This window comes from Bufo gargarizans, chromosome 8 (genome assembly GCF_014858855.1).
Source record: "Bufo gargarizans isolate SCDJY-AF-19 chromosome 8, ASM1485885v1, whole genome shotgun sequence".
Classification (NCBI taxonomy): Eukaryota; Metazoa; Chordata; class Amphibia; order Anura; family Bufonidae; genus Bufo; species Bufo gargarizans.
The window spans coordinates 122,903,880-123,192,237 of NC_058087.1; the positions used below are offsets into that span (position 1 = coordinate 122,903,880).

The following is a 288,358-nucleotide window of genomic DNA, read 5'->3' on the forward strand; positions in this document are numbered from 1 at the left end:
TTTTTTGCTGTCTGTACAGAGGTTCGTCCACAAGATGGCTACTGATGGAGGGTTATGTGCCAGACACATCAATCAGCCGCCTCTTTACCAATACACTGGACCTGCTGTCTATACTTGCGTAGTTGGGAGTTTTAGTGTGTTTGAGTGCAGGAAGCTGAGTGATGTGTCTGATCTGGATCCTCTATCAATGACCATATTATTTATAGGACCTCTGTGTGAATGTACAGAAGATTTGTCCAACAAGTAGACAAAGCTTATGAAATATAGAAAAAGGTGCATAACATCAACACGGCTATATTGTACCACATAAAGGGTTAGTATATACAATGAGAATTCTTGGACTGGGGGAGAATGTCTGTATGTGGGTAACTCTCAGTGATAGAAAACAGAGAATAGTTATTAACGGTACACACTCAGATTGGGTCACTGTCACTAGTGGAGTACCTCAGGGGTCAGTATTGGGCCCTATTCTCTTCAATATATTTATTAATGATCTTGTAAAAGGCTTGCATAGTAAAATATCAATTTTTGCAGATTACACTAAACTGTGTAAAGTAATTAACACTGAAGAGGACAGTATACTGCTACAGATGGATCTGGATAGATTAGAGGCTTGGGCAGAGAAGTGGCAGATGAGGTTTAACACTGACAAATGTAAAGTTATGCACATGGGAAGGAATAATGCAAATCACCTGAACATACTAAATGGTAAAACACTGGGTAACACTGACATGGAAAAGGACCTAGGAGTTTTAGTGAACAGCAAACTAAGCTGTAGAAACCATTGCCAGGCAGCTGCTGCCAAGGCCAATAAGTTAATGGTTCCTCCATTAATCGTAATAAAAGTATACTTTATTTAATTAATATAATATACAAAAACATGTAAACATACATAGCAGCAGGTGTTACCCCCAAGAGAGGACAAAGAGGAAACTGCAGAGTCCATCAGATTCAGAATGTAATCAAACACTAGGTTATTAACAAATATGCCCCAATAGGACCATTAGTAACACCCAGGGCACAATAGCCACATATGGGTCATTAGTAGTACACGAATAAGGGCAAAACTAGTAAGTCAATCTATATAAATATCATCTGTAGCACGCCGACTCTGCAGCCGTCTCCTCCCAACTCTGTTTCGCCAAACAGGCTTCTTCCAGGGAAAAAAAAACGACTAAGGGGCGATCTAAAAACTATGTATAAATATATCAGGGGTCAGTACAGAGATCTCTCCCATCATCTATTTATTCCCAGGACTGTGACTGTGACGAGGGGACAGCCTCTGCGTCTGGAGGAAAGAAGGTTTGTACACAAACATAGAAGAGGATTCTTTACGTTAAGAGCAGTGAGACTATGGAACTCTCTGCCTGAAGAGGTGGTGATGGTGAGTACAATAAAGGAATTCAAGAGGGGCCTGGATGTATTTCTGGAGCTTAACCCCTTAAGGACCGGGCTCATTTTCACCTTAAGGACCGGGCCATTTTTTGCAAATCTGACCAGTGTCACTTTAAGTGCTCATAACTTTAAAACGCTTTGACTTACCCAGGCCGTTCTGAGATTGTTTTTTCGTCACATATTGTACTTCATGACACTGCTAAAATTGGGTCAAAAAAGTTATTTTTTTTGCATAAAAAAATACATTTTTTACCAAAAATTTAGAAAAATTAGCAAATTTCAAAGTTTCAGTTTCTCTACTTCTGTAATACATAGTAATACCCCCAAAAATTGTGATGACTTTACATTCCCCATATGTCTACTTCATGTTTGTAGCATTTTGGGAATGATATTTTATTTTTTGGGGATGTTACAAGGCTTAGAAGTTTAGAAGCAAATTTTGAAATTTTTGAGAAATCTTCAAAATCCCACTTTTTATGGACCAGTTCAGGTTTGAAGTCATATTGTGAGGCTTAGATAATAGAAACCTCCCAAAAATGACCCCATTCTAGAAACTACACCCCTCAAGGTATTCAAAACTGTTTTTTCAAACTTTATTAACCCTTTAGGTCTTCCACAAGAGTTAATGGCAGATAGAGAAACAATTTTGAAATTTCTATTTTTTGGAAAATTTTCCAATATAATCAATTTTTTCCAGGAGTAAAACAAGGGTTAACTGCCAAACAACACTCAAAATGGGTTGCCCTGATTCTGTAGTTTGCAGAAACACCCCATATGTGGTCGTAAACTACTGTTTGGCCGAACGGTAGCACATAGAAGGAGGGGAACACCATATGGGTTTTGGAAGGCAGATTTTGCAGGACTGGTTTTGTTTATACCATGTCCCATTTGAAGCCCTCTGTTGCACCCCAAGAATAGAAATTTCAGAAAAGTGACTCCATCTAAGAAAGTACACCCCTCAAGGTATTCAAAACTGGGTTTACAAACTTTGTTAACCCTTTAGGTGTTCCACAAGAGTTAATGGCAGATGGAGAAACAATTTTGAAATTTCTATTTTTTGGAAAATTTTCCAATATAATCAATTTTTTCCAGGAGTAAAACAAGGGTTAACTGCCAAACACCACTCAAAATGGGTTGCCCTGATTCTGTAGTTTGCAGAAACACCCCATATGTGGTCGTAAACTACTGTTTGGCCGAACGGTAGCACATAGAAGGAGGGGAACACCATATGGGTTTTGGAAGGCAGATTTTGCAGGACTGGTTTTGTTTATACCATGTCCCATTTGAAGCCCCCTGTTGCACCCCTAGAATAGAAATTTCAGAAAAGTGACTCCATCTAAGAAAGTACACCCCTCAAGGTATTCAAAACTGGGTTTACAAACTTTGTTAACCCTTTAGGTGTTCCACAAGAGTTAATGGCAGATGGAGAAACAATTTAGAAATTTCTATTTTGGGGAAAATTTTACAATATAATCAATTTTTTCCAGGAGTAAAACAAGGGTTAACTGCCAAACAACACTCAAAATGGGTTGCCCTGATTCTGTAGTTTGCAGAAACACCCCATATGTGGTGGTAAACTACTGTTTGGCCGAACGGTAGCACATAGAAGGAGGGGAACACCATATGGGTTTTGGAAGGCAGATTTTGCAGGACTGGTTTTGTTTATACCATGTCCCATTTGAAGCCCCCTGTTGCACCCCTAGAATAGAAATTTCAGAAAAGTGACTCCATCTAAGAAAGTACACCCCTCAAGGTATTCAAAACTGGGTTTACAAACTTTGTTAACCCTTTAGGTGTTCCACAAGAGTTAATGGCAGATGGAGAAACAATTTTGAAATTTCTATTTTTTGGAAAATTTTCCAATATAATCAATTTTTTCCAGGAGTAAAAGAAGGGTTAACTGCCAAACAACACTCAAAATGGGTTGCCCTGATTCTGTAGTTTGCAGAAACACCCCATATGTGGTGGTAAACTACTATTTGGCTAAACGGCAGGACATAGAAGAAGGGGAACGCCATATGGTTTTTGGAAGGCAGATTTTGCTGGACTGGTTTATTTACACCATGTACCCTTTCAAGCCCCCTGATGCACCCCTAGAGTAGAAACTCCATAAAAGTGACCCCATCTAGGAAACTACGGGATAAGGTGGTTGTTGTTTTGGGACTATTTTAGGGGTAAATATGATTTTTGGTTGCTCTATATTACTCTTTTTTGAGGCAATGTAACAAAAAAATTAAATTCTAAAATTGTTTCTACATTCGCTATTTAGTTTTGTGGAACACCTAAAGGGTTAACATAGTTTGTAAAGTAACTTTTGAATACCTTGAGGGGTGTAGTTTCTTAGATGGGGTCACTTTTTTGGAGTTTCTAGTCTAGGCTACATCAGGGGGGGCTTCTAATGGGACATGGTGTCAAAAAAAAAAACTGTCCATCAAAATCTGCCTTCCAGAAACCGTATGGCGTTCCCTTCGTTCTATGCCCTGCCGTGCGGCTATATAGCCATTTACGACCACATATGGGGTGTTTCTGCAAACTACAGAATCAGGGCCATAAATATTGAGTTTTGTTTGGCTGTTAACCCTTGCTTTATTACCGGCAAAATGGATTTAAATTGAAATTTTGCCCAAAAATAGGTGTTTTGGCACCGTTTTTATTTTATATTTTTAACACCGTTCATCCGAGGCGTTTGGTCAAAAGTTATTTTTATAGCGACGACTTTTACGCACGCGACGATGCCCAATATGTATGGCTCTCAGACTTTGGACACACTAAGCAGGCATCCTAAAACTGCGGCCCTCCAGATGTTGTAAAACTACAATTCCCACTATGCCCTGATGATGGCTGTAGGTTGTCTGGGCATGCTGGGAGTTATAGTTTTACAACATCTGGAGGGCCGCAGTTTGAGGATGCCTGCACTAAAACTAATATTTTTTGGGGAAAGAAAAATAGTTTTCGTGTCTCCAAAGTCTGAGAGCCATAGTGTTTTATGTTCTCTAGTGAACTGTTGGGGATTATAAAAATTTAGTACTCCATGGAAGTGTGATACTCCCTGAAGCAATTGATAATGCAGAGGCCCGGATGATCGGGGCACGTGTCACACTGAGTTGTGGTGTCATTCCGTATCCCCCTCTTGTGACACACTCTGCACTTTTTTTGGGTTCGTCCCTTCTTTCCAGTATGGGGGACCACACCTGGAAAGTGTTGGCCAGGGACGATCCGGGCGCCTCCAGTTCCCGAGGTACTCCGGCCTGCTCTTTCCCGGTCCGAAAAGATCAGGTCCTTGAGGACTGCCTCATAGAATTGGAGGAATGTCCCTGTGCTGCCAGCGCTTCGGGATAGTACAAAAGAGTTGTACATGGCAACCTGCACCAAGTAGACCGCAACTTTTTTGTACCATGCCCGGGTTTTGCGCATGGCGTTATATGGCGTGAGGACTTGATCAGAGAGATCAACTCCTCCCATATACCGATTGTAGTCGACGATACAATCGGGCTTGAGGACCGTTGCCGCGGTACCTCGCACAGGGACTGGGGTGGTGCCGTTACCGTGGATTGTGGACAGCATAAGGACATCCCTCTTGTCCTTATACCTGACCAGCAACAGGTTTCCACTGGTAAGTGCACGGGTCTCACCCCTGGGGATAGGTACCTGGAGGGGGTAGGCAGGGAGGCCGCGCTGATTTTTCCGCACGGTCCCACAAGCGAACGTGGATCTGGCGGCAAGGGACCTGAACAAGGGAATGCTGGTATAAAAGTTATCCACGTGCAAGTGGTAACCACTATCCAGCAGTGGGTACATAAGGTCCCACACGAGTTTCCCGCTAACACCCAGAGTGGGGGGACATTCTGGGGGTTGAATACGGGAATCTCGCCCCTCGTACACACGAAATTTGTAAGTGTACCCTGAGGTACTCTCACAAATTTTGTATAGCTTCACGCCATACCTCGCCCGCTTTGTGGGAATATATTGGCGGAAACTGAGTCTCCCCTTGAACGCAATGAGCGACTCATCAACCGCGACCTCCCTTCCAGGTACGTAGGCCTGCTGAAATGTGGCCCCAAAGTGATCGATGACCGGCCGTATCTTATACAGCCGGTCATAGGCAGGATCACCTCGGGGTGGACATGCTGCATTATCGGAATAATGCAGACATTTCCGGATGGCCTCAAACCGGTGACGTGTCATGACCATACTGTACAGTGGGGTCTGGTACAAGACGTCCCCACTCCAGTATTGTCTGACACTGGGTTTTTGGACTAGACCCATATGCAGCACGAGGCCCCAAAATGTCCTCATTTCGGCTGCACTGACCGGCGTCCAGCCACCGGGTCTAGCCAAAACTGAGCCTGGGTTTTGAGCGACGAACTGTTGGGCGTACAGATTCGTCTGCTCCACCATCAAATTCACCAGTGGGTTACTGAAAAAAAAACTAAAATAGTCTATTTCAGTAAACCCCACTGTGGGAATCTGGATTCCAGGATTGCCAGCGAAATCCGGAATCTCAGGCTCAAAGTCCACTGGGGGACACCAGCTAAGTTCATCGGCAGGGGTCTCCGGTGGACTTATTTGGTGGGCCGGGAAACCAGTACGAACCCCAGGGCGGCTCGTACTAGGGTGGGCCACAGGATCCCTAGCATGTGGGGCCCCTGGCTCCGCCTGGCGGCGTCTCCGCCGCCTTGGTGGCTCATCGTCATCCGATGATGATGAGGAGGATGCGGATGATAAGAGGAACGTGGGGTCATCCTCATCCTCACTGGGGCTCTCAGAGTCGGAGGCAATCTGGGCATATGCCTCCTCGGCCGAGAACACCCGGCGGGCCATGGGTGTGTGTGCGTGTAGGTGTGCGTGTGTGTAAAACTTTATTATATGTGCGTGTGTGTGTGGGCAACGGGTGTTCGCGTACTAAAAAAGGCAAAAAAAAAAAGGGCAAGTGTTAGGAAAAAAAAAAGTTAAAACTTGCTGATCAGCGGTACAACGCTGATCAGCGGTCGGTGGGGTGTGGGGCGGGCGATGCGCTAACAGTGGACGGACGCTAAAAAGTGCCGGCCAGTCAGCGCACGCAGAAAAAAAAAAGTGAGGAGGGGGGCTGGTGGGGGGTGGGGGGGCTGGTGGGGGGTGGGTGGGGTGGGGGGGGTCTGGTGTGGGGTGGGGGGGCTGGTGGGGGGGGGGGGCAAGTGGCGGGGGGGGTCTGGGTTAGGGTTAGATGGATAGATGGAAGTTTGGATAAGTTTTTTTTTTTTTTTTTTTTCCTAACTTACTTTTCCCTTCTTTCCCTGCCTAACGGTGCCTCTCCCTCACTGACCCTAACCTACCTGGGTGGCGATGGGTGCAGGAGGGTGATGGATGCCGATTAGGGGGACACAGGAGCTGGTGCTGGACGATGCTGCCGGGTGCTCGTGCAGAACAGGAAGAGGAGGGGAGAGAGGAGCGCAGGAAGTTTGAATCTCGCGCCTCTCTCCCCTGCACCAATCAGCACCCTGGACAGCAGTGTTCAGCACCAGGGCCAGCACCGCCTCCTCAAATCCTCGGACTGCGATTGGTGGTGTATAATTACGCCACCGATCGCAGTCTTTTTCCGGTTCATCGGGTCACAGGACACCCGAATGGACCGGAAACGCAGAAAACCGCAGGTCTGAATTGACATGCGGTTTTCTGCGATCGCCGATACGGGGGGGTCAAATGACCCCCCCCCTGCGTTGTTACGGGATGCCGGCTGAATGATTTCAGCCGAAATCCCGTTCCGATTAACCCCCGCGGCGCCGGAGTTACGGTTTTAAGTCAGGACGTACCGGTACGTCCTCGGTCCTTAAGGACTCGGGAAATAGGGCGTACCGGTACGTCCTCGGTCCTTAAGGGGTTAATAATATTACAGGCTATAGCTACTAGAGAGAGATCGTTGATCCAGGGATTTATTCTGATTGCCCGATTGGAGTCGGGAAGGAATTTTTTCCCCTAAAGTGAGTAAAATTGGCTTCTACCTCACAGTTTTTTTTGCCTTCCTCTGGATCAACTTGCAGGATAACAGGCCGAACTAGATGGTCTTTTTTCAGCCTTATTAAAGAATGTTACTGTAGCTAATCACTGAGCATCTCAGAAGTGGGACAGTCTTTTCGTGAAAAGACCAGTACCATAAGGTGGACATTCTCTTTTGTGAAGGAAGGTCTGAGGCATCCAAAAAAACAAGCTGTACAGCCCTCGGTACTTAGCAGTATTTTGCAATAATTATATTTTTTGTTCTTTCACTGAAGAAAAACAACAAAGGCATGAATTTGATTGTATCAAAGCACACATGTAAACGTGTTCTGGCATGAAGAATGAATAGACAGACACGTCTGTAGATGAGGATCTACTCACATAACTCCTTCAGGAGGTTATGTAAACAAGTCAGCAATCTATGGGTCTGCATGTGCTACTGTATACCTCCTACAGACACACTGTTTTCTGCCGTAATGAGGGTTCTTTAGCATCTCAAATAAAAGAAACTAAACTCTGTAAATATTGGAACACAAACGTGTTAAAGACACTTCAGAAGCTGACATGCCCTTACAAAGCTGAATAAACATGAAGCTGCTGTGCAGTTCAAAGGTGCCTATACAAGTTCAGATGCTACACCTGATATAGAGCGAATAAGACCATAAGGCTGACCAAACACCTTAGCTGACAACTATCTACAGAACCAATCCCCCACCCTTAAAAACATACTGCTCGTCTCGGCTGATCATGCATGTGTCCTAAACATGGAGAGATGAGAAAGCCACTATCAGACACCTTTATCATGCTGAGAAGAATTGGGTATGTTGAAATCCAATCTACCCCAACATCTGCTGTCAGAGGTGAGTCAGGAGGCCTGCTGAAATCAGCAGGTTCGGCTGACATTTATCTAATGTCTATAGCCAGCTTCAATGTTGATATATCTGACCAAACTAATCTGCATTCTGCTAATGATAACATTGAAATTCAGATTATCAGTCATATGTTGAGGATGTGGCCATAAGTGGGTTTTCCACTTTGGAAATTACTTTTTTTTTTTCTTTGTAAAATACTCCTCTGAAAAATAGGATGGTCACAGAGTGTTTCACTGCTGAAATCCCAACAATCAGTTGTATTGCTAAGAACTTAGCAACAAGTGTTCAATTTTCCTGAAGGGCCACCACAGAGGATATAAAGCAGTACAAAGTTCTAACTAAAAGCAATAAGCTATCTGTGTAATGCACAGGCATGCTGTGTCCTCCAGAGCTAGTCCAGGGTCTATAATTAGGACATGAGACTGATTGGTTGAATGGCCATTTATCATCTTTGTATCTGACTGTGTTTGACTAGTTTAAAAGGATTTTCCAGGATTTACATATTCATGGCCTATCCTCATGATAGGTCATCAATATGAGCTTGACGGGGGTCCAACTCCTGGGACCTCTGCCGGTCAGTTGTATGAAGATGCCACTGTCTTCCGTGACTGCTTAGGCTTCTTCCTAGGCCATGTGATGTCACATTCATCAGTCACATGGCCTAGGCTCAGCACATTAAAGTGAAGCTGCGATATCAAGCACAGCCACTATATAATGTACGGTAAGCTTTTTAAGCTGTGAGAAGGACGTAGAAGTCTCTGGTGCTGGAGATGATTGGAGGGGGTGCTGGGAGTCGGAACACAGCTGATGTGAAACGGATGACCTATCCTGAGGATAGGCCATCAATATGTAAATTCCTGAGAACTCCTTTAAAAGTAGCCATTGTGTAGAAACTTGTGATATTGTTGATTTGGCCATAGTGAAGCAGTCAGAACAATAATCCAAAAATTTACATCTAATGATCCATTTTACATTAGTTCATTTATAGAAAAAAAAAACAAATTTAGCATTTGCCCCATTTAGGTCAATACAGAAACATTTAGGGACCCTAGACAAATAACATTTTCAAGGTGCAATAAAAACTGGATTTTCAATATTTTCTCAAAATGCATGTCCAATCTGACGTCTAATTGTTTTTAGGACCTTAGTTCACCATGTTTACAAAATCCTTAACTAGAACCCGTGGTTTATAACTGAGGTATATATTCAGGTATTAATCAGACAGGAGGTTAAAAAAGAATTTGGCCAATGTCTGAACGCATTGCCACTAGCACTTAGGGAGGAGGGGGTTGTCCTGCTGTTGTCAAGAAAAATGTAACCAAGCAACAAAGTCTCAATAAGACAGAGACATGAATGCAAACACAGCTCTGTAGAGGTGACCATGCAAGTCCAGCAAGGCTACTGCTAGAGAGGAAGCCTCCACATGCGGCAGTGAGAAGGTAGAGGAATTCTCATATATCAAATCCAATGCTAATAGCTGCTTAGTGGAACAGGATTGTTCAGCCTGATATTTACAGGTAATTGGAGATTTAATTCTTTTACTTAAAACTAATCTTGAGTTGCTTAAAGGTGAAGAGTCTACAACTTTTTAGAACACTTTTGGCACGGATTACAGCAAATGCTCCTTGAACTTATCAACAATTACTTCAGTGTAAAGGGCTAGCTTTATATCCAGCTTCCCTAAATAAGTCTGCAGTAGCCTAATATTATTATACATTTTCTGAGCAATGCCCTGCTTTCTCCTATTTATAAATAGCTCCTTGTTGTGATTTGTATATATGGTTAAATGCAATACCTTAATGTAGAGGCATCACTAGCTGAACAGCCTTTTCAAGAATGAGAATGGATCTAGAGCTGCTGAAAGCAAAAGGTCCCCTGCACATTTTACTAGTTGTATAATAAATTAATTGGGTGGCAAAAGGCATGGACATTTTGTAGATGCTTGTGATGTCTCATGATACGTGCATTAACTTGCGTAACTTGATAGAACATTATAGAACACAAAAATATAGTATAACATACCAACCTCCTTAGTTCAGACATCCATTGTCTGTCCCATATATTTTAATTGGCATATGAGCACTGTACTTGCTATTCACTATTCTTAAGTTACAGTATTTGCTTTAATGACATCTTTGTTGTCCCAGGCTAACTTTAGAAAGCCCTACACAAATAAGAACTACACTTGGCAAACATAGGTTCCCGAAGATAGTTTAAGCTTGAAACACATTACAGGAATTCATTCACTTTTGCGTAAATTGACCAATAAGAATCAGGTCTTAAAGAAGACCCGTCATCACAAAATGCACTGTGATCTACAAGCAATATGTTATAGAGCAGAGGTTAAGCAGATTGATATATCTATTTTTGGCAAAACTATTCAGTTAAGTGTGTATTTTATACTTTTACATCTCTGTTATTTCTTATTTCATTGCTCATGTGTAGGTGTTATCAGTGATTGGAATTCTCTGTGTAAGTGTGTATACAGTCACTGACATCTTCGCTGTGAACAATGAAATCAGAAATAGCAGAAAATTTAATTAATTCTTTCCGACAAAACTATATCAATCTGCTTAGCTTCTCCTGCTCTATAATATGCTACCTGTACTGATTATTTTTACAATTTATCTGCTTACTTAATGCAAAGTTAAGTAACTTTCTAAACAATCTTGATCATAAAATTTCCTTGCTGCTTGTGCTGCTGACATAAATCTGTTAGAGCTCTGTTCGTGTTTCTGATATCTCTTTCTGCTTTCCCTCTACCTTCTCTCAGTGTTAGGGATAGCAGCAGGAGGTTGTACAGGGAGGATACAGTATGTGTGGAGAGGGAGTAGAGGATACAAGAAGCGCAGCTCACACAGGCTGTAAATAGAAAGGAAAGCACACACAAGGTAGTTTGCAGATGGAAAGCAGCAGCATCCTGGACACACAGATCCAGCATGTATTCCTGGGAGGGACATCCCCACGTGAGAAAAGCCTGAAACTAAGAGCAGTTGAATATCAGAGGTCTGAAATTGAACATAGAAAAATATTGCAGAGTGATTGCAACTTTGTTTTATATTCAAGGTAACCTCTAATGTGTAATTCTTATCTAAAGGAAATAAATGGTTTCATTATTTATTATATGGTGTGTGACAAAAGTAGTTTCTTACTAGATTAACAGTTTCTTCCCTCATAGTTTATGTCAATGGCGATGCGTTCACAATACGGAGGTTTTCGAGTCCCTTCACCTTCTGGGGCTCTTACTGCTACTGTCAAAATATTTCCAGTTGCACATCAACATGCGCCATGCCATGCATCATCTGCTGAAAATAGCAGATATAATCTAAAATTCCCACAAGATAAACACAATAAAACTACTTAAATAGACTTGCCACTATCATCCAGAATAGTTTTAAAACATAAATACTCTTCTGGTTTTATACATTATTCTAAAAATTATGGATTTTTATTTGGAACTATGATTTGATGATGAATGAAGAGGGATTCCTGGATGATGCCAACTTGCAAAAATATTCTTGAGATACTGTGTTATTGCGTATAAAGGGTCCTATATACAGTAGGTCAAATTATGAATGTGTATGTGTCCTGTCCAGATTTCTACTCTACTCTGTATAGGGGATAAGGTAGGTAATCAGATACTGTCTTAAAAGGATTGTTCCACATAGACCATGAGTGAATCATGCAAATGAATGGTTAGCATGTAATGGTAGATTCTACTGCAGGTTTTTTTTTTTTTTTTACATTCTTTTTATTGAGAGGAAATCAATCAAGTGGCCATACTTAGACCATATGAAAGCAAGACATATATAACAATAAGTCAAGTACTAGAAATAAAATCAGTACAGTACGTGGCCATACAAAGCCAATATAAAGGTAAGACATATATGACAATAAATCAAGTACTAGAAATAAAATCAGTACAGTGTGTAGTTGACCATAATCTTGTCAGGCCATGCTTTTTCACACATATGAGCCACCATTAGAAACATGTCGTAAAAACATAAAGGGGAGGGGAAGGAAAGAGAAGAAAGGGAAGAAAGTGGGGTAGGGTGGGCAGAGCTACACTGCTAGAGGACCTAAAGTGCCTCGTAGAGAGGATTTGAGATACCATGATGTATACTGGAAAGTTCTGACTAACTCAGTGATGTCTGCGGGATTAAGATGGGCCCCAATAAAGGTCTGCCATTTGTTGAAAAACTTTGAGGCTGAGTATTCCTTGTGTCTTTACTGCCTCCACTCTCTCAAATCCCATCAGAACCTTCAATTCAGAAATCACCACCTCAATGTCTGGCATAGTGTTGACTAACCATCGTTGCAGTAGAACTCGCTTAGCTATCAGCAATATAGAATGTATAATAATCTGGATCTTGGTAGTGTGATCAGACTGTTCCTTTTCGAGGCGTATGTAATGAAACACTAAGGCCTGTGACTCCAATGGTAAGTCCAAGGACTAGTTCTACTGTAGGTTTAAGGGAACCTGTCATCTATGGCAAGCCCTATTAAGTAAAATAATACAGGTAAAGAACACCTATTGGGGAATCCAGATCAGTAATTTGTATGTTGATACTCACTCCCATTCCCCTCACTGAGCCCTCATGGAATGCAGAGAGGACTTCTTCTGGAGTCCTCTCCATTATGTATGCATGCATAGGAGTCCTGTCAATGCATTCAATAGCCGATATGCACACAGAGGAGGAACGGAGGTGAGTATCAACAGATAAATTACTAATCCTGGTCAGCGGCAGGCATTCTGTACGTGTAGTACTGTTCTTATTAGGGCTTGCCAGAGATTACAGATTAGAGAATACCTTTCCCTTGATGATATTAGCTGATCTCAGGATTTCAAATGCCAGTGATAAGCTTGTGAGGTCAGCTTGAGTTGAAAGCATGGTTGTCTGTATGAGAAAACCACTTAAGGTGAGACATTGATTAGGTCAAAGATTAAAGGGTACTTTTAGATGGATTCTCTAGCCTCAGGAAAGATCTTTCACTTATAGCCTGGGCTACAAAAAGTTGCAATGAAGCCCAGGTCTAAGAGAGCCTTCCCTCTTACACTAATGTTTCTTTATCAACAGTGCAAAGGAAGAAAAATTCCAGTAAAAAGACCCTGAACCATACAGTGCAAGTCCCTGAACTGTAATTCAATAACCCATTTGACAGAGGTAACTGTTTTTGGCATTCTCTTGCTTCATATAAAGACTGAAAGTTGAGTTTATCACATCTTTCCTTTTGTTCCTCGAGGCTCAACATATACCGAGATGTGTGGTGCAAGATGACCACTTTTTAAAAAACATTTTGCAATAGTGTGTCATGAGATGTCTATGCTATATCTGTCTATAAGTGGCCACCCAGTAGTTCTGTAGTAGTGTTCTGTGTAGCAGCCTGTCAAAGGTTTTTATAACATGGCTCAATATTGTTTTGAGTTTCTTTCTTGAGAAAAAGGAGTCCTTAACCAAATTCAAGCTAAGGAAAGAGTGGACATATATTTATGTTGTAGTGTTGTGATATGTTTTTCTATAGGTCTTCAGGTATACTTACAAATTATCTTCTTCCAATGTCAGGGTGCAGTATTTGTCGCGTGAAATCGACGTTCATAAATTTAAGTAGAGGCCATGACAATATTGGGTCTGGAGGTATACTATTTCTTCTTAGGCCCCTTTCACATGAGCGAGTTTTCCACGTGGGTGCAATGTGTGACGTGAACGCATAGCACCCGCACTGAATCCTGACCCGTTCATTTCCATGGGTCTGTGTACATGAGCGTTTTTTTCACGCATCAGTTCTGCGTTGCGTGAAAAACGCAACATGTTCTATATACTGCGTTTTTCACGCAGCCCTGGCCCTATAGAAGTGAATGGGGCTTCAGTGAAAAACGCATTGCATCCGCAAGCAAGTGGGGCTGCTATGCATTTTTCACTGATGGTTGCAAAGAGATGTTGTTTGTAAACCTTCAGTTTATCATGCGCGGGAAATGCATCAAAATGCATTGCACCAGCGCGGAAGAAAACTGAACAACTGAACGCAATCGCAGACAAAACTGACTGAACTTGCTTGCAAAATGGTGCGAGTTTCACTGAACGTACCCTGAACGCATCCGGAGCCAATCCGTCACACTCGTGTGAAAGAGGCCTTAGGCTTATTGCATTTGCACCGTTCCGTGTGCATTCCGCATCATGGATGCGGACCCATTCACTTCAATGGGTCCGCAAATCCGGAGATGCAGAATGGTGCGGAACGGAAGCAGGAATGGAACCCTACGGAAGCACTACGGAGGGCTTACGTGGGGTTTCGTCCCGTACTTCCGTTCCACAAAAAGATAGAACATGTCCTATCTTTTTGCGGAACGGCCTGATCACGGACCTATTAAAGTGAATGGGTCCGCGATCCGCTGCAGCTGCCCCACGGTGGGTGTTCGTGCATTGCGGCCCGCAATTTGCGGGCTGCAGAACGGCCACGGGGCGCATGCGTTCGTGTGCAAGAGGCCTTATGGAGAGCACCAGAAGAGCAATGCACGGCCTATAAGACTCCTCATGTCTACTAGGCACTCTCCACAAGGAGAAATAGTATCCTTCGGTTTCCCGACCTCTCACCCAGCTAAGGCTGCATTGATGAGGGTACTAAGGTCTGCAGATGTGGTACTGCCTTGACCATAAAGCTAAGTTATGTTTCAAGGCTCATAACATAGAGGTAAAGAGGAGTGGGGTGGCACTGCTGTGTGTGACGTGGGGATGCATGGGGTCCTGGGCTACCCTGTCAATGCGTACAGCCAGTGATCGTGGTGCTCTGCCCAATAGTGGATAGTCTCAATAAATGAACAAGATGTATAGAGAAAAATATAAAAAATAGAGGGCGGCACTCACTACTGCTGGAATAAAATGTAATTCTTTATTCTTCATGGAAAAAAATGATAGGCAAGAGCATAGCGCCAAAATGCACAGACAAGAGAGCGGCGGTGGCCATTTTGCGCGGATTCGCGCTTCGTCTGGCCTCTGACCTCACAGCGCTGGTGCGCGTCAGTGTTTATTAACACAGCGTCTAGTTGTCATGGCGACAAGGATGCTTTCAAGTTAAACACTAGTTCTTAAAATAAATACTTTCAAAAACACAAAGCATGCATTGAGGCAAACAATAACCATACATCTAAATCAAATGAATACATACATAATGATAAAAAATATTTATGTTTCAAGGCTCATTTAAAAGGTCATTTAAAAGGTCAAACATTGACTTCTAGGGATAGCCACCTTCCAGTTGGTGGCACCAGAGGCGCAGCTTTCCTTTCTTTATTTTGAAAGAGATAATTTGCATAATATTGGGATTTCAGGAGGTAATGTGTCTTAAAATGTCAGTAAAAAAAACTCTGGAGATGGCTACATTCTGTGAGTTATAATCAGGAATACTAATTATTAAGTGTCTACCTAAAATACAATAAAATGTATTAACTCAAAGCTAAAGTACCTTTTTTGCCAATTTATATTGTGAAGCTAGGCGTGCAATATCAATCATACTGAAAGATAAGTGTCAATGAAATATTGTGTAAAGAGGGGAATGCGGATATCTTCCATTGTAAGTCCTGTGAGCATTGTTATCCTCTGAACCTCCCAGTGTTCTGCTTTCCAGGCATGGCTCTATGGTAACGTTGCCTGTCTTAAAATACTAATTTAAAGGGTATTGTTCTGTGTTACACAAGCAAGTTCCATAGCAACACATAACAGGTAATGAAGCAGTCCTACATGTTCTTATAGTGACCCTGCTATTTTACTCATAAAAGCTTATGCAATAAAGCAATTTTGTATTCTATACAGCACACTTTAAATGGGTATTCTAATAATTTCAAGTTATCCTCTATCCACAGGTTGGGGATAACTGTTAGATTGGTGGGAATGCTACTGCTGGGACCCCCACCAATCACCAAAATGGAGGCTCTGTACCCCACAGGTAGATCATGCGCACTGTCACTGCATTCATCTCTTTGTGACTGCAGGCGACTGACGGAAAGGAAACATTCCTTCCAGGCAATTGTCTGCTCTCTAGTGGAGGAAACTGCTGTGACATGCAGCGATCTCCTCCACAGTATGGGGAGGGGCTATCGCTAATGCCATTGCTCGTCCACATACAGAACCATTATTTGCCAGCAGAAGATCGGAATTAGACAGCACGATCTGCCGCCAGCAAGCTATGATTTTTAAACTTGCTGTAAGATTGTGATTGCCTGATGAACAAGCATTTGCCAGTGATGATCTGGTGTAATAGCAAATAGGAGATGGAAGAAAGTTGAAGCTGAACTTGGTTTATCCATTGCTCCATTCTTTATAATACCAGCCCTGCTGTCTCACAATAGTCATTTGTCCCCACAATTAAAGATGAGTGAACAAGGATGGAATAAGCAAAACTTTACAACACGTGTTCTACCATCAATCTAGCATAGCATATAGAGTACTAGTGAGAACACTGTGTAAAGTCATCTCACATATATATATATTTTTTTGTTTTAGTTTGAAAAAAAATTTGTATGCATCAGTGATTGAGAACAAAATATTAGGGCTAAATCTGTCTGGCCCCTAAACATCTGGCCCTTAATCATCCGTTTTTGTTTATTTAATATTCACACAGTTGGAATTTAATTTTTTTGTGACTGTTCAATTTAATTAAACCAGCTTATAGGTGATGAGTACACTAATACACAGACTAGGCCAGCAGTTTACCTGTTAGTGTTTACGTGAAATTGAGTGTCAGGCCTCAATCATCCATTTCAGTTTATTCTATATGCACACGGTTAGAAATGTATTTTTTTTGGGACTTGTTCAATTTATTTAAACTAGCATATAGGTGATCAGTACACCAATACACAGGCTAGGGCAATAATTTACTAGTGAATGATATGTAAAAAATGATCACCAAGTCATGTGTTTTCATTTATATAATATCCACACAGTTGGAATTTTATTTTTGGAGGGTTGTTCATTTGTTCAATTAAATTAAAGTAGCATATAGGTGATCAATACAACAAAACACTGGGTATCGTACACAATTATCTTTAGGCCTAAATCGATTTCTGTTTATTTCTGTCTCTACACATTTCCGATCAGTTGTTTTGGGGGAGGTTCCTCATTATATTCAAACTAGCATATACAGTGATTACTACAACAATACACAGGGTATCACACACAATTATCTGAGAAGCCCAAATATGTCAGGGCTACAGAAGGGTTCCAAACGGAAGACCCAGAATGTGGGTAGTAGCAGCACCAGCTATCCGGCCAGAAGTAGTAGTAGTAGTAGTAGTAGTAGTAATAGCAATAGGCTGCAATTGTCCCTGCTGGCTTCAGAAAGGTGCAACATTATCATTGAGGAGAAAGAGGATAATATTGTAGCTTGGATGCTCACTCTTCCTTTCAGTCGTAGCACGATGATTTGCAGGTGACTTTGAAGTCCAACACTGTTCCATGAAGCCAGGGGTCACAGTGTTCCTCCTGCTTCCCCTCCTTGTAGCCCCAGAGAAGGTTTTCATTGGATCCCTCTCAGTTTTCACCACCCCTTCCTAGTGGGGCGCCTTCCTATTTCCTAATAAGTGGCAAAAAAAACACCACACCCAATGGCAGATAGTCAAGAGAGTCTCCTTGTGAACTAGCTTATGTGAAAGCCATCACCTTTTGGGCTGCCCTGAGGAGGAGGATGGGGAGGAGGCTGGGGGCCCCAAGCATAGCTGTGTTGACGGTAGTGGTAATTGTCTGTATCATCTGTATCCACAGCATTAGTGGTGGGGACAGTGACAGTGGCAGTAGGGGAAAACGCAAAGCAGGGGAGGGGGGCCCAGGAGCCCACAATGATATTTCACAGCGGCAGGATTAAAATAAGCCATGGTGTAACGGGGTGCCGAAGGCGCACTCGGTCTCCCATCAGCCGCAGACCTGCTGCTCAGCTTCAGGAGCGAGGATCTGTGTTTGACCTCGTTCCCAGGGCGGCTTTGCTACCTGGGAGGCTCCCTGCTCCTAGGTCTGCCTTGAGCGCCGAACTGATCACTCGGTGCTCGACTGGTCAGTCTGTCGGTCATGTGACGCTGGCCACGTCACATGACCCTCACTCCCCACTATAAATACAGGCAGCCTGCTGGCCACAGGTTGCCTGTTAATTCTAGGTTCTCGGCATTTTGTTGGACTACTGAATACTACCCGATCCTGTTCCCTGAAGATCCTTTGCCTGCTCCTCCTGTACTGCGAATCTCGCCTGGTATCCTGACCGCGGCTTCCACCTGACGATTCTTTGCGGACTCCTGTTGTACTTCGTTTCTATCCTGGTATTTGACCTCGGCTTTTCCTGGCTATTCTCTGCTCATTCCTTAGTACTGCGTAGCTCTCTAGGTATTGGCCCGGTCTGTTCACGTTCCGTTATTTGTCTTGTCTGTCTTCCCAGCATGTATCCTAAGTTAGGGACTGCCGTCTAGTTGTCCCCTGTCATTAGGACTTGCGAGGCAAGTAGGCAGGGCCAGGGGTGAGGGTGGAGTGCAGTGGTCACTATCCCCCCCCCCCCCCCCCCCCGTGTGTAGTTTATGTGACCTTCACACATGGCCATTCAAACACACTCATAGCTACCAGATGTCTATTGTACCACATGAGGCGGCATAACTGAATCCTTTGGGAAAATACCACTGGCCAACATTCCTAATCAGAACAAGTCTGTCCTCCTGGTCCTCTTTGTGGCAGCCAACCCACATCCCTAAGTAATATGGATTTTTTGTCATCATCTTCGTCATCATCACCTCCTTCTTCTCTTCAGCTCCATCATGAGACATCTATAACAGAATTTTTGGCCATGAAACAACTTTTCAACAGTAGTTAGCTTGTCTACAAGCTGAACCCCAACCTGGCCACATTGCTGGCGGTGCATTTGTGTATTGTAAAAGTGCCTTGTACTCTCACATGGCAGAGAATGTGGGCCACTCCTTGAGATTTTCGCTGTGCATCTAGCTGCACTCCATGGTGGACACCTGGAGCAGTCTTTATGGGCAGGGAGAGTACATGTCTTTCATGGTTTTTGGACCCTTTTTAAATATGGGCATTACATTTGCTATGCGCCAATCCTGTGAATCGCTCCCTTTCAGTATAGAGTCCTTAAATATCAGAAATAAGGGTCTGGAAATGACATTACTTAATTCTCTTAGGATACAGGGGTTTATGCCATCTGGTTCTGGCGATTTGTCTATTTCAATCTTTTTAAGTACTTTTTCCTGGTTCAGACAGGGCACTTTTAATGGGGAATTAACTTTTACATTCTGCATTTCATCAGACAGTTTATTTTCTTTAGTAAATACAGTGGAGAGAAAATTTTTTTTAATAGCTTTGCTTTTTCCTCATCGCTCTCTGCAACTCCCCCCTCGTTACTCTGTAGAGGGCCGACACCTTCAGATTTATACTTTTTACCATTTATATAATTGAAAAGCATTTTAGGCTACTTTCACACTAGCGGCAGGACGGATCCGACAGGCTGTTCACTCTGTCGGATCTGTCCTGCCGCTATTTCGCCATGCCGCCAGACTGCCGACGGGGGCGGAGCTCCGGCGCAGCTAGGCAGTGCACGGCGAGAGGCCGCCGGACTAACAGTACTGCATGTCTGACTTTTTAGTCCGGCGGCCTCTCACTGCGCACTGCCGTGCTGCGCCCCAGCTCCGCCCCGTCCATTTTATAGTCAATGGGGACAGAATGGCAGTCCGGCGGCACGGCGAAATAGCGGCAGGATGGATCCGACAGGGTAAACAGCCTGTCGGATCAGTCCTGCCGCTAGTGCGAAAGTACCCTTAGTTAGTTTTGCTCTCTTTGACAATTAATCTCTCGGTGTCTAGTTTGGCTGCTTTTATTTGTTTTTTACATATTCTGTTTTTTTCCTTATAGTTTTTCAGTGCTTCCGTGCTACCCTCCTGTTTTAGTGATTTAAATGCTTTCTTTTTGTCATTTATTGCTTTCTTTACAGTTCGATTTATCCACATTGTTTTTTTCTTCTTCATTAATCTTTTATTCCCATAAGGTAGTGTATCCAAATAATAGGCAGCACTCCAAATGTGATAAAAGGTATGTACCTCTCACAATTAGATTTTAGGATGCTTTTAAAAATATCCCATTTTGTGGCTGTATTTTTATTTTTGAGGACTTTGTCCCAGTTAGTTAGGTCTATGGCCTCTCTTAGTTGGCTAAATTTAGCTTTTTTGAAGTTTGGTATTTCTGTTTCTCCTTGAAGAAACACTCTTTTGAATGATAATTGGAAGGTTATTACTTTATGGCCACTATTTCCCAGGTGTCCTCCAACATGCACATCTTTTGTTCTGTCAGGTCTATTGGTTAATACCGTACTAAGTCCAGTATGGCCGTCCCTCTAGTCGGGTCCTGAACCAGTTGGGAAAGGTAATTGTCTTTGGTTATTGCCAAGAACCTGTTTCCTTTATGAGATGTATAAGTTTCCGTTTCTCAGTCTATATCTGGGTAGTTGAAGTCCCCTTATAATAACCACCTCATTATGATTTGCCACCTCGTCTCTTGTTTAGTAGCAGGTTTTTCTGTGGACTCTGGTATATTAGGTGGTTTACAATAAACTCCTATTAGTAAATTATTACTGTTTTTCGCGCCTTGTATCTCTACCCACAGTGACTCCACATGTTCATGTCCCTCACTTATATCATCTCGGACTGTGGGCTTTAGACAGGACTTTACGTAAAGGCAGACCCCTCCCCCTCTCCAGTTTTTGCAATCCTTTCTAAACAGACTGTAACCCTGTACATTAACCGCCCAGTCATAGCCATCATCCAGCCATGTCTCAGTTATTCTCACTATGTCATAGTCCTCCTCACACATCACTAATTCCAGCTCCCCAGTTTTATTAGTCATGCTTCTGGCATTAGTATACATACATTTAAGAGGTTTATGTATATTTTTTACCATACACTTTTTCCTTCTGAGTTGTTCTATTCTGTCCTTTTCTTCGTTCCATTTCTCCCCCAGTCCCATTACCTTGCCCCCGGTCTCTATCTGCACTATCGTCCCCTCCTATAATGTAATTACCCTCCCCCCCAGTCCCTAGTTTAAACACTCCTCCAACCTTCTAGCCATCTTCTCCCCCAAAACAGCTGCCCTTTCCCCATTGAGGTGCAGCCCATCCCTACGATAGAGCCTGTAGCCAACAGTCTCCAGGAACCCAAACCCCTCCTTCCTACACCAGTTCTTGAGCCACTTGTTAACCTCCCTAATCTCCCGCTGCCTCTCTTGTGTGGCTCGTGGTACCGGTAGTATTTTGGAAAATATTACCTTTGAGGTCCTTGCCCTAAGCTTTTAACCTAAATCCCTAAAATCATTTTTAAGGACGTTCCACCCACCTCTAGCTTTGTACAATATAAAAAGATCATTGTACAAAAAAAATGGCATGGACCACGTACTTTGCATGAGAGAGTTTTTTAAATTATTATTTTTTGTGTAAAAATTAGCAAAAGCAAAATATTCATATGCTTTACAGTGTAGTATAAAACAGAAAATGACGCCTTTACATCTATTTATTAAAGAAACGCAACAGGAAACTTGGATAACTTGTGTTATGCCTAGTGCAAGGCTTGAAGGCTGGTAGATCTCTGTCTATGATGTCCTTTAAATCTTGCACTGTTCCTCAGCCCTGAGCTGGGCATAGCACAGTCGGCAAGATTTATTAATGTGTCTGCACCTAGAATCTGTCTAAAAAGTGGTGTAAACTGGCATAACTTGAGCAGCTACAATTTTGTCTAACTTGCTTGAAAAGAGGTTGGACCTTAGAGGGAGAAGGAGTGGATGGGGCTTCACAGGAAAAACCTAGGATGCTGTGTATTCTGCTAAAACTGCACCACAAATCTGGTCTAAAATTCTGCCTCAAAGTAAGCCAAGCAATAGTTGTTAGACAAAGTTGTCTATCCATGCATCACAAGTTAACACAAGTTTAAGTAAATCTGCCAAGTGCATCTATTTTTTCCAGTGTTCCTTTGATGTGTTTCTCTTATTGCTATAAAGATTGTGTTTCTGCACGGGCGCCAGCCTCACTTTACTTATAAAAATAGAATTAAAGCAATGTAATAATGTGCTTTTTATATTATAGAATAGTAAAATGCCGAGTGAGACGAATGAGCCTCAGCCTGTTTTACGTCAAACACAGTAAGTACCAACAGAATATATGAAGTTCAGTGCAGGGCTGGCCAACCTGAGGCTCTCCAGCTGTTGCAAAACTACAACTCCCAGCATGCCCAGACTGCCCACAGCTATCAGCCTACAGCAGGGCAAGGTGGGAGTTGTAGTTTTACAATAGCTGGAGAGCCGCAGGTTAGCCATGCCTGCACTAGTGTCATGAGTTCCAGCAGGCTGTTTCGGCAAAGAACAGCCTGCCGGTGCTCTCTGAATCTGGCATTGCCGGACTTTAACACAATGCCCGCCAGCCACATTGACAAAAATGCTGCATGCATAGGTTACAATCTAAAGAAAGAAAATCTTCAACCAAACCAATAAAGCCATACAGTATGGACAGAGGAACAGCAAAGTACCTGCAAGTCTGAGTGCCAGCATATAGTACTGTGTACAGCCCCATATGTAAGAGTTAGTCTCCCTTAGAAGCAGTGCCTCCACAATATGGCCTCTAATAAAGAATGCACAATGTTTATGTCAGATTCATATAGAATTCCACAAAAAAACATCTCTGTAGTAAGTCAGGCATACAGAACGAACAACAGATTTCGAGATCCAGGATCCATTTGTGATTAAGGATGAAAATTGTACCATAGGGCCCCATAGAGGTCTATAGGTAGTGTACTATGACTTTATTCAGCTCGGAGTTGTAACGAGTTCATATGAATGAATCGGGGAGGCAGGGGATTCCTCGGTGGGCCCCCAGTCTCCTGCACCCGGAGATAAGACGGACGAGTAATTATTTTTCTTGTTTCTCAGGCGAGATAATTATTGTAGCCACTAGGTGGCAGTATCGCACAGCGATGCAGCCTCCTACTGGTTTACATAGAAACATAGAATGTGTCGGCAGATAAGAACCATTTGGCCCATCTAGTCTGCCCAATATACTAAATACTATGGATAGCCCCTGGCCCTATCTTATATGAAGGATGGCCTTATGCCTATCCCATGCATGCTTAAACTCCTCCACTGTATTTGCAGCTACCACTTCTGCAGGAAGGCTATTCCATACATCCACTACTCTCTCAGTAAAGTAATTCTTCCTGATATTACTTTTAAGCCTTTGCCCCTCTAATTTAAAACTATGTCCTCTTGTAGCAGTTTTTCTTCTTTTAAATATTCTCTCCTCTTTTACCTTGTTGATTCCCTTTATGTATTTAAAAGTTTCTATCATATCCCTCTGTCTCGTCTTTCTTCCAAGCTATACATGTTAAGGTCCTTTAATCACAGTACATTGTACAGGAGGCCCCTCAGTATCTTCTAAACTTCTCAGCTGCTGGCAGTGAAGGAAGAGAGAACATGTCTGGTCATCCTCCTGCCCTCCCTGCTGTCAGAAACTGGCTTTGTTAAAGGTTATGACCTGGAAAAGGGGTTGGACTTATGACTGAAAAATTCTGCACAGTGCGTCACCTTCTCCAGTATTGACACGTATGGTTTACATGGCGGTAGTGATGATAATCCTTATTTACAGGCATTACTGCTGCCATGTAAAGAGATACTGATGGTGGAGTGGTGGAGGATTAAGGGTCCATTCACACGTCCGCAAAATGGGTACACATCAGTTCTGCAATTTTGCGGAACGGGTGCAGACACATTCATTTTCAATGGGGCCGGAATGTGCTGTCCGCATCCGCATTTGCGGATATGCACTTCCGCATCCGTTTCCGCAAAAAAATAGAACATGTCCTATTCTTGTCTGCAATTGCATTTTCTGGTATAGTGCCGGTGATGTGCGGTCCGCAAATTGCGGAATGCACATTGCCAGTGTCCGTGTTTTGTAGATCCGCAATTTGCGGATCCGCAGAACACTTACAGATGTGTGAATGGACCCTTAAAGGGGTTGTCCAGGTTCTCAAGTTATCCTCTCCACACTATGGGGCATAACTTTATGATTAGTGGGGTCCAATTCTGAGAACCCCTCTGATTCCAAGAACGGGTCCTGTTCCCCCTTTTTGATGGTTCGAATGTCTGGCATCATACTTCATCTTTACTATTTCTGTTATCACTAAGTGCTCTTGAACATGACCATTTGATGTTTTGCAGTCCGCAAATTGTGGATCCGCAAAACATGGATACCGGGTGTGTGCATTCCGCATTATGCGGAACAGAACAGCCGGCCTCTAATAGAACAGTCCTATCCTTGTCTGTAATGCCGACAATGGGACTAAGTTCTATCATTTTGCAGAACGGCCGTACGGACACAGAATGCACACGGAGTCATACATTTTTTATTGCGGCTCCATTGAAGTGAAGTGAAAGGTACGGACATTGGGGAAAAAAAAAGTTTGTGTGCAGGAGCCCTAAAATAGGCCCCCAGAATCAGTTACACTGGTGGGCCCTAAGTACCCCAGTCTGACACTGCGTAATGGATTGACTGAAACTTGATGTACCAAAACACTAGCTTAAAGGCAATGTGTCACCTACAATTTTTTGTCTGCCAGTTAAAGGGTTTCTACCACCAGATTTTGAGATTTTTCGCTGACTGACACTAGCAATCTGCTAGTGTCTGCACTACCTAACAGTGCTCTTGTATCACCTATGTCTGCTGCCGTTAAGCTTAAAAACATACTTTTATTGATATGCAAATGAGCCTCTAGGTGCTATGGGGGCGTCTTTTCAGCACCTAGAGGCTCCGTCTACTCACTATTTCTGCCACCCATTGTGTCCCTCCAGCCCGCCCCGCTCCTCTTGATTGACAGCCAACCTCGCTCCATCTCGAATTCCAGCACCTGCGTCGTGCGCTTCTATATTCAGCGCAGGCGCAGTGACTGTCGGACCGCTCCCTGCACTGGCATCTTCACTGCGGTCCGACAGTAACTGCGCCAGTGCCGAATACAGAAGCACACGGAGCAGGTGCTGGAATTCAAGATGGAGCGCGGTTGGCTGTTAATCAATAGGAGCGGGGCGGGCTGGAGGAGCCTCTAGGTGCTGAAAAGACACCCCCATAGCACCTAGAGGCTCATTTGCATATCAATAAAAGTATGTTTTTAAGCTTAACGGCAGCAGACAAAGGTGATAAAAGAGCACTGTTAGGTAGTGCAGATCGCTAGTGTCAGTCAGCAAAAAATCTCAAAATCTGGTTGTAGAAACACATTAAATCCAGATAGTGACATATCCATTTTCTGATTATAGAATGTGTTATTCTATTTCTAGAATATAATTATGGGGGCAGCGATCTTGACTGAGCTGTTCTTAACAGCATTTAGAGGTATGCTTTACAGCAGCCACCATGAGCCATAGACACAATGGACAGGAGGTGACCTCATTGACTTCTATGGGAGAGTTTTCTAGCATACTCTGTGACCTGTGCAGAGCACAAAGGTAGAGGTTTATCTTTTTTATCTTTTTTTGGGGTTATGTGTGTACACTCACCGGATATTTGATTGGTGTACAGTAGGTTATTCGTAATTATGAATAAGATAACAATAGCGATAAAATATATACAATCAAGGTATAAGATCCAATAATGGGTTGTAAAATCAAAAAATCAGAATTTAAAAATTTTAGTGACTCACTTCACCCAGGAGGGTAATGTGGGATAAAGCTCAAGACACCCACATCACACCTCCTGCGCCTGGATCGCCAGTAGAATCTCAGAAACGAACAGTGATTACTCTGGAGTCCTTGTTCTTTCTTTCAATCTTTTATTTCAAAGCCAGGGTGGGGGAATGAGGAGCTTGACGCGTTTCGGGGCCTCTTAGTGGGTCCCCTTCATCAGGAGCAAAGATGAAGGGGACCCTTCTTTGCTCCTGATGAAGGGGACCCACTAAGAGGCCCCGAAACGCGTCGAGCTCCTCATTCCCCCACCCTGGCTTTGAAATAAAAGATTGAAAGAAAGAACAAGGACTCCAGAGTAGGGATGAGCGAACTCGAACTGTATAGTTCGGGTTCGTACCGAATTTTGGGGTGTCCGTGACACGGACCCGAACCCGGACATTTTCGTAAAAGTCCGGGTTCGGGTTCGGTGTTCGTCGCTTTCTTCGCGCTTTTGTGACGCTTTCTTGGCGCTTTTTGAAAGGCTGCAAAGCAGCCAATCAACAAGCGTCATACTACTTGCCCCAAGAGGCCATCACAGCCATGCCTACTATTGGCATGGCTGTGATTGGCCAGAGCACCATGTGACCCAGCCTCTATTTAAGCTGGAGTCACATAGCGCCGCCCGTCACTCTGCTCTGATTAGCGTAGGGAGAGGTTGCGGCTGCGACAGTAGGGCGAGATTAGGCAGATTAACTCCTCCAAAGGACTTGATTAACTGATCGATCTGCAGCTGTGGATCATTGAGCTGCTGATCCTCAATTGCTCACTGTTTTTAGGCTGCCCAGACCGTTTGTCAGTCACATTTTTCTGGGGTGATCGGCGGCCATTTTGTGTCTTGTGGTGCGCCAGCACAAGCTGCGACCAAGTGCATTTAACCCTCAATGGTGTGGTTGTTTTTTGGCTAAAGCCTACATCAGGGTGAAGCTGTCACACCAAGTGCATTTAACCAGCAATAGTCTGTTCATTTTTTGGCCATATACAAAATCAGGGGCAAGCTGCGCCTGTCACCAAGTGCATTTAACCCTCAATGGTGTGGTTGTTTTTTGGCTAAAGCCTACATCAGGGTGAAGCTGTCACACCAAGTGCATTTAACCAGCAATAGTCTGTTCATTTTTTGGCCATATACTAAATCAGGGGCAAGCTGCGCCTGTCACCAAGTGCATTTAACCCTCAATGGTGTGGTTGTTTTTTGGCTAAAGCCTACATCAGGGTGAAGCTGTCACACCAAGTGCATTTAACCAGCAATAGTCTGTTTATTTTTTGGCCATATCCCAGTCTAATTCTGTCACTAAATCCATACCGGTCACCCAGCGCCTAAATACTAGGCCTCAAATTTATATCCCGCTAAATCTGTCCTTAGTGCTGTAGCTGGGCGAGTTATTTAGTGTCCGTTCAAGCACATTTCTTGTTCTGGGTTGAAATACAATTCCCAATTTAGCAATTTCATAATTTAGTGGTTTCTGCTATATCAGAGCTATTTGAAATCTATCCCTAAAAGGGTATATAATATTCAAGGTGCACATTGGGTCATTCAGAATAACTTCACACACACCCGCTACTGTGTATTTCCAAGTCTAATTCTGGCACTAAACCCATACCTGTCACCCAGCGCCTAAATACTAGGCCTCAAATTTATATCCAGCTAAATCTGTCCCTAGTGCTGTAGCTGGGCGAGTTATTTAGTGTCCGTTCAAGCACATTTCTTGTTCTGGGTTGAAATACAATTCCCAATTTAGCAATTTCATAATTTAGTGGTTTCTGCTATATCAGAGCTATTTGAAATCTATCCCTAAAAGGGTATATAATATTCAAGGTGCACATTGGGTCATTCAGAATAACTTCACACACACCCGCTACTGTGTATTTCCAAGTCTAATTCTGGCACTAAACCCATACCTGTCACCCAGCGCCTAAATACTAGGCCTCAAATTTATATCCCGCTAAATCTGTCCTTAGTGCTGTAGCTGGGCGAGTTATTTAGTGTCCGTTCAAGCACATTTCTTGTTCTGGGTTGAAATACAATTCCCAATTTAGCAATTTCATAATTTAGTGGTTTCTGCTATATCAGAGCTATTTGAAATCTATCCCTAAAAGGGTATATAATATTCAAGGTGCACATTGGGTCATTCAGAATAACTTCACACACACCCGCTACTGTGTATTTCCAAGTCTAATTCTGGCACTAAACCCATACCTGTCACCCAGCGCCTAAATACTAGGCCTCAAATTTATATCCAGCTAAATCTGTCCCTAGTGCTGTAGCTGGGCGAGTTATTTAGTGTCCGTTCAAGCACATTTCTTGTTCTGGGTTGAAATACAATTCCCAATTTAGCAATTTCATAATTTAGTGGTTTCTGCTATATCAGAGCTATTTGAAATCTATCCCTAAAAGGGTATATAATATTCAAGGTGCACATTGGGTCATTCAGAATAACTTCACACACACCCGCTACTGTGTATTTCCAAGTCTAATTCTGGCACTAAACCCATACCTGTCACCCAGCGCCTAAATACTAGGCCTCAAATTTATATCCCGCTAAATCTGTCCTTAGTGCTGTAGCTGGGCGAGTTATTTAGTGTCCGTTCAAGCACATTTCTTGTTCTGGGTTGAAATACAATTCCCAATTTAGCAATTTCATAATTTAGTGGTTTCTGCTATATCAGAGCTATTTGAAATCTATCCCTAAAAGGGTATATAATATTCAAGGTGCACATTGGGTCATTCAGAATAACTTCACACACACCCGCTACTGTGTATTTCCAAGTCTAATTCTGGCACTAAACCCATACCTGTCACCCAGCGCCTAAATACTAGGCCTCAAATTTATATCCCGCTAAATCTGTCCCTAGTGCTGTAGCTGGGCGAGTTATTTAGTGTCCGTTCAAGCACATTTCTTGTTCTGGGTTGAAATACAATTCCCAATTTAGCAATTTCATAATTTAGTGGTTTCTGCTATATCAGAGCTATTTGAAATCTATCCCTAAAAGGGTATATAATATTCAAGGTGCACATTGGGTCATTCAGAATAACTTCACACACACCCGCTACTGTGTATTTCCAAGTCTAATTCTGGCACTAAACCCATACCTGTCACCCAGCGCCTAAATACTAGGCCTCAAATTTATATCCCGCTAAATCTGTCCCTAGTGCTGTAGCTGGGCGAGTTATTTAGTGTCCGTTCAAGCACATTTCTTGTTCTGGGTTGAAATACAATTCCCAATTTAGCAATTTCATAATTTAGTGGTTTCTGCTATATCAGAGCTATTTGAAATCTATCCCTAAAAGGGTATATAATATTCAAGGTGCACATAGGGTCATTCAGAATAACTTCACACACCCGCTACTGTGCATTTCCAAATCTAATTCTGTCACTAAACCCATACCTGTCACCCAGCGCCTAAATACTAGGCCTCAAATTTATATCCCGCTAAATCTCTCGTTACCGCTGTCCTGTTGTGGCTGGGAAAGTTATTTAGTGTCCGTCAAAGCACATTTTTTGTTCTGGGTTGAAATACAATTCCCAATTTAGCAATTTCATAATTTAGTCGTTTCTGCTATATCAGAGCTATTTGAAATCTATCCCTAAAAGGGTAGATCATATTGAAGGTGCACATAGGGTCATTCAGAATAACTTCACACACACGCTTCTGTGCATTTCCAAGTCTAATTCTGTCACTAAATCCATACCGGTCACCCAGCGCCTAAATACTAGGCCTCAAATTTATATCCCGCTGAATTTGAATACAATACATTGGGCCAAATAATATATTTGTTGTTGTGGTGAACCATAACAATGAGAAAAACATCTAGTAAGGGACGCGGACGTGGACATGGTCGTGGTGGTGTTAGTGGACCCTCTGGTGCTGGGAGAGGACGTGGCCGTTCTGCCACATCCACACGTCCTAGTGTACCAACTACCTCAGGTCCCAGTAGCCGCCAGAATTTACAGCGATATATGGTGGGGCCCAATGCCGTTCTAAGGATGGTAAGGCCTGAGCAGGTACAGGCATTAGTCAATTGGGTGGCCGACAGTGGATCCAGCACGTTCACATTATCTCCCACCCAGTCTTCTGCAGAAAGCGCACAGATGGCGCCTGAAAACCAACCCCATCAGTCTGTCACATCACCCCCATGCATACCAGGGAAACTGTCTCAGCCTCAAGTTATGCAGCAGTCTCTTATGCTGTTTGAAGACTCCGCTGGCAGGGTTTCCCAAGGGCATCCACCTAGCCCTTCCCCAGCGGTGAAAGACATAGAATGCACTGACGCACAACCACTTATGTTTCCTGATGATGAGGACATGGGAATACCACCTCAGCATGTCTCTGATGATGACGAAACACAGGTGCCAACTGCTGCGTCTTTCTGCAGTGTGCAGACTGAACAGGAGGTCAGGGATCAAGACTGGGTGGAAGACGATGCAGGGGACGATGAGGTCCTAGACCCCACATGGAATGAAGGTCGTGCCACTGACTTTCACAGTTCGGAGGAAGAGGCAGTGGTGAGACCGAGCCAACAGCGTAGCAAAAGAGGGAGCAGTGGGCAAAAGCAGAACACCCGCCGCCAAGAGACTCCGCCTGCTACTGACCGCCGCCATCTGGGACCGAGCACCCCAAAGGCAGCTTCAAGGAGTTCCCTGGCATGGCACTTCTTCAAACAATGTGCTGACGACAAGACCCGAGTGGTTTGCACGCTGTGCCATCAGAGCCTGAAGCGAGGCATTAACGTTCTGAACCTGAGCACAACCTGCATGACCAGGCACCTGCATGCAAAGCATGAACTGCAGTGGAGTAAACACCTTAAAACCAAGGAAGTCACTCAGGCTCCCCCTGCTACCTCTTCTGCTGCTGCCGCCTCGGCCTATTCTGCTGCTGCCGCCTCGGCCTCTTCCTCCGCCTCTGGAGGAACGTTGGCACCTGCCGCCCAGCAAACAGGGGATGTACCACCAACACCACCACCACCACCTCCGTCACCAAGCGTCTCAACCATGTCACACGCCAGCGTTCAGCTCTCCATCTCACAAACATTTGATAGAAAGCGTAAATTCCCACCTAGCCACCCTCGATCCCTGGCCCTGAATGCCAGCATTTCTAAACTACTGGCCTATGAAATGCTGTCATTTAGGCTGGTGGACACAGACAGCTTCAAACAGCTCATGTCGCTTGCTGTCCCACAGTATGTTGTTCCCAGCCGGCACTACTTCTCCAAGAGAGCCGTGCCTTCCCTGCACAACCAAGTATCCGATAAAATCAAGTGTGCACTGCGCAACGCCATCTGTGGCAAGGTCCACCTAACCACAGATACGTGGACCAGTAAGCACGGCCAGGGACGCTATATCTCCCTAACTGCACACTGGGTAAATGTAGTGGCAGCTGGGCCCCAGGCGGAGAGCTGTTTGGCGCACGTCCTTCCGTTGCCAAGGATCGCAGGGCAACATTCTTTGCCTCCTGTTGCCACCTCCTCCTTCTCGGCTTCCTCCTCCTCTTCTTCCACCTGCTCATCCAGTCAGCCACACACCTTCACCACCAACTTCAGCACAGCCCGGGGTAAACGTCAGCAGGCCATTCTGAAACTCATATGTTTGGGGGACAGGCCCCACACCGCACAGGAGTTGTGGCGGGGTATAGAACAACAGACCGACGAGTGGTTGCTGCCGGTGAGCCTCAAGCCCGGCCTGGTGGTGTGTGATAATGGGCGAAATCTCGTTGCAGCTCTGGGACTAGCCAATTTGACGCACATCCCTTGCTTGGCGCATGTGCTGAATTTGGTGGTGCAGAAGTTCATTCACAACTACCCCGACATGTCAGAGCTGCTGCATAAAGTGCGGGCCGTCTGTTCGCGCTTCCGGCGTTCACATCCTGCTGCTGCTCGCCTGTCTGCGCTACAGCGTAACTTCGGCCTTCCCGCTCACCGCCTCATATGCGACGTGCCCACCAGGTGGAACTCCACCTTGCACATGCTGGACAGACTGTGCGAGCAGCAGCAGGCCATAGTGGAGTTTCAGCTGCAGCACGCACGGGTCAGTCGCACTACAGAACAGCACCACTTCACCACCAATGACTGGGCCTCCATGCGAGACCTGTGTGCCCTGTTGCGCTGTTTCGAGTACTCCACCAACATGGCCAGTGGCGATGACACCGTTATCAGCGTTACAATACCACTTCTATGTCTCCTTGAGAAAACACTTAGGGCGATGATGGAAGAGGAGGTGGCCCAGGAGGAGGAGGAGGAGGAGGAGGAAGAGGGGTCATTTTTAGCACTTTCAGGCCAGTCTCTTCGAAGTGACTCAGAGGGAGGTTTTTGGCAACAGCAGAGGCCAGGTACAAATGTGGCCAGCCAGGGCCCACTACTGGAGGACGAGGAGGACGAGGATGAGGAGGAGGTGGAGGAGGATGAGGATGAAGCATGGTCACAGCGGGGTGGCACCCAACGCAGCTCGGGTCCATCACTGGTGCGTGGCTGGGGGGAAAGGCAGGACGATGACGATACGCCTCCCACAGAGGACAGCTTGTCCTTACCCCTGGGCAGCCTGGCACACATGAGCGACTACATGCTGCAGTGCCTGCGCAACGACAGCAGAGTTGCCCACATTTTAACCTGTGCGGACTACTGGGTTGCCACCCTGCTGGATCCACGCTACAAAGACAATGTGCCCACCTTACTTCCTGCACTGGAGCGTGATAGGAAGATGCGCGAGTACAAGCGCACGTTGGTAGACGCGCTACTGAGAGCATTCCCAAATGTCACAGGGGAACAAGTGGAAGCCCAAGGCCAAGGCAGAGGAGGAGCAAGAGGTCGCCAAGGCAGCTGTGTCACGGCCAGCTCCTCTGAGGGCAGGGTTAGCATGGCAGAGATGTGGAAAACTTTTGTCAACACGCCACAGCTAACTGCACCACCACCTGATACGCAACGTGTTAGCAGGAGGCAACATTTCACTAACATGGTGGAACAGTACGTGTGCACACCCCTCCACGTACTGACTGATGGTTCGGCCCCATTCAACTTCTGGGTCTCTAAATTGTCCACGTGGCCAGAGCTAGCCTTTTATGCCTTGGAGGTGCTGGCCTGCCCGGCAGCCAGCGTTTTGTCTGAACGTGTATTCAGCACGGCAGGGGGCGTCATTACAGACAAACGCAGCCGCCTGTCTACAGCCAATGTGGACAAGCTGACGTTCATAAAAATGAACCAGGCATGGATCCCACAGGTCCTGTCCGTCCCTTGTCCAGATTAGACATTAACTACCTCCCCATAACCATATATTATTGGACTCCAGGGCACTTCCTCATTCAATCCTATTTTTATTTTCATTTTACCATTATATTGCGAGGCTACCCAAAGTTGAATGAACCTCTCCTCTGCCTGTGTGCTAGGCCTAAATATATGCCAATGGACTGTTGCAGTGGTGGCTGACGTGAAGCCTCATTCTCTGCTATGACATGCAGACTGATTCTCTGCTGACATGAAGACAGATTCTCTGTTACGGGACCTCCCTCCTCTGCCTGGGTGCTGGGCCTAAATATATGCCAATGGACTGTTGCAGTGGTGGCTGACATGAAGCCTGATTCTCTGCTATGACATGCAGACTAATTCTCTGCTGACATGAAGCCAGATTGTCTGTTACGGGACCTCTCTCCTCTGCCTGGGTGCTGGGCCTAAATATATGCCAATGGACTGTTGCAGTGGTGGCTGACATGAAGCCTGATTCTCTGCTATGACATGCAGACTAATTCTCTGCTGACATGAAGCCAGATTGTCTGTTACGGGACCTCTCTCCTCTGCCTGGGTGCTGGGCCTAAATTTATGACAATGGACTGTTGCAGTGGTGGCTGACGTGAAGCCTGATTCTCTGCTATGACATGCAGACTGATTCTCTGCTGACATGAAGCCAGATTGTCTGTTACGGGACCTCTCTGCTCTGCCTGTGTGCTAGGCCTAAATATATGCCAATGGACTGTTGCAGTGGTGGGTGACGTGAAGCCTCATTCTCTGCTATGACATGCAGACTGATTCTCTGCTGACATGAAGCCAGATTCTCTGTTACGGGACCTCTCTCCTCTGCCTGTGTGTGTGCTGGGCCTAAATATATGCCAATGGACTGTTGCAGTGGTGGCTGACGTGAAGCCTGATTCTCTGCTATGACATGCAGACTGATTCTCTGCTGACATGAAGCCAGATTGTCTGTTACGGGACCTCTCTCCTCTGCCTGTGTGTGTGCTGGGCCTAAATATATGCCAATGGACTGTTGCAGTGGTGGCTGACGTGAAGCCTCATTCTCTGCTATGACATGCAGACTAATTCTCTGCTGACATGAAGACAGATTCTCTGTTACGGGACCTCTCTCCTCTGCCTGGGTGCCGGGGCCTAAATATCTGAGAATGGACTGTTCCAGTGGTGGGTGACGGGAAGCCAGATTCTCTGCTATGGAACCTCTCTCCAATTGATTTTGGTTAATTTTTATTTATTTAATTTTTATTTTAATTCATTTCCCTATCCACATTTGTTTGCAGGGGATTTACCTACATGTTGCTGCCTTTTGCAGCCCTCTAGCTCTTTCCTGGGCTGTTTTACAGCCTTTTTAGTGCCGAAAAGTTCGGGTCCCCATTGACTTCAATGGGGTTCGGGTTCGGGACGAAGTTCGGATCGGGTTCGGATCCCGAACCCGAACATTTCCGGGATGTTCGGCCGAACTTCTCGAACCCGAACATCCAGGTGTTCGCTCAACTCTACTCCAGAGTAATCACTGTTCGTTTCTGAGATTCTACTGGCGATCCAGGCGCAGGAGGTGTGATGTGGGTGTCTTGAGCTTTATCCCACATTACCCTCCTGGGTGAAGTGAGTCACTAAAATTTTTAAATTCTGATTTTTTGATTTTACAACCCATTATTGGATCTTATACCTTGATTGTATATATTTTATCGCTATTGTTATCTTATTCATAATTACGAATAACCTACTGTACACCAATCAAATATCCGGTGAGTGTACACACATAACCCCAAAAAAAGATAAAAAAGATAAACCTCTACCTTTGTGCTTGACACCAATATAACCTTAGACATTAGGGACACTGGCGCCCCCTTGTGGTCCTTTTTTGCGCTTTCACGCAACCCCACTGTTTTCTTTCTAATCACCCACCCTGAGGGATCAGGGTGGTTTGAGACCATTGGCAGCCGGCCCCTCTCTGTTTTACTATTATCATTTGACCAACATATATATTCCTAAGATATATAATTTTATTATTTTCATTTCCAATTAAACAAGACACAATCTTACTACACCCAGTCTGCCCGACCTCTGGCGCCCTGCGAAGTTACCCCTGGACCATCACTCCTGAAGGCCCAGTGACTAACCCTCCTTTTTTTTCTTCCCCTGTCTCTGACTTACCTGTGCAGAGGACATTGTACAAGAAAAAGAGTTGATAAGCTTTGACACTCACCTATTGTAAATGATGGATCCAGTCAGTGCTATCTCAATATAGGTGATATCTGTCATTGTAATCCTGCAGTCATAATGAGATGACTGCTGAAAAGTGATCTGTACAGAACAGGGAGGTGCACCTATTATCAGGCTTAGTAGCCAGTGAGAAAACTAGATAGTGACATGGAAATAATAACACCATCAAACGTTCTTTAAAAAATGTGCTGCAGCCATGCTTCGTGCCTAAAAGAATGCTTTGTCCTCCCTGGTATCATTGGGGACATGGCATAATTAGACAAATTATTAAACCTCAATTTTAGTTTGGATACTTTTATCTGTTACTATAACTCATCGTTTTTGCTTTTACCCTTTAATCATGCATGGTTTCAAATGTTGATGTCCTCCTTGGATTTTGGTAAAATATCATCTTACAGCTTTATTAATGTTCTTCTATTCCAAGAAACGGATATCGATTGAAGTTTGTTAGATGCTGGCTGAGCTCATTCAAGAAATGACTATATAGATTTATGTGCAAGGGTCTATAACATTCCAGATGACTAATGCAGACGTCTAATATTACTCCGAGATTTCCTGCTTCATATGCCGGTCAATCAAATAATGGGGAAGAAGTCAGTAAATAACTTGTATTTGACATTAACTGATTCTTACAGTTGCCTTTGCATTAGTCAGCACAAAGGCAGTGTAAAATAAATCTGATGGAGGCATGGCTTTATGCCAGCTCTGTCAGTTCACGTGAAATGAGTGTCTGTTATAGTCAGTTACCAACCTTATTAGCATGGTGTTAAAAGGGTTGATGGAGATTAGGGAAAAAATGTCTACCCCCCCAGATATACCACCACTCTTGTCCATCTGCTGTGTCTGGTATCGCACCTCAGACTATTTAATCCCTTTCGGCATCCACCATACTACTCCCTGCAATGAGATTTCAGTTACTATGTCATCATGGGGCCTAACAAAGTAAAAGTTCCTATAAAGCCCTTCCTGAATAATTTTTTTTAAAAGTTATGGCTTTTGAAATGCAGGTAGTAAAAAAAATATAAAAAAGACTAATGGTTGTGTCAGCATGGGGTTAAAGGAGTTATCGAAGATTAGAAAATATGGCATCTTTCTTCCAGAAACAGCACCACTGTTTCCCACAGAATTCAGATGAATAGAGAGGATGTGCACAGTCTATGGACAGGAGCCGTGCTGTTTGTAGAAGAAAATGGCCACATTCACCTATATCATACAACCTAACATTTGGCAGTGTAAGGGTACTTTCACACTTGTGGCAGGACGGATCCGACAGGCTGTTCACCATGTCGGATCCGTCCTGCGGCTATTTCGCCGTGCCCGCGGACCGCCGCTCCGTCCCCATTGACTATAATGGGGACCGGGGCGGAGCTCCGGCGCAGTACGGCGGTGCACAGAGAAAGGCCGTCGGACTAAAATTACTCCATGTCAGGCTTTTTAGTCTGGCGGCTTTCTCCGTGCACCTCCGTGCTGCGCCGGAGCGGCGGTCCGCGGGAACGGCGAAATACCCGCAGGACGGATCCGACATGGTGAACAGCCTGTCGGATCCATCCTGCCGCAAGTGTGAAACTAGCCTTAAACCTCCTTTGCCGCTTCTCTGCCAAAGCCCCTCACACATGCACACTCGGCTGAGAACCTTGCTATATCCTATAAACAGCCACTCCACCAGTCCACAGAATCACACTCGCCGTTGTTTTACCCCACCTATTAGGCCTCATGCACACGACCGTTGTTCTGGTCGGCATCCGAGCTGCAGTGGCTTGGGTGCGGACCCATTCACTTCAATGGGGCCGCAAAAGATGCGGACAGCACTCCTTGTGCTGTCTGCATCCGTGGCTCTGTTCTGTGGCCCCGCAAAAAATATATAACCTGTCCTATTCTTGTCTGTTTTGCGGACAAGAATAGGCATTTCTACAATGGGTCGCCTGTTCCGTTCCACAAATTGCAGAAGGCACATGGGTGGCTTCCGTGTTTTGCAGATCCGCAATTTTCGGACCGCAAAAAACGGAACGGTCATGTGCATGAGGCCTTAAGCAGACACTCTGTACAGCAACGCAGTCAGTGCACACAGTATTCCCTCCGCAATGATGGATTACTTTCACGAACTGCAATATATTTATACATTCCTGGAAAACTCATTTCATGTAGATTTAAATGTCAATTTCCTTCACTCAGGTGGAACATAAATAAAGAGCTCTAGCCATACAATTACATTAACGTTTCTGCTTGGTGCGGTGGTTTACAATACTGTAATGCCGATGCACACGTCAATGGCTTGTATAAATATTCATAGCTCTTGTCTCACATCACAGCAACAACCACGTTACTGCAAAGGAAAAGATGGAACACTTGAAGAATCCAGTCTCTAGTACATTTAAAACTCAAGACATTACTGATTTGGCTGAAAGACTGGAAAATCTTGCCCAGAATACACCACTGCGTTTCAGTGATGAAGCAATGAGACCCCCGACTAAAAGCAACTCACGGTTTGGTAACCTCAGTAACCACCCATTCTTTTACCGGCATAACCCTCACCCTCATCGTGTTACACATATTCAAGGTATGTTCTGGTGGACCAAAAATTGTAGAATTTAAAAACTAAAATAAAATCAATGAAACAAGAAGTGAGAAGGATGATATTCTAGACACCAGTACACGACACATGCTAATGTCCACCTTGCCAATGGTAACACACTAGGGGCAGTCTTCCCTCCATTACTGGTTTATAGCAGTGAGGTTTTGTAATTTTTAATTTCTTACCAATTGGATTCAGTTCCAAATCAATTCTACACAAATGGAAACTGCTTCAGCTGGCTTAAATTTGTGCACAATGTTCTGATGTCTCCGAGGATTCATATTTTTTCTCTAGAATTTTTTTTTCTCTCTCTCGCCAAAATTCGCCCTAACAATATCACCAAAAATTCGGATTCACCTCAATTTTTTTTTTTTTTTTTTACAAAACTCGGGTTGAACCTGATTAGAGTTACTTTGCTCTTCTCTAGATGTCACAATACAGGAATATTACAAACAGTAAAGTTAGAGCACAGAAATATACACAATGATGTCACAATTCAGGAATAATATACGTAGTGATGTCACAATAGAGGAAGAGTACCCATAATAACAAGTTAGAGCACATAAATAATATACACAATGATGTCACAATTCAGGGATAATATACGTAGTGATGTCACAACAATACAGGAAGAGTACCCATAATAACAAGTTAGAGCACATAAATAATATACACAAAGATGTCACAATACAGGGATAATATATGTAGTGATGTCACAATACAGGAAGAGTACCCATAATAACAAGTTAGAGCACATAAATAATATACACAATGATGTCACAATTCAGGGATAATATATGTAGTGATGTCACAATACAGGAAGAGGTTTTTTTTAGATAACAGTACAAGGATAATACACACCATGATATCTTAGCACAGAAATAACCAAAAATGTCACCCTGTACTCTGTGACATCCTAATGGAGGAATGAAAACATACAGGCAGGGTTGCCAGCCAGAATTTTTATATTTTTTTTATCCCAAAATTCCCAGACATCCAACATTTTTCACAGACAAAATTGGAAAAAGATAATGAATGATAAAGATTCCTAAGTAGTACGTGGCTATGGCTCAATATACCGATAAGGACTGATTACCAGCATTTACTGTGAACTGTAAAATGATATTTACCACTAGGGTTGAGAGAATCGGGTTCAGATTGCTGTAAAAAAACAAAAAACAAAAAAATACCCTAATATAGGCTCAGCCCTACTGTAAAATGTATGTCCTCATTGGAGGACTTTCCAAAGTTTCTGCAAATATCTTGAGACTTACTTTGTCTTGCTTCTATCACGCGTCAGTTTGTTTATTCTCAAATTACTGTATCGGAATACTAAGCCAAACTCTGCTTCGTGCCTCATTAACGAAGAAGTCTTCAGCTTCGTATTTTGATACAGCAATTTATGTGAATAAACTGACACGTGGTAGAAGCGAGATGAAGTAAGTCTCGTGATATTTGCAGAAACTTCGGAAAGACCTCCGATGACATAGATTTTACAGTAGGACGGAGACCATATTATTATTAAGGTCATTTTTTTTTTTTTTTTTTTTTAAGAATCGGGTTCGCTCAACCCTATTTACCACCAAAAAAAATCTAGTCAAGCACCACCAGCGTAAAAATAAAATAAAATCACGGACACCTATTTGAAACTGACACGTGGTAGAAGCGAGATGAAGTAAGTCTCGTGATATTTGCAGAAACTTCGGAAAGACCTCCGATGACATAGATTTTACAGTAGGACGGAGACCATATTATTATTAAGGTCATTTTTTTTTTTTTTTTTTTTTTTTTTTAAGAATCGGGTTCGCTCAACCCTATTTACCACCAAAAAAAATCTAGTCAAGCACCACCAGCGTAAAAATAAAATAAAATCACGGACACCTATTTTTACGGACTGTCCAGAAATTTCTGGACGGTTGGCAATTCTGCATGCTGATGTCACAACATAGGAGGAGTAACCATGGATCCCCGTAGTAAAACTTTCAATTACTTTTTCATTGCCCACAATAATAACAAATTCACCTTATTTCTGAGTAGAAACGGACATCCTTAGTTGTTGGACCCCATAACAGTTGCAATGTCTGCTACCATGGTAGTTGTGCTCATATGATGTAGATGAGACAATTTCTGTACCACACTACACTGCTACAACTTCAGTTGGTACAATTCATAGCAATACATTAAAGCAGGATGGTGTCTGGACTCCAGTAAGGCATATAAAAGCAAGACATTTTCCAATATCCTATTATAGAATTCAACAGTTGATGGAAACACACAATACAATATATAATTTTATTGTTTTCCAGTAGCGTTACCACAATAGCAGTATTTGCTAACACACATTTACTCACTGCTTCCCTCTAGTGGTACAAATAATAATTGACATCATGATGTCAGGTTGAAAGTTTTTTCAATTCTCTTTGTGGTTTTCACAATAGGACTTAACGGAATTCCTATATGTATTGTCAATGACGAGTGGAATGTCACATCTCCTCTCTACCCTCATCCCATGATAAAAAGCAAGCTTCCAACAAATCTCCTAGGAGTGCCCAGTTTACCTATAGGCGATCCACATGGTAACATGGTTCCGTTCCTTGGGGCAGGTAAGAAATATTGTAGAATTTTATGTTCTATTTTAAGATTATATTGGATGAGATGTGATACAAAACATGGGGGAGCTTTATCATTCCCTTTACGCCTGAAAAGTGGCATCTCCCCTTTTTTGCTGTCCTCGCCAGTTTTCTAAAAGTGGGTGTGGCAGGGCAGTAAAGGGGACGTGGCCAGACACAACAAATTTATCTTCATGTTTGCCAGTTTTCTGGTTAGGCGCATGGACTGCATGTGCCTAGTCATAAATTAGGTTCACCTCCGGCAGCACAGGGGATATGAAGACAGGCACAGAAAGCGGCAGTCTTGATAAATCTGCCCCATAATACTTAGAACTTTATATCTAAAGCACCTGACAAGCGCCCCCATTCTGTTCTGGGGGCAAAGTGCTGATTGCAAAGTGTCTGAGTGGCCGTCTTGAGGCTCGAATCACACAAGCCCTTTTGTAGCAGTTTTTTTGTGCAGTGTGATACAGTTCCAGACTTATATTCGCTGCTGGATCCACTTCTGGCTTTGGCTCTAAAAAACGACATCAACCTTTTAGTGACCAGCCTGAAAAGAACTTAATGACCAGACACTTTTTTTGTGACTTAGTGCACATTGTGGTATAACCCTTTGGGGTTGAGGCCTAATTTAATTTTTGCATTTTGGATTTATCTTCCCCACGTTCTAATAACCATAACTTTTTTTTTTTTACGTTCAGGTAGCTATCTGAGGACTTATTTTTTGTGGGACACGATGCATTTTTAATGCCGCCATTTAACTTACTATATCTTTTATTGGGAAACAGGGAAAAAATTCTTTGCATGGTAAATATTTTTTTTTTCAATTGTCTGTTTATTAAAGTTTCAGACACAGATTCAATTACAACAGTGGCTTAGCCGTATTTTTTCCATTGCAAAAACATCATGTTAAAGAGGACCTTTCATCGGTGCAAACATTGTGAACTAAGTATCATGACATATACAGCGGCGCCCAGGGATCTTACTGCACTTACTATTATCCCTGGGCGCCGCTCCGTTCTCCCGTTATGTCCTCCGGTATGTTCGGGGACTTGGTTATAGTAGGCGGAGACTGCCCTTGTTCTGCTGGGCGTCTCCTTCTCCTAGGCTACAGCGCTGGCCAATCACAGTGCACAGCTCACAGCCTGGGAGAAAAAACCTCCCAGGCTTTGAGCTCTGCGCTGCAATTGGCCAGCGCAACAGCCTAGGAGAAGGAGACACCCAGCAGAACAAGGGCAGACTCCAACTACTATAACCAAGTCCCCTAAGTCTCTGCCTACTATAACCAAGTCCCCGAACATACCGGAGGACATAACGGGAGAACGGAGCGGCGCCCAGGGATAATAGTAAGTGCAGTGAGATCCCTGGGCACCGCTGTATATGTCATGATACTTAGTTCACAATGTTTGGACCGATGAAAGGTCCTCTTTAAGGTACAGAAAGTGAGGATAACAATAGTCGTAGGATCAGCTGATTACATGCCCCTGATGAATGGAAGCAGAGTAATCATATTCAGGTTGAGCACAAGAAGAAGCCAACATTTTTTAATTTAACTTCTGAGAGGTGGCGTCAATAGTATCAGCCAGTATAAAAAAAAAGGACAAGACAAGGGGACAAGACAAGACAGGATACATCCAGGGTAAGTATATGAGGGAGAACAAAGCCAAATTTAGGCCGGAACACCAAAAACCAAATCCCAAGTTTTCCAAGTATGGTCAAATCTATCAATCTGGTTAAGCAGGGTAGCTAAAAGGTATTCCATTCTCCTGACCTCCATTAAGCTGGCTATAAGATCAGTTTGTGAGGGGGAATTTGTGCGCTTCCAAAAACTGTCTATTAAGCGCCTAGCTGCCGTCAGCACATGGAGCATCAGTAGCAGGAAGTGCTTCTTCAAGGGTATGTGAGGAATGTTCAATAAGTAAGTGATGGGCTTCAAAAGGGAATCTAATGTCTAGTAGGCAAAAAAGTATATCCTGTGTTATGGTCCAAAAGGGCTTAATTAAAGGGCATTCCCAGAAGATGTGAATATGGGACCCCACACCTGTTCCACACCTTCAACACCTATCGGAAATGTTGGGATTAAGCTTACGTAGTAATTGTGGGGTGTGGTACCAGAACATTAATATTTTGTACGTGTTCTCCCTGTGGGTGATACAGGCAGAAGTCATAGCAGCTCTTTTCCAAATCATCCTCCATTCTTCCAATGGAATAGTGTGATGCAAGAGCGATTCACATTTTGACATATGAAAGAGGGTGGGGATGAGGGGATTATGTAAATTTCAGATATAAGGCTTCTAGTCGAATCCGAAAGCTTGCATACCTTTTCGAATGATGTAGGGATGGATACTTGGTTGGAATGAAACAGAGTATTGAATAGATGTTGGATTTGCAGATACTGGTATCTAGATGATTCCGTAAGTGATATGGAGTTTTTAAGTGTATCAAATGGGATCAATTGCAAGGTCCTATAGTCAACCATATCTAAAAAATCTGAACACCTTCTTGGAAAACCAAGATTTAAAAGGAGGTCTGTAGCCCCATCTGAAATAAGGGATTAAATAATGGAGGATTTCTCGGAGATTAAAGAGAATCTACGGCAGCAGTATTGCCATACCTTATACGTAAGCGACATGGGTCCAAATAAATCTGGTATCTGTGACTGTGGAACAGTAGACCACAGTAGGGAGTTAGGATGAATTGGTGCTATCCAGAGCTTATCTATCTACTTCCATCCACCTAGAGAAAGCATACAGGTTGGACCATGCTGGGAGCCATCTAAGATGAGTAGCCCAATAATACCTAGTAATGTCTTGGACTGCAAGTCCTCCCTGAGTCTTAAGAGCCGTGAGGACACCACCAGCTATTCGATGTCTCTTCCCATTCCATATACATCTGAATATACTCAATTGCAAAGCACAGAGTTCACTTCTCGGAACCCACACAGGGAGAGTTTCAAACAAATACAGTAGTTTTGATAAGATAACGTAAGGTCGTGTCTGTCCATCTAAAACGAAAATTAGCGAGTCTAATCTATCAGCAGGGAGATTTAAGGGATGGTCTTCCGTCTTCGCAGCGTTGATCCTATACCCTGAAAGTCTACCATACAGTGCTAACAAATCAAAAAGAAAGCCTGTTAGCTAACAATTTCGCAAATATTTTTAAATCTGAATTAAGGAGAGCAATAGGGCGGTAGTTGGAACAGTCTAGGGGGATCTTTGCCCGGTTTTGGAATAAGAGAAATGTGGAAGTGGAGAAACGACGCAGGGACCGGGTAACCCATCAAAAAAAATAGTTGAACAAAGCACACATATACGGTATCAAAATAGATGAAAACGTCTTGTAATATGAGTAAGGTAGACCATCCGGCCCAGGTGACTTGCCATTGGGAAGTTTGGAGATCACCTCTGTAATCTGAGCATTAAGGGCAGATCAGGCCTCTTTTGACACCTAAGGAAGGTTACACCGGGTCAAGAAGGAGGCAAAGAGGTCCTGGCATTCCACTGGGTCGGAGGTCACCTGCTGAGGTAGGGAGTAAAGGGAGGTATAAAACCCCTGAAATAACTCAGAGATAGCTTTAGGGTCATATACCATGCTACCGTCTTTTTTCCTCAAGGCTGCCGGGGTGCCTGTAACATTGGAATCCCGCAGTTGGCAGGCCAGTATAGTATGGGACTTATTTCCCCACATATAAAAGCGTTGTCTAGAATATAGTAGTAATTTGCCAGTTTTTTTCAAGAGCTAGCTCCCATAGTCTGGCACGCAATATCACTATACACTCACCTAAAGAATTATTAGGAACACCATACTAATACGGTGTTGGACCCCCTTTTGTCTTCAGAACTGCCTGAATTCTACGTGGCATTGATTCAACAAGGTGCTGATAGCATTCTTTAGAAATGTTGGCCCATATTGATAGGATAGCATCTTGCAGTTGATGGAGATTTGAGGGATGCACATCCAGGGCATGAAGCTCCCGTTCCACCACATCCCAAAGATGCTCTATTGGGTTGAGATCTGGTGACTGTGGGGGCCATTTTAGTACAGTGAACTCATTGTCATGTTCAAGAAACCAATTTGTAATGATTCGAGCTTTGTGACATGGTGCATTATCCTGCTGGAAGTAGCCATCAGAGGATGGGTACATGGTGGTCATGAAGGGATGGACATGGTCAGAAACAATGCTCAGGTAGCCTGTGGCATTGAAAATATGGCCAATTGGCACTAAGGGGCCTAAAGTGTGCCCAGAAAACATCCCCCACACCATTACACCACCACCACCAGCCTGCACAGTGGTAACAAGGCATGATGGATACATGTTCTCATTCTGTTTATGCCAAATTCGCACTCTACCATTTGAATGTCTCAACAGAAATCGAGACTCATCAGACCAGGCAACATTTTTCCAGTCTTCAACAGTCCAATTTCGGTGAGCTCGTGCAAATTGTAGCCTCTTTTTCCTATTTGTAGTAGAGATGAGTGGTACCCGGTGGGGTCTTCTGCTGTTGTAGCCCATCCGCCTCAAGGTTGTGTGTGTTGTGGCTTCACAAATGCTTTGCTGCATACCTCGGTTGTAACAAGTGGTTATTTCAGTCAACGTTGCTCTTCTATCAGCTTGAATCAGTCGGCCCATTCTCCTCTGACCTCTAGCATCAACAAGGCATTTTCGCCCACAGGACTGCCGCATACTGGATGTTTTTCCCTTTTCACACCATTCTTTGTAAACCCTAGAAATGGTTGTGCGTGAAAATCCCAGTAACTGAGCAGATTGCGAAATACTCAGACCGGCCCGTCTGGCACCAACAACCATGCCATGCTCAAAATTGCTTAAATCACCTTTCTTTCCTATGCTGACATTCAGTTTGGAGTCCAGGAGATTGTCTTGACCAGGACCACAGCCCTAAATGCATTGAAGCAACTGCCATGTTATTGGTTGACTAGATAATCCATGACCAGAGCGGCGGGACTCCATCTGAGATTCCAAGTGGATGGTAGCATGTTGCAAATTACAATCCCTTTTTAATTGGGTGCCTATGGCTATACAATTACCTCTAAAAACCACTTTGTGCGCCTCCCACAGTATGGAAATAGAAGACACCAGGGGCGTAGCTATAGGGGGTGCAGAGGTAGCAGTCGCTGCCGGGCCCAGGAGCCTGAGGGGACCCAAAGACCCTTGTGCTGCATAAGAAGACACCAGTATTATAGAAAGTGCATGCTGGTCAAGTTACACCTCTGGATGGAGGGAAGGGGTTAGTTCAATAATTTAGCATGGTAGGGTAGTGTACATTTTTACCTCAGGCAGCACAAAGGCTATATGCTTCCCTGCCCCTGACCACAGAGCACTGAGGGAATGGGGGCCCGAGCTGAACTCTTGCACCAGGGCCCATGAGCCTTTAGCTACGCCCCTGGAAGAGATGGAGGATTGATTAAGGGAAAAATAATCTGTGAGAGAGTCATGCAATTCCTGCCTGCTCGGGAGTTTAAATAAAAGGGTCTCATTAAGTCTCCAATGACACACTTTTGTTCGACTATCTCCTGATTTAAGAGTGATGGAAACTGGTGCGTGGTCTGACCACGTAATAGTGCCTATAATCAGCATCCCCAAGTAGCCTTAGTGTGGGAATATTTCCAAGAAAATAGTCTATTCGGGTGTGTTTACGATGGGGATGGGAATAAAAAGTATACGTTCTGGATGAGTCATATAGTGCAAACTTTCGGATGAGACGTCTAAAGAGACGCGATAATCTACGCTGTGATTTGGAGGGTGGAGAATCCCCAGGGGGGAGTCTGTCCCAATGCTCAGAAAAAGAGACATTAAAATCTCCGCCTATTATAACAACCGCGGGTAGGTACGTGTTGCGCTTTAGGAGCACCTTCCTCAAAAAGGGGATTTGGGCTGAGTTTGGGGCATATACATTACATAAAATTAGTGGATTGCCATTTAGGGACGCCTTGAGGATGACATATCTACCATGTACATCAGATGTACAGGATTCCACCTGCACAGGGCAGTTAACTGACAGGAGGATGGCCACTACCGCTGCTTTCCTTCCCGTATTAGCAGAATAAACTCACGGGAACGTCCGGGCAGCAAACTTAAATGAACCCTCCTAATCAAAATGGGTCTCCTGCAGGAAAACTGTTAGCTTTCTGAGATCGGCATTCATTGAGGGCCAGCCTTCTTTTAGTATTCCCTTCACATTCAATGATATACATTTAACCATTGTGAAGTGTGTAAGGTCTATACTTACTTAGGGCCGCCAAGAAGTCCTCCAGGAGAGCCATCGTCCCAGGCGTCTGTAGATGTCCCATTAGCTTATAGCAAGAAAACAAAAAGGGAGAATACATAGGGGGAAAAGGGGACACAAAAGACAACTGACACAGAAGGCAATACATCAAGGTATTCTGAACAATGAGTGATAACACCCAGGTGAAGCTCAGTACAATACTAACTATAATGTCAGAAAAAGCCTGCTTCTGTCCCCCCACCCCCTGAACTCAGAGCTGGGGAGAGGGAGAGAGAAAAGGCAAGGAAAAGAGCCACGTTGGTAGGACCTGACTGAATGCCTTCATAGGCGGAGCGGTAGAGAGAAAAACAGCAACAATACTCAGAAAAAATAAATCTAAACTAGTGTAAGGAGACAGTCTCAATTGAATGATAGAGACGCTGCTCATCAATAATAGATCAACTCGGAGACCATAATGAGGTTCAACCCCTCAGGTAGCATTCACGGAGGTGCATCCCGCTGGGGAGATCCAGATAGTCCATTCTGTGGGGGAGATCTGTATCTCTTCCGTTGAACTGTGTGTCAAAGTGGGGCTGGAGCTGGTGGGGGATCAGGAACCTCCCAGACATCCAGGCGAGGAGTGGTGATGCCCAAGGCAGAGCAGAAAGCTGGTAGGTCTGCGTGGATACGCAAAACTGATGATTTGCCATTTTTTGTGGCGATTAGTGCAAAGGGCAAACCCCAACCATATGGTATTTTCAGATCTTTCAGGCAAGCTAGTAAAGGCTGGAGCGACCGCCATTTTTGCAGCATCAACCAGGACAGCTCTTGGTAAAGGTAGACAGTAGATCCTTGAAGGTCACAGATCGTAATGTGCGGGCTTTGGCCATAATAGCTTCTTTCAAGCGAAAGTCACAAAGGCAACATATCACATCCCTGGGCTGAGAAGTAGTATCTTTAGGTCGTAAAGCCCTATTGGCCCAATCAAACTTAATGACCGTCTGGGAGTCCAGTATCAGGTTGAAAAGTTCTCCTAGTAGAGCATCCAGATTTTCTTCGGCGTCCGACTCAGGTATTTCCTTAACCCGGATATTATTTTGTCGCCCCCTATTGTCGAGATCTTCCAGGTGCCTGGAGTTATCTTTAATGGTTTGGGAATGGGAGGCAATGATGGATTGCAATTGGGCCACATATCGACGGGTGTCATCGTGTTCCATTTCAATGTTATCCACCCGGGAGGACATTTGTTTTAAGTCCAGACATAAGGAGGAGATCTCAGCTTTGCAGGCATTCCTCACTTCTGTGACTATGGCCTTGAAATCGTCTTTAGTGGGTAATTGTAGCAGAGTTTGCTGGATCGACGCAGGAGTTTGGGACGCTGGCACGGGTCTATCATCCCCATCATCTCCTAGAACAGAGAGCTGCTTCCAATTGTCGGTGCCCCCCTCAGTACCTTCAGGGGTTTGTACAGAGTCCAGCAGATCATCAGGAGGGTCTCCCCAATCACGTCGGCGCGGAGATGGCTTTGCCGCCTGGTTTCTGGCCTGCTTGAGAGCCGCTTTAGGTGGCATAATGGGGCCCGCAGATGTAAGGTTGAATAGGCCCGAAGATGTGGTCGCCTCCGGCTCAGATGTGTGCTCTGGATTATAGGGCATGAATCCCTCTGCTAATGGGGACAGGGAGGATGTGGAGTCGGCAGAAAACACCCCTTCACCCTCACCTTGCGTTCGGGATGGCGCGCAAACTGCCGCGCCTGTATTAGCTTCAGACTCAGAGGGATGGTGCAGGCCGCACTGTGCTGGGAGCCGCGGGTGAGGTAAGCATCCAGCGTCGCACTTACTCTGGCGATCGGGTGAGTATTGAGCTTCTTGGTGGCAACTTTTTTCCCATGGGATGTGTCTCCTCCGGCTGAATAGGTCTCTTCATAAAGTGCAAGCAGCGGAGCTCAGGAATTACGCCGCCATTCCATCAGACATCCAGGCCATGCCCCCACATGGCAAAATTTTCAAAAACAAAGAAACTGAAGGTTTTTGACATCACAGCGTTTATGGTGCGCTGAAAATGACTGACTTCCTTATTTTGCGGCTCAATACGAATGCGGCGATACCAAACTTGTATAGGGTTTTTTGTTTACTACTTACTACTTTCGATTTTTTTTTTATAAATATCAAAATTTTCTTTGCATTGCCATGTTCTGACAGCCATAACTTTTTTATGTTTCAGTCTACAGAGCTTTATGAGGGCTTATTTTTTGCACAACAAACTGTCTTTTTTATTGTTCCTATTTTTGTGGTATGTATTTCTTTTTGATCATTGTTATTACATTTTTTGGGGGGGGACAAGATGACAAAAGAAAATTGAATATTTTTCTTTTTTTTTTCCCATTACGGATTCCTGTGTATCTAGTGGACAATCGCGCCAACCCCCATCATTGAACCCCTCAGAAATCGCGTTAATCGCCGATTGCGGCATCTGATGCTACAATTGTGGGCTTTCAGTGGTTAATTCAGTAAAAAAATAAAATAAAAAATAGCTTGGGCTACTTTCACACTTGCGCTTGATCGGATCCGTTCTGAACGGATCCGATCATATTAATGCAGACAGAGGCTCCGTTCAGTACGGATCCGTCTGCATTAATAACTTAGAAAAATTTCTAAGTGCGCAAGATGCCTGAGCGGATCCGTTCAGACTTTCAATGTAAAGTCAATGGGGGACGGATCCGCTTGAAGATTGAGCCATATGGTGTCATCTTCAAGCGGATCCGTTCCCATTGACTTACATTGTAAGTCTGAACGGATCCGCTCGCCTCCGCACGGCCAGGCGGACAGCTGAACGCTGCAAGCAGCGTTCAGCTGTCCGCCTGGCCGTGCGGAGGCGAGCGGAGCGGAGGCTGAACGCCGCCAGACTGATGCAGTCTGAGCGGATCCGCTCCATTCAGACTGCATCAGGGCTGGACGAGGCGTTCGGGTCCGCTCATGGGCTCCTTCAAACGGAGCTCACGAGCGGACCGACGAACGCTAGTGTGAAAGTAGCCTTATCCATTGGCTTGCGGAGAGGCTGTCTCAGACATCTTGATTGAAGACACCGTGCAAAATCTTGCGTGGTGATGTGAAGGTGTGGTGATGTCACATGTCACCCAGTGTGAGGTTTCACGTGGTATCTTCAATCAAGATAGCCGCATTGCTTCTCCACCAGCAAATGGATAAGGTATGTTTTGTTTTTTTACCGGATTAGCTCCTGTAGGTGAAAATGTATTTTTTTCTTTGCCACCATTTCAGGAAAAGCATAAGGAAATTCAGCTTCACAGTGAATCAAATTTTTCCTGAAATTCGGATTGAAGTCAATTAGTTTGGTTTTGATTCGCTCAACACTAGCTATCATGTTAAAACTGAACCTCAAACGGTATCAAAACCGCATGTGCAATTCTAGCCTAACAGGCAGACATTCCTGTGTGTGCAAACAAAATAAACCATTTGGGAACCTAAAATGATCCACTGCCAGTCAATATTATGGCTCAGTACAACCTCTATAGTCTTATGGACCCTACTATACTTCTACAAAAACATTGGGGGACATTTATCAAAGGTTTTTTTTCACCTTTATTGTTGCATTAAAAAGTCTAAAATGATGGTTCACCACATATTTGTGCCATAACCACTTCAGCCCCGCTAGCTGAAACCCCCTTCATGACCAGAGCACTTTTTACACTTCTGCACTACACTCCTTTCACCGTTTATCGCTCGGTCATGCAACTTACCACCCAAATGAATTTTACCTCCTTTTCTTCTCACTAATGGAGCTTTCATTTGGTGGTATTTTATTGCTGCTGACATTTTTACTTTTTTTGTTATTAATCAAAATGTAACGATTTTTTTGCAAAAAAATGACATTTTTCACTTTCAGCTGTAAAATTTTGCAAAAAAAACGACATCCATATATAAATTTTTCGCCAAATTTATTGTTCTACATGTCTTTGATAAAAAAAAATGTTTGGGCAAAAAAAAATAATGGTTTGGGTAAAAGTTATAGCATTTACAAACTATGGTACAAAAATGTGAATTTCCGCTTTTTGAAGCAGCTCTGACTTTCTGAGCACCTGTCATGTTTCCTGAGGTTCTACAATGCCCAAACAGTAGAAAAACCCCACAAATGACCCCATTTCGGAAAGTAGACACCCTAAGGTATTCGCTGATGGGCATAGTGAGTTCATAGAACTTTTTATTTTTTGTCACAAGTTAGCGGAAAATGATGATGATTTTTTTTTTTTCTTACAAAGTCTCATATTCCACTAACCTGCGACAAAAAATAAAAAATTCTAGGAACTCACCATGCCCCTCACAGAATACCTTGGGGTGTTTTCTTTCCAAAATGGGGTCACTTGTGGGGTAGTTATACTGCCCTGGCAATTTAGGGGCCCAAATGTGTGAGAACAACTTTGCAATCAAAATGTGTAAAAAATGACCGGTGAAATCCAAAAGGTGCACTTTGGAATATGTGCCCCTTTGCCCATCTTGGCAGCAAAAAAGTGTCACACATCTGGTATCGCCGTACTCAGGAGAAGTTGGGGAATGTGTTTTGGGGTGTCATTTTACATATACCCATGCTGGGTGGGAGAAATATCTTGGCAAAAGACAACTTTTCCCATTTTTTTATACAAAGTTGGCATTTGACCAAGATATTTTTCTCACCCAGCATGGGTATATGTAAAATGACACCCCAAAACACATTCCCCAACTTCTCCTGAGTACGGCGATACCATATGTGTGACACTTTTTTGCTGCCAAGGTGGGCAAAGGGGCACATATTCCAAAGTGCACCTTTCGGATTTTGCAGGCCATTTTTTACACATTTTGATTGCAAAGTACTTCTCACACATTTGGGCCCCTAAATTGCCAGGGCAGCATAACTACCCCACAAGTGACCCCATTTTGGAAAGAAGACACCCCAAGGTATTCCGTGAGGGGCATGGCTAGTTCCTAGAATTTTTTATTTTTTGTCGCAAGTTAGTGGAATATGAGACTTTGTAAGGAAAAAGAGAGAGAAAAAAAAATCATCATTTTCCGCTAACTTGTGACAAAAAAAAAAATTCTAGGAATTTATATACAAAGTGTTTGCCAAAGCATAGGAACGCCGCCTCCTCCTCAGCTTGTATGCCTCGGCAAACGTATCTGTTACTGCAGAGGAGAAAATCCCGTCTTGCAGCGCCGCATACACCGACTTGCGTGTAATCTGACAGCAGCGCAATGCTTCTGTCAGAATGCACATCGGTTATGCAGCTAATCGATCGGTTGGTCCACCTGGAAGGTAAAAAGACAAAAAAATAAAATAAAATGAAAAAACCAGGCCGCAACGCAATAATTTTATTAACTTTGCAACAGAACATGTAACTTTAACTTTTTAACTGAACATTAACCTTTTTGCTTACTGGTGTTTTTTTTTTTTTTTTTTTTTTTTTTTTACCTTTATAGAACAAACCTCTCCTTCCCCATGGGTCAATGTGCAAAGCGCAAATCGCCCAAAGATGTGGCGAAGTGCGTTATGCACTTTGTCCCATGTGAAAGGAGATGTTTGCAGCAGCAGTGAGTGAATGGGCCCTAATAGCCCTGTGTGCCTATCCTGGTGAGATGATCCCTATGCTAATAGTGTACCTGTGAGTGGTACTTCCGGAAACACTCTCCAAAGCATAGGGCAGGGTGGTCAGGACAGAAATAGCGGGTGTCACGCCTTATTCCACTCCTGCTACAGACACAACATCTTTTTCGGGGTGACGGTTGGGTTGAGGTACCAGGAACGACATTGGGGAAATGTCGCTCGTGTAGACGGCTAACTACACTGGTGGATGGGGCCACGGAACCTCCTGGGTACAGGAGGTTCTCGATGATCTCTTCCTGAAATTTGAGGAAGGATCCAGTTCTCCCAGCCTTACTGTAGAGAACAAAACTATTGTACAGAGCCAATTGAATTAAATATACAGACACCTTCTTATACCAGCGTCTGGTTCTGCGGGAAACTAAATACGGAGACAACATCTGGTCATTGAAGTCCACCCCTCCCATGTGGAGGTTATAGTCGTGGACTGAGAGGGGCTTTTCAATGACACGGGTTGCTCGCTCAATTTGTATTGTCGTGTCTGCGTGAATGGAGGAGAGCATGTAAACGTCACGCTTGTCTCTCCATTTCACCGCGAGCAGTTCTTCGTTACACAGTGCGGCCCTCTGCCCCCTTGCAAGACGGGTTGTAACGAGCCGTTGGGGGAAGCCCGCGCGACTAGTTCGCGCGGTACCACAGGCGCCAATCCGTTCTAGAAACAAATGCCTAAAGAGGGCCACACTTGTGTAAAAATTGTCCACATAAAGATGGTACCCTTTGCCGAATAAGGGTGACACCAAGTCCCAAACTGTCTTCCCACTGCTCCCCAGGTAGTCAGGGCAACCGACCGGCTCCAGGGTCTGATCTTCTCCCTCATAGATCCGAAATTTGTGGGTATAGCCTGTGGCCCTTTCACAGAGCTTATACAATTTGACCCCATACCGGGCGCGCTTGCTTGGGATGTATTGTTTGAAGCCAAGGCGCGTCTACGCAGATGTTTTGCTCTGGGGTATAAATATCTGCAAATTTCTGGTTGAAATGGTCTATGAGGGGCCGAATTTTGTGGAGCCGGTCAAAAGCAGGGTGGCCCCTGGGACGGGAGGCGGTGTTGTCACTAAAGTGCAGGAAACGCAGGATGGCCTCAAAACGTGCCCTGGACATAGCAGCAGAGAACATGGGCATGTGATGAATCGGGTTCGTGGACCAATATGACCGCAATTCATGCTTTTTTGTCAGGTCCATGTTGAGGAGGAGGCCCAGAAAAGTTTTAATTTCGGAAACTTGGACTGGTTTCCACCGGAAAGGCTGGGCATAAAAGCTTCCCGGGTTAGCAGTGATAAATTGTGTGGCATACCGGTTTGTCTCTGCCACAACTAAGTCTAAGAGCTCCGCAGTCAAGAACAGCTCAAAAAATCCCAGGGCCGAACCGATCTGAGCTGTCTCAACCCGAACTCCAGACTGGGCAGTGAAAGGGAAAACTACAGGTGCGGCTGAAGTTGGGGACTGCCAATCAGGGTTTGCCAGCACCTCTGGGATTCTAGGGGCTCTACGGGCACATCTTTGCGGTGGCTGCGACGGGGTCACTACTGCACGTGCCACCGTACCAGCTTCAACTGCCCTTCTGGTGCTCGCTACTTCACCAGGTTGTACGGCAGTGCTGGTACTAGGTCCAGGGAGGGCTGGGCTGCTGGTGTATGCCTCACCACGTAATCCGACAGCACCAGCCCCACTCTGCTGCTCTTGAAGCGGATCCTGCGCAACCTGTGGTCTAGCGACACGGGGCCGGGTACGCCTGGTGGTATCAGGATCCTCAGCCTCCTCGTCCGAACTTTGGGTCAGAGAGCCACTGCTTTCTACAGGTTCGTATTCTGACCCGCTGGATTCATCAGATGAGGGTTCCCACTCCTCATCCGACTGGGTCAGAAGCCTGTAGGCCTCTTCAGAAGAATACCCCCTGTTAGACATGTGGGCAACTAAATTTAGGGGTATTCCCTGAGACTACCCAAGAAAAAAAAAGCAAGCCTGTCTTACAAAGGGGAGGCTAGCGAAGTACCGGAGGCTAGCGAAGTACCGGAGGCCGCTGCGGTTGATAAAAAAATATCAAAACTGATTTTTTTTATCGCCGCAGTGCGTGTAAAGTGATTGTGCAGTGAACCAAAAAAAAATTTTTTTTTGTCACTGCGGTGGGGCGGGTGTGGGCGAACGCACGTGTGGGCGACCGATCAAGCCTGATCGGGCAAACACTGCGTTTTGGGTGGAGGGCGAACTAAAGTGACACTAGTACTATTATAGATCTGACCGTGATCAGTTTTGATCACTTCCAGATACTATAAAAGTACAAATGCTGATTAGCGATACGCTAATCAGCGAATAAGGGACTGCGGTGCGGTGGGCTGGGCGCTAACTGATCCCTAAACTACCTAACCAAGGGGCCTAAACTATACCTAAAACCTAACAGTCAATACCAGTGAAAAAAAAAAGTGACAGTTTACACTGATCACTTTTTTCCTTTCACTAGTGATTGACAAAGGGGTGATCAAAGGGTTAATTGGGGTTCAGGGGGGTGATCTGGGGCTAAAGTGTGCTGTTTGGTGTACTCACTTTGAAGCCTGCTCCTCTGCTGGATCCAACCGACGAAAAGAACCAGCAGAGGAGCAGGCAGCCATATATCAGATCATATTTACTAATATGATCTGATATCTGGCCTTTGATTGGTTTTTTTAAAAATCGCCAGCCTGCCAGCCGCGATCATTGGCTGACAGGCTGGTGACCCGACCCCCCTCTACGAAATGCCGGCGCGAACTGCGCATGCGCGCGCGCATATTCGCGTCATCTCGCGTCTCGCGAGATGACGCGTATATGCGTGACTGTGCGCAGCGCTGCCGCCTCCGGACCGCACATCTGCGTTAGGCGGTCCGGAGGCGGATAATTTGCAACTATGTCCCGGCAATCACCCAGAAGGCAGAGACACCGCCACCGCATGCTCTCACAGCAATACGTTGCCGCGGGCAACCGCAAGTGTGGCAACAGTGTCACACCTTACATTTTTCTGAGCTCATTTGGAAAATGAAAGGTGGAATCTGATTGGTTGCTAGGGGCAACTAAGCCAGTCTTCCTTTACACCAGTTTTTATAACTCTCCCCCTATGTGTATGGATAGGCAGGGAGGTCGCAAGTGACAGATTTCCTTTAAAATCCAGGCTTTAAGGCCCCTTTCACACGGGCGAGTATTTCGCGCGGATGCGATGCGTGAGGTGAACGCATTGCACCCGCACTGAATCCCGACCCATTCATTTCTATGGGGCTGTGCACATGAGCGGTGATTTTCATGCATCAATTGTGCTTTGCATGAAAATCGCAGCATGCTCTATATTCTGTGTTTTTCACGTAACGCAGGCCCAATAGAAATGAATGGGGTTGCGTGAAAATCGCAAGCAAGTGCGGATGTGGTGCGATTTTCACGCACAGTTGCTAGGAGACGATCGAGATGGAGACCTGATCATTATTATTTTCCCTTATAACATGGTTATAAGGGAAAATAACAGCATTCTGAATACACGATGCATAGTAAAATAGCGCTGGAGGGGTTAAAAAAAATAAAAAATATTTTAACTCACCTTAATCCACTTGATCTCGCAGCCGGCATCTCCTTCTGTCTTCATCTTAGGCTACTTTCACACTAGCGTTCGAGCGGATCCGTTCTGAACGGATCCGCTCATATTAATGCAGACGGTGGCTCCGTTCAGAACGGATCCGTCTGCATTATAACTTAGAAAAATTTTCTAAGTGTGAAAGTAGCCTGAGCCATATTGTGTCATCTTCAAGCGGATCCGTCCCCATTGACTTCCATTATAAGTCGGAACGGATCCGCTCTCCTCCGCACGGCCAGGCGGACACCCGAACGCTGCTTGCAGCGTTCAGGTGTCCGCTCACTGAGCGGAGCGGAGGCTGAGCGCTGGCAGACGGATGCATTCTCAGTTGATCCGCCTCCACTGAGAATGCATTAGGGCCAGACGGCTGCGTTCAGGGCCGCTTGTGAGCCCCTTCAAACGGAGCTCACGAGCGGACACCTGAACGCAGGTGTGAAAGTAGCCTTAGCTGTGTGCAGTAACAGGACCTGTGGTGACGTCACTCCAGTCATCACATGGTCCATCACATGATCCATCACCATGGTAAAAGACCATGTGATGATCATGTGATGACCGGAGTGACGTCACCACGTTATAAGGGAAAATAATACAATCTACAGAACACCGATCCCAAGCCTGAACTTCTGTGAAGAAGTTCGGGTTTGGGTACCAAACATGCGCGATTTTTCTCACGCGAGTGCAAAACTCATTACAATGTTTTGCACTCGCGCTGAAAAATCGTGCGTGTTCCCACAATGCACCCGCACATTTTCCCACAACGCCCGTGTGAAACCAGCCTAACAGGTTTGTACCTATGCTGTAGCACAACCCATTCAGGTTAGGGCACATTTGCATTGGAATAGTTGCAGGATATCCCCAGAGTTAAATGACACCAAGTCTATGGGAAATATGAAACACAGCCTTTTGAGGAGGCGTTTTTTGATCCTTGAGGTGCGTTTTTTTCAGTCAATGGCATTTTTTTTTAATTAAAAAAGCAAGTTTTTGGCCCATAAACACCTTTACTTTTTTGCCCTTATTGAAAAAACACACATTGTGTTTTATGGATTTTTTTATGGTACAAATGTATTTTTTTCCATAGTGCTCTACAAAGGAAGTGACATTAATGGGAGCACATACTGTCAAAAAATGCAAGGCATACAAAAATAAATTAAAAAATGGCAGGTCTTAAAACACTATTTTGGCAAAAACACCCCAAAATGCTACAAAAAAGGCTGACCAACTCAGAAGGAAGTATAAGACAAAATTACAAGTCAACAACAGAATTAGGTGGAGAATGCCTCATTGTTTCTGCATTTTTGTGTCTAGTAAATTGTTCTGTAATAAAAGTCACTTCTTAACAATGTTCAGTCCACATGATGTTCAAGAGTACACAATAGGAAACTTGACCACTCTTTTCATCTTCTGAGAAGCAGGACCCATGTCTGAAGGCTGGCGTGAAGAGCTGAGAGAACTTGCATCAAAAGTCTGTACAACAAACAAAGAACCGGAAAAACAGGTAACACATATGCTTCAATGTAATTAACTTTTGCTCTTAAAGGGGTTGTCTGGTTTCATGATATTGATGACCTATCCAGCGCCCCAGATATCAGTCAGTGCTGTGCTCCTGTGATATTAGTGGGGCTAATATTCATGATTCTGATGAAATCAAAACCCTGCTGCAAATTATTAAACTCAATTCAAATAGTTTCCCAGCCCTAAGGCCCCTTTCACACGGGCGAGTATTCCGGACGGATGCGATAGGTGAGGTAAATGCATTGCACCTGCACTGAATACCGACCCATTCATTTCTATGGGGCTGTTCACATGAGCGGTGATTTTCACGCATCACTTGTGCGTTGCGTGAAAATCGCAGCATGCTCTATTTTGTGGGTTTTTCACATAACGCAGGCCCCATAGAAATGAATGAGGTTGCGTGAAAATCGCAAGCATCCGCAAGAAAGTGTGGATGCGGTGCGATTTTCACACACGTTTGCTAGGAGACGATCGGGATGGAGACCCGATAATTATTATTTTCCCTTATAACATGGTTATAAGGGAAAATAGTAGCATTCTGAATATAGAATGCATAGTAAAATAGACCTGGAGGGGTTAAAAAAATAAAATTAAAAATTTAACTCACCTTAGTCCACTTGATCGCGCTGCCCGGCATCTCGTCTGTCTTCTTTGCTGAACAGGACCTGTGGTGACGTCACTCCGGTCATCACATGTTCCATCACATGATCTTTTACCATGGTGATGGATCATGTGATGACCGGAGTGACGTCTCCACAGGTCCTGTTCCTGCAATGAATGCTCACCACATGTCCAAAGGAGACAGAAGAGATGCCGGGCTACGCGATCAAGTGGACAAAGGTGAGTTCAATTTATTTTTATTTTTTTAACCCCTCCAGCACTATTGTACTATGCATTCTGTATTCAGAATGCTATTATTTTCCCTTATAAACATGTTATAAGGGAAAATAATACAATCTACAGAACACCGATCCCAAGCCCTAACTTCTGTGAAGAAGTTCGGGTTTGGGTACCAAACATGCACGATTTTTCTCACGCAAGTGCAAAACGCATTGCAATGTTTTGCACTCGCGCGGAAAAATCACGGATGTTCCTGCAACGCACCAGCACATGTTTCCGCAACGGCCGTGTGAAAGAGGCCTAATTGTGCAGCGTGTCCTGTATGTGCAACTTTCACAAGATGTTTGTGCACAGCTGTGACAAATTAAAGAGTCAAGGATTGGACAGCAAGTTCTGTTGTGCACATACTTACCACTTAATCTCCCACCATGTCCAGCATTGCAGCTGCGGTTTGTGTTTCCAGTCTGCGATGGTCGTGTATGTGGCATTTGACTGCTGTAGCCACAATTGCTACAGCGGTCTTGTGATGTATTTATGGAAATTTACTCAGTTTAGTATTTAGGGCCTGGCATGCAGCCCACACTCAACCAAGGCATCTGATTGCTTGCTCTGGCACACAAAATACATTCTATTGTTCACAAGATAAGGGACTAGCACTCACCTACTTAGGCCTCTTTCACACTACCGTATGGCTATTTCAGTGTTTTGCGGTCCGTTTTTCACGGATCCGTTGTTCAGTTTTTTGTTTCCGTTGTGTTTTTGTTTTTCCGTTCTGTTTTTCCTTATGGCATATACAGTAATTACATAGAACAAATTGGGCTCGGCATAACATTTTCAATTGATGGTTCTGCAAAAAACGGAACAGATACGGAAGACAGTTTTTTTGCTGACCCACTGACTTTAATGGAGCCACGGAACGTGATTTGCGGCCAAATATAGGACATGTTCTATCTTTGCACGGAACGGAGATACGGAAACGGAATGCATACGGAGTACATTCCCTTTTTTTTGCGGACCTATTGAAATGAATGGTTTCGTATACGGACCGGTCTATTAGGGGCCGGCCACTCTGTTCTGCAAAATGGGGAATGCACACGGCCGGTATCCGTGTTTTGCGGATCCTCAATTTGCAGACCGCAAAACATCCAACGGTCATGTGCATGAGCCAAAACTCTTGTACGCAAATATATAAACTTTCGATTCATTGTCAGTAGTCCCATTCCCAACCAAGACTGCAGCTAGAGCCCCAAGTGCTGCAAGCTGAGCTGAACCATCACCCACATGCAGCTGGTGTCTCTGCAAACTTGAAAATACATAGGGGGACATTTATTAATCTATCCCTGTGCCACAATTGTTAAGAGGTGCTCGTCTCCTAATACTTGTGGCACATCTGTGCCGGTCCGTGCACCAGAAGTGAACTCTACACCAGCAAGACGGCTGGTGTAGCATTCAGTTATAATTAGAGATGAGCAACAGGGCTTTGGATGTGAGGGAGAAGTCGACAAAATAAGTCTTTATGCGGACGATACTCTACTTTTTGGGGGGGGAGGGTATAGGAACTTGCCCAGGGTTATGGAAAGTGTGGATGAAATTGAATGTTTATCTGGATATGAGATAAACTGGGAATAATCGAAGTTTCTCCCATTGAGACGCCCTGTTCCACCGGGTTTTAATTTTCGGGTTAGTACGCTGACCCCATCAGAATCTCTACTATATCTGGGCATCCATATTGGGACCAAACTGGAATATTATAAGAAACTGAATATACTCCCAATAATAGTTAAAGTTAAGGAAAAAATTCCTTAAAAAACTCCCCCTGTCACAAATCAACCGTATAGCCCTTATAAAAATGACATTATTGCCAATGCTATTATATGTACTAAATGCACGCCCAATAACGGTAGAAGATATGTTTTTTTAATAAACTGGAGACCCTTTTCAATAAATTAATATGGGGGCGCAAACGAGTTAGAATCAAAATACAATACCTGTATAAAGAAGAGGGTGGAATCTCTGTCCCTTTTCTAAAAGGATATTATGTGGCTGCACCGTTGAGCTGGTGCGCGAGGAATCGAAAGAATAAATGTATACGGCTTACTTTTGGGGAGCACTGTGGACCTTGGTAGGATCTTTTCTTCATCCTCAAAAAGGGTCCCATTGAGAAGAAAACAATAACAAACCTGTTTAGTAGAATGCTTGGGTACATTTGGCAACAAGTTAGACGTATGGCTGGAGTATCCCAAGCGGTTCAGTATAACCCCGCTGGGGGAACGCACTTACCACAAGTTATGCAACTGGGTGATGTTGAATATTGGGAAAAACAGGGGATACATTTAATTGCACAGGTTTTTGATAAAGGACAGATCAAGCCTCTAAACGAAATCCTCCCTGACACCACACTAGGATTCATTGATAAATTCCGATATGAACAGCTACTGACACGCCATACACTACACGGAAAATAAGAACTATTTAAATATCGCACGGAACACCTTTCTAGATTTCTGTCACGACATGACACTAAACACTTCCTCTATATCGCACATTTATGCAAAGTTAAAATATGAATACACAAAATCGATCACATTTAGAGCTGAGGCTAAATGGGAAAAAGATCTGCAGAATGTGGAACCCATCCCGTGGAATATTGTTTATAAAAATATTAAAAAGGTCCACGGTCTCCCCTGCCCATACGTGGATTCTTTTGAAAATTATACACCAGTCTCTATTACACACCAGGACTATTGCATACTATTTATAAAGACAGAGAACAGAACTGCTATAAATGTAACAAAGACAGAGGAGAGTACAAACACTTGCTGTGGGAATGCCCGGGGCATAAAAGATTACTAGGATTAAAATATTTCGGAAACTGCAGAATAGCTCCCCCATGAAATGTGAAATACGCATCGATTATGCGATTCTGGGTATTTTCCCAGAGACTGATAAAAATAAAACTGAGCAACTACTTTGGCTTCGGGGCATTGCCTTGGCCAAAATAATAATAGTTAAACATTGGGGCTCCACTAAATATCCCAATTTCCAGGAATGGATAGAGTGTATGAACAGGGTAAAGCTGTACGAACACAGTCTTGCCCAAACAGTGGGAAAAAAAGCAGCCTGGCTGCGGATATGGGTAATTGGAAATGATAACACTAGGTGCGATGACTGTAGCTCCGCGGAAGAAAAGGGGGTTGGAGGGAGAGGTGGGAGGGTATAAAACAAGAGGGAGATTTAATACAAGATGAGAACATGTCGTATTGTACTGCTTTTGATATTGAATTGGAATATTGTAGATTTCTATTTTTCTGAAAAATAAAAAAAAAGTATTAAATAAAAAATTAAAAAAAGAGATGAGCAAATTTGCAACAAATGCGAATTTCCTTGCACTTCGTAGTAACGAATCACAATTTTGTTCTAAATTGGCAAGCTACATTGGCGGCTACACGTGTGAGGACATGGGGCAAGGAACTCTAACCCACAATGCCATGCATGCAGCCAATCAGCAGCCAGCCAGCCCTGTGATGTCACAGCCTTCTAAATACGGCGGCCATCTTAGAGTCAGACATTTTAAAGCGTCTGAGTGCAGGGACAGACGTGAGAAGGCACTAGGTAAAGCAATTGGAAAAACCTCATAGTGGAAAAAAAACTATTAGTGCACGGAAAGGATAGGAAGGAATCATTTCACAGCATTCTAGTGCAGGGAGAGACATCAGAAGGTGCTTGGGACAGTGCTAGAAAAGCGATTGACAAGTGCAGGGAAAGATTATTTGGGGATCCAAAAAGCCATTATAAAGCTCTGTCATTCCAGCAATTTGTTCTTGGGGTGCAAATGCTATGTTGAAAAGCCTTTAGTGGCTTATATTTTTTCAAACAAGAAAAATATTCTCAGTTCACATCGGCAGTTATATGTGTTATAAAGCGTACAGAAAGAAAAAATATATATACGCACGTCATTGGTGCACTTATTTGTGGCAAAAGCATTCAGTGGCCTATTTCATTATAGAAAGAAAAATATATACATACTTCACTGGTGCATTTATTTCTGCTGAAAGCGTTTACTGGCCTATTTCAGTACAAAAAGAAAAATATATTCTCAGTTCACATCGGCGGTTATATGTGTTGAAAGCATGGCTGGGAGTCAGCAGGGTGGCAGCAGTGGGAGGTCTAGAGCCAAACGTGCCCTGGGTAGAGTACCTGCTTTGCAGCAGACTACCTGCCCGGGAAGTAGTGGTGCAGGGATTCCCTGAAGTAGCGGCTGTAGCAGTCAGTCAGTGCGGCGGTTATATGTGTTATTTTGTATTTCAGTACAAAAAGAAAAATACATTCTCAGTTCACGTTGGTGGCGGTTATATGTCTTAAAAGCATTTAGGGGCCTATTTCAGTCCAAAAAGGAAAAATACATACACATTTAACTTCTGCAGTTATATTTGGTGAAAGTGTTCAGTGTCCTATTTCAGTACAAAAAGGAAAAAAATACTGTATACGCACTTCACTGCACCGCTAAAAGCCTTTAGTGGCCTATTTCAGTACAAAAATAAAAATATATACGTATTTCACTTCTGCAATTATTATTATTATTATTTCAGTACAAAAATGAAATATATTCAGCATTCACTTTTGCAGTTATATGTGGTAAAACATTTAGTGACGTATTTCAGTCTAAAAAATTGTGTTCAGTGTTGCGGTTATATGCGGTAAAATCTTTATTTAAGTATTTCGGTCGAAAAACTAAAATTTATTCAGCAGTCAGCGCTGCAGTTATATGCGGTAAAATCTCCATGATAAATCTGCAGCGTGGAGGCCCCATGTGGCTTCTACACACTTTCAAAGTAATCCTTCAAACTTCAAAAAACCTCCATCTCCGTGCTCCGTTATGTGGTAAAATCTTTATTGGCGTATTTCGGTCGAAGTTATACAGGTGAAACTTCGAAAGATTTGAATATTGTGCAAAAGTCCATTTATTTCAGTAATGCAAATTAAAAGAAATTGCATTAATGCAGCTTAAAATTTGAATTTTGTGAAAAGGTTCAATATTCTAGGCTCAAAGTGTCACACTCTAGTCAGCTAATTAATCCATATCCCCTGAGCAAAGAGTACCTCAGAATTGTGACTTTCGGGTTTCATAAGCTATATAGCAAATACAGGCTTGAAATTATAGCAAATTATAGCAAATACAGGCTTGAAATATCTCGCTTTGCATGTAATGAGTCTATCTCATATGTTAGTTTCACCTTTTAAGTTGCATTACTGAAATAAATGAACTTTGCACAATATTCAAATTTTTCAATTTTCACCTGTATGTGGTAAAACCATTTGGGATGTATTTTGGTGGTCTATTATGACCTTTTTCAAACACTATGACAAAAACAATAGCAATTACATTATAATTGATATATGCACAGTCACTATACCTTGTGCATATATAAATTATGACTATTGTTTGTCATAGTGTTTGAAAAAGGTCGTAATAGACCGGAACGTCACATTGTCACTTTGAGTTGCCTGCAGAGAAAACAAAATAAATAAATAAATACATATCTTGACATCACTATATCTACTGGAGTGCTTGAGTCTCTATATTGATACTACTCATGCTGCTGCCACCTCCATACTCTGTCATTGTGCCACTCTGTGGCTCTCCTCATGCTGTCTTCACCTCCAAACTCAGTCATTGTGCCGCTCTGTGGCCTTCTCCTAATGCTGCTGCTGCACCTACAGACTCAGTCATTGTGCCACTCAGTGGCCTCATCATGCTGCTTCCACCTCAACACTAGGTCATAGATCCACTCTGGACTTCTCATGCTGTTCCCACCCTCCTCTCTTCATGAATGGTCCACTAGTTTGCCTTTCAGCCTGGCTGACATCATAATTTATTTGTCACTTCTGATCTGTCAGAAGGAAGGAGAAATGAGACGTACAACGGATCATCCTGTCTATGTAGCACCTTTAAAGCCTGTATGGTCCCATCAGAATTGGCTTATGATTTGGTAGACAATAGCAGGAGTGGGTACTAAACACAGAAGACATGCAAATATTCAGGTTCACATGTCCTCTGTTTTTAAATCCACTCTTTTTTTTTGCATTAGCAATGCTGAGCAAATGCTGACCGAGTAAAGGCAAATGCTCAACAGACAGGATCCGTTTTTTGAGAGGTTATTGTTCTGACGGATCAGAGAAAGGGCAAAATAATCAGTGACGTCACACACAAACTTACTGCTGACACCTACTCCACTCTGTCAGGGGGGCTCTACTTGTATAAGCATTTAATAGAACAGGTTCTGTAGACATTTATGTGGAACCAGCTGACAAGGGTGTAAAAGGATTGTGCTTCTTCTTGACGATAACATCTACCTGTAAGGCTGAGTTGATACTTGAGTTATTTGGTCAGTTTTGGCCCCGTGACTGCCCAAATAAGTGAAGTGTGCAGTGATTCTAAGAGTGACACCTGTCATGTGCTTGTCATACTGACAGTATTGTTTCGCTACCCCAGCAGACTCCCTATGAGTGTTACTGCAAGGCACAGTGTTCTGCATCCCTATAAAGGCTCTCTGCTGCCCGGAAATAGCTGTTTTTTTTAATGTGATTCGCCGCAAATAAATTCAGATCGAAGTAAATTTTTCCCAAAAATTCGGCAAACTGGTTCGAATTTTTTACAAATTTGCTCATCTCTAGTTGTACTCTATGCCAGTTCCCTGCCGTAAATTATAATAAATGTTCCAAATACACCTGGCTCCACACCACCCATTCTACACCCTGTTCTGTCCACTTTTTGGAAAAGTTACAAATTTTGATGTAAGAAGACCAACACACAGGAATGAAAAATGTCCCCCATAATATGTGCACGTGAATATAATAGTCAGCTATTTAAGCAGAGGGACAATGGACTCCTGCAACAGTAAAATTTACCTCACTAGATGCTATGTTATCTCTATTACTTGTATGTAAAGTCACAGACTCCTTGATTGTTGGCGTACATTAAAACTAGTCTTTTTTGTGTCCAAAGGTAAAACATTCCCGCACATTACGATATTTCTCAGCGGTAGCACCCTGTTCTGTTAGCTAAAATGAATAGATGAATTTAGTTTGGCAATCTGACCTGGCGGAATAGTATTATAGATTGAATGTCATCAATAGACACAGTAACAAAGTCTACTCATTGTTGATTTTAACAATACATGTAAAAAGCCGTGGAGACGCGTTTTTATTTAATTGCATTCTACCCATTTTGGGCTTAATAGTTTTTTAATTTGGTCTTCACTAAAAATTGTCAACAGTTTTTCTGCTACAGCTTTCAATTTCAGTGGATTTGCAGACTAGAAGGGTCTCTGCATGTCTCTTTATCTATGAACTCCTAACAGCTCATAAACAGTATTTTACGCTAAATTCCTATTGATATGAGTTTAGCTATAATGCATGTTTATGAGCTGTTAGGAAAGTACAGAAAAGGGCTACACATTAATAAGCAGTCAGAGCAGGATGCTTTTTTATGTCTTTTTTTTAAATAGTCCTGCGCCTATTTTTTGGTGTGCGAGCTGTGACCCCAAGCGCCAATAAGTGCGCATGTCACTGAGCAGCACCTGTGCTCAGTTTATGGCAGTGAAGTTTATTTTTAGCTAGTGTTCAGATTTTTTTTTACACAGTAGTAAAGTTTTATATTACAGCTTTTCAACCAGTAAATGTCCAGTAGAGCTGTACATTTTACTGATCATATCCGTGCTCAGTTTTCAGTGTTTTTTTTTGTCATTTTTAAGTGTAAGAACGCCATATTCTTTAAAAATTCCTTTTTCCTAAATGTATTCACATATAAAAGCACTGCCTACACACCCCTGTGAATAAAATGAATATACTTTACTATTATACACTTACACATACCCCAATAAAAATAAAAATGGCCTAATCATCCCAAAGAGTGTATTCAGCTGAGGAGGCATATGCCACCATTGCCTCAGATATTGATACGACCAATTAGGGAGAAGGACAATGGCACATTCCTCTACTCCTCTTCCTCATCCAGTGATGGGGCACCTTCTTGAGGGTCCCCCAAGGCAAAAACTGAGGAGTAATCCCTAACTGAGGATTAGCAGCAGGGGCGTAGCTAGAAATGCATGGGCCCCATAGCAAAAATAATTTGATGGGGCCCCCCCAGTGCCATCCACAGATCCCCCTACCCTAAACAGTGCCATCCACAGATCCCCCTCCCCTAAATAGTGCCATCCACAGATCCCTCTCCCCTAAACAGTGCCATCCACAGATCTCCCTTCCGTAAATAGTGCCATCCACAGATCCCCTCCCTTAAATAGCGCCATCCACAGAACCCCCTCCCCTAAATAGTGCCATCCACAGATCCCCCTCCCCGACGCTCACAGGAGCACATTTATAAACTAATCAGTAACTTGAACTTTAATCATTGACATTGCTAAATGCTGATCTCTTTACTTGGATTGGATACCTTACTCTGTCTTAGCTCCGGTTATGGTAACAGCAGGCAGTGCGGGCGGCGCTCACTCACTGACGTCACGCGCCTGCGCCGCCTAGTGTCACCATGGGAATGCCTGGGGGTTAGAATATACCATCGGATTTGAGTTTTCACGCTCTCACTGAGAGCGTGAAAACTCAGATCCGATGGTATATTCTAACCCCCAGGCAAGCGTCCCCGTCACCATGGGAATGCCTGGGGGTTAGAATATGATCTGATCCTTCTTACTCAGTGGCCTGGCTGGAGCCTCCCCAACCTCTGTGTCAGCCCGGCCCTGCGTGCACCCTGCTCCAGTCCTGTCCTGACTCCTTCTCCCCAGCCAAGCCCGAGCCGCGGACCGCCTGCGCCCCGCCCACTACACTAGTGTAGTGGGTGGGCGGTCCGCAGCTCGGGCCTGGCTGCCTGTGTGCAGTGTGTGTGTGTGTGTGTGTGTGTGTAAATGTAAATAAAAAATTTTAAGTCAACAGAAGGCGGCCCGGACGGGCCCCCAGTGGCGTAGGGCCCCATAACCACTGCTATGGTTGCTATGGTGATCCCTATGCAACTGATTAGCAGCTAATTTTTAAAAAATAGGAAAGGAAGGACCCCTGTTCTTCTAGATGTGATGATGCTCGTGTTGTACCACAGCAACATTTCTCTGGTGAAGTCCCCCAAACAGCAAGGCAGGGAAGGACTCAAAAATGCAGAGTTTGTTCCAAAAGTGGGATATGAAAGGATACCATTTATCACTGCTAACCCTGCCCTGAAAAAACTGGCCTCTGCATAAGGATTGCCTCAAAGCATACCACTCATCCATGGTTTATTCATTTTATCCTTTATGCACCCTGTAATTTTACTACCTTTTTACAATATGTTATAATCTGCTCAGCTTATATTCGCTTTTTCGCCATCCAATGCACATAAATGTCTGGAACAAACTTGTGGGGTCAAAATGCTCACTGCATTCCTTGAAAATTTTCATGAGGGGTGTAGCTTCCAAAATGGAATCATTTTGTAAGGGTTACCACTGTAAGGGTACCAAAAGCCAGATGGTGCTCTTTCCCTTCTGAGCCCTGTGGAGTGCTCGTACATCAGTTTGTATACAGTGCTGCCCATAATTATTCATACCCCAGGCAAATTTTGACTTAAAGTTATTTATTCAACCAGTAAATCATTTTTTGACAGGAAATTACATAGGTGTCTCCCAAAAGATAATAAGACGATGTACAAGAGGCATTATTGTGGGAAAAACAATTTTTGCAGCTTTTATTTACATTTGAGCAAAAAATATAAGATGTTCCGCACTGTGGAAAATCTCAGAGGACGTGGTCGGAAGCCAAAACTGACACCTGTGCTGGCCAGGAGGATAGTTAGAGAGGTGAAAAAGAATCCAAGGATCACCACCAAAGCCATCCTGTTGAATCTGGGCTCTGCTGGTGGCAATGTCTCAAGGCAGACAATCCAACAGACACTGCTGGATTCCACGGATGCAGATCAGGCACACAAAAGCTCTCTTGGCCTTTACAAAAGCTCATCTGGACAAAGAAGAAGACTTCTGGTCTTCTGTGTTATGGTCAGATGAAACAAAAATTGAATTGTTTAGTCACAATGATGTTTCCTTCATTTGGCGTAAAAAAGGAGAAGCCTTTAACCCAAAGAACACCATCCCCACTGTTAAACATGGCGGTGGGAACCTAATGCTTTGGGGGTGTTTTTCAGCCAATGGACCAGGGAAACTAATCACAGTAAACGGCACCATGAAAAAAGAGCAATACATGAGGATTCTCAATGACAACATCAGGCAGTCTGCAGAGGAACTTGGCCTTGGGCACCAGTGGACATTTCAGCATGACAATGACCAAAAACACACAGCAAAAGTGGTGAAGAAATGGTTAGCAGACAACAACACAGGGGCATAGCTATAGGGGGTGCAGAGGTAGCAGTCGCTACCGGGACCAGGAGCCTGAGGGGCCCAAAGACCCTTGTGCCACATAAAAATACACCGGTATTATAAAAAATGTATGCAAGTTACACCTCTGGCTGGACAGAAGGGGTTAGGTTAAGAATTTGGTATGGAGGAGGAGGGGTGCAGTTTAAATTTTTGCCTCATGCAGCACGAAGGTTTGAGGGAAGGGGGGCCCAAGCTGAACTCTTGCACCAGTGCCCATGAGCCTTTAGCTATGCCCCTACAACAACATTAATGTTTTGGAGTGGCCCAGCCAGAGTCCAGACTTGAATCCAATTAAGAATTTGTGGAGGGAGCTAAAGATCAGGGTAATGGCAAGAAGACCCTCCAACCTGAAAGATTTGGAGCTCATTGCTAAAGATAAGTGGCCAAAAATACCTGTGGAGACATGCAAAAGCCTTCCTGCAGGTCTGCAATTATAGGAACCGTTTGATTGCTGTAATAGCCAATAAAGGTTTTTCTATTGATTATTGAGAAAGGTGTGAATAATTTTGGACTGGACACTTTTTGCTCAAATGTAAATAAAAGCTAAGAAAATTTTTTTCCCCCCACAATAATGCCTCTTGTACATCGTCTTATTATCTTTTGGGAGACACCTATGTCATTTCCTGTCAAAAAATTACTTGCTGGTTGAATAAAAGTAACTTTAAGTAAAAATTTGCCTAGGGTATGAATAATTATGGGCAGCACTGTATATGGGGTATTGCCATCTTAAGGAGAATATGAGTAACAAATTAGGAGATGTTTTTCTCCCGTTACACTTGTAAAAAAGAAAAAATGTAAAAAGAAAAAAAATGTAGTTTCACAGCCAGCATTTTCTAAATTCTATGAAACACCTGTTTAAGAGCTCGCATCATAGACTCAACAGTCTATGACCACATTTGGGGAAGTTTCTCTAAGGCTACTTTCACACTCGCGTTTTGTGCGGATCCGTCATGGACAGATCCGTTCAGATAATACAAGCCATCTGCATCAGATCCATTTGTATTATGTTTAACATAGCTAAGACGGATCCGTCTTGAACACCATTGACAGTCAATGGAGGATGGATCCATTTTCTATTGTACCAGATTGTGTCAGTGAAAACGGATCCATACCCATTGACTTACATTATGTGCCAGGACGGATCCGTTTGGTTCAGTTTCATCAGACGGACACCAAAACGCTGCAAAGCAGCATTTTGGTGTCCGTCTCCAAAGCGGAATGGAGACTGAACTGATGCAAACTGCTGCATTCTGAGCAGGATCCTTATCCATTCAGAATGCATTCGAATGCAAACTGATCCGTTTTAGACCGCTTGTGAGAGCCCTGAACGTATCTCACAAATGGAAAGCCAAAACGCGAGTGTGAAAGTAGACTAAACTGCAAAGTCAGGGTAATAAATATTGAGGTTTGTTTTGCTGTGTTACAGGAAAAATGGATTAAACTGGAAAATATGAAAAAAATAAATTACACTTTTAACAAGGGTTAACAAAGTTTCTAAAATACTTTTTTTTTATATAATTTGAGGAGTGTAGTTTATATTATATAAGCCTTTCAAAGTCACTTCTGAACTGAATTAGGTCTTTAAAAAAAGTTGGTATTAGAAATTCTCTACAAAATTATTATCCTTCTAACAGTATCACAATCTGTCTTAAAAGCAGAAAGAAAATAGAAAATAATTTTAATAGAAAATTTTATTTAAATGTTGGACTTTTTTTACAAATAAAAAGGTAAAACATATTGACTCAAATATACTATTATGAAGTGCAATGTGTCACGAAAAAGAAAAAAAATCTTGGATGAGTAAAAGCATTCCAAAGTTATTTCCAAATAGAGTCAGATATGTAAGATTTGCAAAATTAGGCAGGGTCAAGAAGTAAAAAAAAAAAAATAAAATCACTGGTTTTGGAAGGGGTTAAGATGATAATTTATTCCTTAGGTGGAGGAGCCACGAAGATCCACACAGTACTCTTCAGAAACTGGTCGTATCATACCTGCATCTGCAAGAGCTTTGACACGGCAGGCATCCCGAAAAGCCAGCCGAACCAGTAACACCAAAGGAAAGAATGCAAGCACTAATTTCCAAGATAAAGAACTTATTGTAAGTTCTACAAAATGTGCAGAGATAAAAATGTCTTCCCTTGATATGTCAGAATTGTTCTAGTCTGTACAGATGGTGGATACCATAAAGGGGTTGTCCGGGTTCAGAGCTGACTCTGGACATATCCCCATTTTCACCCAGGCAGGCCCTCTGATATGAGCACTTCATGCTCAGATTCTTTCCTTTGCCCTGTGCTGTATCGCGCAGTGCAAGGGCTGTTTGTTTATATTTTTTACACTGCTAGAAAGCTTCCGCCTAGCAGCATTCCCGATGACATCATTGGCACTGATGGGCGGGCTTTAGCGCTGCCCTAGCCATTAAACAGGCTAGGGTAGCACTAAAACCCGCCCATTAGTGCTGGTGAGGTCACTAGTCTCACTGCTAGACTGAAGCCTTCTCCTAGCTTTATCCATGGAGAGCCCAGTACGTCACTGAATCTCCAGAACATTAATTCAGCGCAGGGCAAAAGAAAGCATCGGAACATGAAATTCTCCGATGCTCATGTCAGAGGGGCTGCCTAGGTGAAAACGGAGATAAGTCCGGGTTCAGCTCCCAAATTGTCTTTGCATCAGCCTAGATATTTGAGTCACTCTTGGGAAACATCATGTTCATCTGAACTTTCTACACACAAAATAGAGCTTATCTGTCCAAGACCTATCAATAGAAAGTGGATCTGTCTGCAGTATGTCAAATAACAAATAGGTCACATTGACCTGGTATCGTAACACATCTCTTTATTCTGTTAATAGATACTGGAGTTGCTTTGCCAGATTTTGCAAACTGATTCTCTGTCTGCCATCCAGCAGTGGCTTTTGTCAGCTGGCCAGAGAGGTGAGAGCCGTTACAAGTAGCAGCAGAATATACCGCTTTATTTCTGTTAATATATAACTGGTCTTTTTGTGCCCAAAGGTAAATAGCCTTGTGACTACATTATGGTAGTGGTATTAGCAGTAGGACCCTAATTAATTAGCTAAAATGAATACCAGGATTTAGTGTGGCATTCTGGGACAGAATATTGACTGGCATATCTGACCACTGACTTCTATATGTGTCATTGTTCTTGCCACTGCGTGGCAAATAACTAGAGTTGAGTGAACCTACCTTTTGGCAGGTTCGAGTTCGGGAGTTTCAGTGAATTATGTAATAGGGGGGGCTCTCAATAGTAAGAACTCCACAATTATTTATTGGAGCACCTACAACCTTAAATACAACCTTTTAAACCTTGTAAATCCACTTTGCCTTAAGGTGGACTTACACATTTGATGAATGTTGGCAGAACCTATAGATTCCGGTGGGAACCTGCCGACCATCTCATGTTTATGGTTTAATTTCAACATGCCTGACCTTTATGAGTAAAATGTGCATGTGTACAAGGGGGTCGTAAAAAATAGCTGACAGTCAAATGAGTGTTCAGCCAACAGCCATCAAAAGTGCATTGGCCAGCTTTAGGATTACCGTACTTTTAAGACCATTAGTTTCTAATAAGTTTCCTACTCTTTTGGCCTTTGGGTTATTCATATTGTAGAATAGTCTATTCTTTATCTATCTGCAGCACCCTGCTGTCCTCTCTACACTAGATGGTGTGATGTCCAGAGTTTAAACAAGAACTTTTGATCAGTTACCAGTAAAAATAATCATATTTAGTTAATGTCACAGGAAGAACCTTACATACAGGTTCGAGGACTTCAGTCAGTAGACTGTCAAGATTCTAAGCTGATAATGTCTTCCAGAAAAGGACCTCGTCATGAACATGATCCAGACAGCTACTGCCAATATCCAACATGAATCCATGGGCGAAAGACTGTTCTCCCAGCACAGCACAGGTCTGCTGTCAAAGGAGGAGTACCTACAGAGGAAAAATCCAAATAGGTATATGTTTTGTCAATGATTCCACCAACCATTTACTCAATACGATTTCTATGCCCTGTACATGCCTCAGCCAACATAGTGCTGTGACCAATATACGATTCATTTAAAATTTTATTCTAGAAAGGCAGGGTTACGAAGATCAATATGCTCAAATTATGGCTCAATTTGTGTAATAGAAAACTGGCGCACACACTTTGCACCCCATTCATTATGTGTTTTAGGCACTTTTTGGTGGTTAGCTTCATAACAGGCTGTAGCTTAATTGGGAAGTATGTGTTGCTAATCAAAAAGGGGCATGGCTTAAACTGCAGCTTAAAATTCCCTAGTAGAGCCAATTGGATAAAGTGTCAAAGTAATTGATAATTCGTTAAGTACCATGGAAACAATGGCAATGAGAAGAGCCAACTGGTGTGGGAACGCTGCATGTGACACAGTAGTAGGTTTCTGTCACGGGGTAGCGTCACGGGTAGAAAGATAGAGCGGAGGTGCACCCCCTGAGCTACCACCCTGTCCCCTGTCCCTGCCTACTTGCACCACCCACCCTAGGTGACGGGGCGCAACTGGGCGACAGTCCCTGACCTGAGTAAGTGCAAGCAGAGAAATAGAGACAGCAGGGAAGCGGACAGCCAAAGAGAGGTAGCACTCGAGCGGACAGAAAGGTGGAACAATCAAGGTACCACCAAAAACGGAAGGGCAAGGCGGGTCAACTAGCCGGGGTCAGTCCAGGAGGTCACGTCAGTACGAGTGAAGAGGCAAAGACAAAATCCAAAGGCAAGCCGAGGTCAAAATCCGAGAGGTAGCGTCAAGGTTCAGGGAGCAGGCAGAAGAGGTGTCAGGAAGCAGATCAAGGGTCAAATCCAAAGGTAAGCTAAAAAACAATAATAATACACAGCCTAAGGGACCAATATCACAGGCAACCTGAAGCCAGCAGGTTGCCTGTATTTATAGTGGGGATTGAGGGTCGTGTGACTTGGCCAGCGTCACATGACCGACAGACAGGCAAGTCAAGCACCGAGTGATCAGCTTGGCGCTCAAGGCAGACCTAGGAGCAGGGAGCCTCCCAGCTAGCAAAGCCGCCCTGGGAACGAAGGCCGAACACAGATCCTCGCTCCCGAAGCTAAGCAGCAGGTCTGCGGCAGATGGGAGACCGAGTGCGCCTTCGGCGCCCCGTTACAGTTTCACTGTTTGACAAGTGACCACTGTAACACATTTCCCTGTGGAACAATGTTCCCTGACCTATGGCTAGAATACACTCCCACTGCCATTGATTGCTCTCTTTTGAAATCTGTGCATTGGGCACCAAGAAAGGTAGTCCCACCCATACCTCCAATGGTTCCTACAATCTACAGAGAGAATCAGTATGTGTATTGGTAAGTTAGAGCTACAAGATCATCAAATACACTACCATGAACTAAGTTTGCATGTGTAAAAACTGGTTTATATCCAACATGAAGTCATGTTTGTGGCAAGCAACTTATCTTCTCTTTTATGTTTAGTAGATCAAATCAAAAACCGAAAGCAGAGCCTATTCCTGAAGAAGACAAGCCAGGTAAACCACTAAAATTCATGGTTTAGTTTTATGGTATTCTGAAAACACATGAGTTATGAAGCCTTAACAGGGTCATCTAGCTTGTCAAAATTAAATAAAAATAGCAGTGGCTATCGCTCATCATACTGTGCAGGTGATCAATTTCAATTTTACCTCCACTTAAGGAGCAGCCAACTGTTGGGAAGGAAGCAGAATCTGCTGCTCCTCAACCTGTGTAAATGCAGCTTTACAAGTGCATGATCCAAGGGTAGAAGGTAATCTTAATCCTCAAAGTGCATGAGCCTTCTGATGCACACAGCATCCCTAATCATGGCACTATGGCATCACTATGCGTTGGAAATGCATTGGATCATGCACGTTGAGGATCACAGTTGATTTTATCATGTTTCTAAAAAGGATAGTTTTTTTTTAAATCTCCAGACCTGGCACTGGACTTACCTTCTACCCTTGTCTTAAAGTTCACCCTCATTCACTATAAAGTGACTGAGCTGCAATAACAAACATATTGTGTTGATGAGAGAGACTGTGTCCTAAAAATGTAAATGGTGGAGCACCACAGTCACTTTTGTGATCAGTGCTGGTCCAGAGGTAAGAACTCCACTTATCACTCATTTACTCTTTTTCAGAGCGCATTGGTACTGCAGAAGTTCTTCAGATACATGCAGCAGACAATGAAAACCAAGACAAGCCTAGCTCTGCAAAGTAGCACGCTACAAGGAGGGCCGTCTCCTAAATAAATGTATTTCTTGGACGAAACAACCTCCTATTCTCTTGATGTTGTAATTTATGACATGTCTTCTTCAAGATGCAGAAAACTATTGTCGATTGACATGTAAGATGCTTTCTTCATGCTTTGCTGAACATTTTCATTTGTCAAGTTTATGTATCAGGTCTAAATTTATTTAAAATATTTGTCACCTGTACCTGTTTATTTCTCCCCTTCTCCTTGAATTCTGTAGTCTGGGGTTTAATACATGTATAGGAGCTACAACTCCAAGCTTAAAGGGCATCTATCAGCAGATTTGTACCTATGACACTGGCTGACCAAGATATCTGTGTCCCATGTTCATACAGTATGTGCCCATATTGCTGATAAAAATTAAGTTTTAAAATGAGCTTCTAGGAGCAATGGGGGCATTGCCCTTACTCCTAGAGGCAGTGCTGAACACTCCCCACTTTGACTGGCAGGGCCAGGCATTATGATATTAACACTGCCTGGTCCTTTCAATCAAAGCTCAGTTGGTGCAGCAGTTGCAGAGAGAGCAGAGCCTCTAGTAGCAAACAGCAACATCCCTGTTGCTCCTATAGACTCAACAAGTGGACATGAAACAGGTTAGCCAGTTTCATAGGTACAAATCTGCTGACAGATGCCATTTAAAGTGGTTGTCCCACCATAACAACTTCTCTTATCAACAGGATAGGGAATAAGTATTTGATCTGTGGGGGTCTGACTGCTCGGACACCCACTGATAATAATAAGTGGCCTTGAGTTCTCCAAATGAATGGTGTGACGGCAGACAGTCCAGAGGCCCTGTTTTAGGGCAGACAGTCCAGGTTTCATACCCCCTGTCTTCCATCTGGTGCAGAGCCTGGCCGGACGCATGGGTAACAGCAAGGCACACCGCTCCTCCATTCATCTCTATGGGCCTGCTTAACATAGATGAGCGCTGTACTCACCTTCTCTTCAGAAAGCAGCAGTTCACATCCATGACAGTAGATCCATTCACTGCAGGGACTCCGAGCCCCCATTCTTGTGATCTGTGAAGATTCCAGCAGTCCGCCCCCCACCAATCACATACTTATCACCTATATGGATGGGACACTAACTATAATAAAGAGCATTATTACTCTTTAATTTGTGGCTTTTGTTATCAACCAAAGTACAGCTTCCAAAAAAGTGAATATCAGCGTCACACCACATATAAAGCTAATTACATCAACATGGCCCAAATGATTTTTACCTACATTAAACAAGAGTTTACAAACTGGCAATTCTCTATGATGTTATTCATTTATCCATCAACCTGTTGCAGTTTTATTGCAATCCATTATTTGCACACTATGACAGCATTATTATTTCAAATAAGAAATACTACCCTGGACATACCAATGGATGCTGATACCTTCTATACATTAGTATTTATTTAAGCTGCCAAATAGTTATAAGTGGTTTATTGCAAGGTCAGGTGCAGTGGCTAGCGTTGAGGTGACCCCCAACACAACGAGGGCCCCCCAGATACTGTCAAGGTGTCACCATGTATTGATGCTCTCCAAGGGGATGTTAAGTTTTGGTGCACCCCAATGGTAAATAAGTCCAGAGAATCAGAGTTTGAAGTAAGTCAATGTGCTTATTTACTGGAGGAACTCAAGTGCAAAACAGTACAGGCAATGCCCAGAACTGGCTCCCCCAGTTTTCCCCCTGGTATCAGAAGGTTTTTTGCTGAGGAAAGGCCTGAGCTAGCTGTCCCTTTCTTCCTTAGAAGGCTGCTACCTTAGCCAAAGGGCTGGTTGTCCAGGTCTGTGCCACTTTCCTCCAGTTGGCTCCCTTGTGACTCAGGGTCTGTGACGGAGTATCCCCATCTCAGTATCATCTTCTGATCACTTGTGCAGTCTGGCAGAGTCTCTCCTACACTATACTGGTCCCTATCTGCAGACAGCTAGGGTCTCTGACTGCTCCACTTATATACAGTTTCAAACTGATCTAGAACCTTCTAGTGGAAGGAGTGAAGCTGGAGAATCGCAGTCTAACAGGATCAATGTTGCTGTTCAAGGCTTCCATAGACTTCTATTGGGCCTCAATACAAGTCAATGGGAATGGCCAAGCAGTTTTTAGTCAGATGGTTAAAAGTCTACTGTGTCTGGCTGTTCCCTCCAAAATCAGCACTGCATAGTCCCTTATGACAGCAGCGGAAAATTACTAGCTTCTCAGTCCACTGGGAAATTCCCAAAGTTTTTAGTGTGAACTGGCTGTGCATTAACCCTTTCTACATTCAGTACAAATACAGTGCAATAATAGTGCAAATTAACAGGATATATGATTTAAAGTGCAATTAAACTGTATTAAGCTATTAGTGCAAACAACAACATAAATCACAGTGCAAGTTGATCCTTCAAAGTGCACTACAGTAGTGAGTTGATGGCTTTGCATAGCAGCAATAGTAGCAAATGTTCACAAACGCTTATACTGCAAACGTCCAAAAGCATTGTGCTCCAGTGCAGCACAAAACTTTACACAACATAATTCTCAAGCTCAAAAATACAGAACTGATATGGAGCTGATTTCAGGAGAAATCTGCCTCTGAAATAACAAGCATATTTGGAAAGTATTTGGTTAAAATCAGCTTCTAAACTGTTTTAAAAGACAGCACTAGTATAGTGAAGTCATATTGTAAAAATCAAAAGGGGTCTCCTGTAGCTCATTCATGGTCATTTGTGCTTGTTCATGTTTCTTCTATATCCTTTTGGTTATCTGTACGTATTTACAGAAACAACATTTAGGGCTGATTCACATGATCATGCTCAGAATCAATATCCGTGTGTCAGCCGCATCTTCTGGACTGACTGCGGTCTCCCTGACAGGAACTAACTGCATCATAGGGATTTATGATAGGTTATTTCATATGTGATGCAGGTCTATTGTACTGTATTGACACAATGTGAGTACAGTACATTAGACCCACGATCAGATACAAAGGGAATGTGTCATGAATCACTACAATAGGCCTCATGCACATGACCATTGTGTGTTTTGCGGTCCGCAAGTTGCGGATCCGCAAAACACGTATGGCGTCCGTGTGCGTTCCGCAATTTGCGTAATGGCACAGACAGCCATTGATATAACTGCCTATTCTTGTCCACAAAACGGACAATAGGACAGGTTATATTTTTTTCGCGGACCACGGAATGGAGCAACGGATGCGGACAGCACAAGGATTGCTGTCCGTGCAACACGCCAGACCTGCAGGGGATGACGAAGTGAGGTCACGGTTATGGGCAATCGAGGGTACTCACTATATTTGAAGAACCCTGGGCAGGCGCGTGGCAGTGAAGGAGAGGTAGACACGGTTCCTCTGGGGCACGCTCTGTATATAGGGACCAGGCCTGATGGTGGATGAGGTGCCCTGGATGTTACAGGTATTTTGTGTGCCTGGGGCAAGGTCCCTGTGGTATTCGTGACGCCAGTGCCTTTGGACGGTGGCACGCCGGTTGGTGGTTGGAATGATGGAGGTACACAAGTATATAGTGAACCAAACGTAACTTTACTGAACAATCCAACTTTGTACAGCAGGTAGGAGTACAGTCTTTCAAAACACAGTTCCACAAGGGGGCTTATTCACAAAATGGCAGGCAATATTCATGCAAGATACGCAGAGGGTAAACTTCACAAGCACTCAGCAGCAGGTTGTACCTTTCCTCAGAATCAATGTACAGTGTCCTTTCTAGAACTCCTGCTCTGGCTTTATCTCCCAAGGCCCGGATGCCTAAAAGGGTGGCTTAAATCCTTGGTTACTTTCTTCCTCAGGTATTAGATTCTTGCTACACTTTCTAATGTCCTCTGCCCATCAGGGTTACTTAGCTTACCCTGGATCGCCTTCTCTTGTAAGGTGGATAACTGTGGGTTTTCTCCCAGGAGGTTGGATCCTGCAACTGGGGTGTCTTCAGAGCTAACTAAGGCTCTCTTGTTCTCAGGCAGGCTGGAGCTTCTCACTAGCCTCCTGGACATCACTAGCAGCCAGGGCTATCCAGCTGCATGTCAGGAGCAGGCTTTTTAACCTCTGTCTTCTCAGACTCCTGACTCTGCACTAACACTCCCTGTCTGGGCCTGGACATTTATACTAGGGGCTCCCTATCTCCCTCTAGTGTCTGGGATGTCTAACTACACCCAACTAGGCCTGCTGTTGCATCATACAGGGGTACATTGCATATAACAACACATTAAAACATACATTAAATGCAGAATTAAATATGACATTTCTGTTCCTTGTGAATAGGAGTAACGCGCACACCAATTGACCCTTGTGTAGTGCCCACCCCTACCTAGTGGGACACTACATCCGCATATTTTGCAGCCCCATTGAAGGGAAAGGGTCTGCATTCAAGCTGCAAATACTGTGGCTCAGATGCGAACCAAAACAATGGTCGTGTGCATGAGGCCTTACAGTCAGTTCTGGTCAGGGGAGCCGCGGTTGATATGGGAGATGCGGGCGACATACAGGCCGTGTTTCCCAGAAGAAGCACGCTCGTGTGAATCAGCCCTAAATACAACCTTACTGATGATCTCGGGAGTTTACTGCTGAGATATTTAGAAAATTGAGGTAATTTGCAGTAGGTAATCATTAGGATTATTACCATTATAGACATTACATAAAATATGGTAAAGATTTCTGATACATGTGGGTCCTAGAATGAATGGAGAGGGCAAGGTGACATCTTCATTCATTCTTTGCCTGGATGAGATGGCCTGTGACTGTCGCACCAAGGAAGACAGGGGACAAAGACCACCAGCTTGGGAGGTTGGTGAGGTCCTGAATCTTAGTCATTTATAGAAACTACTGTGGATTTGCCATAAATGTCTGATGAGAATATTTGTTTCTTTAAAAGGGATTGTCTGAACATATAATTACCTATTTCACCAGCCAAAGCTCATTGACTTGAACCTGGGCATGTGACCAAAGGACATAACATCACAGGCCGAGGAGGAGGCAGCTGTGTTTTCCTGAATGCCACACCCCTTCCAACATCTGATCAGCAGGAGTCCTAGGAGTCAAACCCCACTTATCTTATATGGATGACCTACCCTGAGGATAGCTCATAATTAGAGGGGTTATTCAACCCCTCAAATTCCTACCCCATATGCCCGGGCCCCTCAAACACAATGTACTTACCTCTCTCACCGGCACCCGTGTCGCTTCTGAATCCTGAACTGCTGCTGTTTCATCACCCGTGCACGGATGAAAACATCCAGCGTTGGGAGGGGGGCAGCCAATAGCAGGAGGGGACGAGCCTCCATAGCATCACCTGCGAAGCTAGATAGGTTCGTCCCCGCCTGCTATTGGCTGACATACCTCCCCCCGATGCCAGATGTTTTCATCCACGGACATGGAGATGCAGCGGCGGCCATGCGAGCTTCAGAAGCAACGTGGGTGCCAGGGAGCGAGGCAAGTACATTGTGTGTGAGGGGCCCGGGCCTATGGGAGGGCATTCGGGGGTTAGATAACCCCTTGAAGTCTCGAATAACCTCTTTAATCATTATCATTGTCAGAGTGTCCCGCTCTGAATCATGATGATATCATAGTAGTTTGTTTTCTTCTTAGAAAAACTGATCTTACTTAATCTAGACCCAATAAATATGACGTAGACCAACTTTGATTTATCATAATCGAGATTAGATCAGCATTATTCCTGAAATAACAGGAGCCGTTGGAGATCAAACCGACAGTTGGCTTGACTGATGGATTTTACAGTCAATGGCATTTTGCAGTCTGCTATATATTCCGCAGATGGATCCAGACCCATTCAACTTGAATGGGTCCGTGATCTGTCCGCACCGCAAAAAAAACATGTTCTATTTTTCCAGTGCGGTGGAACACCCATTAAAGTGATTGTGAGCCACAATATGGGCATGGCCAGGTAACGGCTGTGTGATTGAGCCCTTAGGAGAAATAGTACCCCCTCTCCTCCGCCTTCTCATGGTCCTGATACTGGTGGACAACTGACTGGAGCAGAAATCTTTCTCCTCTATCCTGCTTGCAGTAGGACAAACAGGGCCATTCCTTCAGCCATTCCCCAGCAATAAAAAAGAACGGATCACAAGGAAATTATCTCCATGTTCGCTGCACAAGACTCTTTCAGGAACTAACAGAAAACCTTGTAGACTGACAAACAATGGTGGCAACATTATCATTATAGGTTTATTGTTCTTTTAAATCCTTCAACTGGTGGAAGAGTCCAACTGTAATCTTAAATGAAGAGAACCCTTTTTATTTTGACATTGGTTCCCCTTAGCTAAAGGACACAGCTTGCACCAATGGTATGTCAATCCCTACAGAGTGAGCAGTTTTATGAACTTAGTGGCAAATTTATTAAGACCAGTGTTTTAGACGCCGGTCTTAATAAGGCCCTGGCTGGCAGGTGAATCCGCCAGGGTCGGGCCTCTACATAACTTCAGTGGATCCACCGCTGCTTATAAAATGTAAGATAGCTTCCTTGCTGTCTTACACTTAGACTATTTTTTACTCCTTAAATAGGCATAGAAAACGGTAAATGACATGGGCCTACCAGCCTGTCCCCTTCCCCGCCATACCCGCGTTTTTAGACCTGGCGTTAGCGGGATAAAGTTGCAGATTGCATCTTTGCACTGCAATCTGTGCCAGAAAGACACCTAATATAGGTTTTTTTCTGTTTAATAAATGACCCCCTTAATCTTAATCTAAGCTTTAGCCCTTATGGCCACAACCGTGTCCATTTTGCAGTCCTCAAACTGCGAATCCGCAAAACACACATGCAGTCTGTGTGCTGACCAATTGACTTCAGTGGTTCTCATTTTGAGGACATATTCTATATTTTTGCGGAACGAACATACACATGCGGATAGCACACAGATGATCAAGGTGCTTTCTGCATCTGTATGTTTGTTCTGCAAAAAGATAGAACATGACCTATACCACGGAGCCACTGAAGTCAACGAGTCTGCAAAAAGTGCAAATGCCCGGACGGTATCCATATTTTTGCGGATCTTCAATTTTCGGAATACAAAATATATACGGTCGTGTGCATGAAGCCTAATCTCCAGCAAGTTGTGAATATTTCATACAATGTATCAATGTTTAGCTCACAGAGTATTTTCCGGCCTGGACTGCAGAAGCTCCTCAGCTGGTCTGTGCACATTTTCTGACTTTTGATGTAAAGAATGCATGGATTCAATGACAATAAGCAATGAATCAGAATACAAAAAGCTAATTAAACACATAACTTTTCATGGTCACAACTAGTAGGCTTCATTTACATGAAGACCATAAATCTCCAGGGAACTGGCAACATCCTAGCAAGGAGAAGTGCAACCAAAATACAGTGGATTTAACATCTAAGCACTTGGCATAACTGAAGAGCAGCAGGAGAAGCAATGGAAATGAGGGACTGAAAGCAAAAGGAAGTAGAAGTTTTCTCTGCCTCCTCCCCCAGCTAATGAATGGAGGAGGAGGGGGACATCAGAACAGTCCGTGGGAGGAGGCCACTCGTCAGTAAACACTAGTCAGAAAGTTTCCCAAGTCTATGTAGATCTGATGAATGATTAATTAAGGATGGTAAGTGGACAATGCTGTATATGTCCAGGTCTCCTCTCTGGGGCAGAGCTGAGGGACAATCCAGCATTGAGATGACTGAATATTAGAGTTCTCTGAAAAGGAGCTGGTTTGTGAACAGCGAGCCACATCTCTCTCGTGAGCGTCCATTGGACAGGATGGCTGGCAGTTCTGAGACCCCCCTCCTCCTCATCCTAGCCTGCTGCTGCCTTACACTGGGTAAGTTGGGTAAATGATTTCCAAGTACTGTGGATTTAGTCATGACTAATAACGCTGAATCATGTTTGAAGTTGCCAGTGCTGAAACCTTCTACTGGGAACTTCTAATGTGTCAGAGCAGCCTACAACTATATTCAACAGGTTAATAGGGCACATTTATTACTGTAAATGTATGTGCCGGACGGGTGTGTATTCCATAGGCATCATTTATTGTCCGTTTTAAACACTTTATCGCTTTACTAGACACTTCTCTGGCTTTGTCGAGTCCAAAAATGAGAAAGATCTATTGATAATATTCAACAGTTTGTGGTCAAAATAGTGTAAAGTTAGCCTTAGGCCTCTTTCACACGACAGTATGGCTTTTGCAGTGTTTTTCGGTCAGTTTTTCACGGATCCGTTGTTCCGTTTTTTTGTTTCTGTTGTGTTTCATTTTCTGTTCTGTTTTTCCGTATAGCATATACAGTAATTGCATAGAAAAAATGAGGCTGGACATAAAATTTTCAATAGATGGTTCCGCAAAAATGGAATGGATACGGAAGACATACAGATGCATTTCGGTATGTGTTCCTTTTTTTTTTTTTTTTCCGGACCCATTGAGTTGAATGGAGCCATAGAACGTGATTTGCGGGCAATAATAGTACATGTTCTATCTTTCAACGGAACGGAAAAATGGAAATCCGGAAACGAAATGCATACGGAGTACATTCAGTTTTTTTTTTTGCGGAACCATTGAAATGAATTCCGTATACGTAACGCAAAAAACAGCCTGTAAACGAAAAAAAAAAATGGTCATGTGAAAGAGGTGTTACTCTGGTGTAAGGAGGAGTGTCTTCTATCAAGATTAGAGGTGATCAAATCGATTCATTCATCAAAAAGTGTTCAAAAGCAGCAAGCGGCGAAGCATGAACAGTTGCTGCTCCAGCAGCTCGATTACTCTGAGCAGCAGCACAGACATGAGATTGTCAGGGCTGGGCGAGAGATCTGGCCCCTGGCTGCTTAAGAACTCTTATGCCTCATTCACACATCAGTGTTTGGTCAGTGATTTCCATCAGTGATTGTGAGCCAAAACCAGTTGCGGCTCTTAACACAGAACAGGTGAAGATCTTTCCCTTATAGCTTATGTCTGTGGAGGCTCCAATCCTGATTTTGGCTTACAATCACTGATGGAGATCACTGACTGAACACTGACGTGTGAATAAGGCTTTAGGCCCCTTTACACGGGCAAGAATTCTGCGCAGGTGCAATGCGTGACGTGAACGCATAGCACTCACACTGAATCCTGACCCATTCATTTCAATGGGTCTGTGTACATGAGCGCATCAGTTCTGCGCTGTGTTAAAAAACGCAGCATGTTCTATATTCTGCGTTTTTCACGCAGCCCTGGCCCCATAGAAGTGAATGGTGCTTCAGTGAAAAACGCATTGCATCCGCAAGCAAGTGCAGATGCAATGCGTTTTTCACTGATGGTTGTTAAGAGATGTTCTTTGTAAACCTTCAATTTATCACGTGTGTGAAAAACGCATCAAAACGCATTGCACCCGCGTGGAAAAAAACTGAACGCAATCGCAGTCAAAACTGACTGAACTTGCTTGCAAAGTAGTGCGAGTTTCACTGAACGCACCCGGAGCAAATCTGTCACGCTCGTGTTAAAAGGGCCTCGAATCAAGATGAATCTATTACACAGCATGAACAATTGTAGTATATTAGGGTCCTCCTCGGACTGTGTTATCAAAATATATGCTGTCTAAATATAAGGCGTCATGCACACAGCCATGTCCTTATTTTGGTCTACAAACTACAGATCTGCAAAATACAGATACCTTCTGTCATATTGATGATGTATCCAAAGGATAGGGGATCAATATCTGATCGGTGAGGGTCCAGCTCCCAGAACCCCTGACAACCAGCTGTTTGAAGAGACTCCAGTGTTTCGGTGAGCGCTGTGGCCTCCTCACAGTATTCCCAGCATAGCACCGTATAGCAGCTTTTCTTGGTATTGCAGCTGAGCCCCATTCACTTGAATGGCACTGAGCTGAGCCTTGTCCGCGTGACTGATGAACGTAACATCACTGGCGTAAGAAGAGGCCACAGCACCCACCAGAGCGCCAGCGCCACTTCTAACAGATGATCAGCCGAGTTGCTGGGAGCTTCAATAAAATAATGCCAGAATATGCTCATACAGTTGCAATAAAAAGTATGTGAACCCCTTGGAATGATATGGATCTCTGCACAAATTGGTCATAAAATGTGATCTGATCTTCATCTAAGTCACAACAATAGACAATCACAGTCTGCTTAAACTAATAACACACAAATAATTAAATGTTACCATGTTTTTATTGAACACATCATGTAAACATTCACAGTGCAGGTGGAAAAAGTATGTGAACCCTTGGATTTAATAACTGGTTGAACCTCTTTTGGCAGCAATAACTTCAACCAAACGTTTCCTGTAGTTGCAGATCAGACGAGCACAACGGTCAGGAGTAATTCTTGACCATTCCTCTTTACAGAACTGTTTCAGTTCAGCAATATTCTTGGGATGTCTGGTGTGAATCGCTTTCTTGAGGTCATGCCACAGCATCTCAATCGGATTGAGGTTAGGACTCTGACTGGGCCACTCCAGAAGGCGTATTTTCTTCTGTTTAAGCCATTCTGTTGTTGATTTACTTCTATGCTTTGGGTCGTTGTCCTGTTGCAACACCCATCTTCTGTTGAGCTTCAGCTGGTGGACAGATGGCCTTAAGTTCTCCTGCAAAATGTCCTGATAAACTTGGGAATTCATTTTTCCTTCGATGATAGCAATCCGTCCAGGCCCAAAGCAGCCCCAAACCATGATGCCCCCACCACCATACTATACAGTTGGGATGAGGTTTTGATGTTGGTGTGAGGTGCCTCTTTTTCTCCACACATAGTGTTGTGTGTTTCTTCCAAACAGCTCAACTTTGGTTTCATCTGTCCACACAATATTTTGCCAGTACTGCTGTGGAACATCCAGGTGCTCTTGTGCAAACTGTAAACGTGCAGCAATGGTTTTTTTGGACAGCAGTGGCTTCCTCTGTGGTATCCTCCCATGAAATCCATTCTTGTTTAGTGTTTTACGTATCTTAGATTCGCTAACAGGGATGTTAGCATATGCCAGAGACTTTTGTAAGTCTTTAGCTGAGATTCTAGGATTCTTCTTCACCTCATTGAGCGCTGTGCTCTTGCAGTCATCTTTACAGGACGGCCACTCCTAGGGAGAGTAGCAGCAGTGCTGAACTTTCTCCATTTATAGACAATTTGTCTTACCGTGGACTGATGAACAGCAAGGCTTTTGGAGATACTTTTATAACCCTTTCCAGCTTTATGCAAGTCAACAATTCTTAATCGTAGGTCTTCTGAGAGCTCTTTTGTGCGAGGCATCATTCATGTCAGGCAATGCTTCTTGTGAAAAGCAAACCCAGAACTGGTGTGTGTTTTTTATAGGGCAGGGCAGATGTAACCAACACCTCCAATCTCATCTCATTGATTGGACTCCAGCTGGCTGACACCTCACTCCAATTAGCTCCTGAAGATGTCATTAGTCTAGGGGTTCACATACTTTTTCCACCTGCACTGTGAATATTTACATGGTGTGTTCAATAAAAACATGGTAACATTTAATTCTTTGTGTGTTATTAGTTTAAGCAGACTATGATTTTCTATTGTTGTGACTTAGATAAAGATCAGATCACATTTTATGACCAATTTGTGCAGAAATCCATATCATTCCAAAGGGTTCACATACTTTTTCTTGCAACTGTATGTTTTTTAGGGTACCTACATTTTTTGCTGCAGTTTGTGGCATTTTAGTGTCATTTTTTTTTCTAAATAGGAGAACTCATTAACAGTGATGGCCAATTCGTATTGTTCGCCAGCGAACACATGCGGGCTGCCATCTTTTCTCACAAGTCCGGCGAGGTACAGGTAAGCCCTTACCTGTGCCTGTGCATGAGCAGGTCTGAAATCAAATGCTTTCACCGGGAGCAGGCAGTTCCGAGAACAGCCGCCGGGGGCCTTCATCGGGCTGTTCCACATTTGATTTCAGACCTGCTCGCGCACAAGTAAGGATTTACCTGTGCATCACCGGACTTGTGAGAAAAGATGGCAGCCCGCATGTGTTCGCAGGCGAACAATGCAAACTGGCCATCACTGCTCATTACCAGCCTTTTCTGTGAGCTGTAAAATGATGAGCGCTACTTCCAAAAGAAGCTAGTCAAGTACCACCAGCCCAAAAAATCACGGACATATCTATTTTCTATCATGGATACAGGAAAAACAGTCGCTTATTTTTACAGACTGTCCAGAAATTTCTGAACGGTTGTCAACCCTTTTTACTGGGTCATCCTGACACGGACAACACAGCTTGCTTCATCCAGTTCCTGATGCAACATTGATATCATCAGTCAGGGGATGTTCTACCACTATTATTACTCTCCTGCCAAAACTAAATTGCAAGATGGAAGGGCAGTTTTTTCATTGCTGCCTTAAAATTCTAGGAGTGAGGTAAAACACCCCCTTCCCACAATTTTAGACCTGGAGTGAGCGACCCCCAGACTGTCTACAGCTGGTCCACATTTACCAAAGGGGCTCATGATGGATGTGATGCAGGTATAGACACGTTTTTCTAACTCTATACAAACTATTGGTTGACTTACTGCATTGTCAGGCCCGGTATGTGAAAGTGCTAGAGGGAGAGGATCGGAGTGGTAGTCCAGACAGTGGTGGTTAATGTGACTCCAGCACTCCCACGGGACCATGTGCACAGTGAAGGGACGGGTGCACCCTTTCTTCCCCTCGGGGCACACCATGGTCTAGAGGTTTCCTGCTTGATGGCGGTGGGAGTGCCCTTGGTGTTGGTGAGTGGTGTGGGGTGCAAACAGGGGTGTAGCTAAAGGTTCATGGGCCCTGGTGCAAGAGTTCAGCTTGAGTCCCCCTTCCCTCAGTGTTTTGTGGTCAGGGAGGCACATAACTTCCTGCTGCCTGAGGCAAAAATTGAAACGGCAACCCCCTCCCCATGCCAAATTCTTGACCTAACCCCTTCCCTCCAGCCAGAAGGCCCCCTCAGGCTCCTGGGCCTGGTAGGTAGTGACTGTTACCTCTGCACCCCCTATAGCTACACCCCTGGGTGCAAGGCAAGGAACCAGGCATGGCAAATATGCGATGATAATGCCTGCTTTTATAAAACCAGTAACCACGTTTTTACAGAAACTTTTAGCAAAGTGAAAATACACTTACTCTTGAGAGTAGGCAGAGTCCTTGTCAACAGTTCTCATAAGTTTCTGGTAGAACAAAGGTGGTGAACTCCACAGGCCACATCCAGATACAGTCTTTCAATATTACTGTACTCTCAAGAGGCAGAATCCTTTTAAAATGGTTCTACAATGCCCACTGTGGGATGTGGCCCTTTAAAAGACACTTGCAATCTTTCTCTTTAAAATGTGTAGGGACCCGAGACTTAAACCTCTAGGCAAGATGCTGTAAAGTCCAAGGCAGTGTACGTGTGTGTTACCTTCACGTACAGTCCCCCTCACCATTACCAACCAATATGGCTGCTAAAACCTGGGTCTGCCCCTGCCTGATAACCTAAAAGCAGGATCAGTTAACCTGTGATGTGCCTGCTAGGAGTCAACGCAACATCACAAAGTTACAGTTTTGGATAATAAATGACATGACAGGTGTTAGATTTGAAGGTAAAATAAGGTAAGTCTCATCTTTAGCATCTGAGTCACTGCATTACTGGATTTGGTGCATCTTATTCCATGCCCCCTTTCCTGCTAAGCCTGCCCCTTTCTGCTAACCACCACCACTTTTTGAGCAAATTGGAAAAAGACACCTTAGTAAATATGGGCCAGAACCTTAATTAACCTAATGTTTTCTACAAAATAAGAAACAAACTACAAAGCGGATTCCAAAAAAGTTGGGACACTAAACAAATTGTGAATAAAAACTGAATGCAATGATGTGGAAATGGCAAATGTCAATATTTTATTTGTAATAGAACGTAGATGACAGATCAAACGTTTAATCCGAGTAAATGTATAATTTTAAAGGAAAAATACATTGATTCAAATTTTCACGGTGTCAACAAATCCCAAAAAAGTTGGGACAAGTAGCAATAAGAGGCTGGAAAAAGTAAATTTGAGCATAACGAAGAGCTGGAAGACCAATTAACACTAATTAGGTCAATTGGCAACATAATTGGGTATAAAAAGAGCTTCTCAGAGTGGTAGTGTCTCTCAGAAGCCAAGATGGGTAGAGGATCACCAATTCCCACAATGTTGCACAGAAAGATAGTGGAGCAATATCAGAAAGGTGTTACCCAACGAAAAATTGCAAAGACTTTGCATCTATCATCATCAACTGTGCATAACATCATCCGAAGATTCAGAGAATCTGGAACAATTTCTGTGGGTAAGGGTCAAGGCCGTAAAACCATACTGGATGCCCGTGATCTCCGGGCCCTTAATCGACACTGCACCACAAACAGGAATGCTACTGTAAAGGAAATCACAGAATGGGCTCAGGAATACTTCCAGAAACCATTGTCAGTGAACACAATCCACCGTGCCATCCGCCGTTGCCAGCTGAAACTCTACAGTGCAAAGAAGAAGCCATTTCTAAGCAAGATCCACAAGCTCAGGCGTTTTCACTGGGCCAGGGATCATTTAAAATGGAGTGTGGCAAAATGGAAGACTGGTCTGTGGTCAGACGAGTCACGATTCGAAGTTCTTTTTGGAAATCTGGGACGCTATGTCATCCGGACCAAAGAGGACAAGTACAACCCAAATTGTTATCAACGCTCAGTTCAGAAGCCTGCATCTCTGATGGTATGGGGTTGCATGAGTGCGTGTGGCCATGGGCAGCTTGCATGTCTGGAAAGGCACCATCAATGCAGAAAAATATATTCAGGTTCTAGAACAACATATGCTCCCATCCAGACGTCATCTCTTTCAGGGAAGACCCTGCATTTTTCAACAAGATAATGCCAGACCACATTCTGCATCAATCACAACATCATGGCTGCGTAGGAGAAGGATCCGGGTACTGAAATGGCCAGTCTGCAGTCCAGATCTTTCACCTATAGAGAACATTTGGCGCATCATAAAGAGGAAGGTGCAACAAAGAAGGCCCAAGACGATTGAACAGTTAGAGGCCTCTATTAGACAAGAATAGGAGAGCATTCCTATTTCTAAACTTGAGAAACTGGTCTCCTCGGTCCCCAGACGTCTGTTGAGTGTTGTAAGAAGAAGGGGAGATGCCACACAGTGGTGAAAATGACCTTGTCCCAACTTTTTGGGGATTTGTTGACACCATGAAATTCTGATTCAACATAATTTTCCCTTAAAATGGTACATTTTCTGAGTTTAAACTTTTGTTCCGTGATTTATGTTCTATTCTGAATAAAATATTAGAAGTTGGCACCTCCACATCATTGCATTCAGTTTTTATTCACGATTTGTATAGTGTCCCAACTTTTTGGGAATCCGGTTTGTAGAAAGGAAGATTAGCCTGCTACTTTCTTTCCTAGACAGATGACATTTAGTCAAAATGCCAAGAAGGAAGAAAAAATAAAAATAAAAAAAAGTCCAGGAATGGTGCTCTCTGAATGGATCCATTACAGTACAGAAATACTGTTAAAACCATTTGCATAAAATACAAGATGTGTCAGAAAAGACGTAATGAAGGGGTTTAATCCTGGAATGCATTGTCTGTATGCCTTTTAATAAAGATGCATCTTATATTTTAAAGGGAACCTGTCATGTGGATATTTGATTATAATCTAACTAATTATTTACAATCATTAACTACTAAAAAGTGCCTTAGAAGTATTCACTTACTGGTGTGACAGATGGTTACCTCATAATATACACACAAAGATGCCACATGCCGCATGCTAATTCGAGCTGATTCGAGTCCAGCGTGATGTCATTGAGTCCAGCGTATATTTAATTCAGAGCTATAGCCACTCCCCTGCCCACCTGCTGCTGATTCCTATGGAAAATAACTGTCATTCAGCAGCAGGTGGGCGGGGAGAGTCAGGAGCTCATGAATATTCATGACTCATCATTATCAGCTGGAGCTTTTCAATACAAGATGTTGGCAGATTGACTGGGTCGATTAAAGAAAGTGACCCAGCATTTTGCTAAGAGAATCAGTCACTTATTTATGTTGCCCTTAGTTAGGACACCATAAAACTGGTGACAGGTTCCCTTTAAGCAAGTTGTTTTAACTGCATTTTGTACTGTATTGGATCCACTGAGAGAGCACCATCCATGGACCCTTTTCTCTTCCTTCCTGGCATTCTTCAATCTGCTTGCGGAAAAAACCTACCTGGGTGGCAGTTTTAACAGTTGCAGCACCCCTATATTCAGGCCGGACGGCCCCATTGGCGATTATAGTTGTTAAGTGTGACACAATCACGATAGGTGGGCCCCTTTTGATTAAAGCTGGGGGAGCGCCAAAACTACCTTTCGGTATCACACAAGTGAGGAGTGATCACTTTCTTTGGACTGCGTTACTGATATGACATACTGGTGTTAATACATTTCATTTTGCAGTGAGCAGGTATATATGGTGAGAAATACTGAAGCAGCATTAGCAGATGGGTTCTTACTTCATACAGAATTCTCCGCTTTTCCAGCACAATTTCAACAATGTGTAGTGTGAAGAGATACGATTACACATGGAAGAAGCTGTGAAGAAGAACAAGTCGTCTTAGCAGCTGTCAAAATATCTTCTGCTATAGTCCCATGTGGAACTCCCAGCAGGGAAAACAAGCAAACTGCCTGCTAAGTGGAAGGGGGGGGAGGTTAAAAAGAGAAGGCCACCTGATTCATGCATCGGGTCATCTAAAAACATTAGAGAAATTACCAGAAGAATTTAGTATTTCAGCCAAGCACTTCTGGTAATACACGCAGACAGCATCTTTCTCTACAAAAAGGATCAAAAGTCAGAGACAGTAAATTTAATGAAAATATTGGGAAGATTCACTCACCTTTCAAATCCAACCCCTTTAGTGCTTACCTTTTAATATAAGCCTTTTAACCCCTTGGTGCCATAAATAAAAAACAAAATTGTTTCCTCCCTACATTCCAAGAGCCATAACTTTTTGGCTTTCCCATTTACATAGCCATATGAGAACTTTGTTTTGAGGGACAAGATGTACTTTCTAATGGCTCCATTTAATATTCCATAAAATGTTTTGGGAAGCTGCAAAACAATTAATAATGGGGTGGAATTGGAAAAAAAATAGAATTATTGTTTTACAGGTATTGTATTTACAGTGTTCACTGGGTGGTAAAAATGACATAACTCTTTTTCTGCAGGTCATTATGATTTGATCAATACCAAACATGTCATTTTTATGTTTTAATGCTTAAAAAAAAACTACTTTAAAAACATTTCTTTTCATTGTCATTTTCTGACAGCCAAAGCTTTTTTATATTTCTGTCTACGGAGCAGTGGCAGGGCAAGCTGCAGTTTTTATTGATACCATTATTGGAGTATGTATTTTTTTTTTTTTTGGGGGGGAAGGCAAAGCAACAAAAAACGGTGATTGGGGCATTTTACTATTTTATTCAATACATATATTGGGCCAGATTTATCATGACTCTGACAGCTCACTCCGCTTTCACATATGGTTAAAGTCAGTTTTAGCCAAGTCAGATTTATGATCGGCTCTTTAAGATTGTAATAAATGTGGTTTGACGTTAGCAGTTTATCCGTCAGTAAGGAGCTTTACAAAAGTCGCACGTTTTTACGAAAAAGTTGCAAGTTTTTACGAAAAAGTTGCAAGTTTTTACGAAAAAGTCGCATGTTCTATTAAAAGGTCTCATAAGACAAGCATGGTCCTCACTGGAGTGAAATTGCGCATTTGTTTGCGACTTTTTAAATAGTTCCAATAGTAAATCTGTCTAGAGATTCATTTACATAAGAAAACACGCCCACTTTCAGAAAACTGGCGAGCATAGTGCAGAGCAGAAAAAAGTCGCAAATTTATGCTCAGTTTTAGCATTTGCGCATTTTTTTGCGACTTTTTCACTCCATTATTCTGACTTGAGCTAATGATAAATCTGGCCCAATGAGTCCAAATTACAATACACATCTTGGTATCTGAGCAGGGACCTGAGAAAATGCTAAATTGATCTTTCACCTTCAGGATATACAGAACAACGTGTATATAATATCTTGACCTGAACTTGTTACTATACACAAAACTCACCTATATCATTTTTATTATGCTGATAAGAAGAAAAAAAAAGACACCTTATAGGTAAAGTTGTCCAGGTTCAGAGCTCTCCTTCACTCATTTACAATGTCTGAGTGGAGCATCGGAGCATTTCTAGCTCCGATGTTCCCCCTTGCGCTGCGCAGCGCAGTACAAGGGCTGTTTGTTTAATTCTGGTGACATTACCGGCACTAATGGGCAGTCTTTAGCACTGCCCTTGCCTGTAAAACAGCCTAGGGCAGTGCTAAAGCCGGTGGTGTCACCAGGCTCACTTCTAGATGGAAGTCTCCGCCTAGCACCCCCACCCCCCTGCTGATCAGCTGGTTTAACAGAAGGCATGTACCATGCTAGTGCTGCCGTCCCTTCATTGTTTACCTGCTCGCCACTGCAACGGCAGCGGCGAGCAGGTGTAAGTACAAGAAGCTGTCCCATTCACTTTAATTGAATGGCTCAATCCTATTCAAGTGTATGAAGTGAACATTGGCTTGAACATTGTAGGCTTAGATCAAGTCCAGGAGAGGCAGTTCTGTTAGTGTTAGGGACCCATCTGCAGAAGCCACCTTGACGCCTGGTAGATGGGTCCGACACACGTTTGATCAAAAATGTTCACGAAGAGCTTCTATTTTTTCCATTTATAGTAGGTATAATACCACTTTAATCTAGAAAATCTATTTCCCAGTTTTATTGTGTGTATGTGAGATGTTGTGCTGCCATACGTTTGCTTTCTGCATGCTAGCTTTATGGATGTCCACCTGCGAGTAGTGTAAACTTTCTTGTAGTATGAAGTGAATGGGACAGCTTCTTGTAATTACACCTGCTCACTACTGCTGTTGCAGTGGCGAGCAGGTAAAGAATGAAGGGAAGGCTGATCAGCGGGGGTGTTGGGTGTTGGCCCCCGCCAATCTGATATTGATGGCCTGTCCTGAGGATAGGTCATCAATAAAAATAACAACCCCTTTAATAGGTTTGGTGAAGGGCGTGTAAGCCTGTTTTGGGGCAAAGTGAGCCAGAATGCCAGCACATTTGGCTTAGTAAATATCTCCCAATGTAAAAGGAACATGCAAATAAAAAATAAAAAAGTGCAGGATCAAGCATTGTGATGGTTAGTGAAGCTTGCTTTCATATCCAGTCTCAAGAATAATTTATCTCTAACTAACATAATATTTTTTTAAATATAGGTTTCTCAGATGTTCCATCTTTTGAACCCAATACCTTGTATCAATATCGCTACACACTGGATCTAATTTTAGCATATTTTGCACAATCAACAATGCCGACAACGAAGCTGCAGATTCATGCCGTTATAGACACCTCCCTTCTGTGGAGAAACAAGGACCAACCACACGAGCAGCTTGTACATGTACAGGTATGTGCTTTTTATAATTTTGGTATGTATACTGTCTAAGCTACAGAACACAAGCAGTATGACCCACTCCAATCTCCAAGTTACTTATTCCCTATCCTGCCCTACCCTGGGGATAGAATAAAGAATAAAAGAACAGCTTACCAGAAGGAAACCCGCATGTCATGTCACAATAATTTACATAACTAGAATCCACAATGGCACATTAGCCTACCTGAGGGAAACCAACGTGTGATTACACAATAGTTTCCTTGAGGGGAACCCCACATGTGTATCCTGAGGGAAAACCAATTATGATGTCAAAACAGATTACCTGAAGAAAAACCCACTGTTGATGTCGCAACAACTTACCTGAAAAAACCTACTTGTGGTGTCCCAATAGCTTACTAGAGGGAAATTATCTTGTGATGTCACAATAACAATAATAGCACACCTGCTGAACTCCACTTGTGATGTCACAACACCTTACCAAGGTAAACATTCATGTGATGTCACAATAGTAATATATACTATACTAGATTTATAATACTTACAAATTAAGGGCAATCCACCTGTGATTTCACAGTAACTTCATTGATACCCACTTGTGATGTCAAAATAGTTTACATGACTGAAACCTATTTGTGGTATATTTTTATATATTTTTATATATATAGCAGGGGATCAACCATACATTAAATACACCTGAATATATCCATCGGGGAATGATAAAGCAAGCGGAGAAACTCTCCATATCCCCCATTCCCTCTCGAACCTTGCGGCCGCTTCTCCAGCTCCCGCCAGCGCACACTCATGTATATAAGTAGAATTTAGCCTACGGATGATCTCCGTTAGGCATGGAACATACCGTGATTTCCAGTTTTTAACTATGGCCAATTTGGTTGAAAGAAAAAGGTGTCCCAGTACCACCCTCCCCTCACATGGTATCCGAACCAAATCAATCCATAAAAGAGCCAATGAGGGAGATGGCGGGAGCTGGAAGCCCAGTAGATCCGAGGCAAGACAGAATGTAGCCCTCCAGATATCCCGCAACCTCGGGCAAGACCACAAAATGTGGTACAATGTACCCCTATCGCCGCATCCCCGCCAACATAGATATGAAAGGTCGGGAAATATATGGCTCAGGCGATCCGGTGTATAGTACCACCTTAGTGTGGTCTTCATCAGGGATTCATAATGTAGAGCACATCTAATATTTTTATTTATACAGGTGAAGGCCATAGACCACTGCTCATCAGTAAACTCCAACCCCAAATCTCTTGCCCAGGAAACCAATGGTGTCGTTTTAACGAATAATCCCTTCTCTCCCATCATCATATACAGAGGCCTCAATCGTGTACCTTGTGGCGGAGCCACTGACCACAGACTAAACACTTCCCGATTGCACACCAGATTAAACGGACAGTTAGCTTTAAAAAAATGTCTAATACACAGGTATTTATAAAAATCTGTGTGTGGGATCAGGAACCGCCTATGAAGATATTCAAAAGGGCAAAGGGCGTCTGAAGTAAATAATTTGGAGAGAAGATATAAAAATATACCTATATAAAATTATACCTGTGTAAAAATTGCCTAGCGATTGCACTGTATGTTTTTCTGTCTTCTTTATGTTTTTTGTTTAGTTTAATTTTGTTTGGTATTTATTGTGGTATGTATATCGGCTAAGCTACTGTCGTTAACGTGACCGTGTATAGAGCTGATTGTGTAGCCGTTTGTCTTTTTTTATGTTTAACAATGTATGTCTTTTTCTAAAAACTAATAAAATATGAATGGAAGAGAAAAAAAAAAAAAGAAACCTATTTGTGGTTTCACAAAAACTTAAATAACCAAAACCCATTTGTGATGTCACAACAGGGTTACCTAACTAATCTTACAACAACTAACCAGGGGGAACACAACTTGTGATGTTCAACCAGCAACCTTATAGAAACTTATTTGTAATTTCACAACATAACTTTGCTAAAACCCATTTTTGATGTTACCACAGCTGACATTTGTCAGAAACAATCTTGTGATATCAAAATGAGATAGCTGACTGAAACTTACGGTACTTGATATCACAATAGCCTAATTTGAGAAAAAAAACACGTAGAATGTCACAACAGATTACCAAAGCCTATTGCAACATTATAGCTTGGTTTTCAGTCAGGTAACCTTCTGTGACATGTCACTTCTGATGTCACAAAAGCATACACCAAGGAAATTCACTTGTGATGTTATAATACCTTACATAACTAAACCTACTTGTGATGTCAAAGTAGCTTTACCAGATAAGACCTAGTTTTACCAGTTTACCAGAAAGAAACCCATAGCAGATAATTAAGCCCACTTGTGAAGCCACCATCGCATATCTGATGGAAACCTATTTGTAATGTCTAATGCCTTAGGCCTCTTTCACACTTGCGTTGTCCGGATCCGGCGTGTACTCCACTTGCCGGAATTACACGCCGGATCCGGAAAAACGCAAGTGTACTGAAAGCATTTGAAGACGGATCCGTCTTCAAAATGCTTTCAGTGTTACTATGGCACCCAGGACGCTATCAAAGTCCTGGTTGCCATAGTAGGAGCGGGGAGCGGTATACTTACCATCCGTGCGGCTCCCGGGGCGCTCCAGAATGACGTCAGAGCGCCCCATGCGCATGGATTACGTGCCATGCGATCACGTCATCCATGCACCTGGGGCGCCCTGATGTCACTCTGGAGCGCCCCGGGAGCCACACGGATGGTAAGTATGCTGCTCCCCCGCTCCCCGCTACACTTTACCATGGCTGCCGGGACTTTAGCGTCCCGGCAGCCATGGTAACCACTCTAAAAAAGCTAAACGTCATATCCGGCAATGCGCCGAAACGACGTTTAGCTTAAGGCCGGATCCGGATCAATGCCTTTCAATGTGCATTCATTCCGGATCCGGCCTTGCGGCAAGTCTTCAGTTTTTTTGGCCGGAGCAAAAAGCGCAGCATGCTGCGCTATTTTCTCCGGCCAAAAAATGTTCCGTTCCGGAACTGAAGACATCCTGATGCATCCTGAACGGATTTCACTCCATTCAGAATGCATTAGGATAATCCTGATCAGGATTCTTCCGGCATAGAGCCCCGACGACGGAACTCTATGCCGGAAGACCATAACGCAGGTGTGAAAGAGCCCTAATGAGCTTACCTGGAGAACAGTAACCCCACTTGTGATGTTGCAACAGCTTATACAATGAAATCTGTTCCTTTCCTGGAACAGCCTGCTTAAACAGTTTAGTGCTAGTGTGAAACTAGCTTTAGCTGTTTCTTACTTCAGCTCACTTATAATTAAACAGTCATAAGGTAACAATAGCTTATCTGTGAAATAGACAGTAATAATATCACAACAGCTTGATGGAAACCCACTTGTGATGTCACCGTAGCATACCTGAGGGAAATCCTCTTGTGATGTCACAAAAGCCTCTCTGTGACTGATGTCACAATAGCTTACTTAACTGAAGCCCACTTGTAATATAACAAAAGCATTACATGAGGAAAACTTACCTGAATTAACCAACCTGTGATGTCACAACATCCTTTCAGAGGGGAATCAACTTTTTACTTGCTTATATAGTACTAACATATTTCACTACACTTTGCAGCCATTATCCTCATTGTCCACAGTGACGCTCACAATCTAAATTCCCCAGTATGTCTTTGCAGTGTGGGAGGAAACCAGAGTACCTGTAGAAATCCCACACAAACATGGGGAGCACATACATACTTCGGGCCGCCACCTGGGGCCCTAAAGGAAAGAATGTACCAAGTACCCAGGTGTAGGAATGGCCAAGTGATATAGGGTGGCCAAAAATATCCCTTAATGTTTTGTGTCACGGTGCTCCAACCTGGATACAGCTGGAACCCCAGGCCTTGGCTCCAGAGCAGAGGGATGAAAGAAATAACTTGAGTCCAGACCTTGTGATGAAGTTGAATAGCAGCTTTACTTTGGTAAAAGTTTTCCAAAATGGTTTACAGACTTTGTCTTTGTCCCAGCAGGCTTTAGCATTAAACTCTGGCAGGCAAACTCAACTCTGCTACATTTGTTACTCTCTGGCTCTGCTAACAGGCTGGCTGTATAACTCAGCCTCTGCTTTATGCTGCAACTTCTCTCTTTGTAGTCTGTCTCTTAATTAGGCCAGGGAAATCTCCTCCTGGTTCCTGAGGCCCCAAGCTGTGGCCTCCATATCCAGCAGAGCTGAAGGTGCTCTGGCTGGCTTGGCTTGGCCTGGGCATGTCCAACAGAAAACCCTTCCTTTAGCTGGGGGTGCACTAGACTGCTCCTACACATGAGGTTAACCAATAAAGACAGTAGCGAGGTGCAAAGGTGGTAATGCCACTCTGAGGCGTTACATGTGTAGTGATGGGAAGGACACACCTTTCTTTTCTTTGGGGTATACCATGGTCTTGGGTTTCTCCTACCTGATGGTGGTTCGGGGTGCTCCTGATAGTTTATCCATTACAGATGGCCAATCTGCTTCTCAACTGTGTCCAGCCACCCTAAGACTTTAAACTCCTCAACATGTGGCTATGGAGAATCAGTAGTCCTTTTCAGCACCAATTCTCCAAGAACTTCTCTATATCCCTCCTATTACTCATCTGGCATGAGTTTGAATGTGCAAAGTTCTTTTCTGGCCTTGCTCATTCAGGGCTGGCTTTCCTTTAAGCTTGGATTCTTAAAGAGGTTCTCCTGGATAGTTCATCAATATTAAAATCCTGGAAAAACCCTTTAATGTTAATGCATACAGTTTGCACAAGTTAATGTTTCTAGGCTCTAATTCAGACACTAGTGGAGGTCATTTATCAAACTAATGTAAAGTAGAACTGGCTTAGTTGTCCATAGCAACCAGATTCCACGATTTATTTTGGACCACTACATTGGAAAATGAAAGTTGGAATCTGATTGGTTGCTATGGGCAACTAAGCTAGTTTTACTTTACACCAGTTTGATAAATGTCATATGTTATAAACAATTGGCATGACTGTACAATTAATTGTATACATTTCCATACAGTATGGCTGAATGTAGTGATTTGGTATTTGTAGTGTCTATAAAATATGTATCGGTTCCCTTTTTAGATGAAACATTTTACTGTTCACAATAATACAGCTCCTGGAACAAAAGAAAATATAGCCATCAATCCTGAGAAGAGAAGCTGCATAGAAATCCCTGTTATTATCCATTGGAGCTCCGGGAAGGTATGTTAATGTACAGATACAGATATTTGCCGTCCACATCACAGGAGGTTTAGGCTGAGCTATTCTAACATTGCTTCGAACCATTTTCTGCTATCAATCAAAGGAGCAGTTAAAATAACTGCAAATGTGTGATACATGTGTCTTATGGTCCAGATGTTCACAAGCAAGATGGCTTTTAAATTCTATGGGGGAGATTTATCAAACCTGGTCTAAAGAAAATCTGGCTTACTTGCCCATTGCAACCAATCAGATTCCACCCTTTTTTTTTTGAGTGCCTTTGGAAAATGAAAGGTGGAATCTGATTGGTTGCTCTGGGCAAATTTATAAATTCTTTAGTGTCTTTCAATATAAGAGGCAGGATTGCCAATCGTCTAGAAATTTCTGGACAGTCTGTAAGAATAGCTGACTTTTTTTCCTGTGTCCGTGGAAAAAAAAGTAGATGTGACCGTGTGTTTTGGAGGCTGGTGGTACTTTACTAGATTTTGGTGGTAATTCTCATCATTTTGCAGCTCATATTATCAGTATGTTGAGCTATAGACATACTCTACAGAGAATCTTTATAATTCATTCATGGTTTTCCAATTTGTCCGCAAAAAATATTGGCGGTTCATTATTTTGGGATAAGTTGTGTAGAAAAAAGAAAAATTCTATTGGCCTCTGGGCCCCTCGGACGCAAGGTCTTGTGTCCAAATGCTACCTCTGTACCCACCATGGCTATACCTCTGCTGCTCTCCTGCTACCATTGATCAATTAATGGGGTATACCAGTTATTAGAAGTTATATCATGACTTCATACCCCATGAATCAAGAAAATCGAGACATTGCACTTCTCGGAGCCCTCCAAAATGAATTGAGCATGTGCACTGCTGCTCCATTTATCTTTACAGGAGATCCAGAGTACAGTGCTTGGCCGTTTCCAGAACCCCCACAGAGATGGGCCTCTCTGACCTGCTGCTCCAGTCATTTCAGAGGGGCTCCGAAGGGTGTTATGTCTCCGTTTTTGTAATTGGCGGGGGTCCCCCACCAGTCTAATGGTTATGACCTATTCTTAGGATGGTGATTGCTTATACCAACCAGAATACCCCTTTAACATATACTTTTGTGAGTACATCCAGCAGTTTTAGTGCCGAGATATCCAATAAATAAAGTGGTTGAATTTGACCTTGATGATTGCAATGTCCCCAGCCTCATTCCCTCAGATAAGCAGACAATTCCTAATCTTACCCAAAGGAGATGTTACAGATTTGAAGGCCATAGTCATAAGAATGTGACCGATCAAGTGATATTACTTTAAGTTAATGAAAAACAGCCATGATAATTGTAACGATCAATACACAAGAGAACACAGATCTATGAATACATGTATAATAAATCTGCACCCTCCATCAAAAAGCCGAGCTTTATCTGTAAAAGCGTATACAGTATGTACACTGTCTGAGCAGCATTGTTTGGACACTAGATGGCAGCTCCACCCTGGATAGAAAAGAATATACTGCACAGGAGCTTCTTCTCTCTGCTCAGCGTCTCTAAACGTTGCAGTCACTTTATAGCAAATATTACCAGTTAGTAAAATGATACATTTCTGTGCCTGGTACGCAGCACTTTTCTACACTCCACATCTTTACAATTCTGCTATCGATAATTATAGAAATTTAAATAAGGGTAACATTTTATTACAAATGCTTGTATTGGTTTTTTTTCATTGATTAGTATTTATTTTTCTGCACAGTTCATCCATGAATTCACATATTTACATGTATTATTTTCATAGACAAATCTGCATGGCTGTGATATCACTATGTGCGGTATACTACAGATATTGATAACCTATCCTGCACGGATCAGCTATTTTGGGCAGCAGAGGTGCAGGAAATGATACGATGTACGGAGTGGACGAAGACGTCTCTGTACACTATGTAGCTTCTGCAGTGCAGCTCTCAGTTACTTGAAATGGATCTCAGCTGCAGTACCCCAGCACATCATACCGTACACTGTACAGTTTCCAGTTCTGCCAGAACAGTTTATCAGCGGGGCTGCTGGGTATCAAAGACAGGTCATCAAAATCTGTCGTCCCCACAACCCCTTTTGGAGGCTTATTACAACTAATCTCAAAACACACCAGTTTTATTGTTAATAATTACTTTACCATGAATATTTTTCAGATATTTTTGAATATCCTGTATTGTTTTGCACCGATCAGTTATAAACGATCACAATAATGTATAGGTAGGTCTTTACCTGACTAGACTTTAAATATTTGCATAATATCCCCATTCCCTTGAATACCATTTCTGGTTACAGGGGCGAACACAGAACTTGGTCAAAGTATAGGGGGAGTTAATGTACATACAATTGCAAGTGCATCCAAATAGATATGGATACATAGGCATTTGTTACACAATCTCAAAGATCTCATTTCTCTTCAATAATATTGCCATTCAGTATACCTAAACTAAACCGCAATACAGTACACCTGAACAATTTCTCCTTACTGCACCCATAAATACAGAATCCCTAAATATACCATCATACACGAGAACAAAAGTGCAATACAGTACACCTGAACAATGCCTCCATTCCGCATTCCTAAATACAGTATGTCTAAAAATACCATCGCACTATAAACGAGAACAAAAGTACACCTGAACAATATCTCCATACCACACTCCTAAATAATATCGTATACCTAAACAATGCCATCATATTGTATACCTGAATAAACCCACAATACAATACACCTGAATAATGTCTCCTTATCGCATAGATAATACAGCATACCTAAACAATGCCATCATACTGTACACCTGAATAAACCCGCAATACAGTTGTAATGCTAATGTAAACATTAATCCAAACTGAGGGCCAGAAAACGTGGTGTACCAGACACACTTTGCACAAGCCGTCACACTCTGAACAGCCTTGGGGATCGGGGTACTCTTCACCCGCCTCCAGCATGGAAGGGGGACTTTGGCAGAGCCCTTCCCAGGTGTCAAATAACAGGGCAGCTGGGCACACTGGCTGCAGTTAGGCAAAAACCCAAAGTAAATACCATGACACTATGCAGTGGTCAATAGGGAAACACGAGAATGGTCAGTAAACAGAAGCGAGGGCACAAGAACCAGAAGACAACCAAAACCAGAGTCAATAACCAGAGAAACCATTCACCAGATAGCTTCAGATCCACAGCCAGGGAAGCAACTGAATAATCAACAGTGAGTGAGGGAAAAGACCAGGTTTAAATATCCCTCCACAGATCATCCGACACTGCTGAGGTCACACCCAATCTGCACCCTCAGACCAGGGAAGCACAGGTGAGGGCTGAGAGTGTGCAGAGGAAGGAACCTCCCACCGCATGTTCAAGTCAGGAGCCATGACAACAGTGGTTACCTGGCAACAGCTGATGCTAGGGGTTCCAGCATCCCTAGCATCAGTACCAGCATCAGTACCGGGAATGATGGTGTCCCGTCTCCCAGCAGTACCAAGATCCAGAGTGGATCTCACAGAGTGACGTGCACGCGTAAAGCATGACCCTTTAATAGCTCCGCCCTCCGGGGATGACAACCCGCCCCTAGAGGCCAGCAAGCAGTGAGGGATGTCCCACCAGAGGGCCAGAGACCACCTGGGAGAATGAGAGACACGTCTTTGCTTGGTGATATGCTTCCAGAGAGACTGCGTCTGTCTCCCTAGCTGTCTGACAACAGTGCACCTGAATAATGTCTGCATATAGCACTCCTAAGTAACACAGTATACCTAACAAACGCCATCATACTGTACACCTGAGCAAACCCGTAACACAGTACACTTGAACGATGTTTCCATACCACCCTCCTAAATAATACTGTCTACCTAAACAATGCCATCACATGGTAAACCTAAATAAACCTGCAATACATTACACCTGAACCTTGTCTCCATACCTCATTGCTAAATAATACTGCATACGGAAACAATGCCATCATACTGTATACCTGAACAATGCAATTTTGAATTGCGCACTTTGCTAAGATGAATTATTATAGGCCCTGCATTAATACTAGTTCAATGTGTGCCTTTTTTCCAGGTTATAGGCTTGTACACTACAGGTGAAGATGATAGCCTAGTGCTTGATATAAAAAGGGGACTTGTCAGTCTGTTTCAGTTCCAACCACTTTCCGGGACTCATTTAGAGGTAAGTGACTAAGAGAAGGGACTCGATCACCTCTATATTCTATTTCATAGTAGGCATACCTCAATATAGAGTAGATTCCCTGAAAATATCCAGTCCTCTAATCCTGAGAAATGCTTCTTTTTAGTTTTGTGCAAATAAGGTTTTTGATGCATTGCGGGTGCGGCTGCTCAATTTAGCACAGCATGACTCCACCAATAACACTGTCCCGGCCCCTCTCTTCTTTGACAGTCTGAGATTTTAGAGCTGGTTGTGGAACCTAGGATTAGAGGACTAGATTTTCTCAAGAGCCCATCCATGCACATGATGTGAAATTTGATGACATATCTTATTTTGGGGCTTAAATAAAGCTAGGAAAGATCCCACGCTGAATGTGTACCATGTAATCTACAGCAGTACTGTAGGATGTGATAAAGGGTGGTGGGACGCTCATCAGAAGCACCAGATTGGGACCATAATAGAAGTACATTGCAAAGTGACAGTACGTGGGAATTCGGATGGCCTTATGAATTCAAAGTAAGGCTAGTTTCACACTAGCGGTAAGAGAACAGCCTGCCGGAGCTTTCTGGATCTGGCAATTCCTGCCTGCCCTATTAACTATAATGGGGTCCGGCGGAGAGCTGGCCACATCCGATCAGGATAGGCTATCCAGATCTAATCAGCAGGGGGTCCGACGCATGGAGCATTGTACAGTATTTCTGGTGCTGGAGCTACTGCAGAACAGTTTAGGAGTCCTGAGGATATACATTACCATTCAAATGTTCTAAGTACAGTATATCTATCAACCAGATTTGTAATAAGCTGGGAAACCTCTGTTGCTTTTGGTGTTTGATTAAATAATAAACTTTAACCCTACAAAGTATTGGCTTACACTAAATTCCCACATGCCATGTTTCGCCATGTTTCTCCCTGTTTTTGCTGCATCCTTATTTCAAAGCAAGAACTGGAGCAAAAACACAACAAAAGCTACACTTGCGTTCCCCTTCTACCATTTAGGCCCAAGAGGACCATCCATTAGGGCAGGGATCAGCAACCTTCGGCGCTCCATCTGCTGGAAAACTACAACTCCCAGCATGCACACTTACTCAGCTGTTCTTGTAACGCCCACAGAAGTGAAAGGAGGATTCTGGGAGTTGTAGTTTCCGAACAGCTGGAGTGCCGGAGGTTGCTGATCCCTGCATTAGGGCCCCCTGTACAATATGCTCTAATAATGCTATTTCCGAGAAATGGGAAATTTTATTAGAAAGTTAATGTAATAGTTTTATATGTTTTAGGAAGATGTTTCAGGAAGATGTCAAGTAACTTACAACATGTCCAAGGATATCATCAGCAAGACGAAAGATGTTAATAGCTGCATAAGATCAGAATTTGGTTATGAATCAGATTATAAGGTGAGACCATGTTGTTTGTTCTAAAAGGTTGTTAAAAGGGTAATCCAGGATTAAAATTCTGTCTTTTTCCCCAAAAAACAGCACCTCTCTTTTGTGATGAGCTGCTTTGGCATTCAACTGCATATGGCTGATCTGCAATTCCACATATAGCCCATAAACAAAAGTAATATTATTTCTGGTAAAAAACAAACAAACTGATTTTTCCTGTATAGATCCTTTAACCCCTTTTCCATTTTTGTGTTTTCATTTTTCACTCCCTGCCTTTCCGTAGCCATAATTTTTATTTTTTTGTTCACATAGGTGCTTGTTTTTTGCAACATATACTTTCTAATGGCACTATCTAATATTGCATATGATGTAATGGAAAACATTCCAAAGGGGTGGAATTGGAAAAAAACACACAATTCTGACACTTTTAGGGTTTTGTTTTTATGAAGTCCCTATATACTAAAAATGACCTGTTACTTTCATTCTCAGGGTCAGTATTATTATAGTGATACCACATTTTTATATTTTTTCCTTGTTTTAATAAAAAAAACTTTCTTTCCATCACCATATTCTGCCACCCATAACTTTTTTTTTATAGTTACAGCTAGCTCCAGAAATATTTGGACAGTGACATAATCTTCGTGATTTGGGTTCTGCATGCCAGATTTGAAATGAAATAACTGAGATGCAATTGAAGTGTAGACTTCCAGGTTTAATTCAAGAGGTTGAACAATAATATCCTGTGAAAAGTTTAGGAATTGCAACCATTTTTCTATAAAGCCTCCTCATTTCAGGGGCTTTATTACTATAAATAAAATGTTCCTTTTTAATACTTTGTAATTTGTAGAGAATTCTTAGCAGGCAATAACTGCCTGAAGTCTGGAACCCATGGACATCACCAACCACTGGGTTTCCTCCTTTGTGATGCTTTGTCAGGCCTGTACTGCATCCTGTCTTCAGATGTTGCTTGTTTGTGGGTCTTTCTGTCTTAAAGGGACACTGACAGGCCTTCTGAGCATAATTAGCTCTTTATATGCCCCCCCCCCTAGGTCTTATAATAAGTTTCCTATTCATATAAGTATTATCCCTGTGCGCATTGTAAAACGTTAAAAATAATCTTTATAATCACCTGTCCTTTCTGCCCAAGGGGCGTTCTTTGTGCCGCATTTGTGCCCATCCACGTCCTAACTGCCGGATCCTTAGACACGCCCATCTCATTAGTATTCACTTGGCGCAATGTGATCCAGGCGAGCGAGGGTGCCGGGCGCATGCGCAGGATCTCCGAATGTCGAGGACAGGAAAATACCGCCCAGCGAAGTGAATACTAATGAGATGGGCGTGTCTAAGGATCCGGCAGTTGGGACGCGGCTGGGCACAAATGCGGCACAAAGAACGCACCTTGGGCAGAAAGGACAGGTGATTATAAAGATTATTTTTAACGTTTTACAATGTGCACAGGGATAATACTTATATGAATTGGAAACTTATTATAAGACCTAGGGGGGCATATAAAGAGCTAATTATGCTCAGAAGGCCTGTCAGTGTCCCTTTAAGTTTTGCATTAAGCAAGTAAAATGCATGCGCGATCAGGTTGAGATCTAAGGATTAACTTGGCTTTTGCAGAATATTCTACTTTGCCTTAAAAAACTCCTATGTTGCTTTCACAATATATTTTGGGTCATTGTCCATCTGTACTGTGAAGGGCTGTCCAATCATCCTTGCTGGCTTCAGTTAAATCTGGGCAGAAAGTATATCCCTGTACACTTCAGAATTCATCCGGCTGCTTCTGTATTTAGTTACATCGTCAATAAACACTAGTGACAACAGTGCCATTGGAAGCCATGCATGCCCATGCCATCACACTGCCTCCACCATGTTTTACAGAGGATGTGGTGTGCTTTGGAACATGAGCCATTCCAAGCCTTCTCCATACTGTCTTCTTCCCATCATTCTGGTACAGGTTGATCTTAGTTTTATCTGTCCAAAGAATGCTGTTCCAGAACTGGGCTAACTTCTTTAGATGTGTTTTGGCAAAGTCTAATCTGGCCTTTCTATTTTTGAGGCTGATTTATGGTTTGCTCTTTGTGGTGAAACCTCTATTTGCTCTCATGAAGTCTTCTCTTTATGGTAGACTTAGATAGTGATACACTTACTTCTTGGAGAGTATTCTTCACTTGGGTGGATGTTGCAAAGAGGTTTTTCTTCACCATGGAAAGGATTCTGTGATCATCCACCACTGTTGTCTTAAGTGGACGTCTAAGCCTTTATGAGTTCCCGAGTGTCACGTAGAACATGATGACTGAGCTGCAGCCAGCATGTTATAGAGCAGGAGGAGATGAGGAGATTTATATATAGTTTTGTGGGCAAATATTCAGTATAACTTTTATTTTATTCAATTAAATTGCTGCTCTTTCTGGGCTTTGAAGTCAAGCAGATGGTCTTATCAGTGACTGACAACCTTCTGCCTAAGAGATAGGCTTCGTTCACATCACCGTTCAGCCTTTCCGTTCTCCTGCTCCGTTTAGGAGCAGGAGAATGGAAAGGATGGAGAAGGCACATAACTGAGCCGAACAGAGCCTAAGGACCCCATAGACTTTTGTCTCTGCTTTAAAATCATCTTCTGAGCGGAAACATAACGGACCCCATTATAGTCTATTGGGTCCTAAGGGCTCTGTTTGGCTCAGTTATGTGCCTTCTCCGTCCTTTCCGTTCTCTTGCTCTTAAATGAAGCAGGAGAACGGAAAGGCTAAACGGTGATGTGAACAAAGCCTTTCTCTGTATGCACAGTCATAGAGAAAAGGTTGTCAGTCACTGATAGGACCATCTTCTTAACTTCAAAGGCTGAACGGTGATGTGAACGAAGCCATAGCTGTCAATCACTGATAGGATCGACTTTAATTCAAATGAATGAAACACAAGTTTTACTAAATCTTTTCCCACAAAACTGTATATCAATCTGCTCAGCTCCTGCTGCTCTATAATATACGGTCTGCAAACTGCACTGCATTTTCATGGTGACAGGTTCTCTTTAAGTAATAACACAGTGTTGTAACTTAAAAGGTGTTTTACAGGATTAGAAAAATGTATTTCTTTAAAAAAAATGAAAAAGTGCCATACTATTTTACAGGTTGTGAGTAGTATTGCAGCTCAATTCACTCTATGGAGGGGATGTGCAATACCAGAGATAACTTATGAACAGGTTTAGTACCGTTTCTAGAAGAAAGTAGCCATGTTTTTCTTCATTCTCTGCAGTTCCTTTACTATTTTAGATGATTAGATTTCCTTGAAAAAATCCTTATGTATTCTAGCCCAGGAAAATGGTGCTACCAAAATTTTTATCCATACATCCTGATCCTACTAATCACACATTTAACTTTTGTGGCTATAAACAACCGTTAAGAAGAAATATTATATCTAGCCTTATATATTTGAGATATCTTCTGCATATTACAGGCAGTTATGCAATAATTTCAATGTATTCTGACTTAGCGTAGTTGCCTTGAACTTTATTACAGCACACATTTCAAGAAACCTTACACGAGGCACACTCCGGACTTTGTTCATGCCAAAGGACCTTAGAGAAGAATTTCATGGTGCTCACACAGATTCAGTAGGCTGAAGGGTGGAAAACTATGATACTACATATATGACTTGTGCTTATGGGACACTTCTCATGGCTGTCACTGTCTAGGGAAAGATGTCACACAATGCACCACAAGGGTTTCATACTAAGAATTTTACACAACTTTTTAGACACCCTTGGAACTGGGATAGTTTTGAAATCTGTCTAAGAGTGCAACACATGAAGGAGCAACTAGATAAAAAGTTGGCAGAAAAGTTGTCTTCAATAAAGTTGTGTCAAGAATGTTGTAAATATAAAATTGTGGTGCATGTACTTCATACATTTGGAGAGCAAATCAAGAACCTTTCCAGGTGCAGTGACATTGCTATATCTCTCCCTGTATATACAAAGCCATTTACCTCTAGAATGAAACATATGTGGAGTCTAATGAAGCATGCCACAATTTCTGATAATTGAAGATAAATGGCAAGACCCACTGGCCCCGCCTCCTCTACCCTCACCACACCTCCTTTTAGCAAAGTGGCAAGGACGGCAGAGAAATGACATTTGCAACTGTCATTTAAAGAGTAACACCCATGGGGCTTGATACCTTTTATTATGCAAGAAAAGTGGTGTGTATGTTCACACATGGCATTTTCATTTCAAACTGATTTTTGTTACTCCTCGCTGTGTTTTTAATTAATAGCAGAAGAAAAGACATTGACAAGAGCCTAGGTGAAAATGGTACGTGTATACATTCCGCTTGAGTGTCCAAAGTTTAACAAGGTCCTGAAATTTTTATTTTGAAAGCTATGTTATTCTCTCATTTAGGGCTCATGCACACGAATGTATTTTCTTTCCGTGTCCAGTCCAGTTTTTTTGCGGACTATATGCAAAACCATTTATTTCAATGGGTCTGCATGAAAAACAGAAGTTACTCTGTGTGCATTCCGTTTCTGTTTGTCCGTTACGCATTACGGACAAGGATAGTACTGTTCTGTTAGGGGCTAACTGTTCTGTTCCGCAGAATACAGAATGCACATGGACGTCATCTGTTTTTAATGCGAATCTGTGTTTTGCAGACCGCAAAATACATATGGTCGTGTGCATGAGCCCTTAAAAGGGTTGTCTTACGGTATCTCAACATTTATGGCATATTGCTATGATAATATGAGGGATAGTAACCTCTCATTTTACCTCCCCATCCCTCGTCCGCTAAGCTGATATGAAGTGACAATGATATATGGCTAAATACTATTTTTCAATAGTCAATTTTTCTTCTTGTAGTAACAGGATATAGTGGCTGCTCATCTGTACATTAATTGTTTTGCCCAATAGTTTCTCTGTCCTTTTTTCTGTATTATCAGTAATAGCTGTTATTTACCTTCTGTAGTTGCATTCCACCTAGGGTTGCCACCCGTACAGGAATGACCCGGACAGTCCGGGGTTGTAATCCTGTGCCCGGGTACAAGCTTTTCTCAGACCCGGGCACAGGATTAATTTCAAACTGCAGACTTGCTCATCTGACAGCTGGCGGTGAGCTGCGGCGGCAGGCGGTGAACGTCGGTGAGTGGTGACCCTGAGAGGCTGGCCATGAGGTGTCAGTCAGCGGTGGGCGATGAGGTGTCAACAGTGGACATTCAGCTGTCACTGCCGGCGCGGCGATCAGCTGTGAGTGATGCTAGCGCAGGGCGGTGCTGTCTTCAGACACTCCCTACCTCCTTCTCTCTGCTAGTGAGAGGAAGTGACATCAGACAGAGAGAGAGGGAGCGTGGGAGAAATCATTCTCCAGCAGGCTGCACGTTTCTTCTTATTTTCATCTGGGAGTCGACCTCCTGTGCTGACCCAGACTGATCCCTTATCATACCCACTCCAGGCTTGGCATCTCATCTGGGATTTGGGGAAGTATAATCATATCCTCCCCTTTCTGTCATAGCGACTGTCATGTTGACTGGCTTATCCTGCTGTTATTTCGATTTTATTAAAAGCCATACTTTGATTATCAGTATTTTTAAATTATATGTGGTAGATTTTTAAAAGGGTCTCAGCAGTAGCAGCACTGTGGACATTTGGTATGTGATACTTGGTCCCAAATATGTGGGATTGTCTGTCATTATGGCCATGAGATTTACCATTATCATTTGGGTATTTCTACAAGATTATAATCTGATTCACACACATATTATTGCCTCCATTCTTGCATTGTTCATTTTTTGGAGTTTTTTTGTGTGTTATATCTGTATGTGGTCCAGTGATGAACTGACCCCAGAGAACGGTTCAGAGAAACGCATTGGGACAAAGTTTGCCTTCCTGGGACATATGGTATGTGCTCCTTTCTTTTCCACTGGTGATCAAAACCTGGGCGCCACTGGTTTATTTGGGAGCATATATGTATTATGTGCGATTATTTTTGTTGTAACTTTATTAGTTTCTGATACATGCATCGACTTATGACATTACTATTGGACTTTAGTCAAATTAGGTCTCTTCTCGGGTGACAGTATCTATCTCTTGTTAGGGACATATAGGGCCTATCGGGGCGGCCATTCCGTTTTGCTAGGCAGGGCCCAAGACTTGATAGGGCAAGTGTGAGTGTGACTCAATTTATTTTCCTTGTCCCACCCAGACTCTTTGTTAATTGCTTTTTAAGGGCACAAATTGGTTGATTTAATGATCATTAGTAAAGGTTACGTTTTACACTGGTGAAGGTACTCTATGATTACAATATACGATATGCCACAAATGTCAGAAAGGTGTAAGTCCCACCTCTGGGACCCAATGCTATTTCTAGAACAGGGCCCCAGAAGTGAAGGAGAACACACCACGCATGCACAGTATCCTCTCCATTCACTACTATGAGACTGCCAGTAATAGCCGAGCCAGCGCTCAGCTACTTTCAGACTCCCATTGCTGTAAACGATTACATCACAGCCTGGAACAACTGGGGGTTTGGGATAGTAAGTTACATTTTCATATAGTTTTATATACTTATACATTTGTAATTATTGTAACACTGCTGTCACGGCTCTTCGACAACCCCTTTTAAGTTTAGACGCTTAAGAGACTTTTTATACTAAAATGATAGTTGGTGGTCGATAACTCGCCTTTGGAACTGTCTGTGGTCTAGCTTGAAGGGTCAGGGCAAGCTGACAGGTGAAGTCCAGTACTTGCGTCAGCAGTTTCATAATTCCCACATTCTAGGCAGTCATCCAATATGTTCTTCTGGCTTGAGTGTCCTTTTTTTTTTTTTTTTTTTAAGTTCTCTGTTCATTGACTTTAGAAACTGGTCTTAATCCAAGTAAACATCAGTTATATTCTCATTTTACATAACATAGGGTTATGTATAAAAAAATGATAACCAGAAATTACACATAGAAGTGTTTCAAACCCCCTAAATGAATATAGACCTTATGGATTACAATGCCCTTTTACGCGTTTCAATTTCTCTTGTCATTTGTGCAAATCCTACTGTATTGATGCCTGAGGAAGGGAAAAATAAACTTTGAGGTGGTTGCCAGTATCTAGTATTAGGGGGAAAATTTATTTCAAGTTCCAAATATAAGAGTAGATCCCTGAATAAACTCCCAATCTTCAGAAAACTAGTGTCCCCATTAAATGTTACTTTATCGCAGGTGGATGAAACTATTCTCGAGCAAGAGTTTATCTTTTAGCATTAGCAATTTACAACAAAATGTGGATCCTTAGGCAAATGCAGCAGCGATAACAAAGTGGGTAGGCAAAGTGTGACCCTGAAAAGTGTGACACAGCAAAGCCAATTACATAATTGCATAGTTCAGTAGCATAAATTTGGAACTGGGTAGCTGAACTAGAATGTGTACACAGGTCTGGTAATTGGTAGCAAGATGCAGGCTGACAGCAAGACGTTTGCTAGTAAATGGTAGCAGAATTACAGGCTGCTAACTGTAGCAGGACATGGGCAGGAACTCAGACTGAAAAGACCAAGGGTCAAAACCAGAAGCAGGAACAAGGGACAACAAATTTGTAATGGGCAGTGGGTGTGGACCCACTGTGACATTTAACCAGTTTGACTGTTGTCTAAATGTCAGGGTGTTGTCTTGGTATTCACCCTTTAACCCCTATATTAGAATCTGGTCTTCACTGCAGGGAAACAACCAGGCTACTATCTCTTGAAGTGGTCCTGGTGTAGTTGGCAGCTCACCCACCCGGTTAGGGGCACTAGTGAGAAACACCAAGGGATCAGGAAACACTAGTCAAGAATTAGCCAAGATTGAGGCAAGCAGAGTACATGCATATCCGTAGAACAGGTCCGAAGTGAGGGTAAGTGGTATTGAGTCAGATGGAAAACAAGCTATGGTCAGGGCAGGAAGTGGATACTTAGAATCATCAGGCTAGAGGTTCAGTACATGCTCAGGCAAACTAAACTTGACACATTCACTGGTAGACTAAGAACTAGATACGTAAGCTCAGGCACCCTACCCTTGGGAAGGTTACTTTTCTTACCCAGGGACCAATGGTGGCTTATTATAGGGGCATTTGAGTCAGCAGCCCCGGGCCCGTCATTTCTCTGGGGCCCAACACTGCCACAAATTCCCTCATTAAAGAATACATTTAGCAGAGCTAAGTACTGCTGCATCCCCCTAAGCTGCGTGGCGGCGGCCATACATCTTCTATTCACAAGTGCAGGCCCGCTCTCCTCTGCAGTACCCTCCTCCTCCCTCTTGCCTTGCTGCTGTGTCCTCACCAGAAGAGAAGGAGGACAGAGGAGAAGTGCAGCAATGGGGAGAAGGGCTCTCCAGCTTTGACCAGTGTACTGCAGGTACCATAATCCTACTTGTATAATCTGTACCCAGAGAGTTATATCTGAGTACAGATAATGTAGTAGATGTTCCCTGCAGTCCTATGTAACACCCCACATATCACAATGATAACTCTCTGGGTACAGATAATGTAGTAGATGGCAACTGCAGTCCTATATAACACCCCCCATAACACAATAATTCACTGTATTTTGTGGGATGTTACTGAAAGAGACTCTGAGTACAAATACTGTAGTAGATGTCACCTGTATCCTATGTAACAAAAGATTTTGATTGCCCTATGATTGAGCATTTGCTTATTCACCGAGCAAGTGGTGGCAGTATCACACTGCCAGATGATTGCTAATGAGCTTTCATGCAAATGTTCATTAGAGATTATATGCCGAAAAATAGGGCTTAAAGTGTAACTGCCATTTCACTACCAAAAATAAAATTCCTAACATATGTGATGCTGAAGGGAAGATATAGATGAAGCTTTATTTTTAAGTTAATTTTACCTTTTTGTATTCAGCCCTTAGCAACACTATTTCTCTGTGCCTTTATTTCTGCATCTTCCTAAGATGGCCTCTGCTGCACTTCCTGTGGTGATCTTTGCCCTGTCCTTGAGGCCATCCTGTATTTCCCTCACTTCCCATAAGCCCTTTCTCTCCTCACATGAATTAGCAGGATCAATCAAAATGCAGATAACCTCCCCCGCTAACTCAAAGCAGTGTGTATCCTCTCACATACAGCTAACCAGAGACAAGCCTTGCAAGTACATGAAATCAGTAAGCATTTGCTTTAGTCTCTTAATAGTCACCTGCCAGCTCTGTAGCTGCTCCCTCATTCTCCTCCACACTGACAGGGAGTGGACGGGGGCTGTTTTAGGTGCTCATATCTCTGGTTTTGTACCAGCTAGAGAATGTTTAAAAGCTGGCATTCCAAGCTTTCAGACAATACCAGAATGATAGCAATATGTTCAGTACAGGGGAAGATATCACTGATATAAATCAGGATGCTGTGAATGAACTTTAGCTGTCATTCATCCTTGGTCTTGTATGAAAGCCTGGAATGTCAGCTTTCAAACACGACCAGTTGCATGTTTCTAGCTGCTACCATTAAGGAGATATCACCATCTAAAGCAGCACTCCCTCCTTCCACTTTCTGCGGAGCCCAGGCACTCAGGGATGTGCTCCTCCTCCCAGTGCTCTGCCCGTCTCTTGTTTATAATACAGAGGAGACGACTGCACATGACAACGCTGTGGGAAGAGGCTGCAGAATAGGAAAGTAGCACATATTTCTGGGTGTTATCAGGTAAAACTGAAAATGATAACATTTTAAAGCACAAAAGCATTTATGCAGCATGGTGTACTATACCATTAGGGTATAAAAACTGAAACAGCAGTTACACTTTAAGAACAGTACAGAAGAAATAGGTGAGTATAGGATTACCTTTTTGTTTTATAGAATTTATTGACATTGGCTTAAGTTTAAATAATTTCAGACAACCCCTTTAGGCAATTACTATTCTTTTCTGATTATTTACTGAATTATGAACCAAATACAATATGTGTGTGAATCGATACAAGAAGTGTTTCAAATAAAACAAGTACCTCCTAGAAGTGTGATTCTACAGAATATGCTGGGAACAAACATTAATGAACCGTAGGGGGTCCTTGACTGGAGTTTGGCTACAAGCCTAGTTATGAAAAAGTACATCTTTAGAACTTGTTCCTTCAATAAAAATAATTCAGCACTTATGCCTGTTTTTGTTTCTTTTATCTGTGTTCCTTTCTTCTTGAGATTCATGATCTCTCTCTGGGAAAGTGTGGCATACAGTATGGTAGTTTAGTAATAAACGTGATTTCTAGGCTTATATTCTTTTTATTGTATAAGAGGAAGGCCTCATGGACAGCCGTATCACGGATTCAGAATGTAGCACCCAGACAATTTTTATAGGCCCATGCTCTGCCAACCAGGGCAAGATTGTAGTATGATGTGGGAATGTTATTAACAATGATAGTGTGGTAAGATCATTTCAAGAAAAAGCTATTGGTGGTAAATTGAATATTTTATTGAAAGTCTTAATTATCACACTGTGTATGTACATTTACAGAATAGATACAAGATAACCACAAAACTGTTTAAGGAACATTGGCAGAAATTTATCAAATTTATATAGTAGAAAAATGTTTTCTATTGTGCTCCTAAATTTTCCATTTAACACTACACTTGCCACTTTTGAAAAGTATATAAAATTAGGTGTTGTTTAATATGGTAATGAGGCCCAAGACAGGTTTATCATTCAGACTTTTTGAAAAAGTTGCAATGCACCAAATTTATCCAACACCATGCGGCTTTTGATAAATTTGGCTCGTTTTGCCAGTTCTAAGTGATCTTAAAACTTACACCAAAATGTCACATAGTAAGTATAGGCAATAATCTCAAACAAATCTGAAAAAACTAAAACCAAATAACATGTCACTTTTTAAGGTACTGGGGGTATCTTGGAATTCCACCAGCAGAGGATATATGTTACTTAATGGCTCCACATTCCAGAAAGTAGTTTCTGAAGAAAGCCATAACTTGTCTTCAAGTTTGAGATCTCAGCTTGGTGTTCACATTACATCCCGGTAAGTCATATTGAGTACTAAAAATTTACAGATTAATGCATGAGGATTGTTTAGCATTACTGATCAAAATGTCCTAATTTAGTCACAAACTCTTCCAAAAAATAGCATACACCTTTTATTTTTATGTTCTTGTCACTTAGTATATCTACATGAACATTCTATAAAACATTTATGAAAGATATACACCATATCTTCATAAAATATCGGTGTATATGTACACTATAAATGATATACACAAAATGCCTAGTGCGTTTTCTTGAATCCATTTAGAGATATAATTTTAAGATCCTGGGCTCTAATTTCCCCCATTTACCTATACATTTATAACAGTGTTTATGTGGGCCTCTCATGTACCAATGCTCAGATTCTACTGCTGCATCTGCACCCCCTTCAAGTTTTACAACATCTAAAGGCCCCCACATACAGAAGTGTATTTTGAACCCTAGGAGAACAGCAGGTTTAGCTGACAGTAAAAAGTGTGTGAGGAGCTGCTGAATCTCCTTGATAGATGATCAGAAGGATCAGATGAAGTGAATATTTTTGTTCTCCTGGGAGATCCTGGAAACAGAAGTGTTGGCAGTGGCCTTCTCCTCTCTTCCTACTGAATACACATATGTACATGTTTGGCTTGGTCGAATGAGTGTGGGTGAGTCAGGAGAGATACCTGTCAAATTATCCTTCAATGTGTATGGGTGCCCTTAATCAGTAAAATACTAAACTGTACAGTAGATGTCAATTTATTGTGCCTAAAGGACATTATTTTACTTTTATCCAGACAGCAATTGGAGCTCTTATTCTCCAAGCCTGGTTCTCCACAAATTCAAGGAGAGAGTGTTGACATGGTACTGGAACAACTGCAAGAGAAATTCCACCAAATAGAAATTATGAGCCATCCTCAGGACAGGCCTGCAGGAAACCAAACTTTGGTGAGTTAGTAATATGCAATTCATTTTAATTAACTCCATTATAAATGTGCAGTGAATACTAGGAAATTAGGGATGGTCTGTATGCACACAAGAAAGGGTTGATTGTACCTCAAGAACACTATGATTACAATATGTAGTCTAGAGGAAGAGTAAAGAGGAGGAACAAGGGTTCACAGAGTAGCTTGGGCCCACCCTTGGTGCACTGAACAGCTCATTTGCATATGGATTTAAAGTACTTTTTCTCCAGAATGAAGCAACAGATCACCAAGTAAAAGGTATCATTACATTCAACCGATCTAGTCCCACAATCCTTTTATACCTGGTTTAACAGTAAATTTCCTGGTGATAGACTCCCTTAACTTTTTTTTTTAAGTATACTGGCTGGTATACAGTATTAGGGTATTACATTATCTACAACTCAGTATATTCTCTCACCAACACAATCAATTCTACAACGATAAAACAACTGCAAGAAAATTAAATGACCCCCTTAAGCAAGCCGTAGTCCATCGGTTTAATGGACTACATTCATACTTTTATGCACATACACAATGTCATGCACACAATGGCTTCTTCCCTAAATGAAATGTGTCTGGTTTAGGAAACTAATCTTCAAATAACCTCTTAGGACATTTCTATGAGCCTACATGACTGCAATTCATGTACGGTGCAGCTAGGCAAATAAATGGGCAGCATGGCACCTATACCTTTTCGATCCCTAATAACTCTGCCGAGCATGTGTGTAGAGTTTGTTCTATACGTCCAGTTAACGTCATAAACATGCATGCTCAGTTTAGTCAATTACTTGTAATATGTTTATTTCAGTGAGTGTAGGAGGTAAAACAATTGATTAGGAAAGTTTGCAGAGAATTTTAAATGCAATGGCCTGGACATGCTGTTGTGACTAGGCCTGAATTTTGGCATATTCTGGGCCAAAATTTTGCAAAGTTTGGTACATCTAATTTTGGATGTACCGGTAGCTGTGATGCTAGTAAACCAAAAATAATAACACAAAATCCTGTAAAAAAACAACTGATCCTGTTGCATCAGTTGTCATCCGTTTGAGCCATTTCCGTCTGAGATCCATTTTTGTAGACTGACTGAAAAAAAGTACTGCATGTAGGATTTTTTTCCCTGTCTATAAAACGGATCTCAGATGGAAATGGCTCAAACAGATGACAATTGATGCAACAGGATCCTGTTTTTTTCTTTTTCCTCTCTCTCTCTCTCCCTCTCTCTCTGTCTCTCTCTCTCTCTTTCTCTCTCTTTCTCTCTCTCTCTCTCTCTGTCTTCTTCTGACGGATCAGAAAAACAGAAAGCTAAACGGTGATGTGAACTCAGCCTAAAGCCTCATGCACACGTCCGTGGAACACGGACCATGAGATACCGGCCTGGATTCCTGCTGAGTGCCGGAGCGCACGGCATCATCGGTTGCTATGACGCAGTGCGCTTCGTGACGCCACTGATGTACAGTAATACATTCGTATGATCTATACCAGTGTATTACTGTACAGCAGTGGCGGCACAAAGCGCACAGCGTCATAGCAACCGATGACGCCGTGCGCTCTTGCACTTAGCAGGAATCCAGGCCGGTATCTCACGGTCCGTGTTCCACGGACGTGTGCATGAGGCTTAAGAGATATAGAATGAGACAAAAGTGTCTAGCCGTACACCACATTTATCATCTACTCTGAGCCCCTGTGATAAATTTGGCACACCTTTAGGCTACCTGCACACAGGTGTGGGTTTCAGAACAGAAAACCCATGCAGTTCTTCGTGCAGATTTCTCTGTGTTCCCACAACAAATGTATACCAAAAACTGTATGGTATTTGCAGTTTTTGGGATGGATTTTATGCAGATTTCCCGCAGATCTCATCCTTGCATTGAAAACTGGTAAAAGCTGCACATAATATTGCACAAAGAATTGACATGCTGCAGATTTTAAAATCCACATGGCAGGTCAACTACCAGACTGAAAAAAAAACAAGTGTACATGAGATTTGTCTCATCTTAAACACTTTGCTGGTACTGTATTATGCTACGGTTTTTACTCACAATAATCCGTGCAAAAAACGTAAAACATAATCCAGAACATGTGAAGGTAGCCTTGGACTGCCTGGTCTAAGTTCTCTACATTTTAGACAGGATTAATAAATCTGTTCTACCTGTCTAATTCTCACTTGCCATCAAGGGATCATTAGGCAGACGCCACTGAATTGCTATTGTCTGCATATCCTGCTGGATGGTGCTATATCAGAGGTGATTAATAAAGCAGATACGCACAGTCCCCAGATATCTTTGTGCATTACAGCTGTTCTAACTTTCTGTAAGCTTAAGCAAATTATATTCTTGGGAATGCAGTGTTCACATTTAGTGAAGTCATTAATAACCTGCATTGAGCCTCATTAGAAATGACTGATGAGATTTTTAATATGTATGCTTGAGAATAAATATGTTTTAAATCTCTGCGGCTTGACATGACACAATCGGTAAATTACATTAAGTAAAAATTACAAACTTGCTAACAATTGTAAAAGATATTAATAAAATATGGTGCATGAGGATTTCAGGATTGACTTTACAATTAGGATAAAGATTGAAAATGTAATCTTTTGCCTATTGGAAACAGAGGGATAAATTATAATTTGACATTCATGCAGTCTATTTAGTAAAAATGTTTAATTTTATTTTGTACCCTATTTTAGAACCAGAATAAAATAGAATTGTGCATTGTGGAAAGTTTTATAATCAGGGATGTAGATGGGACATGTCTCCCAGGTACCTACAGCATATGCCCTGGGTATTTAGATACATGGGTGGAGCAGCAACGTTATTTGCTTCTTGTCAGTCTTCATGTTAGCACTGATTTTCTATATATGTTGCAGCAAAACCAGCCAAAGGTGTATTACCAGTTGAAATATTTATGACTAGGGATGAGCGAACTCGAACTGTATAGTTCGGGTTCGTACCGAATTTTGGGGTGTCCGTGACACGGACCCGAACCCGGACATTTTCGTAAAAGTCCGGGTTCGGGTTCGGTGTTCGTCGCTTTCTTCGCGCTTTTGTGACGCTTTCTTGGCGCTTTTTGAAAGGCTGCAAAGCAGCCAATCAACAAGCGTCATACTACTTGCCCCAAGAGGCCATCACAGCCATGCCTACTATTGGCATGGCTGTGATTGGCCAGAGCACCATGTGACCCAGCCTCTATTTAAGCTGGAGTCACATAGCGCCGCCCGTCACTCTGCTCTGATTAGCGTAGGGAGAGGTTGCGGCTGCGACAGTAGGGCGAGATTAGGCAGATTAACTCCTCCAAAGGACTTGATTAACTGATCGATCTGCAGCTGTGGATCATTGAGCTGCTGATCCTCAATTGCTCACTGTTTTTAGGCTGCACAGACCGTTTGTCAGTCACATTTTTCTGGGGTGATCGGCGGCCATTTTGTGTCTTGTGGTGCGCCAGCACAAGCTGCGACCAAGTGCATTTAACCCTCAATGGTGTGGTTGTTTTTTGGCTAAAGCCTACATCAGGGTGAAGCTGTCACACCAAGTGCATTTAACCAGCAATAGTCTGTTCATTTTTTGGCCATATACAAAATCAGGGGCAAGCTGCGCCTGTCACCAAGTGCATTTAACCCTCAATGGTGTGGTTGTTTTTTGGCTAAAGCCTACATCAGGGTGAAGCTGTCACACCAAGTGCATTTAACCAGCAATAGTCTGTTCATTTTTTGGCCATATACTAAATCAGGGGCAAGCTGCGCCTGTCACCAAGTGCATTTAACCCTCAATGGTGTGGTTGTTTTTTGGCTAAAGCCTACATCAGGGTGAAGCTGTCACACCAAGTGCATTTAACCAGCAATAGTCTGTTTATTTTTTGGCCATATCCCAGTCTAATTCTGTCACTAAATCCATACCGGTCACCCAGCGCCTAAATACTAGGCCTCAAATTTATATCCAGCTAAATCTGTCCCTAGTGCTGTAGCTGGGCGAGTTATTTAGTGTCCGTTCAAGCACATTTCTTGTTCTGGGTTGAAATACAATTCCCAATTTAGCAATTTCATAATTTAGTGGTTTCTGCTATATCAGAGCTATTTGAAATCTATCCCTAAAAGGGTATATAATATTCAAGGTGCACATTGGGTCATTCAGAATAACTTCACACACACCCGCTACTGTGTATTTCCAAGTCTAATTCTGGCACTAAACCCATACCTGTCACCCAGCGCCTAAATACTAGGCCTCAAATTTATATCCCGCTAAATCTGTCCTTAGTGCTGTAGCTGGGCGAGTTATTTAGTGTCCGTTCAAGCACATTTCTTGTTCTGGGTTGAAATACAATTCCCAATTTAGCAATTTCATAATTTAGTGGTTTCTGCTATATCAGAGCTATTTGAAATCTATCCCTAAAAGGGTATATAATATTCAAGGTGCACATTGGGTCATTCAGAATAACTTCACACACACCCGCTACTGTGTATTTCCAAGTCTAATTCTGGCACTAAACCCATACCTGTCACCCAGCGCCTAAATACTAGGCCTCAAATTTATATCCCGCTAAATCTGTCCTTAGTGCTGTAGCTGGGCGAGTTATTTAGTGTCCGTTCAAGCACATTTCTTGTTCTGGGTTGAAATACAATTCCCAATTTAGCAATTTCATAATTTAGTGGTTTCTGCTATATCAGAGCTATTTGAAATCTATCCCTAAAAGGGTATATAATATTCAAGGTGCACATTGGGTCATTCAGAATAACTTCACACACACCCGCTACTGTGTATTTCCAAGTCTAATTCTGGCACTAAACCCATACCTGTCACCCAGCGCCTAAATACTAGGCCTCAAATTTATATCCCGCTAAATCTGTCCTTAGTGCTGTAGCTGGGCGAGTTATTTAGTGTCCGTTCAAGCACATTTCTTGTTCTGGGTTGAAATACAATTCCCAATTTAGCAATTTCATAATTTAGTGGTTTCTGCTATATCAGAGCTATTTGAAATCTATCCCTAAAAGGGTATATAATATTCAAGGTGCACATTGGGTCATTCAGAATAACTTCACACACACCCGCTACTGTGTATTTCCAAGTCTAATTCTGGCACTAAACCCATACCTGTCACCCAGCGCCTAAATACTAGGCCTCAAATTTATATCCCGCTAAATCTGTCCTTAGTGCTGTAGCTGGGCGAGTTATTTAGTGTCCGTTCAAGCACATTTCTTGTTCTGGGTTGAAATACAATTCCCAATTTAGCAATTTCATAATTTAGTGGTTTCTGCTATATCAGAGCTATTTGAAATCTATCCCTAAAAGGGTATATAATATTCAAGGTGCACATTGGGTCATTCAGAATAACTTCACACACACCCGCTACTGTGTATTTCCAAGTCTAATTCTGGCACTAAACCCATACCTGTCACCCAGCGCCTAAATACTAGGCCTCAAATTTATATCCCGCTAAATCTGTCCTTAGTGCTGTAGCTGGGCGAGTTATTTAGTGTCCGTTCAAGCACATTTCTTGTTCTGGGTTGAAATACAATTCCCAATTTAGCAATTTCATAATTTAGTGGTTTCTGCTATATCAGAGCTATTTGAAATCTATCCCTAAAAGGGTATATAATATTCAAGGTGCACATTGGGTCATTCAGAATAACTTCACACACACCCGCTACTGTGTATTTCCAAGTCTAATTCTGGCACTAAACCCATACCTGTCACCCAGCGCCTAAATACTAGGCCTCAAATTTATATCCCGCTAAATCTGTCCTTAGTGCTGTAGCTGGGCGAGTTATTTAGTGTCCGTTCAAGCACATTTCTTGTTCTGGGTTGAAATACAATTCCCAATTTAGCAATTTCATAATTTAGTGGTTTCTGCTATATCAGAGCTATTTGAAATCTATCCCTAAAAGGGTATATAATATTCAAGGTGCACATTGGGTCATTCAGAATAACTTCACACACACCCGCTACTGTGTATTTCCAAGTCTAATTCTGGCACTAAACCCATACCTGTCACCCAGCGCCTAAATACTAGGCCTCAAATTTATATCCCGCTAAATCTGTCCTTAGTGCTGTAGCTGGGCGAGTTATTTAGTGTCCGTTCAAGCACATTTCTTGTTCTGGGTTGAAATACAATTCCCAATTTAGCAATTTCATAATTTAGTGGTTTCTGCTATATCAGAGCTATTTGAAATCTATCCCTAAAAGGGTATATAATATTCAAGGTGCACATTGGGTCATTCAGAATAACTTCACACACACCCGCTACTGTGTATTTCCAAGTCTAATTCTGGCACTAAACCCATACCTGTCACCCAGCGCCTAAATACTAGGCCTCAAATTTATATCCCGCTAAATCTGTCCTTAGTGCTGTAGCTGGGCGAGTTATTTAGTGTCCGTTCAAGCACATTTCTTGTTCTGGGTTGAAATACAATTCCCAATTTAGCAATTTCATAATTTAGTGGTTTCTGCTATATCAGAGCTATTTGAAATCTATCCCTAAAAGGGTATATAATATTCAAGGTGCACATTGGGTCATTCAGAATAACTTCACACACACCCGCTACTGTGTATTTCCAAGTCTAATTCTGGCACTAAACCCATACCTGTCACCCAGCGCCTAAATACTAGGCCTCAAATTTATATCCCGCTAAATCTGTCCTTAGTGCTGTAGCTGGGCGAGTTATTTAGTGTCCGTTCAAGCACATTTCTTGTTCTGGGTTGAAATACAATTCCCAATTTAGCAATTTCATAATTTAGTGGTTTCTGCTATATCAGAGCTATTTGAAATCTATCCCTAAAAGGGTATATAATATTCAAGGTGCACATTGGGTCATTCAGAATAACTTCACACACACCCGCTACTGTGTATTTCCAAGTCTAATTCTGGCACTAAACCCATACCTGTCACCCAGCGCCTAAATACTAGGTCTCAAATTTATATCCCGCTAAATCTGTCCTTAGTGCTGTAGCTGGGCGAGTTATTTAGTGTCCGTTCAAGCACATTTCTTGTTCTGGGTTGAAATACAATTCCCAATTTAGCAATTTCATAATTTAGTGGTTTCTGCTATATCAGAGCTATTTGAAATCTATCCCTAAAAGGGTATATAATATTCAAGGTGCACATTGGGTCATTCAGAATAACTTCACACACACCCGCTACTGTGTATTTCCAAGTCTAATTCTGGCACTAAACCCATACCTGTCACCCAGCGCCTAAATACTAGGCCTCAAATTTATATCCCGCTAAATCTGTCCTTAGTGCTGTAGCTGGGCGAGTTATTTAGTGTCCGTTCAAGCACATTTCTTGTTCTGGGTTGAAATACAATTCCCAATTTAGCAATTTCATAATTTAGTGGTTTCTGCTATATCAGAGCTATTTGAAATCTATCCCTAAAAGGGTATATAATATTCAAGGTGCACATAGGGTCATTCAGAATAACTTCACACACACGCTTCTGTGCATTTCCAAGTCTAATTCTGTCACTAAATCCATACCGGTCACCCAGCGCCTAAATACTAGGCCTCAAATTTATATCCAGCTAAATCTGTCCCTAGTGCTGTAGCTGGGCGAGTTATTTAGTGTCCGTTCAAGCACATTTCTTGTTCTGGGTTGAAATACAATTCCCAATTTAGCAATTTCATAATTTAGTGGTTTCTGCTATATCAGAGCTATTTGAAATCTATCCCTAAAAGGGTATATAATATTCAAGGTGCACATTGGGTCATTCAGAATAACTTCACACACACCCGCTACTGTGTATTTCCAAGTCTAATTCTGGCACTAAACCCATACCTGTCACCCAGCGCCTAAATACTAGGCCTCAAATTTATATCCCGCTAAATCTGTCCTTAGTGCTGTAGCTGGGCGAGTTATTTAGTGTCCGTTCAAGCACATTTCTTGTTCTGGGTTGAAATACAATTCCCAATTTAGCAATTTCATAATTTAGTGGTTTCTGCTATATCAGAGCTATTTGAAATCTATCCCTAAAAGGGTATATAATATTCAAGGTGCACATAGGGTCATTCAGAATAACTTCACACACACGCTTCTGTGCATTTCCAAGTCTAATTCTGTCACTAAATCCATACCGGTCACCCAGCACCTAAATACTAGGCCTCAAATTTATATCCAGCTAAATCTGTCCCTAGTGCTGTAGCTGGGCGAGTTATTTAGTGTCCGTTCAAGCACATTTCTTGTTCTGGGTTGAAATACAATTCCCAATTTAGCAATTTCATAATTTAGTGGTTTCTGCTATATCAGAGCTATTTGAAATCTATCCCTAAAAGGGTATATAATATTCAAGGTGCACATTGGGTCATTCAGAATAACTTCACACACACCCGCTACTGTGTATTTCCAAGTCTAATTCTGGCACTAAACCCATACCTGTCACCCAGCGCCTAAATACTAGGCCTCAAATTTATATCCCGCTAAATCTGTCCTTAGTGCTGTAGCTGGGCGAGTTATTTAGTGTCCGTTCAAGCACATTTCTTGTTCTGGGTTGAAATACAATTCCCAATTTAGCAATTTCATAATTTAGTGGTTTCTGCTATATCAGAGCTATTTGAAATCTATCCCTAAAAGGGTATATAATATTCAAGGTGCACATAGGGTCATTCAGAATAACTTCACACACCCGCTACTGTGCATTTCCAAATCTAATTCTGTCACTAAACCCATACCTGTCACCCAGCGCCTAAATACTAGGCCTCAAATTTATATCCCGCTAAATCTCTCGTTACCGCTGTCCTGTTGTGGCTGGGAAAGTTATTTAGTGTCCGTCAAAGCACATTTTTTGTTCTGGGTTGAAATACAATTCCCAATTTAGCAATTTCATAATTTAGTCGTTTCTGCTATATCAGAGCTATTTGAAATCTATCCCTAAAGGGTAGATCATATTGAAGGTGCACATAGGGTCATTCAGAATAACTTCACACACACGCTTCTGTGCATTTCCAAGTCTAATTCTGTCACTAAATCCATACCGGTCACCCAGCGCCTAAATACTAGGCCTCAAATTTATATCCAGCTGAATTTGAATACAATACATTGGGCCAAATAATATATTTGTTGTTGTGGTGAACCATAACAATGAGAAAAACATCTAGTAAGGGACGCGGACGTGGACATGGTCGTGGTGGTGTTAGTGGACCCTCTGGTGCTGGGAGAGGACGTGGCCGTTCTGCCACATCCACACGTCCTAGTGTACCAACTACCTCAGGTCCCAGTAGCCGCCAGAATTTACAGCGATATATGGTGGGGCCCAATGCCGTTCTAAGGATGGTAAGGCCTGAGCAGGTACAGGCATTAGTCAATTGGGTGGCCGACAGTGGATCCAGCACGTTCACATTATCTCCCACCCAGTCTTCTGCAGAAAGCGCACAGATGGCGCCTGAAAACCAACCCCATCAGTCTGTCACATCACCCCCATGCATACCAGGGAAACTGTCTCAGCCTCAAGTTATGCAGCAGTCTCTTATGCTGTTTGAAGACTCCGCTGGCAGGGTTTCCCAAGGGCATCCACCTAGCCCTTCCCCAGCGGTGAAAGACATAGAATGCACTGACGCACAACCACTTATGTTTCCTGATGATGAGGACATGGGAATACCACCTCAGCATGTCTCTGATGATGACGAAACACAGGTGCCAACTGCTGCGTCTTTCTGCAGTGTGCAGACTGAACAGGAGGTCAGGGATCAAGACTGGGTGGAAGACGATGCAGGGGACGATGAGGTCCTAGACCCCACATGGAATGAAGGTCGTGCCACTGACTTTCACAGTTCGGAGGAAGAGGCAGTGGTGAGACCGAGCCAACAGCGTAGCAAAAGAGGGAGCAGTGGGCAAAAGCAGAACACCCGCCGCCAAGAGACTCCGCCTGCTACTGACCGCCGCCATCTGGGACCGAGCACCCCAAAGGCAGCTTCAAGGAGTTCCCTGGCATGGCACTTCTTCAAACAATGTGCTGACGACAAGACCCGAGTGGTTTGCACGCTGTGCCATCAGAGCCTGAAGCGAGGCATTAACGTTCTGAACCTGAGCACAACCTGCATGACCAGGCACCTGCATGCAAAGCATGAACTGCAGTGGAGTAAACACCTTAAAACCAAGGAAGTCACTCAGGCTCCCCCTGCTACCTCTTCTGCTGCTGCCGCCTCGGCCTATTCTGCTGCTGCCGCCTCGGCCTCTTCCTCCGCCTCTGGAGGAACGTTGGCACCTGCCGCCCAGCAAACAGGGGATGTACCACCAACACCACCACCACCACCTCCGTCACCAAGCGTCTCAACCATGTCACACGCCAGCGTTCAGCTCTCCATCTCACAAACATTTGATAGAAAGCGTAAATTCCCACCTAGCCACCCTCGATCCCTGGCCCTGAATGCCAGCATTTCTAAACTACTGGCCTATGAAATGCTGTCATTTAGGCTGGTGGACACAGACAGCTTCAAACAGCTCATGTCGCTTGCTGTCCCACAGTATGTTGTTCCCAGCCGGCACTACTTCTCCAAGAGAGCCGTGCCTTCCCTGCACAACCAAGTATCCGATAAAATCAAGTGTGCACTGCGCAACGCCATCTGTGGCAAGGTCCACCTAACCACAGATACGTGGACCAGTAAGCACGGCCAGGGACGCTATATCTCCCTAACTGCACACTGGGTAAATGTAGTGGCAGCTGGGCCCCAGGCGGAGAGCTGTTTGGCGCACGTCCTTCCGCCGCCAAGGATCGCAGGGCAACATTCTTTGCCTCCTGTTGCCACCTCCTCCTTCTCGGCTTCCTCCTCCTCTTCTTCCACCTGCTCATCCAGTCAGCCACACACCTTCACCACCAACTTCAGCACAGCCCGGGGTAAACGTCAGCAGGCCATTCTGAAACTCATATGTTTGGGGGACAGGCCCCACACCGCACAGGAGTTGTGGCGGGGTATAGAACAACAGACCGACGAGTGGTTGCTGCCGGTGAGCCTCAAGCCCGGCCTGGTGGTGTGTGATAATGGGCGAAATCTCGTTGCAGCTCTGGGACTAGCCAATTTGACGCACATCCCTTGCTTGGCGCATGTGCTGAATTTGGTGGTGCAGAAGTTCATTCACAACTACCCCGACATGTCAGAGCTGCTGCATAAAGTGCGGGCCGTCTGTTCGCGCTTCCGGCGTTCACATCCTGCTGCTGCTCGCCTGTCTGCGCTACAGCGTAAATTCGGCCTTCCCGCTCACCGCCTCATATGCGACGTGCCCACCAGGTGGAACTCCACCTTGCACATGCTGGACAGACTGTGCGAGCAGCAGCAGGCCATAGTGGAGTTTCAGCTGCAGCACGCACGGGTCAGTCGCACTACAGAACAGCACCACTTCACCACCAATGACTGGGCCTCCATGCGAGACCTGTGTGCCCTGTTGCGCTGTTTCGAGTACTCCACCAACATGGCCAGTGGCGATGACACCGTTATCAGCGTTACAATACCACTTCTATGTCTCCTTGAGAAAACACTTAGGGCGATGATGGAAGAGGAGGTGGCCCAGGAGGAGGAGGAGGAGGAGGAGGAAGAGGGGTCATTTTTAGCACTTTCAGGCCAGTCTCTTCGAAGTGACTCAGAGGGAGGTTTTGGCAACAGCAGAGGCCAGGTACAAATGTGGCCAGCCAGGGCCCACTACTGGAGGACGAGGAGGACGAGGATGAGGAGGAGGTGGAGGAGGATGAGGATGAAGCATGGTCACAGCGGGGTGGCACCCAACGCAGCTCGGGTCCATCACTGGTGCGTGGCTGGGGGGAAAGGCAGGACGATGACGATACGCCTCCCACAGAGGACAGCTTGTCCTTATCCCTGGGCAGCCTGGCACACATGAGCGACTACATGCTGCAGTGCCTGCGCAACGACAGCAGAGTTGCCCACATTTTAACCTGTGCGGACTACTGGGTTGCCACCCTGCTGGATCCACGCTACAAAGACAATGTGCCCACCTTACTTCCTGCACTGGAGCGTGATAGGAAGATGCACGAGTACAAGCGCACGTTGGTAGACGCGCTACTGAGAGCATTCCCAAATGTCACAGGGGAACAAGTGGAAGCCCAATGCCAAGGCAGAGGAGGAGCAAGAGGTCGCCAAGGCAGCTGTGTCACGGCCAGCTCCTCTGAGGGCAGGGTTAGCATGGCAGAGATGTGGAAAACTTTTGTCAAACACGCCACAGCTAACTGCACCACCACCTGATACGCAACGTGTTAGCAGGAGGCAACATTTCACTAACATGGTGGAACAGTACGTGTGCACACCCCTCCACGTACTGACTGATGGTTCGGCCCCATTCAACTTCTGGGTCTCTAAATTGTCCACGTGGCCAGAGCTAGCCTTTTATGCCTTGGAGGTGCTGGCCTGCCCGGCAGCCAGCGTTTTGTCTGAACGTGTATTCAGCACGGCAGGGGGCGTCATTACAGACAAACGCAGCCGCCTGTCTACAGCCAATGTGGACAAGCTGACGTTCATAAAAATGAACCAGGCATGGATCCCACAGGACCTGTCCGTCCCTTGTCCAGATTAGACATTAACTACCTCCCCATAACCATATATTATTGGACTCCAGGGCACTTCCTCATTCAATCCTATTTTTATTTTCATTTTACCATTATATTGCGATGCTACCCAAAGTTGAATGAACCTCTCCTCTGCCTGTGTGCTAGGCCTAAATATATGCCAATGGACTGTTGCAGTGGTGGCTGACATGAAGCCTGATTCTCTGCTATGACATGCAGACTAATTCTCTGCTGACATGAAGCCAGATTGTCTGTTACGGGACCTCTCTCCTCTGCCTGGGTGCTGGGCCTAAATTTATGACAATGGACTGTTGCAGTGGTGGCTGACGTGAAGCCTCATTCTCTGCTATGACATGCAGACTGATTCTCTGCTGACATGAAGCCAGATTGTCTGTTACGGGACCTCTCTCCTCTGCCTGTGTGCTAGGCCTAAATATATGCCAATGGACTGTTGCAGTGGTGGCTGACGTGAAGCCTGATTCTCTGCTATGACATGCAGACTGATTCTCTGCTGACATGAAGCCAGATCCTCTGTTACGGGACCTCTCTCCTCTGCCTGTGTGTGTGCTGGGCCTAAATATATGCCAATGGACTGTTGCAGTGGTGGCTGACGTGAAGCCTCATTCTCTGCTATGACATGCAGACTAATTCTCTGCTGACATGAAGACAGATTCTCTGTTACGGGACCTCCCTCCTCTGCCTGGGTGCTGGGCCTAAATATATGCCAATGGACTGTTGCAGTGGTGGGTGACGTGAAGCCTGATTCTCTGCTATGACATGCAGACTAATTCTCTGCTGACATGAAGACAGATTCTCTGTTACGGGACCTCTCTCCTCTGCCTGTGTGTGTGCTGGGCCTAAATATATGCCAATGGACTGTTGCAGTGGTGGCTGACGTGAAGCCTCATTCTCTGCTATGACATGCAGACTAATTCTCTGCTGACATGAAGACAGATTCTCTGTTACGGGACCTCCCTCCTCTGCCTGGGTGCTGGGCCTAAATATATGCCAATGGACTGTTGCAGTGGTGGCTGACGTGAAGCCTCATTCTCTGCTATGACATGCAGACTGATTCTCTGCTGACATGAAGCCAGATCGTCTGTTACGGGACCTCTCTGCTCTGCCTGTGTGCTAGGCCTAAATATATGCCAATGGACTGTTGCAGTGGTGGGTGACGTGAAGCCTCATTCTCTGCTATGACATGCAGACTGATTCTCTGCTGTCATGAAGCCAGATTGTCTGTTACGGGACCTCTCTGCTCTGCCTGTGTGCTAGGCCTAAATATATGCCAATGGACTGTTGCAGTGGTGGGTGACGTGAAGCCTCATTCTCTGCTATGACATGCAGACTAATTCTCTGCTGACATGAAGACAGATTCTCTGTTACGGGACCTCCCTCCTCTGCCTGGGTGCTGGGCCTAAATATATGCCAATGGACTGTTGCAGTGGTGGGTGACGTGAAGCCTCATTCTCTGCTATGACATGCAGACTAATTCTCTGCTGACATGAAGCCAGATTGTCTGTTACGGGACCTCTCTCCTCTGCCTGTGTGTGTGCTGGGCCTAAATATATGCCAATGGACTGTTGCAGTGGTGGCTGACGTGAAGCCTCATTCTCTGCTATGACATGCAGACTAATTCTCTGCTGACATGAAGACAGATTCTCTGTTACGGGACCTCTCTCCTCTGCCTGTGTGTGTGCTGGGCCTAAATATATGCCAATGGACTGTTGCAGTGGTGGCTGACGTGAAGCCTCATTCTCTGCTATGACATGCAGACTAATTCTCTGCTGACATGAAGACAGATTCTCTGTTACGGGACCTCCCTCCTCTGCCTGGGTGCTGGGCCTAAATATATGCCAATGGACTGTTGCAGTGGTGGGTGACGTGAAGCCTGATTCTCTGCTATGACATGCAGACTAATTCTCTGCTGACATGAAGACAGATTCTCTGTTACGGGACCTCTCTCCTCTGCCTGTGTGTGTGCTGGGCCTAAATATATGCCAATGGACTGTTGCAGTGGTGGCTGACGTGAAGGCTCATTCTCTGCTATGACATGCAGACTAATTCTCTGCTGACATGAAGACAGATTCTCTGTTACGGGACCTCCCTCCTCTGCCTGGGTGCTGGGCCTAAATATATGCCAATGGACTGTTGCAGTGGTGGCTGACGTGAAGCCTCATTCTCTGCTATGACATGCAGACTGATTCTCTGCTGACATGAAGCCAGATCGTCTGTTACGGGACCTCTCTGCTCTGCCTGTGTGCTAGGCCTAAATATATGCCAATGGACTGTTGCAGTGGTGGGTGACGTGAAGCCTCATTCTCTGCTATGACATGCAGACTGATTCTCTGCTGTCATGAAGCCAGATTGTCTGTTACGGGACCTCTCTGCTCTGCCTGTGTGCTAGGCCTAAATATATGCCAATGGACTGTTGCAGTGGTGGGTGACGTGAAGCCTCATTCTCTGCTATGACATGCAGACTGATTCTCTGCTGTCATGAAGCCAGATTGTCTGTTACGGGACCTCTCTGCTCTGCCTGTGTGCTAGGCCTAAATATATGCCAATGGACTGTTGCAGTGGTGGGTGACGTGAAGCCTCATTCTCTGCTATGACATGCAGACTGATTCTCTGCTGACATGAAGCCAGATTGTCTGTTACGGGACCTCTCTCCTCTGCCTGTGTGCTAGGCCTAAATATATGCCAATGGACTGTTGCAGTGGTGGCTGACGTGAAGCCTCATTCTCTGCTATGACATGCAGACTAATTCTCTGCTGACATGAAGCCAGATTGTCTGTTACGGGACTTCTCTCCTCTGCCTGGGTGCTGGGCCTAAATTTATGACAATGGACTGTTGCAGTGGTGGCTGACGTGAAGCCTGATTCTCTGCTATGACATGCAGACTGATTCTCTGCTGACATGAAGCCAGATCCTCTGTTACGGGACCTCTCTCCTCTGCCTGTGTGTGTGCTGGGCCTAAATATATGCCAATGGACTGTTGCAGTGGTGGCTGACGTGAAGCCTCATTCTCTGCTATGACATGCAGACTGATTCTCTGCTGACATGAAGCCAGATTCTCTGTTACGGGACCTCTCTCCTCTGCCTGTGTGTGTGCTGGGCCTAAATATATGCCAATGGACTGTTGCAGTGGTGGCTGACGTGAAGCCTCATTCTCTGCTATGACATGCAGACTAATTCTCTGCTGACATGAAGACAGATTCTCTGTTACGGGACCTCCCTCCTCTGCCTGGGTGCTGGGCCTAAATATATGCCAATGGACTGTTGCAGTGGTGGCTGACGTGAAGCCTCATTCTCTGCTATGACATGCAGACTAATTCTCTGCTGACATGAAGCCAGATTCTCTGTTACGGGACCTCTCTCCTCTGCCTGTGTGTGTGCTGGGCCTAAATATATGCCAATGGACTGTTGCAGTGGTGGCTGACGTGAAGCCTCATTCTCTGCTATGACATGCAGACTGATTCTCTGCTGACATGAAGCCAGATTCTCTGTTACGGGACCTCTCTCCTCTGCCTGTGTGTGTGCTGGGCCTAAATATATGCCAATGGACTGTTGCAGTGGTGGCTGACGTGAAGCCTCATTCTCTGCTATGACATGCAGACTGATTCTCTGCTGACATGAAGCCAGATTCTCTGTTACGGGACCTCTCTCCTCTGCCTGTGTGTGTGCTGGGCCTAAATATATGCCAATGGACTGTTGCAGTGGTGGCTGACGTGAAGCCTCATTCTCTGCTATGACATGCAGACTAATTCTCTGCTGACATGAAGACAGATTCTCTGTTACGGGACCTCTCTCCTCTGCCTGGGTGCCGGGGCCTAAATATCTGAGAATGGACTGTTCCAGTGGTGGGTGACGGGAAGCCAGATTCTCTGCTATGGAACCTCTCTCCAATTGATTTTGGTTAATTTTTATTTATTTAATTTTTAATTTAATTCATTTCCCTATCCACATTTGTTTGCAGGGGATTTACCTACATGTTGCTGCCTTTTGCAGCCCTCTAGCTCTTTCCTGGGCTGTTTTACAGCCTTTTTAGTGCCGAAAAGTTCGGGTCCCCATTGACTTCAATGGGGTTCGGGTTCGGGACGAAGTTCGGATCGGGTTCGGATCCCGAACCCGAACATTTCCGGGATGTTCGGCCGAACTTCTCGAACCCGAACATCCAGGTGTTCGCTCAACTCTATTTATGACGTATCAAGTGTATGCTATAAATACCTAATAGGTCCTGGTTCCCCCTCAAATACTCCCACCTGTTGGGAAAATGGGGATTCCCTTCTTCTCCATTCAGACTCCAGAAAAGAGTAGAGCATACATTTGGTTCTTTCCAATGTCGCTGCCAAGTGGATAATTATACTTCTAAATTACAATAAAAAAATAGCCTCACTCACGTGTTGCCACCTCTCTACCTCATCTAGTCTTTTTGGAGTGCCACATAGGGAGAAAGATAAGCTTGCATATGGGTTCCAAGTGATAGCCACAAGGCATCATCCTGCTCCTGTACTATATGGGCATCATATTTTTTACTATGGCTAAATGGAGACTTATGAACTTTTTTGCTTTTTGACCCCTTCTAGTCTTCTGTTTATTATTTTTATTACTTCTAGAATTTTCCTTGATTCTGGCATAGCATTCTTGTGGAGCACTTGGTGACTACTTCATTTGTTTCTTTGCACTGGAGATGAGCAAATTGATTCTAAGCTAATCAGATTTGTTATGAATTTCACAAAAATTTGTCCGCAAAAAGAATCAGAAGTTTTATAAGCGCCATATTACTGTGAATATTGGCAGGGAAAACCATGAGGAAAAGATGGAGGATCATATGACACTGGGAGGAAATAGGGGGATGGCTTTGCCTCGTTGGCTCAGAGGCTGACAGACAGCCTGGCTCAGCCAATCAGCGGTAAAATTGGGGAATGTCCTTTTGCTGAGAACGGCCTTCTGTGTTCAACTTCTGACCTGGAAGGGTATTATGTGGCATTGTATGACAAAAAACAATTACAGACACAAGCCACTAATGTAGTGTAAAGGTAAACTATAAACAGAGTATAGGGAGAGAATAAGCTGTAAATGGGTAGTTTTTAGGGAATTTGATCAGGGAAAGCTTTGAGGGAGTGAGGGGCATCTAGTTCTGCATTACAGAACCCCCCTAAGAAAATCATTTTTCCTGTATATGAACAGACTTTTTTTTAGCTCAGTTCACAGGCTTTATTGCTAGCAGCCAGGGCCGGTGCAAGGATTTTTGCCGCCCTGGGCAAGATAAAAATTGCCGCCCCCCCCCCCCCCCCCCCCTTATCAGATGATCTGCCCATATCATGACATCACATACAGTACAGACCAAAAGTTCGGACACACCTTCTCATTCAAAGAGTTTTCTTTATTTTCATGACTATGAAAATTGTAGATTCACACTGAAGGCATCAAAACTATGAATTAACACATGTGGAATTATATACATAACAAGAAAATGTGAAACAACTGAAAATATGTCATATTCTAGGTTCTTCAAAGTAGCCACCTTTTGCTTTGAGTACTGCTTTGCATACTCTTGGCATTCTTTTGATGAGCTTCAAGAGGTAGTCACCTGAAATGGTTTTCACTTCACAGGTGTGCCCTGTCAGGTTTAATAAGTGGGATTTCTTGCCTTATAAATGGTGTTGGGACCATCAGTTGCGTTGTCGAGAAGTCAGGTGGATACACAGCTGATAGTCCTACTGAATAGACTGTTACAATTTGTATTATGGCAAGAAAAAAGCAGCTAAGTAAAGAAAAACGAGTGGCCATCATTACTTTAAGAAAAGAAGGTCAGTCAGTCCGAAAAATTGGGAAAACTTTGAAAGTGTTCCCAAGTGCAGTCACAAAAACCATCAAGCGCTACAAAGAAACTGGCTCACATGCGGAAAGAAAGACCAAGAGTCACCTCAGCTGCGGAGGATACGTTTATCCGAGTCACCAGCCTCAGAAATCACAGGTTAACAGCAGCTCAGATTAGAGACCAGGTCAATGCCACACAGAGTTCTAGCAGCAGACACATCTCTAGAACAACTGTTAAGAGGAGACTGTGTGAATCAGGTGTTCATGGTAGAATATCTGCTAGGAAACCACTGCTAAGGACAGGCAACAAGCAGAAGAGACTTGTTTGGGCTAACGAACACAAGGAATGGACATTAGACCAGTGGAAATCTGTGCTTTGGTCTGATTTAAGATCTTTGGTTCTTTTGTGCGACGCAGAAAAGCTGAACGGATGGACTCTACATGCCTGGTTCCCATCGTGAAGCATGGAGAAGGAGGTGTGATGGTGTGGGGCTGCTTTGCTGGTGACACTGTTGGGGATTTATTCAAAATTGAAGGCATACTGAACCAGCATGGCTACCACAACATCTTGCAGCGGCATGCTATTCCATCCGGTTTGCGTTTAGTTGGACCATCATTTATTTTTCAACAGGACAATGACCCCAAACACACCTCCAGGCTGTGTAAGGGCTATTTGACCATGAAGGAGAGTGATGGGGTGCTGCGCCAGATGACCTGGCCTCCACAGTCACCGGACCTGAACCCAATCAAGATGGTTTGGGGTGAGCTGGACCGCAGAGTGAAGGCAAAAGGGCCAACAAGTGCTAAGCATCTCTGGGAACTCCTTCAAGACTGTGGTAAGACCATTTCAGGTGACTACCTCTTGAAGCTCATCAAGAGAATGCCAAGAGTGTGCAAAGCAGTAATCAAAGCAAAAGGTGGCTAATTTGAAGAACCTAGAATATGACATATTTTCAGTTGTTTCACACTTTTTTGTTATGTATATAATTCCACATGTGTTAATTCATAGTTTTGATGCCTTCAGTGTGAATCTTCAATTTTCATAGTCATGAAAATAAAGAAAACTCTTTGAATGAGAAGGGGTGTCCAAACTTTTGGTCTGTACTGTATGTTCCACCCCTTTCTCAGCTTTTAAATTAAAAGAACTGCTATGTTTCCCTTACGGTTAATCCAGCTTCTTGTAGCTGTCTCTTTTTGCGAAACGGAATTGGAACGCAATAGCAGACAAGAATAGGCATATTCTTTTAGTGCCGGCAATGTGCGGTCCGCAAAATGCGGAACGCACATTGCCGCTGTCCGTGTTTTGTGGATCCGCAAAATACACACGGATATATAGTATAGTGTATTACTGTACAGCAGCGGCTGCATGAAGCGCACGGCGTCATAGCAACCAATGACGCCGTGCGCTCATGCTGTCAGCAGGAATCCCGGCCGGGTTTCCACGGTCCGCTCTCAGCCGCGGAGCACGGCCGTGTGCATGAGGCCTAAATGTGAGGTAAATTAGTTTCCAATGTAGTATTAATAATTAAACAAAAAATAAACATATTGCATTGTCAACTTACCACCAGGACAATAAGATGATCTGGTCTCTGGCTGCAGTCTGGCTCTGGGGACTCCCTTGTCACTCTCTTCTCCCTCCTCCCTCCCTTGTCACTCTCTTCTCCCCCCTCCCTCCCTTGTCACTCTCTTCTTCCCCCCCCCCCTCCCTCCCATGTCACTCTCTTCTTCCCCCCCTCCCTCCCATGTCACTCTCTTCTTCCCCCCCCCTCCCTCCCTTGTCACTCTCTTCCCTTGTCACTCTCTTCTCCCCCCCCTCCCTCCCTTGTCACTCTCTTCTTCCCCCCCTCTCCCTTGTCACTCTCTTCCCCCCCTCCTCTGGCCCCACTCTCTTCTCCCCCCCTCCCTCCCTTGTCACTCTCTTCTCCCCCCTCCCTCCTTTGTCACTCTCTCCCCCCTTCCTCCTTTGTCACTCTCTCCCCCCTCCTTTGTCACTCTCCCCCCTCCCTTGTCACTCTCATTTCCCCCCCTCCCTTGTCACTCTCATTTCCCCCCCATCCCTTGTCACTCTCATTTCCTCCCCCCCTTGTCACTCTCATTTCCTCCCCCCCTTGTCACTCTCATTCAACCCCCCCTCCCCCCTTGTCACTCTCATTCTACCCCCCCTCCCTTGTCACTCTCATTCTCCCCCCTCCCTTGTCACCTCTAGTGTAGCATGGCCGAGCTCTGTTCGGGCGCGGTGCAGGAGCATTTGTTTCCTGTACCCGGCCGGACTGAAAGGAAGTGCACACTAAGTGAGCACTTCCTGTCAGTCCGGCCGGGTACAGGAAACAAAAGCTCCTGTACCGCGGACCGAACAGAGCTCGGCCACGCTACATTAACAACAGCACAGAGCAGACACAGCAGGCGCAGGCAGGCTGCGCAGCACTGAGCCAGCAGCCGCAGATTCTTTAGAGCGGCAAGCGCTCAGCCGCTCAGGAGGCGCAGCATGAGGGGCACCGCCGCCCGGCCGCCCGAATTTATATGAGCAACTTTTTATTTTTTTTACACCGCAACGGGCGCCCCCTGCTAAATGACGCCCTAGGCGACTTCCTAAGTCGCCTTACTGGTGGCGCCAGCCATGCTAGCAGCACTCCAATAGCGTTCTGCTACAAACCCTGAACAATTGTGCTTTTTTTTTTACTTCTAAACATAAAGTCATCCACCAGTGTACAACGCTTTTCTCAAAATGAATGAGGCATGGGTCCACTAGGATATGCACACTCCTCTGGTTAAGGCTGAGGAGTAGATCCACCGTTGATGACAGTGCACTATCATGGCACTGCTGCTGTCTGCCTGCCTTCAATAATGTTCCATACCATAATGGCTGCTACTGCCACCATCATACCACTACCTGCCTACTATCATGTTTCATACTGTATAGCTGCTTCTGCTGCCAATCATGCCACTGTCTGCGTGCCTACCACCATGTTTCGTACCATACAACTGCTTCTGCAGCATAACAAATACGATGGAGCAGTGGGTTTTTAAACAGGCTGCTTATTAACACTGTCAACCATGCCTTTACCTATAGCTATACAGTATCTCACAAAAGTGAGTACACCCCTCACTGTTTTGTAAAGATACTGGGCCAGATTTATCATTACACTTAACATCTTACTCCACTTTTACATATGTCCAAAGGATTATAAGTAAACAAAAAAAAAAAAAGTTTAGTGGGGTGACCGAAGCCCTTTAAATCTCGGGCATGGAGTTCACTAGTAGGGATGAGCGAACTCGAACTGTATAGTTCGGGTTCGTACCGAATTTTGGGGTGTCCGTGACACGGACCCGAACCCGGACATTTTCGTAAAAGTCCGGGTTCGGGTTCGGTGTTCGTCGCTTTCTTCGCGCTTTTGTGACGCTTTCTTGGCGCTTTTTGAAAGGCTGCAAAGCAGCCAATCAACAAGCGTCATACTACTTGCCCCAAGAGGCCATCACAGCCATGCCTACTATTGGCATGGCTGTGATTGGCCAGAGCACCATGTGACCCAGCCTCTATTTAAGCTGGAGTCACATAGCGCCGCCCGTCACTCTGCTCTGATTAGCGTAGGGAGAGGTTGCGGCTGCGACAGTAGGGCGAGATTAGGCAGATTAACTCCTCCAAAGGACTTGATTAACTGATCGATCTGCAGCTGTGGATCATTGAGCTGCTGATCCTCAATTGCTCACTGTTTTTAGGCTGCACAGACCGTTTGTCAGTCTCATTTTTCTGGGGTGATCGGCGGCCATTTTGTGTCTTGTGGTGCGCCAGCACAAGCTGCGACCAAGTGCATTTAACCCTCAATGGTGTGGTTGTTTTTTGGCTAAAGCCTACATCAGGGTGAAGCTGTCACACCAAGTGCATTTAACCAGCAATAGTCTGTTCATTTTTTGGCCATATACAAAATCAGGGGCAAGCTGCGCCTGTCACCAAGTGCATTTAACCCTCAATGGTGTGGTTGTTTTTTGGCTAAAGCCTACATCAGGGTGAAGCTGTCACACCAAGTGCATTTAACCAGCAATAGTCTGTTCATTTTTTGGCCATATACAAAATCAGGGGCAAGCTGCGCCTGTCACCAAGTGCATTTAACCCTCAATGGTGTGGTTGTTTTTTGGCTAAAGCCTACATCAGGGTGAAGCTGTCACACCAAGTGCATTTAACCAGCAATAGTCTGTTCATTTTTTGGCCATATACAAAATCAGGGGCAAGCTGCGCCTGTCACCAAGTGCATTTAACCCTCAATGGTGTGGTTGTTTTTTGGCTAAAGCCTACATCAGGGTGAAGCTGTCACACCAAGTGCATTTAACCAGCAATAGTCTGTTCATTTTTTGGCCATATCCCAGTCTAATTCTGTCACTAAATCCATACCGGTCACCCAGCGCCTAAATACTAGGCCTCAAATTTATATCCAGCTAAATCTGTCCCTAGTGCTGTAGCTGGGCGAGTTATTTAGTGTCCGTTCAAGCACATTTCTTGTTCTGGGTTGAAATACAATTCCCAATTTAGCAATTTCATAATTTAGTGGTTCCTGCTATATCAGAGCTATTTGAAATCTATCCCAAAAAGGGTATATAATATTGAAGGTGCACATTGGGTCATTCAGAATAACTTCACACACACCCGCTACTGTGTATTTCCAAGTCTAATTCTGTCACTAAACCCATACCTGTCACCCAGCGCCTAAATACTAGGCCTCAAATTTAAATCCCTCTAAATCTCTCGTTACCCACCGCTGTACTGTTGTTGCTGGGCAAGATATTTAGTGTCCGTCAAAGCACATTTTTTGTTCTGGGTTGAAGTACAATTCCCAATTTAGCAATTTCATAATTTAGTGGTTTCTGCTATATCAGAGCTATTTGAAATCTATCCCTAAAAGGGTATATAATATTGAAGGTGCACATAGGGTCATTCAGAATAACTTCACACACACGCTTCTGTGCATTTCCAAGTCTAATTCTGTCACTAAATCCATACCGGTGACCCAGCGCCTAAATACTAGGCCTCAAATTTAAATCCCTCTAAATCTCTCGTTACCCACCACTGTACTGTTGTTGCTGGGCAAGATATTTAGTGTCCGTCAAAGCACATTTTTTGTTCTGGGTTGAAGTACAATTCCCAATTTAGCAATTTCATAATTTAGTGGTTTCTGCTATATCAGAGCTATTTGAAATCTATCCCTAAAAGGGTATATAATATTGAAGGTGCACATAGGGTCATTCAGAATAACTTCACACACACGCTTCTGTGCATTTCCAAGTCTAATTCTGTCACTAAATCCATACCGGTGACCCAGCGCCTAAATACTAGGCCTCAAATTTAAATCCCTCTAAATCTCTCGTTACCCACCGCTGTACTGTTGTTGCTGGGCAAGATATTTAGTGTCCGTCAAAGCACATTTTTTGTTCTGGGTTGAAGTACAATTCCCAATTTAGCAATTTCATAATTTAGTGGTTTCTGCTATATCAGAGCTATTTGAAATCTATCCCTAAAAGGGTATATAATATTGAAGGTGCACATAGGGTCATTCAGAATAACTTCACACACACGCTTCTGTGCATTTCCAAGTCTAATTCTGTCACTAAATCCATACCGGTGACCCAGCGCCTAAATACTAGGCCTCAAATTTAAATCCCTCTAAATCTCTCGTTACCCACCGCTGTACTGTTGTTGCTGGGCAAGATATTTAGTGTCCGTCAAAGCACATTTTTTGTTCTGGGTTGAAGTACAATTCCCAATTTAGCAATTTCATAATTTAGTGGTTCCTGCTATATCAGAGCTATTTGAAATCTATCCCAAAAAGGGTATATAATATTGAAGGTGCACATTGGGTCATTCAGAATAACTTCACACACACCCGCTACTGTGTATTTCCAAGTCTAATTCTGTCACTAAACCCATACCTGTCACCCAGCGCCTAAATACTAGGCCTCAAATTTAAATCCCTCTAAATCTCTCGTTACCCACCGCTGTACTGTTGTTGCTGGGCAAGATATTTAGTGTCCGTCAAAGCACATTTTTTGTTCTGGGTTGAAGTACAATTCCCAATTTAGCAATTTCATAATTTAGTGGTTTCTGCTATATCAGAGCTATTTGAAATCTATCCCTAAAAGGGTATATAATATTGAAGGTGCACATAGGGTCATTCAGAATAACTTCACACACACGCTTCTGTGCATTTCCAAGTCTAATTCTGTCACTAAATCCATACCGGTGACCCAGCGCCTAAATACTAGGCCTCAAATTTAAATCCCTCTAAATCTCTCGTTACCCACCGCTGTACTGTTGTTGCTGGGCAAGATATTTAGTGTCCGTCAAAGCACATTTTTTGTTCTGGGTTGAAGTACAATTCCCAATTTAGCAATTTCATAATTTAGTGGTTCCTGCTATATCAGAGCTATTTGAAATCTATCCCAAAAAGGGTATATAATATTGAAGGTGCACATTGGGTCATTCAGAATAACTTCACACACACCCGCTACTGTGTATTTCCAAGTCTAATTCTGTCACTAAACCCATACCTGTCACCCAGCGCCTAAATACTAGGCCTCAAATTTAAATCCCTCTAAATCTCTCGTTACCCGCTGTACTGTTGTAGCTGGGAAAGTTATTTAGTGCCCGTCAAAGCACATTTTTTGTTCTGGGTTGAAGTACAATTCCCAATTTAGCAATTTCATAATTTAGTGGTTCCTGCTATATCAGAGCTATTTGAAATCTATCCCAAAAAGGGTATATAATATTGAAGGTGCACATTGGGTCATTCAGAATAACTTCACACACACCCGCTACTGTGTATTTCCAAGTCTAATTCTGTCACTAAACCCATACCTGTCACCCAGCGCCTAAATACTAGGCCTCAAATTTAAATCCCTCTAAATCTCTCGTTACCGCTGTACTGTTGTAGCTGGGAAAGTTATTTAGTGCCCGTCAAAGCACATTTTTTGTTCTGGGTTGAAGTACAATTCCCAATTTAGCAATTTCATAATTTAGTGGTTCCTGCTATATCAGAGCTATTTGAAATCTATCCCAAAAAGGGTATATAATATTCAAGGTGCACATTGGGTCATTCAGAATAACTTCACACACACGCTTCTGTGCATTTCCAAGTCTAATTCTGTCACTAAATCCATACCGGTCACCCAGCGCCTAAATACTAGGCCTCAAATTTATATCCCGCTGAATTTGAATACAATACATTGGGCCAAATAATATATTTGTTGTTGTGGTGAACCATAACAATGAGAAAAACATCTAGTAAGGGACGCGGACGTGGACATGGTCGTGGTGGTGTTAGTGGACCCTCTGGTGCTGGGAGAGGACGTGGCCGTTCTGCCACATCCACACGTCCTAGTGTACCAACTACCTCAGGTCCCAGTAGCCGCCAGAATTTACAGCGATATATGGTGGGGCCCAATGCCGTTCTAAGGATGGTAAGGCCTGAGCAGGTACAGGCATTAGTCAATTGGGTGGCCGACAGTGGATCCAGCACGTTCACATTATCTCCCACCCAGTCTTCTGCAGAAAGCGCACAGATGGCGCCTGAAAACCAACCCCATCAGTCTGTCACATCACCCCCATGCATACCAGGGAAACTGTCTCAGCCTCAAGTTATGCAGCAGTCTCTTATGCTGTTTGAAGACTCCGCTGGCAGGGTTTCCCAAGGGCATCCACCTAGCCCTTCCCCAGCGGTGAAAGACATAGAATGCACTGACGCACAACCACTTATGTTTCCTGATGATGAGGACATGGGAATACCACCTCAGCATGTCTCTGATGATGACGAAACACAGGTGCCAACTGCTGCGTCTTTCTGCAGTGTGCAGACTGAACAGGAGGTCAGGGATCAAGACTGGGTGGAAGACGATGCAGGGGACGATGAGGTCCTAGACCCCACATGGAATGAAGGTCGTGCCACTGACTTTCACAGTTCGGAGGAAGAGGCAGTGGTGAGACCGAGCCAACAGCGTAGCAAAAGAGGGAGCAGTGGGCAAAAGCAGAACACCCGCCGCCAAGAGACTCCGCCTGCTACTGACCGCCGCCATCTGGGACCGAGCACCCCAAAGGCAGCTTCAAGGAGTTCCCTGGCATGGCACTTCTTCAAACAATGTGCTGACGACAAGACCCGAGTGGTTTGCACGCTGTGCCATCAGAGCCTGAAGCGAGGCATTAACGTTCTGAACCTGAGCACAACCTGCATGACCAGGCACCTGCATGCAAAGCATGAACTGCAGTGGAGTAAACACCTTAAAACCAAGGAAGTCACTCAGGCTCCCCCTGCTACCTCTTCTGCTGCTGCCGCCTCGGCCTATTCTGCTGCTGCCGCCTCGGCCTCTTCCTCCGCCTCTGGAGGAACGTTGGCACCTGCCGCCCAGCAAACAGGGGATGTACCACCAACACCACCACCACCACCTCCGTCACCAAGCGTCTCAACCATGTCACACGCCAGCGTTCAGCTCTCCATCTCACAAACATTTGATAGAAAGCGTAAATTCCCACCTAGCCACCCTCGATCCCTGGCCCTGAATGCCAGCATTTCTAAACTACTGGCCTATGAAATGCTGTCATTTAGGCTGGTGGACACAGACAGCTTCAAACAGCTCATGTCGCTTGCTGTCCCACAGTATGTTGTTCCCAGCCGGCACTACTTCTCCAAGAGAGCCGTGCCTTCCCTGCACAACCAAGTATCCGATAAAATCAAGTGTGCACTGCGCAACGCCATCTGTAGCAAGGTCCACCTAACCACAGATACGTGGACCAGTAAGCACGGCCAGGGACGCTATATCTCCCTAACTGCACACTGGGTAAATGTAGTGGCAGCTGGGCCCCAGGCGGAGAGCTGTTTGGCGCACGTCCTGCCGCCGCCAAGGATCGCAGGGCAACATTCTTTGCCTCCTGTTGCCACCTCCTCCTTCTCGGCTTCCTCCTCCTCTTCTTCCACCTGCTCATCCAGTCAGCCACACACCTTCACCACCAACTTCAGCACAGCCCGGGGTAAACGTCAGCAGGCCATTCTGAAACTCATATGTTTGGGGGACAGGCCCCACACCGCACAGGAGTTGTGGCGGGGTATTGAACAACAGACCGACGAGTGGTTGCTGCCGGTGAGCCTCAAGCCCGGCCTGGTGGTGTGTGATAATGGGCGAAATCTCGTTGCAGCTCTGGGACTAGCCAATTTGACGCACATCCCTTGCTTGGCGCATGTGCTGAATTTGGTGGTGCAGAAGTTCATTCACAACTACCCCGACATGTCAGAGCTGCTGCATAAAGTGCGGGCCGTCTGTTCGCGCTTCCGGCGTTCACATCCTGCCGCTGCTCGCCTGTCTGCGCTACAGCGTAACTTCGGCCTTCCCGCTCACCGCCTCATATGCGACGTGCCCACCAGGTGGAACTCCACCTTGCACATGCTGGACAGACTGTGCGAGCAGCAGCAGGCCATAGTGGAGTTTCAGCTGCAGCACGCACGGGTCAGTCGCACTACAGAACAGCACCACTTCACCACCAATGACTGGGCCTCCATGCGAGACCTGTGTGCCCTGTTGCGCTGTTTCGAGTACTCCACCAACATGGCCAGTGGCGATGACACCGTTATCAGCGTTACAATACCACTTCTATGTCTCCTTGAGAAAACACTTAGGGCGATGATGGAACAGGAGGTGGCCCAGGAGGAGGAGGAGGAGGATGAGGAAGAGGGGTCATTTTTAGCACTTTCAGGCCAGTCTCTTCGAAGTGACTCAGAGGGAGGTTTTTTGCAACAGCAGAGGCCAGGTACAAATGTGGCCAGCCAGGGCCCACTACTGGAGGACGAGGAGGACGAGGATGAGGAGGAGGTGGAGGAGGATGAGGATGAAGCATGGTCACAGCGGGGTGGCACCCAACGCAGCTCGGGTCCATCACTGGTGCGTGGCTGGGGGGAAAGGCAGGACGATGACGATACGCCTCCCACAGAGGACAGCTTGTCCTTACCCCTGGGCAGCCTGGCACACATGAGCGACTACATGCTGCAGTGCCTGCGCAACGACAGCAGAGTTGCCCACATTTTAACCTGTGCGGACTACTGGGTTGCCACCCTGCTGGATCCACGCTACAAAGACAATGTGCCCACCTTACTTCCTGCACTGGAGCGTGATAGGAAGATGCGCGAGTACAAGCGCACGTTGGTAGACGCGCTACTGAGAGCATTCCCAAATGTCACAGGGGAACAAGTGGAAGCCCAAGGCCAAGGCAGAGGAGGAGCAAGAGGTCGCCAAGGCAGCTGTGTCACGGCCAGCTCCTCTGAGGGCAGGGTTAGCATGGCAGAGATGTGGAAAACTTTTGTCAACACGCCACAGCTAACTGCACCACCACCTGATACGCAACGTGTTAGCAGGAGGCAACATTTCACTAACATGGTGGAACAGTACGTGTGCACACCCCTCCACGTACTGACTGATGGTTCGGCCCCATTCAACTTCTGGGTCTCTAAATTGTCCACGTGGCCAGAGCTAGCCCTTTATGCCTTGGAGGTGCTGGCCTGCCCGGCAGCCAGCGTTTTGTCTGAACGTGTATTCAGCACGGCAGGGGGCGTCATTACAGACAAACGCAGCCGCCTGTCTACAGCCAATGTGGACAAGCTGACGTTCATAAAAATGAACCAGGCATGGATCCCACAGGACCTGTCCGTCCCTTGTCCAGATTAGACATTAACTACCTCCCCATAACCATATATTATTGGACTCCAGGGCACTTCCTCATTCAATCCTATTTTTATTTTCATTTTACCATTATATTGCGATGCTACCCAAAGTTGAATGAACCTCTCCTCTGCCTGTGTGCTAGGCCTAAATATATGCCAATGGACTGTTGCAGTGGTGGCTGACATGAAGCCTGATTCTCTGCTATGACATGCAGACTAATTCTCTGCTGACATGAAGCCAGATTGTCTGTTACGGGACCTCTCTCCTCTGCCTGGGTGCTGGGCCTAAATTTATGACAATGGACTGTTGCAGTGGTGGCTGACGTGAAGCCTGATTCTCTGCTATGACATGCAGACTGATTCTCTGCTGACATGAAGCCAGATCGTCTGTTACGGGACCTCTCTGCTCTGCCTGTGTGCTAGGCCTAAATATATGCCAATGGACTGTTGCAGTGGTGGGTGACGTGAAGCCTCATTCTCTGCTATGACATGCAGACTGATTCTCTGCTGACATGAAGCCAGATTGTCTGTTACGGGACCTCTCTGCTCTGCCTGTGTGCTAGGCCTAAATATATGCCAATGGACTGTTGCAGTGGTGGGTGACGTGAAGCCTCATTCTCTGCTATGACATGCAGACTGATTCTCTGCTGTCATGAAGCCAGATTGTCTGTTACGGGACCTCTCTGCTCTGCCTGTGTGCTAGGCCTAAATATATGCCAATGGACTGTTGCAGTGGTGGGTGACGTGAAGCCTCATTCTCTGCTATGACATGCAGACTGATTCTCTGCTGACATGAAGCCAGATTGTCTGTTACGGGACCTCTCTGCTCTGCCTGTGTGCTAGGCCTAAATATATGCCAATGGACTGTTGCAGTGGTGGGTGACGTGAAGCCTCATTCTCTGCTATGACATGCAGACTGATTCTCTGCTGTCATGAAGCTAGATTGTCTGTTACGGGACCTCTCTGCTCTGCCTGTGTGCTAGGCCTAAATATATGCCAATGGACTGTTGCAGTGGTGGGTGACGTGAAGCCTCATTCTCTGCTATGACATGCAGACTAATTCTCTGCTGACATGAAGACAGATTCTCTGTTACGGGACCTCTCTCCTCTGCCTGTGTGCTAGGCCTAAATATATGCCAATGGACTGTTGCAGTGGTGGCTGACGTGAAGCCTCATTCTCTGCTATGACATGCAGACTAATTCTCTGCTGACATGAAGACAGATTCTCTGTTACGGGACCTCTCTCCTCTGCCTGGGTGCCGGGGCCTAAATATCTGAGAATGGACTGTTCCAGTGGTGGGTGACGGGAAGCCAGATTCTCTGCTATGGAACCTCTCTCCAATTGATTTTGGTTAATTTTTATTTATTTAATTTTTATTTTAATTAATTTCCCTATCCACATTTGTTTGCAGGGGATTTACCTACATGTTGCTGCCTTTTGCAGCCCTCTAGCCCTTTCCTGGGCTGTTTTACAGCCGTTTTAGTGCCGAAAAGTTCGGGTCCCCATTGACTTCAATGGGGTTCGGGTTCGGGACGAAGTTCGGATCGGGTTCGGATCCCGAACCCGAACATTTCCGGGATGTTCGGCCGAACTTCTCGAACCCGAACATCCAGGTGTTCGCTCAACTCTATTCACTAGAGCTTCACAGGTTGCTACTGGAATCCTCTTCCACTCCTCCAATACAACATCACAGAGCTGGTGGATGTTAGTCATTGCGCTCCTCCACCTTCTGTTTTGAGGATGCCCCAAAGATGCTCAATATGGTTTAGGTCTGGAGACATGCTTGGCCAGTCCAGCACCTTTATCCTCAGTTTCTTTAGCAAGGCAGTAGTCGTCTTGGAAGTGTGTTTTGTGTTTGGGGTCATTATCATGTTGGATTTACTTTAGAAGAGGCTTTCTTCTGAGACGTCAGCCATGCAAACCAATTTGATGCAGTGTGCAGCATATGGTATGAGCACTGACAGGCTGACCCCCCCCCCCCCCCTTTGACCTCTGAAGCAATGCTGGATACGTCGATTTTGAAAAGACAACCTCTGGATATGACGCTGAGCCCATGCACTCAACTTCTTTGGTCGACCTTGGCGAGGCCTGTTCTGAGTGGAACCTGTTTTGTTAAACCGCTGTATGATCTTGGCCACCGTGCTGCAGCTCAGTTTTAAGATGTTGGCAATCTTCTTATAGCCTAGGCCATCTTTATGTAGAGCAACAATTTTTTTTTCAGATCCTCAGAGAGTTCTTTGCCATGAGGTGCCGTGTTGAACTTCCAGTGATCAGTATGAGAGACTGTGAGAACGATAACACCAAATTTAACACACCTGCTCCCAATTTACACCTGAAACCTTGTAACACTAACAAATCACATGATACCGAGGAGGGAAAATGCTTAATTGGAACAATTTGGCCATTTTCACTTAGGGGTATTAATTTGAGAGTTTATTTTCGACAGCATAAGTAGAAATTGCTGTTTGCAATTATTTTTGCTTCTGTTAATGCCTTTCATCATTATCCTTCTATTAACGTATTCTAAGGGTTTGGAGAGACATTGCAGAGGTTTCCTTGTCAGATGGTTGACCTCAGTATCTCACAAGAAGGTCATCCGTTTCTGGGTAATTGAAGGTTAGGCAGTGACTTTCAAGGCTGGTAAAGCATTAAGTCCAAAGAGATAGCCGCTTCTAGGACAAGCTAAAATCCAGCAATTGTTGAATCCCATCCATCGCTTGACATTTACAGCTGGTAAATTGGCTCCTGAATATAATGTACTGAGGGATTTCAGATAATTTTCTGCCTTTTCCTAATGGCCATGTGAAATGAAGAACTGACCGTCTGCCTATAATGACTTCCGTATGTCTGGATGCATCTCATTATGAACTGCTTTAGATCATTCTCTTAACATGTAAATGCTTAATTAGAAACACATGACTTGACTTTATCAAATGAGCTGTAAATGTGATTTATTTTGATATGATTCTATATTCTGCCTTAGGCACTCCATGTTGACATAACACCTCTCCTGCCTCAACTGTATACACTCCATTGTAATTGATCTAATCTCCATGATGCTTTAAAAAAAAATTCTAATTGAACTGTACATGTTCACATCACGTTTTTGCCCTTTTATTGTCCTATGTTTAACATGTAAGTTGGGAAAAAAAGGATGCAGAAGGATTTATTCCTCCAGCATCAAAACATGTATTGTTTCAGTGCACACAGGGGTCTTTTTTGGGTCGAAACATTGCATGTTTTATGAGTAAGTCCTTATTCACACAGTCAGTGTTTTGTCACAGATTTCCATCAGTAATTCTGAGCCAAAACCAGATGTGGGTCTAAACTCAGAACAGGTGCAGGTCTTTCCCTTATACCTTATCTCTGTATACAGCACTTGGTCCTTAAAATCTTGAAAGCTGCTGCCCTTTAAGGGGTGATGATCTGGATTGAACCCTTTTTAGATGTGTTTAATATGACTCACTAAAGACTTCAAGATTTTAAGGACAAAGTGCTGTATACATCTTTGGGAACTATCAAGCTCCACAGCCAAGGTGCTTTAGAATTATGGACACTGTCTGTGGAATGTGGTGTGAACAGAATCAAACGACAAGACCAGTGAGCTGGACCGAGTATCCAAATCTTGTTGTATATGTGACTTATCTCTGTTTTGGTTCTGGATTATTCTACACCCAGGTAGATGCTGTCACTGCTTCTTCTTGTATAGGCATACAGTGGCATACATTCTCTATAGAGATGGAGTGCCTCTGTATGCGATAGTGCTGTAGGCTGTGCTTTTCTGTATAGGTATAAAAAGGTATACCGGCATATACCAGTATGATGGATGTGAATTCGGTCTTTGCAAAAGTACAACAGAATTGCTTTTCAGTTAGGACTACCCTAAGGCCAACCATAGACATTAGATACCTGTCAGCCGACAGTTATGTCTCCCAAGTCCTCCTGACCCTTCCATACATATGCATGTTTGCCAAGCATGCAAAGGTTCTGAACAGACACCTTTTGGCAGCAGCTTATTTCTACAAGAACAAAAAGATCTGAAAGTGGATGGGTGGGTGGGGGTTAGTTCGAAGGCTCCTAAACTCATTAGACGGTTGGCCAAAATAGGTGGGTTCAGCCAACATTTATCTAACATGTGTGGGTAACTTTACATGAGCAATATCTAAACTTGACCTAACTCTATAAAAGCAATCTTATATTTTCAAAAAGGACTGAATTTGAAATCAGATTTTGATTTAGAATTTAGAAATTTGAGCACAGGAACAGTAGTGGTATCAGTATGTGGAGTTTTATTCTTATGTGGAATAGATAATAGTCAGCTATGATGTCGAGAAGATAGTGTCAGTTTTTAAAAAACATTTCTATTAGTTGTAATAAAACACTTACTCCACGTGCTCAGTTTTTGTGGTTGAGTTACATCTCTAAATCTCTACATTTTGGTTTTAGCTTAAAAGATACTTCAAGGCCTCAAAGAAAAAAATGAATAAACTGGCTTTTTCCAAGGTAGCAACAGTTCAATACTTTAGGAATGTTGTTAATGCATTAAGATCTGCTAAGAAGAATGACGTGCTACTGCTCTTGAAAACGGCTTCCTCTGATCTAGTGTAAGTCAATTTATGCTATAAATGCTACTATACCTGCTTTCTGGTTTTGTGTCAACATCGTTAAAGACTATGCAGCTTTCTAATAAACTTTGGCCCATATTTACTAATCCTTTAGATGGTTGTCTGGGCATGCACCAGATTTATCACAGTGGTTTAGGCTGAATGGTAAATGTGGTGCAAGGTTAGACACTTTTGTCTAACTCTATACCATCTATTGCTTGAAACACAATTTTATGCCAGAATTGAGGTGTGATTTTGCCACACCCCTTGCCTTTTATGTCCCACCCCATTCTTTTTGGGCAAGTCAGAAAAAAGTTGTATACCCTAGTTGCACCAAATTGCAGAAATGTTTGGCACCTTCTAGACAGATTCTAGATGCGAGCACATAAGTAAATCTGAACCTTTGTACTCAATCCCTCACCATTTTGAAGCTGATCTAGTATTTCACCTAGCTATCTACAGTTGTACAGCTGTTATTCTATGTATGACAGCAAGCAGAGATGTTAAAAACTACTAGCAATCGATACAAAAAAAGTATGCGGGATGATTGTTTGACTTGTCATCATACAATGAATTTGCTGATTGCTGACATTTATTATTTTTCAGGCCTTTCTTCATCGATGCAGCAGTAGCAGCCCAATCTCCCGCCACTTTAGCAACTCTTTCTGAATTTTTAGATTTTTCTAAAAAGAAACAAGTTCAGTTACAAGAAAAGTTTCTGTATTCTGCAGCCTTTACACCACACCCTACAACCGACCTTCTTAATCTCGTGCTGGTAAGGGTCTATCCAGTCAAGACCAGTGTTTTTTACTTTACCTATTTTTATACCTTTTAACAAAAATACATTTATAAGAATGGACATAGTGGTATAAATTATCCAATTGACTTAAATCAGAGAGGAGAATCTATCCCAATTTTCATAGTTCTCATCCTTTCCATCATGAGATTTTTTAAAGTGCTATTAAACTGTATTACATTACTGGCAACTGCACGCTAGATGGTAAAAGGCAAGGTTGAGCATATCCTAGATGCAGACCATGTGTCTGCTGTGGGGCTCTTCCCTGGTTGGTCTCATCTTCTTGTATGCTGGCTGGGGAAAACCCAATGAAATAGCTAGAGGGGGTACAAAGGTAACACTTGTAACCGCTCCTTGGTGCCTGAGGTAACCCAAAGGCCCTTCATCTACATGTTACCCCAGGATATAAAAAGCACATGTTGATTTGGAGCCCTGTAAGGTATGACCCCATGGTGCGGAATGCGGCCAAGCCACACCCACCAAACCAGTTTTGCAGTTAAATCATGTGATCATGGGTGGACATGGCTTGGCCACATGCAGGATCATAACGTTACAGAAATGTATGAATCAATGAATCAGTAACAAGGCAAATGGCAAAAATGAATGCAAAATTAGATTTGTTTTTTTCTCTTAAATGGATCTGAACAAGTCTGTATCCACCTTTGCAACTTTAGCTATATATTGTCTCATTTATTGTACTTCAAATGGAAAATAAAGCCCCTTTGCAAACAGTCTTGATTACAAATTGCACAAGACCATCGTTTTTGGTCACGTCCAATTTGCATTGTTTGCAGACTCATTCATTTCTATGGGTCCCCAAAGGTGGTGTCATCTGTGTTGTTCCACAAGTTATAGAACGCATCCTATTGTCTGTTTTGAGGACAAAAATAGCCAGTTCTAAAAGAAAAACGTGGCATGCACACTGCCAGTATCCGTACTTTGCGGTTCCACAAACGGATATGGTTGTTTGCATGAGGACTTATTTTGCAAAAACCCTGTAAAATCTGATCTTGCAGCCATAATCTCTTTTATTTGTCCTCTGTTTCTTCCATTAGGCACCAATAGGGGCGAATATGGCAGCAATATCAGAACTTATAGAGTTTGTTTGTTGTCTTTTACCATGAAGGCCCCTAAATCTGCGTGGGAGCTGCAGACACATAATGCAAGAAAATTTTATCAAGTCAAAATTGCTTTTATTTTCATTTTAGATGCTTTAGGACAATAAAGAAAAGTTGTTAAACTGTATGTAGACTTTACAGATTGTTATTGTCCATGTGTTATAGAATAGGGTGCTGAGAGTACGTTTATTATGACTTTCACTAATGCATTGTTACATTCATTTGTCAGGAAAAACTGAAAGGGAAGATTTTTGATCCTACTATAATGGAGACTGGGATCATTATAACTGGAGCGATTGTTGGCAAATTGTGTAGAATGGATCTTTGTGAAGACAAGGTTGTACTATGTATTTAGTAATCTCAGTATGTGTGGACTATTTGCTTAGAAACCATTACATTGACTGATTACCTTCTATTGTATATAGAGAATAGGGCCATCTCTTCTGCCCTGTCTATCAAGGAGAGGGAGGGTCAGGCAGAGGAAGCGCAAGGGTGCACAAAGTGGCTTGGGACTGCTCGTAGTGCACTTAAAGGCTCATTTTCATGTGGATTAACAGTACTTTTTCTTCAGAATGAAGCAACGGATCTCTGAAAGGCATCGTTACATTCAGCTGGGCTACACTACAAGGCCTTGTGCCCGATTTGTCGGGGAATTTCCTGGTACTGATACAGTTGTATCCAGTGTAGACAGTCCCCATAATACATCAGCAGCACAAATCTGCTCATATATACTAATAGCTTGTTACAGTTTATCAGTATAAGCAAAACGTATTAGCCTATATTGCTAGCTGTTTAGCCTTTGTCACTCTTTGTTGTGAGAGTTTATTATTAGGTGTAATTCAACCCTCAGATGCAAAAAAGAATAGCAGAGATTTTAAAAATAGCAAAAAATTGGAACGCAAAGTATAGCTGCAGAATTTTTTATTTTACAATACAGAAAGGGGTTGTCCAAGTTAAAATAAAAATGGGTAAATCTCAGTGAAGGGTTTAAAGGGACACTGACAGGGCCAATAAGCATATTGAGGTATATATATGGCAGTACAGGTCTTATACAGGGTATTACAATCATATAAGTATCCCCCCTGTCCACATTATACATACAGTAAACTTAAGTTTTATAACCTGCTCCAACGGTCTTCAATCTGCCCAAGGGGCGGCGTTTCACCTCTCTTGCGCCCAGCCAGCCTCCCCCAACTGCCGCTGTGAAGCGCCGCCCAGCTCATGAATATTCAGTTTGCTGGGCGGCTTCTGCGGTCCCCGCTCTGAAGCGCTGCGCTTAACAGTGCCCTGCGCATGCGCCGGATCTTGTGAAGTCCGGTACAGTAAGCGCCGCCCAGCTCATCAATATTCACTTCGCTGGGCGGCGCTTACTGTCCCTGACTTCACAAGATCCGGCGCATGCGCAGGGCATTGTTCAGCGCAGCGCTTCAGAGCCGGGACCGCAGAAGCCGCCCAGCAAACTGAATATTCATGAGCTGGGCGGCGCTTCACAGCGGCAGTTGGGGGAGGCTGGCTGGGCGCAAGAGAGGTGAAACGCCGCCCCTTGGGCAGATTGAAGACCGTTGGAGCAGGTTATAAAACTTAAGTTTACTGTATGTATAATGTGGACAGGGGGGATACTTATATGATTGTAATACCCTGTATAAGACCTGTACTGCCATATATATACCTCAATATGCTTATTGGCCCTGTCAGTGTCTCTTTAAAGTACTAAAACACATTACAGTTGCTATTTCAAAACCCCTCCACTCAAGTGTTGTCACTCAGATCCTCTCCGCTGGGCTTCGTTGGCTGCAGCAGTGACCTGCCCATGTACTCCATGTGACTGCTGCAGCCAATCACTGGCTTCAGTGGTCTCTTACCAAATACCACTGAGGCCAGTGATTGGCTGCAGAGGTCACATGCAGTATATGGGCATGTCATCACTGCAGCCAAGAAGGTGACATCATGGTTGTAGCAGTGGGAAGGTTTATAGTGGTAGCACTGGAACTATGGGGGTTTGAACCTATATGTATAACCCCAATCTTTGTGATTTAGCAATTTTTCTTTTAACAGACAACCTCTTTAAAGGGAACCTGTCATGTGGATATTTGATTATAATCTAACTAATTATATACAATCATTAACTACTAAAAAGTACCTTAGATGTAATCACTTACTGGTGTGACAGATGGTTACCTCATAATATACACACAAAGATGCCGCATGCCGCATGCTAATGAGCTGATTGGAGTCCGGCGTGATGTCATTGAGTCCAGCGTATATTTAATTCAGAGCTATAGCCACTCCCCTGCCCACCTGCTGCTGATTCATATGGAAACAAACTGTCATTCAGCAGCAGTTGGGCGGGGAGAGTCAGGAGCTCATGAATATTCATGACTCATCATTATCAGCTGGAGCTTTTCAATACAAAATGTTGGCAGATTGACTGGGTCAATTAAAGAAAGTGACCCAGCATTTTGCTAAGAGAATCAGTCACTTATTTATGTTGCCCTTAGTTAGGACACCATAAAACTGGTGACAGGTTCCCTTTAAGCTTTATTTATACATGGCTGGAAATCGCATGTAAAGGGTTTTTAAGAAGTACAAAATAATTCAGGATAGGTCATCTCTCTTTAATATTTAATCTGTTGGGGTTCGACTCCTGGCATTCCTGTCGATCAACCATTTAAAGAGCCTTGGTTCTGCAGTGAGTGCTGCGCCTCACAGCATACAAAGCACACTGCCGTATCTTGTATAGTAGCTGTGCTTGGTATTGCAGCCTAGCCCATTACTTGAATTGGTCTGAGCTGCATAAAGGCCATGTGACCAATGAATGTGACAATACTGGTCTAGGAAGAGGCTGCGTCACTCACTAGAGCATTGTGTCCTCTTCAAACAATTGATGGGCAGGGTGGTGGGACATATCCTGAGAAAACCCCTAAGCCATCCTACTGACTTCCTAAACATCATTGCCTGACATTAATTAAAATTTCTAAACTCACTAGCTAAAGTTATTTTGCAACATTCCCTCCATGTTGGTCCTTCTGCCATCCTGACTGGTTCTTTTGCAAGGGTGAACATGGTGGAGATAGGGTTCGGTGACATCATGGAGGAGGGGTGATTCAGTAAAGAGGGCATGCGGTGTGCACACAAGCCTGCAGGGAACCAGATGTGGGTCATGGTGTTAGATGGTGACCCCTTCCTGGAGCACAAATAACACTAAAGCACAGAGGTTACCATTGCATCATATGATATAATAGAAGAGCAGAAATTCAGGCCTTTTCACCTAATATAAGGATAAAAGTAAAAATCACTGCATTACAAATGTGTTTACAATAACTGTCTATGTATCAGAGTGAGTAATGCCAGAGTGCTTCTTGAAATCTCTTATAAAAGAATACTTCTTAATAACAAATATTTGCCTTGGACACATCCGTGTACTTTATTTCATCTCTATACTTTTGCAGGATGTTGAATTCGCAAAGGCCACGCTTCTGGAAGGCCTGAATAATGCAGAAGATGAAACAGAGATGAAAATATACCTTCTATCTTTGAAGAACGCTCAGCTCCCTGAAACTATTCCCATCCTACTTCAGTATGCAGTGGAGCACACAGGAGCAGTGAGCAGCACCGCGCTTTCTGCTCTGCAAGCCTTCCCAGCAGAAGTTCTATCTATTGAGGTAGGGGAGGCTTTTTCAATTGCAAAGTACTGTATATGTCAGGAACATGCAGACTGTTTTTTATTCCTTGCTATTTGTCTCCCATAATAAGGCAATATTTCTTTCCATTTTGGCACTGCTGCAGAGAATACCTGTTGTGTACATGATACATTTATAGTGGACCTGTCAATCATGTGCACTGTAGTCTTCAAAGTCACACATTTGTCTAGTGGGTTGGTAGGAAACATATATTAGAATCTCACACTAGTACGAAATGTAGTTTTCAACTATTGTCCTTATAGTTCTGTAACTTTCCAGATGTGTTTGCGTTTGATACTTGTCATTCTAAGCTGTATGATTGACAGTTTGGCGCATTTTACATTATATAAAACTTTGGGTATATTCACATACATTGGAAAAAAAATGCATGATGTTTTACTGCAGTTTTTTATGTAGTTGTGGTTTTTATATGTGAAACATAATAAATAAATACATTTTAACTATGAAAATCACAGCAACATCAAAAACTACAGTAAAACCGCATACCTTTTAGTCCTATACTTTTTTGACATGCTTTTAACTACACCTTATCTGCTACATGTGAGTATAACCCTTAGGCCCCTTTCACACGGGCGAGAATTCCGCGCTGGTGCAATGAGTGAGGTGAACGCATTGCACCCACACTGAATCCGGACCCATTCACTTCAATGGGGCTGTTCAGATGGGCGTTGATTTTCACACATCACTTGTGTGTTGCGTGAAAATCGCAGCATGCTCTATATTCTGTGTTTTTCACGCAACGTAGGCCCTAAAGAAAGTGCGGATGCGGTGCGATTTTCACGCATGGTTGCTAGGAGATGATAGGAATGAAAGCAACCCCGGACCCCATTAAAGTGTATTCCCTGTATTATTTTCCCTTATAACATGGTTATAAGGGAAAATAATAGCATTCTTAATACAGAATGCTTAGTAAAATATAGATTGAGGTGTAAAAAAAAAAAAAAAATTAACTTACCTGTTACAATTGATTGCGCAGCCTGCATCCTCTTCTTGTTTCTTTCAGGACCTGCAAAAGGACCTTTGGTGACGTAATTGCGCTCACCACGTGGTGAGCGTGATATTTTTTAACATCTCAATCTACAGTTTACTAAGCATTCTGTATTAAGAATGCCATTATTTTCCCTTATAACCATGTTATAAGGGAAAATATTAAAATCTACAGAACACCTAACCCAAACTCGAACTTCAGTGAAGAAGACCGGGTTCGGGTCTGGGTACCACATACATTTTTTTTTCACGCGCATGCAAAACGCATTGCACCCGCGCGATAAAAACTGAACATTGGAACCCAATCGCAGTCAAAACTGACTGCAATTGCGTACCTACTCGCACGATTTTCCCTGATCACAGATGAAACGCATCCGGAACTAATCCAGGCACGCTCGTCTGCAAGGGGCCTTAGTTTGTACAGTTTTCAATCCCCTAATTCATGCCTTTAAGAGACATTCTGTTTTGCTCCGTCCTAATACATGTCTTTGGGGGCACATAACAGTTCAATTTGTTTCCGTTATACATGATGGAAATTTTTTTCCTGTTGACAATTTTTTTTGCTATGGGCGCTTAGAGTTAGTCCACAAAACATTTATCACCTAAGGTGGGTTACAAATGTTTGATAAGTGGTGGCCTGACCACTGGGACCGCCATAATCACTAGAACTGGGACTTTGAGCACCCATTTTGTAGGTGTTTGAATGGAACACTGGTCATACATGCGCAGTACCTCTCCATTCAAGGTCTATGGGACAAATGCATTGTATTGCTGGAAATCACTCAAAGTCATCACTACTGTGTTCATGGCAGCGGCCTACACTTTCATGGTAGGGTGTTCTCCCTGTACTTTATTGCTGTGATCAGTACATGCCATAGAGTATACACATTTCACAGCTAGTACAGTCCAGCATAGGAGACAGGGTCACCTTCTTACCCTCTTATGTCCTATCTGTGCCATACAGTATCTGTGCATGTGTCCTACATTGGCGCACTACACAGATGCTATCAGACTTGGCAGCCCTCTGTGTAACAAGTTACTATTATAAAAAAATAAAATTACTTTTAGACCAGATAAAATAAAAGTACTTTTAAAAGCAATATTTTCTAAAAGCACAACCAATTAAAGAAAACTAGAGGAAACACAACATTTTTGGAACAGTTCTCTGGAAAATAAATGCACTGAGCAAGGACTTACAATCAGACTAAAGTCGTGACAAAGTCAGCCCAAGTAGATTGGATGGTACCTTGTACATTACCTTCAGTTAACGCTGTGCCCCAATAGTGTACTGCCATATATTATGTAAATTACCATACAGTGCCATATAGCAGGGATTATAAATATTGGCCAAGCAACCCTTACATATAGCTACCTAAGTAGCAATACTATGCTACAGTACTTCCATCTTCATACTCATATACAGCAATGCCACATAAAGCCAAAGTAAAAACCACCACAATATGCTCACATAATACTAACATACATTGACAGCTCTAGACCATCTGTGGAAATGGAGGCTCAGAAGACAAACAAAGATGGAGATATCCGGTATTTGAGACAATGTGAACACATTGCCATTGTACAGGTAAAATATCCACCAAAGGAATGACGGGGTCTCAGGACGCTATTAGATTTTGTGATATTTGGACAGAACAATCACAGATGGATGATAAACATGTCAAACAGCATCGGCCTGTTACATGATGCAAAATAAATGTGGGAGGAATTATTGCCACTCCCATCATTGTTCCCCCATTAAGCTTTAATGGTTATAAACATCACATCCCTAAGTACACCAGGAGATGTGTTGTTCGATAATGATGCACGTTTCATCCTGAGGAAAGATGCAAATCATTTGCGTGGTTATCGGCTGACTGGCGGCATGAATATATGGGCTAATTATCGGGAACAAGTATTTCTGTGAATAGTTGTTTTCAATAATTGGCTCAAAATATTCTCTAATAGGACTTTAAAGGGGTTGTCTCATCTGGGACATTGGTGCCATAACATTAGGATATGCCACCAATGTCAGATAGGTGTAGGTCCTACCTCTGGCACCTACACCTGTCTCCAAAACGGGCCCCCAAAAGTGAGTGGAGAGCAGCCGTGTATGTGCAACCACCCTCCTTTAATTTCTATGAGACTGCCAAAAATAGTCGAGCGCTGGCATGGCTATCTCTGGCAGTCCCATAGAAGTGAATGGAGCAGTGGCCATGCTTACATGGTGCACTCTCCATTCATTTCTTTGGGACTTCCCATAAAAATGAATTCAGAGCATGCTGTGCATGTGTGGTGCACTCTACTTCACTCTCTGGGGTATGTTTTTTAGATAGGTGCCATTTCTACCTCAGGGACCCGCACCTATCTGACATTAGTGGCATATGCTAGAGATATGCCACCAGTGTCTAAGATGAGACAACCCCTTTAAGTCTGTGTGCATTTATTCATAAAAATGTTGAATTACTATATTAAATTCTTCGGTCATTCAAGTGAGCTGTGAAGGACACATTCTTTGCAGTATAGTACATAATGTTTGCATGCATGCCATAATTAATCTTTTGATTATAGGTGGTGAAGGACACCTTGAAGCAAATCCTCCATCAAACACATAAAGAGTATGATAAAAAGAGCCAGCTAATGGCAGCAGAGACTCTCTTGTCTACAGATGTTTCCATGGTGGACCTCAACAGCATCTCCGCTGCTCTGGATTTAATGGACAATGAAACTTCCAAGTTACTTCTCTCCAAACTCCACCACAAGCTCGGACCCCGTCATCAGTTAATGTAAATCTTAGCATACTATGGACTGTAATGTGGAGTCTGTGGAATATCAGAATGATTATTCAAGGATTGTTAAGTTTTGGGGATAAAAGACCATAGTGAGAATGATCTAGTGATCAAAATCCAGAACATGTTAGGTTGCTAATACTTTCGGTCATTTTATGTTTACACACTCAATGGATATATTCTTATTTGCCACATAGGAAGACTATGAAGATCCCTTTTAAAAATGACTATTGGAGAATGTTGCGACCTGGTAGATCCACTGTGTTTTCTGGATTTTTATCTGGTAAGTTGCAGAACTTAAAACTAAAATCCAGATTCAATAGAGACAAGTTTGCTATCTGGTGCAAATCATCATAGTATCATCCTGTATGTATAACTTTAAATAGGCCTACTAGTAATTCTCTAGATGTACCAATGCTCTAGATAAATGTAGACTTGCTAGATCTGCTTTCCCAGTAAAGTGTTTTTGGGTGTATTGCAAGTTTTTGCTTAGCGTATGGCAATGTTACAGGATACAATGTTGTTTGAAGTTCCCCTTTCTTTCCTCTGCTCTTTCATCATCATACTCCATACCTGTGGAAGGAACTTTATGGATTCAGAATACTAAGTGTCAGTATATGTAAAAAGTTACTCATCTGGTAAATGCGTCAGACACATCTATGAGCCCATTGCAATGTATTGGTTATCCTGAAGCTTCCTTTTCCTTTATAACACACATTTCATATTGTTTTCCAGCCACAAATGATACAGGGTCCACCTATGGTCTGGATCTTTTGTTCACAGAGACTGGGTTATTGAAACGAAGCATATCTGATATTACACTGTATAACGACAACCACCAGCTTAAAGCAATGCAGGTCAGCTATGATTCCATTTGCAATTAGAGCTCAGTAAAATACGTAAACCTTTTCTAAAAAATGAATTTATACCCTACGTATTTTTTACTAATTAAAACCAGATTTTCATAAATATTACTTTTTTTTATAACTTGCGGTTAGTTTTCTGCTGTAGGTTATTGTAATTTTGTTTTCTGTACATGATTATGGGGTAGGCCATCCTGTGTTGAGTGTAGGATCTGTAGTCTGGATGTGATTTATTGACTTTTGGGACCATAGGCATGGTCTGTGACCTGTGCAGAGCTCATTGTGTGTGGAAGGAGAGTATGTGACCATCACCAATTGTGAACGGTGGATCCTATGTTATCTATACATAGATGTTTAACCTTTCATTGTAATCCTGCCTGTTATGATAATGAGATGGTTGCTGAAAAGTAATCACTAGAATGGGGCTGAGCTGTTCCTAGACCACATGACACATGAACATGGCGTCACTCAACCTAGGAAAAGCAGAGGGAAGGCCGCAGCACTCACAGGAGCACTGCCTTCTCAAAAAGCTTATTGGCAGGGGTCCCGGCTGTCGGCCCCCCACCAAATAAAAGAAGTCTCTGAAAACCCGTTTAAGACTTCATGTCTTTTGAGAGCAGCTAAATTGACATAATGGACAGGAGCTGACCCCATTGACTTCTATGGGAGAGTTTTCTAGGCATGCTCTGTGACCTGGGCAGCACGGTGGCTCAGTGGTTAGCGCTGGTGCCTTGAGGTCCTAGATTTGAATCTGACCAAGGACAACATCTGCATGGAGTTTGTATGTTCTCCCTATGTTTGTGTAGGTTTCTTCCAGGTACTCCGGTTTCCTCCTACACTCCAAAGACATACTGATAGGGAACTTAGATTGTGAGCCCCATTAAGGACAGTTGGATGCTAATGTCTGTAATATAGAATATAGTAGTGCTATATAAGTGCATAAAATAAAAAATAAATAAGGTCAGTAGGGAGTGGATAAGCTGAAATATCTGCGATTGTGAACAGTGGATCCTGTGCCATGTACTGTATACGGAGGTGTTACTTGTCATTGTCATTTTGACTGTGGTTATAATGATAATAGTTACTGAAAAGTCACCCACACAGAACAGTAAAACATGACCTATTATAAGACCTAGTGGCCAGTGGGAAAATTGGATATCGGGCAGCAATATGTGATGCCAATACAATGCCAGATTTTCTTGACGTTGACATATGGATACTTCTTTTCTATGGATTTGGAGAGTTAAATGCTGCATTAAAGAGGCCCAAATCCACATGGAACTCTTGTGCTACACCTTGGCCACCACTGTTATTTGTAGTTCTTTATGTACATGAACAGGAAGTAAACCAAGCATTATGAATACCCAATGTTTTGGGCCTGCTCCAGATACATAACCTGATGGTATTTTATTATTATGGCATTCATTATAATGTTGTATCTCTTTAAGGTATCTATAGAAGCTCAAGGCCTAGAATCATTAATGGGTAATGAAGAAGCAGACAATGAAGAAGAGGATGCAATGGTTGGAATGTCAGCTGTCTTGTTAGGCATTCAGCTGCGACCAGTTGTGTTTTTCAGTGGGTACATGGATTTAGTGACTAAAGTATTTTCAAGTACTGGAGAACCAAGCAATGTAGTCAGAGGGAACATACTGCTGGTTGATTATCTTCAGGTATGGTGAAATCCTAAAATAAAATTTGAACTATGCATGGAAAACAAAAGAAAAATAATTACTTAAAGGGGCTTGTCCAGTTTTAGAAAAGTATGGCTGCTTTCTTCCCAAAACAGCATCATACCTGTTCATAGGTTGTGTGTGGTACTGCAGATCAGCCCCACTTGCTTCAATCTGCAATACCAGACACAACCCATGGATAGATGTGGTGCTGTTTTTTGAAGACAGTAGTAATGTTTTGCTTACCAGCCACTTTAACCGATATGTTCACCTTTTCAACAAATGCATTTAAAAGTCTTTGCTATAAATCTCCTATTGTTACATGTCTAGAGGTCCTGTGCAGACTTATGTGGTTTGAATGGTAACATTTTGGATCTATTATATGAGAGTGTTTTTAGTATTGTAATGAAAAGCTTAATGGATCAGGTGCAAATAACTTATATATTTTTTTGCCTTTATGATGTTTTTTAAAGCCCTCACAGCATGGCCAGACTCACAGTGGCAATCATACTTACCTAATCCCGGCTACTGGGTTCCAGCTCCATCACTACCCCTCTGGGTCTGCAGGGTCCGGGTCTCCCCATCTCAACATCTAGTTTCATGTTTGGCAGCACTTGAACCAGCGGTTTAATGTGAATGGGGCACATCACCCAGTGACTTGCCAGATGGGTGACATGTGAGCACTGTGGCCAGTTATTGGCTCCAGCAGTCAAGTGCCCTATGTCAAAATAAATGTTAATGCAAGGAGACCCAGGAGCTGCAGAATCAGAGGGGCAGGGATGCATCCAGAACCCAGTGGTGGGGTTCAGGTAAGTATGATCATCATAAGGAATCTGGCAACAACACAAATAGATGTGCTACATTCCATATTACTGAGGGGTTGTCAGGGTCTCAAAATATTCAGAGACCAAGACACAATGCTCCTATGTTAAATTTGCGATTCCCTTCCCCAGCACCAGTGCTAAAGGTATATTTGGATGGACATTGCATTTAGTGTTATCAGTACATGAGAATACAGCACCACATATCTATTACATCCAGTGACGTCTTCCCTGATGTAGACATTCTCTTTCCTCATCTTCTCCATTTGGCACAGACAATACACGACAACTTCTATCAGCCGGCATGGCACACAGAAGTCTTAGGTTCCTAATTTACCATCATCCTCCCCAACTTCTGAACACCCCATCTTGTCACCCCCAATATTGTGACTGCTGTGCTCCCCAATGCCTCCAAGTACTATACTTACAAAATAACAGTGCCATACAGATAGTTTCCAAAGTGTTCCCAAAAGTCTCACCAATAATAATACTAATACTCTCCCACAATGCCCTCCTTAATAATAGTGCCACTTACAGTGATAATGCTCCTCAAGAGTGTGTCTATTAATAGTAGTGCCTTCCATATTGTGCCCAATAATAATAATAATGCCCCCATAGAACCCCCAGTAGTAATAAGGCCTCCCCATAACGCCCTGCTGTGGAGCCCCCAGTAGTTATAATGCCTCCTATAGTTCTCCCTGTAGTAATGCCTCTAGTATCTCAGTAATTATAATGGCCCTTTTTAGTGCCCCTTGTAGTTATAATTCCCCCTGTAATGCCCCTAGTAGTTTGATGTGCCAATCTGCGCCACTTTTTAGGCTTTTTTTGACACTGATACATTAGTAAATCTGGGGCAGTTTTCTTCATGCTGTTTTTTTCCAATAGAGAAGGTCATGTAAAAATGCAAAAAAGCTACACTATGTCACAGCCGTCAGAGAAACAAAAACTGCTAATTAACAAAAAAAGCCAGTAGCAAAAAAACAAAAAAACTAACTTGCATGTCCTGCATTTTATATTTCCCATAGACCTTCATTTTTTTTACTGCAAAAAATGCACCAAAAACACAGGTACAAACAACACCACCGAGAGCACAAAAGTGCAGAAAAACTCCCACAAAATTCCATGTATGAAAGAATACTAATTATGTTTTGTGTGAATTTTGCAAACTTACAGTACTTCTTCAGCCTCTTATAATTTTCCAATGCTTAGACTGATTTATCTGTGCAGATTACTCATCTCTACTTATACTGCGGCATTTAACATGACAATTTGATGTAACGGCAGTGTCTTCAAATCCAATTAAAATTCTAGCACCAGAGCAATGACTATGTGCCAGGGACTTGACTTTTTGTCAAATACCTTCTTTGTTTGGTTGTCATATTACAGAAAACCAACAGTGATATGCCCTGGGTGCAGACTGGATGAGCCGAAGCAGACGGTTTTATTAAGTTGTTCTGGCTGCAGTGTGCTTTTAGTACTGTTTGACCTTGTCTGATTTGTACTCCAAATTACATAATCATTTTCAAACTGGTAGAAGAATAATCTAGAGCACATCTGTGAGGCAGCCTACAGCTTCTGCGTCATGCGCATGGGTTTCTCCACCATTATGTGTAGAAGATGCTTGCAGAATGAAGATGTAGGTCTGTTGATGGAAACTGTTATGTATGCTCAGAATATACCAATGTGCAGGGGCATTGCTAGGGTCTCAAAAGATCTGGGGCCCAAGCCCCAATCAATATGGCTCAGTTCTCTATTCTCTGAATCAACCTCCCCCCACACTTTCCTGTACTTGCTATACAGCAGCACATACCTCTCACATCCAGGGCCTCTCAGGTGATGTCTCCTCCGATGTAGATCTTCTGTCATTATCTTCTCCATTTGGTCCGGACAATTTATTTCAGCCGCACCTCGTCTCTGCAGAGTGTGACACACAGACATCTTAGTTTCCTCATATTTCTATCATCATCCCCCAACCTGGAGTCCCCACAGTGTTATCTTGCTGCTCGTTGTTTTCCCCAATACCCTCAAATATTATCCTAAAGAAAAATTTGTGCCCCCATAGTGCTTCTCCAAGTCCCACCAATAGTTATTCCCTTCTAGAATGTCCTCATTAGTAATACTGCCTCCTACAGTGCCCCCAACAGTGATAATGCTCTCCAAGAGTGCCTCCATTAGTAGAAGAGCCCTCCAGTATTAATAATGCCCTCACAGAGACCCCCAGTAGAAATAAGGCCTCCTATTGTTTTCCAGTGGTAATAAAGATCTCTACAGACCCCTCGGTAGTAATAAGGCCCCTCATAGTGCTCTTTATAGAAATAAGGCAGATCTATAAGTCCCTCCTATAGAGCCCCCAGTAGTAATAAGACACCTATAACGTTCCCTGGATTTATAATACCCATACAGTGCCCCCAGGATTTATACTGCCCCCTACTTTTACAATGCTCACCCTGAAGTTTCCCCAGTATTTATAATCCCCCCTGAAGTGCCCTAAGTATTTATATTGTCCCCTACTGGTATAATGCCCTGAAGTGCCCCCAGTATTTATACTGCCCCCTACTGTTATAATGCTCACCCTGAAGTGCCCACAGTATTTATAATGCCCCCTGCAGTGCCCCCTGTAGTTAAATTCCTCCCTCTACCATACAGTCCTATGTAAATAACATCACACCATCTCTCCATCCCCTTCCAATCTACAGTCCCATGTAAATAACATCCCTCTCTGTCTACAGCCCCCTCCAAAATACAGTCCTATGTAAATACCATCACCTCCTCCCCAGCCATCTTCAACCTACTGTCCCATGTGAATAATATCACCCTCCCTAGCTGCCTCCAACATGCAATCTCATGTAAACATCACCCCCTCAACATTCAGTCCCATGTAAATAACATCACTCCCTCCCACAGCCACCTTCAACATACAGTCCCATGTAAATAACATCACCCCCTCCCCAGCCACCTCCAACATACAGTCCCATGTAAATAACATCCCTCCCTTCAGCCCTAACATACAGTCCCAGTTAAATAACCACAACTCCCAACATTGCTCTGCCTCTCCCTTCACTTACCTCTCCTCATGTAACAGACCTCAGAACAGCTTCTTCCCCCAGGTCTTCCCCTCTTCACTGCCATCCTCTCCTGCACTGGTCACATGATGGTGACATCATCTAAGGTCCTTCTCAACCACTGCCTGTTTTACTGGTCACACAACCTGTGATGTCATCACAGGTCCTTCAGCTCTTCCAGTGCATTAGATTCAATTGTATTGCCGTCCTGAGGATGGCAATACAGTTGTTATCTAGCTGGCAGGCAGTACATTCGGGGCCTGGGAAAAAACATCAGGGGCCCAGGCCCCAAATGTTTTAACCTAGCAACGCCCCTGCCAATGTGTGCCTTCAATCTCATACAGAGACACATTTGTACATGTCACACTATGTGATATGCTATAGAGGAATTATTTCCTAGGAGCATTGCTTCTATAAGAGAATATTGGACCTCATAAAGGCACCATATTGTGGCATAAGGAGTACCTACAGTATACTCCTAACTCTACATAACAGATCATATGGACTTTGTGTGCTGCTGTACAAGGTGTGCGTGACTTTGCTGTGTAGATTGGGCATTATGATTTTTCTTCTTCACTCTCCATCACAAGTTGAGGTTCTCTAAGGCCACTAGAGCTTTCCAGGTGTCTTAACTGACCACATAAATCTCTACTCACCCCTTTGTTCAGTTGCATTTCAAAGGGACAGTGTGCCTACAAATTATGTTAGCAAAAATCTTCCTGTGTATGTGCAATTGATACATTGAACAATAATGGAACCTGCATGAAAAATCATCTTTACCATAATTTGTCATCATTTTGTGGGGTCATGTAAATAGCATGCAAGCCCGTATTATTTACCATTTTCTACACCTGTTTTAGGCACAGAAAAAGGTCTAAATGTAAGACAGCAAGGAAGCAGCTAGCAACTCTAAATAACTTCGGTAGAACCACCGCCAGCTTAAGACTTTATTAAGACCAGCTTCTAAAAGCTTAATAAATATGCCCCTTAGATTCTGACTCTGTCACAGCCAGAAACAGCTGATTGGTAGGGTTGCTGGGTGTTAGACTCCTACCGATCACATATTGATATCCTGAGAGTATTCATCAATACCTGAAGCCAGGAAAATCCCTATAATGACAATTTTCTTACATACACTATTTAAGAATAATCATAAATGCCCATTTTCTCCATGATTTTTATAATAACCCTATACAATCATCATATGATAAATGGTACTGCCTACAGTGGCATGCTAATATTTTATCACCCCAAAATCACTGCTACTTATAACAGTTAAGCAAGTTAGAGATTAAATGAGCTCCAAAAGGCATAAAGATTAAAGGTGACACATTCCCTTTGTATTTTAAGCAAATAATGTTTTTTTTATTTATTTTTTTATCTTTCATCTCCATTTCCAAAATAACAAAAAAGGAAAAGGGGTCAAAGCAAAACTTTGGGCACCCTGCATGGTTAGTACCTAGTAACATCCCCTTTAGCAGGTATCACAGCTTGTTAACACTTTTTGTAGCCAGCCAACAGTTTTAAAGTTTTTGTTTGAGGGATTTTCATCCATTCTTCTTTGCAAAAGTCTTCCAGTTTTGTGAGATTCCTGGGCTGTCTTATATGCACTGCTCTTTTGAGGTCTAGCCATAGATTTTTAATTATATTCAGATCAGGGCACTGTGTGGGCCATGGTAAATCCTTCAGCTTGCACCTTTAGAGATATTCTACTGTTGTATTTTAAGGTGTGTTTAGGATGATTATCCATGATTATTAGAGGCCATCATCTTTTCAGCTTTTTTTTTTTTTTTTTACAGTTGATGTTATGTTTGCTTCCAGAATTTGCTGGAATTTCATTGAATCCATTCTTCCCTCTACCCGTGAAATGTTCCCCATGCCATTGGCTGCAACACAACCCTAAACCATGATTCATCCACCTTAAGAGTTGGAGAGGTGTTCTTTTAATGAAATAGATATTAGATGTTATTTTGCAAACATCTGACCCAGAATTCTGTGGTGAGAACGCATGAGAGATTTTCTTCTGATAAATCTTCCAGAAAGGCCATCTTAGTGCAGGTGTTGCTGAACAGTAAAACAATGTTCCTCAACTCCAGAGTCTGCTAAATGTTCCTGAAGATGTTTTGCAATCAAGCAGGGGTACTGATTTGCCTTTCTATCAATCCTACAAGCAGCTATCTGTTTTTCATGGTCTTCCAGGCCTTCTCTTGACCTCTACTATTCCTGTTAACTGCCATTTCTTAACATTTTGAGATGAGGAAATAGCAAGCAGAAAACTCTATGCTATCTTCCTATTGCCTTCTCCTGCTTTGTGGGTGTCAACAATTTTCATTTTAGACAGCTGCTTAGAATAACCAATGGCTGCTGTTTTTGAAGAGTAAGGTTAGAGGAGTCTGGGTATTTATAAAGGTTAGAAAATTGCATCACCTGGCCTTTTCATAATGATGCTTGTGAACAAACCTTAACCCTAACAGGCTATTTAAAGTTTGAAACATGGGTCAAAGTTTTCTGAACGCTCAAATCTCCTTGGGTTGCCATTCTTTTGGAAGGTACTCCTTTTCTTTTTTTTTCACCCTAAAATAATAAAAAAACAAAATAGTACTCTGATATTGCTTAACATGTTGAAAATTGTGTTTCTTCTTTAAATTTATACTTTTTGGAGATGATTCCATAGTCAACTTGCTTGACTGTTCACAGTAACAGTCCAAATCCATGTGGCGCTTTAGTCCTCATAGCTAAACAACAGCATCAAGAGGATTATAATGCAACATTTTTCTGCAGCTGCAGCTTTGGCCACAAAACCACAATGGTTTGCATACTGAAAAACAGTGCAGCCAAAAAGAAGCACTGACAAACCACCCCAATTTGCAGTTTTTAGATGCCATGCAGCGCACACCAACCAAAGCAGGTCTTTGTGGCTTCAACCTTCTTCTGGAGAAGAAAGAAAAATGTAGTGGGCTATGCAGCCTAATATTATATCCAGTATACTTGCTTTTGCATGTATATAATTTTTTCTAACTGATACTTGTGTTTGTTTTAACATTTATATATTCCTAAAGAATATATGCAGTATTATATACAATTTCTTATATTCCGGTCTGGTAGTAAACGTATATTCAAGGCTTTCTCTTTTGAATTTTCCAGTGGTTACCACTGCAGTCTGGGCTCCAGGCCATTGTCCAGTATCAGGGAGCGCTTGGACTAGAGATCTCATCCAAAATTGATGTCAGCATTTGGGATCAGCAAGCAAAAAGTAACATCAATGCCAAGTATGATTCATGTTATGACTGTTCGTCTATGTTTTTATAGATTTATGTGAAGGTAACAGTAACGGATAATAGACAGCGACTACAAAGGACATGTTTCAACCTGAAGAGCCAGGTTTATCTGTGCATCACACACATCCCAATAATTAATAATGAGGATTATAATGAGGATAGAAAAACTTGCTGCTAGGTTCTCTCTATGATTAGAGCTGGTCTTTTGAGGTCATAGCAGAAAGACATCCTGTGATCAGCTTAGAAGGTTGTCCAGGCTACAGATATTGATGACCTGTCGTTTGGGGGTCTGACACCCAGCACCCACACCAGTCAGCTGTTTGAGGCAGCTGCGGTGGTAAAAACTATACAGTGAACAGAGTGAAGGCAGAAGACTCTGTACACTGTGTAGTTTCTGGTCCTGAACTATTTGAACTCACCTGCATTATCTCTGCATGGCTAATACACAGCTTATGGAGGTGTCTGCTTCCAGGTCTGGCTGATCGGTAAAATGCGGGCTGTCAGATTCCAAATTATCTGATATTGATGAGAGAATACTTCTAACAAAAAGATTGTCATACGCCTCCATTCAAAAGGCAGATTTATTGTCATGTCTATTGGGTTAGCTGTAGTCAATGCAACCGTAGCAGATGCTTTATGACCTAGGGAATGGGTGAAGGAAAAGACTGTTCCTTTTTTGTTTGGAAAAACACTGGTGACCTTTTTTTTTTTTTTTGGGTGGAAAGGGGGCAACAAGCTACTCTACTCGGCCTTGGCCACGGTATTTGAATACAGGGCTAGGACAGCAACCTGAAGGAAAGTCTAGCAATTACATAGATTACTATAGGCCCCTGCAAATTTTTAATATGCCAAAGGATTATGTAGTTGGACACCCAATAAGGAGAAACTAAGGTTGTTTAAACCTACATAAAATATCCAGAAAGGAGGAAAAGTATGTTGCATACTGAAAATGGTTTTCTAGTTCGCTCTTTTCCACAAGAGGGCACCATTGCTGCATCCGTAGAACTTTTTCCTCTAACACTATGCATTAAATAGAGAGGAGCTGTAAATTAACATGCTGTTTTAGATGATCTTTGTGAGATTTAAACTTGAAAGTGAACCCATTAACTCACCAGTCTCTGCGTGATGTTTTATCTTATTAAATAATGTGTCACATCTTTGTAATATATATATCATTGTGAAAGCCGGGGATAGGATAATGTTGACAGGCTGAGAGAAACTTAAGATGAGTGCTAGGACTAAAGGCAGGGGATCAGATGAAATTTTCTCTGCTTGTACTTTATGCTACCAAAAACCTCCTCACGTTATTAAAAGTACACCAGACCTATATTTATCACTTCCATGTTATCTGGGATGATATATGCATGCATGAGAATATAGTAATGGAGGGGGGTGCACAAAACAAGGGTGGAACTGTTTTCTGCTCATGTACAACATCTTTATTCCTATTTTAGGGCCAAAGAAGCTCTTTATGTTGCTCCTCTAGTTTCCTTGAAGGCCTCAATAGCGGGCAGGGTTCCTGGATCAATGGGTTCTGCCAGCATTCAGACCCCCTTTAATCTAGCATTTAGCACTTTTTTTTAGCAGATAGATGATGAGTCTGAATGCAATATCGCTTCAATATTTACTGCAGCCATTTATGAGCAAGATCTGAACCATAATCAATTGCGGGTGTAGTGTAAACCTACCCATAGGGTCCTAGTGCCATAAGATTGCTTCCACACATAGGAGGTCATTTATCATGTGGGCACCTTTTGAAGTCAGTTTTGCTTTGGGTTTGTATTGCCAAAAGTTAAGCCACTACACCTTCCCCCTGTACTGAGAACTGTTCACAGGGGTGGTCTTTAAGGCTTTTTTACTATTGCGTACTGATTTTTAGCTAAAAATGTTTTTTGTTTTTTTTCAATTGGTCCTTATTAAAACTTTTGAAACCCTTTCTCTGTACAGTCTTGAGATTCTCTAGTAGCATTATCTGATTTTTTTTGTGTTACATCAGGCAGCTTAACTGACAGTTCCTTATCTCTGATCTCTGACCTCCTAAACCCTCATTATAGCTCAAGTCCTACCTTACTGATAAGAATGTAGCTGAAATAAGTGTTTATGACCTTTTAGTAATTTAGAGATAAGGTTTATTAGATGAACTGCACAAAGTGAAAGTAACAATACCATTCACACATCAAGACAGTTAACCTTTGTGACAGAACAACTGAATATTTTTAATAAAGAGTCAGACCAATTGAAAAGAAAACGATTTTTAGCCCAACATGAGTAAAATGCAATCGTATAAAAAAAAATGCATCCGAAGGTGTACATAACCTTTAAGTCAAAAAAGGTAGCGATATAAATGTTTGTTACAGTTTTGTTGATTTTTTTTTCCCCCAACAAAACTATAAATCAATCTGCTCAGCTCCTCCTACTCTATAGCATGCTGCCTGCAGATCAGCACAGTACCACACTGAACTGCAGGGAGGCATTACTACACAGGCATGCATATCAGTAATATGGGTATTTTACCAGTGTTTTACCTGGACCTTTTAAGCAATCACACATGCCACAGAGCGCCAGTGATTGTGGAATTTTAGGCCCCATGCACACGGCCGTTGTTCACAGCCGTGTGCAGGCCGTGGAACCGCGGCCTGGATCCCTCCTGAGAGCAGGAGTGCACGGCGTCACTGGTTGCTATGACGCCGTGCGCTCCCTGCTGCCGCCGCAATACAGTTATACACTGGTATGATCTATACCAGTGTATCACTGTATTGCGGCGGCAGCAGGGAGCGCACGGCGTCATAGCAACCAGTGACGCCGTACGCTCCTGCTCTCAGGAGAGATCCAGGCCGCGGTTCCACGGCCCGCACACGGCTGTGAACAACGGCCGTGTGCATGGGGCCTTAGCCTGAAAGCTGTTTAAGGTTACAATAGCCTAGAAAGCCAGTCCCTTTTTGGACTAGGTGCCAACATTTCTCAATAAACCTAGTGCGCAAAATCTAGGTGCACTTAAATTTGTAAATGTGGGCTCATGTTTACTAAAGCCACTGTAACCTCAGCGGCCATGATAATGTCAATAAAACCTCTTAGGACTCTTCATACACATTTGAGAGATCAATTCTCTCATAAGGAGTTTTTGATTATTCTGCAAGATCATCCTGCTTTCAAAGAAAAGAGCAAACGTTCTCAGATATTCCCCGATCTGATAATAGTAGTAAAGATCTTCTGAAGTAAGGGTGGTTTCAAAAGCAACATTTTGTGGAAAAACACTGCAGCTTTTTTAGGCAAAGCCAATTGTGGAACCAGCAACAATAAGAAGTTTAAGTTCCTCCTTTAGGGTACGACCCCACTGTGTTAGCCACATGAGGCCGAGTCATGAACAGCCATGGCATCCAATGGCTGCACGATTTTACCACAAAATGATTGTCACGGCTGAGGATGGGGAAAACCTCAGCCGTGCGATGCCAGAAGATGGATGGTCGATGCAAGGCCATACTCCGTAACCTAATATTCCTACTAGCCCTCAGGGTGGCCTTGGACTAGGAGCAGGGTAAGACGAACTGTTCCTCCTAGACACGTAGGAACAGGAGTCTCACTGGCCAAGCTACATAAAAAGGGAAACATGAACAGCTTATGGCAATGGCAGGTAAATGCAACAAGTAACATCTACCTGCCACAGACACAAAACCTGGAACCCATGCAGAAGCGCTGCTGTCCACAAGATATGGCGGACACAGCACACACCACACATCACACAGGAACCCAGGATCATAAGCTGCAATAACAAGGAGACCAAACACACACTTCATAACACCATGTAACATAACTTATGACCACAAGGGTGGCCCTCACTGGCAGATGGTATATAACCGTCGGATGACTACATGGCTGAAGTACCCCTCAGACTACTGATCACAGCAGAGGCTAAATAGCCCATGTAGCCACACCCACACACAGACACACCCCGTGCACACACACTAGGAAGGAAGTTAACCCTACCAAAACAAGGCAAGGGAAGACAGCCACTTAAAGGGGAATTACACACATAAAGATCACACTCCACCTGTTACCGCGGGCAACGGCATGTGTGGCAACCATGTCCTGGGGATCAGCCAGAAGGCCGAGACACTGCCACCACATGCATACAACACCAAACGTAGTCACGGGCAACCAAGTGAAGGAAAGTGTCACTAAACACATCATAGGCCGCGACAATGATATAGCCATTGTTCTCTGCAAGTAGACGTGGCTTGGCCTCACGTGGCCGGCCACACAGTGAGATTGAACTTGTATTTCCCATTTCTTTTGAATCTTCTTCTGGCTTTGGCTCAAAAAACAGTATTGAAAAGTGACACATTTTTCAAACAAATATCATGCATAATATGGTTGTGGGTGTGGCATAAAAGGGTCACCTAGAGATGTTTAAGGGCTTTAAGTTTTAGAAAATAAATCTCGTTCATCCTATAATGAGAATCTTTACAATGTTATACAATATTGTCAATACTCTTCATCAGAGGTTTACATTTCTAAAGTCTCTTTTCCTGTGTATAAAAAAAAATCCATTCTGATTTAGATTGAATTCCATTTTTCATCCTAGAGCTGGTCTTCTCCTTGACTTTACAACAGAAATAGATACCTCCTTCTTCCATATATCTGTGAAGGCTGAGGCTGATGCAGAAACCTCTGTAAATTTGGATTCAATAATGCAGTTTACAGGCTTTCCGATGCAGATGTGCCTTGAATTACGACAAGATAACATGCCTTACAGGTAGTGTATAGGTCGAACTAATAGCAGCAGCCCAATTTTGCAAGCACCTGTCTATGAAGGATGCAGCAGTAGGGTAAATGCACAAGGTGCATGTTATCGATGCATTTTTGTGTAACACAGTACCAGCTAAGTAGATAAGTTAGATTTGATTTTCAAAATCTTTTGTCCAATGTGCAGAAAGTTTCCAAACTGATGTCTTTGCTGTCTAATTATGTTTTAGTGCAAACCTAGTCATAGATGTAACACATTCCAAAGGTATTCCTCTATTTTTCTAAATTTTAAAGAGCATATGTAACCATTATCAACCCTATTAAACCAGGCATACTACTGGTAAAGTTCATCATGGTGAGTGTATTGACCCCTCTCTTGCTGCACTTGGATGTTCCATTGCGGAGAAATTCATGCATTTTATTATGCTAATTAGATGCTTAGAGAACTGGGGAGTATGCCTAGCCCCTCGAAGCACTGCTTAACCTTCGCCTCTTGCCCGTTGCCACTCCCTCTCCTGCACCGATTGACTGACCCTGAAATCTCGCACATGCGAGATTGATAGTACAACTGGCGAATGCACAGTTGATCTCATTTGGTTGTTGCCACTCCAAGGTCTAAACTGTGCATTTGCTGACTGTAGTGTTGCCGGCGCATGCATAAGATTTCAAGGCTAGTTTAGACCTTGGAGTAGTAAGATGCCTGCCCCTGTCAATCGATGGGGGAGAGGGAGTGGCAACAGGGGAGAGGAGGAGGTGAAGCAGTGCTCCTAGGTGCTAGTTTAGTGTCTTGGTGCTCCGAGCATACCATTAACTTAATAATAAAAATATGAATTTCTCTGCAATGCAACATTAAAATGCAGCAAGAGAGGGGTTGTTGTCTTCATCATGATCAACCCTACCAGACAGTATGCCTAGCTTAATGTGGTTGATCATGATGAGAGATGCTCTGTAATTATTGTCAGCACACTTTGATTATGCCACAGCTACAAAAATCCAATTTCTTTGATGCTACACACATAAAAGCATTCCCCTAAACCATTAATGTATGATGTTCCTGTAAGTCTTACAGCCGCTTTATAGATAATGGTTCTAAAATAATAATATTTGTAATAAATGCCTTGAATCAAGCGCAAAATGTCACTTTTATCTTTTGCATTATTTACCTATCCTCCAGTTTTCCCTGTTGTAATAGCCACCAAGAATTATACCTCCCCAGACATAATATGACTCATGCTCCTATTAGACTGCTGATAAGACACCAATAGTCTGCTTTATCACAACAGTCATCACAAGAGCTGGTAACGTTTATAGAGAACGGCATATCTCTGCTTTCTATAGCAACTATTTCAAGCCAGTTTCTGAGAATTCAGCTGTAAAATCTATAATACACAAAACACAAAGTCAATAGGAATATTACGTGGGTACCAGATCCCTGCTGGAGAAAGTAGATTTGACATGTCATATTTTTCATATCTGACTCTAGCTTGGTCCATAGGGTCAGTTTCTTATCTATGGTGTTATAGCCAGTGTCAACCGTAGGTGCTCTGCGCAGTACCTTCTATTGATGTTCCACCATTTGGAGTGCCATATAGTGCCCAAATAACACAGTGTACAACTGGCTCAACTATAATGTGCCTAAATAACACTGCCAGAGAGTTGATTAGAGAACACCATACAATCATTAAACTAAGAAAGGGAATGAAGCTGCATCCAGTGCAGTGTGGAATCGGGGTGCAACATACCTCCCAACTGCGCGGACTGCAGCAGTTTATTTTCATACTAGGCCTCACCTCTATCCAAGAACCAGGAACCTAGCTTGTGAGCCCAAACAAGACTATCATTGCCACTGGTATATGGCCAGGAAGGGATTTAAATAGAGCGCTGAGTCCCAGAATCAGAACCTGATAGGTCATGACTTGGCGCTCCATTAGTCAGAAGCACTAGCACACAGAAATAGAGCAGCTGAGCGATCATCCCACTACTAATTTCTCCCAGCACATGCCCGCTGGGGGGAGAAACAGAGCATTGCATCCTGTTGGTAAGGATGCTGTCGCGTCCCCAGGGGGCATGGCTTAGCAGCACGTCTCTTCCAACACAGAAGCTGGAGATCTCGCCGCTGGAGCCCAGACAGGTGAGTTTGTGACAAGGTAACACTTTCCATCTGACCAGTCACTTTGGACAGCCCCTTTAAAGTACTGTAGTGATATCACAGCACAAGTGTAATAAACAGAGTGATAAAATTAAAGGTAAGGGATACAGTAATATTACAGTAAAGAGAAATGACTATTCCATTCCTATTCCCTGCATTATGTTACTCCAGACTTGCCACTGGGCAGGTATTGAAGCACATTCCAATACACTTGAATTGGCTGCACTGCAATTCTATGAACAGTACTAGGTCTGCAGTGAAGAAGCCCTACGCTATGGGAAATAAAGATTAGATTAATTGGTTATTTTAATAATAAAGCGTGCACAGTCATGTTCTGCTAGATTAACCAGAATTCAACAAATTGTTAATAAAAAAAATAAAAATGGCCCATATTGCAATTACCTGACTTTCTTCAACTTTTTTTTTGGCAGAGAAACCTACATTCTTGCAGAAACATTTCCAGCGGGCAACATAACACGTACCGTAAGGAAAAGAAGAACATCGATTCTGTGGGGGCGAGAATTTCCCTTTCATAATGCAAACTCTGAAATGTGTAGGACATTGAAGGATGCTGAGGATATAAGCACTGTTCTCTGACAGCAGCAGGCACCTATTCTGAGGAGCGATACTAATTACCAGAGCTGTAGACTCAACTTGTCACACTGATGACTATGTAATCTGAGGAGGTCAATAAAATCAATTTGGAATGGAAATCAGTTTGTACAAGTGCTCTTCATAATGCAGATAGTCATGGTACATTAAACAGAAATGTTTAGTGTTCCAAACCGCAGAAGGTAAAAAGGAAAGTGTGCTGTTTCCAAGACTCCCAGAGCCGTCCTATTGTGCAGATAATAACTCTGTCCCCTATCGGAGCACAAGCCACTTATTGCTAAGCTGGGGCTATGCACAATTCTTTAACATGCAATTTTCCAGAGACGGAGATGTGGCAAAAAAAAAGAGTTGGGTATTAGTTCGCTTTCACATGACTGGAATAAATGCACATTTTAGCTCAACTCCTGGATCTCCCACAGTTCTACTGTTACACTACAAAAATTGTGTGTGGCCCCAAATGAAAGGTAACATATTTTTTAGATACTTCTTGTGCAAAAAATCTGCTCCAATAATTTGCATATTAAAATTATGTACACTATGATTCGATATAAAAAAATAAAATAATGCCCCATGTTTGTGACCTATTTGTTCTACCACACAAATAACCTCCTCTTAGACTCTTTAATAAACCTGTTAAAGGGGTTGTCCGGGTTCAGAGCTGTCAGTGGGTACTAGATGTGCCCAATTAAAGGAATGGGTACCAGGTAATATTTGGTTGCTCAGACTTCTCCAAAGCAAGCTATCAGTTCTTACTCATTGGAGTAGTAGTCATATTTGTCTATCATCCATATACCCTAATACATCATATGAAAATGGATTGTTCAGTTGGGACAGCTCCTTAAAGGGAATCTATCACCTCTTTCCAGTGTATGTAACAAATGGCAATACATTCTAGATCAGTTTATAATCATCACTATACCTTTGCTGTTTCTGATCAGCAGAAAATGAAGTTTGTTTGATATAATTCGTCTACAAAGTGCCCGGCAGGGCATGATTAATGGTTGCAGGAGCCCAAATCCTCCTCTGGCAAGTGCCCAAGCCCACCTCCATGAAGACCCCAAGTCCGTTACTACTTGAGCTTTCATGTCTGCCTCCTCCTCTGCAATGTCACAATTTGCACAAAACACTGCTAACCTGGTAATCATGTGTCTTGCCAAAATCTGGCGTATGTGCAGAGCAGTTGAGTTTTGTGCAAATCGTGACATCATAGAGAGGGGAAAGATATGAAGGTGCAAAGGGTGGCACTGGGAACTAGAGTAGAGGCGACTTGGGCTCTTTATGGAGGCGGGTTTGGGCTCCCGCAACCATTAATCACGCCTCCCTGGGCACTTGGAAGGCTAATTAGCATATAACACGAACTTCATTTTCTGCTGATTGGAAACGGCGCAATCCCTAACGCTAAGTTGTGATGATGGTAAACTGAACCAGAATGTATTGTAATTTGTTACATACACTGGAAAAAGGTGGAGAATTCCCTTAAAGGCAAAAAAAAAGAAATTTGTTCCTGCCAGTCCATCAGCACTAAATCTCGATCAAATCATATAAATCAAATTAACAGTAGGATATAATTCCCATTTTAAAAACCATCCCTCATGACAGCACTACAAGAGCAGTACTAAATAAATAGCTCAGGAAGAAAAAATCAAGTCTGTGATGCTTGAAAAAGGTTTCACCACTTTGCAGCCCTGTAAATCTGAACATGAGAAAACATTTGGCCCAGGATGCTGCTACGGTTGTATGGTCATAAATTGCAAACTTGACATATATTCTTGGATTTTCTAAACTTTTTGGTTTGTTGATTTTAACCTCTTTGCAATGGTAAATTTGGAATCTTAATTTGATGTGTTCTTTAACGCAGTCATGCGAATAACCCCATGGACTTAATTTGTGTCTGAAAATGACCGTGTGATGGTCTTACAAATACGGCTGTCGCAAGTCTGTTTTTCACTATAAATGTAGCTTATACACTTACCGGTCCATTGCTTAATTCTTGAGAAGTACTTTTAATCTATATGCAGATGAGTAGTAAAGTGCACTAAGGGTGGGCAAAGCAACTTTGTGGAACCTTTGTCATCCTTCTTCCGCTGCCAGCCCCTTGCTCTCTTTCTTGATTGAGAGGGCGAGGTTTCAGCAAATTTATCTTGCAAGAACATGTCTATCAAGAAGGGGAGGTAGGGCTGGCAGAGAAAACAGGAAGAACAAGGGTGCACAGAATGGCTTGCACCCACCCTTGGTGCATTTAACTGCTCATACATTTTGAGAAAAGATTTTTAGCCCTAGATAAATTAAATGCAAGAATGGAAAAATACTGCAAAGGTGTCTATAATAGGGATGAGCGAACCCGAACTGTATAGTTTGGGTTCGTACCGAATTTTGGGGTGTCCGTGACACGGACCCGAACCCGGACATTTTCGTAAAAGTCCGGGTTCGGGTTTGGTGTTCGTCGCTTTCTTGGCGCTTTTTGAAAGGCTGCAAAGCAGCCAATCAACAAGCGTCATACTACTTGCCCCAAGAGGCCGTCACAGCCATGCCTACTATTGGCATGGCTGTGATTGGCCAGAGCACCATGTGACCCAGCCTCTATTTAAGCTGGAGTCACATAGCGCCGCCCATCACTCTGCTCTGATCAGCATAGGGAGAGGTTGCAGCTGCGACGTTAGGGCGAGATTAGGCTGATTAACTCCAAAAAGTTCATTCAGAGATCGATCTGCAGCTGTGGATGATTGAACTGCTGCTATTGAATTGCTCACTGTTTTTAGGCTGCCCAGAGCGTTTTTCAGTCACTTTTTTCTGGGGTGATCGGCGGCCATTTTGTGTCTTGTGGTGCGCCAGCACAAGCTGCCACCAAGTGCATTTTACCCTCAATGGTGTGGTTGTTTTTTGGCTAAATCCTACATCAGGGTCAAGCTGTCACACCAAGTGCATTTAACCAGCAATAGTGTGGTTATTTTTTGGCAATATACTACATCAGGGGCAAGCTGAGCCTGTCACCAAGTGCATTTAACCCTCAATGGTGTGGTTGTTTTTTGGCTAAATCCTACATCAGGGTCAAGCTGTCACACCAAGTGCATTTAACCATCAATAGTCTGGTTATTTTTTGGCCATATACTACATCAGGGGCAAGCTGTCACCAAGTGCATTTAACCCTCAATGGTGTGGTTGTTTTTTGGCTAAATCCTACATCAGGGTCAAGCTGTCACACCAAGTGCATTTAATCATCAATAGTGTGGTTATTTTTTGGCCATATCCCAGTCAAATTCTGTCAGTAAACGTATACCTGTCACCCAGCGCCTAAATAATAGGCCTCAAATTTATATCCAGCTAAATCTGTCGTTACTGCTGTGGCTGGTCAAGTTATTTAGTGTCCGTCAAAGCACAGTTTTTGTTCTGGGTTGAAATACAATTCACAATTTAGCAATTTCCTAATTTAGTGGTTTCTGCTGTATCAGGCCTACTTTAAATTTATCCCTAAAAGGGTATATTAGATTCAAGGTGCACATAGGGTCATTCTGAATAACTTCACACACACGCTACTGTGCATTTCCAGGTCAAATTCTGTCAGTAAACGTATACCTGTCACCCAGCGCCTAAATAATAGGCCTCAAATTTATATCCAGCTAAATCTGTCGTTACTGCTGTGGCTGGTCAAGTTATTTAGTGTCCGTCAAAGCACAGTTTTTGTTCTGGGTTGAAATACAATTCCCAATTTAGCAATTTCCTAATTTAGTGGTTTCTGCTGTATCAGGCCTACTTTAAATTTATCCCTAAAAGGGTATATTAGATTCAAGGTGCACATAGGGTCATTCTGAATAACTTCACACACACGCTACTGTGCATTTCCAGGTCAAATTCTGTCAGTAAACCTATATCTGTCACCCAGCGCCTAAATACTAGGCCTCAAATTTATATCCAGCTAAATCTGTTGTTACTGCTGTGGCTGGTCAAGTTATTTAGTGTCCGTCAAAGCACAGTTTTTGTTCTGGGTTGAAATACAATTCCCAATTTAGCAATTTCCTAATTTAGTGGTTTCTGCTGTATCAGAGCTATTTTAAATCTATCCCTAAAAGGGTATATAAGATTCAAGGTGCACATAGGGTCATTCTGAATAACTTCACACACACGCTACTGTGCATTTCCAAGTCTAATTCTGTCAGTAAATGTATACCTGTCACCCAGCGCCTAAATACTAGGCCTCAAATTTATATCCAGCTAAATCTGTCGTTACTGCTGTACTGCGGTGGCTGGTCAAGTTATTTAGTGTCCGTCAAAGCACAGTTTTTGTTCTGGGTTGAAATACAATTCCCAATTTAGCAATTTCCTAATTTAGTGGTTTCTGCTGCACAGAGCTATTTTAAATCTATCCCTAAAAGGGTATATAAGATTCAAGGTGCACATAGGGTCATTCTGAATAACTTCACACACATGCTACTGTGCATTTCCAAGTCTAATTCTGTCAGTAAACCTATACCTGTCACCCAGCGCCTAAATAATAGGCCTCAAATTTATATCCAGCTAAATCTGTCGTTACTGCTGTGCCTGTATTAGTGTAATACGGTACCTAAATAGTTAGCCAGATAGTGTTAGGTGTCTGTAAAAAAAAAAGGCCTGAATTTGAATTCAATACATTGGGCCAAATAATATTTTTCTTATTGTGGTGAACGGTAACAATGAGGAAAACATCTAGTAAGGGACGCGGACGCGGACATGGTCGTGGTGGTGTTAGTGGACCCTCTGGTGCTGGGAGAGGACGTGGCCGTTCTGCCACAGCCACACATCCTAGTGTACCAACTACCTCAGGTCCCAGTAGCCACCATAATTTACAGCGATATTTGGTGGGGCCCAATGCCGTTCTAAGGATGGTAAGGCCTGAGCAGGTACAGGCATTAGTCAATTGGGTGGCCGACAGTGGATCCAGCACGTTCACATTATCTCCCACCCAGTCTTCTGCAGAAAGCGCACAGATGGCGCCTGAAAACCAAGCCCATCAGTCTGTCACATCACCCCCATGCATACCAGGGAAACTGTCTGAGCCGCAAGTTATGCAGCAGTCTCTTATGCTGTTTGAAGACTCCGCTGGCAGGGATTCCCAAGGGCATCCACCTAGCCCTTCCCCAGCGGTGGAAGACATAGAATGCACTGATGCACAACCACTTATGTTTCCTGATGATGAGGACATGGGAATACCACCTCAGCATGTCTCTGATGATGACGAAACACAGGTGCCAACTGCTGCGTCTTTCTGCAGTGTGCAGACTGAACAGGAGGTCAGGGATCAAGACTGGGTGGAAGACGATGCAGGGGACGATGAGGTCCTAGACCCCACATGGAATGAAGGTCGTGCCACTGACTTTCACAGTTCGGAGGAAGAGGCAGTGGTGAGACCGAGCCAACAGCGTAGCAAAAGAGGGAGCAGTGGGCAAAAGCAGAACACCCGCCGCCAAGAGACTCCGCCTGCTACTGACCGCCGCCATCTGGGACCGAGCACCCCAAAGGCAGCTTCAAGGAGTTCCCTGGCATGGCACTTCTTCAAACAATGTGCTGACGACAAGACCCGAGTGGTTTGCACGCTGTGCCATCAGAGCCTGAAGCGAGGCATTAACGTTCTGAACCTTAGCACAACCTGCATGACCAGGCACCTGCATGCAAAGCATGAACTGCAGTGGAGTAAACAGTTAAAAGTTACTCAGGCTCCCCCTGCTACCTCTTCTGCTGCTGCCGCCTTGGCCTCTTCTGCTGCTGCCGCCTCGGCCTCTTCTGCTGCTGCCGCCTCGGCCTCTTCCTCCGCCTCTGGAGGAACATTGGCACCTGCTGTCCAGCAAACAGGGGATGTACCACCAACACCACCACCTCAGTCACCAAGCATCTCAACCATGTCACACGGCAGCGTTCAGCTCTCCATCTCACAAACATTTGAGAGAAAGGGTAAATTCCCACCTCGATCCCTGGCCCTGAATGCCAGCATTTCTAAACTACTGGCCTATGAAATGCTGTCATTTAGGCTGGTGAACACAGACCGCTTCAAACAGCTCATGTCGCTTGCTGTCCCACAGTATGTTGTTCCTAGCCGGCACTACTTCTCCAAGAGAGCCGTGCCTTCCCTGCACAACCAAGTATCCGATAAAATCAAGTGTGCACTGCGCAACGCCATCTGTGGCAAGGTCCACCTAACCATAGATACGTGGACCAGTAAGCACGGCCAGGGACGCTATATCTCCCTAACTGCACACTGGGTAAATGTAGTGGCAGCTGGGCCCCAGGCGGAGAGCTGTTTGGCGCACGTCCTTCCGCCGCCAATGATCGCAGGGCAACATTCTTTGCCTCCTGTTGCCACCTCCTCCTACTCAGCTTCCTCCTCCTCTTCTTCCACCTGCTCATCCAGTCAGCCACACACCTTCACCACCAACTTCAGCACAGCCCAGGGTAAACGTCAGCAGGCCATTCTGAAACTCATATGTTTGGGGGACAGGCCCCACACCGCACAGGAGTTGTGGCGGGGTATAGAACAACAGACCGACGAGTGGTTGCTGCCGGTGAGCCTCAAGCCCGGCCTGGTGGTGTGCGATAATGGGCGAAATCTCGTTGCAGCTCTGGGACTAGCCGGTTTGACGCACATCCCTTGCTTGGCGCATGTGCTGAATTTGGTGGTGCAGAAGTTCATTCACAACTACCCCGACATGTCAGAGCTGCTGCATAAAGTGCGGGCCGTCTGTTCGCGCTTCCGGCGTTCACATCCTGCCGCTGCTCGCCGGTCTGCGCTACAGCGTAACTTCGGCCTTCCCGCTCACCGCCTCATATGCGACGTGCCCACCAGGTGGAACTCCACCTTGCACATGCTGGACAGACTGTGCGAGCAGCAGCAGGCCATAGTGGAGTTTCAGCTGCAGCACGCATGGGTTAGTCGCACTACGGAACAGCACCACTTCACCACAAATGACTGGGCCTCCATGCGAGACCTGTGTGCCCTGTTGCGCAGTTTCGAGTACTCCACCAACATGGCCAGTGGCGATGACGCCGTTATCAGCGTTACAATACCACTTCTATGTTTCCTTGAGAAAACACTTAGGGCGATGATGGAAGAGGAGGTGGCCCAGGAGTAGGAGGAGGAGGAGGAAGAGGGGTAATTTTTAGCACTTTCAGGCCAGTCTCTTCGAAGTGACTCAGAGGGAGGTTTTTTGCAACAGCAGAGGCCAGGTACAAATGTGGCCAGCCAGGGCCCACTACTGGAGGACGAGGAGGACGAGGATGAGGAGGAGGTGGAGGAGGATGAGGATGAAGCATGGTCACAGCGGGGTGGCACCCAACGCAGCTCGGGCCCATCACTGGTGCGTGGCTGGGGGGAAAGGCAGGACGATGACGATACGACTCCCACAGAGGACAGCTTGTCCTTACCCCTGGGCAGCCTGGCACACATGAGCGACTACATGCTGCAGTGCCTGCGCAACGACAGCAGAGTTGCCCACATTTTAACGTGTGCGGACTACTGGGTTGCCACCCTGCTGGATCCACAGTACAAAGACAATGTGCCCACCTTACTTCCTGCACTGGAGCGTGATAGGAAGATGCGCGAGTACAAGCGCACGTTGGTAGACGCGCTACTGAGAGCATTCCCAAATGTCACAGGGGAACAAGTGGAAGCCCAAGGCCAAGGCAGAGGAGGAGCAAGAGGTCGCCAAGGCAGCAGTGTCACGGCCAGCTCCTCTGAGGGCAGGGTTAGCATGGCAGAGATGTGGAAAAGTTTTGTCAACACGCCACAGCTAACTGCACCACCACCTGATACGCAACGTGTTAGCAGAAGCCAACATTTCACTAACATGGTGGAACAGTACGTGTGCACCCCCCTCCACGTACTGACTGATGGTTCGGCCTCATTCAACTTCTGGGTCTCTAAATTGTCCACTTGGCCAGAGCTAGCCTTTTATGCCTTGGAGGTGCTGGCCTGCCCGGCGGCCAGCGTTTTGTCTGGACGTGTATTCAGCACGGCAGGGGGCGTCATTACAGACAAACGCAGCCGCCTGTCTACAGCCAATGTGGACAAGCTGATGTTCATAAAAATGAACCAGGCATGGATCCCACAGGACCTGTCCATCCCTTGTGCAGATTAGACATTAACTACCTCCCCTTAACCATATATTATTGTTCTCCAGGGCACTTCCTCATTGAATCCTATTTTTATTTTCATTTTACCATTATATTGCGAGGCTACCCAAAGTTGAATGAACCTCTCCTCTGTCTGGGTGCCGGGGCCTAAATATATGCCAATGGACTGTTCCAATGTTGGGTGACATGAAGCCTGATTCTCTGCTATGACATGCAGACTGATTCTCTGCTGACATGAAGCCAGATTCTCTGTTACGGGACCTCTCTCCTCTGCCTGGGTGCTGGGCCTAAATATATGACAATGGACTGTTACAGTGGTGGCTGACGTGAAGCCTGATTCTCTGCTATGACATGCAGACTGATTCTCTGCTGACATGAAGCCAGATTCTCTGTTACGGGACCTCTCTCCTCTGGCTGGGTGCCTGGGCCTAAATATATGACAATGGACTGTTACAGTGGTGGCTGACGTGAAGCCTGATTCTCTGCTATGACATGCAGACTGATTCTCTGCTGACATGAAGCCAGATTCTCTGTTACGGGACCTCTCTCCTCTGGCTGGGTGCCTGGGCCTAAATATATGACAATGGACTGTTACAGTGGTGGCTTACGTGAAGCCTGATTCTCTGCTATGACATGCAGACTGATTCTCTGCTGACATGAAGCCAGATTCTCTGTTACGGGACCTCTCTCCTCTGCCTGGGTGCCTGGGCCTAAATATATGCCAATGGACTGTTCCAATGTTGGGTGACGTGAAGCCTGATTCTCTGCTATGGGACCTCTCTCCAATTGATATTGGTTAATTTTATTTATTTTATTTTTATTTTTATTCATTTCCCTATCCACATTTGTTTGCAGGGGATTTACCTACACGTTGCTGCCTTTTGCAGCCTTCTAGCTCTTTCCTGGGCTGTTTTACAGCCTTTTTTACAGGCCGAACTTCTCGAACCCGAACAGCCAGGTGTCCGCTCAACTCTAGTCTATAACCTTTAGCGTCAATGTTGAAATAGAGCAGCACAAGGACCCAACAGGACTACATATAAGTTCAAGGGAGGAACAAGTCCAAATCTAAGTAGACAGAAGATGTAAACAATTTTTAGTTTGACTGAAGCTCCACACTAATAAATAACATATGAATACCCATGCTTTTTCAGCATCTCCCTTTCAAGTTCCAGACAGATTTCACATTCGTTTTAGATGCTGAACACTCTGGTATATAAGGGAACTTTGATATAGATCTTCGTATTTTTTTTTAGAACTAGAAACCAGCTCCGCCTGGGCCAAAAGGGAGAATAAGTTTACCTGTGAACTAAGCAGATCAAAGGACACATGGAAAAATGCAGATGCTAGTGCTAGGATTCAGGATGTCAGCTTCTAATATTTTGTCCAGTTCTAAGAACTACATACATAGCTACCTTGAATTGTATAGAATGAACCTTATTTTAGAGAGTGTGTTCCTACAAGCCTTGAGCCACAGTGCTCATCTAGTGGAGTTAGATAAGAACACATTCCTGGCTGCAGATCTTACAGATTGAGCTGAAGTATCAGAAGAGAAAGATATTCTAAAATTTAATGAGATGAGATGATGCCTGCCAGAATTTCTTCAGGAGGCTGCCTGCCTTCCTGTCCTTGAGATCTCTTGATTTTGGAGACTTTGAAGGGATTAGATATCTTTTAAAGTAACTTAGCGACGTAATGTTAATTTTTGGAGTTAAATGGAAATCAATTTCAAGGGGTTTTCTGAGACTTTGCAACTGATGACCTATTCTCGGGCTCCCTCGCCAATAAGCTGTTTGAGAAGGTATCAGCAATCCAGTGAGCACTGTGGCCTTCTCACAGCTTTTCCTAGGCCAGTGAGGACAGTTTTATAGGTCACCTGGCCTAGGAGCAGCTCAGCCCCATAGGAGTGAATAGGGCTAAGCGTGATACCAAGCACCGCTGCTATACAATGTGCGGTCCTGTTCATGGTGAACACAGAGAAAACCACAGCACTCATAGGAGCGCCATGCCTTCTCAAACAGCTGATCTGCGAGAGGTCACGGGTGTCAGACCCCCAGTGATCAGATACTGATGACCTTACCAGTTATAAAATCCTGGAAAACCATTTAATAATAATAATGGGTCTTTTCTCTGCATCTTCTCATTCTTCACCGATGATTAATTTAATTAACAGGGAAGACCTTCTTCTTTGCACATTTCTTCTGTAGAAACAGGAATAACACTAGAGAGAGAGGTATTTGAATGTGCCTTTGGTATGTCCAAGGGGTTTCCAGGACTAATGTGAAATGACCACCTTTACCTGTTAATGACCTATGCTTAGCATAGGTCATCAATATCTGGGAGACATACCTACCACTGGTCAACCCCCCCCACACACACACACCATTTTCACTTGAATATAAGCAGAACTGCCTTAACCAGACATGGCCACTACACAGTTTAAAAAGATGTACAGTTCTGGGTCCTGGTTGTGGTGCTTCAGCTAGATTCGTTGCTGTGCTAGGAGTGGGGCCCCCAAAGATGTGATATTGATAATGTATCCTAAAGATAGGTCATCCATAGTCCTGTAAAACCCTTTAAGTTTGGTGACACTCAGTGTCGGACTGGGGTACCTAGGGCCCACCATAAAAACTTTTTTTGGAGGCCCACCATATGGATACATTCAAATATAATAAATAATCTAACAAGTTTTTTTATATGAACATAGGCTGGTTGAGGTGCTGTACATTGATTAAATGTATGTAGTGCAAAAAGTCTAATGTGTTATGTGTAGAGTTGAGCGAACACCTGGATGTTCGGGTTCGAGAAGTTCGGCCGAACATCCCGGAAATGTTCGGGTTCGGGATCCGAACCCGATCCGAACTTCGTCCCGAACCCGAACCCCATTGAAGTCAATGGGGACCCGAACTTTTCGGCACTAAAACGGCTGTAAAACAGCCCAGGAAAGGGCTAGAGGGCTGCAAAAGGCAGCAACATGTAGGTAAATCCCCTGCAAACAAATGTGGATAGGGAAATTAATTAAAATAAAAATTAAATAAATAAAAATTAACCAAAATCAATTGGAGAGAGGTTCCATAGCAGAGAATCTGGCTTCCCGTCACCCACCACTGGAACAGTCCATTCTCAGATATTTAGGCCCCGGCACCCAGGCAGAGGAGAGAGGTCCCGTAACAGAGAATCTGTCTTCATGTCAGCAGAGAATTAGTCTGCATGTCATAGCAGAGAATGAGGCTTCACGTCAGCCACCACTGCAACAGTCCATTGGCATATATTTAGGCCTAGCACACAGGCAGAGGAGAGAGGTCCCGTAACAGAGAATCTGGCTTCATGTCAGCAGAGAATCAGTCTGCATGTCATAGCAGAGAATGAGGCTTCACGTCAGCCACCACTGCAACAGTCCATTGGCATATATTTAGGCCTAGCACACAGGCAGAGCAGAGAGGTCCCGTAACAGACGATCTGGCTTCATGTCAGCAGAGAATCAGTCTGCATGTCATAGCAGAGAATGAGGCTTCACGTCACCCACCACTGCAACAGTCCATTGGCATATATTTAGGCCTAGCACACAGGCAGAGCAGAGAGGTCCCGTAACAGACGATCTGGCTTCATGTCAGCAGAGAATCAGTCTGCATGTCATAGCAGAGAATCAGGCTTCACGTCAGCCACCACTGCAACAGTCCATTGTCATAAATTTAGGCCCAGCACCCAGGCAGAGGAGAGAGGTCCCGTAACAGACAATCTGGCTTCATGTCAGCAGAGAATTAGTCTGCATGTCATAGCAGAGAATCAGGCTTCATGTCAGCCACCACTGCAACAGTCCATTGGCATATATTTAGGCCTAGCACACAGGCAGAGGAGAGGTTCATTCAACTTTGGGTAGCATCGCAATATAATGGTAAAATGAAAATAAAAATAGGATTGAATGAGGAAGTGCCCTGGAGTCCAATAATATATGGTTATGGGGAGGTAGTTAATGTCTAATCTGGACAAGGGACGGACAGGTCCTGTGGGATCCATGCCTGGTTCATTTTTATGAACGTCAGCTTGTCCACATTGGCTGTAGACAGGCGGCTGCGTTTGTCTGTAATGACGCCCCCTGCCGTGCTGAATACACGTTCAGACAAAACGCTGGCTGCCGGGCAGGCCAGCACCTCCAAGGCATAAAAGGCTAGCTCTGGCCACGTGGACAATTTAGAGACCCAGAAGTTGAATGGGGCCGAACCATCAGTCAGTACGTGGAGGGGTGTGCACACGTACTGTTCCACCATGTTAGTGAAATGTTGCCTCCTGCTAACACGTTGCGTATCAGGTGGTGGTGCAGTTAGCTGTGGCGTGTTGACAAAAGTTTTCCACATCTCTGCCATGCTAACCCTGCCCTCAGAGGAGCTGGCCGTGACACAGCTGCCTTGGCGACCTCTTGCTCCTCCTCTGCCTTGGCCTTGGGCTTCCACTTGTTCCCCTGTGACATTTGGGAATGCTCTCAGTAGCGCGTCTACCAACGTGCGCTTGTACTCGCGCATCTTCCTATCACGCTCCAGTGCAGGAAGTAAGGTGGGCACATTGTCTTTGTAGCGTGGATCCAGCAGGGTGGCAACCCAGTAGTCCGCACAGGTTAAAATGTGGGCAACTCTGCTGTCGTTGCGCAGGCACTGCAGCATGTAGTCGCTCATGTGTGCCAGGCTGCCCAGGGGTAAGGACAAGCTGTCCTCTGTGGGAGGCGTATCGTCATCGTCCTGCCTTTCCCCCCAGCCACGCACCAGTGATGGACCCGAGCTGCGTTGGGTGCCACCCCGCTGTGACCATGCTTCATCCTCATCCTCCTCCACCTCCTCCTCATCCTCGTCCTCCTCGTCCTCCAGTAGTGGGCCCTGGCTGGCCACATTTGTACCTGGCCTCTGCTGTTGCAAAAAACCTCCCTCTGAGTCACTTCGAAGAGACTGGCCTGAAAGTGCTAAAAATGACCCCTCTTCCTCATCCTCCTCCTCCTCCTCCTGGGCCACCTCCTGTTCCATCATCGCCCTAAGTGTTTTCTCAAGGAGACATAGAAGTGGTATTGTAACGCTGATAACGGTGTCATCGCCACTGGCCATGTTGGTGGAGTACTCGAAACAGCGCAACAGGGCACACAGGTCTCGCATGGAGGCCCAGTCATTGGTGGTGAAGTGGTGCTGTTCTGTAGTGCGACTGACCCGTGCGTGCTGCAGCTGAAACTCCACTATGGCCTGCTGCTGCTCGCACAGTCTGTCCAGCATGTGCAAGGTGGAGTTCCACCTGGTGGGCACGTCGCATATGAGGCGGTGAGCGGGAAGGCCGAAGTTACGCTGTAGCGCAGACAGGCGAGCAGCGGCAGGATGTGAACGCCGGAAGCGCGAACAGACGGCCCGCACTTTATGCAGCAGCTCTGACATGTCGGGGTAGTTGTGAATGAACTTCTGCACCACCAAATTCAGCACATGCGCCAAGCAAGGGATGTGCGTCAAATTGGCTAGTCCCAGAGCTGCAACGAGATTTCGCCCATTATCACACACCACCAGGCCGGGCTTGAGGCTCACCGGCAGCAACCACTCGTCGGTCTGTTGTTCAATACCCCGCCACAACTCCTGTGCGGTGTGGGGCCTGTCCCCCAAACATATGAGTTTCAGAATGGCCTGCTGACGTTTACCCCGGGCTGTGCTGAAGTTGGTGGTGAAGGTGTGTGGCTGACTGGATGAGCAGGTGGAAGAAGAGGAGGAGGAAGCCGAGAAGGAGGAGGTGGCAACAGGAGGCAAAGAATGTTGCCCTGCGATCCTTGGCGGCGGCAGGACGTGCGCCAAACAGCTCTCCGCCTGGGGCCCAGCTGCCACTACATTTACCCAGTGTGCAGTTAGGGAGATATAGCGTCCCTGGCCGTGCTTACTGGTCCACGTATCTGTGGTTAGGTGGACCTTGCTACAGATGGCGTTGCGCAGTGCACACTTGATTTTATCGGATACTTGGTTGTGCAGGGAAGGCACGGCTCTCTTGGAGAAGTAGTGCCGGCTGGGAACAACATACTGTGGGACAGCAAGCGACATGAGCTGTTTGAAGCTGTCTGTGTCCACCAGCCTAAATGACAGCATTTCATAGGCCAGTAGTTTAGAAATGCTGGCATTCAGGGCCAGGGATCGAGGGTGGCTAGGTGGGAATTTACGCTTTCTATCAAATGTTTGTGAGATGGAGAGCTGAACGCTGGCGTGTGACATGGTTGAGACGCTTGGTGACGGAGGTGGTGGTGGTGGTGTTGGTGGTACATCCCCTGTTTGCTGGGCGGCAGGTGCCAACGTTCCTCCAGAGGCGGAGGAAGAGGCCGAGGCGGCAGCAGCAGAATAGGCCGAGGCGGCAGCAGCAGAAGAGGTAGCAGGGGGAGCCTGAGTGACTTCCTTGGTTTTAAGGTGTTTACTCCACTGCAGTTCATGCTTTGCATGCAGGTGCCTGGTCATGCAGGTTGTGCTCAGGTTCAGAACGTTAATGCCTCGCTTCAGGCTCTGATGGCACAGCGTGCAAACCACTCGGGTCTTGTCGTCAGCACATTGTTTGAAGAAGTGCCATGCCAGGGAACTCCTTGAAGCTGCCTTTGGGGTGCTCGGTCCCAGATGGCGGCGGTCAGTAGCAGGCGGAGTCTCTTGGCGGCGGGTGTTCTGCTTTTGCCCACTGCTCCCTCTTTTGCTACGCTGTTGGCTCGGTCTCACCACTGCCTCTTCCTCCGAACTGTGAAAGTCAGTGGCACGACCTTCATTCCATGTGGGGTCTAGGACCTCATCGTCCCCTGCATCGTCTTCCACCCAGTCTTGATCCCTGACCTCCTGTTCAGTCTGCACACTGCAGAAAGACGCAGCAGTTGGCACCTGTGTTTCGTCATCATCAGAGACATGCTGAGGTGGTATTCCCATGTCCTCATCATCAGGAAACATAAGTGGTTGTGCGTCAGTGCATTCTATGTCTTTCACCGCTGGGGAAGGGCTAGGTGGATGCCCTTGGGAAACCCTGCCAGCGGAGTCTTCAAACAGCATAAGAGACTGCTGCATAACTTGAGGCTGAGACAGTTTCCCTGGTATGCATGGGGGTGATGTGACAGACTGATGGGGTTGGTTTTCAGGCGCCATCTGTGCGCTTTCTGCAGAAGACTGGGTGGGAGATAATGTGAACGTGCTGGATCCACTGTCGGCCACCCAATTGACTAATGCCTGTACCTGCTCAGGCCTTACCATCCTTAGAACGGCATTGGGCCCCACCATATATCGCTGTAAATTCTGGCGGCTACTGGGACCTGAGGTAGTTGGTACACTAGGACGTGTGGATGTGGCAGAACGGCCACGTCCTCTCCCAGCACCAGAGGGTCCACTAACACCACCACGACCATGTCCACGTCCGCGTCCCTTACTAGATGTTTTTCTCATTGTTATGGTTCACCACAACAACAAATATATTATTTGGCCCAATGTATTGTATTCAAATTCAGCGGGATATAAATTTGAGGCCTAGTATTTAGGCGCTGGGTGACCGGTATGGATTTAGTGACAGAATTAGACTTGGAAATGCACAGAAGCGTGTGTGTGAAGTTATTCTGAATGACCCAATGTGCACCTTGAATATTATATACCCTTTTTGGGATAGATTTCAAATAGCTCTGATATAGCAGGAACCACTAAATTATGAAATTGCTAAATTGGGAATTGTACTTCAACCCAGAACAAAAAATGTGCTTTGACGGGCACTAAATAACTTTCCCAGCTACAACAGTACAGCGGTAACGAGAGATTTAGAGGGATTTAAATTTGAGGCCTAGTATTTAGGCGCTGGGTGACAGGTATGGGTTTAGTGACAGAATTAGACTTGGAAATACACAGTAGCGGGTGTGTGTGAAGTTATTCTGAATGACCCAATGTGCACCTTCAATATTATATACCCTTTTTGGGATAGATTTCAAATAGCTCTGATATAGCAGGAACCACTAAATTATGAAATTGCTAAATTGGGAATTGTACTTCAACCCAGAACAAAAAATGTGCTTTGACGGACACTAAATATCTTGCCCAGCAACAACAGTACAGCGGTGGGTAACGAGAGATTTAGAGGGATTTAAATTTGAGGCCTAGTATTTAGGCGCTGGGTCACCGGTATGGATTTAGTGACAGAATTAGACTTGGAAATGCACAGAAGCGTGTGTGTGAAGTTATTCTGAATGACCCTATGTGCACCTTCAATATTATATACCCTTTTAGGGATAGATTTCAAATAGCTCTGATATAGCAGAAACCACTAAATTATGAAATTGCTAAATTGGGAATTGTACTTCAACCCAGAACAAAAAATGTGCTTTGACGGACACTAAATATCTTGCCCAGCAACAACAGTACAGCGGTGGGTAACGAGAGATTTAGAGGGATTTAAATTTGAGGCCTAGTATTTAGGCGCTGGGTGACAGGTATGGGTTTAGTGACAGAATTAGACTTGGAAATACACAGTAGCGGGTGTGTGTGAAGTTATTCTGAATGACCCAATGTGCACCTTCAATATTATATACCCTTTTTGGGATAGATTTCAAATAGCTCTGATATAGCAGGAACCACTAAATTATGAAATTGCTAAATTGGGAATTGTACTTCAACCCAGAACAAAAAATGTGCTTTGACGGACACTAAATATCTTGCCCAGCAACAACAGTACAGTGGTGGGTAACGAGAGATTTAGAGGGATTTAAATTTGAGGCCTAGTATTTAGGCGCTGGGTCACCGGTATGGATTTAGTGACAGAATTAGACTTGGAAATGCACAGAAGCGTGTGTGTGAAGTTATTCTGAATGACCCTATGTGCACCTTCAATATTATATACCCTTTTAGGGATAGATTTCAAATAGCTCTGATATAGCAGAAACCACTAAATTATGAAATTGCTAAATTGGGAATTGTACTTCAACCCAGAACAAAAAATGTGCTTTGACGGACACTAAATATCTTGCCCAGCAACAACAGTACAGCGGTGGGTAACGAGAGATTTAGAGGGATTTAAATTTGAGGCCTAGTATTTAGGCGCTGGGTCACCGGTATGGATTTAGTGACAGAATTAGACTTGGAAATGCACAGAAGCGTGTGTGTGAAGTTATTCTGAATGACCCTATGTGCACCTTCAATATTATATACCCTTTTAGGGATAGATTTCAAATAGCTCTGATATAGCAGAAACCACTAAATTATGAAATTGCTAAATTGGGAATTGTACTTCAACCCAGAACAAAAAATGTGCTTTGACGGACACTAAATATCTTGCCCAGCAACAACAGTACAGCGGTGGGTAACGAGAGATTTAGAGGGATTTAAATTTGAGGCCTAGTATTTAGGCGCTGGGTGACAGGTATGGGTTTAGTGACAGAATTAGACTTGGAAATACACAGTAGCGGGTGTGTGTGAAGTTATTCTGAATGACCCAATGTGCACCTTCAATATTATATACCCTTTTTGGGATAGATTTCAAATAGCTCTGATATAGCAGGAACCACTAAATTATGAAATTGCTAAATTGGGAATTGTACTTCAACCCAGAACAAAAAATGTGCTTTGACGGACACTAAATATCTTGCCCAGCAACAACAGTACAGTGGTGGGTAACGAGAGATTTAGAGGGATTTAAATTTGAGGCCTAGTATTTAGGCGCTGGGTCACCGGTATGGATTTAGTGACAGAATTAGACTTGGAAATGCACAGAAGCGTGTGTGTGAAGTTATTCTGAATGACCCTATGTGCACCTTCAATATTATATACCCTTTTAGGGATAGATTTCAAATAGCTCTGATATAGCAGAAACCACTAAATTATGAAATTGCTAAATTGGGAATTGTACTTCAACCCAGAACAAAAAATGTGCTTTGACGGACACTAAATATCTTGCCCAGCAACAACAGTACAGCGGTGGGTAACGAGAGATTTAGAGGGATTTAAATTTGAGGCCTAGTATTTAGGCGCTGGGTGACAGGTATGGGTTTAGTGACAGAATTAGACTTGGAAATACACAGTAGCGGGTGTGTGTGAAGTTATTCTGAATGACCCAATGTGCACCTTCAATATTATATACCCTTTTTGGGATAGATTTCAAATAGCTCTGATATAGCAGGAACCACTAAATTATGAAATTGCTAAATTGGGAATTGTACTTCAACCCAGAACAAAAAATGTGCTTTGACGGACACTAAATATCTTGCCCAGCAACAACAGTACAGTGGTGGGTAACGAGAGATTTAGAGGGATTTAAATTTGAGGCCTAGTATTTAGGCGCTGGGTCACCGGTATGGATTTAGTGACAGAATTAGACTTGGAAATGCACAGAAGCGTGTGTGTGAAGTTATTCTGAATGACCCTATGTGCACCTTCAATATTATATACCCTTTTAGGGATAGATTTCAAATAGCTCTGATATAGCAGAAACCACTAAATTATGAAATTGCTAAATTGGGAATTGTACTTCAACCCAGAACAAAAAATGTGCTTTGACGGACACTAAATATCTTGCCCAGCAACAACAGTACAGCGGTGGGTAACGAGAGATTTAGAGGGATTTAAATTTGAGGCCTAGTATTTAGGCGCTGGGTCACCGGTATGGATTTAGTGACAGAATTAGACTTGGAAATGCACAGAAGCGTGTGTGTGAAGTTATTCTGAATGACCCTATGTGCACCTTCAATATTATATACCCTTTTAGGGATAGATTTCAAATAGCTCTGATATAGCAGAAACCACTAAATTATGAAATTGCTAAATTGGGAATTGTACTTCAACCCAGAACAAAAAATGTGCTTTGACGGACACTAAATATCTTGCCCAGCAACAACAGTACAGCGGTGGGTAACGAGAGATTTAGAGGGATTTAAATTTGAGGCCTAGTATTTAGGCGCTGGGTGACAGGTATGGGTTTAGTGACAGAATTAGACTTGGAAATACACAGTAGCGGGTGTGTGTGAAGTTATTCTGAATGACCCAATGTGCACCTTCAATATTATATACCCTTTTTGGGATAGATTTCAAATAGCTCTGATATAGCAGGAACCACTAAATTATGAAATTGCTAAATTGGGAATTGTACTTCAACCCAGAACAAAAAATGTGCTTTGACGGACACTAAATATCTTGCCCAGCAACAACAGTACAGCGGTGGGTAACGAGAGATTTAGAGGGATTTAAATTTGAGGCCTAGTATTTAGGCGCTGGGTCACCGGTATGGATTTAGTGACAGAATTAGACTTGGAAATGCACAGAAGCGTGTGTGTGAAGTTATTCTGAATGACCCTATGTGCACCTTCAATATTATATACCCTTTTAGGGATAGATTTCAAATAGCTCTGATATAGCAGAAACCACTAAATTATGAAATTGCTAAATTGGGAATTGTACTTCAACCCAGAACAAAAAATGTGCTTTGACGGACACTAAATATCTTGCCCAGCAACAACAGTACAGCGGTGGGTAACGAGAGATTTAGAGGGATTTAAATTTGAGGCCTAGTATTTAGGCGCTGGGTCACCGGTATGGATTTAGTGACAGAATTAGACTTGGAAATGCACAGAAGCGTGTGTGTGAAGTTATTCTGAATGACCCTATGTGCACCTTCAATATTATATACCCTTTTAGGGATAGATTTCAAATAGCTCTGATATAGCAGAAACCACTAAATTATGAAATTGCTAAATTGGGAATTGTACTTCAACCCAGAACAAAAAATGTGCTTTGACGGACACTAAATATCTTGCCCAGCAACAACAGTACAGTGGTGGGTAACGAGAGATTTAGAGGGATTTAAATTTGAGGCCTAGTATTTAGGCGCTGGGTCACCGGTATGGATTTAGTGACAGAATTAGACTTGGAAATGCACAGAAGCGTGTGTGTGAAGTTATTCTGAATGACCCTATGTGCACCTTCAATATTATATACCCTTTTAGGGATAGATTTCAAATAGCCTTTGATATAGCAGAAACCACTAAATTATGAAATTGCTAAATTGGGAATTGTACTTCAACCCAGAACAAAAAATGTGCTTTGACGGACACTAAATATCTTGCCCAGCAACAACAGTACAGCGGTGGGTAACGAGAGATTTAGAGGGATTTAAATTTGAGGCCTAGTATTTAGGCGCTGGGTGACAGGTATGGGTTTAGTGACAGAATTAGACTTGGAAATACACAGTAGCGGGTGTGTGTGAAGTTATTCTGAATGACCCAATGTGCACCTTCAATATTATATACCCTTTTTGGGATAGATTTCAAATAGCTCTGATATAGCAGGAACCACTAAATTATGAAATTGCTAAATTGGGAATTGTATTTCAACCCAGAACAAGAAATGTGCTTGAACGGACACTAAATAACTCGCCCAGCTACAGCACTAGGGACAGATTTAGCTGGATATAAATTTGAGGCCTAGTATTTAGGCGCTGGGTGACCGGTATGGATTTAGTGACAGAATTAGACTGGGATATGGCCAAAAAATGAACAGACTATTGCTGGTTAAATGCACTTGGTGTGACAGCTTCACCCTGATGTAGGCTTTAGCCAAAAAACAACCACACCATTGAGGGTTAAATGCACTTGGTGACAGGCGCAGCTTGCCCCTGATTTTGTATATGGCCAAAAAATGAACAGACTATTGCTGGTTAAATGCACTTGGTGTGACAGCTTCACCCTGATGTAGGCTTTAGCCAAAAAACAACCACACCATTGAGGGTTAAATGCACTTGGTGACAGGCGCAGCTTGCCCCTGATTTTGTATATGGCCAAAAAATGAACAGACTATTGCTGGTTAAATGCACTTGGTGTGACAGCTTCACCCTGATGTAGGCTTTAGCCAAAAAACAACCACACCATTGAGGGTTAAATGCACTTGGTGACAGGCGCAGCTTGCCCCTGATTTTGTATATGGCCAAAAAATGAACAGACTATTGCTGGTTAAATGCACTTGGTGTGACAGCTTCACCCTGATGTAGGCTTTAGCCAAAAAACAACCACACCATTGAGGGTTAAATGCACTTGGTCGCAGCTTGTGCTGGCGCACCACAAGACACAAAATGGCCGCCGATCACCCCAGAAAAATGAGACTGACAAACGGTCTGTGCAGCCTAAAAACAGTGAGCAATTGAGGATCAGCAGCTCAATGATCCACAGCTGCAGATCGATCAGTTAATCAAGTCCTTTGGAGGAGTTAATCTGCCTAATCTCGCCCTACTGTCGCAGCCGCAACCTCTCCCTACGCTAATCAGAGCAGAGTGACGGGCGGCGCTATGTGACTCCAGCTTAAATAGAGGCTGGGTCACATGGTGCTCTGGCCAATCACAGCCATGCCAATAGTAGGCATGGCTGTGATGGCCTCTTGGGGCAAGTAGTATGACGCTTGTTGATTGGCTGCTTTGCAGCCTTTCAAAAAGCGCCAAGAAAGCGTCACAAAAGCGCGAAGAAAGCGACGAACACCGAACCCGAACCCGGACTTTTACGAAAATGTCCGGGTTCGGGTCCGTGTCACGGACACCCCAAAATTCGGTACGAACCCGAACTATACAGTTCGAGTTCGCTCATCCCTAGTTATGTGCCACTTGTGCAGAGGGTGGGATACTAGGGGCCCACTTTGCCCAGGGGCCCACCGGGGGATTCCCCTGTACCCCTGTGAGCCAGTCCGAGCCTGGTGACACTGCAATGTTTGTATCTACATATAAAGGAGACTACAGATATATTTCAAACTGCCATATGTAACATAGTGACATCATTTATAAGATTGAAAAAAGACATCCGTTCATCCGGTTCAAAGATCCTCATCAGGTGGAAGCCAATTGTCCTCATTCTAGGGGGAAAATCCTTCCTGACTCCTATCAGGCAATCAGAATCAAAGTGTCACGCTTCAGTGTGGGAGAGAAACACCACACCAAGAATAAGAGGGAAGGGGGGGGGGGGCAAGGAATCAGGCCTAAGAACTAGAGAAGGAAGATGAACACCACCTAGTAAAATCATAACCCAAATCCTGACCATCTACCAGAATAAAAATATCCCAGAGGTAGGTGTGTTCATACGCAGGAATACCTAGATTCCTATCTAGCCCTATAAGACCCTGGTACGGGGACGAGACTATCTGTTCCTCCAAAAGGAAGGACGAACAGGAGTCTCCTTCAGGCCTAATACAAACAATAGGGAAATGCAACACATAGAACCAAAACACAATACAAAAGGGAAAGGAAAGACTTAACTTTAAAGGGGCTGTGGAAGCACCAGGAACTCCGCTGAGATCCACACACCAGCAATCCACAACTGAAACTGAAGCTATAAACCGCACAGCACTGGGGGAGAAGCAACAATAAATAAAGAAGGTTAAATGACCACATTAGCAACACCTGAGGCAAGGGGTGTGGCCATTACTAGAAACAACACCGATGCCTATTGATCCACAAGGAAAACCTGTCAGATCAAACCACGTGTTGCCAGTCTCACCGATCTCCTGACACCTGTCGCTGGAATGTCCATGACAGTACCCCCTCTTCTACGGGTGACCTCTGGGCACTCAGGACTGACCTTATCTGGGTGAGACGTGTGAAAAGCTTTTACCAAACCACTTACCTTCATGTCAGATGCCGGTACCCACATCCACTCCTCTGGTCCATAACGCTTCCAGTGAACAAGATACTGAAGAGATCTGCAGAGAACTCGAGAGTCAATTATCTTGGTGATTTGAAATTCCAAACTACCGTCCACTATGACAGGAGCGGGTGGCAAGGAAGATGGCTCCAAAGGTTCAACATATCTCTTCAAAAAAGATTTATGAAAAACATTATGAATTTTAAGGACCTGAGGAAGTTCAAGACGAAAAGCTACAGGATTAATAATGGCAGTGATCTTATATGGACCAATAAATCTTGGACCCAACTTCTAAGAAGGTACCTTAAACTTAATGTTTCTTGTGGACAGCCACACAGAATCACACACTCTTAGGTCTGGACCATTCATACGTTTCCTGTCAGCCACACGTTTATACTTGTTGCCCATATTCATCAAGTTATTTTGAATTTTCCACCATATAGATAACAATGATGACGAAAAACGTTCCTCCTCAGGGATACCAGAATTTTCAGAACCAGAAAATGTGCCAAACTGCAGGTGAAACCCATATGCCCCAAAAAACGGCGACTTCCCAATGGACTGCTGTCTACAATTGTTTATGGCAAACTCTGCCAAAAGACAAAATGGAAGACAAAATCTCCAGACTCTGATTAGTGCATTCCGTCTGTCCATTCGACTGACGATGAAAAGCCGAAGAAAAGCACAGTTGTACCCCCAGTCAAGTACAGAACGCCTTCCAGAATCTGGAAATGAACTGAGTCCCACGATCCGAGATCACGTCAGAGGGAATGCCATGGAGTTTCACAATGTTGTCAACAAACACTTGTGCAAGTGTTTTAGCATTAGGTAGGCCCGGCAACCCTATAAAGTGCACTATTTTACTAAAGCGATCAACTACCACCAGAATACCTGTCGTTCTTGAAGAATTAGGTAGATCAGTGATAAAATCCATTGATAAGTGAGTCCATGGTCTGAACGGGATGGGCAACGGAAGTAGAGATCTGGAAGGCTGAGTATGTGTCACCTTAGCACGTGCACAGGTACTACAGGTTGACACATAGGGCCAGATTTATCATTAGCTCAGGTCAGAATAATGGAGTGAAAAAGTCCCCAAAAAATGCGCAAACGCTAAAACTGCGCACAAATTTGCGACTTTTTTCTGCTCTGCACTATGCTTGCCAGTTTTCTGAAAGTGGGCGTGTTTTCTTATGTAAATTAATCTCTAGACAGATTTACTATTGGGACTATTTAAAAAGTCGCAAAAAAGTCACAATTTCACTCCAGTGAGGACCATGCTTATCTTATGAGACTTTTTGCGTCTCCCTAGGCATCTAAGACCTTTTACCTCTAGGTCAGGGCAAAGAGTGGATATCACCACCCCTTCCGACAGTATAGGACTCGAATTTTCAAAATTACCACCTCCAGGAAAACTACGTGACAAGGCATCTGCCTTGACATTCTTAACCCCAGGACAATAAGTGACAATGAAATTGAATCTGGTGAAATACAAAGATCATCTGGCTTGTCTCGGGTTCAGTCGTTTACCCGACTCCAGGTAAGCCAGGTTTTTGTGATCTGTGAACATCGTGATCGGATGAATCGCCCTTCTAACCAATAACACTATTCCCCAAAAGCCAACTTAATGGCCAGGAACTCTCTGTTACCCACATCATAATTTCTCTCTGCGGAAGAGAGTTTTTTTTAGAGATAAAGGTACATGGACGCTATTTGCCAGGTGATGGGCTCTACGATAAAACTGCTCCTTCCCCCACCTTGAATGCGTCAACTTCTACAATGAAAGGTTGTGATACATCCAGCTGCACCAATATAGGGGCAGAAGAGGAGCATTCCTTAATTGCAAAAAAAGGCTCGCAACCCAAATCGGACCACACTGAGACATCTGTCCCTTTCTTAGTCATGTCAGAACCCCAAAAACCGCATAAGAGCCTTCAGATTTTTGGGTCAATCCCAGTTCAATACAGCACAGACTTTCTCTGGATCCATTCGAAAACCTGAATATGACAGCAGGTAACCCAAAAACTGCACCTCATGTACAGCAAAAATACACTTCTCTAATTTTGCGTACAATTTTTGGTCCTTTAGGATCTGTAACACCTGTCTAATGTGATCCTGATGTGTTTCCACATCTGGAGAATAAATTAGAATGTCATCCAAATACACGACTACAAACCTCCCCACAAGGTGATGAAAAATGTAATTCACAAAATGCTGGAAAACCACAGGAGCATTGGTCAACCCGAAAGGCATGACCAGGTTCTCAAAGTGCCCCTCAGGAGTATTAAAAGCCATCTTCCATTCATCCCCTTCCTTGATCCTAACCAGATTATATGCCCCCCCTAACTTGGGGAACACCTTGGCACCAATAATCTGGTTAAACAAACCAGGAATCGAAGGAAGAGGGTAAGGATCATGGACAGTAATCCTATTGAGTTCACAGAAAACCAGACATGGCCGAAGACCTACGTCCTTCTTTTTAACAAAAAAGAACCCTGCTGCCACTGGAGATTTTTAATGTTTTATGTGTCCTTTATCCAAACTCTCAGTAATATACTCTCTCATGGCCTGTCTTTCAGGTTCAGTAAGGTTATACAACCTAGATTTTGGCAATTTAGCTCCGGGAATAAGATTGATAGGACAATCATATTGTGGATGCAGAGGTAAATCCTGGCATCCACTCTCAGAAAACATGTCAGCAAAATCAGATATAAAAGAGGGTAATGTCTTAGTAGTTAAAACAGAAAAAGATGTATTCAGACAATGCAATGTCAATGCAATAATCACCCCAATCCAGAATCTGTCTAGCTTGCCAATCGATGGTTGGATTGTGCTTGCTTAACCACGGTAAACCCAAAACCACCGGTGCAGGAAGACCCTCCAACACAAAACACGAGACACATTCTTGATGAAAATCACCCACTCTTAATCTGATATCATGCACCACTTGAGATAAACATTTCTGAGTTAGAGGTGCAGAATCAATTGCAAAAACAGAAATATATTTTTTAATGCACTTAGTGACAACCCGTGCATACGGACGAAGTGAGCATCAATCAGGTTCACCCCGGCTCTGCGGTAGATAAACACCTCAATCCCCACAGTTTTTTATTCTAGTGCCACAGCAGCCAGGATAAATTGGGTACTACCAGTAAAAGACAAATGCACATTTTCTGAATCTCCTCTCACCCTTCCAAGAGTCAGATGGGAATTAAATGTCCATCTTTTTTCTTTTTGCCGTTGAATACATGGACATACTCTGATAAAATGTCCCTTCTGTCCACGGAAAAAAACACACTCCCTTCCTATTACCAGTATACTTAAAAGTGGACTGCATGGGTTTGTCCCCAGACATAAACCTAGGGGTAGCTTCACCCAAAGTATCAGAGGAGGATGATAAATGATGTGATAGTACGTCCTGAGAGTGGGGGCCCCTAGATCTCTCTCTCAGGCGTCTATCCATGCGTATAGCAAGAGACATATCAGACTACAGAGACACTACGGTTTTATGAAAGGCCAAGGCGTCCTTCAGCCGCTCTGATAACCCTGGACAAAACTGGCTACGGAGGGCAGGATCGTTCCACACCATATTCGTAGCCCACCTACTAAACTCAGAGCAATAAATCTCTGCAGAATGATCACCCTGATGAAGGCCGTGCAGCTTGGTTTTCGGCTAGAGAGGTCCGGTCGGCAGAGAAAAAGCCCATGACTGTGCATCCCCCTTAAGCAAGAAAATAACCACACCGACTCGCTGTTTCTCATCCCCAGATGAGTGTGAACATAGCCTAAAATAGAGCTTGCATGCCTCCCTAAACAAAATGAAATTATCACGTCCCCCAGAGAATCTGTCCGGGAGGGCAACTTTAGGTTCAATACAGGCCTGGTAACCACCACTAGGACCAGCAGCCTGTGGTCTCTGCATCTGCGAGATGGTCGTGCAGAGGTCAGCTACCTCCAAAGATAGCCCTTGCAGCTGACCTGCCAGTGCAGTAATAGGATCCATGGTTGCACACAAAATTGACAGTTTTGGCGGTTTATAATGTCACGCTTCGGTGTGGAATGGAAACACCACACCAAGCATAAGAGAGAAGGGGGGAACAGGGAATAAGGTCCGAGAACTATGGAAGGAAGATGGACACCTCCTAGTAAAACCGTAACCCAAATCCTGACTGTCTACCAGTATGAACAAACACCAGAGGTAGGTGTGTTCATAAGCAGGAATACCTAGAGTTCTGTGTAACCCTATAGGACCCTGGTTTTAATGGTAGGGACGAGACTACCTGTTGCTCCAAAAGAAAGGACGAACAGGAGACTCCTTCAGGCCTAATACAAACAATAGGGAAATGCAACACACAGAACCCAAACTTCAAAGGGGCTATGGCAGTACCAGGAACTCCGCCGAGATTCACACACAGGAATCCACAACTGAAACTGTAGCTATAAACCGCACAGCACTGTGAGAGAAGCACGATAAATGACCACATTAGCAACACCTGAGGCAAGGGGTGTGGTCATTGCCAGAAACAACACAGACGCCTATTGATCCACAAGGAAAACTTGTCAGATCAAACCACGTGTTGCCAGTCTCACCGATCTCCTGCCACCTGTCGTGGGAACGTTCATGACATAAAGACATCCTGAATTCTAGTAACTATAACCTGTAATATTATTACACTCCAGAAATACATCTAGACCCCTCTTTTAGTGAATTTACCATCACCACCTCCTCAGACAGAGAGTTTCATAGTCTCATTGCTCTTCTATGTGGACAAACCTTCTTCCTCTAGTCTAGACGCAGTAAATGTCCCCTCATCACAGTAACAGTCCTGAGGATAAATAGATTACGAAAGAGATCTCTGTACTGACTAGTGTTGGGCGAACACCATTTTGACTCGAGCATAGTGATGCTCGGCACATCGTGGTTTTTGGTCGCGAACACCGCGTGTGCTCAAGCGCGATGCTCGAGTCTCCTCCCCGCACGCTTGTTGCCTGCTACGCAGCCAATAAACTTGCGGGGAAGTACTGGCACTCACTGTAATGCCATAGCCATGTTGTTTACTGGCTGGTGTAAACAAGTAAAAGTGTGCAAGATACCGAGTAGCAAATAGGTAGTTCAGTAAGCAATTGCACCGCCACCAGAATCATAGCATATGAACTGAATGAGCGAAAGCAGATAGCTAAAAGGCAGCAAGGGCAGCAAACGAACGGCTACCAAATAATAGTTACAGGCAAGGGCAACATAGCTACAGAAATGTATCAAAAGAAATAGACATTGAACAGCTATTAGGCAACATAGTCGCCGTCACTAGAATTATAGCAGATCATACGCATATGTGAAAGCAGCTAGATACAAAGAAACAAGTGTAACAAATACGCGGCCACTGCAATAATAGCCAGATACCGAGTAGCCAGTAGGTAGTCCAGTAAGCAATGCGCCGCCACCAGAATCCTAGTATATGAATTGAATGAGCGAAAGCAGATATTAAAAAGGCTGCAAGTGCAGCAATTGAACGGCTACCAATAATAGCTACAAGCAAGGGCAATACAGTTACAGATATGTATCAAAAGAAACAGACATTGAACAGCTATTAGGCAGCATAGAAAAGCGCCGTCACTAGAACTATAGTAGATCAAACGTATATGTGAAAGCAGCTAGCTATAAAGAAGCAAGTGTAACAAATATGCTGCCACTGCAATAATAGCTGTTGTAAGAGAGAAAAAAACACAAGAACAGCACACAATGGGTTACTGTAGATAGTTTTAAACGGAGTAGGTTAGATATCACAAAAACGTTCACTATTTATTAAAAAAGCAAATAATAAAATTTAATTTTTAAAAATATAAAAAAACAAAACATGCACATGTCAAGAGCAGGCAATCAGTAGTCTCAGACTAAATGTAAATACAATATAAGTGCCTCTACATGTGCAGGGTATATATTAGTGTAATATATATACAAGCTGGACATGTGGCACGAACTGGTGCTCTATGCCTTGGAGGTGCTGGCCTGCCCTGCCACCAGCGTTTTGTCAGTTTTGGTATTTAGTGCTGCTGGGGGCATAATAACTGATAAGCACATCCAACTGTCAACTGAAAATGCTGACAGGTTGACTCTTATAAAAACGAACAAGGCCTGGATTGCTCATGACTTCTCTACTGCCCCGGAGGAAAGCGGCTAAACATAAAGGCACTTTAAATGTGGCTTTTATGGTGTATTGAATACACTGTATTCCCATGCAAACCTTCCACCACAAAAAAAGGTCCTAATGTTTTAGAGGGTCAGCTCAGCAGCAGACCCTTACCCCTAATGTTTTAGAGGGTCAACAGCAGGCCCTCGCCTCAAATGTTTTAGAGGGTCAGCTCAGCAGCAGACCCTCACGCCTAATGTTGTAAAGGGTCACCAGCAGGCCCTCGCCCCTAATGTTTTAGATGGTCAGATCAGCAGCAGGCCCTCGTCCCTAATGTTTTAGAGGGTCAGATCATCAGCAGGACCTCTCCTCTAATGTTTTAGAGGGTCACCAGCAGGCCATCAATCATAATTTTTAAAGAGTGTGTATGATGGCTTCCTTTATGTGTAATAAAGGGTGTATTGGAGGGCCGGTTCCTTGTCATTTTTTGCAGCCCTTTCACTTTATATACAAGTAAATATACAGGAAAGAATGTCTCCTAACAATTTTTCCTCTAAAATCGATTTTATCTTCGGTTTTGTGTGTATTATTGTCAGTCTGTAAAAGTGGCATACTACTCGGACAACATCGTTCCTAGCTATGACCTGGGAGTCCAAGATGCGACCAGATATCCTCCCCATGCTGTTCCCGAACCATTTCAGTGGTGTTTCCATCAATTTCTGACCTTTTCCTGTAAACCAGACACCCTCCCCTCTTCAGAGCAGGGAGTGCCAGGTTTAATGCTCTGGTTCTCTCATTGACTTCCATTGTGCTCAGGTGCTCTATAGAGCACCCAAGCATTCCAAAATGTTCTACTCAAGCACCTGAGCACTTTGGTGCTCGATCAGCACTAGAACTGACCCCTGATATATTTATACATGGTTATTAGATCTCTCCTCTTTTTTCTAAATTAAATAACCCTAATTTTGATAATCTTTCTGGGTACTGCAGCCCACTTATTCCAGTTATTACTTTAGTTGCTCTACTCAAACTCTGCTATGGCTGTCTTTTTCACTAGAACCCAGAATTGTACACAATACTCCATGTGTGGTCTGACTTATGATTTGAAGTGGCATCTCGTGTGTCTATATCCCTTTTGATGCACCCATTATTTTATTGGCCTTGGCAGCAGCTGCTTGACAATGATTCCTACACTTAAATTTCCTGTCCACTAAAATTCCTAAATCCTTTTCTATTTCTCTGCCCAAGCCTCTATACAATTGTAGTTTTCCATACACTTCAATGGGAACATCACTGCAATAACTAGACATGGCCACTAAACCGTGTACAGAGCTGTGTGGTTTTCTTTTGTACATATGATATGATATGATATAGACAAAACGAAGGGAATTAACATGGGAGTTAACAGAGGGGTTAATGTAACACCTTCAGGACAGACAGAGATTATTATATATATATATATATATATCTATATATATATAATGATTAATTTTATTGCAATGTGAACATGAACACCTTCAGTGGTGTTATCATGTGTGGCTAATTGGAAAATGATAATCCACCCATTACTTCATGTTTGTTGAGAATCCAGTGATCAGTGTAGTTACAGTGATCAGTGAATCTAGTGATCAGTTCATCATTAGGTATGTAAAATAAAGTGATTTGTACACTACATAATAGCTTCAGTGACAAGCTAACGAGAGGTCTCATGGTCAGAGTTAAATTGTGTTAGAATGTCTGAGTCTGAGATTTAGGCTGGAACCGAACCAACTCTGTACACTTATTCACACAACCATTTCATCACACCATGTGTCCCTGGCTTTCCTGAGCTGGGTAGACATAACACATTACTTCCACTGACGTAACCACACGATTTAATACTTGATATGTGGATATGATATGTTGAAGCACAGTATATTAACTGAAGATGGAACAAATTCTGATTGTTAGGTCTGAAATGACCTTAGTTTTTTATTCATACCAGAATATGTTCCCAACTTACTGTCTTTGCTACGAAATTAAAAGAAAGCATTTGACAAAATATATTTTAGAATTTATTTGATAATATGTACAGCAGATGCCAGTAGATGGTGTGGATTTTTATGAATACAGCTTCAATAATGTCTAGAAGTACAGCTTCTGTAGAGGATACTCCTAACGCACAAATTCACCAACATATGGCTTCATCCATGATAGTTAAATCAGAGCTGACACTTGGGAACACCCCAGATGGCTCAGAAGCTGTTATGCAAGCGGGTGTGGACCCACTGCGCCACTGACTGGCTATACTCTTGAGGGGCGTGACTTAACAACTACCCAGCATTCACTAGAGCCTCTGATGGTGAGGATAGGCTTGGGCCATTAGGGTAGTTGCCAGGTGCCACTTCAGAGCAGTCCCCGAGTCAGTGAAAGCACTGAGGGGAAGTACATGGTCAGGAAGTCCGAAGTCAGGGCAGGCGACGATCAAGCAAGGTCCGTAAACCAAGTCCAAGGTCAGAGGCAGACGGCAAACAAGCAAAATCTGATAAATCTAAAAGCAGGATTTGGTACACAGAAAACCAGAAACTCCAGAAGCACCTTCACACTAGGAACTAAACAAGCTAGTGACCATGATTTGCTCAGGCACCTTCCTGGGGCAGGAAGCACCTTTAAATTCTTCCTGCAATCCAGCCATAGGCTGGGGAGACAGAGGGCGTGTACGTGCTGCCTCATAAGGCAGGAGAGACCCACCCATGCAAGCCCTAACAAACAGTACAGGACTCAAGCCGGAAGTGTAGTGTCCCACTAGGTAGGGGTGGGCACTACACAAGGGTCAATTGGTGTGCGCGTTACTCCTACTCACAAGGAACAGAAATGTCATATTTAATTCTGCATTTAATGTATGTTCTAATGTGTTTTACATGAAATGTTCCCTTGTATGATGCAACAGCAGGCCTAGTTGGGTGTAGTTAGACATCCCAGACACTAGAGGGAGATAGGGAGCCCCTAGTATAAATGTCCAGGCCTAGACAGGGAGAGGCAGTGCAGAGTCAGGAGTCTGAGAAGACAGAGGTTAAAAAGCCTGCTCCTGACATGCAGCTGGATAGCCCTGGCTGCTAGTGATGTCCAAGAGGCTAGTGAGAAGCTCCAGCCTGCCTGAGAACAAGAGAGCCTTAGTTAGCTCTGAAGACACCCCAGTTGCAGGACCCAACCTCCTGGGAGAAACCCACAGTTATCCACCTTACAGGAGAGGGCGATCCAGGGTAAGCTAAGTGACCCTGATGGGCAGATTACACTAGAAAGTGTAGCAAGAATCTAATACCTGAGGAAGAAAGTAACCAAGGATTTAAGCCACCCTTTTAGGCATCCGGGCCTTGGGAGATAAAGCCAGAGCAGGAGTTCTAGAAAGGACACTGTACATTGATTCAGAGGAAAGGTACAACCTGCTGCTGAGTGCTTGTGAAGTTTACCCTCTGCGTATCTTGCATGAATATTGCCTGCCATTTTGTGAATAAGCCTCCTTGTGGAACTGTGTTTGAAAGACTGTACTCCTACCTGCTGTACAAAGTTGGATTGTTCAGTAAAGTTACGTTTGGTTCACTATATACTTGTGTACCTCCATCATTCCAACCACCAACCGGCGTGCCACCGTCCAAAGGCACTGGCGTCACGAATACCACAGGGACCTTGCCCCAGGCACACAAAATACCTGTAACATCCAGGGCACCTCATCCACCATCTGGCCTGGTCCCTATCTACAGAGCGTGCCCCAGAGGAACCGTGTCTACCTCTCCTTCACTGCCACGCGCCTGCCCAGGGTTCTTCAAATATAGTCAGTACCCTCGATTGCCCATAACCGTGACCTCACTTCGTCATACCCTGCAGGTCTGGCGTGTTGCAGAAGTAAGCTCTGGCATGGAGCACAGATACAACAGTTAAGCTACCTGCTGCCCACGCTTGTCCGCACGGTGCATGGCTGCAGGAGTGAGAAGAGAGAGCGTGGCCCCTGTAACCGCGGGTAGGGGCAGCAGTGCTGGCAGGGACCGCTGGGCTAACAGAAGCCAAGACTTGTAAGCAGTGACCTAGTGTGGAGGACGCCAGAGGGGAGTTTGCCCTGGGTTCCAAACTGCCAGGGTATGCCCAACCAGGGAACTGTCAAGACAACACACAGGCCCAGACTGGGAAACTGCAATATAGGGCAACTTCCCAGTGGGCCAATCCTGTAGTGAGGATGACTGACATAACTGAACAAAAGTTGCACTGATGATGCAAACCCAGTATACTACTACAGAGGGATCTGGATAGATTGGAGGCTTGGGCAGATAAGTGGCAGATGGGGTTTAACACTGATAAATGTAAAGTTATGCACATGGGAAGGAAAAATGCAAGTCACCCGTACATACTAAATGGTAAAACACTCGGTAACACTGACATGGAAAAGGATCTAGGAATTTTAATAAACAGCAAACTAAGCTGCAAAAACCAGTGTCAGGCAGCTGCTGCCAAGGCCAACAAGATAATGGGTTGCATCAGAAGGGGCATAGATTCCCGTGATAAGAACATAGTCCTACCACTTTACAAATCGCTGGTCAGACCACACATGGAGTACTGTGTACAGTTCTGGGCTCCTGTAAACAAGGCAGACATAGCAGAACTGGAGAAGGTCCAGAGGAGGGCATCTAAAGTAATAACTGGAATGGGGCAACTACAGTACCCTGAAAGATTATCAAAATTAGGGTTATTCACTTTAGAAAAAAGACGACTGAGGGGAGATCTAATTAATATGTATAAATATATCAGGGGTCAGTACAGAGATCTATCCCATCAGCTATTTATCCCCAGGACTGTGACTGTGACGAGGGGACATCCTCTGCATCTGGAGGAAAGAAGGTTTGTACACAAACATAGAAAAGGATTCTTTACGGTAAGAGCAGTGAGAATATGGAACTCTCTGCCTGAGGAGGTGGTGATGGTGAGTACAATAAAGGAATTCAAGAGGGCCCTGGACGTATTTCTGGAGCTTAATAATATTACAGGCTATAGCTACTAGAGAGGGGTCGTTGATCCAGGGAGTTATTCTGATGCCTGATTGGAGTCGGGAAGGAAGTTTATAGTCCCCTCTGGATCAACTTGATGGACAAATGTCTTTTTTCGGCCTTATGTACTATGTTACTATGTTATTAGTGCAGTTTGCAGGCTTAGAAAGCTGAAGGATCTGTGATGATATCATCACAGGTCTTGTACCCTCCTAACCTGTGACCATGGTGTAGGAGGGTGCAGGTGCAAGACCTGTAATGGTGTCATCAAAGATCCTTCATCTCCTTATAGTATAAAGAGGAACTGCAGGAGAAGCTCTCTTCCTCTAACTCCAGCCTCATTACAGTCACAAAGAGAGGTGTGACATGTGGGACAATACTAATGCTGGGGGATGGGTGGTGAGAGGACAATACTGCTGCCAGTGGGGGAGTGGTTGTCAGGGGAAAATGCTGCTACCAGTAGGAGAGGGGTTGTCAGGGGAAAAGCCTGCTGCCAGTGTGGAAGAAGTTGTCTAGGCTAGGGTAGCACTAAAGCCCGCCCATCAGAGCTGATCACATCACTGTCACGAGGGTATCGAGAACCACGCCTGACTCCGTTATACCCGGGGTCAGGAAGTCGCAGCGGTTGGCTGCACGCTCTATTTAAGATAGGGCTGTTTTCCTTATGGTAGCTTTCTGGGTTTGCTTTGCAAACCCTTTTGGCTCACTCAGGGATCCGTAGCTCCTTCTCCTCAGCTGTTCCTTGTCCAGCACTCCCAAACCTCCTTATATTCCTCTCTCACACTTCTCTGGTTGCCAGAGATAGAGCTTCCTACCTGGACATCTATCCTGACCCACTGGAGCTGTGTTGCTGCGTCCTCTGATTGTAGTTTCAGAACGCTACCCTCCGGATCCCTGTTGGACCTTTGTGGACTGCTGTGGTCGCCCACCTGGGTGTATGTGTTTGTCTGTATTTGTCTGTCCTCTCCCTGGTGTTTCCCTCTTAGTGCAGTGGTGCGGACTAGCGATCCCACCGGCCCGTTCACTATCTAGGGCTCATTTCAGGGAAAGCCAGGGTTTAGGCACGTGATCGCCGCACGGGTGAGGAACCTGTCTAGGGACGTCAGGGCAGTCAGGTGCCAGCCGCAAGGTGAGTTAGGGGTCACCACCTTTCCCTCTCCCTTGGGCAGGGCTTTCCTTGTGTTCCTCCCTGTGCGTGACGTCGGTCATTACATTATCTCTGGCCCTTATTTTGTGTAGGTAAAAAAAAAAAATTTTTTTTTTACCTGCTTAGAATCCAGTATGGATCAAATTGCTGCTCTGTCCAAACAATTTAATGGCCTGTCTTTGGAGGTGGTAGGATTGAAGGCGTCGGTCCTCCAGCAACAGCAGCAATTACAACTGAATTCAAGCCCAGCGGTTGCTACTGGTAACCAGGTTGTTGCGGAACCCAAGGTCCCTCTCCCTGACAGATTTTCTGGGGGAAGGGACAAGTTTTTGACGTTCCGTGAGGCCTGTAAGTTATACTTTAAACTGCGCCCTTACTCCTCTGGTAATGAAGATCAGCGGGTGGGGGTTGTTATTTCCCTGCTGCAGGGGGACCCGCAGTCCTGGGCGTTCTCTTTACCTACTGATTCCCAGGCTCTTCGGTCAGTGGATGAGTTTTTCGGGGCCTTGGGTCTCATATATGACGACCCTGACCGAGTAGCACTGGCTGAATCAAGACTACGGAGACTCTTACAAGGAGAGCGGCCGGTAGAGGAGTATTGCTCTGAATTCCGTAGGTGGGCTACGGATACCCAATGGAACGACCCGGCTCTCAGGAGTCAGTTCTGCTCTGGGTTATCCGAAAGGGTTAAGGATGCGCTTGCATTATATGAGACCCCCTTTTCCCTTGATGCGGTTATGTCCCTTTCTATCCGTATAGAGAGACGCCTTAGGGACAGGTTGAAAGACCCGGAGCAATTGGTAACCCCTCCCAAGCAGCAGTTAGTCTGTACGGACTTAGACGAGCCTATGCAGCTAGGAGGAACTACTCGTCAGGTCCGTCCTCCTGAGGTTCGCCGTAGGCGTGGGGTTTGTTTTTTTTGTGGGGAGAGGGGTCACTTCATTAATGTCTGTCCTTCTTTCCTCAGAAACAAAAGACCGTCGGAAAAACTACTAACCCCAGGCTGTGTGGAGGATGTCAGCCGGAGGGTATACGTCTCCTCCATACGTATTTGTGTTGCCAGCGGTTATTATTTTTGGTGAAAAGACGGAGACTATTTCTTTCTAGACAGTGGAGCAGGGGTAAATTTGATAGATGCCCATTTTGCCCGCACTTTGGGTTTGTCTCTCTGTACGTTACAGAGACCTATTCCCATATTCGCTATTGATTCTGCTCCTCTGTCTCAGAGAAACCTCACCCACATTGTTCATAATTTACACCTTCGGGTAGGGGACCACCATAACGAGATGCTTTCAGGTTATGTTCTGGAGGGGCTTCCCACTCCGGTAGTGCTGGGCCTTCCCTGGTTGGTAGCGCACAATCCAGTGGTGGATTGGCAGGCCAGGGAGATATCGGAGTGGAGTGAGCAGTGCAGAGAAAATTGCTTAAATAGCAATTGCTTAGTCGCCTCCATAACTACCCTACCTACATTTATTTCGGATTTTGAGGATGTTTTTTCTGAAAAGGGTTGTCAGAAGTTACCACCTCATCGTCCTTATGATTGCCCGGTTAACCTTATTCCCGGCGCAAAATTACCCAAGACCAGGTTATATAATCTTTCGGGTCCAGAGAGACAAGCCATGAAAGATTATATCTCCGAGAGCTTGGCTAAGGGACACATCAGACCCTCTTCTTCACCCGTGGCTGCAGGGTTTTTCTTCGTTAAAAAGAAAGATGGGGGCCTGCGTCCTTGCTTAGATTTTCGCAAATTAAATCGGATAACCATCCGAGACCCATACCCTCTTCCTCTCATTCCTGACCTGTTTAATCAGATTGCGGGTGCTAGGTGGTTCTCCAAACTTGATCTTAGGGGGGCCTACAATCTGATTCGTATTAAGGAGGGGGATGAGTGGAAGACAGCGTTTAACACCCCTGAGGGGCATTATGAAAATCTAGTTATGCCTTTCGGTCAGACTAATGCTCCTGCCGTCTTTCAACATTTCGTCAATGACATTTTTAGTCATCTAATCGGCAGGTTTGTGGTAATATACCTAGATGATATTTTAATTTATTCGTCTGATCTGAAAACACATGAGGTGCATGTCAGACAAGTACTGCAGGTCCTACGGACGAATGAATTATATGCTAAGATTGAAAAATGTGTCTTCGCCGTTCAGGAGATACAATTCCTAGGTTATTTTTTATCTGCTTCAGGTTTCCGTATGGATCCTAGGAAGGTCCAGGCAATTTTAGATTGGGATCTTCCTGAGAACCTCAAAGCACTACAACGGTTCTTGGGCTTCGCGAATTTCTATAGGAAATTCATTAAAAATTATTCACTTATTGTAAAACCGCTTACTGACATGACTAGGAAGGGGACTGATTTTTCTAAATGGTCTGACGCCGCTAAAGTTGCTTTTTCCTCTCTAAAAGAGAGGTTTACCTCAGCACCTGTACTAGTCCAACCTGATGTCTCTCAGCCTTTTATTGTTGAAGTCGATGCGTCAGAGGTGGGAGTGGGGGCGGTGCTGTCTCAGGGTCCGTCTCCTGGCAAATGGCGTCCTTGTGCTTTCTTTTCTAAAAAACTATCTGCAGCAGAAAAGAACTACGATATTGGCAATAGGGAACTATTAGCTATTAAACTTGCGTTTGAGGAGTGGCGTCACTTCTTAGAGGGGGCAGTCCACCCCGTCACTGTGATTACGGACCACAAAAATCTCCTGTACCTCGAATCAGCTAAGCGTCTCAACCCTAGACAGGCTAGGTGGTCGCTATTTTTTACCAGGTTTAACTTTGTGATTACCTATCGCCCTGGGGCAAAGAACACCAAGGCTGATGCACTATCTCGTTGTTTCCCTGGAGGGGGTAATGTGAGTGATCCGGTGCCCATTCTACAAAGAGGAGTGGTTGTCTCTGCGGTACACTCTGTTTTGGAGGGGAAGGTGCTAGAGGCCCAGGGGGACGCCCCGGTCTCTTGCCCCTCAGAGAAATTGTTTGTACCGTTGAACCTACGTTTCGAATTATTAAAGGAACATCATAATTCGGCGCTTGCTGGGCACCCGGGTAGTAAAGCAACCTTGGAGCTATTGTCTCGTCGTTTTTGGTGGCCAAGGTTGCGTCAGGATGTATTGGATTTTGTGTCTTCTTGTTCTACCTGTGCGCGCGCAAAAGTTTCACATACACGTCCTGCAGGGTCTCTATTACCACTCGTCATTCCCAATAGACCGTGGACACATCTGTCAATGGATTTTATCACTGACTTACCTTTGTCTGCGGGTAAAACAGTTATTTTGGTAGTAGTGGACAGGTTTAGCAAAATGGTACACTTCATTGCGTTACCCGCACTACCTAATGCTAAGACTCTTGCTCAGGTATTCGTCAGTGAAATCGTGAAGCTTCACGGGGTTCCCTCCGATGTTGTTTCGGATCGGGGTACCCAGTTTATTTCTAAATTTTGGAAAGCTTTTTGTTCCCGTTTGGGGGTACACTTGTCCTTTTCCTCAGCTTTCCATCCTCAGTCGAATGGACAGACTGAGCGTACCAACCAAAACCTTGAGACATATCTAAGATGTTTTGTGTCTGAAAACCAAGAGTTGTGGTCATCATATTTACCGTTAGCTGAGTTTGCCATAAATAATCGTCGTCAGGAATCCACTGGCAAGTCACCATTTCTTGGTGCATATGGTTTTCATCCCCAATTCTGTACTTTCAAAGAGGGGGGGTCTTCCGGGGTTCCCGAAGAGGAACGTTTTTCGTCATCTCTTTCATCGGTATGGCAGAAGGTGCAAGCTAACTTGAAAAATATGGGAGGTAAATACAAATGCATGGCTGATAAGAGACGGTCGCCAGGTCCGGACCTAGGAGTGAATGACTATGTGTGGTTGTCTACTAGGAATATTAAATTGAAGGTTCCCTCTTGGAAACTGGGTCCTAGGTTTATTGGCCCTTACAAAATTGTAGCCATCATCAACCCCGTGGCTTTTCGCCTGGAGTTACCTCAGACTTTTAAAATTCATAATGTTTTTCATAAGTCGTTACTCAAAAAATATGTTCCACCTCTAGAACCATCACCGCTGCCACTCCCTCCTGTTGTCGTGGATGGTAATCTAGAATTTCAGATATCCAAAATTGTTAATTCTCGTCGGGTCCGCCGCTCTCTTCAATATCTGGTGCATTGGAGAGGTTACGGTCCCGAGGAAAGAATGTGGGTTCCTGCGTCTGAGGTAAACGCCGACAGGTTAGTTCGGGTTTTTCATGCCTCTCATCCTGAGAGACCTGGTCCTGAGTGTCCGGAGGCCCCTTGTAGAGAGGGGGGTACTGTCACGAGGGTATCGAGAACCACGCCTGACTCCGTTATACCCGGGGTCAGGAAGTCGCAGCGGTTGGCTGCACGCTCTATTTAAGATAGGGCTGTTTTCCTTATGGTAGCTTTCTGGGTTTGCTTTGCAAACCCTTTTGGCTCACTCAGGGATCCGTAGCTCCTTCTCCTCAGCTGTTCCTTGTCCAGCACTCCCAAACCTCCTTATATTCCTCTCTCACACTTCTCTGGTTGCCAGAGATAGAGCTTCCTGCCTGGACATCTATCCTGACCCACTGGAGCTGTGTTGCTGCATCCTCTGATTGTTGTTTCAGAACGCTACCCTCCGGATCCCTGTTGGACCTTTGTGGACTGCTGTGGTCGCCCACCTGGGTGTATGTGTTTGTCTGTATTTGTCTGTCCTCTCCCTGGTGTTTCCCTCTTAGTGCAGTGGTGCGGACTAGCGATCCCACCGGCCCATTCACTATCTAGGGCTCATTTCAGGGAAAGCCAGGGTTTAGGCACGTGATCGCCGCACGGGTGAGGAACCTGTCTAGGGACCTCAGGGCAGTCAGGTGCCAGCCGCAAGGTGAGTTAGGGGTCACCACCTTTCCCTCTCCCTTGGGCAGGGCTTTCCTTGTGTTCCTCCCTGTGCGTGACGTCGGTCATTACAATCACTGGGAAAACTGATGGGCGGAATACAGGCTCAAAAGCCTAGCTCAGCTGCTGGTAGTTCTGTGAAAGTATCTGCCATATGTTTTTTCTCCTCAGTGCCAACAGAAAAAGGCACTGCTGTGTATGGGATCTGCATGATGAAAACAAGCCCTGGGCATTCAAACACAAACATAGGTTCCAAGGCTTTATTGCAGTACATGAGGCGGCATCACCAGATCCAGTGGGGAAATATAACTGTCCAGTAATCAGAAAAAGATAGTCTTCCTTCTCCTAGTCTTCTTTGTGGCAGCCAGGCCGCATTTATAAGCACTACAGTGTATGTACTTGTAATGATCATCATCAGTGCTTCTTCCACTCGGGGTATTCCTTATCCTCCTACTCTTCCACTTTTCACCAGTCATTGATAAAGGAATATATGGCCAGGAAACTATTTGCGCTCAGCAATCCAATGATATGCAAGCTGAACTCCAATCTGCCCGTTGCTGGTGGTGCAGTAGCTGTCGTACCACTTAGTGGCTTCCACTGTCTATAGGGGACTGATGGTATGCACTCAGCCTCAATGGAAGATACTTTATACCCTCACGTAGCACAGAATGTGGACAGCCACTTGGATTTCTCGCTGTGCAGCAAAGTGCCATCGACACCTGGAGCGGCTTTTATGGACAGGTACAGTACATGTCTTTCATGGTCCACTGGGTCAACATTTTGCACGGTAGTGGTGACGCAGCACAACAGCAACAAGGTCAGGTCCTATTGACACTTCCATGTTTGTTTGGTTACTACACCAGGCACTTATTCACCTTCCCCACTTCCTCCTCAATGGACATCCTCCTGTCCCCAAAAGAAACATGGTAGAACGTTGCTTACACTTCCCCTTTCTCCTATTATATTGATGATCCTGAGTAAGAGAATGCCACATGTCTATCTGATACACAAATAAAAGCATTTCAACTGAAGCTCAACTGCTGTGATCTTTAAATTAATTGTATTTTGGGGTGGGAACCCTTTACACAGCAAGACCCATACAGAGTGCAACAAAGCTCCTACAATTATATTACTATCCCTGGGTAAGAGAAGCCACTCAGCGGATAATTTTCTAAAATGCATCAAACAGCAAATATCCATCTTGCTTCAGGTGTATATATATACTGGATGACCTGATCATAATAGAAGCAGGTCTGGCCATGGCAGTTTTTTGGGAGGTTCTAGCCGTTCATTTCCTCTGCTCTTTATTGTTGCCGATTTGGCCACCAACCTCTTCCTCTGATGTTATCACCTCCCCAGCACCCCGATCCAACTTCCATGTACTATCCATCACACAATCATCATTCTCACCCACCACGTCACTTTTATCAGACTGTGATATGACATTGAGAGCTCCTTGGCCCCTCTCATGATTCCCTCCTCTGTATTTCTCCTGAGTGCCACTGTCGCTACCACTGCCCCTATCGCAACCACTGTGGCTACAGGTGCCACTGCTACCACCACCAAAAACAAAGCTATGGGGTCCACCTCCTCCGCATCTGGTTAGTTTAGAATTGATTTGCTCATTTCTATTATGGAATCTTTGTTTTGTTATGTTTTTGGAAGTTCTTCTTGAAAATTGCAAGAATGTATAACATGGAATGTAAAACTGATTTTTGCCCATAGCTACAAATCAGAGCGCAGCTTCCATTTTACTACAGCAGTTTAACCTTTTAAGGACTAGACTACTTTTTGTTTTTATGTTTTGTTTTTTTCCTCACTGCCTTCCAAAAGCCAAAACTTTTTTTAAATTTTCAATTAACATAGCTATATAGGGTTTTTTGTTAGTGGGACAAGTTGCAATATTTATGGGATTTAATTTATCATATCTTGTATTAGAAAATAGGAAAACAATTTTTTATTGTGTGACATTGAAAGAAGACACAATTCAGCCATGTTTATAGGGGTAGGGTGGGGTTTGGATGTTCACTGTGTGCTAAAATTGACATGATGACCTTATTCTGTGGGTCAGTTTAATTATGGTGATACCCAATTTATGTTGTTTTCCAAACTTAAAAAATAAAAACATTTGAAAGAATAAAAATTGTCTTTGTATCAACGTATTCTGCAATATATCCTGTTGTAACAGCACAAGGATAATACAATCTAATCCTGAGCCAAAAAAGAAAGATCAAACATGAGGTAAAAGACACTTCTACTGATTAGCATCTAGTGTGGAATCAAATTAAGACTCGTAACAAAGCGAGCACATATTGGGTATGAGGATCATTCGGATAACTCAATATAAATCAATCCGAAGACTGACTTGTAGAATGGTGAAAGGAAAGGTAGGAAGGGGGAGGTAAGGAAAGGTAAGGGAAACAAAACAAGGGGTCAAACAATGGGGGAAAAAAAAAAGTTGTCACATGTTTTATTAGGCAATTCAAAAAAGAAAGGAAAAAAGAGAAATCAAATGTTAAAGGGTTCTTTAAGTCAAAATGCTTAGATACTTTGTTAGTGGAAACATAATCACACCACTTGGCCCAGATCCTGAGGTACTCTTTGGGATTGCCAGCAATAGTCCATCTAAGCTTCTCAAACCGGCTAATAGTTAAGACCTCCTCAAAACAATCTTGAATAGTCGGTATTTCCACGCTCAGCCAGTGTCTGGGAATAATAGTCTTTAATGCCGCAATTAGGAAAGGAAACAATTGCTTGGAACTCCCTTTGTTGGCCTTGATTCCAAACAGTTTGAGATTAGTTAGGAGTAGAATCGTCTCACACCCCAATGGCTTTATGCTGCCTTTGAAAGCTTTATACTCAGCTGCCTCTCCAATGGAACATACGAAATATCTGGAAAGTGGTGATTTCCCCCAGTTCTCTAGAAAGGAGTATGACCAGATCTTGAAGCATCTCTCAGTGCTGAATCCTCGATTCGTGACTCAAGAGAGTGATCATGATCTCTCTAAATTTATGCTGAAAAAGGCTCCCATATGCTATGGAATATCCAGGTTTTATTCCATTATCAATTGGACTGTATCCCCTCCGCCATACCTGTCTAGTTGGTCGACCGAGCTAAAAAACTATTTAATGAGCAAGAAACCATGTCAATTTTGCATTAATCTATACCTAAAGTTACATCTACTAGACTTCAAGAATCACACCATAAGCTAATTTCTAGGTGGTACAGGACTCCTGTCATCCTAAATAAAATTAATTCGGAAATTTCCACGCTCTGCTGGAGATGCGGTGATGGAATCGGTTCTATAACACACATCTGGTTCTCCTGTTCCAAAATTGCTCCCCTGTGGCAGAAATTTAATAAAATACTCACAGACGTATATGGGTCACAAGTAGAGGTAGATGTTGAGCTGGTCTTGCTTGGACTCTATAACAAAAAACACAATCTCCTTAAGGACCGTCTGTTTCCTTTCCCATATCTTTTTTATGTTTCTGTCTACAGAGCTGTACTGGGGCATGTTTTTTGTGTGGCGAGCTGTTGTTTTTATTGGTACCTGTCATGTTCAAGCGTGAGGACAACCCCTGAACATATCCTAAGCGTACACACAACAGACAACAAAATATTGAGAAAGCTAAAATGAATGTTTAATTAAACAAATGTACCAGACACAATCATAATAAACCAAGCCAGGAAGGAACCACAACTAAGATGAACAGTGGGTTACAAAGCTGAGTAAGATGTACGGATCAGGCGGATCAGTGGCAAAAGTGAGCACTTTGATCTTGGGCCAGACACCAAGGGCATTATTCCGGTGCTCCCCTGGTTTTCACTCTTTAAAGGATAACTGTCACACTTAGACCCTAATTTCAATTTTCACGTATGTAGTTACTAATAACATGATATTTCAGAATCAGTTACTATTAGAGTGACTTACCCCATATTTAATAAGATTCAGCCCTTAGCAACCAGTCTGCATAAAACTGCAATTTCACTATTCAGCTAAGATGGCCGCCACTGCCCTCACCCTGAGGCTAATCCCGCCTGCCCTCACTAGCCAGTAACAATAGCCCCCCAAAAGTGTCAGTAACCAGAGCCCTCCCCCTAAAGGGTTAATCTCCTGCAGCACAAGGGGGTCCTCTTACCACATGTTGCTTTCATTTATACACTGAGCAGATGGCAGATCTCCCTTCCCTGGTGTGCGCTGGTTCAACCCTACTTCTCCAGCTCTGCTGAGTGAGGGAGCGTCTGCCAAGTGCAGGAACAGGGAGAAGTGCACATAGCCCAGGCACTGTTATCAGCTGCTGGGGAGGACCTGGCTTTAATAATTTACTTACAGTCCCTGGCTGTCAGTAAACTGACCTTGCAAGCTGCGTTCTTCTGCGTCCTCCGTCCTTCAGCACATAGACAGACCCTGCCTAGCAACCCTATTTTAAGCACAGGTAAAAGTAGGCAGTACAGGGAATAAAACTGTGGAATTAAGGGGTAATTGAATACACAGTGAAAAGTTGAAATAGGGCCACCAAGGAGATATCAATCACAATTCACCACATGGATTCACCACAATCCAATACTCCAAAAAAAACAAAAAAAAACAACAGTTATACTTTAACCCCTATTCAGGGATCTGGTGTTCGCCAGGATGGCAACCAGACCGCTACCTCCTGGAATGGTCCCAGTACACTTGGCAGCTGACCTGGAAGGAAATTAAGGCACTAATGTAAGGTATCAATCCAGGTATGCAATATTTAACACTGTTCAGACACGACTAGGATACAGGATCACAGACAGAGCAAAATAGCCAGGAACCCATGCAAGTCAGGATACATGGAGCAAGGAGAACACAGACAGATCAAAACATAATCAGAAATGCAAGCATGCCTGGAACCCACGCGAAACAGGGAACAAGATGTTCACACCAAGACATACAAACATGCCTGTAACCCATGTGGAACTGGAAGCATGGCATTCACAGACAGGACATGAAGACATTGCAACATAGAAAAATGGTTACATAGCCTGGAAGTCGTGCGGATCAGGGAGCATGGCACACTCAGACATACAAAACATGCCTGGAACCCATGCATAAGAGGGAGCATGGTGTTCAGAGACAGATGTGCAAACATGCCTGGAACCCATGCCGAACAGGGATACAGGGAGCATGGCATTCACAGACAGATCTGGACACAAAGACATAAATGAATAGCCAGGCAGAATACAAGTCAGGAGCGCAAGCACCCTGCACTCAGCATTCCTGGAGACAGACCGAACCCTCAGGTATATCGCACACAGGTCTAAATAGAATAGTGAGCCAACTGACCACTCAATATTCAAAAAAGCTCAGGGACAAATTAACCCTAAATAGACACAGGGAGTACACAATCCACAGGACACAGTTCACACACTATGAAAGCCGCAGCCAGCACGCATCACCTAAGCAACCAGCATACATGGGAACATGAACCACAGTCAGTACACAAGAGAACATGCAGCCAGTCTACAAGGCAATTGGTTTAACAGTGAACCACACTGTGATACAGACAAAAGGAGCAGAATATTCACAGGACACAGCTCATACAGTAGGAAGGCTGCAGCCAGCACGCACCACCTACACAAGAGCTCATGCGGCCAGCCTACATGGCAATGAGTGTCATAGCGAATCTCATTGTGACGTAACCATTTTAAGGGAATATATATGACTTTTTAATTCGTTTTTATTAAAAAAAATTGTGGGGGGGAGGCATGGTGACAGGAAAACTACTTTTAGATTTTATTAACTTAAATTTTTGGACACATGTGATACGAGCAGAAAAATATGTTGACAGATACTGAAATTGCTTCACCTGAAAATATGCTGTCAATTGTGCAAGGGTTAAAGGAGGGGGATAAAAAACAAAAGAAAACATGCAGCATACTCAAATTGGCTACTGGATAAGATTATTTTCTGTCCGCCGCCACAAGACCACACAATGTAGTGGTATACTGTATATTGTGTGGCACAGTGTATGCTATAGGTGTATAACAAACTATTTATTATACTATACTATATTTCAAATGAAAACTTACAGTTACTTCGCTTGGCCCTTGGGAATATCGCACACCACTTCAACACTTTGACCGGGGGCTCGGTGAAGCTGATGTTGTGTTTTATCCTAATGAGAAAGATTTCATAATAAGGATTTGGAGAAGGGGCAGTGGGGTCGGAGAGTAGGGAGAGGCTGGTGCTGCTACTAGGAGGTCATACCATGAGGGAGTAATAAAGCCCACCATAATGCCCCCCCCCCAGTAGTAACAATTCTCCTTATAATAGACCGTGCAAAAAATACCCCCTTGTAATGCCCCCAGTTGAGCTAATGTCCCCATAGTGCGCACATAATGTGCCAGTATAAAATACGCTCCTCTCCCCCCTTCCTCCTAGTGTCCCCCATAATGTACCAGTATAAAATCTCCCATATATAGTGCCCCAGTAGATGCCCTCAGTGTTCCTCATAATTTGCAAGTATAAAATACCCCTTCTTAGTGCCCCCATAGATGACCCCATAGTACTCCTCTCCCCCTTCCCCATAGTACCCACCATAATGTGTCCCAATATAAAATGCCACTGTACAGAGCCCCCCATATAAAATACTCATTTTTGTGGCCTCAGTAGATGCCTCTATAGTGCCCACCAATAATGTGCCAGTAAAATGTGCCCCCATAGATGCCCGCCAATCACGTGCCAGTAACAAGAGCCCCCCGTTGTGTGCCATTAACAAGAGGCCCCCCTAATGTACCAGTAAGAAGAGGCCCCCCTAATGTGCCAGTAACAAGAGCCCCCAATCATGTGCCAGTAATAAGAGCCCTCAATCATGTGCCAGTAACAAGAGCCCCCCAATCATTTGCCAGTAACAAGAGCCTCCCCCAATCATGTTCCAGTAACAAGAACCCCCCAATCATGTGCCAGTAACAAGAGCCCCCCAATCATGCGCCAGTAACAAGAACCCCCAATCATGTGCCAGTAAAAAGAGCCCCCCAATGTGCCGGTAACAAGAGACCCCCAATGTGCCAGTAACAAGAGACCCCCAATCATGTGCCAGTAACAAGAGCCCCGTAATGTGCCAGTACAAGAGCCCCCCTAATGTGCCAGTAACAAGAGCCCCCCAATGTGCCAGTAACAAGTGCCCCCTAATGTGCCAGTAACAAGAGGCCCCCCTAATGTGCCAGTAACAAGAGGCCCCCCTAATGTGCCCGTAACAAGAGGCCCCCCTAATGTGCCAGTAACAAGAGGCCCCCCTAATGTGCCAGTAACAAGAGGCCCCCCTAATGTGCAAGTAACAAGAGGCCCCCCTAATGTGCCAGTAAAACTATTGTACATATAAAAATAAAAAAAACACTTATACTTACCTCCATGTGAGCGATGCGATTCAGGCCTCTTCCGGCCTATGTCCCGCGCTGTACGGCTCAGGTGGTGCGATGACTTCATCGTGCTGCCTGTGTCGGGCTCTGATAGGCTGCCAGAGGAGTAACAAGAACACCCCCAAATCATGTGACAGTAACAAGAGCCTCCCCCAATCATGTTCCAGTAACAAGAACCCCCCAATCATGTGCCAGTAACAAGAGCCCCCCAATCATGTGCCAGTAACAAGAGCCCCCAATCATGTGCCAGTAAAAAGAGCCCCCCAATGTGCCAGTAACAAGAGACCCCCAATCATGTGCCAGTAACAAGAGCCCCCTAATGTGCCAGTAACAAGAGCCCCCCTAATGTGCCAGTAACAAGAGCCCCCCAATGTGCCAGTAACAAGAGCCCCCTAATGTGCCAGTAACAAGAGGCCCCCCTAATGTGCCAGTAGCAAGAGGCCCCCTAATGTGCCCGTAACAAGAGGCCCCCCTAATGTGCCAGTAACAAGAGGCCCCCCTAATGTGCAAGTAACAAGAGGCCCCCCTAATGTGCCAGTAAAACTATTGTACATATAAAATAAAAAAAACACTTATACTTACCTACATGTGAGCGATGCGATTCAGGCCTCTTCCGGCCTATGTCCCGCGCTGTACGGCTCAGGTGGTGCGATGACTTCATCGTGCTGCTTGTGTCAGCCTCTGATAGGCTGCCAGAGGAGTAACAAGAACACCCCCCAATCATGTGCCAGTAACAAGAGCCCCCCAATCATGTGCCAGTAACAAGAGCCCCCCTAATCATGTGCCAGTAACAAGAGCCCCTCCCCAATCATGTGCCAGTAACAAGAGCCCCCCTAATGTGCCAGTAACAAGAGCCCCTCCAATGTGCCAGTAAAAAGAGGCCCCCCCTAATGTGCCAGTAACAATAGACCCCCTAATGTTCCAGTAACAAGAGGCCCCCCTAATGTGCCAGTAACAAAAGGCCCCCCTAATGTGCAAGTAACAAAAGGCCCCCCAATGTGCCAGTAACAAGAGGCCCCCCCTAATGTGCAAGTAACAAGAGGCCCCCCTAATGTGCCAATAACAAGAGGCCCCCCTAATGTACAAGTAACAAGAGGCCCCCCTAATGTGCAAGTAACAAGAGGCCCCCCTAATGTGCTAGTAACAAGAGTCCCCCCCTAATGTGCAAGTAACAAGAGGCCCCCCTAATGTGCCAGTAGCAAGAGGCCCCCCTAATGTGCCAGTAACAAGAGCCCCCCCTAATGTGCCAGTAACAAGAGGCCCCACTAATGTGCCAGTAACAAGAGGTCCCCCCCTCATGTGGCAGTAAAACTATTGTACATATTAAAAAAAAAAAAAAACACTTATACTTACCTCCATGTCAGCGATGCGATGCAGGCCTCTTCTGGCCTCTGTCCCGCGCTGTACGGCTCAGGCGGCCTCTGATAGGCTGCCTGCCTAGTGCCTGCAGCCTATCAGAGGAAGGGGAAGGGACACGCCTCTCCCTCCCCTGCCTGTTTGCTCTGGCAGCACAGCCATCCGTATCGCAGTCCTGAGGACGGCGATACAGATGACCATGGAGATGAACGCTTCCACAATGGAAGCGCTCATCTCCCTGTGCCCTGTGGCCGCCGCCCCCACCTCTAAGCAGCTCGGGGGTGGGGGCAATTGCCCCGTTGCCCCCCGGATCTACCAGTGGATAAGATAGGCAAAACTTTGCATAGCCACTGGCACAAACACGTGTATCATCTCTTGGAACGGGTAAGTACGTCATTCTTCTATTATCCATTATCCTGTACAGGGTTCTGTTCTTTTTATTTTTTTTCGTGGCCCACCCTTTAAATCTCATTGGTTCCATAGATCGGACCTATAGTATATAGAGCCAGTATATAGCTTGAATATAGTTTAGCGGCAAATATGTTCATGGACCCTGAATAATTGAGTGGGAAGATTTAAAATGCTTCCAAAGCATATCAGTATAAATGTTTTAAAGCCTGGGTTCACATTGCGTTTTCCCCATCTCTTTTGTATACAAAAAACATATATGTTAAACGAATGCCTCAGGCTGATGCCATACAGTGCCATCCGTTCACAATAAAGTTCCATTTTTTACTGCACTCTAAAGGATATCAGAAGGTGGTGTGCAGCGCTTTTGTATCCTTTATTTCTAACATATACGTCAAACGGAGGCATAAAACGTGATGTGAAACCACCCTAAGGAAAGATGTGTCTTAATACTCTTTCAAGGTCTCCCGGAGGAAGCCCATGCGAATCTCAATACAGACTTCACTTCATTTGCAGCTGTGTACAGTAAAGATGAAAGATATTTGCTGTGTGAACTTGTGACTAAATTCTTTTGCCTCTTTCTGGCTCCCCCCACCCTTGGGCTTTCTCTGTCCTTGGACTCCATCCACTGGTCTTCTAGAAGCTTGCTGCATATCATCAGGTGCTGTCCTTCAGGATAACTATAAAGATAGGACACTGAAGTATGCACGGCCTCTCCAGGAAGGGAGGCCGGACTGCACATTCATAACACCATGCTTTCTGCAACTCTCAAACTGTACTGCGGAATTTCCCACCAGCATCTCCGAAAACTCACCGGTACAGTATGTCCCTTGTGCAATTCACACAAAGTTTGAACAAATGTTTTCAGATGCTTTTAGATATGTTGGATAGGAGCAATAATGTTGAAATACTGACCAGGTCTACTTTAACCTTTAATTACTTAAGTAGCAAACCCTTTCCAGTTTGTAAGAGAGATATCCCAGTCTTCCCTCCTTATCTGTCGAAGGTTTCTGGTCTTCTATATTCACTAGGTATATAAACTGTGTGCTTGTAAGTGCATTTCACATTCATGGAAAGTGAGAACTGAAAAATGTGATCCTAGCTATAGTGCAATACAATGATCTGTAACATAATTATACCATATAAATGATGTTATAAGCTTTCTGTAAAACAAGCTTTAGGTTTAAGTAGGGATGGGAAATGTTTTATGTTATACTGTATTCAGTCATCAGGTTGACTTTGGCATAGATATATTGTAAATTATATTTATGCTCATGTGAGAGGGGGTGCAACTATACAAAAATATATCAGTCATTAAAGGATTTTAAGTCTAGTTTCCCATCTGCAGCAGCTATTCCGGCAGGCTGGTCTGGTTCCGGCAATGCTGGATGCAACCAGAATGCCCACTGGCCCTATTAACTATAAAGGGATCCAGCAGAGATCTGTCTGCAATCTAGCAAAAATGCAGAAAATTGGACAAATAGAAAGCACTGCACGCTATGACTTGTGTGTGGCCAATTCTTGGCATTCTCTACCGGAACTGGCTGCTGGATCTCAATGCCACAGATGTGAAAGTAGCCTACAGAGGACCTGTCACCACAAAATGTAATGCAATCTGCAGGCAGCATGTTATAGAGCAGGAGAAGCTGAGCAGATTGATATATTATTATTATTTATTTCTGACTTCATTGTTCACAGAGCATATCTGACACACACACACACAGAGCATATCTGACAGATGAATATATGTCAGTCACTTATAACACCACACCAGTGTACAATGGATCACAAAGTGAAGAGCTTTAAATGTGTAAATTACATGTTTTACTGAATCTTTTCCCTCAAAACTATATAGCCATCTGCTCAGCTCCTCCTGCTCTATAACATCCTGCCTTCAGATTACACTGCATTTTCTGGTGACAGGACCTGTTTAAGGACTGTGTTATATGGTGGCTATTGCAATATCACATGGGGAATAATAGAAGTAAGGGCTCATGCACACGTCTGTAAGGGTTTTGCGCATCTGCAAAACACACATCCCTGCCAAGTGCATGCCACCATTTATTTTTTAACTTCTGCAGAAATGTCCTATCCTTGTTTGCAAAGCAGACAATAATAGGACATATTCTATCTTTGGGTGGCATCGCGGAACACACCTGCAGATGCGGACAGCTCACCATGTGCTGTCTGTATCTTTTTCGTCCCCATCGAAATGAATGGGTCAGCATCTGATCCTCAAAAAATGTGGAACGGATGCGGACCAAACGTACATCCGTGTGCGTGATGAGCCCTAAATATGAGTCTGGCTGGCATTTCACCCTGTATTTTCAGTAAAATGTGTCTCTAGGTGAACATCTATATGCAGATCACAAACCTAGTCAATGTCATCTCAAATTTATTGACTGAATTCTCATGTTACATGCATTTTTCTGATATATAAAGTTAAAATTATTATATAGTGAAACTTTTTGAAACATATTTATACTTTGTGTAACCATGTTAAAGCTCTCTGCTTGCCATCAGTGAATGGGGACATCGTTTACCATCTGTACGGAACTAAAAACTATTCTACAGCTATAGAGTACATAGTCCAGAAAATCGCCCGAGAGCTGCAGGCATTTTCTTCATTCTTGCATTTTACCAAATCCTGGACACAGTGGATTTGTGGAGTATATGTGTTTAGCTCACACAAGATTGCCTATCTCGAAGTAATTGTAGGAACCCGGCAGCTGCTAGAACTATGATGATACAGACATCTAGTAGTTTTGTTGGAGACATTTTTGCAACTGTCCAATTGATCTGAATGCGGTCTGCAGAAATCCATATGCTTCCTGTAGAAACAGTCCCATTCAGAAGTAAGGAACAGATTTCCATCCAGAGAAATTTCCACAACAAATCCGCCATATACACCTTAAAAGATGTCTTCCTCACTATATAACCCATTCACTGACAGAAAACGGTGAGAATTTAAAGGGGTTTTCCAACACTTTTTAACTGATGTCTTTTCCTCAGGATAGATAATCAATATCAGATCGTCAAGGGTCCAACACCAGCAGATCAGCTGTATTAGGAGATGGCACGTGCAATGTGCATGTGCCATCTCCCTTCTCTCTTCCTCTTCACTGCTGCAGTCTTTGGTCTTTGCCATAGACTTCAGCGGTGAACAGGAAGAGAGACGGCATGTGCCAACTGCGCGAACCGTCTCCTCATACAATTGATATGATATTGATTACTAGAGATGAGCAAATCGAATCAGATGAAGTGGAATTCGATCCGATTTTCAGGAAAAATTCGATTTGCAATGAATGCGGATTTCCTTGCACTTTGTGGTAACGAATTGCAATTTTTCCTAAAATGGCGGCTACATGTGTGAAGACATGGGGCAAGGAATTCTGGCAAGATGGGCTGACCCATAATGCCATGCATGCAGCCAATCAGCAGCCAGCCAGTCCTGTCATGTTACAGCCCTATGAATACACGCAGCCATCTTGGATTCAGCCATTTTCTAGCGTTCTAAGTGCAGGGACAGACGTTGCAGGCACTAGGGAGAGTTATACTGAAAATCGAATTGTGAAAAAAAAAGCGATTTATAAGTGCAGGGAAATATTATTCAAATTGCAGGGAAATGATAGGGAGGAATCATTTCACAGCATCTTAGTGCAGGGAGAGACGTCTCAAGTCGCTAGGGACAGTGCTAGAAAAACCTCATTGTGAAAAAAATAGCTATTTACAAGTGCAGGGAAACATTATTTCGGGATCCAAATAGCCATTATACAGCTCTGGCATTTCAGCAATTTGTTCTTGTTATTGGGGTACAAGTGCTAGTTGAAAAGCCTTTAGTGGCTTATATCTGTGAAAAAAGGAAAATATATACGCATTTAACTTCTGCAGTTATTTGTGTTGAAAGACTTTAGTGGCCTATTTCAGTACAAAAAGGAAAAATATATACACATTTCACTTCTGCAGTTATATGTATTTAAAGCGTACAGTGTCCTATTTCAGTACAAAAAGGAAAACAATATACACACTTTACTGTTACATTTATTTGTGGTGAAAGAGTTTAATGGCCTATTTCAGTACGCAAAGAAAAATATATACTCATTTCACTTCTGCAGTTATTATTATTTCAGTACAAAAACTAAATATATTCAACATTCACTGTTGCAGTTATATGTGGCAAAACATTTAGTGACGTATTTCGGTCGAAAAACTAAATATATTCAGCGTTCAGCGCTGCAGTAATATTTGTGGTAAAACCTTTAGTGAAGTATTTCGGTAGGAAGCGATACATGTATTCTGTGTTCAGCGCCGCAGTTATACGTGGCACCCCCAGGTGTTAGGCTGTCAGCTACACGGGGGAGGGGGGTGCTGCCATGCCATGCCTGCCTGCTGGCACTCCAGGCAGCGAACTGTGAGAGCTGTGATTCTCTTAGGAGAAAGGACCTTAGATGACATCATCACCATGTGACCAGTGACCTAGCAATATTACAGGTCACATGGCTATGAAGTAATCACAGGTCCTTTCTACCAGGAGTGTTGCTGCAGGAGAAGTTTGCCTTAACTGTGGAGCTATTTTTGTGAAGATTACATCAGGAAAAGGTGACAGGGGCTGTTATACTAATATACTGTAAGCTACTGTATACTGTGGGGTGCTGTATACTGTGGGGGCTGTATATTGGGGTGTGCTATACTGCTCTACTGTATACTATGGGGGTGCTGTATACTGTGGGCTGCTGTATACTGTGGAGTGCTATACTGGTCTACTGTATATGGTGGAGTACTGTATACGGTGGGGTGCTGTATACTGTGAGGTGTTGTATACTGTGGGGTGTTATACTGCTCTACTGTATACTGTGGGGTGCTGTATAGTGTGGCGTGCTGTATACCGTTAGGTTGCTGTATACTGTGGGGTGCTATACTGCTTTACTGTATATGATGGGGTGCTATATACGGTGGGGTGATGTATACTAGGGGAGCAGTATACTGTAGGGTGCTATACTGCTCTACTGTATACTGTGGGGTGCTGTATACCGTTATGTTGCTGTATACTGTGGGGTGCCATACTGCTTTACTGTATACCTGGTGTGCTGTATACTGTGGGGTGCTGTATACCAGTGGGGTGCTGTATACCGTGGGGTGCTGTGTACTGTGGGGTGCTATACTGTTTTACTGCATATGAAGGGGGGCTGTATATGGTGGGGTGCTGTATACTGTGTGGGGCTGTATACCGTTGGGTTGCTGTATACTGTGGGGTGCTATACTGCTCTACTGTATACTGTGGGGTGCTGTATAGTGTCAGGTGCTGTATACCATTGGGTTGGTGTACACTGTGGGGTGCTATACTACTTTACTGTATTTGGTGGGGTGCTTTATACGGTGGGGTGCTGTATACTGTGGGGAGCTTTATACTCTGGGGTGCTGTATACTCTGGGGTGTTATACTGCTTTACTGTATACCTGGGGTGCTGCATACTGTGGGGTGATGTATATTATGTGGTGCTATACTGCTTTACTGTATGCCTAGGGTGCTGTATACTGTGGGGTGCTGTATACTGATGGGGTGATGTATACCATTGGGTTGCTGTATACTGTGGGGTGCTATACTGCTTTACTGTATACCTGGGGTGCTGTATACTGTGGGGTGCTGTATGCTGTGGGGTGCTGTATACTGTGGAGTGCTGTATACTGTATACTGTGAGGTGCTGTATTCTGTATAGTTTAGGTGCAGTTGCGGTGTGCTATAATGCTCTACTGTATACTGTGAGGTGCTGTATACTGTGGGGTGCTGTATATTGTGGAGTGCTATACTGCTCTACTGTATACTGTGGGGTGCTATATACTGTGGGGTGCTATACTGCTCTACTGTATACTGTGGGGTGCTGTATAGTGTGGGGTGCTATACTGCTCTACTGTATACTGTGAGGTGCTGTATATTGTATACTGTGAGGTGCTGTATACTGTGAGGTGCTGTATATTGTGGGGTGCTGTATATTGTTGGGGGCTGTATATTGTGGGGGGTTGTATACTGTGGGGTGCTGTATACCCGGGGGTGCTATACTGCTCTACTGTATACTGTGCGGTGCTGTATACTGTATACTGTGAAGTGCTGTATACTGTGAGGTGCTGTATATTGTGGGGTGCTATACTGCCCTGATGTATAATCAGAGAAATAAAGGAATATTCTCCAGCATCCGTCAGTATAGGTCGTCTTTATTGTAGATCAGTATATTAACAGTACATGCTTTTATCTTCACCATGGTATGGTATGGCAGATACATCGATGATATGCTCCTTATTTGGAGCGGCGATGTGTCTGCCATACCGGACTTTGTCGAGTATTTACAGTTGCAAGAAAAAGTATGTGAACCCTTTGGAATGATATGGATTTCTGCACAAATTGGTCATAAAATGTGATCTGATCTTCATCTAAGTCACAACAATAGACAATGTCACGGCTGAGGATGGGGAAAACCCTCAGCCGTGCGATGCCCAAAGATGTTAAGCGCTGCTTGGCCAGGACGACAGAATTAGGATTGCCCTGGAACAAGGAGCAGGGGAAGACGAGCTGTCCTTCCTAGGCACGGAGGAACAGGGGTCTCACTAGCCAAGCTGCAAAGGAAAGAGAACATAAACAGCCTATGGATATGGCAGGAGGCTGAAAAGCACTTCCACACCTACCTGCCACAGACACACAGACTGGATCCCGTGCAATACAGCAAGTGTCCACACCCAAACACCAATGGACACAGCACACACACAAACACACAGGAACCCAGATCCATAGGTGCATAACATCACAAAGGAAAACATCAAGTGGACATCAACATAAACCTAAGAGTCACAGTTTGTTTATGACCACAAGGGTGGCCCCCCTGGTCAAAGCTGCTGCAGACACAACTGCACGATTTACCAGCCAACCTTCCGAGTATAACAGGGAAGAGATGCAGAAGGCCAGTTGTTTTTTGGAGAAATATATAATAGAGAAAGCAAACCATAGAGTCTTCTTTAAGGGCCTAAAATATTTTTCGGAGTCCGGACGCCCTGGTAAGCTTTTAGCCAGGATAATTACACAACAAGATAAGAAAAATCAATCTATTGTCTCGATTCGCAACACAGAGGGGGAAATTACAACAGACCCAGAAGGAATTAGGGATGCTTTTTTAAAATATTTCTCCCACATATATAGTTCCTCTCTCGGCTTGTCATCCGATCTGGCGGCGCAGTTCTTGGAGAGGATTCCACTTTCTACTTTAAGTGAAGCCCAAATAGAGTATCTGGAAGAGGAGTTGTCTCTTTCGGAGCTCCAGGAGGCCTTGGGGTCCATCTCGGGGAACTCGTCGCCAGGGATGGATGGCCTTCCATACGAGGTTTACCGTAAGTACAGTGATGTGATTCTTCCCCAGCTACTAGAGGTTTTTTCCCAAGCAACACAGGGAGGGGGTCTACCTTGTTCTATGATGGAAGCTCTTATTGTTTTAATTCCCAAAAAGGATAAAGACCCGATAGAAATGAGTTCCTATAGACCAATTTCTTTACTAAATACTGATGCTAAGCTACTATCAAAAGTTTTGGCTAGGAGGCTTTCGCGGGTTATATCCAGCATTATCCACCCAGATCAAAATGGCTTTATGCCAAAGAGAGGCACCCATCATAATTTGCATAGGTTATTTATGAATATTCAGTCCCCGGGGTGCGGCTCCCGCTCCATCCTGTCGTTGGATGCTACAAAAGCCTTCGACAGGGTGGAGTGGATTTTTCTCTGGGAGGTGATGAAAAAAATGGGTTTTGGTCCGAGATTTATGTCGATGGTGCAGTTATTATATGGCTCTCCAGTTGCCAGGATTAGGATTAATGACAAGATCACTGAGAGTTTTTCCCTAGGAAGAGGCACTCGCCAAGGATGCCCTCTTTCCCCCCTCTTGTTTAATATTTATATTGAACCCTTAGCAGTTAGTATTAGGCAAGACTCGCAGGTGTCTGGCTTCGGTGTAATGGGGAAGCATGATCGTGTATCCCTCTATGCAGACGATATCTTGGTTTTTGTCCATCAAACAGAAACCACTCTTCCTCGAATAATGGATTTGGTGGGCTCTTTTTCTGCTCCGTCTGGTTTGCAGATTAACTGGGAGAAGACTGTTCTCCTCCCTATAGATGAGTTGCGAGGCGACTAGGACAATCAGCTAACAATCTCTGATTCAATAAAATACCTGGGGATTTCAGTTTCTGTCAAACCTCAAGAATACCTTCAACTCAATTTGATTCCCCTGTTGAAAAAGCTGAGGGCCAAAATTAAGATATGGCAAAAAATCTTGCCCGCAAGAGCGGATAGAATCTCTCTAATAAAAATGGTAGTGCTGCCCCAGGTTCTTTATGTCCTTCGCAACTCGCCTGTATGGATCACGGACAAGTATTTTAGATTGATAGAGCGGATGCTGAACGATCTATTATGGGGGAGGAAGCGCGTGAGACTGAAGGCACTCTATTTTTCCATGCCCTATAATCAGGGAGGTCTTAACCTCCCTTATTTTAAGGGCTATTTTGTGGCCTCTCAACTTTGTTTTTTTAATGATTGGGAAAGTAGCCATTTCTGCAACAGAGCGGTGAAAGACTCAGGTTTTTCAGATTTTTTTACTGTACTGGAGTCTGATTATTTATCAAATCCACAGATTGGGTATACACTCTTTTGCAGAATGGCTATAAAGACGTGGCTGGTTATAAGGAGCTGGTGTGGAGTCAAGGCATCACTTATCTGTACTCCATTGTGGCACAACTCAAAGCTCTTGGAGTTAGGGGATTTGGGTTGTTGCCAGTATTGGAGGACTAAGAATGTTCAATACTTATATCAGGTGGTCAGCGGCGGACAAATCCTGTCCCCGACGGAGCTAAGGCAAAGAACAAACCTGGGCGAGGTGGCTTGGTATGCATACTTTCAATTGAGGTCAGCACTTTCTAGTACTTTGAATAGTCACCTTCTTTCTATAGATACTCCCCAATTTTTACATGATTTACTCTGTAAAAAAGTTGTCACAAGAATTAAGATATCACACTGTTATAGACACTTAATGAAAGGATTTTTTTTGGGTGTTCTTTCTCCAGGACAAAGATCCTGGTCTTCTGTACTTCTAGAGATGGGTTCTCCAGATTGGGAGAATATAGGGGAAAGCTTAAAATTTGTTTCACACAACTTTAATCACACTGTTGTACAATTTAATATTTTGCACAAAATATATGTGACACCGCTGTGGTTATATAGGAGAGGACTTAGAGCCTCCTCTGACTGCCCACGCTGTGGCGATTCCGAGGCGGATCATTTACATCTGTTTTGGGACTGCCCAATGGTGAGCAGCTATTGGAGATCGGTCCAAATTAACTTGGCTCGTAAACTTAATATTGCTATTCCTCTGTCCCCCAGGATATGGGTCCTGGGAGATTTATCAGAGGTCAATTACCAGCCTATAAAACGCCAACTATTGATTAAAGTAATGTTTTTGGCCAGGCTTCTCATTTCCAGATTATGGTTTTCCTCTTCTGCTCCAGACTGCAACCATTGGTTAAGCTTGGTTGAGAAAGTGAAAAGTTATGAGAGGATTTTGTATAAACAAAGAGGATCCTATCTAAAGTGGGGCAAACTGTGGGCAGACTGGGACAAGCTTAAATAATTAATCTGGGTTATTTTCTTTTTTTTTTTTTTTTTTTTTTCCTTCCTGCAAGGTGGGGGGGGGGGGGCTGGGCGGGGGGGGGTTGGGAATGATCCTATTGGTCCGGTCTTTTCTATATGAATTATAAATAGTAAAGGAAGTGAAGTTGCACTTGGGAACTGGAGTATCTCTAGGAATGCTGGGGGATGGCAGGACCTTCCGCCATTAAACAACGGTTAAATTCTTTTTAAAAACGAACCAAAATGTTTAATTGAACCACTACACTGTGCCGGTTATGGGTGGGGATCCGGGGCCCGGGATATTGGGCAGCCCGGCGAATGGGTGTGCCCTAGGACGCGGCTCTCTCTGACAGACATGTGGCTCGACTGCAGGCAGTGATATGACACAGGTTGTATGGGTACCAAGAGGTGTTCTCTTAGCGGGACAGAGCCGGTTTTAGGTAATGCTTATGTCTACATCTTCCCTAAATGCCGGTGATCACCGAGTGATACTCGAGCTGAGTCCCTTTATATGCGAGACACTGGTGTGGACATATGTGAGCTACGGTTAAGTCGGGCATTAAACTCTCAATTTAACTACATGGGGATGAGGCAGCAAAATATGCAAGAAGTTCCTTCTCTACTGCGATGGAAGACTGCTGGACCCCCAAATTTGTTTTATGAAATGCTTGCGATCAAAGATCGCAGTAGGCCCGCTACGTACGGTTAATGTGAGCACTGGATGAATGGTTACATGATGGTCAATCCTGTCAATTTCCCGCCTATGATCGGGGGAGAGAGCGCGGGGCGCTCGCTCGCTCCCTGGCTGTCACCCGGGCTGAGGGCCCCTAACCTTTTTTCCCCTCTATAGATAACAATATGTCAAGTGGGATGCTCTGTGTGTTTGTTTTGCCTATTAGGCTGTGAATGGCGGACGTATCCTGCCTTTCCCCCAGCAAGCGAGATCTCCATTTTTACTTTTTTTTGTCTCCATAAGCATGGATACTTGCATGAAATTATTCTTAATCATGTTGCAAATCACAAATTTACGGACTGAAGGATTTTATAATATTATAATTGTAATATGGATATGAATTTTTGCATTATAAATTAATAAAACATATTTAAAAAAAAAAAAAACAAGGGTGGCCCCCACTGGCAGATGGAATAACCAGGAGGGTGTCTCCAGCAAAGCATGGCTGAAGAACCCCTCAGCAACTGATATCCAAAGAGGCTTTATAGCCCAAAGTGGCCACACCCACACAGACACACAAGGAGAGGGAATTAACCCTTCCAAGACTAACCAGGGAAGTGAAACCACTTAAAGGGGAAGTGTCCAAATGCACAACACACTGCAGCTGTTACTGCAGGCAACGACATGGGTGGCAACCATGTCCAGGGAGTCAGCCAGAAGGCCGAGACACTGCCACCACATGTACATAAATCAAACGTTGCCACGGACAGCCACAGTGAAGGGAAATGTCACAGTGCACACCTAACATAAGACCTCGTGCACACCAGACATACAAAGTGCATACATAAACACACAAGCCAAGTGCAACCGCATGCACAACATAGCAAGCTGCAACGATACAGCTCAGACTGCTATGCTGCCACATACATACTGTTGCCAGCGGCAACCACAGGTGAGGCAAATACCACAGCCCTCACCTGTGATTGACAACCAAACCAAAACCGCTGACAACCGCATGCGGTTCAGGAATCACGACCATGACCATGGCCGTGACAGACAATCACAGTCTGCTTAAACTAATAACACACAAAGTCAGGAGCAGTTTTAACATCCACGCCTATTTCACACTCGTAATACAGGCATTCAATTTTGGTATTGGTGATTGTTCGCGCCTGGCGGTTTCTCAGCTGGTGCCAATGTTGCGGGATTTTGTTGGGAGTTGTGCTCTGACATGGTTTTATGTATTCACTTTTTATGTCCCATGTATGACTTGGCATTCTTAATGCTACACTAGACAGCAGTGGTCTGTCTTTTAATGGTTTTGTAGTATATGTTTTGTCATGTTTAACGGTGTTGGATTTGATACGTGGCAACCCAGGGGTTAAGTGTCACGCCGGACGGGATCTCAGACATACAGATAAACTAGCAAGCCAGGCTCTAGGCGAGAAGCAGGGGAAGGGTCACCTCCTAGCAAATCCCTGACTTCTCTCCCTGCTCTGCTCAGCCCACATTCAAACCTTGATGGTAGGAATGATGTGTCCTCGTGCCTGGGCTAAAACACCCTAGATTCCCTGAGATGGTGAAAAGGGGAATAGGAGCAGCCTGCTCGCACAGAATCAGAAAGCAGATATCCCAAGAACGGAAGCTCTTGCACCGCAAACAAACATTTCTCCAATTTGGCATATAATTTATTCTCCAGAAGGATCGTCAAAACCTGTCTCACATGATCCTGATGGGTCTTCAGGTCAGGAGAGTAAATTAAAATGTCATCCAAGTAAACTACTACGAACCTCCCCACCAAATGATGAGAAATGTCATTGATGAATCGCTGAAATACTGCTGGCGCGTTCGTCAACCCAAAAGGCATAACCAGGTTCTCAAAATGACCCTTGTGCGTATTGAAGGTCATTTTCCACTCATCCCCCTCCTTGATTCTGATCAGATTGTAGGCCCCTCTCAAATCCAACTTCGAGAACACCTCGGCACCAACAATCTGATCAAAAAGGTCAGAGATCAAAGGTAGGGGATATGGATCCCGGACCGTAATACGATTCAATTCCCGGAAATCCAAACACGGTCTCAGCGATCCATCCTTTTTTTTGTTGCAAAGAACAAACCTACTGCCACCGGAGACTTAGATGGCCTAATATGACCTTTTGCCAAACTCTCGATATACATTTGCATGACCTCTCTTTCGGGTTGAGAGAGGTTGTAAAGTCAAGACTTTGGCAACTTAGCCCCAGGGATGAGATTAACTGGACAATCATAGTCACAATGAGGGGGCAATTCCTGAGCCCCACCCTCCGAAAAGACATCCGAAAAATCTGAGAGGTACTGGGGTAAAGCCGTAGTGGACACACCAGAGATAGATGTGCCCAGACAATTATCCGAACAAAACTCACTCCAACCAATGATCTGTCTCACTTGCCAATCTATAATTGGGTTATGTTTAGTCAACCATGGTAACCCCAAAACTATAGGAGCTGGCAAATCCTTCATGACAAAACAAGACATAATCTCAACATGTGAATAACTCACCCTTAAGTGAATACCATGAGCAATGTGAGTGTGACTCCTTTGAGAAAGAGGGGAAGAATCAATTGCAAAAACCTGAATCTCTTTCTCTAAAGTGCAAGTACTTAGACCCAAATTTTGAAGAAAAAGGAAGTCAATTAGGTTTACCCCAGCACCACAGTCAAGGAATACTTCAACAAAAATGTATCTTGACTCTAGCGCCACCCTACCTGGAAGGAGAAAACGGGAATTGCAGGGAGTTTGCATACCTGCCTGCTCTACCACACCATTCACACCACCAAGAGTCAGGAAAGTTTTTTTTTTCTTTTTCTCTTCCACCTGCGGTTTAACAAAAGGACAAGCCAAAACAAAATGACCACTTTTCCCACAGTAGCAACACAGTTTGTGCAATCTCCTAAAGTTTCTACTATCAGAACGGCAAGAATCCTGACCCAGCTGCATGGGTTCCTCCTCTACCCCAAAATTACCTGTAACATCACCCGGGGAGGACGTCGAGACGAAACCACTCACAGAAGGGATCCCTTGCGCGGAGGGAGCCCTACTCCTTTCTCTGATACGTCTATCTAACCGTACTGCTAAAGACATAGCATTCTCCAAAGAATCTGGGTACTCATGAAAAGCAAGGGCATCTTTTAATCTCTCAGATAACCCCTAACAAAACTGACTACGTAAAGCGGGATCATTCCACTTTGATTCGGTCGCCCATCTCCTAAACTCAACACAGTAAGCCTCTGCAGAATGTTCACCCTGAAATAAATTATGTAATCTCGATTCCGCCATCGAGACCCGGTCTGGGTCATCGTAGATCAATCCCAGAACCTTAAAAAATTCCTCTACCGACCGCAGGGCCCGAGAACCGGGCGGCAGAGAAAAGGCCCAGGATTGTGCATCCCCCTTAAGCAGAGAAATGACTATACCTATCCTCTGACTTTCATCACCAGAAAACGATGGACGCAGTCGAAAATATAATTTGCAAGACTCTCTAAAACTGATAAAATCATCCGTACCCCCTGCAAATCGATCAGGAAGAGCAACCTTAGGCTCCACATAAATTTGACCTCCTCCTAATGTCAGATCATTCTGACACTGTGTGACCGAACCACGTAGCTCTGCAACCTCTAGGGATAGTCCCTGCATGGGGTTAACTAACGTATCAATTGACGCCATCACAAAAACCGCTGAGCAATGACATTCAGCGTATGGCGGGTTATAATGTCACGCCGGACGGGATCTCAGACATACAGATAAACCAGCAAGCCAGTCTCTAGGCGAGAAGCAGGGGAAGGGTCACCTCCTAGCAAATCCCTGACTTCTCTCCCTGCTCTGCTCAGCCCACATTCAAACCTTGATGGTAGGAATGAGGTGTCCTCGTGCCAGGGCTAAACCCTAGATTCCCTGAGATGGTGAAAAGGGGAATAGGAGCAGCCTGGTCGCACAGAACCTGGATGGCAGAGTTGACACCAACACAACCAAGATAGCAAACAAAAGATCAACTGGGAGAAGACCGTTCTCCTCCCTATAGATGAGCTGCGAGGTAACTGGGATAACCAGTTAACAACTTCTGGTTGTATAAAGTACCTGGGGATTTCAGTTTCGGCTAAACCTCAGGAATATCTACAACTCAATTTAATTCCCCTGCTGACAAAGTTGAGGGCCAAAATTAAGATATGGCAAAAAATTCTGCCTGCAAGGGCGGATAGAGTCTCTCTAATAAAAATGGTAGTGTTGCCCCAGGTCCTGTATGTTCTGCGTAACTCACCTGTATGGATCGCGGATAAGTATTTCAGACTTATAGAGCGCATGCTGAACGATTTATTGTGGGGGAGGAAGCGGGTCAGACTGAAGGCACTGTATTTCTCTATGCCTTATAATCAGGGAGGTCTTAACCTCCCTTATTTTAAGGGCTACTTTGTGGCCTCTCAACTTTGCTTTCTCAATGACTGGGAAAATAGCCATTTCTGCAATAAAATGGTGAAAGACTCAGGTCTTATGGATTTTTTTTCAGTATTGGAGTCTGATTACCTATTAAATACACAGATTGGGTACACACTTTTTTGCAGAATGGCTATAAGGACTTGGTTGGTTATAAGAAGCTGGTGTGGAGTCAAGGCATCACTTGTTTGTACCCCATTATGGCATAACTCAAAGATCTTGAATCTAGGAGACTTGAGCTGCTGCCAGTACTGGAGGACTAAGAACGTCCATTACCTACATCAGGTAGTCAGTGATGGACAAATTCTGTCCCTGACTGAGCTAAGACAAAGGGCAAATTTGGGTGAGGTAGCCTGGTACGCATATTTTCAATTGAGGTCGGCACTCTCCAGCACTTTGAATAGTCATTTCTTTTTTATAGATACTCCTGAATTTTTACACGACTTAATCACTAAGAAAACAGCCACGAGAATAAAAATATCACACTGCTATAGACACCTAATGAAAAAAAAATTTTCGGGTGTTTTTTCTCCAGGACAAAGATCCTGGTCTTCTTCACTTTCAGAGGTGGGCCCTCTAGATTGGGACAATATAGGGGAAAATTTAAAATTAGTTTCACACAATTTTAATCACATTGTTGTACAATTCAATATTCTTCACAAAATATATGTGACACCCATTTGGCTACACAGGAGAGGATACAGAGCCTCCTCTGACTGCCCACGTTGTGGCAACACCGAGGCAGATCATCTACATCTGTTTTGGGGTTGCCCAATGTTGAGCAGCTATTGGAGAGCGGTCCAAACCAATTTGGCTCGTAAACTTAACATTGTAGTTCCTTCGTCCCCCAGGATATGGGTCCTGGGAGACCTATCAGAGGTTAATTACCAGCCTATAAAACGCCAACTTCTGACTAAGGTAATGTTTTTGGCCAGACTTCTTATTTCTAGATCATGGTTCTGCTCTTCTTCTCCAGACTGTAACAATTGGTTGGGTCTGGTTGAGAAAGTGAAGAGCTACGAGAGGATAATGTACAACCAAAGAGGATCCTATTTAAAATGGGCTGCAGTTTGGAAAGATTGGGATAAGAACAACTAATTTAATTAATTAATTTATTGATTTATTTATAAATTTTACGTACAAGAACTTTTTTTTTTTTTTTTTTTTTTTTTTTTTTCTCCTTTTTTCTTTTTTCCTGCAGGGTGGGGGGGGGGGGGCGGGGGGGGGAAGGATGGGGAATGATCTATTTGTTTGTAATATGTAAACGAATCTTTTGTATATCAATAAAAATTTATTAAATTTAAAAAAAAAAAAGATAGCAAACAAAAGAAAACTGAAACCATACTTATCTTTTCTGAGCTGGAACAGACAACCTTCCTTCCTTGCTTCCAAGGCCAGAATGATTTCTATAATCCACTCAGAGCACTGGAATAGAGTGCTATTTAAACTAATGACCCCACCCAGTGCACCTGATGGGAGGCGGATCCAGCACGGCTCCAAAACAAAACACTAAACAAGTGCTGCTATTCTGGCCGACCTCCGCACATAGTCAGAGTAGGGCATGACATTTAGTGGCTGTGTATTCTGCCGTTTTCCTTCCCTCCCCCACCTCTTCCCACCATTCCTCCCCCTGTTGAGCGTAACTACTTAACCTCAGGTGTTCGGTTCACGTCACTAGGTTATGATTAAGAACTTCCGAATTTGAAACATGTTAACCTGTGGTGGAGGGTGGTGAAGATTAAAGCATGTACTGTTATACCAATCTACAATAAAGACGACCAATACTGACGGATGTTGGATAATATTCCTTTATTTCTCTGATTATACAAGGGACGGGTCCGGTCCTCTCTGTGCACCGAACTCTTATGGTGAGCTGGATAAACTTTCTTCTTTGATTACTGCCCTACTGTATACTTTGAGGTGCTGTATACTGTGAGGTGCTGTATACTGTGGGGTGCTATACTGCTCTACTATAAACTGTCAGGTGCTGGTGTGCACTGTAACGCTAGGGTGAGCCGAGCCCCTGTCTCCTTTCTGCAGAGCGGTGCCCACTCCCAGCCTGAGCCCAGCTGCCCAGAGCACTGATCCTGAGCCGCTGGAGTCTTCAGAACTGGAAGTATTTACAGTCATTCACTGTACTCTACCAGGTGTGTGGATTTTTTTGTGTGTGTTTTGGTGGAGGGCGTGATTGCATGCTAGGGTGTGGGAAGGCGGAATCCAGGGGGCCCAAGTAAATTTTTGCCCAGGGTCCAATCAATATTAATAATGTAGTGTCCCACTAGGTAGGGGTGGGCACTACACAAGGGTCAATTGGTGTGCACGTTACTCCTACTAACAAGGAACAGAAATGTTCTATTTAATTGTGCATTTAATGTATGTTCTAATGTGTTTTTATATGCAATGTTCCCCTGTATGATGCAATAGCAGGCCTAGTTGGGTGTAGTTAGACATCCCAGACACTAGAGGGAGATAGGGAGCCCCTAGTATAAATGTCCAGGCCCACACAGGGAGAGTCAGTGCAGAGTCAGGAGTCTGAGAAGACAGAAGTGAGAAGGCACCAGCCCAGGATATGCTGAGGGCCTCCTCCTGACATGCAGCTTGATAGCCCTGGCTGCTAGCTATGACCAGGAGGCTAGTGAGGAGACCTAGCCTGCCTGAAGCCAAGAGAGCCTTAGTTAGCTCTGAAGTCACCCCAGTAGCAGGACAGAATCTCATCCGAGAAACCCACAGCCCTTCACCAGACAAGTCAGGATACCACCAGTAAAGATAAGTAACACTGATGGGCAGATGCTTTAGAAAATAAAGCAAGGATCTAATACCAGAGGAAGAGATATTTACCAAGGCTTTAAGCCACCATTTAGGCACCCGGGCCTTGGGATAGAAAGCCAGACAGGAGTTCTAGAAAGAACAGTGTACGCTATTTCTGAGGAAAGGTACAACCTGATTCTAAATGCATTGTGGATTTACCCTCTGAGTATCTTGCATAATTAATACCTGCCATGTTGTGGAGAAAGCCTACTTGTGAAGCTGTGATTTAAAAGACTGTGTTACCATCTTATGTACAAAGTTGGACTGTTTAGTAAAGCAACGTTTGGTTCACTATACCACCTGTGTACCTCACTTATTCCAACTATCAACCGGTGTGCCACCGTCAAAGGCACTGGCGTCACGAACCTTAAAGGAACCTTGCCCCAGGCACTCAAAATACCCGTAACATCCAGGGCACCTCATCCACCATCAGGCCTGGTCCCTACATACAGAGTGTGCCCCAGAGGAACCGTGTCTACCTCTCCTTCACTGCCACATGCCTGCCCAGGGTTCTCCAATACAGTGAGCAACCCTCGATTGCCCATAACCGTGACCTCACTTCGCTATACCCTGCAGGTCTGGCGTGTTGCAATAACGCCCTGATTTATGACACTCGTTGGCCTCCTCATACTGCTGCCAACTCCAGACTCTATCATTGTGCCACTTGGTGGCCTCCTCATACTGCTGCCAACTCCACACTCTGTCATTGTGCCACTTGAGAGCCTTCTCCTGATGCTGCTACTGCTGCTGCCGCCACCTGCAGACTTTGTCAATGTGCCACTCGGTGGCCTCCTCATACTGCTGCCACCTCTACAGTTCATGACTGCCGCAACCTCCAAACCCTGTTATTGGGCCACTCTGTGGTCTCCTCATGCTGTTCCCACCCTCCCTACTTCATGACTGGGCCACTATTTTGCCTTTCGGCCTGGCTGACATCATCATTTATTTGTCCCTTCTTCTGATCTGTCAGAAGGAAGGAAAAATGAGACGCACAACGGATCCTTTCTGTGTAGCAGCTGTAAGGCCTGTATGATCCCATCAGAATTGGCTTATCATTTGGTAGCCAAAAGCAGGAGTGGGTACAAAACACAGAAGACATGCAAATATTCCATTCACGTGTCATCTCTGTTTTAGATCCAGTCCTGTTTTTTTTGGCATTAGCAATATTGATGGATTACTGACTAAATGATGACCGAGTGAAGGCGGATGCTCCACAGACAGGATTAGTTTTTTGTGGATTATTGTTCTGACGGATCAGAGGAAGGGCAAAATAATAAGTGATTTCTACACAAACTTACTGCTGACACCCTCTCCACTCTGTCGGGGGGAGCTCTACTTGTATACGCGTTTAATAGAACAGGTTCTGTAGACATCTATGTGGAATCAGCTGGCAACAGTGTAAAATGAGTGCGCTTGAGTTCATACTTGAGTTATTTGGTCAATTTTGGAACCATGACTGCCCAAATAAGTGAAGTGTGCAGTGATTCTAAGAGCGACGCCTGTCATCTGCATGTCATACGAACTCACAGTATTATTTCACTTCCCCAGCAGACTCCCTATGCTTGTTACTGCATGGCACAGTATTCTACACCCCTATAAAGGCTCTCTGCAGCCCCGAAATAGCAGTTTTTAACGCGATTTGCCGCAAATAAATTCGGATCGAAGCAAATCTTTTTGGGAAGTTTGACAAAGCGTCTGAATCTAATTTTTGAGAAATTCACTCATCTCTATTGATGACCTATCCTGGGGATAGTAGAAAGAATGGAGGGCCACAGCAGCGTCTCGCCAGAAAACTTCTTTATTCAGGAACACTCCTCATAACAAGGCATATAAAATAGTTTGCAGCAACGTTTCGGCTAAGAATAGCCTTTGTCATGCTTGACAAAGGCTATTCTTAGCCGAAACGTTGCTGCAAACTATTTTATATGCCTTGTTATGAGGAGTGTTCCTGAATAAAGAAGTTTTCTGGCGAGACGCTGCTGTGGCCCTCCATTCTTTCTACATGCCATTGGACCGCTTTGGATCTGCGATCCCCTGCCCAGCTGCTGCGTATTCACCATTTTTTGCTCTTTACAAGCCGTTTGTGTTGCTGCTCCTGAACAAACCTATCCTCTATCCTGAGGATAGGTCATCAATAGTAAAATCCTGGAAAACCCATTTAAAACCCAAGCTGCAGCATTCGAAAGCTGTAGAACTTTTCCTTGTATATAGTATAAGTTGTATTTTCATAAATCCAGAATCCCCTTTTAACTGTGTAAATGAACTGCTCTCAGCTTATAATGTACCATATTATATCAAAATCGTCTTGCAGGTCCTTCAAACAGGAAATTTACAATGCGGTCCCCAGACCAAAATAGCATGTGTACCAGTCTCAGAATGTTAATTCTAGTTTTTCTCCTTTCGTCTCATTACCTTGGAACATTTTGGATAATAATTTGTATTTTTTTTATCTCCAGGTTGCACGTACATACATAGATCATTATAGAACTGACATAGTGAAATACATCAACCATGCCTTAAAGGGACTCTGTCACCAGTTTCTAACCCCCCCTTTTAAAACTATTGTTCTCTCCATGGTGCCCTTGTCATTACAAAGCTGTTGTTATAAGATAAATCCGCCGTGTAGTTTTGATAAAAATCGCTTTTATCTAACCTGTCAATCTTCTGGATAAGGTGCCCAGGGCGTTTCTGAAGGTCTGAATCTGCGCTTCGCTCAACGAGGCAGAATCTAAAAGTCCGCACGGGCGCATCAGGCACAGGCCTGTGCGCACGCGCGGGATCTTTGAAAAGGAGGAGGGGGCACTGAGGAGAGCCGGAGGCGGATTTCATTACATCGAGGTGGCGCTGAAAGAATCATGGGAGGAGCTGGGCACCAACGGCGGCGGCGGAGAGCGGCAGATTTAGACCTTCAGAAACGCCCTGGGCACCTTATCCAGAAGATTGACAGGTTAGATAAAAGCGATTTTTATCAAAACTACACGGCGGATTTATCTTATAACAACAGCTTTGTAATGACATGGGCACCATGGAGAGAACAATAGTTTTAAAAGGGGGGGTTAGAAACTGGTGACAGAGTCCCTTTAAGCCTAGACTTTTGTCAGCACCATGGATAGGGATTCGAAAAGGTTTCTATGCGCTTTACATTTTTGGATGATGATCCTATAGAATATTCCATCTGGAGATCATTATATACCTGTACAGGTTGTCTAGTAACCTACTATCTCACAATATAATAGTGAGGCTATAGGTTTATTTTAATAGGTCTCAATCAACATTAGGGTTACTTTAGGGAAACAGAATTTTGCTAGTTTTTTGTTCTCATGCTTATTAATAACTACCATGTCCTGTGTGTTTTAGGCCTTCAACGACCAGCTGTTGATGCTTTTGGAAAAGAAATATCAAAATTAATTTTGAAGACACCAAGCAGCTTCCCAAATATACCAGTGTCTCTGAAGAAAATGTTATGCACAAAATTAGGTAAAGTAGTTTATCCATGACTATATAATGAATGCTTAGGCATTGCCAAATGAATATGTTGTGATACTATAACTATGCTATTAAAATAAAATATAAAGCAGCCAGAACTTTAAAAAATGGGGTTGTCTACAGACACAGGATATCTATAAAGACTTACATGCATGTTAGCCATATGGATGAAAATTATGATTGAAAAACTGTTATTGAACTCAATATGGACGTTTCATTTGGCAGAAAACAAAGTGCAGTTATATTGGCATAGGATAATGAACATACTGCATCATAAACTGTCACAATAAAGGGGGACACTTGTCAACCTCAGCAAATCAGAAAACTGGAGTCAGAAAGTCTCAAAGGCAGGTAGTGGACAATAGTGTTGAGCGCGAATATTCGAATAGCGAATTTTTTTCGCGAATATCGGCACTTCGCTAATTCGCGAATATTTCGAATATAGTGCTATAAATTCGATATTTCGAATATTCTTTTTTTTTTTTTTTTTTTTTAATTGTTATATTTTTTCCTTTCCCACTTCCCTAAAGTTGTTCTTACCTGTCCTTTGGATTCCTGGCTTCCTGGCTGCTCCAGTCAGTGCCCGTTGCCGCTTCTGCCGCCTTCCGTGCTCATGGAGCGTCCCCATCTCCATGGGAACGTCTCCATATACTAGAATGTACTGTCGGATTTGAGAATTACGTTGAAATCGCAATTGCGATTAATATAACACGAAATAATCGCATTTGCGATTTCAACGTAATTCTCAAATCCGACAGTACATTCTAGTATATGGAGACGTTCCCATGAGCATGGAATATAGCATTACTAAGTTAAAATCGCAAATGCGATTATTTCGTGTTATATTAATCGCATTTGCGATTTTTTTTTATTTATTTTTTTACTATGGTTGGCTTCAATGGTAGAATTAGCGAATATGACGAATATATTCGTTATATTCCACAAAACGAATATGGCGAATGTATTCGTCATATTCCACAAAACGAAGATAACGAAGTATTCTGCATCTCAGTTATATCTACCTATTCATCAACTTCGCTAATTCTAGCAATCATATAGGAAAGTTGACTATAGAGACAGCTAAGTATAATTCGCTATGCGATTATATGACTGCTTTTTTTTTATATAAATAGAATAATTATAATACCTGATAATTATTATAATCTATTTATATAAAAAAGCAGTCATATAATCGCATAGCGAATTATACTTATCTGTCTCTATAGTAAACTTTCCTATATGATTGCTAGAATTAGCGAAGTTGATGAATAGGTAGATATAACTGAGATGCAGAATACTTCGTTTTCTTCGTTTTGTGGAATATAACGAATATATTCGTATATTTGTTTTGTGGAATATAACGAATATATTCGTCATATTCGCTAATTCTACCATTGAAGCCAACCATAGTAAAAAAAAAAAAAAAAATCGCAAATGCGATTAATATAACACGAAATAATCGCATTTGCGATTTCAACGTAATTCTCAAATCCGACAGTACATTCTAGTATATGGAGACGTTCCCATGGAAATGGGACGCTCCATGAGCACGGAATATAGCAGGGATCAGCAACCTTCGGCACTCCAGCTGTGGTGCAACTACAACTCCCAGCATGCACACCTCCATGGCTGTTCTCAGGACTCCCAAAGAAGTGAAAGGAGCATGCTGGGAGTAGTAGTTTGACAACAGCCAGAGTGCCGGAGGTTGCTGATCCCTGGAATATAGCATTACTAAGTTAAAATCGCAAATGCGATTATTTCGTGTTATATTAATCGCATTTTTTTTTTTTTTTTTTTTTTACTATGGTTGGCTTCAATGGTAGAATTAGCGAATATGACGAATATATTCGTTATATTCCACAAAACGAATATACGAATGTATTCGTCATATTCCACAAAACGAAGATAACGAAGTATTCTGCATCTCAGTTATATCTACCTATTCATCAACTTCGCTAATTCTAGCAATCATATAGGAAAGTTTACTATAGAGACAGATAAGTATAATTCGCTATGCGATTATATGACTGCTTTTTTATATAAATAGATTATAATAATTATCAGGTATTATAATTATTCTATTTATATAAAAAAAAAGCAGTCATATAATCGCATAGCGAATTATACTTAGCTGTCTCTATAGTCAACTTTCCTATATGATTGCTAGAATTAGCGAAGTTGATGAATAGGTAGATATAACTGAGATGCAGAATACTTCGTTATCTTCGTTTTGTGGAATATAACGAATATATTCGTATATTCGTTTTGTGGAATATAACGAATATATTCGTCATATTCGCTAATTCTACCATTGAAGCCAACCATAGTAAAAAATAAAATAAAAAATAGATAATCGCAAATGCGATTAATATAACACGAAATAATCGCATTTTCGATTTCACCTTAGTAATGCTATATTCCAGGGATCAGCAACCTCCGGCACTCCAGCTGTTGTCAAACTACGACTCCCAGCATGCTCCATTCACTTCTTTGGGAGTCCTGAGAACAGCCATGGAGGTGTGCATGCTGGGAGTTGTAGTTGCACCACAGCTGGAGTGCCGAAGGTTGCTGATCCCTGCTATATTCCGTGCTCATGGAGCGTCCCCATCACCATGGTAACGTCTCCATATACTAGAATGTACTGTCGGATTTGAGAATTACGTTGAAATCGCAAATGCGATTATTTCGTGTTATATTAATCGCATTTGCGATTTCAATAGGAGAGTAGCCTTTAAGTTTAAAAAAAGTTTTTTTAAATCGCATATTATTCGCGATAACTAGAATAATGACGAATATTCGATTTAGACGAATATAAAACGAATATTCTATTGAATATTCGCGAATTTCGTCGAAATCGAATATGGCACCTGCCGCTCATCACTAGTGGACAATATGGGCTGGGCATAGCTGGCTCAACACATACATTATACCTGAAATCTACACCATCCTCTTGCTAGTATAGATTTCATCTCTGATGCATGGATCTGCACAGATGCACCAAAATTATTGAGACCCATAATTCTGGATTTTTATTTTTTTGCAGATATAGTGCAGGATAGATCATTATTAATGAATATTAATAAAAAAATTTAAGAATATGTGTTTGCCTTGTGTTACCTGTTATTCCTTAAATATGGCTTTCCTAATGAATTCTACATTTCCCATCATGCCTGATGTCCTGGGTAAGGGCAGCCATGACAGATCAACGACACATAATTGCTGTCCCCTCACACCGTAGGGTCTCCATGTATTATTTTGTGACGCAGCTTGAGCCTGTCTCCCCTCTCTAGAATGTCATCTCTAGCTTCCCTGTCAGCTGTTGCAGGAGTCGGGAAGATCATCTAAATTTAATGGAACTAAACTGGAGAATATAAATGTATTCACTCGTGTAGGACGCAACGTTTTGGCTCAACTTTAGAGCCTTTCTCAAGCCTTTTAGCAGAATACATGGATATACTTAGGAGCATGGAGGGTGTGGAGGGTGTGGAGGGGCTTGAGATCTGCCAGGAGGGATCAGATTGGTGATGATGTCATCGTGTAGTTCACACAGAGAGACTGTTGAGAGTCTGAACACTTATGTCTAGATATTAGAGCAAGCTCTAGGCTAGTAGTCACACTTGAAATGACATGACCAAGTTTCCATAATGAAAAGCTTCCAAATTTATATATGCAGGTGACTTAAAGTGGTTCTCCAGGAATTAATAAAATAACATTACTGAAAATGCCTAAATGTTGCTTTATTATAAACACTTTGCCAAATAGCTTTTATGATTTATAATGGCCTGTTTTCTCTAGGGGGCGATCATCGGGGGAAATAAAATGACCGCTGCTCTGCTAGCACACACAAAACCTGTCGTAATAACATAGCTGGAATGGGATACTGCAAACCTTACATATAGATGATAAGAATTCAACTGCGAGTGGTAAGAAAGCAATGTGAAAGTACAGAGAGGAGATGCAAGGCAGTGTGCTGTGGGCTGAGGCAATGTAGCATAGTGCATACAAGCATCAGCCACATCCTCCACCCGTGCTCCTCTCTGTACTTTCACTTTACTCCATTACTGCACACTGCTGATACCTTATCAGCTGTGTGTAAGATCATAATTCATGAGGGCCGAGAAAGCTCTTTAGCTAACTGCATTGAAGCGTTGAAGTATCCCGTCCCAGCTATGTTATTAGGACGGATTATGTGTGTGCTAGTAGAAAAGAGACCATTTTATTTCCTCTGATGATTGCCCTCTAGAGAAAGCAAGTCATTATAAATTATGGAAATCTATTTTGGAAAGTATTTATAATAAAGTAATATTTAGGTATTTTCAGTAATTTTATCTTATTAATTCCTGGAGAATCCCTTAAGGGTCCATTCATACGTCCGCAATTTCATTCCGCATTTTGCAGAACGGAATTACGGACCCATTCATTTCTGTGGGGCAACACGATGTGCTGCCCGGATCCGGAATTGCAGATCCGCAATTCCATTCTCGAAAAAAATAGAACATGTCCTATTCTTGTGCGGACAAGAATAGGCATTTTCCATTAAGTGCTGGCGATGTGGATCCGCAAAATACACATGGACGTGTGAATGGACCCTTATGGTGTAACAAATTACATTGCTAGAATGATGGTGGTGAGTTCTCAATAGATGTAAAAAGAAAAAAAAAACTGAAGTGCTTCTTTAAGCCAGGAGAGGTAAAATGTATAAAACTGGCAGTCTTAATAAAGGTCCCACGTAGTTCATAAAGCTCAAAGATAAGTAGAAAAAAGTCAAAGATCCTGGACCAGAAACTTGCATCTGATCACTGACTATCTCTATGGTTTTACTGGTTGATATTACTAAGACCACAGTATTTGTTTGACAATCTTTATCAGTTGTAATGCCAAATGTAGAACCTAAACATACAGTAGATGGAATGGAAACATTTGTATTTCATCTCATTTTTATTTTTTATCCAATCCTGATCTTGACTTAAAAAATGGGTAAAAATACTGATCAAATGCTGACATGTGAATGAGGTGCTAAGCGTTGGTTTACATCTGCTTTTCGATATCCGTCAGACGGTTCCAGCAGAGGAACAGCCTGCCAGAGTTCCCCATATCTGGCATAGCCGGATAATGCTGTGAACCGCTGGATCCCCTTTAACTATAATGGGATCTAACAGGAATTTGGACGGCTTCTAGCATCATTGCCGGCTTTTATGTGGACAAATAATCCTTCATAGATGAATTTTTGTCTGGCCAAAAGCAGGCATTTCTGCCAGAAAGCGGTCAGATCCCCAATCTGTCAAGAGAAAGGCTTCCTTGCAAGTGACCTGAACTCTGAACTAGAAGATGCAGTTGCGTCCATCAAGTAGCTTTAAGTGTTATTAAGCTGGATGGAAAAATAAACTTGTATGTATGATAATTAGAAACTCACATGCTGTATTTCACAGGAATGAACACAGCTCATGATGTCAGAGATACTGAAATGCTTACCAGCCAAGAGTTATTTTACTTTTCTCAAGTTGAGGACAAACTTCAAAAAGCAATGTGTATGCTCCAACAAGATGACTGGCAGACTGAAACACGCCAGGTAGGGCCATCATCACGTAAGTCATTCATTTGCACATGACTTTACATACAATCCCTTCTAAATTCATGTTAATGATTTTTGCAGGGTAATGATGACTGGATTGTCAGCAAAACATTCCCTAGAATGGGAAAGGTATTTCGAGCGGAAGCAGTTATAGACTCATCACCAGAACATATTTATACTCAACTTTTTGAGAAACTTGACCAGATGGATCAGTGGAACCCAAACATCAGTAAAGTGCAGGTAATGAAGGTAATTATTGGTGGAAATATTGCATAATCAATATTTTGAGTCACACAATTTAATTACTTTTTACAATTTTTTGGGGGAGGGGCAAAGTGACAAAAATGTCAAAGTGTCCATTTTTTTCCATTATGGCAGGTATAATATTTTTATATTTTAAAAGGGTTGTCTCACTTCAGCAAATGGCATTTATCATGAAGACAAAGTTAATACATGGCACTTACTAGTGTACTGTTATTGTCCACATTGCTGCCTTTGCTGGCTTGAATTATTTTTCCATAGCATTATACACTGCTCGTATCAATAGGTATGACCACCCTGCAATCCAGCAACAGCGCCATGCTTGCACACTATAGGAAAATGCACCAGCCTGTGTGCACTCTAAAGGTCCCGTCCACTAGAGAGGTCAGTGCTTTTTCCTATACTGTGCAAGCACAGTCATTGTTGCTGGATTGCAGGGTGGTCATAACCATTGATACGAGCAGTGTATTATGTTTTTTTTTTTTTTACTTTTTAAAACATTTTTCTACACTGCAATTTTTAGTTCCTTGAGGAGACTTTAATATGAGATATTCTGATCTCTTGTACCATAGACTACAATATAATAGTATTGCAGTCCATGGGATTTTTACAGGCTACCTATCAGGCCATGCCTCAACACGACTTGGCAGGCAGCTCACTATAATAGGTCTGTGAGCCTTCACAAGGTCCCAGGCTGTCATAGCAACTGATTGGAGCCCCACTATTTCACCTTGGGGGTTCTGATCGGAGGGCAGAGAAAGCCTTCCCCTTTGGTCTAACTGCTCAGATAGTTTTACACAGCTGGCACCCACCACATGTGGAGCAGGATCAGCTGAATCCCACTCTCATTCCTGCTGTCATACTATTATGTCAGCGATGAAGTATAGGTTAAAGAGGATCTGTCATGAGTTTGATTAATTCATTGCATTTTTTTTTCTTAATGCACCCACCCCTTTCCAGAGATATGTCCCCCTAGTGATGGGGTCACATGCTAATTGACTATGTTTTGCAAAGGGGGCAGCAACCACATCACATCTCTCGAGGAGGAGTCTTCTGCATCATTTTGACGTTGTCAGGGTGGAATGACCCAGGCCCAGTGTGATCACACAAGATCTACCTTGTCTTGCAAGAGCACACTGGGACTGGCCATTTTGTTGTATGCAATGATTGGATAGCATCAGAAAGATTCTTCCTCAAGAGAAGAGATGTGTTTGTCATCCACTTGGAAACTAACACTAAATTAGCATTGACCATATGTGGGGCCAATGTGGGTGAAGGGTTTGCATCGATTAAAAAAAAAAAACATAATACTTAGGGAGGCAAGTGGAAATTAGGGAAGGTACTCATTTTCTTTTGTGAAACTCATAACCGTTCCTCATGATTACCCTAACCCTAAAAATGGGAACTGCATGAGGAAAAATCTCAAAACAGACCAGTAAATTGTCACCGTCTTATCAGATAACAGGTCCTGTGATCTAAGCATTGCCTGCTGCCTTGTAGGTTACTTTAAAAGCACTGGCTAGTTGATTAGCAGTTGCATAAAGGAACTTTTACACAGGCCCATGCAAATTAAATGGACGACAAACAATTCATAAAATTTGCATATTGTTCAGAGCACCTCCCCTGTTTACATGTGGAGATGTAGACAATGGGAGGAATTTATCATAGGGGGAATATTTGAAGTCAGTTTTGCTCACATTTATCAACTGTATTTTGTTTGACAAATTTGTCTTATCCTGTCTTAACCGCCTCCGGACCGCCTAACGCAGGATTGCAGGTTTATTCCTCCTTCATGCGCCGGCGCGTCATCTCGCGGGAGGCAAGATTTCCTGTGAACGCGCGCACACAGGAGAGCGCGTTCACAGGAACGGCAGGTAAACGAGTGCATCTACAGCCTGCCAGCGGCGATCGTTCGCTGGCAGGCTGTAGATGCAATTTTTTAACCCTTGAAAGGTATATCAGACGCTGTTTTGTTAACAGAGTCTAATATACCTGCTACCTGGTCCTCTGGTGGTCCCTTTTGCTTGGATTGACCACCAGACGACACAGGCAGCTCTGTAAAGTAGCACCAAACACCACTACACTAAGCCCCCCGTCACTTATTAACCCCTTATTAACCCCTGATCACCCCATATAGACTCCCTGATCACCCCCCTGTCATTAATCACCCCCCTGTAAGGCTCCATTCAGACGTCTGTATGTGTTTTGCGGATCCACGGATCCGCAGATCCATGGATCCACGGATCCGCAAAACACATACGGACGTCTGAATGGAGCCTTACAGGGGGGTGATCAATGACAGGGGGGTGATCACCCCATATACACTCACTGATCACCCCCTGTTATTGATCACCCCCTGTAAGGCTCCATCAGACGTCCGTATGTGTTTTGTGGATCCATGGATCCGTGGATCCGCAAAACACATACGGACGTCTTAATGGAGCCTTACAGGGGGATTATCACCCCATATATACTCCCTGATCACCCCCCTGTCATTGATCACCCCCCTGTAAGGCTCCATTCAGACGTCCGTATGTGTTTTGCGGATCCGCGGATCCGCAAAACACGGACACCGCGGATCTGCAAAGCATGGACACAGGCAATGTGCTTTCCGCATTTTGCGGATCCGCACATTGCCAGAACTATATAGAAAATGCCTTTTCTTGTCCGCAATTGCGAACAAGAATAGGCCATGTTCTATAGACTCTACAAAAAACGCAGTGTTTGCCCGATCAGGCCTGATCTTGTGCACATACTTGCGTTCAGTCCGCCCCACCGCAGTGACAGAATTTTTGGCACAAGTTAGTGGAAATTGATTATATTTTTTATATTCCGTGAGGGGTATGGTTAGTTCATGTAAAATTTTATTTTTTGTCACAAGTTAGTGGAATATGAGACTGTAAAAAAATAAAAGAAAATCATCATTTTCCGCTAACTTGTGACAAAAAATAAAAAGTTCTATGAACTCACTATGCCCATCAGCGAATACCTTAGGGTGTCTACTTTCCGAAATGGGGTCATTTGTGGGGTGTTTGTACTGTTTGGGCATTGTAGAACCTCAGGAAACATGACAGGTGCTCAGAAAGTCAGAGCTGCTTCAAAATGCGGAAATTCACATTTTTGCACCATAGTTTGTAAACGCTATAACTTTTACCCAAACCAATAAATATACACTTATTGCATTTTTTTTTATCAAAGACATGTAGAACAATAAATTTAAAGAAAAATTTATATAGAAATGTAGTTTTAATTGAAAAATGTTACAACCGAAAGGGAAAAATGACGTTTTTTAGCAAAAATGTTGGTAAATTTCGATTAATATAAAAAAATGTAAAAATGTCAGCAGCAATGAAATACCACTAAATGAAAGCTCTATTAGTGAGAAGAAAAGGAGGCATAATTCATTTGGGTGGTAAGTTGTATGACCGAGCAATAAACCGTGAAAGTAGTGTAGTGCAGAATTGTAAAAAGTGGTCTGGTCATTAAGGGGGTTTAAGCCAGGGGAGCACCATAAGACTTTTGTCTAGAAAAGCTTCTCCAGTTTTCCTAATCTACCTTGCCACTGGAGTGAGATTGTGATTTTTTTGCGACTTCCTAAAAAGTCTCAATGATAAATCTGGAATGAAACTCATTAACATAGCTAACCACACCCACTTTCCCACCCATATCGCAAACTTTTTACGCAAGTTCAAAAAGTCGCAAAAGCCCTATTTTGTGACTTTTTGAAGCCAGAATTCAGGAGTGAAGGCATGATAAACCTGACCCATTATTTTTACATTAGCATAAAACATGTGAGCATTAGCTGGCGTGTTTATAAGGTCTGATGATCAGCCAAACGATCTTATATGCATATGTCTATTTCTGACCATCAGACCCTGCAAAAGGACTTTTAATGTGGTAAGATGCATTAGCTTAACCTTAACATATTTGCATTAAAACCGTTTTCTGCATTGAAGCCCAGGACTAGCTTCAGAACCCCTACTCCCGCCCCCGCTATCGAAATGTGTACATCGAAATGTGTTATCTGTATAATAACTGTCTCAGCAGGAGAATAAACTGGGTTGGTCCACAAAAAAGATTATCCCCTATTCACAGGATAGGTAATCAATGTATGATTGCACCAAGTCTGACCGCAGGGGCCCCTTCCAATCATGGATTTTACGTGGTCACACATGTGCACTATTCAATCTCTACGGGACTGACGGAGATAGCAAAGAACAGCACTCAAACATCTCCATCAGTCCAACTGAATTTTAAATAGAGCCATACTGCAACTGTTCTTAAGATCGATGAAAGTCACAGTGGTTGGACCCCCAACTATCATACATTTATCCCCTTGTCCATGTGTTTCATGCACTAACCCCTTTCAATAAAACTGTTAATAGGCATATGAGGAATTACATACGGAAAAAGCTGTGGTTTTGGCAAGGTGAACATGAAAATGTTGATCATAAAATTTTCATATTCCCTATGCATAGACAGAGGTGCATTTTTATATTTCTGTGTGTGGTGGCAGTGTCATCGAGTATCCTTTTTTCCAGATTCTTCAACAAATTGGAAAAAATACTCTATTGACAAGAGAAATCACAGCACAGATTCCTGCAAATATGGTCAGCCAGAGAGACTTTGTCAGTGTACGACACTGCTACCGAAAAGGATCATCACTGTATATTATTGGAACTGCCATTGATTCTCAATTAATGCCTCCTCAGAAGGGAATAATACGGTAGGCACACTTCCAAAAACTTGAGATATTAGAGGGGATTATTAAAGGTTCTATTCCAATTTTCTGGATTTGTTTTTGCAGAAACATTTTTAACTTTTTGTCCTTTTACGTCATGTTTGCCATTTTTGTAAAAATGAGGTGAGCCAGGGGTAGAAGGCCTATGTGCCGTGCCTACGTGACCTCACTGATTTCTTGGTGCTTGTTACACCTGAAATCAGACCTGCTAAATTGTGCCAAAATTATTAATATTTATATAATTTGGCCACCTCACAACATTATAAACTAGATCAAGACTGGCAATAGAAAAACTAATTCATAAATTTCCCTTAGGTATTTTGAGAGGTTTTTTTTACAAAAATAAAGATTATATTTAGCTAGTAGTCACAGACAGAAAGATTCAACGAGAAAACGATTTGCATTGCAATAAATGGAAAATTGTTAAATACTGTAATTGACACAATACATATCTCAATACTGAAATTACAAGACCAAGAAGGAAAAATCATGGAAATCACGGCATCGATAAACATGTTAATGATATATTACTAATAAAAAAAATGGCATCAAAATAGTCAAAACATCTCAGTTCATTCAGTATTGAGAATTTGAGCTATTGTTACATGGAAGGGAAGAGTACAGCCCTGAATTCCACTCACACCTCTATCCCTGCCTAATTGCACGCCCCGTCCTAACTGACGGCGTACAACTTGGCAACGGTCCCTCGCCTGGGTACGTGCAGGGGACTAGTGAAGAGAGTCAAGGAAGGAAGGGTCAAGGCCAGGAGGTAACACAGTACACAGGGAGAAGGCAAAGCAAGGTCAAAAACAAGAGGTAACGTCAAATCCAAAGAGGTAGCAAGGTCGAGGTAAAAAACTAGCTAAGGTCAAAACACAATAGGAAATCCAAACACGCAGGTGAGAGTAGAAAGACCAATCACAGGCAACCTGTGGCCAGCAGACTGCCTGTTTAAATAGCCCCTACAGGTGAGTCACAAGACATGGTCAGCGTCACGTGACTCGCATTGCACGCCACACAGCTGAGCGCCGATTCATTCCCATTGGCGCTTGGATCCCCTGCTGCTCGTTGCCTAGGGGATGGAGGACGCCGGAACTCATAATATAATATAATATAGAACTCATTAACATAGCTAATCACACCCACTTTCCCACCCATATCGCAAACTTTTTACACAAGTTCAAAAAGTCGCAAAAGCCCTATTTTGTGACTTTTTGAAGCCAGAATTCTAGAGTGAAGGTATGATAACCCTAGTCCAAAACTAGCTAAGGTCAACACACAATAGGAAATCCAAATACGTATGTGAGAGTAGAAAGACCAATCACAGGCAACCTGTGGCCAGCAGACTGCCTGTTTAAATAGCCCCTACAGGTGAGTCACGTGATGTGGTCAGCGGCGCAGCTGGATCCTCCCAGCCCCCTGGTTGCTATGGAGACGAGGACGCCAGTCACAGCGCTGCAAAGCAGAAGCACGTCGCCAGCTCTCCGTTACCGTTACAGCTATGCTCAGAAATACACATACTTACATACCTTGGCATGCTGTCATTGGGACTAATGGTTGTCTGAGAAATGTTGTGCCACGCTGAATGCACTTTGTCATGCAAGTCATAAAGACTTGCTGCTGGCATCAACCCTTGCAATTGCTGACCAATGATGTCCCAGAGGTGCTCGATAGTTGACAAGTCCAGAGAAAATGGTAGCAGGCCATGGTAGCAAGTTTAGGCCACGCAGGCTTCTCAAAGTAGCACAAGTTGGAGAAATGGCCTTCCCACTGGTTCCATAATCAAATCAATGTAATGTTGAGCTGAAATGAAATGAAGACTAACGGGATCCAGCTACTGTACATTATGCCATCCCACACCATAATCCCGGGAGCGCTAACCACTGAGCCACCGTGCTGCCCAAATACTAGTGGCTGACCATGCGACTGCTATGGGGCCCAGGGCAAGAGGGGGCCCAGTCTTAGTTGGGATTATCTCCTCTTCTACTGGAGGTGAAAACTTGGCCAGGATTCTAAAATAACAACTTTTAGCAAATGAGGTAATGGGAAAAATGGCCCAAGGGTCATTGAAAAGGGTTGATCCTTGCCTGGTTTGATCCTTGCTATGGGGTTCCTACTTCTCTATCCACTGCTTGCTGTGTACCATGATACCCTTTGACAACATGAGGTCAACGGAACACCTATAGCTAGACCTATAGCCCAATGTCATGCAAATGCCAGTGTTTGCCACTATAGGTTTAGCATGTTATTGTCCAATTTCACTTGCAGTACAGAATGGATCACTACTACACACCATTCTTCTAATCAGACGATCGGTCTGTGTAGAGGTTTCCCTCTGTGCACCTCTTGCTGTAATTCCAGTCTGTTGTTGTTCTCCAAACCACCAGGACATGCAACGTTGAAGAGTAATGACATCTCATTATAGGATTGTAGCGATCTGCTGGAGTGATGAACACAGGTCTCTCACTTCAAGGGTTCGGTCCACCTCAAGTGGCAATAACTGACATCTCTTCAAATAGGAGTCCTACATGATCAGATTTTTTTAGGTTTCATGTGGCTAAAAAACTTTACTTTCAGTCTGGATTTTATACCTCTCCCACATGACACAGATTGGAGCTAAGAGCTTGAAAATGTGATTATCTGCTGATTTTAGTGACACCTGCTACTTCCTAGATGTGCATACCCCCATGGCTTGTCCTTCGTTGTGCTGCAATTTCTGATCACTAAAATGGGGGTCCTGTGCCACCTAGTATGAAAGGACTGGTGGTCTAGCATGCATATTGCTGCTACATTCATGCCTGTTGAACTGACAAAGAAAAGTTGACTAGAGTGCTCAGTTATCTCCGGCAGTCCTAGATTGTGGCTCTATTCATACAGGAGACACAAAAACCATCTATGTATGATTGGTGGGGGTCCCAGCAGTCAGATCCTCACAGATTTAACATATAACTTGTTGTAACCAAAATATCCATTTAAATGATTTGCCAAAAGTTAATATTGATGACCTATCTTCAGGATATGTAAATGATCCCTGATGGGTGGGGATCTGACACCCGGCGCCCCTGCAATCAGCTGTTTTAAGAGGCCGATGAACTCCAGTGAGCCTTGTGAACTCCTCGCAACCTACCAAGCTCAGCACTGTCCATTGTTATAGCAGATATTCTTGGTATTGCAGCTCAATCCCATTCCCTTTCATGGGACTGAGCTGTGCCTAGGCCAGATGTAATATACAAAGCTGAGTGTATGTGTGTGTGTATGTATGTATGTCCACTAAAGGAATCCGCACCATCACATTTACAATCACGAAATTTGGCACACAGGTACATCAGGTGTCCGGGAAGGTTTAAGACCAGGTTTCAGCTCTCTAGGACGTACCGTTCCTGAGATATTCCTAAAAAATGCATTAGCCAATAGAAGCTTGGTCACATGACCCCTATCAGCCAATAGAATCTCGAAGGCCGTTAGCCTCCACATACACAGTTTTACTCCAGGTTTCCATAACAACCCAGCCATTTATCTTCACTGCTGTAGGTAAGCTTTAAAGGAAATCTGTCACCAGGATATTCGCTATTGAAGTAAAGCCATGACCTAATAGCACTTAGTACCTTATTTCAAGATGTGCCTTTGTTCAAGCAATAGATATTTTTATCCTCTGAAAATCCAGTTTATTTGGTATGCAAATGAGCCAGTAAGATGCCCAGAGGGGCATCACTCTTGCAGGAAGGGGCCCAGACACGAAGACTGCGACAATGTGTGCACTCTCAAAGACGAACTTAAAACCCTGCCCCCAGGTCCCACTAAGCCATGACCCTGGTACGGTTAGGCCACGCCCCCTCCCACTCCTCAGCCGACAGGGATTGAAAAAATGAAGTAAAAAATAAACTTCTGTCAGCTGCAGCGGTGGGAGGGGGGTGACTTTTTTCCCTGCAGCTCGCACTCAGACACCACAGTGCTTCTGTCTTAGAGTAAGCTGTTCAAAAGGACATGCCCCCATCCGGTTAGGCCATGCCCCCTCCCACTCCTCAGCCGACAGGGATTGAAAAAATGAAGTTAAAAATCAACTTCTAGGTCCCGCTAAGCCATGCCCCGATCTGGTTAGGCCATGCCCCCTCCCATTCCTCAGCCGACAGGGATTGAAAAAATGAAGTTAAAAATCAACTTCTGAGTTCTGATAAGCCACGCCCCCTCCTACTCTGCCGACAGGGATTGAAAAAATGAAGTTAAAATTCTACTTCTGGAAGCTTCAGAGGTGGGAGGGAGGGTAACTTTCACCCTGCACCTCACACTCAGACAGCACAGTGCCGCTGTCTTAGAGTGAGCTGTTCAAAAGGACATGCCCCTGATCCAGTTAGGCCATGCCCCTCCCTCTCTTCAGCCGACAGGGATTGAAAAATAAAGTAAAATATCAACTTCTAGGTCCTGCTAAGCCACCCCCCGATCTGGTTAGGCCACGCCCCCTCCCACGACACACACAAACATTAAATGAAATAGATTAAATATACCCGAGTGAAGCCGGGTCTTTCAGCTAGTGACTGAAATAGGTTGCAGTGCTCACCAGAATGCCATAGTCTTTTCAAACAGCTACATCATTTATATATCCTATGTAATATTATCACTTATAAGTTATCAATATCAGATCGGCAGGGATCCGACTCCAAGCACACCTGCCAATCTGATATTGATTACCTATATGTCATAATAATACATAGGGATGCATTAATTATACATTGGCAGATGAGGCTATAGTTGTCATGGCTTTGGCTGAGTGCTAATATTTGTTTTTGCTGTTTTGTTTTTTGCAGGGCAGAAGCTGGTCTCACCTGTATTGTTCTCCGGCCCATTGATGGTGACAGTGGAAAAACTCATTTCACATGGCTTCTGAGCTTAGATCTTAAGGTTAGTTAATATTGATACATTAACAGTGTGTGTTCCTGTAGCCCCATTCCAAAATAGCTGTAACTATCTGCAATCTGACATTATAGGGCAGTGATGACGAACCTTTTACAGACTGAGTGCCCAAACTGCAACATAAACCCACTTATTTATCACAAAGTGCCAACACAGCAATTTACCCTGAATACCACAGTCCAATAAAGAATATCTTCCATGTACTTTATCATTTAGCTATAATATCCTGCCTACATTCAGTGCGCTGCCTGTGCTGTTCACAGTGCGCCCTGCGCTGATGAGTGACAGGAGAAGTCTAAGGCCTCATGCACACGACAGTATTTTTTGCGGTCCGCAAAAGGGGGTTCCGTTGTTCCGTGATCCGTGTCCGTTTTTGTTTCCGTGTGTCTTCCTTTATTTTTGGAGGATCTCCAGACATGAAGGAAAGTAAAAAAAAATCTAAGTCAAGTTTGCCATGCAAATGATAGAAAAAATAAACGGACGCGCGGACGCGGATGACAATCTTGTGTGCCCCCGTGTTTTTTCACTTGACTTGAATGGGTCCGCAAACCGTTTTCTGTGAAAAAAATAGGACAGGTTATATTTTTTTGACGGACTGGAACCACGGATCACGGACGCGGATGACAAACGGTGCATTAGCCGAGTTTTCAACGGACCCATTGAAGGTCAATGGGTCCGCAGAAAATCACGTAAAACGGAACAACGGACAGGGAATGAAACAACGGTCGTGTGCATGAGGCCTAAGGCATATTGGTACACCATAGACTTTTTCCAGGGTGTGGGTGCCCACAGAGAGGACTCTGAGTGCCGCCTCTGGCACCTGTGCCATAGGTTCGCCATCACTGTTATAGGGCTTTTACCTTTTTAACTGTCAGCAGCAGCCTGTTGAACCTTAAAAAAATCATACTCACCTGCTCCTTGATTCTTCGTTGCAGTTCCCTGGCTCCTTGGCTTCCTTCAGTGGACTATACCCATTCAATACCCAATACCCAATTCTAATACCCCTCCTGTAAACTTGTGGGTGGATGGGATCACGTGCGGTGCTACAGCCAATGACTGACCTTAGTGGTGACATGTCTCCAAGTGGCAAGTCACTGCTGGATCATGTGCTGCTTGGGGACACATCACTGCTGAGGCCGGTCACTGACTGCAGCTGCACACATTACCCTGTCCATCTAGAAGTTTAAAGGACGAGTGCAGGAAGACCAATGAAGGAAGACTGGAGTCGGAGGGAGCAGGTGAATATGCGTAGTACTACCTGCTGCTCCTTCCAGCTAAAAAAGTAAAATAAGCGATTTTGAAACGGCATTGGGTGCCATCTGTGGTCGCTCTTAAGGTATAGACTTTGTATGTCAAAGGATAGACTTTGATTTCTTTTTGTAGGGTATTAGCACAGTATTGCCTTGTATATTTCTGCTTTGGGGGTGAAAAAAGATATGCAAAAAGGTAGGGAAAGAGAACCTTCTCACTAGCCCCACCTTCTGGAAATGGCTCCCTATGACTTTTTAACAAGCCTTGGAACATGACAAGGGAAAATAGCTGAGCCTAATAGCCGTCCGTAGACAGCCGCTTCAGCGTACTTGCCCCTCATCAGTATGGAGTAGGAATCTGGCTGACTGAGTGTGATGCCTTCAATATAGATTAGGCAAGGTGCTGGCTCTCCTTAAGGAGACCAGCTATGTATGGAGTCTATAGAAGTTCTCCATGGTATGGAGACTTAGTAGCAAAGCTTCATGTGGGAAATAAATACGCTTAGCGGTATCTCCCAGGGAAGGAGAATCATCTTGTTAGCGCCACCTTCTGGAAGTGGCTCTCTATGAGCCACAGTCTGATTTTTTAACAAACATTGGAACATGACAAGGAAAAATCACCAAGCCAAATATCCATCCATACACAACTGTTTCAGGGTGCTTTCCAATAAGTCTCCATACAATGGAGCACCGTTAAAAAAGTCTCCATACATAGCTAGCCTCTTTAAGGAGGGCTAGAAGCCTGCCTAAGCTGATTTGGGGGCGGACAGTTATTGGCTCATTTTGTGCATTTGATGCCTTTTGCAGTTATAGAGTATATTTTCCACCATGACATCTTTTAGTACATGGGTGTGTGTCTGGTTCTAATGTTTTTATATTTTTTTTATTATGTGGCGATACATTGCTTTGGGTCCTTGCACATAGTTTGGTAACATCCAGTAACACAGTCACATTATTAAGCCCTTTCTATAGAGGAATGACAGTAAAAGGGAACCTGTCACTGGGATTTTGGGTATAGAGCTGAGGACATGGGTTCCTAGATGTCCGCTAACACATCCGCAATACCCAGTCCCCATAGATCTGTGTGCTTTTATTGTGAAAAAAAAAAAAGATTTGATACATATGCAAACTAACCTGAGTCCTGTCCCTGACTCATCTCAGGGACAGGACTCATCTCAGGGACAGGACTCATCTCAGGGAGAGGACTCATCTCAGGGACAGGACTCATCTCAGGGAGAGGACTCATCTCAGGGACAGGACTCATCTCAGGGACAGGACTCATCTCAGGGAGAGGACTCATCTCAGGGACAGGACTCATCTCAGGGACAGGACTCATCTCAGGGAGAGGACTCATCTCAGGGACAGGACTCACTCATCTCAGAGACAGGACTCATCTCAGGGAGAGGACTCATCTCAGGGACAGGACTCATCTCAGGGACAGGACTCACTCATCTCAGAGACAGGACTCATCTCAGGGACAGGACTCACTCATCTCAGAGACAGGACTCATCTCAGGGACAGGATTCATCTCAGGGACAGGACTCATCTCAGGGACAGGACTCATCTCAGGGAGAGGACTCATCTCAGGGACAGGACTCATCTCAGGGACAGGACTCACTCATCTCAGAGACAGGACTCATCTCAGGGAGAGGACTCATCTCAGGGACAGGACTCATCTCAGGGACAGGACTCACTCATCTCAGAGACAGGACTCATCTCAGGGACAGGATTCATCTCAGGGACAGGACTCATCTCAGGGACAGGACTCATCTCAGGGACAGGACTCGTCTCAGGGACAGGACTCATCTCGGGACTGGGTATTGCGGATGTGCTAGCGGCCATCTAGGAACCCATGTCCTCAGCTCTATAAAAAAAAATCCTGGTGACAGGTTCCCTTTAAAAATATTTTAAAAAAGGTCAACTCCTTTTTTTAATTTTATTTAGAAAATAAGTTATCAGAAACATGTCCCTTATTAGCAGTGGTGTAACTTGGACACCAAAATGTGTAACCAAGTCGATATGTTGCCATTTCTGATGAGTGCCATTTTCCTTCGAAATCCATCTGTACAGAGGTGTTTCTTCCTTAAAGCATTGCTTGTACAGCAGAATATCTATGCACAACACTTATACATACAGTACAGTTCTCGATTGAGCCTTTATGATAGAGCACCGGTTCTTTATTCGATAGCCATAGAGGCTCTGTGGCCATCAGCATGAAACCTAAGGGAAATTATAAACTCTATAAAGCAATTGCCCATTGTTACCCGCTAAAAGGATACAGAGTTATCTCATCTTAGCCAGGAAAACAATTGTCTCAGGAATCAATATGTTCTGTGTCTGGAAAAACTTTATCAGAATTAGGGCTCATGCACACGACTATTGTTGTTTTGCGGTCCGTTTTTCTCGGATCCGTTGTTCCGTATCTGAGTTAATTTTTTTCTCTGATTTAAGTCTTTTTCCGTTTCGTTATTCCACAAAACATATCCGTATGGTTTCTGTATGCGATCCGTTTTTTGTAGATCGCAAACAGTAACTTATTAATCACCAAACATATGAGCAATATGGGCTGGGCATAACATTTCTACAGTATAGATCCGCAAAATACGGATGAAATACGGATGACGTACAGATGTGTTCCGTGTGCGTTCCGTATTTTTTTGCGGACCCATTGACTTGAATGGGGCCTCGGACTGTGATTTGCGGACAATAATAGGGCATGCGCTACTTTTTTGCGTAATGGGAATCCGGAAATGGAATGCACATGGAGTACCTTTTGTTGTTTTTGCGGACCCATTGAAGTGAATGGTTCAACATACACATCCACAAAAAAAAATACGAAATGGAAGCGGAAAGAAAATACGTTCGTGTGCATGAGCCCTCACTCAGTTTTCACCATTGCTTAAAATATAGCAAAAAGCTTTAAATCTTCTCTCTGTGCATTTTCTTTCCATAGGGCTGGATACCACAGTCTGTGACTGACCAAGCCTTGTCACGGTCACAAGCGGATTTTATTAAGCATCTGAGGAGACATCTGTCATCAAAAGAAAACATATTTCAGCATGTTAAAGCAACTCCATGATGTTAGTGTATATACCCTTGGGAACAGGAATAGATTGTTGTTTGGTCTTAAAGGGGTTGTCCACTTATAAAAAAAATTCACCCCTCCCAACCTGTGAAGGGGAGTAAACTCACCTGCTCCTCACCACTTGGTTCCGCTTCAGTGCTCCTGACTGGCCTAAGTGGCTACATATCCCAACACAACACAACCGGGGCATGTGCCACTTGGGGACACGTCACCACTGAATCCAGTTATTGGCTACAGCAGCACATGTGACCAATTCCATGTGGATGTTGACAAACGGGAACTGGAAGTGCTTTTAAGCCAGGTCAGGAACATTGTAGATGGAACCAACTGGTGAGGAGCACTTTATTCACCTTCATAGGTCCAAAGGGCTGAGAATGGACTTTTTTTTTAAAGTTGATCATGCACAACTTCTTTAAAAAGCACTTGTCACCACTACTAACATGCTTTTAAAAAATTAATTTATGGGGTCATTTATCAAACTGGTGTAAAGTTGAACTGGCTTAGGGCTTGTTTACATCATTGTTATGTATTTCCTTATGGTTTTCCGTTATAACATGGTTATAACGGAAAATAACGGAATCCATAAGACGCATTCCGTTTTGATCCATCATAATAGAAGTATATGGGCAAGCATAACGGATCCGTCTGGTTTCCGTTATGCTGGACGGAAAACAAAGTTCTGTCGACAGAACTTTTGATCCGTCATAATAGAAGTACTGTATATGGGCAAGACTAACGGATCCGTCTGGTTTCCATTATGCTGGACGGAAAACAAAGTCCTGCCGACAGAAATTTGTTTTCCGTCCAGCATAACGGAAGCCAGACGGATCCGTTACGCTTGCCCATATACTTCTATTATGAAGGATCAAAACGAAATGCCTTTAAAGGTTTCCTTTTTGATTTCCATCTTATGGATTCCGTTATTTTCCATTATAACCATGTTATAACGCAGGCATGCTCAAACTGCAGCCCTCTAGCTGTTGCAAAACTACAACTCCCAGCATGCCTGAACAGCCTACAGCTATCAGCCTTCAGCAAGGCATGGTGGGAGTTGTAGTTTTACAACAGCTGGAGGACTGCAGTTTGAGCATCCCTGTTATAACGGAATGCCACAATGGAATATATAACACTGATGTGAGCAAGCCCTTAGTTGCCCATAACAACCTATCAGATTCCACCTTTCATTTTTGACAGCTACTTTGGAAAATGAAAGGTGGAATCTGATTGGTTACTATGGGCAATTCTGCCAGTTCTACTTTACACTAGTTTAATAAATGACCCCATTAGTATTTCCCACTGAATTAATTCTGGATATTTATTTCTTATAACTGTGCATTGTAACGTTCCTCTGTTTTTACTCCTAAAATTTATTAAGGCTACTTTCACACTTGCAGCAGAGGATTTCGGCAGGCAGTTCCGGCGACGGAATGCAAACTGATAGCATTTGTCATGCGGATCAGGATCCTGATCCATATATGACAAATATATATATATTTATATAAATATATATATATATATGACAAATGCATTGAAATGCCGGATCCGTCTCTCCGGTGTCATCCGGAAAAACGGATCCAGCATTTATTTTTTTCTCATTTTTTGCGGTCTGAGCATGCGTAGACCGCAATGCCGGATCCGTTTTGCCGGAACACTCAGGGCCAGATCCGGCATTAATGCAATAGGGGAAAATGCCAGATCCGGCATTCCGGCAAGTGTTCTGGAATTTTGGACGGAGATAAAACCGTAGCATGCTGCGGTATTATCTCCGTCCTGAAAAGTCAAAAATACTGAACTGAAGACATCCTGATGCATCCTGAACGGACTGCTCTCCATTCAGAATGCATTTGGATAAGGTCTCATGCACACAGCCGTTGTTTTGGTCCGCATCCGAGCTGCTGTTTTGGCGGCTCGGATGCGGGCAAATTCACTTCAATGGGGCCGCAAAAGATGCGGACAGCACTCCGTGTGCTGTCCGCCTCTGTTGCTCCGTTCCGTGGCCCCGCTAATAAAATATAACATGTCCTATTCTTGTCCGCACTTTGCGGACAAGAATAGGCATTTATATTAAAGACTGTCCGTGCTGTTCCGCAAATTGCGGAACGCGCACGGACGCCATCCGTGTTTTGCGGATCTGCAATTTGCAGACCGCAAAACACACCATGGTGGTGTGCATGAGGCCTAAAACTGATCAGTTATTTTCCGGTATTGAGCCCCTAGGATGGAAAAGAATAACGCTAGTGTGATAGTACCCTAAATGAATCCCTGGGTGTTACTATGTAAGATGTGTCCCTACACAGTATTGTACTGTCAGCCTGGACTAACAGAGAAACATGACAACGCACAGGTCTAAGAAAGTAATTCCCAGAATTGTTCATTTATGGGAAATGCAAGTATTTACTAAAACACACATTTCAGGAGATCTGACAGGTCCTCTTACAATCTGTGTGTAGGCTCTATTGACATCTATGATCAGATTCATATCAATCCCAGAGATGGAGGCCTGAAAACATTGACCTCAACAGACAGTATTAAAGCTTTGTAGCAATAAAAAAAAAATATAAAAAAAATCAAGCACTACACAGTACATGCAGTATTAGGTGCTATTTGAATAAAGCCTGTGTTGGTTTTTCACCTTTATCACCAGTACCTGTCTACCATTATAGGAATCAGTGGAATCACTGGTAGCATCTCATCTTCTCCTCCCCATCCTTTAAGATTTTTTTCTGTACAGTTCAATCTCACTAAAAACAACAGGGGAGATATATCAAACCTGGTGTAAAGGATAAATGGCATAGCAACCAATCAGATTCTACCTTTTGTTTTTCAGAACTGTTTTGAAAAATGAAAGGTGGAATTTGATTGGTTGCTATGAGCAACTAAGGCTGAGTTCACGCTTCAGTTACTTGATCAGTGATTTCCATTAGTAAGGGACCAGGGTCCATTCACACGTCCTTTGTTCTGGGTTCGCATCCGTTCTGCAATTTTGCGGAACAGGTGCGGACCCATTAATTTCAATGGGGCCTCAAAAGATGCGGACAGAACACCGGTTGGTATCTGTGTTTTGAGGATCAGCAATTTGCGGACCACAAAACACTTCCGGACATGTGAATGGACCCTTATTGTGAGCAAAACCAGTAGTAAAGCCTACTCAGATATAAAATGTATTGTAAATATTTCCTTCTGTTCTGTGTTTTTGACCCGCACCTGGTTTTGGCTCACAATAACTGATCAAAATAACTGATCAAATCACTGAAGTGTAAACTCAGCTTAAGGCTCCATTCACACGTCTGTAAGTGTTTTGCGGATCCACAAAACACGGACACCTGTAATGTGCGATCCGCAATTTGCGGACCGCACATCACAGACACTATAAGGCTCCATTCACACGTCCGCAAAATGGGTCCGCATCCTTTCCGCAATTTTGCGGAAAGGGTGCGGACCCATTCATTCTCTATGGGGACGGAATGTGCTGTCCGGATCCGCACTTCCTCATCCGTGCTTCCGTTTCCGCCAAAAAATAGAACATGTCCTATTCTTGTCCGCAATTGCGGACAAGAACAGGCATATTCTATTATGTCGGCAATGTGCGGTCCGCAAAATGCGGAACGCACATTGCCGCTTTCCGTGTTTTGCAGATCCGTGTCTCCGTGTATCCGCAAAACACATTGCGGACGTGTGAATGGAGCCTAATAGTGTCCACAATTGCGGACAAGAATAGGAGATGTTCTATTTTGCGGATCCCCAAAAAACGGATGCTGAATAAACGGATGCGGATCCCGAAAATGCGGATGCAGATCCCATAAATGCGGATTTGCATCCGTTCAAGCCCCATTGAAAATGAATGGGTCCGCAAATTGCGGAACGAATGCGAACCCAAATTACGGAAATGTGAATGGATATATGACATGTTTTCCTTTAAACCAGTCTCCCCCAGTGGCTTCTAGAAGGCGTGCAGATTAAAGGGTCGTTCAAACGTATTTTGCGTTCCGTATATATGGTCCGTATACGGAACCATTCATTTCAATGGGTCCGCAAAAGATGCGGACAGCACTCTTTGTGCTGTCCGCACCCGTTTCTCCGTTCCATGGCCCAGCAAAAATTATGAGTCCTGTCTTATTCTTGTCTGTTTTGCGGACAAGAATAAGCATTTCTATAATGGGCCTCCTGTTCCGTTCCGCAAATTGCGGAAGGCACACGGGCGCCATCCGCTTTTTGCGGACCGCAAAAAAACAGCACAGTCGTGTGAGCAAGCCCTAAATTGTATACCTGCGTGGAACAAAGAGAAAAATGTGGTGCTCATAGTTTACAATGGGAAAACTTTTCTTGGTGTCCTGAAAGTTCAAAAAATTAGGTTATGGTTGTAGCATTCATTATCTTAACCTGTTCGCTACCGGAGCTGTACATGTACGGCGCTGGAGCAATGTGTAAACATGGCGCCCGCTCGCATATGCATGGTTGGCAGATCTCTGCTGTTTCAAACAGCAGAGACCTGTGGCTAATTCCGTGGCCGGCACAATGCCGATAATTAAATGCTTTAGATGCCGTGACCAAGTGAGGTCACGGTTTCTAAATGCGCAAAAACCCGGAAGCGCGAGCTCAACTGGGGCATTGATAGCTGGGCTGAACACTTTCAGCCTCGCAGACGAGGCTGAAAGTGTTCATGCTGCAATTCTTATTTTGGCCACCAGATGGCAGGCCAGGATAAGAAATGAGCAATATTGAGTTTAAATGGCATTTAAAAAAATCCTTGATAGACCAAAAAAAGAAAAAGAGAAAAAACATAATTTATAGGCTCATATAGGAGCCACAAAATCATCACAAAAAAAAAAGTGAAAATATATAAAAAATAAAAAATATAAAAGTTTAAATCACCCCCTTTTCCACATAATTAAAAAATAAATACCTAAATAACAATACATATAAACATCATGGGTATCACCACAACCAAAAATGCTGATACTATTAAATTAGAAAAAAAAAATCTATACGGCGAATGGCGTAACGGAAAAAAGGGTCAAAATGGCCGATTTGCCATTTTTTTCATTGCTTCTTTTACCCAATTTTTTTTAAATAAAATGCGATCAAAAAGTCATGTACACTCCAAAATGGTATAAATAAAAAATACAGATTCTTCTGCAAAAATTAACCCCCTAAACAGCTCAGTAGACATAAGTATAAAAAAAGTTATGGGGATCAGAATACGGTGATGTAAAACAAATAAGAATAAAGATTAAATTTATTTTTACACTATTTAGACATAAAGAACCTATACATATGGGGTATCGTTGTAATCGTACCCAGAGAATAAAGGGCATGGGTCAGTTTTGCTGTAAATAAAATGTTGTGGGAACAAAACCCATAAAGTGGTGGAGGAATTGCAATTTTTTTCAAATTCCACCCCATTTGGATTTTTTTTTACTGCTTCCGACTACATTTTATGCCATAATTAATGGTGGCATTAGAAAGTACGACTTGTCCCGCCAAAAATAAGCCCTCATACAGTTATGTGACCGGAAATATAAAAAAGTTATGGCTCAAGGAAAAAAATAGGAAAGAAAAATTAAAAAGCAAAAACGAAAAAACCTCCGGTTATCCTAAGGGTTAAAGCATTAAATACACAATTTCTGCAAACTAGACATTGACACAACACAAAAGAATCAATTGAAAGTCAAGGTAACATCTGCTGCAACTGATTATTAAATGTGCCGGAGGCATACAATAGAAGAATATTTCCATTGTATACCTCCGGCATGCCACTGTGCGGCTTACATCACCCAACGGATTCTTTTTTTTAAATTTACATTGCTCTGCATTGATTTTTTGCCTTATGTTTCTGTATTGAATAGAGTAGTCAAGTACTCAATTTTATACAGATAATATACAGTACGGTATATAGATATATATATATACACATTAACACCTACTGTCCTTTCATTTGCCAAAAGGACACTATTGTGACATATCAGGTGAATGGGGCCCTATGAAGGATATATTCAGCATGCACAGCGGGAGGTTCCCCACTGGTACAAATCGTTAATTTCTAACGATAATTTGTTTTCCCTTAGTCCTAACAGCAGCACAGATGGGGTTAACTGCCCCCCGTGGACTGGTAGGACCGGCGGAATTTTAATGAGCCCAAAGATTAAACCAATGAAAGAACTCCAGCTCCCTTAAAGGGAGGGGTTCATCCCCCAGCCTACCGTGTATGTTACAAGAAAAAAAGTACTTTAGGGCGGGAAATTTGTGTGCTGCTGTTAGGACTAAGGGAAAACAAATTATCGTTAGAAATTAACGATTCCCTTACGTCCTACCAGCAGCACAGATGGGGAGATAGCAAGAAGAATCCCCTAGGGAGGGTCCTCATGCTCGGCAGAAGTAAGGACTGTCTGCCCAAAGGCCGAGAACTCCGATATCCTAGCATCGATCCTATAATGGGAGATGAAGGTAGACTCAGAGCTCCAGGAGGCTGCTTTACAGATCAACTCTAGGGGGAGAAGACTTCTTTCCGCCACAGAGGTAGCTACGGCCCTTGTAGAATGGGCCCTCACAAACTTCGGAGGATCTAAGGCTTGGGAAGTAAAGGCTTCCCTAATGGCCTCCTTAACCCAGCGACTAATAGTCGTCTTAGACGCTTTCCGGCCTTTTGACTTACCGGCAAACAGGATAAAGAGATTTTCATCCAACCTGAATTCTTTAGATCTATCCACATAGATCTGAAGGCATCTAGCTATGTCCAGTGGATGTCGAACTGGAGCATCAGAGGAGGAGGCAGAGAGCAATACAGGTAGAGAGACTACCTGATTAATATTTTGGAAGGTAGAAACCTTAGGTCTGAAGTAAGGTGGATAGCTCCGCCCAGGGGAGTGGTAAAGTCAAGGCTAAAAACCTCCCCCTAAGCACAGCTACAAACAAACTCCCTTTGGAAAGAAAAGGGGGGAAAAAAAGGCATAAGCCTATAAGGAAATGTCCCCACATAACACTCATCCCTGCTGCGCCAGAAAAAAGAAAGAGAACGGCCGGATAATCCCGGCCGGCCGACGCCGAGGAAACCGGAAGTGACGCCGAGGCAAGAGCCGCGTCACTTCCGGTCATGGCGGCGCCCAGCAACAGGAGCGCTGCCGGCTATCGCAGGGGAGTGGGAGGACCTGTGAGCACGGAAAAACACATGCTACAAGGAGCGCAATATAAGCGCACACAGATAAGTAAAAAAAGAGGGACCGAGAACTAAGTCAGCATGGTCCCAAAACCCCTGTCTAATAAACCAGGGGGAAAAAAGAGAGAACTCGCCAGTCCACCTGTCCGCGAGGACAGAAAAAAACACGGTGGGCTGGGGGATGAACCCCTCCCTTTAAGGGAGCTGGAGTTCTTTCATTGGTTTAATCTTTGGGCTCATTAAAATTCCGCCGGTCCTACCAGTCCACGGGGGGCAGTTAACCCCATCTGTGCTGCTGGTAGGACGTAAGGGAACCCTCACTTTGCACTGCAAATGCAATATGAACATAGCTTTACCCTCTCACCCACATAGCATATCACAGATACTATGGTAGTGATGCTGCCACCTGCTGGCTGCTCTTTCAAAATAGAGGAGCCTTAACTAGAGATGGCTGTAAAATGGCTATTTTGTTGTAGGAATAGCACCACACCTGCAATCGCTTTTGCTTAATGTTGCAGCTTAGTACCATCGAAGTGAATGGGGCTGAGCTGCTATACCACACACAACCTATGGACAGGTGGGGCACTATTACTGAAAAAAATGGCTTAGAGTGTTGTGAGGGCAATCCCTTTAAAGTCCCCCCAAATCTCTGAGCTATTCAGAACTTGACACCACCCAACATCCGAGACTGTCTGCTGGATGAGGGACACTCCAAGGAGATGTAAATAAAATGTGCATATGATCACCTACATAATATGTATATATGTTTTAATTGTGTGTGCTGTGTCCAAGTTATAAACATGCATGATATATACAAAATTATTCATATGTATGACATAAACCGCATGCATTCCCTTAAATACTGTATAGCTTGGTATAATAAAATGACTTTGTTTTATGCACTCGGTGTACCAATGACATTTTAATTGCATGTATACTTATTTGTTGAATTCTTCAGAGGCCTTGATACTTTTCTTCAGAATTTGCAAACTTAGCCCCGGTTCACATCTGCAGTGGCATTTGTTTCTTGTAGTGTTGGGAGAGCATGCTCGTCCAAACACCATTTTAACTCGAGCACTGCGATGTGTGCTACGCAGCCAATAAACATGCGGGGAAGTACTGGCACTCACTGTATAGCGTAGCCATGTTGGTTACAGGCATTACAGTGATTGGCTGGCCAGAACGCGTCATCGGATGCTATATAGCACCCGATGACACGTGGTTCAGCTCAGTCTTAGTCAGGGATAGCTGCAGCAGAAGGGACAGATAGTGTAGGAACAGAAATTGGTTTTCTTTTTAGGCAGAGTTTAGTCTTGAAAGGTGTTAGAGACCCAAAAGTCCTTTTAAAGAGTATTGTTCTATATGGCTGCAATGTATATTATTATCGCAACCTGCGCTAAATTGTTTGGCCACTGCTGACTGTAACACAACCTCTGCTACATCTGTTGTGTTACATTTGCGCATCCTAAATATCTGTGACATTTAGAGCAATTGTTTGGCCACTGCTGACAGCGACATTGCCTTCGCTACATCTCCTGTATAAAGTTTGCACATCCTAAAAATCTGTGACATTCAGTTTAATATTTTCACCGCTGCTGACAGCGACATTGCCTGCGCTACATCTCCTGTATAACATTTGCACATCCTAAAATTCAGTGACATTCAGTTTAATATTTTCTCAGCTAGGCAGCTAGTGATAGCGACATTACCTGCGCTAAATCTCCTGTATAATGTTTGCATATCCAAAATATCAGTGATATTCAGTTCAATTTTTTTGCCACTGGTGACAGCGACATTACCTGCGCAACATCTCCTGTATAACGTTTGCACATCCTAAATATCAGTGACATTCAGTTTAATATTTTTGCAGTTGGTGACAGCAACATTACCTGCACTACATCTCCTGTATAACGTTTGCGCAATATAAATATCAGTGACATTCAGTTTAATTTTTTAGCCGCTGATGACAGCGACTTTACCTGCGCTACATCTACTGTATAATGTTTGCACATCCTAAATATCAGTGACATTCAGTTGAATTTTTTCGCTGCTGGTGACAGCGACATTACCTGCGCTACATCTCCTGTATAACGTTTATGCATCCTAAATATCTGTGACATTCAGTTTAATTTATTTATGCATACATTTACAAAACCTGTGCTACTGTACGTGTGATATACTTTCAAGCATATATACAATTTAATATGCTCAAGGCGAGCAGTAAGGGATGGGGAAGTGGCCATGCTGCTGATGCACGCAGAGGCCGTGGCCCTGGGCGCGGTGAAACTGTGTCTGCTGCAAGAGCACAAGAAACACGCTCATCCAGGACATCACTCTCGAATTCACACCAGTGCGACCAGGTGGTCGGTTGGATTGCAGCAGATAATGCTTCCAGTCGGTTAAGCACCACCCTGTCTTCCATAAAGTCCAGTCTCAGTAGCCAAAAGTCTGGTCAACAGAATCCTCACCCTGATCCTCCTTCCTTCCACCATGGAGAGTCTTGGCAAACAAGTGATCCCACACTCGGATATTCTGAGGAGCTCTTTTCATCTCCATTCTTTGATTTGGCCCTCTCGCCAAGCCCGCTTGAAGAGGGACATGAGGAGATCTTGTGCACTGATTCCCAAACACTTGAGCATCCACAGTCAGAAAAAGATGACGGTGGGGAATGGCAATTAGTGTTTCACGAGGTGGATGATGATGCTGAGACACAGTTGCCAATAAGTCAACCCCAATTAGTATCTCAAGAGGTTCATGATGAGGATGAGACACAGTTGTCAATAAGTGAGGTTCTTGTTAGGTCAACAAGTCAGGAGGATGACCAGAGTGAGGAAGTGGAAGAGGAGGTGGTGGATGATGAAATCACTGACCCAACTTGGCAAGGTGTCAAGCCGAGCGAGGACAGCAGTACAGAGGGAAAGGGATCCGCAGCCCCGCAACAGGCTAGAATAGGCAATGGGGTGGCAAAAGGGAGAAAGCAAGCCACACCAAACAGGCCTGCAACTGTTCCCCATAGGACCCCTTTCCGGCAATCTCCCTTGCAAAGGGGTAGACATTCTGCAGTCTGGCCCTTTTTTGAGGAAAGTGCGGACGATAAAAGAATTGTCATTTGCAACCTGTGCTGTATCAAAATGAGCAGGGGTATGAACACTAGCAACCTCACCACCACCAGCATAATCCACCACATGGCATCAAAGCACCTTAATAGGTGGGCCAAACGCCTGGGTCCACAATCAGTGTCTGCGGGCCACACCACACCCTCCTCTTCACCTATGTTACATGCTGGCCAATCCCCTGTCCAAGAGGTAGGCCCGGATGCCTCCCACCCTGCACCTGGACCTTCGCAAGCCCCATCATCTAGCACATCCACTTCTGTGTTTTAGCGCAGCGTACAGATGTCTATACCCCAGGCCTTTGAACGAAAGCGCAAATACCCAGCCACCCACCCACAGGCCATAGCAATAAATGCACACCTTTTCAAATTGCTGGCCCTGGAAATGTTTCCATTTAGGCTTGTGGACACAGAGGCTGTCCGCAGCCTGATGGCAGTGGCCGTTCCTCAGTACTCAGTACCCAGCTGCCACTATTTTTCCCGGTGTGTCATCCCTATCTTACACCAGCATGTGTACCGTAACATAACCAGTGCCCTGACCAATGCAGTTATTGGGAAGGTCCACTCAACGACTGACACATGGACAAGTGCTTTTGGCCAGGGATGCTACATTTCCCTGACGGCATGCTGGGTGAACGTTGTGGAGCTCGGGAGCGAGTCGTATCCTGGGATGGCACAGGTGCTACTGACGCCAAGGATTGCGGGCCGTACTTCCATCAGGATTTCCGCCACCACCTACATAAGTGGCTGTGACCCCCCCTTCTCTTCCTTAACCTTCACCTCCACTTCCACCTCTGAATTCTCATCTTGCAGCACCAGTCAGGCATTAGTCAATAGCTGGAAGCAGTGTAGCACTGCAGTGGGGAAGCGGCAACAGGCCGGCTGAAACTAATTTGCTTAGGTGACAAACAGCAAACCGCCGCAGAGCTGTGGCAGGGTATAAGAGGCCAGACTGAGCTGTGGCTCTTGCCACTCAACCTACAACCAGGCATTATTGTGTCTGACAATGGCCGTAACTTGGTGGCGGCTTTGGAGTTCGGCATGCTCCCACACATACCATGCCTAGCGCACGTGTTCAACTTACTGCTTCAGCAGTTTCTCAAAACCTACCCCAATTTGCCTGAGCTACTGGTGAAGGAGTGCCACGTGTGTGCCCATTTCTAAAAGTAATCTACAGCTGCCGCCGGTCTGGCAATGCTGAAGCAACGCTTGCAATGGCCAGCTCACTGACTGTTGTGCGATGTGAGCACGCGCTGGGACTCCACGTTCTACATGTTGGCCAGGCTTTGTCAGCAGCAGAGGGCAGTAGTGGAATAGCAACTGCAAAATGGTCTTCGCCTTTCCAGTCAGCTTCCGCTCTTCACAAGTGACGAGTGGGCATGGATGTCTGACCTCTGTGAGGTTTTACGCAACTTTGAGGAATCAACACAGATGCCACTATTATCAGCATAACCATCCCACTTTTGTCTCTACTGAAACACTCGCTGCTCACAATGAAGGCGGACGCTTTGCATATGGAAGAGGTGGAAATGGGGAAGCCAGTACACAGGGTGATATACAGACCACCCTTAGTTTGTCTTCTCAGCATGAATTGGATGATGATGATGAGGAGGAGCAGGAGACTGTTGCGTCCGCTACAGAGGGTAGTACCCATAGCAGGTTTATTCCATCTGTTCAGCGTGGATGGGCTGAAGAGGAGTAAGAGGATGAGGAGATTGAGAGTCCTCCTCCTGATGAGGACAGCAAAGTCTTGTCTGGTGGGACTCTGGCACACATGGTTGACTTTATGTTATGCTGCCTTTCCTGTGACCCTCGCATTATACACATTTTGGCCAACACCAATTACTGGTTGTTCAACCTTCTCGACCCCTGCTACAAATAGAACTTATCATCTCTCATTCCTGTGGTGGAGAGGACTAGCAAAATGGTGCAATACCAGAAGGTCCTTGTGAAAAAATACTCCAAATATTTCCAGCTGACAATGTTGGCTGCAGAGTACGTAGTTCCTTGGGCAACCGAGGAGGAGAGAGGAGGGGGACACACAGCAGTTCCAACAGAGGCAGGGCAACACTCTCCAAGGCCTGGGAAAGTTTCATGACATCCTGCCAACACCCTCACCTTGATGCACGGCCTAGTGTCACAAGGAGGGAAACATTTTGGGAGACGGAGGAGTACGTAGCAGACCGTATCAGCATCCTCAGTGATCCCTCTGTGCCTTGCAACTATTCGGTGTCCAAGCTGGACACGTGGCACGAACTGGCGCTCTACACCTTGAAGGTGCTGGACTGCCCAGCCGCCATCGTTTTGTCAGAGCGGGTATTTAGTTCTGCTGGGGGCATAATAACTGATAAGCGCATCCGCCTGTCAACTGAAAATGCTGACAGGTTGACTCTTATCAAAACGACAATGAACAAGGCCTGGATTTCCCCTGACTTCTGTACTCCACCAGAGGAAAGCGGCCGAACATAAAGGCACTTTAAATGTGGCTTTTAGGGTGTATTGAATACACTGTATTCCCATGAACCCCTTCCACCACAAAAAAGGGTATATGGTTTAATATAAATTTTCTTGTCCTCCTCCTCCTCCATCATATCACCATGCTTATTAGGCTTCCCTCACTCCAAATGTTTTAGAGGTTCAGCAGCAGACCCTCACCCCTAATGTTTTAGAGCGTCACCAGCAGGCCCTCACCCCTAATGTTTTAGATGGTCGGATTGGAAGCAGGCCCTCACCCCTAATGTTTTAGAGGGTCAGCTCATCAGCAGACTCTCACCCCTAATGTTTTAGATGGTCAGATCAGCAGCAGACCCTCACCCCTAATGTTTTAGATGGTGTAGGAAGGCTCAAGGGTCTGTCATTGACGGAGGGTATGTGTCACCGAGTTTCCTAGCCTCGGTGAAGTAAGAGCCAGTATTTTCAGGTGTCAGCGGCAACTAATGTTGATTGACACTTTTTTAGTATGTGTCACGGCTGAGGATGGGGAAAACCCTCAGCCGTGCGATGACAGAAGATGGTAGTCACGACTCGGCCAGGATGACAGAATTAGGGAGCTGGTCACCTCCTATTGCTTCCCTAATCTGACCCTAACTCCTAGCGACATGAGCCGACCTTGAAGGTAGGAGGACTCATGCTCTGGAACCTCGGGTCCCTACTAACCCTCCGCAGGTCCCTAAGCTAGGAGCTGGGTAGACTACCTGTTCCTCCTGGACATGGAGAAATAGGAGTCTAAAAATGGCCAAACTATAAAGAAAGGGAAACAGGAACAGTAATATGGCAATGGCAGGTAAGTGCAACTAGTACTAACACCTACCTGCCACAGACACAGAGCCTGGGACCCAAGTATAAGTGCTGCTGTCCACAACAACACAATAGACAGAGCACACACACCACACAGGATGCCAGGAAACCATACGCTGCAAGAAATAGACATGACACACAAACACATCCTCATAACATCGTGTATAACAATTTATGACCACAAGGGTGGCCCCCACTGGCAGATGGAATTACCAGGAGGATGTCTCCAGCAAAGCATGGCTTAAGAACCCCCCAGCTTCAGATCTCCAAAGAGGCTTTATAGCCCAAAGTGGCCACACCCACACAGACACACACAGGAAAGGGAATTAACCCTTCCAAAACAAACCAGGGAAGTGAAACCACTTAAAGGGGAAGTGTCCAAATGAACATCACACTGCGGCTGTTACCGCAGGCAACGACATGCGTGGCAACCATGTCCTCCCTTCTTACTTGTGAGCCAATGAGAATGCTGCAATATCTTTGTCTGAGCTTAGCAACATCCCTAGCAACCAATTGGAAAGTTGCCTACCCCTTACTATAGAAGAACCTCCCCTGCAGCCATTTTCTGCAGTTTTTTAAAGTTCTGAGAGAAAGAGCAGTGTCATTGCTGTGCTCTGTGCTTTCCACTCATTACATTAGCTAGATAGTTAGATAGCTTATATACAGGTCCTTCTAAAAAAATTTGCATATTGTGATAAAGTTCATTTTTTTCTGTAATGTACTGATAAACATTAGACTTTCATATATTTTAGATTCATTACACACCAACTGAAGTAGTTTAAGCCTTTTATTGTTTTAATATTGATGATTTTGGCATACAGCTCATGAAAACCCAAAATTCCTATCTCAAATAATTAGCATATCATGAAAAGGTTCTCTAAACGAGCTATTAACCTAATCATCTGAATCAACTAATTAACTCTAAACACCTGCAAAATATTCCTGAGGCTTTTAAAAACTCCCAACCTGGTTCATTACTCAAAACCGCAATCATGGGTAAGACTGCCGACCTGACTGCTGTCCAGAAGGCCATCATTGACACCCTCAAGCAAGAGGGTAAGACACAGAAAGAAATTTCTGAACAAATAGGCTGTTCCCAGAGTGCTGTATCAAGGCACCTCAGTGGGAAGTCTGTGGGAAGGAAAAAGTGTGGCAGAAAACGCTGCACAACGAGAAGAGGTGCCCGGACCCATGGGAAGATTGTGGAGAAGGACCGATTCCAGACCTTGGGGGACCTGCGGAAGCAGTGGACTGAGTCTGGAGTAGAAACATCCAGAGCCACCATGTACGGGCGTGTGCAGGAAATGGGCTACAGGTGCCGCATTCCCCAGGTCAAGCCACTTTTGAACCATAAACAGCGGCAGAAGCGCCTGACCTGGGCTACAGAGAAGCAGCACTGGACTGTTGCTCAGTGGTCCAAAGTACTTTTTTCGGATGAAAGCAAATTTTGCATGTCATTCGGAAATCAAGGTGCCAGAGTCTGGAGGAAGACTGGGGAGAGGGAAATGCCAAAATGCCTGAAGTCCAGTGTCAAGTACCCACAGTCAGTGATGGTCTGGGGTGCCATGTCAGCTGCTGGTGTTGGTCCACTGTGTTTTATCAAGGGCAGGGTCAATGCAGCTAGCTATCAGGAGATTTTGGAGCACTTCATGCTTCCATCTGCTGAAAAGCTTTATGGAGATGAAGATTTCATTTTTCAGCAGACCTGGCACCTGCTCACAGTGCCAAATGGTTTACTGACCATGGTATTACTGTGCTCAATTGGCCTGCCAACTCTCCTGACCTGAACCCCATAGAGAATCTGTGGGATATTGGGAAGAGAAAGTTGAGAGACACAAGACCCAACACTCTGGATGAGCTTAAGGCCGCTATCGAAGCATCCTGGGCCTCCATATCACCTCCGCAGTGCCACAGGCTGATTGCCTCCATGCCACGCCGCATTGAAGCAGTCATTTCTGCAAAAGGATTCCCGACCAAGTATTGAGTGCATAACTGAACATAATTATTTGAAGCTTGACCTTTTTTATATTAAAAACACCTTTCTTTTATTGGTCGGATGAAATATGCAAATTGTTTTAGATAGGAAATTTGGGTTTTCATGAGCTGTATGCCAAAATCATCAATATTAAAACAATAAAAGGCTTGAACTACTTCAGTTGGTGTGTAATGAATCTAAAATATATGAAAGTCTAATGTTTATCAGTACATTACAGAAAATAATGAACTTTATCACAATATGCTAATTTTTTAAAAAGGACCTGTATATATACAGATAGTTAGTGGGAGATAGTCAGTGTAGGTGATATCCTGACATAGTGTAGCTGTTGCAGTGCAGTGTATTAGTTAAAATTTGAAGTTTCATGTATTGCGCCAAAATATTTGCATCATTAGTGCCGATTAGCGCAATTGCGAATATATTGGAGCACTCTAACTGCATATAAAGCCATTTTTTATGTTCTGCTGTGCCAACCCATTTTCTCCAGTCTCAGGAAACTTCTAGCAGTTTAGAAAATGTAGCAAAAGTGACCCACGTCTGTATTTCGCTTGCATTGCGCAAATATTACTTTTGAATATAGCTCCTGCCGCTCATCACTAATAACATATTCTAACCACTATACCTTTTTATATTTAAGTCTACAGAGCTCTGTGAGGGCTCATTTTTTGCAGGGCAATTTGTAGATTTTATTGATATTGATCATTTTGGGATGTGTAGGATATTTAAAGAATCTTTTATACTTTTTTGGGGAGGTAGAGAAACAAAAAGTGGTGATTGGGTCACTCAGATTTTATTTTTTTATGCCACTGTACAGAATCTTTATTTTTTTATACCATTTTATTTTTATTTTTAAAATGGGGAAAGTGATTTTATCTTTTTAAAAACTGTTTTTCATTTTCTTACACCTATTTTAAAAAGGGAGTGCCAGGCATGCACTCTAAGCTCCATTCATTCTCTATGGGACAAATTCAAATAGCTATGCCCTGTACTTGGCTATCACTGGCTGCCCCATAAAGATTGAAGAGAGCAGCAGGATTGCATGCCAGACTTGCTTCCCCATCAGATTTGAGGAACGAGACTGCTGTTCTCAAGATTGTCAGGGTCCCAGTGGTCAGACCCCCATTGTTCAGCCACTCTAGAGGATAACTTCCAAACTTAGCACAACCCCTTTAAGTCCCCCTAGGCTTCTCCAATATACTGCAATGATTTACATTTGTGGCCTATTCAAGAATTACTACACGCTTATCCATTCCATCTATAGGCTGGGCTGGATAGGAACTTTGCTTTAGAAGGCCCCAGGCTGTCATAGTATTCAAACTGCACCCGCAATCTGGGCACAGGGTAGCTGTTCAGCCCTAGGAGTGCTGTGTTTTCAGGAAAAGATTGTTCAGATACCGTAGTCATTTTTGGCATTATTGCCAATCACGGACTCTGTCACCAGATGTCTGCTGTGTAAAACCATCTTTAAAGACCCGACATCCGGCGTACATGTACAGCGAATGTCAGGAAGAAGTTAAGCGAGAATTGTAATGCTATTTTGGTGCGAAACATTGAATCTTAGCTCACATGCCTTTCTCAGCAAAGATCCCTTGTTCCTGCTAAGCCTTGCACCTTTTTTGGAGCAAATCGGGGAAAACTGTAGAAACCCTAATTGCGCCATTGAAGGTGCAACCACATTAGTAAATCTGGGCCAGTTACTTTGCAATGGGAATAAATACCTTGACATAATAGGCTTGAAAAATGTTACATCTCTATTGGTTATCAGATCCCATTCACTTGTAAAAGGACTCATTTGAACAATCTTATTATATTAGGGAATTCTTTAAAGAGAATGTATCATCAGAAAAAGACATGGGAGTGGGGGGTGGAATCTAACATAGACCAGAATTTTACGCTGGTCTATGATATCCCCTGTGCTGCTAGAGGATGGGCCTAATTTATGACTGAACGATTTAATATTTTTTTTATATATACATAATGACATGTAAATTTAAAGCAAAAATCACCAAAAATAATAATAAAAAAATATTTTACATAAAAACGTGATTCAAACAATCGGTTATTTTCTGATGAAACTTTCCCTTTAGCCATCAATCTCATGATATGCAAGTGGCACCAGCCAAGGCTACAGAGTTTCATAGAAGAGAAGGACTATAATTTGTTACTACAAAGGCAAGTTCACATTGGGAAAATACCCATTGGAAAGATCCTTCAAGCATTTTACCTGTGGAACCAGCAAGAGAAAGCCAAAGCTAAGCCTCAGGTTTCTGTCACAAGTATACTTACTGGCTAATTAGAATGTGGACACCCAATGGTTCCAGCATTAAAACCACAGAAAGATAAGACAGGATGTTTCTTTTTTCAGTGTGCTGAAAAAGGAAATGCTGGTCATGGTTTTCCATTGAAAACAAAGAGAGACAGATTTGAGGTGTTATCACATTGGAATCTGTGTCAAACAACGAATACAGGCTGTTTATAACCAAAGTAGTATGGAAATAGGCTAAACAATGGTTTCTAAAGCACCACTATTTATCCCGAGAACAGAGTTTCCATACTATCATTCTGATGGACCAAGAGATGAAGCATGTACTCTTTTTTCAATCTTTTTTAAGAATGTTAATCATTACAATCATTCTATAAGAACAAAAGTATAAACATAAACCTGAATGTAGATCTGACAGCAGGCCCAGAAGCAATGAGTGCTTCCATTTATATAGATGGAAGCGCTCACACCCGTGACCCAGTCCCACATACTGTAGCAGGGCAGGGCAGGAAGTCAGGCATAGTTCCCTGCCCCGCCTCCGATCACCGCCTAGTAAGCCTGAATCCTATGCGGTAGTGAAATCCTGGCGTGCGCGCGCCTGTGCCGGGACTCAGCAGCACAGTGCCAGGACTCTGCAAGCAAGCACAGGTAAGTATTTAGCTTTTCCTTTTTTTTTCTTTTTTGTGCCAAATTTGGGGGGAAATGAGGGGGGTGCACACAAGAGGACATGGGGGGAATATGGGAGGACATGGGTGGGATACTGTGTGGCACAGTGGGGGGGGCAATTTATTATGGGATGGCAATGTGGGGGACACTACTGTGTGGGTTACACTACTGTGTTGGACACTACTATGTGGGTGTCAGGGATCGAACCGGGAGACTCCGGCGTCCTAGGCTGTAGCCTTGCTTACTAGACCACAGAGTTTCCTGCACAGTTTCTGTTACTTTTTTGAACCACCTCCTTGACCTGAATGTTCCTGCTTTTGGTTTGACCAATCAGATCTGTGTACGCCCTATTTAAGGAAGACCCCGTCACTTCCTCCCTTGCCAGATTATTGAGCTATCTCAGCCGTAGTCTTGCTTCAGCCTCTCAGTATTTGTCTGCTAACCTTCTCGTGTACCGAACTCTGCCTCCATCGACTACTCTCCTGCCTCATCCTAAATCCTTGTACCTGCCATCTCGTGTACCGAACTCTGCCTCCATTGACTACTCTCCAGCCTCATACTGAATCCTTGTACCTGCCATGGCGTGTACCGACCCAGGACTGCCTGACTACTCTCTTGCCTTCCTCGTTCTTCGGCACTCATCTACCACGTGGACCTTATCGGGTCCATTGAGCCACCGCCATTCCTGCATATCGGGATCATTTATCCATTCCGTTTCCGTGCTCCTCTGTTCCTGTGTCACTGCCATTGGACTCCTTCCCCTCTTCGAGTAACCTCTACAAGCAATTGTGCAGGCAACCTTAACAGTGGGGGGCAGCGTGGGGGACACTACTGTGTGGGGGGACTACTGTGTGGGGGGCAGTGTGGGGGAAATTACTGTGTGGGGGAAATTACTGTGTGGGGGACACTACTGTATGGGGGCAGTGTGGGGGGACTACTGTATGGGGGCAGAGTGGGCAGACACTACTGTGTGGGGGCAGCGTGGGGGACACTACTGTGTGGGGGGTAGCGTGGGGGACACTACTGTGTGGGGGGCAGCGTGGGGGACACTACTGTGTGAGGGGACTACTGTTTGGGGGGCAGTGTGGGGGAAATTACTGTGTGGGGGCAGCATGAGGGCCTTGCTATTGGGGAGGCACTGTAGAGGCCAGTCTATTATTTCTGGGGACACTATAGAGGGATTATTACCTGGAGCACAATATAGGGTGTTATTATTACTGGGGGAACACTATAGGACCATTTGGGGTCATTTATCAAACTGGTGTAAAGTAGAAATCCAGTTCTACTTTACACCAGTTTGATAAAGGACTCCAATTATGTCTATTAGGGTCACTATTTTTTCAGCAGTATAGTACCTGGGGCATTGGGGGGCACAACGGGCACAGGTATTGGGGGTGGCAGCAGGATGACACTGTGGGAACACCAGGATAGAGAGGTTGATGGAAAAATTGAGAAATCTAACTTGTCTGTGTTACAAACTCTCATGGCGGTCTAACAGAGTAGAAGAGGAAATAGAAGGTCTACATGACAGAAGATGTCCCTGGATGTAAGAGGTATGTGGTCAAGTATTGGGGGGGAGGGGGGGGGGCAGAGAAATGACCCGCCCCGGGTGCCAAACACTCTGGGCATTTCACTGGTAGATTTACAGGTACAGTAAAGTAAGCTGATGAGAAGAGGACAATCTGCAAAAGAAGTCAGGCAAAGTCAGTTGGGAGAACTCACAGGAGGAGAGGCTTGCTAGCCGCTATAGTCTTAAAGTTTCGTGAAAGACTTCCAATCCTTCCACTGAGACAAAAATCTATTGATGGAGCAGTTTTCCCACGCCAAATCTCCTCAAACCCATAAGGCCCCTTTCAGAGGAGCGAGTTCCACTCTCCAGACTCACAGCGTGAGTATGCAGTAGCCCCCATCCTGACCTCCCAGCACTGACGGGGTTGCATAGCATTTTATTGATTTATTATGCTATGTAACCCTTAGAGTTCTAGAATGTATGGTATAACACTGACAGCATTATGTCAGTGTTATACCATACATTCCAGACTTCTAAGAGTTACATAGCATCATAAATTAATATAATGCTATGCGACCCGGTCAACTAAAGGTGGTCAACTTTTCCAGTCCATTGGGCTATAGAAGGAAGGTCAGTGGAGAGCCAATAAAGTGGAACCAAAAGGCGAGCACCAATAAGGAGTATCTTAAGAAGAGAAGAAGCAGGGTTTGTGGGCGAAATTCCCAATGAAGCCAGTTTGGGAGAAAGTGATATGGCAGAATTACAAATGATGTTGCATTGAGCAAAAATCTCAGCCCACCAAGACTAAATCGTCGGGCAAGTCCACCACACATGGGAAAAAGTGCCTTAATGTTACTGACACCACCAGCAAGTATCTAAGGCAGAGGCACTATATAGACAGGTAATATCTGATGTTTAATGCCACCTAGTAAGAACTTTATAACCATTCTTCTGTATCCGTACACATCTAGAGGATAGATGAGGTGGAAGAAAGAGTAACGTTAACTCTGTAGCTATAAAAGAAAATCCCAAATCCCTCTCCCAGAGACCCACAAAAGCCAGTTTTGGCATAAGCACAGGAGCGCAA

At 43.8% G+C, this 288,358-nt stretch overlaps 3 protein-coding genes across 5 annotated transcripts; all 3 read left to right on the top strand.

Annotated features, from left to right (window-relative positions):
- Positions 1 to 9,622: 9,622 nt before the first annotated feature.
- Positions 9,623 to 76,306, top strand: LOC122945696 (protein TBATA-like). 3 transcript variants are annotated; one of them, XM_044304845.1, is made up of 11 exons: positions 9,623 to 9,757; positions 13,319 to 13,405; positions 22,347 to 22,402; positions 37,727 to 37,974; positions 40,428 to 40,592; positions 57,470 to 57,555; positions 70,758 to 70,919; positions 71,669 to 71,750; positions 72,650 to 72,788; positions 74,285 to 74,337; positions 74,964 to 76,306. In XM_044304845.1, the coding sequence occupies exons 3-11, from the start codon at positions 22,356 to 22,358 to the stop codon at positions 75,041 to 75,043; spliced, it is 1,062 nt and encodes a 353-aa protein (XP_044160780.1). In that variant the 5' UTR covers positions 9,623 to 9,757; positions 13,319 to 13,405; positions 22,347 to 22,355; the 3' UTR covers positions 75,044 to 76,306. The 3 variants fall into 3 exon arrangements, with proteins under 3 accessions (XP_044160780.1, XP_044160782.1, XP_044160781.1); XM_044304847.1 differs by having other exon boundaries at positions 57,473 to 57,555; XM_044304846.1 differs by having other exon boundaries at positions 9,624 to 9,679.
- A 6,254-nt stretch (positions 76,307 to 82,560) lies between these two features.
- On the top strand, positions 82,561 to 177,908 carry LOC122945269 (microsomal triglyceride transfer protein-like). The gene is made up of 18 exons (XM_044304291.1): positions 82,561 to 82,856; positions 94,286 to 94,473; positions 99,555 to 99,674; positions 103,735 to 103,842; positions 105,114 to 105,230; positions 116,052 to 116,191; positions 116,967 to 117,117; positions 150,589 to 150,746; positions 151,353 to 151,521; positions 152,890 to 152,997; positions 156,110 to 156,322; positions 159,917 to 160,131; positions 160,332 to 160,417; positions 160,870 to 160,991; positions 162,446 to 162,670; positions 169,698 to 169,822; positions 174,414 to 174,584; positions 177,155 to 177,908. Exons 1-18 carry the CDS (start codon positions 82,796 to 82,798, stop codon positions 177,318 to 177,320), a joined length of 2,643 nt encoding a protein of 880 aa, XP_044160226.1. The 5' UTR covers positions 82,561 to 82,795; the 3' UTR covers positions 177,321 to 177,908.
- Positions 177,909 to 232,620: 54,712 nt separating this feature from the next.
- LOC122945424 (steroidogenic acute regulatory protein, mitochondrial-like) lies at positions 232,621 to 267,268 on the top strand. The gene is made up of 8 exons (XM_044304494.1): positions 232,621 to 232,722; positions 246,428 to 246,434; positions 247,329 to 247,448; positions 252,887 to 253,026; positions 253,111 to 253,269; positions 257,832 to 258,016; positions 262,834 to 262,927; positions 267,143 to 267,268. Exons 1-8 carry the CDS (start codon positions 232,621 to 232,623, stop codon positions 267,266 to 267,268), a joined length of 933 nt encoding a protein of 310 aa, XP_044160429.1.
- Positions 267,269 to 288,358: the final 21,090 nt, after the last annotated feature.

Bases quoted from the DNA above. Each gene is read 5' to 3' on its own strand.
- LOC122945696 (XM_044304845.1), top strand. From the start codon at position 22,356: ATGCCGAGTGAGACGAATGAGCCTCAGCCTGTTTTACGTCAAACACA. The intron at 57,556-70,757 runs GTAACACATATG...TTTATTCCTTAG, and splicing joins ACAAAGAACCGGAAAAACAG to GTGGAGGAGCCACGAAGATC. The intron at 72,789-74,284 runs GTATATGTTTTG...TTTTATGTTTAG, and splicing joins CAGAGGAAAAATCCAAATAG to TAGATCAAATCAAAAACCGA.
- LOC122945269 (XM_044304291.1), top strand. From the start codon at position 82,796: ATGGCTGGCAGTTCTGAGACCCCCCTCCTCCTCATCCTAGCCTGCTGC. The intron at 82,857-94,285 runs GTAAGTTGGGTA...TTTTAAATATAG, and splicing joins CTGCTGCTGCCTTACACTGG to GTTTCTCAGATGTTCCATCT. The intron at 160,132-160,331 runs GTAAATCTTAGC...TTTGCCACATAG, and splicing joins GGACCCCGTCATCAGTTAAT to GAAGACTATGAAGATCCCTT.
- LOC122945424 (XM_044304494.1), top strand. From the start codon at position 232,621: ATGGTATGGTATGGCAGATACATCGATGATATGCTCCTTATTTGGAGC. The intron at 247,449-252,886 runs GTAAAGTAGTTT...TGTATTTCACAG, and splicing joins AATGTTATGCACAAAATTAG to GAATGAACACAGCTCATGAT. The intron at 262,928-267,142 runs GTTAGTTAATAT...TTCTTTCCATAG, and splicing joins TTCTGAGCTTAGATCTTAAG to GGCTGGATACCACAGTCTGT.